The following is a 213370-nucleotide window of genomic DNA, read 5'->3' on the forward strand; positions in this document are numbered from 1 at the left end:
GCTGGGAGGTGTCTGGTCTGGAGCCTGCCCTTGTGGCACTTGGGGAGACAGAGACGGGCCCCTGCTGGGAGCGGAATGCCTCCAGGGGCAGCCCTGGTATTGCTCCCTGCCAGGGTCCTCTGCTGCTGGCCTCACCCACCTCCACCCCTGTGTGTGCTCTCAGGGTCCCCATGAGGAAGGACTATGCATGTGGCCCCAGAGCCTGGAGGGAGCAGAGAGCTCTTTGTCTCTGGCCTGACATATCTCCTACCCCCATGGAGCTGCCCAGTCACCAAGTACAGCCTAAGGGTCTGGGTGCCAGGGCTGGTGCAGAGCACAGTGCCCCGTGCCTCCTGTTGGCACAGTCTTGTCCCAGCCCTGGTTGGGGGGGAGTTTAGCAGCCTGGGTTCAGACATGAACTCTGTCCCCTTTGGATTCCTGACCTGCTTCCTCCCCAGGGCCCTCCTCAAGGTGCCCAAGCCCTGCCCAGACGTGAGGGCCAGGTCCCGGAGGTCTCCTCTTAAATCCTAGCTTGCAGATGTCTCCTCTTGGCTGCTTTGGTCTCCATGGAAACCCTGCCCAAAGAGCCCCTGAGGGAGATCAGTATGAGCTTGGTCCTTCCCTTTTGTGTGTGTGGGAGGGGTCCCCGAGACTATGGGGCTCGTGCTCGGTGGCCCTGGGGCCCACAAAGCAGAAAAGCTGAGGTGAAGGGGGCATCACCCTTTATTGTGTGGTCTGTACAGCAAGTGGTGGGCCCCCCTGCTGAGGAAAGGAAGAGACTGCACCCTGGACCGCCATTTGGTCTCCACGGAGCCCATCCTTCTCTGTGCCCTTGACTCCAGTCTGAGCACTTCCCCTGGATCCACCTCCATCACCTGCCCCCCATGTGCTCAGGGGCATCGCCAGCCAATCAGGAGCGGGAGACAGGGCAGGTGGCAGGTCACCTGGCGCAGCAGGCCTGGGGCTCGGGCCCTGGCCCAGTGGCTGCAGAGCCCCAGGTGGAGGCAATAGTGATGGCCTCAGCCACACCGCCCTTGGGCTCCAGGTCCAGGCCCTCGTAGATGGTGGGCAGCGAGGTGTGCTGGCTTAGCCGCCGGCGCAGGCCAACCAGCAGGGCCTGGGGCAGGGAGGCCACATCCATGTTGTTGCCCAGGTCCACCCAGGCCAGTACCAGGAACTTGGCAGTGTCCTTGATGGCCTCAGTGAGCTCGCGGGCAGCGGCCCGTGTCAGCCGGTTGCCATTGAGCAGGAGCTGGGTGAGGCGGGGCAGCGTCCAGAGGCTGGGCAGCAGCTGGTGCAGCAGCTCCTCGCTCAGCCCCATGAAGCTCAGGTCCAGCACCGTGAGCCCCGCGCCCTGGCGGCCCAGGTAGCGCATGATGTGCTGCACGTCCCTCACCGACAGCAGGATCCCTGAGAGGTTCACAGTCTCCCCCACTGCCGGCAGAGTCTTCTGGAGGCTGCTCTTGAGGCTGTGGGAACTTTGCAGGTGGGGAGGGACTGAGTGAAGGCCTGGGGTGGGCAGGTCGCCACCAGCTGCAGACAGTGACCCTTCAGGGCAGCCCAAGGGGCACGTCCTAAAGAAGGGCCCATGGGTAATGCTTGGGTTCACTCTGAGCCCTAGTCTTTGGTTACAAGGGGACCTGGCTGTGAGGGTTAAGTGCACCTGTGTTAAGGCTCCATGGGCTATTGTAAAAACCTGCTGTGTGCCTGCATGGCCACACTGTCATGTCTGGCATCTCTTATTTTTATGCCAACCCAATGGGGTGGGATTGCGACCCTCTTCTGCAGAGGAGTGAACAGGCGCAGGAGGGGTGACGTCATACTTCCAAAGCCACACACCACTAAGGGGGAGCCAGGTCTCAAGTTGGGCTGCTCTGACCCCTATGCCCACACTTTTTTTTTTTCACGTGCCACTCCTCCATGGTTGACCCTGTCAGAATAAGGATAAACGTTCCTGTGGAGGAATTGGGCATCAGGCTGGTCCCCAGCCTTGGGGCAAGAGAGGGAACAGGCCCAAGGTAAGCAGGAGGGCAGTGTTGGGGGTGTGGGTGGGAACCTGCCCTAGGGGAGAGTTCCCTGTGATCTAATCCAGGGGACTGAGGAGGGTCCCCCACTGACCCCAGAACCCTCTCTAGGTCTCCTGTTATTTGAACATGGGCCCATGAGGCAGATAGGCCTGCCTGGGGCTAAGGGAGGTAGGAACACCTCCAGGGCCCTCACCTGCCAAGGCAGGGCTCAGTGTGGGTCGTTAGGCTCAAGGGGGATGGGAGGTTGGGGGGCAAACAGGAGAGCACCAGGGCTGTAGTTCTGGGCCCTGGGCCTGGCTGCCAGCAGCCCGTTCCCAGGCTGAGTCTGTGGCCACGGGGCTGTGATGGAGTGATGAGAGGGGGACCCCATGGCAGAGTGAGCCGGTGGGCTGGCCCTGGAGGCTTCAGCTTTAGGCAGCCTGGCACAGAGTTCCCAAAGGGCTGCAGGAAACTCAGGGCAAAATGGCCTTGGGCAAGAGGCTCTGCTTCTCCCAGCCTCAGTTTCCTTCCCTGCAAAATGGGAATCATGACCAGAATCTGCCTTCCTCGCAGCCTGTCATGGGGACTCTTCTGAGTCCTGCTGAGGTCATCTTGGTCCAGGGGACCAGGCCCTGTGCCAGGTGGGGGGTTGAGGGATGGGCAAAGGGCAGGAGGCAGGTCACACGGAGAGCAGCTGGGCCTGGGGGCATCTGCCCCCGTGGCCACTGGCCAGTGACAGGGCTGTAATGCAGGCCGGGGTGAGGGGCCCACAGGCAGGGCTTTCATGCAGCAGCTCTTGCTGAGAGGTGCCTGGCCAGGGACCCTGGGTTAGTGTGGTGGGCTGTAGCTGGGCTCCCTTACCTGATCTGGGTCTTCCTCTGGGGCGGGCCAGACCCTTGCTGCCGCCTGGAGTGAGGGGTGAGGTGGTAGATGAGCTGCTGGCAGATCCTGTCTGAAGAGTTCCAGAGCTTGTGGTCCTGGGGGGGCAGTGCGGTCAGGGGAGGCTGAGCCCCTCCCACCCCAGGGCCTTGGGGACCCAAGTGTGGGCATGCGCATAGTCACTCCTCACAGGTCACCGAGCCGCCCACTGGCTTTCCCCCTCCACCCCCACCCCCTACCCCGCCGTGGCCTGGCGCGGAGCCAGGGGAGGCTGCCCACTGGGAGCTGGACAGGCTGGTCTGAGGCCCGCAGTGCCCGGCGGGAGGAAGCCCAGACAATGGGCCCTTGTTCCCTGTCCTCAGGCCCTGGGCCAGAGTCTCGGGCTATCAGCCGGCTCCCTGTCCACCCTCAGCAACCCCCTGAGACTCGCCACCAGGGGAGGCAGGACCAGGCCCCTCCAGGGAGCCCTGCTCCACTGACGCCACCCCCAGGGAATAGGAACCAGCCAGGTCAGCATGCTCTTCTTCCTCTGTATCTCCAAGCGAGACAGTGTCCGTGGGGCCTGGGTCTGGGCTGCCAGGGGGGAGGGCTAAGGTTTTACAGCACCATCACCTGGCTCATGCTTGGTCCCCAGTGGGCCCTGGTGGAGGCCCGGCTTGGGCAGGATGCGGGGTGCCCTGCTTTCCACAAAGCTGGCACCGAGCATGCTCCACCACCCAGCACATTCTTTCATCCAGTCCCTCTGTTAACAGTGCTCACACTGTTAGCAAGCCCCGAGGTCATTGTGATGGCTCTAGGCTAGCCTCAGAGAACCCTCGGTGACAAGTGCACATGGACATGGCAGTTCAGAACTGGCAGGGCATGTAGTGGGCACCCCTATTTGGGGCGGGGACTCACTGTGACGAAGGGCTGGGGGCTGGGGGCTGGCCACAGACTGTCAGGAGCACCTTCAGTGCTCATGGCAGGACATCTGCAGGTGCTGACAGAGCGAGGTGGGATGGATATTCTAGCCAGACGTGGTGGCATGTGTCGGAAGATTGGAGGCTGCAGGTGGCAAGTGCCAACTCAATGTGAGGAGGGATATGCTTGTGGCTTGAGCTGCCATGGGCAGCAGTGGGCACTTGTCCCCCAGTGGGGGACGTGTGGACAAGGCTCCAGCTGAGGGCAGCTCTCTTCTGGCTCTGGGACTCGGGCTGGGTGTTTGGTTCCATAAGCGGACTTGTCAGAATGCTCTGTATGTACAGGCGAAGGGTCCACATATGACTTCCAGCTTGGGCTCCAGGGTCTGGTGCGTGAGGCTGCCCCTCAGAAAACAGGTCTACCCGACAGGTGCCTTTTCAGGGCTGGGAAAGCACAGGTCACGTGTGCTCCAGCGGCTGGCCAGCCTAAAACACTGAAACTGGCATCACACCCTAGAGAGGGATGGGGATTTGCCTAAAGCCACACACAGCAGGCCAGGTGAGGGCCAGATCCCAGCTCTCAGCCCTGGACATTCCTGACCCCTGTCAGACACATTCCTCAGCCTCACTGACTTGGGGCACTGCAGGTCGCGGGCCAGGTTCACAAGCAGGTCATGGGAGATGGGGTCCACCAGATTGAGGTAGGCCACATTCCTATATAGGATGTCTGTGAGGAGGGTCCCCTCTAGGCCCAGGTCCTACAGGTGTGAGAGCTGAGTGAGCCAGAGGTTGAGGCCTCCTATCCCAGGCCCCAGCCCAGCCAGCCAGAGCCCTTCGCATCTGTTCCCCCCTCTCCATTCCCCCCATCCCGCTGAGGGCTTGCTGGAGTTCCCCCACAGTGGTGATTGACCACCTGTCCAGGGGAAGGTGGACCCTCTAGGTGATCAGAGGGCCAGTGCATCAGGGGCCTCAGGAAGGCAATAAGTGAGTCTGGGAACTCTTAGACTGGTTCCCTGGAGGTGAGATGTTCTGCTGAGACACCCTGGCTCCTCTGATGACCCCCAAATGCCACTGCCCTCCAGCATTTCCGTCAGGCTCCTTGCCTCTGTCCCCCTGTTCCTCAGCTCTCCCAAGCCATAGCTACCATCTCTTTGCTGGCAGGTCCATACAATTCCTTTCAGGATAGAACGCTCTCAGCTCAGACTGGTGGTATCTCACTTTCTGTGCCCCAGCTCAGTAAAGGGAGCCAACATCCCCATCCTCATGGCACTTGGGCCAGAGCCCAAGAATCACCCCATACTCTTCCATTAATGGCCCCACCATGCCCAGGCCACTGCTCATGAGCTTCAGGCCTTATCCCCCAACAGCCCCCTCCCAAGCTCCCCCTGTCTAGTCCCCCCATGTGCTGCTAGAGCTTTATGGAACATGTACTTGTGCTTGACCCCATAACCCCTTCCCGGACCCAACACTGTCAAGGTTGTGCCATGGCAGAGACTTGCTCATAGTGTACAGTCTCAGCCTCCCACCCCTGACACAGATCCCACCACTGGGTCTCTGGCCTGCTCTGGCCTTCCTGCCTTCACTTGGCCTCCTCTTCCTGTTATTCCCATAGGTCTGGGGTGGTGCTTTTGAGGGACATGTTTAGAGGATATACCTACAAACCAAGGGGCAGGCATTGCTAGGAGGGGCCGCCCAGGGCAGAGAGCAACATGCTCTGTGCCTAAGCCCAGGGCACAGGAATCCAGGCCAGGCTGGAGTGCCCTGGTGCCATAACCACAGAGTCCCTGTAGGTTATGGGGCAGGACAGGCCCCATAACTTCAAATCCCAACCTCTGGGACAATGTCGGGGGCAACCTAGCTGGTTCTCCAGCTCAAATGGCCATCCTGTGCCTGGGGCTCCAGATGCCACGCCAGGCAGAGATCCGTGTGCGGCTCTGCTGTTTGAATTTTAAACACTTTAAGTTGCAGATGCCAGCTAGGGAGGATCCAGAAGGGAGGGGTGGCTGGTGAGCCTGGGCTGACCCAGACAGGGTCCCAGACTAAAGCCTACCTTTTGCTGGTCTGGACAGCTCCTCTTAAAGGGCCTTTCCCGGCTGCTGAACCCAGAGAAAGAAAAGCCAGTGCAGCAAGAGCAGCAGAGCTGGGAGACTGGAGTTTGGGCTCTGGCCTTGGCTGGCTTCCAGTTTGCTCTGTGACGCTAGTCTCACTATTTTTCTCCAAGCCTCAGTTTCCCATTTCTAAGCATCCACCTTCAGGCCAAAGACCACCCGCTGAGCTGATTTTAGTTTACTGAATGGGGCAGGTTGTGGTGGCAGCTGCTGCAGGGTGTAGGGATGTGGACAAGAGGGAAGTGGATTGTCCAGTGGTGATGCTGGGACCAGAACCCATGTTTCCACGGCTCAGGTACCTGGTGTATTTGGAAGCAGAGCTCCCTCCCTCCAGATGCGGTGCTGTCATGCCAGGTGTGTGTACTCACTGGGCATGAGCTGCCTGTTAAGATGGGCACTGTGTGCTGTGGCTGCCCTGCCATGGTGCCATGGTGAGGTTGCACCTGCTGACCTGTGGTGGGCTGTCACTTCCAAAGTCCTCTGTCAGGGTCCAGGGTAGCCCCTCCCTTCACTCTGGAGTGGCCAGCTGCTCTTCCCAGTGCACCTCAGTACAAAGCGATCACACCCACCTGCCACTCCTGCCTGCCACCTCCTTTCTTGTTGAGGCCTGAATGTGGGTTCATAGCTCCAGGCTTGGGGCACCCTCAACACCCACAACTGACCTCAAACCCCAGAGACGTGGAGAGTTACAGGATCTCCTCCAAAATCACTGTCGCCCTCTCCATTCTAGCCCACTGCCCTCCCTCCCTCGCCCCCTGCAGCCAGTCTTACCCTCCCCTCTAACCCGCCCGGCCCTGGGCGCCCCAGGCCAGTCCCACATCGCCTCCCGCCCCTCTCCGGCCTCCACCCCGGCTGGCCCGCTCCTTCTCTCGCCTGGCGCAGGAGGCGCAGCAGCTGCCGGGCGCGCTCGGGCCGCCGCTCGCGGAGCATAGACTGGATCTCGCGGAGCCAGCGCACCCGGCGCTCATACGGCGCAGGCCCGCACCCCGCCGCCGCCCCGGCCTCCAAGCCGGCGTCAGGCCGGGCCCGCGGGCCCAGCCGCGCCCCCATGGCCGCCGCGCTCTGGGTGGGCGCAGAGAAGGCTGGACACCCGGCCGTTTGCGCCCCGCCTCCGGCCCCGCCCCCCCGGCCCGCCCTGCCCGGGATCCGCAGAGTGGGCCGGGCCGGATCGGTGGAAGGGAGGAGGGTTCCTGCTGGGGGCCCTGGAGCTTCTATACTCTGTTTGGGGGTTTCGCTGGGGGAGGCCCTGTGGGTTTGGGGGTCTAGCTGAGGAAGGCCCTGGCTTCCCTGTCTCGAGGCGCAGGAACGGGAGCCGCCCGGGGAGGCTCTGAGCCGGGGTGGTGCCTGTCAACCCTCTGGGCCCCAGTGCTGATTGTGGAAGTCACATTGGTGGTGCCAAGAGCACAAGCCTTGGAGTCAGGGCGGGGTGGATGGGAGTTCTGCTGCCCTTCCCCAGCTTTAGGCAGTGCCTGCACCTGCTTTCAGAATCCCCACTCCCACCCCGCATCGAGCAATTGGAGAGGACACTCCTGCATCGAAGTGTTGGGCAGACTTGGGCAGGCCTGTCCCTCTGACAGTCACCTGGGAGATAAATGGGATGGGGAGTGCTGGTCCACCATCTAAGCACAGCTCTGGGCAGGCCAGGAGCAGGCCAGCTGCACCTACCCCATGGCTTCCCTCCCAGGCAGCAGGTTTGAGCTAGGGACCCATTAGCTAGAGGGGCCTTTGTTGGAGGCCTGCTGCCCCTTATAGCACCCCCCACCCAGCTCTGGGCCCCTCATGTTCCAGGGCTAGGGAGCATTTGGTGCGCCAGGCTTCAGACCTGGACTCCCACAGCAAGGAGGGTGCATCCAGCCTGGGAGGACAGTATAGCCCAGCAGGGGTGCCAGGGGGGTGAGCACAGACAGCCATGGGAGGAGGGAAGGGATGGCCATCCAAGGGTCCTTCTTCCTCTGGGTTAAGAATTGTCCCCCAGGAGGGTGTCCAGAGACAGAGTCCTAGGCTCTGTGATTCCCTTGGGGCTGAGCCCCTGAAACAAGGTAGAGGGCTTACCACCCACTGAACCCTGTTGTTGCCTGCTGTTAGGTACCCTCATCAGGCCTGTTTCTGGGGCTTCCCTATCCTGGGTACCTCTCTTTCCTGCCATCTGCCAGCTGGACTCAGCCACCTCCCCTCCCTCCTCTGTAGCCAGCTTGTCCTGGGGCCACCTTGGCACCACAGGTTTCCTCCCTGGCAAACCTACATGATTGCTGGGCCCTCCTCCAGAGCCAAGGCGTCATCACTATACTGACGTGGTGGTGAAGGGGACCAGAGACTTCGGCAGCAGCTCCATTGTTGCTCAGGGGCCTCCTAGACCCCCTGCTGGCAGCCTGGTAAGACCTCCCCCCATCCCCAGTTTCAGGTCTGGAGCCAGAGCTGGGATGTGTCCCAGATCCTAACCATATCCTTCCAGAGGCTGAGTCAGGCCTGGACATTGTCCCTTCAAATGTGAGAAGGCCAAGGTGGGGTTTAGGGTCCAGGGGAAGAGAGGGCTGATCCTGGAAGTCATGAAGGGGGCAATGCAGGTGATGGCAGAGGAGAGATGCCCAGAGCTTGGTGTCCTGGGGAAAGTGGAGAATACTCCCCAGCACACCGTCTCTCCCATCCCACCCTCTGTATCCTTGGCTGAGAGATTCCTGGAGGACATTGTGCAGGAAAGGAGGGAGGGTGGCCTCTAGGCCCAAATCCCTCAGCCTCCCTTGGCGGGGGCGGGGGGTGACTAGGGTGACTCTTTTTGGCCTAACCAGAGACAGAGCTGGGCTCTTAGGACAAGGGTGTGGCCTCCCTCTGTCTCGCCTCCATGTGTACTTAACTTGAGGCTGCTCTAAGCAGCAGAGCTGTATCTGTGGGAACTCTGTGGGTTGTGGAGGTTGTGGTGTAGCCCTCTCAGCCCCCAGGGTCGTTGTGGAGGTTCAGGGGCTTGAACCCAGACTCCAGGGCAGCCAGTGAGCCTAGGGAACCAGAAAGTCAGGTGGGAGGGACACAGCCAGACCCCGGGCCCTGCTGGGGGCATCCTGGGCCTCAAGTGGGACCCACCAGGAGGCAGGTAGTGCTGACAGTCGGTGGTGCAGCTGGAGTAACGGGGACCAAGGTCCAGATGACCCAGCAGGTGGGGCGGAGGGTTATGGACAGGGCTGCAGCTGGACCTGTCCCACCTTTGGGCCTCTTGTCTCCCCACCCAGTGGGATAGGCCAAGCTCAGGAGGAGGAAGGCCAGCCCAGGGCTGGTGGTACCTCAGCAAATAGCCAGGTGCCACTGAGCCTCTTGGCAGCCACGGCAAAGGATGCAGGATGGTTTCAGAACTCACTAGAAAGAAGGAAGCAGGCGGACACTCTATGGGGACAGTTTCCCCTGGAGCCGGCTCTAAGGGACAGGTGGTAAGCTTTCTGCAGACCCAGGAATCACCATGGGGGTCCACAGTTGTGGACTCAGGCCTCAGATTCAAATGCTGTGGACCTGCCCCCTTTGGGTATACACACATGGGCAAAGTAGGGAGCTGTATTAGTTTTCTGTGGCTGTCATAACAAAGTACCACAGATGTGGTGGTTTAAAACGACAGAAGCTTATTGCCTCCCAGTTCTGGAGGCCAGAAGTCTGAGGCCAAGGTGCTGGCAGGGCTGTGCTCTCAAAAGGTGCCAGAGAAGCAGTTTTCTGTGCCTGTTGCTGGCATCTGGTGGTGGCTGGCAGTCCTTGGCACCCCTTGGCTTGTGTGCCTCCATGCTCACAGGCCTTCTCTGTGTCTGTGTCTCTCTTCACACATCCTTCTTACAGGGACCCTGGTTATGGGATCTAGGCCCCCCCCTAACGCTGTATGAGTGCATCTTAGCTAATGACCTCTCTGAAGACTGTTTCCAATATGGTCACATTTGCAACTCCTGGGTGGACATGGATTCGAGGGCAAACTCTTCATCCTGCTACAGCAGCTTCTGCAAAACTGTTTTCCTGTCTGTAAAATGTGGGAAAGGAAATGTCCACCTGGCAAAGATCTTGCAGGATTGGATGGCAAGGAAGGCGCCTGGCACACATGATGTTGGGTGTGTGTAGGCGCTAACCAGTCTTCGTGGCTTCTTAGCGAGTCGGCACAGCCACCTGACAGCCATCACACATCATTTGGTGGTGATTACTGGGCCCTGCGGTTACTTTAGACAAAGCAGCAGAAGGCTGACGGAGCAGGAGAGGTGGAGGGTCTCTGAGTCCCAGGGGAAGCAGTCAAGGACCAGGAGGCAGAGGAGGGCTTCCACAGGTGGCCTTGAGGTTGGAGTTTTGAGAAGAGTTCCAAGGTGAACTCCCAGCAGGAGGGCAGCACGTGAACCCTGGAGGAAAGGGCAGGGTCCCAGTTGACAGGGGTTTATCTAGAGGGCCACGTGCGCCTTTGAAGTTTTTCAGTGGGGGCGGGGACTTCTCTGAGTGCTGGGGCTTCGGCAGGAAAGAGCGGAGGGGCTGGGCACCCTGAGAAGTTGCCAGGTGAGAGAAGGAGAAGATAGGAAGGGTGGGACCACTGACCAGGACCAGTGAGGATGCTCGGACTGCGGCCCAGGACTAGGCTCTGATAACGCAGCTGGTAGAGACCGGGGGAGGGTAGCTGCCTAGCTCAGGTTTGGGCTTGTTGGTTGACCTGAGGCGTCTGAAATGCCAGCCAGGATGTTTCAGCAGCAGGACCCAGCTAGAGAGTAACCGAGTCCATCCAGCGGGAAGGGGCGAAGGGAGCCAAAGAGATGCTGGGAAAAGGGGTACAAGGGGCAATTTCTGTAAGCCCAAGCAGGCTGAACAGGGGGTGTGTGGAAAGAGTGGAACAGTTGGAGATTCTGCTGTGGTTCGGCAGGTTAAGAACCTGACTAGGAACCATTAGGTTGTAGGTTCGATACCTGGCCTCGCTCAGTGGGTTAAGGATCCGGTATTGCTGAGCTTCAGCGTAGTTTACAGATGCGGCTCACATCCGGTGTTGCTGTGGCTGTGGTGTAGGTGGGTGGCTGCAGCTCCAATTTGACCCCTAGCCTGGGAACCTCTATATGCCACAGGTTCAGCCATTTAAAAAAAAAGAAAAAGAGTGGGGCAGTTTTGGTATCAGTAAGACCACAGGTCCACTTTGCCCCGGGGAAGGGCAGGTAGGGGCCGGGGAGGAGGGGCATGGATGAGTGGGCATTGCATCCCTCCCCCCAACAGACAGGCGTGTGCAGGCTCTCCAGGAGTCCAGGTCATATGCTGGGGTTGGGGCTGGGGTGTGGATGAGACTCAGCCCTCCTCCCCTACCCCCTGGAGCTTCCAGACACCACAGATAATTATGAGGTGATGTGATAAATGCTACCTATGCGGAGAGCCATGGGCAGGGAAGACAGGGCAGCCAGGAGAGGGGGCACTTATGACCTCTGAGCTGCCCCTCAGGGAGGCTCAGAGGCAGCTGCAGGCTGGAGGTAGCTGGCACTTACAGCAGGCTGTTCCCAGTGGATCTGCCTGTCAACTATTTTAATCACCTCTGCTGTCCAGATAGAAGACTGAGATCAGGAAGAGGGGCCCAGGGCCAGCAGGGCTGGGACTACAGAGCCCACGCCCTTGGCTGTGCTGCCATCCTGCCTCTGAGTTTGGGACTTGGTCCACCATGTGCCAGACTGGTCCTGCTGCCAGGAGTTCCCAAGTGTCAACAAGCTGATATCTCTGGAGGCCCATTCATCTGATTGAGCTCCAACCTCTTTGCTCACATCAAAGGTGGGTGCTGAGATGGTGAACAGCTGCAAGGGCGCCAGCGGGTATCTGGGCCGCAAGGGCTCCACCTGTGCCTGCAGTTGGCCAGGGCTCACCTCCCTGCCATCCCTAGGCCACAGCAGCCCCTTCACCAAGCTGAGGTTCTCCTTCCATGCCTTTATTGTGGTTCACATAGCTCTGAGAAACAGTGGCCAAGCAGCCACAGGGTGTGGGATGACCCCTGATCCCTTGCTCTTTGGCCTCAGACAACAGGCAGGGTGTTAAACCAGGCCCACCTGAAGCAGGGGCAGAAGGCATTCTAAGAAGGCAAATTGGGGCTTGATGTTGGGAAGAACTTGCAAACCAATTACAGTCTCGCTGCCCTTAGAGATAGTGAGCTTCCCATCAGGGTAGGTGTGTAAGCTGATTTTCTGGGGTGCTGGAGATGGGAGCTCAGAGGCCAAACATTGGCAATACTGTGATCCTAAAGTTGATTAAGATGAACTTTTGTTCAGCCAGTTTACCAAATGTCTCCTTGGTGCAGATACCAAGGGACACAAAATGTCCCAGGGCATGTTAGGTTTCCTGACTCCCAGCAGGCCCTGAGATCCTATGCCAGCAGTTCCAGAGGATGGGTCAGGCACTGCCAGTGTCTGGACCCAACTGCCCAGCTCACCTACCATGAAGTCCATGACTGAATGCGGGAACGCTATGTTTCTACCAGCTGGCCATGGCCCGCCAGGGGCACAGGCTTACCTAGCCCAGCTATCCCAGGACCTGACAGCAGGGTAAGGCGCCACCAGCAGGAAGTGGTTTATAGGCTGTCCCCATTTCCTGTCCTGCCAAAAACCTTTGAGCAAGTCTTTTCCCCTCTTAGGCTGTGGTTTTCTTTGCCCCGAGCACCCTCTTACCCCACTAGTGCCTTGTTCTTCCAAGTACAGAAGTGAGGCAGACCTGAGCTTATCAGAGCAGAAAAGACCTTGGAGGCCTCTGTGGGCCCGTTTCTCAGGGGGGTCAGGGGCAGGTACCTGCCTCCCCACCCACTGGTCCAGGCCTGAGCCTCCAGTCTGGGCTCCACCCCCACCCCAGTCTCTCCAGGTTGCGGGTGCCAGCCCAGCAGGGATGATTAGCAGATGAAAAGCTTTGCTTCAGGATGGTGGGGTGACGCCCCTGGGCAGCCTTGGCAGCTGCCCCTGGCTGGAAGCCAGGGGAGCTCCTCTAGGAACAAGGACACAGAGAGCCCATCAGCACGCCCTTCTTCCCATGCCCTGCCCTCGGCCTGGCTCCTGGAATGGCTGAGGAGCTAATGGTCACCCACCAGGGTCCTAATGAGTGAGTCGGGGTTAATGGGTTACCTAGCCTGGTGACACATTCACCAGCCTCCCTAGGCTCTCAAAGTCCAGACACACTGGCCTGGCCTTCAAGGTCTGAGCTCACCCACTTGCTTTGCCAGCTTTGATGCCTCAGGGCTCTGGGAGGGTCTGCAAGACTTGCCGTGAACCCTTTCTGCTTTAGCCATGCCCCCGCTCCACGCCTGGCCTGTGGCCTCAGACGGCTGCCTCTGCCTGGCTGGCTCCCCAGTGCAATCCCAGCACTGCCTGGAGCCCCCCCAACACAGAGACACACACACAATGGTGTCTGCCCCTCCCTCGGAGTCCTGGGCTCCCCCTCCTTCTTGGCTGACAAACTGTCCCTTCACTCTGGCTGGGGGCTCCTTAACAGAAGACTCCCAGTGGGCCAGGGTCAGAGGGGAGCCTGAGTGAATGAATGGGTGATGGACGAGAGCATGCCAGGGTTGGGCAGCAGTGACAGTTCTGGCAGCTGCAGGCCTGTGGGGCACCCATCCCGTCCCGTTGAGCTGGGGCAGGTGGGGGCCTGAGCAGATGGCCCCATCCTCCACCCCAGTCGTCGCTGTGTCCTCCCTCAGCCCACCTGCTCATGATGCCAGAAAGGGGCCAGCTGATGTCTCAGGTCACACAGCTCCAGAGACAGGACCAGGAGCCCATCCTCCTCCCACCTGGGAAGGTTCCTGTGCCTTTAAAGCCTCCCCCCACCCAGGCCAGCAGGGGGAGGGAGGGGAGGAGCTGAGCACTGAGGACTCAGCTCTGTGCTGGAGCTCTGCCGGAGGAGCAGCCCTGCAGCCAGGTGAGCAGGGCCAGGACGGGGGTCTGGTGGTGCCCCAGTGCTGTGTGACCCCGAAGTACAGCTTACCCTCTCTGAGCTGCTGGACATCGCAGAAGTGGGGAGCTCAGGCTTGGGGCCTCCCAGAGGTATCTGGAGGCCTGGGTTCCAACCCAAGCTCTGTTAAAAGTCCCTCTTCCACTGTGAGCCTCAGTTTAGGCACCTGCATAAAGAGAGTGAGCTGCCCTTCGGGGTGATGGGGCCAGGGCTTGTGTGGACGGATCCTGCAGAGGGGTCGCACAGAGTGGCAGGGCTCAGGCCCTGGGTCTGGGCTGGGAGCCTCTGCTTCTTGTCCCGTAAGTGAGTTTGAGGCTGCCTGACCAGGCTTTCTGGCTGACTCTGCCACAGGTGGGGGTGCGTGGAGGAGCATGGGGAAGTGGGCTTCTTGAACTGAGAGAGTGGAGGGCAGAATGGAGAAACCAAGGCTCAGAAGGGCTGGGCGGCCTAGGGTGTGGGGCGTTGCTGGAGGGAAGCTCTGGAATGGAGCCAAGCTGAGAGGGAGCTGAGGTGTGATATCCACACCTGCCCCTCTCCTGTGCTGGTGTGGGGGCAGGGCAGGGCCCATGGTGCAAGGGGCTATTGTACAACTCCAGGGGGCGCCCACCAGCTCATGGTCATCTCAGGCTTAGGTAGCTATTTCAACAATTTTCCTGCAGAGAGTGATATCAAATCTTGGGGAAGGAGCTTTTCTCAAATTCTCAATCCTATCCCACCAGGGTGAGCAGCCAACAAGACAGCTTCCAGCTTTGAGCCTGGGTCGCCATCAGCTTCCTGCCCAGAGCCGTGTTCTCACACCCAGGGGACAGGACGCCTCGCAGGCTGTGGTAAGGAAGGCCGGGGGGGCAGGTCTGTGCCGACCTTCAGGTCTCTGGCCTCGGCCAGGTAGCTGCTACCTAAGCCTGGTTTTCCTGCCTATGAACGGGTTTGGGAATGTGCCCAGGTCTCACCCCTTGGCACTGGGGTTGGAAGATTAACTGAGAAACCCCAGGCTGTCTGCTCTCACTCTTCCTCACACTCTCCTCTTGGGAACTTGCTCACTCAGCCTAGATTCCTCACTGGTGTGTGTGAGTGTATTGGGAGGGGGTGGTGCTGATGGCAGAATCAGTACATCTGGGTGAGTGAGGTTTGCTTATTTCCTGGGGATAGGGAGCTCACCACCTCTCGTGCGTAGGACAGGAGCGGTGGGATCTGGAGGAGACCTCCAGCCCAGGACCACTGCCCCCAGGCACCCTCTCTGCATGTGGGGGTGGAGTCAGACTGGGACAGAATGTGATACACTTGAATGTAGGTGAGGGCTTTCTTTGTTCTGTACTTCATGCCTCTGTTGACAGGGCCTTTGGCCTTTGAGACACCTTGCCTTCCCACCTGACACCCCTCCCTGGAGCCTGTCCTCTGGGCCCTACGACAGGTCCTCCAACTTGCCCCAGACCAGGGTTTTCCTTGGGGTCACCTGTGGGGTCTGGGTCTTCCTCTGCCCGCTCAGACCTTCTTCCTACCTTCCTGCTGCTGCTGATACTTCCGTGTCTCACACCATCGCCAGTGGGGAGAAAACTACTGCTCAGGCTAGGGACAAAGCCCTGCGGCTCTCCACGGCAGACCCCTCCCAGCTGACTGCCCTGCAGTGCAGCCAAATCCCCTGATATTCCTGGCTGATGTCCAGCCCTCAGGGACAGGCCTTGAGCCTTGGTCTCTGGCTCCCACCTTATCCATCTTCTCAGTCACCCTGGTCCACAGGGGAGGGGGTGGACATCCAGGGGAAGAGGTGTCATGGCACCCCCATCCAGGGCCATCCTGGTTGAGGATTTCATGGAAGTACATTGGATGGGTTCCATGCCGCACCGACTCAAGGGCAGTGGGTGAGAGGACAAGGCCTGCTCTGGCCGTGTGACCCAGGGCAGGCAGCAGTATCTAGCGGGCCTCAGTGTTTCCTCCTGGCTATCACACAGAGTGGCCTTGCAGGGTTGTTGTGGACCACAGATGGGGGCTGTGGGTGTTCCGGGCAGCAGAGACACAGTGAGCCGGGGAGCGGGGGAGGGAGGAATGACTCAGGAAGTGGCTGATCCTTGTGCTTGGCTGATGAAGGCCAAGGAGGGTGGGGACAGTGACCAAGTTCCCCTGGGCCTGGTCTGCAGCCACTCCTGACTCTGGACCTCCTTGGTGTGCTGGCCAGGGACATGCGGCAACTTGGAGCAGGTATGGGGTTGCTGGGTCTGCCCTGGTGGGTCATGTGACCTTGGGCCCTGCCTTTCCAAGCTATTCAGGTGGTTCTTTGGGCCTGGGGCACTAACATCCCTGCGTAGGTGGTGGAACCTTCTGGATGCGAGGCTCCAGGCCGTGCTCCAGAGAGAGGTACCCTTGCCGGTCCATTGGAGGGTGTGGTGAGCCTCTCAGGTCCAGGTTCTGGTCTGGGGCTGGTGCACAGCCCCAGGAAGCATTTCTGGGACACCATGTCTGGCCCTAGACTTCAGACACTGAACAAAGACAGGGCGAGCCAGTGGGGGACCCACCCTGGGGGTCCCTGAGGGCCTTGCCCATGGACAACTGCCCTCTGGAGGGAACCGAGTCTGGGAGGAGGTCCCCTGCCTCTCTCACCGCACCTCTCCTTCCCCACTGGGGCCACACCCTTTGCTGCTGCCACCACCAAGGGGTCCAAGGGTCACTGCTGACAACACCTCCCACCTGCAGGGCCCTCCCACGGCTGCATTAACTTTAGTTACCTGGTGATGGACCAAGTCCCCGTGCCTCCTTGAAGTGACGTGACATGATGCAGGTTCTGGCTGTCCTCCCTACCAGGCTAGATCTCTCTCTTTGAGGACCCCCAACTCTGACACCATCAGCTACCCCCTGGGAAGCTAGGTGCCCCTCTGGGACTAGGTGAGCCTGAACTCCTCCGGCCTTTCTGCTCTTTCCCGCCCCTGCTCCTCCTGGGAGGGGCCCACCCAGATCCCATCCCAGCTCTGAGGCCCCCTGAGGAGCTCGGCAGGGGCTGCAGGCCTGGCTCTAGGCGGTTGCGAGACTTTCCCAGGCAGGCACTTCTGCTTCTTCCTCCCCAGTGGTGCCCCGCCCAGAGCCGGCTTCTGAGGAGTGGGGCTGTCTTGGGCCCCGCCCCCCGCTGCCCCCAGGCCTCAGGTAAGCCCACCAGGGTCAGGAGGAGCAGGGTCGTGGTTGGAGGCCAGGCATGGACTCTGTTGCCTCGGTTTCCTCTCCTGACACCGATTCGGGTGAGAGCCATTGTTTTAGCGAGCCTGAGAAAAGCGTGTGGGGGAGGGGATGTGGAAGCAGAGTCTCCAGCAGGGTGTCTTCCGCTCCGTGGGGCTGGGCCAGACCTCCCCGCTGCCCTGCCTAGGGGGAGGGGACTGTCTGCGCAGCCCCGACCCCTCCCTCCCCGCTGCGCTGCCACAACCTTCGCTGCCGCCACCTTTGGTGTGGGGGGGGGGCATTTGGGCCCTCGGTGGAAGAATAGACACGCACTTGGGGGGGTGATGTGGACCTCCAGAGGTCCTGGTTGGTTCACCCCTGGGGCCTGAGAGGAGAGAGCAGAGCCCTGTGTGGGGAGGGTCTCAACTGATGGTCCCAAGCTCTGGAGAAATGAGGCTATGTCCCAAGTGGTCCAGCGTAGCCTCACCCAGCAGACGCGTGGGAGCTGTGCCTGTACCAGGGAGGGGGGCATCCGTCCCTGTGCTGCCCCACCTGCCCTGTCACGTGTGATGGGAAAGTTCTAGGTCTGGAACAAACGCTGCAGGTTGCTGGCCAGCTGCTGAGCTCCCACAGGCCTCCCAGCACAGCCGCCTCCCTTGGAACCCTCCACCCTGACCCAGCCTCCCTGCCAGCCCCAGGGTACACCCTGAGGGCAGTCAGGCCTTGTGGAGGGTGGAGGACGGAGTGCACGGACTGTCCTCGGGGCAGTGGGGGGCCAGGGAAAGGCCTGGCTGACCCTTTGGCACACTGGCTGCTTGTCTGAGAGCAGGTGATGCTGTGAAGGCCGAGAGGGAGTGCAGGGAGGGGCTGCAGGAGTCCAGCCGGAAAGGGTGGTGCCTTGGTTTGGTCAAAGAGGTCAAGGTGGCAGGGAGGGCTGGCTTGGACCTTGCCTAGGGTGTGGTGTGGTTGTCTGCTGTGTGACTGACTGTCCCCTGAGCCAAGGGAGGAGAAAGTCATTCTGTGCTGGGAGTGGGGCTCCATTCCCAAACCATCTCTGCGAGACCCTGTCTGGCTCTGGAGTTCACACCCCCCCTAATAGGGATGTGAGCCAGAGGGTCCCAGCGGGGCTCTGGGACAGATATTCATCCTTTGGAGGGAAGTGAGTCTGGGAGGGGGGGATACCTCCCTCTGTCACCTCTCTTTCTCCGCTGGGGTCACACCCCTTGCCTGCTGCCCTTGCCTCCAGGACCCCAAGGGTCAGTGCTGTCCCTCTCCGCACAGCTGGGCAGGAAGTCAACAGGAAGCAAGAGGCTGACCAACTCCTCTATGCTGCGCGCTGGCCCCCAGGCACCCCCAGAAGAACTGACGCTCCCCACTTTCCAACCCACTTCATCTTCACAATACTTCCCAGCGGGCCCCTGTCATTCCCCTGGGCAGATGGGCAGGTGGTCAGGCACCTGTCCCATGCAGGTGTGATGGGGCAGACTAGCCCCAGAGCCTGTGCGCTCCAGCCCCTCAGCTGGTCACATGAGGCTCTGTGCAAGCCCCCCTCACCATCTTGCCTGGGAGAAATGCAAGGGGAATTCACACCAGCCTGGGAGTGGCTGGCAGCCTCCTCCTGACTCCGGAGTTCTTGGAGGCCGAGATATCCCAGGCTGCTCCCTGGGGCATTGGCCCCACCAGCTTCTCTGTTTTCAGGAGGACCAGGAGACTGAGTGGTACAGGAGTCTCCCTGGAGCAGGTTCTGTGGCCACAGGCTCCTGCAGAGTGTGAAGGAGACCCCACATATTTCTCCAGCTGTTTCAGCCCAAACTGTCTTCTGTGGCCACCTCTCCAGGGGCTCGTGGCTTGCACTCCCTGAGGAAGGTAGGCTCCTGTCCTGCAGAGGCTGGTCTGATGATTTCAGGATGAGTGTGGGTGTCCCCTTTGAAGGTGTGCTGGAAGCTGAACCCCACACTCTGAGGCAGAGGCAGATCATTCTGGGGCCCAGGAACGGTGCCAGGAAGGAATCAGGCTGGGCCTGTCCCTCCTGGAGTAACCTTCTTGGAAGTGGAGGGCTCTGCTGCTATGAGGAGACAGACAAGGCCCTGCCGAATGAAATCTGGGGGTTCCCAGGAGGGGTCCCTGACAAGATGGGGTCGTGAGGACAAGCAGGAGGATTTGGGCAGGGGCAGAGATGGGGCCAGGAGCTTCTGGCAGAGGGAGTGACCTGAACAAATGTGGGGGGCTGGGTGCATGTTCTGGGGGCTGGAAGGAAATGCAGGGGTTTATTTCTGAGGCTGGGCTTTGGGCCGTGCTCGTGGGGCAGGGCTCAGGATGTGCCTGACCTTCTCCCCTGCCCCACAGAGCCATGAAGAAGCGGTACCTGCTGCTGGCCCTGGCGGCCGTGGCCCTAGTGCTCCTCATCCTTGGCCTCTGCCTCTGGCTACCTTCGAACTCCAAGCCACACAACCATGTGTACCCCAGGGCAGCTGTGGCCACGGATGCCCTGCGCTGCTCAGAGATTGGGAGGTGAGTGGGGCCGACACTGGGGACACACAGGCCCTGGAGCACAGCCTTTGGGGACACAGTTTCCCCACTGGTAAATGGGGTGCCTGGATGAGGGGTGTTTGGTGTGCATGGAGCTGCCTACTCTGCCCTGGGACCTTCTCAGCGGCCTCTGGTCGGGGGAGAAGGGGACACTGAGAGCAGAGTGTGAGTCTCCCAGAGTTGAGCTGGGCCCTTTTCTCAGTTCAAGGGTGTCTATCTTTTCAGATAAACTCTGCTGTATCATGCTATTTTTCAGACCCCTATCTTGCATATACAGAGATCAGTTCTCACTTAAAAACTTAAGAGTTCCCGTTGTGCTTCAGCAGAAACGAACTTGACTAGTATCCGGGAGGACTTGGGTTTCATCCCTGGCCTTGATTAGTGGGTTAGGGATCTGGCATGGCTGTGGCTGTGGCAGAGGCTGGCAGCTACAGCTCTGATTCGACCCCTAGCCCAAGAACTTCCATATGCTGCAGCCTTGGCCTTAAAAAAGAAACTCAGAGGTATTCCCTGGTAGCAGATTAAGGAGCAGTGTCACTGCTGTGGCTCGGGTCACTGTTGTGGTGCAGACCGTGGCCCAGGAACTTTTGCATGAAAAGAAATTCTCCATTTATTTTCCACTTATGAAAGTCATGTACATCTGTTTGCTTGAAGAGGAGGAACATTTAAGCCCATTAGTTTTAGAATTAGAATCAAATTTAGAATCAACTTTAGAATCAAAAACCATGGGCTCCCCTCCATCCCGCCTTGAGCAGGTGGCCAGACAGTGGGGAGGTGGGTGGCGGGGTGCACCTCTTGGAGGGTGGGGAGGCCGCAGGCTCTGACCCCCCACCCCCGCCACATGCTGCTGGCAGGGACACACTGCGGGACGGCGGTTCGGCTGTAGATGCTGCCATCGCGGCCCTGCTGTGCGTGGGGCTCATGAACGCCCACAGCATGGGCATCGGGGGTGGCCTGTTCCTTACCATCTACAACAGCACCACGCGTGAGTGCCTGCCTGGGCGGGAGGTGCATGGTGGGGCTGCCTGCCTCGGGCTGCACTTGGGCTGGGCAGGCACAGCTGGGTGGCTCCTGGGATCGCACGGGTGAGGGTTTGCTGTTGGGTCCAGTCTGTCCACCTGCTTCTCCTTCCAGGAAAGGCTGAAATCATCAATGCCCGAGAGGTGGCCCCTCGGCTGGCCTCTGCCAGCATGTTCAACAGCTCGGAGCAGTCGGAGGAAGGTGAAGTGCAGGCTTGATGTGGGTGCAGGCCTGGGAGGAGCTGCTGGGAAGACATAAGCATCCCCCCACACCCTCCATCTGGGGTTGAAAGAGGCTCTGGCCCCTCAACACTCTCCATAATGAATGGTCAAGCCTGTCATCACAGAGGATAAAGATACGGAGCTTCTGCTCTTTCTGCACAGCCTCCTCCAGGGCCACCCTGTGTCAGTGCACGGAGAGAATGATTGCTAGTCAAACAGCCTGCACCTCCCCTGGATCTGGGTCCAGCCCTCTGTTCAGCCCTTTTCACTGACGAGCCACCTGAATATGTCCTGTCGGGGGAGCGTGATGTGGATTCTCATTTTACTGGGGATGCTGAGGCCCAGAGAGGTCATGCAAACTGACTAAGGTCACACAACTGGATGGTGGTGATAAAGCTGAGATTGAACCCAAGCTGTCTAAACCCTGGGTTTCTAACAGCCATCTAAGCATTCATTCATTTGTCTGTTTCTTTGTGGGGACAGTTCTCTAGAGTACAAGGCAGAGTCTCTTTTTTTCTAAGCTATCCTTAAGCCAAGAGGAGACCCCTCAACTCCCCAGGGGCAGAGGGGAACGAGTGGCCACCAGGGGCGACATCGCAGGGACCCCAGCGAGGTCCTTGCAGGATGAGGTTGAAGGAGAGGAAGGGGGCGGATCCCCTCCTGCAGGCTCTGCCCTGGGCGGGGCCCTGCGAGTAGCTGCTCTGGAATCCTCTCCAGCATACAGAGGATTTATATCTTTCCTTGTCGGAAAACTCACAGTGGGTAGAAATGAAGTCATTCAGAGGGTGAGATTACTGGAGAATTTACAGACTTAGCATCTCTGGATGCTTGGAATGCATGTATTTAACTAGGGCTTGTGGGGTACCTCCTGCAGCGTCAAGGGCTATTCCCTGAGCCAAGTAGAAGCAAAAGTAACAGGTGAATCCAACATTCCAGGTGGAGCTGGTTGAGAAAACACAGTGTGCAGGGTATGCACGTGCTGCCCGAAAGACAGAGGTGGGAAGGGCTGGAGGCCCTGTGGGTTCACCAGGTGCTCTGCTCAGGGCATGTGAGCGAAAACCCAGATGCTGGGTGGGATGGCCGAGGGGGTGGGTTTCTGGGGGAAGAGCAAGTGGGGATCGGGGAAGAGGAGGCACAGCGTCAGGCGGAATGGCCCAGGTGGAGGTAGTAGAAGCCCCGGCCTCTTCTGAGTGTCTGGGTGACGTAGAGCTGTCCTCCCCGAGTCCTGGGGGGATTTCATCTGACAGGACCCCTGGGGCCACTGTGAAAGGGGAGGAGCAGCTTGCCTGCCTGCCAGGTGACCCTTCGGGAGGTCCTGGTGATGCCAGGAGAGGTGAGGGTGGGGGTGGGGCTGGTGCCTGGCACACTTTGAGGGCGGAGCTGTGGACTTGCTGATGGGCTGGGTGTGCCTGGCACCTAGGAGGCTCAGGTCTTCACCTGGAAGAACAGGGTGGTACTTAGAGAGACCTGCAAGGCTGCAGGGCAGTGGGTTTGCGTGGCCATCAGGAGTCAGGTTCCAGGTGTGTTAAGTGTGAGGTGCCGTGAAGTGGGCAGGTTCATCCTCAGCTCTGGCCAGTGGGGGAGCAGACCGAGAGTAAACTGGGGAGCTATCAGCAGGTAATGGACCCTGCAGCCTGTGGGAGAGGGCACTGAGAGTGGGGACCCAGGAGAGAGTGATGGGCTAGGTGAGGCGTGGTTGAGAAGGCAGTGTGGGGGTCACTGGTGACCTTGGTGAGAGGGTGGCATGAGAGCCTGATTGGCCCGAGGTCAGGGCAGCCCTTACTTAGGGGTGGGCAGGCGCTGTGTGCTGGTGTCAGACCTGAGATGTGCAGATGTTGCAACAACCCAGCTCCTAGAAACTCGTGCCCAACTTCAGTGTGGGAGAGTTCTAGAGCTAAGCAGCCAAGCCTGGGATTGGCCGATGTAACCCCGTTATCTCAGGGGTGAAGGCAGGAGGCTGAACCTTTCTGTGTAAGTGTCCAGCTTTAAGGAGTGGTGGGGGCAGTGCGGCATAGTGGGGAGCCAGGGTCCAGGGGTCTGTTTCCAGTGGAATCATGGCTCCTCAATGGACAGCAGGAAGACAAACCTCTTTATGGTCAGATGGGGACGTTGAGGCCAGAAGGGGGACAGGGAGGGTTTAGGCTCAGGTGCCACCTGTGACAAGGGGAGAGAGGAAGGGGGCCCCTTGCCTTGAGGGGGGTCCTGGGCTTGCACAGGGACTTTGGCAGGTTCCGTGGAACCCTGGAGCCTTCTGAGCTGAGAGGCTATATGGCCCGGGAGGCTCAGACTTAGAGGTGGTATGGGTCTGGCTTCCTTATACTCTCACTGTGCCACCAGGAGCTGGGCACAGGATTTCAGACATGGTGGCACCCTTAGAGACAGACATCTAGCCCTGGGACCACAGGACCCAGTGTGCGTGCTACTCTCTGTCCCTCCTGGGCCCTTGCGAGATGTCCCTTGTCCAGCCACACTCTCACCGAGATGTGACCTCAAAAGTCCATTTCCTTTCTGAGCCTCACCTGTTCCCCTGTGTGGAGCCACCAACTGTGTCCCTCTCCTTCCACAGGAGGACTGTCAGTGGCGGTTCCTGGAGAGATCCGTGGCTATGAGCTGGCGCACCAACGGCATGGGCGGCTGCCCTGGGCTCGCCTCTTCCAGCCCAGCATTGAGCTGGCCAGCCAGGGCTTCCCTGTGGGAAAGGGCTTGGCGGCAGCCCTGGAGAGAAGCCAGGACGCCATCAAGCGACACCCTGCGCTGTGGTTTGTCTGTGGTCCCTGCCGGGGAGGGGCGGGGCATGAGTGGGTGGCAGTGCTGTTAGGAATCTGCGCTGATAAAGGGATGAGGTCCAGGAGATCAAAGCTTTGCCCATTCTGACCCTGGGGTGGGGCGGCCCCAGCTCGTGTGCCTTCTCTTCCCCTGAGTGGGTGGCTGGCTGGCTGGCTGGGCCCACCCCACCTGACCCCCTCACGGGAGCTCCCTCTGCCCCAGCGAGGTGTTCTGCCGGAATGGAAATGTGCTGCGAGAGGGGGACCTGGTGACCATGCCTCGGCTGGCCAAAACCTATGAGACACTGGCTGTCGAGGGCGCCCAGGCTTTCTACAATGGGAGCCTCACCGCCCAGATTGTCAAGGACATCCAGGAAGCTGGTGAGCCTGGGGCCGGGCACTCTGCAGCCAGAACATGAGCCTGGGTTCCTTGGGTCCCGCCTGGCCTGGGCACTGGGCCCTCAGATAGTCCCTGGCAGGGGAGGGGCACAGATGGTGTCTGCAGTTGGTGACAGTCCATGTGGATCCACAGCTCCTGCTTAGGTCAAACAAAGCTCAGAGAGGTCCTGCAGTCCAAGAGAGACAGCCCCAGGGAGGCCAGTGCAGGTGCAGGCAGGAGTCAGAGTTGGGGAAAGTGCAGACGCAGGAGGACATCCTAGAGGAGGTGGCGCCTGAGCTATTGAGGTTGGTCTTTGTAAGCAGAGAACAATCTAAGGCCCTGGGTGTGGGGGGTGTTAATTCTCCAGGGGGATGAGGGTGGGCATGGTGAGAGAGAGAGGTGGGAGGGGCGGCACACAGGGTCTTGCAGACAGGTTCCGATGTGTTCTAGAGCCCCAGGCTGCCTCTTCCTCTGGAGTCGGGGTTCTTATCAGTGTGTGCTGAGGAGGGTGACTAGCACATTGACCTTTACTGCTGACGCCTGAGATTAGCCCATAAATACTTTACTTCCCTGGGGAGTCACTTCCCTGGGGAGTTAGAGCCTCTCTCCACCCACTCTTTAGTCATTGCGGAGTAGGGGGGTATGGAGCACATAATTCCCACATAGAGAAGATCCAGGGCCACCAAGGAGGACTGGGAGGCCTGTGGGTAGACAGCGCAGGCCTGGGCCTGGTCATGGGGAGGTGGCCCGACGCAGGGGTGGGGGCAAGGGTGGATGGGACTCCCAGCTTTATGGCTCCCCGGTGGTGTATCCCATCCCCATGGCACCCCTTGAGCAGCTGTCCTGGGGCAGGGGGCATTGTGACGGCTGAGGACCTCAACAACTACCGTGCAGAGCTGATTGAGCAGCCGCTCCGCATCAGCCTCGGGGACGCCCAGCTCTATGCGCCCAATGCCCCGCTCAGCGGGCCGGTGTTGGCCCTCATCCTCAACATCCTCAAAGGTGAGCGCCCTCCGCAGCCCTGCAGAGCAGTGATCTGGGTGTGGCTGCTCTTCAAGGTCTCTGTGCCACAATGTTGGCCAGAGTTCACTGCTGAGTGGCCTGGTCCAGAGGGCACATCTGGGAAACCTCAGTTGTCATCCGAGAGCATGTGGACCAGAAGCCCTGTGGCTGGACCTGTGAGGCCCATGGCTTCCTTCTAGCCATCAGTGCTTCCAAAGCAGCTGCTGCTGTTGGGGATTAAAAGGTCCCCATCTCAAGGTAGCCAAGTGGCCCAGGGAGGGGTCAACCACACCCCCAGGGCACTCAGCTGTCTGGTCAAGCTGGGACATCCAGGGCCACCAACCTGCCTGGCTCTGTCAATCAGGGTACAACTTCTCCCGGGCAAGTGTGGAGACACCAGAGCAGAAAGGCCTGACCTACCACCGCATTGTGGAGGCCTTCCGCTTCGCCTACGCCAAGAGGACCCTGCTTGGGGACCCTAAGTTTGTCAATGTGACCGAGGTAAAGGGCAGGGGCTGGCCTGCAACGGGCAGGGGATCTGCCATGAAGTTGCCAGGAGGGCTCCTGGGGGCCACACCCACCTCACTCGTGCTTTATGTGTCTAATTCCCCCCCTGACATTGGCCTCAGGCATACTGTAGACTGGGACGGACTGGTGACCCCGAGCCCTGACCTCTGTCCAACGGAGCTCCCAGTGTGAGATGCGCTGGGGGAGACAGACTGTCTCCTGTGCCTGCCTCTACTGCCCTCCAGCCTGGGGGCCTTTGCACACGCTGAGTGCTTGGCCAGAAAGGCTCTCGAGTGGTCAGTGCTGAGCTGAGGAACACACAGGGCCTCACAGCTCTCGAGGGCATGCAGACAGTGGGATCAGGGGAGAGGACCAGCCTTCAGGTGGGCAGAGGCCCTGGCCACCTGCTCCCTGGTCACACCTGGGAGCTAGTTTCCCAGACGTCCAGCCAGGCTTCACCCCATCCCACCCACTCACTCACCAGGTGCCTCAGCCCCCACCTCAATGCCCGTCACATCCCTCATTACCTGCCTGGCTCCCCACTGCCAGGTGGACCCACAGATCCCCCACACCTACCTGTGACCTCCCGCAGCTGCCAGGAGGCCACTCTGCCCTCCTGGATCTCTTCTCTTTCCTGGGGAGTATTTTGCACCCACAGCTCCCCCCGGCCTCCAGCGACCAGGTACCTCCAGATGGCAGAAGCCACTGCATCATGGGGCCCCACCCTCCCTGCTTCTGCTCTGCCTCTTGGGTTCCCAGGCTGCCCTCTCTGCTGGGTCATTCCATCCTGGCTCCAGAGCCCTCCAGCTGCCACCCCAACCCTCTGCTCCCCCTTGGAGCAACCTTGGCTGGCTCCCCACTCTGGGGAGCCTTCTCCACCATGCCCTGCCCTTCCTCACTGCCAGATCCTGAGTCCAGCCTCAGCTTTCCCTTAGGGTCACTCTCCGTGGCATCTCACACCATTCCCCAGCTCCTCCTTCCCTCATCTTGTTATTTTATTTTATTTTATTTTTTGTCTTTTTGCTATTTCTTTGGGCTGCTCCTGCGGCATATGGAAGGTTCCCAGGCTAGGGGTTGAATCGGAGCTGTAGCCACCGGCCTACGCCAGAGCCACAGCAACGTGGGATCCGAGCCGCGTCTGCAACCTACACCACAGCTCACGGCAACGCCGGATCGTTAACCCACTGAGCAAGGGCAGGGACCGAACCCGCAACCTCATGGTTCCTAGTTGGATTCGTTAACCACTGCGCCATGATGGGAACTCCAGTGCTTGATCAATCTTGATAAGGGTTTTTTGTTGTTGTTGTTGTTTTTTATTTTAGTTGTTGTTGTTGTTGCTATTTCTTGGGCCGCTCCCGCAGCATATTGAGGTTCCCAGGCTAGGGGTCCAATCGGAGCTGTAGCCACCGGCCTACGCCAGAGCCACAGCAACGCGGGATCCGAGCCGCGTCTGCAACCTACACCACAGCTCACGGCAACGCCGGATCATTAACCCACTGAGCAAGGGCAGGGACCAAACCCTCAACCTCATGGTTCCTAGTCGGATTCGTTAACCACTGCGCCACGACGGGAACTCCTCATCTTGTTATTTTGCAAAGTTGTGGACATTCTGGCAAGTTCCCTCCTCTCTCTCTGTTTCCATCCCTCTCTCCTGGGTCTCCCTGTTTTTTTCTGAGTCAGTGGACAGTGTGCACAGAGATTCCACTTCCTGTCGTACTTCCTGAAGAAGAACAAGGACTTCTATTTAAGACGTGACCTGTTAGCTGCCTGGGTCAGCCTTTCCCCCAGGGTCCCATCCATGGCTTTTATGTCCAGGGCCCATCAAGGTCACACCTGCAGGTGCTGTTCCAGCTGTCCCCTGGGGCTGCCTTGTTGACTTTAAGGCTCAGGGCAGTTACCTTGCAGGAGGTCCCACTTCCTGGATTTGACTTTCTGCTTCACAATAGATTCAGGCTGAGTGTTTTCTCCTTGGATTAAGCAGTTAGTCCGGAGGTGTTGCTGGAACCTTATGGAGGCATTTCCTCTGCTTGGCCTCTGGGGCCCTTCCTCGCTGCTCCCTCCATCCTCCCCACCCCATCTGCCCATCCAGGCTGGTGGTTTTAAGCTGACATCCCCATTTTATCCTTCAGCTCAGCCTTGCCTGTGAAAACACCAGGTGTGGCCCATTATGCACCCAAGACAGGCTCTTCAGGGTCAGACAAGCTTGTGTCAAAAATCAAGCTCCCAACTGTCCCCAGACCTGCCCCTTCTTCTGGGTTCACCTCCCCAGTTAGCAACCACTCTGCACTGAAGACTTGGCCCTTTCTCAATGTTTCTTTCCCACCTGGTGAGCCACCATCATCTCTCACCTGGTTGATGACCATAGCCCCACCAGTTAGCCACTTGGGTTCCACCCCCACACGGCTACCAGAGGAGTAACACCCATCAGCTTCTCACTCCTCTGCCCCAAGCGCAGGTGACTCAGAGAAAAGCCGAAGTCCTTATGGGGCCCATAAGGACCTATGGGAATAGCCCCTGCTGGCATCTTCAACCTCCTCTCTCCTAATCCCAGTCACTGTCTGCCTGTCCCTCACAGGAATGCCTCAGGGCCTTTGCATATCCACTCTGGCCTTATGTGAGGTGCCTCTTCACATGTCACCTCCTCCACGAAGCCCCCCTTGACAACTCCACCCTCACCCTGTCCCGCTCCACCCCTTCACCTGGCTTGTTCTTCCCAGCACATCCCTGTCTGCCTTTGTCTTCCCTGCCAGGAGGGTGGGGACCTGCATGTCTGCTCCCTGCTAATCCCCCAGTGCTGGGCACAAAGTCCCAAGCTGTGAATGAATGAATGATTGAATGCAGTGAGAGTGGGGGCTGAGAGGATGGATTCAGATTTGCTGGATTGCAACGAGACAGGCTGGAGACGGTGGTCAAACGGTCCACTTGAGGCTTAGGGCACAGGAGGGTTGTGGTCAGAGCCATGTCGGAGCTTCCTGAGAGCGGCTCGCACAAGCCTGTGCCCCCTCCCCGCCTCCCCCACCTCCTCAGGCCGGCTCTGGGGTCTCGGCAGGTGGTCCGCAACATGAGCTCCGAGTTCTTTGCTGCCCAGCTTCGGGCCCGGATCTCCGATACCACCACTCACCCGGACTCCTACTATGAGCCTGAGTTCTACACACCGGATGACGCGGGCACCGCCCACCTATCTGTGGTCTCGGAGGATGGCAGCGCCGTGTCGGCCACCAGCACCATCAACCTCTAGTAGGGGCTGCTGGGTGGCCTGGGTGGGCCGGGGGCTGCCCGTGTGTCCCAGAAAGGCGGGGGGGTGGCTCCACGGTGGCAGAGTACTTGACCCCGCCTCCCCATGGGAGCATGTTGGAGTCTTGGTGGGTATGTGGTGTGGGAGGGGCCAGGCAAAGCAGGCACAGCTGGTGACCAGCCAGTCGGTAGCTTTGGTTCCAAGGTGCGATCCCGGATAAGTGGAATCCTGTTCAACGATGAGATGGACGACTTCAGCTCCCCCAACATCACCAACCAGTTCGGGGTGCGCCCTTCACCAGCCAACTTCATCACACCAGGTGTGGGTGGGGGGCTTGTGTGGGGAAGGGGCTGGTATCCCTTGCAGCAGCTGACCAGCACCTCTGTCCCTTCCCTCTTGCCCCCACCACTGCAGGAAAACAGCCACTCTCATCCATGTGCCCCGTGATCATCGTGGGTGAGGACGGCCAGGTCCGCATGGTGGTGGGTGCCTCGGGGGGCACACAGATCACCACATCCACCGCGCTGGTATGTGCCACCCTCCTGTGCCCCAGCTCCCTGCCCTCTGGGCCATGCTGACCCCATGCCCACACCCCCAGGCCATCATCCACAGCCTGTGGTTTGGCTACGATGTGAAGCGGGCAGTGGAGGAACCCCGGTTGCACAACCAGCTTTTGCCCAACACGACGACGCTGGAGAAGGGCATTGACCAGGTGCAGCAGAGGGCAGGGGACCTGAGTCACAGCAAGGGCCCCCCGCTGGGAATCCTGTGCATCAGGCATATACGATGGCTAGTATCCTCAGGGCAGGTGACCCTCATGCCTGCTGCGGGGTTACAATGAGGGCTAGGCCACCTGCCCCCTATGAGACTAATAGGCCCAGCTGCCCCCAACTTGCTTCCTGGCTGCTCAGTGGAAAGGGGCACTACCTGGGTCTGCAGAGCACATGCCCTCATGGGCATGGTCTCCCTCCTCCTCCCTCTCCCAGGCAGTGGCTGCAGCCCTGAAGACACGGCACCACTACATCCAGGACGCGTCCACCTTCATTGGTGTGGTACAGGCCATTGTCCGCACACCCAGCGGCTGGGCGGCTGCCTCAGACTCCAGGAAGGGTGGGGAGCCTGCAGGCTACTGAGTGCTCAGGCAGTCAAGGGGGTCTGGCAGCCTGGAGATAAGTGAGCGGCAAAGCAGTGCAATAAATGGGGGCTGCAGTGCCCAGCTCTGGGCAGTCTTGCTGGCTGACTTCCAATTCCCTGGGCCTCAGCATCCTGTGTGAAGTGGAGTCACCTGGTGGGGAAGGATGGCTAGATGGGATTTGTTGGTCTTTACACCTTGGGCCCTGGATCCAGCCTCAGCATTTTCACGGTAGCTGGGTGAATGGGTGGGATGGGAGTTAGGAGTGTAGGGGGTGGGTAGGGGCCCAGGGTGGGTCATGCTCAGCTCTGTTCTTGCTCACCCTGCGCCCCTGGAAGGGCCAGGCCACCCCTTCCCTGGGCTGGGAGCGGCACTTCCCAGTATTGGCCACTGGGGGGCGTGCAGCCCCGGCGTTTCCTCCGCGGATGCTGGGAACCCCGCCACCCCCAGGGGGTGTCTGGCCTCACCCTAATCAGAACACACAAGGCGAAGCTAAGGTCTGAGAGAGTGGGATTGGGCAAGAGGCTGGAGCAAAACATGTTGGTCAGAGCCAGGCCCAGGGGGCTTTCCAAGCAGAAACCCAAAGTGAAACCCAAGCCGTGATCCATTCCAGAAGGAGGTCCTGTTCTCAGGGATCAGAGAATTGGAAGTGGTCCCCAGACCCCCAAGGGTCAGGGCTTGGACTGGAGCCCTGAGGAGGGCGGGTCTGGGGAGAAACAGGGAGACACAGGCCCAGCGTCCTCCACCAGGACCAGCCCCTCCCGCCCTTCCTCAGTGCCTCCTAACTCATCCTTTACACACAGTTTTAACACCAGAGGTGAGATGCTGTGAAAGGCTGGTGGAGGCAGGCAGAGGTGAGGGGGGCCCAGTCTGACAGCCACTGTCCCCTGCCCAGTGAGCACCAGTGGGGGCCCCTGAGGGCAGGGGCATGGGGCTAGTGGAGGCCAGGTCTGGGGTCTCCTTCACAAGGCAGGAAATCCTGGTGCTTTCAAGGTGCTCACAGGGGAAGGCGTGCTGGCCTGCAGAATCCCCACTAGGTCTGGGCCCTAAGCTCTGGGATCCTCAGGGGATGGGAGGCTGGGTGGGGTGGGGTGGGAGGAGGTTGGCAAGTCTCTCCTCAGCCCTCATTTACATCCCAGAGGAAAGGTGTTGGCCCCTTTGCAAGGAGAAGACAGGCCTGAGGGGCAGGCCTTGCTTCCATTGGAAGTGGGGGCTGGCATGCAAGCAGGGTGCACCCCAGTTTCCTGGGTGCCATGGGGCTCAGCCGAGGCTGCCCTGGGATTTGGCTTCCCCACTCCAGCCCCTCACCTCCTGAACAACACCAGGGCCCTTCCTGGCTGGACCTCCTGGGCCACATTTCTAGCCAATCCTGGCCAGCCCAGCACAATGCCTGTTCCTTCCCTGGGCCTTTGGTCCAGCAGGTCCCTGCACCCTGGCCTCTGCCTGACCAGGAGGCTTGGGAGGTGGGGGGGATGTCCAACCCTGACCCTGCCTGCCCCCTGTCCCAGCAGCTGGGCTGTCCTCAGCCCAGGAATGTATTTTGGTTCCTGGTTGAGCAATGTCAGTGCGGTTTGGGGGTCGGGTGGGGGTGGCAGGAGGTGCCCACCGCCTTCCCCATCCCGCAAGGCAGTCTCCTGTCCCAGTAGACTCTGCAGCTCAGGGGCCTGGTGGACTATGTGGCTATGTGGTCACATCCCCTCCCTGTGCCTCAGTTTCTCTGCTGTGCCAGGTGAAGAGGCCTGGGAGGACAATGCTTAACAGTGGGTTGGGGTCCAGCCCCCATCCCCTGCACCCTGTGCTCTGCTGAGGCCAGAAGGGGTCCCTCAGCTGGCCCCACTTCCCTGGCCACCTTCCAGCTGGGCACCCTGAGAGCAGGGCAGGCCCAGGCCAGTGTCACCAGGAGAGAAGACTCTGTCAGCTCAAGAAGAGGGAAGCAGACAGATGGACAGAGATGCAGGTAGAAGGGAGGCCCACTCCCTGAGGCCCAATGGCATTTCTAGGACAGCAGCCCCCAGCAGGGGACAGTCTGGTGGGCACTGGCTGCCAAGGGCTGGACTCAGGCCCTGTCTGCATTCTGCACACAGAAATCTTGGAGTCCTGGGCAATCCGTGCTCCAGTGGAAGCCAAGCCCCCTCCTGGTCACCCTTGGTGCCCCCACCCCCTGGGCCGAGCTTGGGTTGAGCTGGGACTTGACCTCGGGTCCTGTGTGACATTGCCTTGGGTCCCCTCTCCTGCTGCCTCTGAACCCCTTCAGCCCCAGCGACCTCTGCCTCTGGGGATGCTGAGGTGAGCTGTGCTGGATGGGGCCACGTGAAGAGGAGAGTCGGTGATCCATCCTGGCCCCCAGCCCCTCTGAGTCTGATTTCGGGAAGCCTGGGCAGGCTTGCCTTCTGCTGTGCTGGCTCTGCTGGGAAGGGAGCAGCCTTGGGGGCCCTGGGAGCCCTGCACCCCAGCTCCCTAGGGACAGTGGGCACCAAACCATTGCACACACAGGGCGGGGTAGCCCTGAGCATTGGCGGCTGACGGGTGGGGCGTCTGAACCAACGCTTTCATGGGCAGGCAGTGGGAATGGCAGTGAGGGGGTTAACAGCAGCCGCTGACTCCTCTCTGGAAGGAAAAACTCCCCATAACCGCCCTGCTGCCTGGCTTTCCGCCAGAGCCAAGAACAGGGGCTGAAAACTGGAAGTCCAGGCATGCGGCCAGCTCTGCAGTGGGCGCTTGAGGAGGGCAGTGGCCCTGCCGCCAGCCATCCGTCTGCACACCTACCTGGCTGCCTGGTTGCCTGCTGTTTGTCGGGAAACCTCTGTCAGTCCATCTGTCTGTTTGTCTGTGGCCCCCGTCTATTTGTCCATTTGTCCAATCATCTGTGAGTCTATCTGCTCATCTTCTTGCCCCTTCATCCACCCGCCTCTGTGCATCTCTCTGTCCACTGGCCTGTGTGTCCCTGCCTCTCCTCTCCCCGCCGGGCCACAGGAGACATGGCCAAGGGCCGTGGGACCACGGTCAGCATGGCCCTGCTTGGGCTGGGGATGGTGCTGGCCATCATTGTGCCTGCCGTGGTCTTGTCTCGGCAACGCATCCGCTGTGGCCCCAAGGCCTTTGCCCACGCTGCGGTTGCTGCAGACTCCAAGATCTGCTCGGACATTGGACGGTGAGTAAGAGGTGGGTGGGAGATGGGTGGCCCTTGGTGCCGGCCCCTCCCGGAGACTTAGTGACCGGTGCTGAGTGTGTGGAGAAGGCACATGTGGTGTGCAGGCTGGCATGTGGGGGCTGCGTGGGTTTGGGCTTCAGCAAGAAAGCAGCCCCTGAGCCCTTGCACAGACCAGGTCGCAGGCGTGCACCTGGGGCAGAGGGGGTTTTGAGGGTAGGGACCGTGTGGGGAGAGCAGAGGTGGCGTGTGCGTCTAGTCCGAGCTCCAGGGCTTAGGAGGCCCAGAGAGGGCACTGCTGCTTTGTCACTGGTCTGGCCCAGACTGATCCCAACGACCCGTCCCAGCACCTTCAGAGGGGCCAGGACAGTTTTCCAAGGCTGGGTCTTCTCCCAGGGGCATGGGTGAGGGTTTCCCATGTGAGTGCTGGCCTGCCAAGGTGCCCTTAGTGCTGCCCTGGGAAGCCACCCCTGAGGGCACCGTGTCCCCCATACCTGTTCTCTGCATGACAGAGCCTGGAGCCCAGCCAGGGTGGTAACTGATGTTTGTCCCCCCCCACCTGGGGGCGAGGTAGGTCATGGAGAGGGGCTCCAGCTGGTGTTTCCCAATCCTCTTCCAGGAAACCCAGCCCTCGGGAGGCTTGCTCTGTCCACTGGGGCGGGATGTGGCAGGACGCCCCTCCTGGCCCCTGCCAGCTCCGGGTCTGTGGGAGCCTGGGCTGTCACCCCTCCCTGCCGGCTGGGGCTGCTTCCCGGAATATCTGACATGACAGACGTGCTTTGTGAACCAAAGGGGACTGTCCTGTAGCCAGGGAGAATGTGGCCATGTCTTGCCCAAGGCACCGCAGAGCAGACGGCGTCTGTGCCCGCTTCATCCCGGCATTACCCCTCCTCCATGCTTCCTCCCTGTTTCATTCATTCCTTCCTCCCTTCAACTGCCATCCTTCTGTCTGTCTGTCCCCACCCTGCCCCCTCCTGGTCTTTTCTTAGGGCGCTTCTCAGAGTTCTCTGACCCTTCTTCTTAGGGCACCCTGTAGGATGACAGGGACAAGTTGAGGCAGGCTATTTGGTCTCCCCAGGGGAATCCCTGGGGCCAGGAGGGGATTGAGCACCCCTGCCCCTCACCCCATGCAGAGGCGCCATGCTCCCCTGAACCCATATTTGCAAAGATGCAAACAAGTCCGGGCTTCAGCCCCAGAGAGCACTGATGGAGATGCAGCCTCCAGGGTAGGGGCTGCTGCCACGCATCTGGGGGGCCCACTGTGTCTCCCCCAGTCTTTGTTGGTCTCTGTGACGTGCCTGGCTGTATGTGGGGGGGACCCCTGGGTTGGGGTCTCTGCTCGGCAGCCCCTGTGGCTGAGGAGAGTGGATGTGGTTTCTCCCTCAGTGTTCTGCATCCTTGTCAAAGAGTGCACTCCACTTCCTGTTGTTTGAAGAAGCCAGGAGTGGGAGGGAGCCTGGAGCTGGCCCCAGCTGCTATGCAGCAGGGAGTCACATGACCCTGGCTGGGCTGGGGGCCCCCTGGCCACCCTGCTGTGGGGTCGGATGGGGCCCCCTGTCTGCTTGTAGTCTGCTCCACTTCCTCCCTCCTCAGTGGGGCTGAGCTTTCGGCAACCAGAGCCCCTGGGGAGCTTCTGAGGCTTATGTGAGTGAGGACACACCACCATGCCTAGTGGACATACAGTGGAAGCATGGTGACCGTGATGGCCCAGCGTGTTAGATTTGTGCGTAAACTGGGTGTTCGGTGGCTCTGAAGGAGTGCTTGTCTTCTAGGGAGGCTGCATGACCTTCAGGGTTAGTGGTGGCTTTTAGGATTTGTGAGTCTCTCTGCTGTGACCACTTGGAAATGCTGCACAGGGTCCTCGGGGGAGGATTCATGGTTCCACTTGATGCACAAGGAAACTGGGCCCATCTGGTGTCCCAGTGTGAGCGGGCCCAGCTGGGACTGTCATTTCCTGCTGTCCCTGGGGTCTTCCCAGGGTCCCCACTCTCTGCCCAGAACCCCCGTGCCTGCCCAGCCTCTGGGCTCAGATCGTAAAGGCCAGAGTGTAACTGGCCACATGAGTAGTTATAGAGGAGGTCAGGGGGTGGGGGGGGGGTGCAGACATCTCATCCTGTAGGGTGCCCTGGACCTTGGCTGGCACTGGGTTATAGGGTGGGGTGGGGTGGCCCCAAGGATTGCGTCTTGTCAGCTCTTCCAGACCATCCATGGTCTGTGAGTCACACTATCGGTGCAGAAGAGAACAGGGACTCTGGACAAGTTGCTGCCTCCAGCAAGCCTCAGTTTCCCTACCTGTGAAATGGGATTCAGACATGTGCAGGTGATGAGGATGGAGGTGTCCCTAGGTGTCAGCCACTTGGACCACTGAAGGTTGCCGTGGCTGAGCCTGGACGTGGTGGGCATCTCATCAGGGACCTGCTGTGGGGAAGGCGCACTGGGAATTAGGGTGTAGCCCCACCCTTTCCTCCCTCCCAACCCTATGGCTCTCCAGACTCCTGGCCAGCTCACTAGGAAATTACTGCATTTCCTCCCCTCTGGGGCTTGGGAAGAAACAGCCTGTGTACCTGGGCACGTGCACACACTTGTGTGAGCGTGTGTGTCCTAGTGTAGAGGTGACAGCAGTGATGGTCATAGCAGCTTGCTGGGGTTGGCCTGGGGGGGAGACAGACAATGCCCACACCTAATGCTGATGAGCTGGAGGTGATCATTGGTCATTCTGGATGTCCTCCTTTGTTAACTTTCTGTTAAAATCTTTTGCCCATCTTTGCATCAGGTTGTGCATCAGATGCATTTTCTACATTATCAAGACAATCAAACAATCATTCTCTTCTTTTTAAAAAATGTAATGCCCATTAACCTGCCCTTGCCTTCCTGGAACAAGCCCAGCTTGTTCACGATCTAACGTTTTTATTTATCCCTGGGTTTGACTTGCTAATATTTTGTTTGGGATTTTTGTCTTCATGAGAGGTACTGGTCTGTCATTTGCCTTTCTTATCATGACCTTGTCAGGTGTTGGTATCAAGGTTTTACTGGCCTCAAAAAAAAAAAAAAAGAAAAAGAAAAAAGCTGGGAAATGTCCCCTCCTTTTCTATGGTCTGCAAGAGTAGGTTTGGTTTCATTGTTGATTCTTGTTCTTAAGATTTGTGTTATTTCCTCCTTAAAGAGTTGAAAGAGGAGTTCCTTTGTGGCTCAGCAGCTAACGAGCCCAACTAGGATCCGTGAGGATGCAGGTTTGATCCCTGGCCTTAATCAGTGGGTTAAGGATCTGGTGTTGCCGAGAGCTGTAGTATAGGTTGCTTCGCACCTTGGATCCCTCATTGCTGTGGCTGTGGTGTAGGCCAGTGGCTACAGCTCTGATTGGATCTCTAACCTGGGAACCTCCATATGCTGCAGGTGCGGCCCTGAAAAGAAAAAAAAAAAGAGTTGAAAGAATTTATTGGTTAATTTTCAGAGCCTGAGTTCTTTGTGTGTATGTGATGGGTTTATTTTATTTTTATTTTCTAAAATGTACTTATTTACTTATTTGGGCTGCACCCACGGTATATGGAAGTTCCCAAGCCTTGGACTGAATCTGAGCTACAGCTGTAACCTACACCACAGCTACAGCAACACCAGATCTTTAACCTACTTTGCCAGTCTAGGGATCAGATCTGCACCTCCACAACAATCTGAGCACTGTAGTTGGATTCTGTTTTTGGTTTTTTTTTTTTCGTCTTCTTAGCGCCAAACCTGCAGCACACGGAGGTTCCCAGGCTAAGGGCCAAATTGGAGCTACAGCTCCCAGTCTATGCCTCAGCCACAGCAACTCGGGATCTGAGCTGCGTCTGTGACCTACACCACAGCTCACAGTAATGCTGGGTCCCACTGAGCAAGGCCAGGGATCAAACCCGTGTCCTCATGAGTCTTAGATTCGTTACTGCTGAGCCACAGTTGGAACTCTGAGTCTTCTTTTTCATTCTTGATATTGGCAAAAATGTTTTCTCTTATTATGCTTGATCAATCTTTTTTTTTTTTTTTTTTTTTTTTTTTGCCATTTCTAGGGCTGCTCCCGCGGCATGTGGAGATTCCCAGACTAGGGGTCTAATTGGAGCTGTAGCTCCTGGCCTACACCACAGCCACAGCAACATGGGATTCAAGCCGTGTCTGCAACCTGCACCACAGCTCATGGTAACGCCAGATCCTTAACCCACTGAGCAAGGCCAGGGATTGAACCCACAACCTCATGGTTCCTAGTCAGATTCGTTAACCACTGAGCCATGATGGGAACTCCAGTGCTTGATCAATCTTGATAAGGGTTTTTTTTTTTTTTAGTTGTTGTTGTTGTTGCTATTTCTTGGGCCGCTCCCGCGGCATATGGAGGTTCCCAGGCTGGGGGTCCAATCGGAGCTGTAGCCACCGGCCTACGCCAGAGCCACAGCAACGCTGGATCCGAGCCGCGTCTGCAACCTACACCACAGCTCAAGGCAACACCGGATCGTTAACCCACTGAGCAAGGGCAGGGACCGAACCCGCAACCTCATGGTTCCTAGTCGGATTCGTTAACCACTGCGCCACGATGGGAACTCCAGGGTTTTTTTAAAATCAATTTTATTGTCCCCTTGAAGAATCAACTTTTTGGCATTGTTGGTTTTCTTTATAATGCGTTTATTTCCTCTTTCATTAGTGTCTACTTTTATGTTGATTATTTTCTTCAATTTCCATTGAGTTTAAGTTGCTTTTTTTTTTTTTTTTTTTTTTTTTTTGCTTTTTAGGGCTGCACTCACAGCATATGGAGGTTCCCAGGAGGCTAGGGGTCAAATTGGAACTGTAGCCGCCCGCCACAGCCACAACCACAGCAATTTGGGATCCAAGCTGCATCTGTGACCTACACCGCAGCTCATGGCAACGCTGAATTCTTAATCTACTGAGCGAGGCCAGGGATCGAACCTTGCCCTCATGGATGCTAGTCAGATTTGTTAACTACTGAGCCAGTATGGGAACTCCCAAGGTTGCTTTTTTTTTTTTTTTTTTTGCCTTACCTGTGACATGTGGAAATTCCCAGGCCAGGGACTGAACCCAAACCACAGCAGCAGCCCAAGCTGCTGCAGTGACAATGCCAGATCTTTAACTCGCTGTGCCACAAGAGAACTCCAAGTATAAGTAGCTTTTTAAAAAAATGCTCATCTCTGGATTTCCTGTTATGGCTCAGTGGGTTAAGAACCCGACATAGTGTCTGTGAGGATGGGGGTTCAATTCTTGGCCTTGCACTGGCATTGCCACACACTGTGGCCTAGGTCACAGATGCAGCTTGGATCTGGTGCTGCTATGGCTGTGGCATAGGCCTGTAGCTGCAGCTCGGGTTTGACCCCTAGCTGGGGAACTTCCATATGCTGCAGGTACAGCTGTACAAAGAAAGAAAAATTCATCTTTGAGATACATCTTGGGAAATACAAATTATTAGTTGAATGCATAGATTATTGATCTTTAAACTCTCTTCTAATATATGCCCTGAAAGCTATCATTTTCCCTCAAAGTTTGGCTTAGCTGCATTCTACAAGTTTCTTGTTGTTTTCCCTCCAAAGTTTGTATTTTTATTTCCAAAGTTTTACACCTACAGAAAAATGAAAATATACCTATGTACTCTTCACTTAGATCTACCAATTGTTCTTATTATGTCACATCCCCTCCCCATATATTTATCTTTCCACATTTTTGGAAAATAAATTATATTTAACATGACACTTTATCCCCTAAATACTTAAAGACTGTATTTACTAAGAACAAGATTATGCTCCTATATAGCCTTAATACTGTTAATCACACAATAAATTTAATCTTGATACAATCATAGTGTCTAATATCTAGTCCAATTCAAAGTTTTCCCAATTGACCCAATCCTTCTTCCTTCCTTTCTTTCTTTCTATTATCTATCATCTATCTATCCATCCATCCATCCCTTTAGATCCAGTATCCAATCTGTAATTGTCATGTTTCTCTAGTCTTCTTTAATTTAGAACGATCCCTTGCTTTAAAAAAAAGTTGATATTCTATGACACTAACATTTTTGAAGAAATCAGTTCAGCTATATCATAGTCTTTCTCCACAGTCTTGGTTTGTTTGATAATTTTCACATAGGAAGGAACAGTGTCAGAACATCACTGGGGATACTAAGCTGGCTGCTTCAAAAGGGGGTATCTTCCAGATCTCTCCCTTTTCCCTATTAAATCAGGAAACATATGGTTGGATATTTTGAGACCAGGTGACTATCCTTTTCTTAAACAACATGGACCCCCTGTTTTAGCATCTGTTTTGATCCTCATCTGAACAAATACATTTGTTTTTGCAAAAAGGTGATTTCTAAACTTGTCATGTCTTCAACATTCATTGGCTGGCATTCTTCTGTAAAGAAGATCTCTCCTCCCAAGCCAAATACTCGTGAGTATCACTTTTTTATTTTTCTTTTTAGGAGTGAATGAAAGTTCCCAGGCTAGGGGTCGAATCAGAGCTGCAGCTGCCGGCCTACACCATAGCCACAGCAACGTGGGATCAAAGCCGCATCTATGACCTACACCACAGATGGTTTGCCCACCCACTGAGTGAGGCCAGGAATTGAACCTGAATCCTCATGGGTACTAGTTGATTTGTTTCTGCTGAGCCGCAATGGGAACTCCCTTGAGTATCACTATTGACTCATGGGTTATTTTAATTCACTAGGTTGTAATCTATCACTTTACTCTTTCTGATGCTCAAATTGTCACAAATTTGACCAGTGAGAGACCCTTTAAGCCAGCATCTATGCTCTTCTACAGGAATCCATTTGTCTTCAAGAATTCCTGACATGCAGGATCTACTTGTATATCTCCTCAGATCTGAAATCAGGAATTGGTGGAGAGTGGTATTTTATTTTATTTTATTTTTTGTCTTTTTGCCTTTTCTAAGGCCGCTCCCATGGCATATGGAAGTTCTCAGGCTAGGGGTCTAATCAGAGCTGTAGCCACTGACCTACGTCAGAGCCACAGCAACGCCATATCCGAGCTGCATCTGCGACCTACACCACAGCTCATGGCAATGCTGGATCCTCAATCCACTGAGCAAGGCCAGGGATCGAACCTGCAACGTCATGGTTCCTAGTCGGATACGTTTCTGCTGTGCCATGACGGGAACTCTGAGAATGGTATTTTAGAAAGCAAAATCTGGATGCTATGAGGGCTCCCAGCTGCTGGGGTGCCATTGCTTATAAATTGTGTCAGTGCATAGAGCCAGAAGAAATGCAAAATTTCTGATACCTCTAGTTCATATCCACCATGGCAGGGTCTTCTGCATCTTTCTCTATTCCATACCTGTTTCTGCATCTTTGAGAGAAGTTCCCAATGATGGCAATATATTTACTTACTTGCTCTATCCCAGATACTCACAAAATAGTTTCAGAATTACTTCAACAGTACATTATGGTAGTTCTATTGTGGTTCAGTGAGTTGAGAACCCGCCGTTGTCTCTGTGATGATGTAGGTTCTATTCCCAGCCTTGCTCAGAGGGTTAAGGATCTGGCACTGCTGTAAGCCGCAGTATAGGTCATAGATGCAGCTCGGATCTGGTGTTGCTGTGGCTGTGGTGTAGGCCTCAACTGCAGCTCTGATTTGACCCTTAGCCTGGGAACTAACATGTGCCACAGGTGTGGCTGTGAAAAGAAAAGAAAAGAAAAGAAAAAAACACTGTGAATGATAAATCTTCTGGGAAAAATTCAAAATGTCTTTGGGGAGTTCCTGTTGTAGCTCAGCAGTTAATGAACCTGACTGGTGTCCATGAGAACTCAGGTTTGATCCCTTGCCTCACTCAGTGGGTTGAGGATCCAGCATTGCCATGAGCTGTGGTGTAGGTCGCAGATATGGCTTGGATCCCGTGTGGCTGTGGTGTAAGCTGGCAGCTGTGGCTCTGATTTGACTCCTAGCCTGGGAACTTCCATATGCCATGGGTATGGCCCTAAAAAGACACACACACACACAAAAAAAAGTAAATTTTTGGAGTTCCCGTCGTGGATCAGTGGTTAACGAATCCGACTAGGAACCATGAGGATGCAGGTTCGATCCCTGGCCTTGCTCAGTGGGTTAAGGATGCAGCATTGCTGTGAGCTGTGGTGTAGGTTGCAGACATGGCTGGGATCCCACGTTGCTGTGGCTGTGGTGTAGGCTGGTGACTACAGCTCCGATTGGACCCCTAGCCTGGGAATCTCCATATGCTGTGGGAGCAGCCCGAGAAAGTGCAAAAAGACCAAAAAAAAAAAAAAGTAAAATTTTAATTTGCAGTTTTATTTTTTTTTGTCCATGCCCGAGGTATGCGAAAGTTCCAGGGCCAGGGATGGAACACACGCCAGTCGTGACTGTGCTGGATCCTTAACCCACTGGGCCGCCAGGGGATTCCTGTGATTTTGTTTTTTAAGTCCTCATTTTCTCTAGTCATTTCACTTTAGGATTTTCTAATCCTAATACATGCTATTCTTTAATTGCTTCTACAATTCTTTCAATTTATTTTAGCACAACTTGAAATATTAAGTTACAGTTTACATGTGCTCTGGGCTTGTCTTTCTGGCATGCCTCCACGGGACATTATTCTGAACTCTATTATCTTTTTTCTTATGTCAACTCTGTATGGGGTGTGACTTCAATACTATTTATTGGTTTTTTTTCTTTTTTCTTTTTTTTTTTTTTATTATTTAGTTGTTGTTGTTGTTGCTATTTCTTGGGCCGCTCCCGCGGCATATGGAGGTTCCCAGGCTAGGGGTCCAATCGGAGCTGTAGCCACCAGCCTACGCCAGAGCCACAGCAACGCTGGATCCGAGTCGCATCTGCAACCTACACCACAGCTCACGGCAACACCGGATCGTTAACCCACTGAGCAAGGGCAGGGACCGAACCCGCAACCTCATGGTTCCTAGTCAGATTCGTTAACCACTGCGCCACGACGGGAACTCCATTACTTTTTATTGTTCACGTTGAAGCAAGATGAATTTTCCCGTAATTTGAAGGTACAAGGTGGATCAAAATAACTTTTATAGCACCATGGCTCTTGAGTTCCTTCTGTTGTTTTCACAAAGTGATTTTCTTGGTTTGTTTGTTTTTGTATTTTTAGGCCCACACCTGCGCCATATGGAGGTTCCAGTCAGAGCTGTAGCCGCCGGCCTATGCCACAGCCACAGCAACGTGGGATCCGAGCCGCGTCTGCAACCGGCACCACAGCTCACAGCAACGCTGGATCCTTAACCCACTGAGTAAGACCAGGGATGGAACCTGCGTCCTCATGGATACTAGTTAGATTTGTTTTCGCTGAGCCATGAGGGGAACTCCACAAAATAATTTTTAAAATGTAGATGGCCTTTCACTTTCCCGTATTTGCTTTCTCTGATCACCTCCATGGCTTTTTGCAAAGCTCTACGTCTTCTCTTTCCTTTACCCCTGGTGTTCTGTCCTGCTTTGTCTGACTTCCTGTCCCAGTGGCCTCCCTCCATGCAGGGATCCGCCCTGGAGAAGGAACTGGTTCACCTGCTCTCAGGACCCAGATCAGAACCCTCCAAACTTCCCTTTCACTCACATGTAAGTTGGAGGCTGCCAAGCTCAGCCTGGAAAACTCATCTGAGCAAATGTTCTCGGTTTGATTGGTCCTCCAGGCCCCCTGAGAATTGGAGGGGCTCCTGGGAGTTCCCCAGACCCACTGTCTACCCCACCTTCCTCCCACCATTGCTGATAATCCCATTGATTTTTCTTTTGGCCACTCCCATGGCACGCAGAAGTTCCTGGGCCGGGTATCAAACCCAAGCCACAGAAGTGACCCAAGCCACTGCAGTGACAATGCCAAGTTCTCAACCCAGAGAACCAGAGAACTCCAACCCCACTGCTTTTGATGTATGATATTTTCATTGCACTTGGTTCAAAACATTGGAGTTCTCTCTGTGGTGCAGTGGGTTGATAATGATCCACTTGCCTGTGGGTATTGCCATTCAGTTCGATCTCTGGCCCAGTGCAGTGGGATAAGCATCTGGTGTTGCTCCAGATGCAGCTTGGAGGGGCTCCTGGGAGTCCCTGGCCCAGGAACTTCCATATGCCATGGGTGCGGCCAAAAATGGAAAAAAAATTCTCTTTCTAACTTCTGTTGTAATGTCATCTTTGTTTCACAAGTTATTTAGTAGTGTTTTTCTTGATTTCCAAATATATGGGGATTTTCTAATTAATCTCTGTGATTTCAGTTCTTTGAAACTTGTTGAGACATGGTTTAAGGTCCAGCAGGTGATCAGTTTTTAATCAATATTCTGTGGGTTCCAGGAAAGACTGTGTACTCAAGACGGTAGTTGAGTACAGCGTTCTAGGTGTGTCAGTTCAGTCTACTTATTGTCATGGTGTCTTTCAAATCTTCTAGAGCCTCACTTCTTTTTTTCGTAGTCTATCAGTAACTGATAGAAGTATGTCCATCGCCCACTATGAATATTTGTCTACTTCTTCTTTTTGGCTGATTTTTGCTTTATTATTTTCTTTTTTGGCCACTCACATGGCATGCAGAAATTCCCAGGCACCACAGCAGTGACCCAAGCCGGATCCTCAACCCACTGCACCACAGGGAACTCCTGCTTTATATATTTTAAAACTGTTGGAGGAATTCCCGCTGTGGTGCAGTGGGATAAGGATCCAGCGTTGCTGCAGCCGTGGCATAGGTTGCAGTGAACCACTCGGATTCAATCCCTGGCCTGGGAACTGACATGTGCTGCAGGGGCAACCAAAAAAGAAAAAGAAAAAAAAAGCTATTGGAGTTCCTTGGTAGCACAGTGGGTTAAGGATGCAGCATTCTTACTGCAGTGGTTCAGGTTACTGCTATGACGTGGTTTGATCCCTGGCCCAGGAACTTCTACATGCTTAGGATACAGCTAAAATAAATAAATAACACGGTTAAGCGCACATTGAGATTTTTGTGTCTTCCTGTTGAATTGAGGTTTTTATAATAATAATGTGTCCCTCATTATTTGTAATAATTTTTTCTTTTAATGATTTTTATTTTTTTCTCTTATAGCTGGTTTACAGTGTTCTGTCAATTTCCTACTGTACAGCAAGGCGACCCACTCACATTTACATTTATACATTCTTTTTTCTCACATTGTCATGCTCCATCATAAGTGACTAAATATCGTTCCCAGTGAGGAGTTCCCATCGTGGCTCAATGGTTAACGAATCTGACTAGGAACCATGAGGTTGTGGGTTCGATGAGCGGCTTAAGGATCCGGCACTGCTGTGAGCTGTGGTGTAGGTTGCAGACGCGGCTCGGATCCCACGTTGCTGTGGCTCTGGCGTAGGCTGGCGGCTGCAGCTCCGATTCGACCCCTAGCCAGGAAACCTCCATATGCTATGGGTGCAGCTCTAAGAGGACGAAAGACAAAAGACCAAAAAAAAAAAAAAAAAAGTGTGTTTAAACTTGGTGATCTACTGTTACCATTGCTCCTAATTCCACATTTTATAGTTGCCAGTTCTCTAATCTTGTTTTTTATTTCCTTGAATATAGTTATTTAAAGTTATTTAAGAACCCAAAATAGTGTCTATGAGGATGTGGATTTGATCCTTGGTCTTGCTCAGTGAGTTAAGGATCCGTCTTTTTTTTTTGTCTTTTCAGGGTCGCACTTGAGGCACATAGAGGTTCCCAGGCTAGGGGTCCAATTGGAGCTGTATCCGCCGGCCTATGCCACAGCCACAGCAATGCCAGATCCCCAACCCACTGGGCAAGGCCAGGGATCGAACCAGCAACCTCACGGTTCCTAGTCAGATTCGTTACTGCTGCGCCACGACAGGAACTCTAAGGATCTGTCTTTGAGCTGTGGTGCAGGCCAGCAGCTGCAGCTCTGATTCAACCCCTAGCCAGGGAACATCCATGTGCCACAGGTACGGCCATAAAAAGGAAGAAAAAAAGTTAAAGTTTTTAAAAGCTATTTCAATTCTGAAGTTTGACACTTTCATAATCTGGAGAGTCCTTTTCTTCACTGTCTATGCTTTTTTTGGGCTTTGTTTATACTTCCTTGTTGGCTTGTGTTTTTTAATTTAGCCCTGGAGGGTGTGTATAAAAGTTGTTAAAAATAATTTTGACCAGTTCCCATTGTGGCTTGGTGGGTTATGGACTCAACTACTATCCTTGAGGCTACATATTTGTTCCCTGGCCTCGCTCAGCAGGTTAAGGATCTGGCATTGCCGTGAGCTGCGGCATAGGTCACAGATGCAGATCGGATCCTATGTTGCTCTGGCTGTGGCGTAGGCCTGCAGCTGCAGCTCTGATTCAGTCCCTGGCCTGGGAACTTCCATATGCCACAGGTGTGGCCATAAAAAGAAAAAAATCATAATAATTTGAGGCCTAGGATTCTAACATTCTGGGATCACCTTCATCCAGTTTGAGTGGCTGGGATGATTTGAAGCTGACCACCGTGCTTGTAAGAGCTGGTCTATTCTAGCTGACTGTTGCTTAGAATGAGGGTCCATCTCCAAGTGTGGTTCTGCACCGTGCCTGGTCCCCAGGCACCCAAGGGTGTCAGAAGTCCTGCTTGGCTGCTCAGCCTCCTCTTCCAGGACCAGCAATCTTCTTTACAGAAAAGAGATCCAAATGTCAGGCTCTTCTCTCTCAAAGGCTTGTATTTCTCTCCTGCCTCTGAGCAGATGTTTTCTATTTGTCTGGCTTTTCTAGTTGTCTGGAGGAAGTCTGGTCTGAATTATTTAATTTCTCATTGCTGGGGCGTCTGATTTACATGTTAACAGATTATTTTGTTAAAATGCACGGGAGCGAGCAGATGCAAGGACCAGATGGGAGGCTTACACTAACTCAGGTGAGCAATGCTCCATCCTTTCTTGTCATGGCTTTGTGCCCTCTTTCCAAGATCACGTGTCCATGTGGCACCGTGTGTGCCCTCATATGGGCCCAGAGCAGGGACATATGGCTCAGGGAAGGGTGTTTGCCCAGCGTGGGGCAGTTGGGCTGCCGGGCCTGAGCTGGGAGGATGCTGGGGTCAGGGCTCTTTGGGTCTTGGTTTCCCCATGTAACCTTGAGGTGCTGGGGAGGATCCCAGACTGGGATGGAAGAGGCAGCCCCAGGGAGCTGCGTGGGGCTATGCCCCAGGGAGCGCCTTTCCTTGGCTCAGGCCAGTCTGACCAGCACCTCGGAGCTACGAGGCTCACCCCTTGCTGCCCACAGTCAGATGTGAAACTGAAGCCAGAGGGGAGTCCCATGCACCCAGGGGCCCCGGGAAGAGCTAGGGACCCATCAGCCCAGGCGCTGACGGCAGGGAAGGATCCTGGGGTCACCAGAGAAAGTCCAGCCTTGAAGGGGTTGGGCCAGTGTGTCCCCAGTGAGGTGAAGAGAGTGGCAGCCAGGCTGGGCTGCTGGAGCTGCTGGGAGGGATCATGGGGTTGGCCCAGGCCTTGTTCTGCCTATTGTCAATGAGCCAGCCCTGCTGGGAGGGCCTGAGAAATTATGGCAGCAGAAGCACTTTGTAAACTGAGAAGCACCCTCTATATGGCCAGGGGTAGTGCAAATGGCATCGCACTTTGCAGTCTGTAAAGTGCTGTGGACCTGTGTGCAGCTGGACTTGAAGGGGCAGCCCAGTGTGGTCTCCGAACTCACCTGGGTTTGGTGGCAGCAGACAGGCCACCCACCTGTCCCCATTCCCCAGTGAATGCTAGCAGAGCAAGCCCAGGTTGGGGAGTCCAGAGCAGGGGAGCCAGGCTGCTTACTCTGTGCTATGTCCCCTAGAGCCATCCTCCAGAAGCACGGTTCACCTGTGGATGCCACCATCGCGGCTCTGGTCTGCACTGGGGTTGTCAACCCCCAGAGCATGGGCCTGGGTGGAGGAGTCATCTTCACTATCTACAACGCGACCACAGGTGAGTGCACTTGGGACCTGCACGGGGAGTGTGGACTTGTCCACAGCTAACAGCGAGGTGCCTGCAAGCATCCCACGTGCTCGGCTGCCCTGCCTGGTCCACCAACGCCCCTTCCTGGGTCCTCTTGGTGACAACCCGTCTCCACAAAGCTATCCCAAGTGTTAGCACAGAGGCCAATTGTTGGTGCAGAGAGAGGAGCCGAGGCCCAGAGCAGGGCCAGGGCCAGGGCCATCTGAAGGGGACCATGGCAGGCAGTGAGGCCTGGCAGACACAGGACTGCCCCTGACCCCTGCACCCCCTGCCCAACTCCAGGGAGGGTCGAGGTCATCAACGCCAGGGAGAGAGTGCCTGCCAGCCACGTTGCGGGTCTGCTGGACCAGTGTGAGCAGGCCCAGCCTCTGGGCACAGGTAAGGTCCTGGAGGGGTCTACCCCCCACTGCCCCCAGACCCCTGGGGCTAACCAGATCTCCCCCCTGAAGGGGCAGCATACTTCATGGGCAGGTTGAGACACCCTGGCCTGGGGAAGTAGGGGTCAGCAGCTGGGGCTGGGAAGTCCCCAGGAGGACCTGGCCCCCTGGGGTAGGGGTCTTTCCCAGGGGAGGGCTCTCTGAGCTGGGAGGGGCATCCAAGCAGAGAGCCCAGCTTGGCCAAAGACCCAGAGGGTTCAGCAGAGATGGGTTAGTGGGATGGGGTTGGGGGTGTTGCAAGGTCAGTTTTTGCTGAGCCCCACGGGCCTGCCTATGGCCTTTGTAGAGGAGGCAGTGGAGCCACGGGGGTTTGTGTGGCGAGGCACCCGGCCCTGCGTGGGCTCCAGAAAGCTCACTCTGGCGGCCATGGCTTGGGGGCCAAGTGTGAAGGTGATGAAGAGCCCCTGGGGCCTGGGAAGCCAAGGTCAGGGCCAAGGGCAGGGGGGCAGCATAGGATGGGAAGTGATACCCCATGCCCTGCAGGCGCCCAGTGGATCGGGGTGCCTGGGGAGCTCCGTGGCTACGCCGAGGCCCACCGCCGCCACGGCCGCCTGCCCTGGGCGCAGCTGTTCCAGCCCACCATTGAGCTGCTCCAAGGGGACCTGCGTGTGCCCCACATCCTTGGCCAGTTCCTGCAGAGCAGCTTCCTGAGGCCTTCCCTGTATGCGTCCTCCCTGAGGTGAGCACCACCCGTGGGCCCTCCTCAGCTGCTGGGCTCAGGCCACATGGTCCGAGCCCATCCCCCACCCCTCTCCTCATCCCCTCATCCCCTACCCACTTACCCTTCCCCTCATCCCCCACCCCATCCCCTCATCCTTACCCCCTCATACCTCCTTCCTCCCCTCATACCTCATCTCCTCATACCCTATCCCCCCATCCCCTCATCCTTCATCCCCTAGCCCTTCATCCCTCATCCGCTATCCACTCATCCTCCTTCCCCACCCCTCATCCCTCATCCCCTCCCTACCTCTCCCCTCCTCCCACATCTGCTTTCCTTTCCCCGTCTCCTGCTCCCCTAGCCCTCCCCCACCTCTCCCCTTCCTTCACACCTCATCTCCTCCCCCACCCCTTATCCTGATTCCCCCATCCCCGTCCCTACTCCCCATCTCATCCCGATCCCCACACCCCACCCCAGCTCTTCCTCTGTCCCTCTTCAAGCTGAAGGGTGGACCCTCTGGGGGCTATGGGCCTTGGACAGCCAGTACATCACCATCTCAGTTCATGCCCCTCTGGGTTCCCCATGGCAGCCCCTAATTGGATGGGCTCAGGCCAGAGGGAGTTTATGCCCAGGTGGATGGGGCTCCAAGGGCATGGTCTGGGCCCTGCCACTGCCCTCTGGTCCTCCCTTCTCACTCACTTTAGGCTTGCAGGAGCGCTTCTGCCCCACTCACCTGCCCTGCCAGCCCATCCACCAGGTCCCCTGGGAGCGTAGAGGGTCAGGCCCTGGGTGGACGCAGGCCTGACAGGAAGTGTGGCTTCCCTGGGCCTAGGTGATGAGACATGGGAGGCATTGGCCCACTCATTCCTAGAGCATCCGCCCCCATGTCCACCCCAGCCCCTCAGGACCAGTCCCAGAACCACCTCCCTTGGGGTCCCTGCAGAGGTGCGCCAAGCCCTCTGGGAGCCAGCCCCACCCTGAAGCTGCCCCCACCCCCCAGGCAGCTCTTCTTCAACGGGACAGAGCCCCTGAGGCCTCAGGACCCACTCCTGTGGCCCGCTCTGGCCTCCACCCTGGAGACGGTGGCCGCGGAAGGCGCAGAGGCCCTGTATACAGGGAGACTGAGCCAGCTGCTGCTAGACGACATCGCCAGGGAAGGTCAGTGTGCTGAGGTCCCCCTACCACATAAAGAGGGTTTGTGTGCTGGGACTGAGAGTGGGGCATCCCCAGGCTCCAAGGTAGGGCCAGCTGCTCCCAGGGCTTGGGAAGGGCATGCCCCAGTCCTGCCCACTGCTGGCTGGCCTCAGACGCTCTGCGGTCAGAGCCCCCAGGGAGCAGGGCCAGGAGAGAGGGTTATTGGTGGCTTCAGTGGGTTCCAGGCCTGGAGCTGGCCACCCTCACAGCTTTTCAGAGGCTGGCTTGCCTCCCTGCACCCCAGTCCTGCCATCTCTGGCCTCTGTCCACCCATCCTCCGGTCGTGCCACCCCTGCCCACAGCCCACCTTCTGGTTCTAGAAGGCTAGGTGACGAGGGAAGCCCCACTGTGTGACCTGGGGTCAATGCATGACACTCTGCCTCAGTTTCCCCATCTCCTTCTCACCCTAGGCGGCCAGCTGACTCGGAAGGACCTGGCCTCATTCCAGGTGGAGGTGGTGGATGCCCTGGCCATGCCCCTGGGGGACTACACCTTGTACTCACCGCCGCCGCCTGCAGGGGGCGCGCTTCTCAGCTTCGTCCTCAACGTGCTCAAAGGTGAGGTCCCAAGTCCCCAGGCCTCCAGCCACGAGTCCAGCTCGGCTCCCGTGAGCTGAACTCCATACCCAGCCAGGCTCTGGGCAGACATTGCTTCCTTCAGCTTAGGCGCCTCCTCAGACGCTGAAGTCGGGGCCAAGGGACGGGCCAGGATGGTGTGTTCTAGAGCTGCCTCTGGTGTGGCCCACACCAGGGGACCCACTGAGTCCCCTCCAGGTGACCCCGTCCCAGGAGCAGGTGGCTCTGCAGGTGGTGAGCTGCCTGTCCCTGTCTGGTGTGTGCATCCGGGGCTGGGGCCCAGCCTATGACAGTGCCGTGCAAGGAGGTGTGTGCTGGGCTGGGGGTGGTCCTGGCCATGTCCAGGACTGGGGCTGCCTGATGCTGATGGTATTCACCCCCTGCGGCTGCCACAGCAAATATCACAAATGACCAGATCCTTGTGGCTCAAACAACAGAAATGTATTCTCATAGTTCTGGAGGCCAGAAGTTCAAAACCAAGGTGTCTGCAGGGCCACACTTGCTCCGGGAACCTTGGGGGTGCAGGGGGTCTGTGCTTTGCCTCTTCCAGCTCTGGCAGCTGCCGGCATTCTTAGGCCTCCATGGTCGCGGCCTCCCTCCTCTGTCTGTTTGATAAGGATGTATGAGATTACAGTTAGCGTCCACCCGGATAACCCAGGAAATCTGGTCCTCTCAAGATCATTAACTTAATCACACATTTTGCCATAGAAGGTAACATGCACTCTTTTCCCATATAAGGTAGTCTTCACAGGTTCTGGGGGTTAGGGCGTGGACAAATCTGTTTCAACCCACCGCACAGGATGACCCCCACCTGCGCCCACCCCCTCTCCAGGGTTCAACTTTTCCAAAGAGTCCGTGGCCAGACCCGAGGGGAGAGTGAACTTGTACCATCACCTTGTGGAGACGCTCAAGTTTGCCAGGGGGCAGAGGTGGCGGCTGTGGGATCCTTGGAGCCACCCCGAGGTCCAGGTGAGGAGCCCTGGGCGGGAGGAGAGCTGCCGTCCCTGCCCCAGTGCTCCACATGCAGGGAGGGACCTGGCCTCATTCCAGCCAGAGGTGGTGGAAGCCCTGGCCATGCCCCTGGGGGACTACACCCTGTACTCACCGCCGCCGCCTGCAGGGGGCGTGCTTCTCAGCTTTGTCCTCAACAAGGACCAGAGAGGGGACGGTGCAGCGTCTGGGGACTGAGGGGAGCCCAGGCGTGCAGGAGGGAGGACAGTGGTGGCCCTGCATCTGCCCCTTTAGGGGCCTTCTGCTCTCTGGGTCCCCCCAGTCCCTCGCTGACCCTGTCCCCTGTCCGCCCACCCCAGAATGCCTCCTGGGACCTGCTGGGGGAGGCTCTGGCCCAGCACATCCGTGAGCAGATAGACGCCCGGGGTGACCACCAGCTCAGCCACTACAGCCTGGCTGGGTCCTGGAGCCACAGGATGGGCACAGCTCATGTGTCTGTGCTGGGGGAGGACGGCAGTGCTGTGTCCGCCACCAGCACCATCAACACGCCGTGCGTGGGCCTAGGGTGGGCGGGAAGATGGGCCCCTTTCTTCCTTCCCTGGACCTGAGCCCCCGACCCCTGACCTGGTCTCCCAGCCCCACCCCTTGCTCTTCTCTCTCCCCCTCCCTCCTGTCACTGAAAGGGCTGCTGACAGGGTGGCCCCCCGAGCCAGGATGGGGAAGGGCCTAATGCAGGAAGACACCCTGCTGGGCGGGTGGCCGAGAGGTGCCAGGGTGAGGACAGTGGCTCCAGCGTGCTGGGCAGCTGCTAGAATGAGGGGTTCCAGGAGGGCAGGGGAGCAGGCGCAGCCCGCAGGTAAGTGGGGAGCCTGCCCACCTCCGTCTCCCATTTGCAGCTTTGGAGCCATGGTGTACTCACCCCACACGGGCATCCTCCTCAACAATGAACTCCTGGACCTGTGCTGGAGGCACCCACGTGGCTCTGGAATACCCCCACCACCCGGTGAGCACAGGGCCCCCGAGGCAAGAGGAGGAAAGGCGGGCAGGCCTGGTGCTGCTGGTGGACCCCGGACCGGACACCCTGCCATGCCCAGCCTTGGTCACACAGTGGTGAACAGAGTCGGGGTGGCCCTGGAGGCTCAGAAGCGAGGCTGCAGATGACATCTCTCTGGCCTCCAGTTCCAGGTGAGCGGCCCCCATCATCCATGGTCCCCTCCATCTTGGTCAACGCAGCCCAGGGGTCAAAGCTGGTGATCGGCGGGGCCGGCGGGGAGCTCATCATCTCTGCTGTGGCCCAGGTGAGTCTGGGGGCTCCTGGCTGGGGCGGCCCTGTTGTCCTGGGAGGGGTTGGTGAGGGTGGCTAGTGCCCCTCCCTCCTTGCCTGCGACCTCCTCTCCCCCCGCCAGGCCATTGTGAACAAGCTGTGGCTGGGCCTTGACCTGCAGGCCGCCATTGCAGCCCCTATCCTGCACGTGGACAGCAAGGGCCAGGTGGAGTATGAGCCCAGCTTCAGCCAGGTGAGGCCGTGGTCTGAGCCACTACCAGGCAGGTGCCTCAGGGCCCCGGGAGGAGGGGCCTCAGCTTCTGTGTCTTGGGCCAGGTGTGCTTTGGCTTTGGGGACACCAGGAGTTGACAAGCTCAGTGAGGGAGACACCAGGTCAGTCTCGTGGCCCTCAAACCAGGGACAGGGTGGTGTCCACACTTCTGCCAGGCCGGGCTCCCCAGCGCCTTGGTCCCTGCTCTGTCTGGGCCATTCTTTCTGAAAGCCAGTTTCCTTGGCTGTGGCCTCTCAGACTCACCGTCTCCGAACTGAGCCTTTAGGGTTGTGCTCTGAGTGCCTCACTCTTGGGGGCCGCTGGTGCCTCTGGCCTTGGGTCCAAGGCCTTGGACGCCAGGGTATTCAGGAGCTTCCAGTTGATTCCTGCACCAACGGAGCTGCGAGGAGTCTGACATGACCACTGCGTCCTGGCATCTGGGGTCCCCATCTTCTCATATGGGTGTAGAGGTGGCAAGTCCCATGTTGCCAATGGCACAGGCACCAGGGCCGTTCCTCCTGAATGGGGTGACAGATGTTGCACTTGGCCCTTCTTATGGATGGAGGACCCGGAACAGCCTTCTGAAGGGCTTTGCTTTCAAGGTCCTCAAAACCAGTCCCCAGAAGTACCTTCTCTACTGAAGCCTTTGTCTCCTTGGAAGTCACATTGAGGTCCCTGGTGTCCTTGATCCAGGACACAAGTGAGCCTGCGCCTTTAGTTCCTTCTCACCTGGGCACTGTCCTCCTGTCATGTTCCCTGGAGCCAGGCTCTGCCAGGGCCTCTGGAGTGGAGGCTGGAGGCTCCGGGCCCTGCAGACAAGGCCGCACCCAGCACCTTCCTGTCCTCACGCCCCGTCCCCGTCCTACCTCCTCAGTTGGGGTCCTCAGACCCCTGCCCTGTCCCCTCCATGACTGGCCCTCTCTCCCCTCCAGGAGGTGAAGGAGGGGCTCCAGGACCGGGGCCAGAACCAGATCAAGAGACTCATCTTCCTGAACGTGGTCCAGGCAGTGTCCCAGGACAGGGCCTGCGTGTACGCTGTGTCGGACCCACGGAAGCATGGGGCACCCTCGGGCTACTGAAGGAGATGCTCTGGGACCTGAGGTCCTGCCCACTGCCCAGGTACACCCAGGCTGGCCAGTGCTCCAGCAGGATCTGGACCCTGGGGCTGGGCAGTCAGCCTGGTGCTGCAAGAGGTGGGGACAGCCCAGCAGACAGATGGCTGGGGGGACCGAGCCCACCCCTAGAGCCCCTTGTGGCCCTGCCCTGGCCCCTCCAGCCTCCCTAGGCCTCTCCCCCAGGACTGTGCCCTGTCCTCTGTGGCTCATACCCCACCTGTGTTTCCTCCAATCCGAAATTAAAGGAGAGGCTACACCATGGCCTGATTCAGGGTCTGGGGGTGGTGGCAGCAATGACTCCTGAGAGCACGTGCACCAATGTCCTTAACACTGCAAAGCTGGGAAACCAGAGATGGGCTGGACCTCCTCCTGGACACCTGCTGGGGCTCTGCAGAGTGGCTGCTTGGACATGCTGCTGGTAGAAAGGCAGGGATGTGGCCCGGGACACCTGCCCTGACTCCCGGGGGCCCTGAGCCAAGGCCTGTCTGGAGTGTGTCCTCCATGTGGGAACAAGGGACAAGGTTGGGTGAATTAAGACCTGAGACCTCCCCAGCCCCCATCACCAACATGCTCTTGCCCTCAGCACTGCTAGCATTCAGGGTGAGACATTCTTGGGGAAGGGGCTGTCCCTGCTTTGTAGGATGTAGGGCAACATCCCCAGCCACCCCTGCTAGATGCAGCACCCCTCCCCCACAGTGGGTACAAACCTCCCCTGACTGGGAACCTCTGCTCTGGACCTGCAAGCCCCTGGCTGCCAAGAACGGAGCGTGGGCACCCTCCCTTGGGGGGCTCACTGGGCTGACCTGGGGATCCTACCCCATGCCAGTTCTTGGGAGCATTGGAAGTTCTTGTTTCACCCCAAGCATCTCGCAGGGGCATCCTTCCAGCTGGCAGGGCGGCACTACAGAGCATCACCTACCGCTCTGCCCTGGAGTCGGCCACACAGGACAGAGCACCACACACTGAGGGGCTTGGGGCAGCGCCCACAGAGCATGATAACTGTACCCCACTCATGACTCACCCTCAGCCACCCCAGGGGCTGTCATCCACCCAGAGGCCCAGTGACCACTTGTCTAGCCCAAACATCAGACTTACGTAACCACTCACGCACCCAACCCCCCGCCCCAGATCCACAGGCACCTCAGGCTCAACCCACCAAACCAAAAGCCAGCTCTGAGGCATCAGAAGTTCTCTGCTGGCCACCTGTCCTCGCTCCATGACACTCACCCAGTCCTCTTCCTCTATCTGCGTGGTTTGGCCTTGACCATCTCCTTATTCCTCTCTGCCTCCTTGCCACCACACCCTACATATTACAGTGATGATACAGTGGGAAACATATATGTGATCCTGCCATGAGGCTGCACAGAGGTCTCCTTGCCTCCTGGAGCCCCTGGAACAGGGCCATTTCTCTCTCTTCCTGAGCATCTTGCCCCAGGAGGCTTCCCAGGCCCCTGCCTACATCCCTCTTGGACCACAAGCAATGCCAACTGAGGTGTATTCTCAGCCCAGTTAGAGACACTTCCTGCCTCCTTGAACATCCTGTTACACAGAAGAAGTCAAAGCCAAGACTGCAGTATCTTTGAATTAACACTGATGTCAACACAGATCAGCCTCCACAGAATATAGCTAAAGCAGCACTCAGAGGAAAATTCATTGTCCAAAGTAGTTATATCAATAATAATCAAATAAAACATGCAACAAAAGGAGTTAATAAGGGAACATTCAGAAGAGTAAGGAAAGCAAGAGGAAGGATTTAGTAACAACTGGAGCAGAAATTGATAAATGTGAAATCAGAAGAGCAGATTTTTGAAAAAGAAATAGATAAGCTATTGGCTAGCCAATCATCAAAAATAGAGGAAGTGTAAATACACAAAGAAATGTGAACAGGGAAATAATCTAAGCTAAAGAGAAAGTTAAAAGTACTAGAAAAGATTTCTCATTATAATTAAATTTGGAAACACTGACAAAATAAATTACTTTTGGGAGTTCCCTTGTAGCTCAGGTTCGATCCCTGGCCAGGCCTTTCACACGCCACAAGCGTGGCCAAAAAAAATAAATATATTACTTTCTAGGATGACATTAGCAGGATTGCAATACTTAAGATGCACTTGTACTAAAAACGTTGTTTATCTGAAATTCAGATGTAATTGGGCATCCTTCATTTTTACTTGCTAAATCTGGCAATCAGTGACAAATGGGTCCAAGAAGGAGCTAAGATCTAGACATGTCAATGGTCACAATAAGCTTAGAACATTGCAGGAACACTGGTCTAGTTGCTCTTCTAGAACGTTTCTGGGACAAAGTGTGTCCTGCCACTAGGATGGAGGGAGGCTTCCACAGTCACTCTATCAGGTCAGCAGAGGACTAGCCCCAAATTTGGCAAAGCCAACCAAAGGGCTGTTGTGTTTGTGAGACTCAACACAAAGCACTAGCAAGAAGAATCCAGCAACACATTGAAAAGGACAGCAGGTCCCAGCTGGACTGACACCAGTACTCACTGCTCACTTTTCACCAGACAAGAACAATCACAGAGTCGTCTCCATAGAGAGGCCCTGGACAAAATTCAACCCTCCTTCTTGATTTGTAACAAAGAAAGAAAGAAAGAAAAAACCCACAGACAACACCAACAACGACAAAACACTGAATAAAATGTAAATAAATGGGTAGTCCCTTAATATGAATATATATCTCAAAACAATAACAACATCTGTGGGACATTGACCATGGCTAGTGTTACTCCATTACTTTACACACATTAACTCATTCATATAATTCTCCCTAAGGAAAGGGAGCTATGATGACCCCGATCTTACAATGAGGATACGCTAAAGCTCCCAGGCCATGTGTAGCGAGTGCAGAACAGAGGTGGAAACAGGGTAGACAGAGGGAGCAAATGAGTCTTGACCTCTACCTCATACTCTTTACAGAAATTAATTTGAGATGAATCTTAGGCCTAAATGAGAAAACCAAAATAGTTGCCTGGGCAATAGTTCCAGCATCATCCGCCTGCTTCCCCCCTCCACTGGCCACACCATGCAGCCTATGGAAGTTCCAAATTGAGCCGGAGCTGTGATCTACACAACAGCTGCAGCAATGCTGGATCACTAACCTACTGAGCCAGGCCAGAGAATGGAACCTGTGCCTCCACAGAGACAAGCCAGACTGTTAACCTACTGCGTACACGGGAGCTCCCTCCAACACCATTTATGATAAAGACCTTCATTTCCTTTTGTTTCTGTTTTTTTGGCCATCCTGTGGCAAACGGAGTTCTGAGGCCAGGGATCAGATCCGAGCGGTAGTTGCAACCTAAGCCGCAGCTGTGGCAATGCCAGATCTTTAACCCACTGTGCTGGGCCTGGGATCAAACCTGGGTCCCAGCGCTCCCAAGACAGTGCTGATTCCCTTGTGCCACAGTGGGAACAAGACCTTCATTTTCCTTACTGAATTGCATCAGTACTTTTGTGAAACAAACAAACTCAAGTAAACACCATCAGATTTTAAAATACATTGTAGGAGTTCCCGTCGTGGCGCAGGGGTTAACGAATCCCACTAGGAACCATGAGGTTTCAGGTTTGATCCCTGGCCTTGCTCAGTGGGTTAAGGATCCGACATTGCCGTGAGCTGTGGTGTAGGTCACAGATGCGGCTCGGATCCCGTGTTGCTGTGGCTGTGGTGTAGGCCGGTGGCTATAGCTCTGATTAGACCCCTAGCCTGGGAATCTCCATATGCCACAGGAGCAGCCCTGGAAATGGCAAAAAGACAAAATAATAATAATAATAATAATAATAAATAAAACACATTGTAAAAATATAGCAGTTAAAACAGCATATGTTAAGGATCCAGCCTTGTCACTGCTGTGGGTTTGATTCCCGGACCCTGGGAACAAGCTGCAGGTGGCCAAAAACAAACAAACAAAAAACCCAGCATATGAATAAACCTAAGAAATCAATCAGCCACTGTACAAAGTCCACAAAGAGATGTGGGTAGCCATCCAGGAAAACAGTAAAGTGGGGCCCCTGCCTTTTGGTTTACAGCAAAATACATTCCAGTTGGACCAAAGATTTCAGAGTTAAGAATGAAACCATATAGGAGTTCCCACTGTGGCTCAGTGGAAAGGAAAGGAACATGACCCTACCCTTGAGGAATGTGGGTTGGATCCCTGGCCTTGCTCAGGGGGTTGAGGATCTTTTGTTGCCCAGAGCTGTGGTGTAGGTCACAGATATGGCTTGGATCCAGCATTGCTATTGCTGCGGTGTAAGCCAGCAGCTGCAGCTATGATTTGACCCGTAGCCTGGGGAACTTCCATATGCTGCAAGTGGGGCCCTAAAAAGCAAAAAAAATAAAAAAATAAAACCCACTGTGCTGGGCCTGGGTTTGTTGTAAGAAAATGGGAGAAAATTTTATTTATGTCCTTAAGGTGAGAAAGGCCTTTTTTAGGCATGACATAAAATCAAAAGACATAGGAGTTCCTGTCATGGCTCATTGGTTAATGAACCCAATTAGGATCCATGAGGTTGCGGGGTTCGATCCATGGCCTTTCTCAGTGGGTTAAGGATCCAGTGTTGCTGTGAGCTGTGGTGTAGGTTGTAGAGGTGGCTCACTCAGATCTGACATTGCTGAGGCTGTGGTGTAGGCCGGCATCTGTAGCTCTGATTGGATGCCTAGCCTGGGAACCTGCATATGCCATGGGTGCAGCCCTAATAAACAAACAAAACAAAACAAAACAAAAAAGACACAAAAGAAAAAAAGTGGATAAATTTGAGCACATAAAAATTTTAAATTTTGATGTGGAAAATATCTTAAAAGAGCAATGAAAACCCTGTGGAAAGGTAATTTCAATCCATAACACAATCTGGGGCTGCTTTCTTTAATATTTAAATACTGAAATATTTAATAGCAAAGACCAAGTATCCATTAGAAAGATGCTTAACGGATATGACTCATTAAATCAGAGAAAGAGAACTACAAATGGCTGTTTCCACATATAAAAAGTTGCTCAACCTTAGCAATAAATATGCCAATTAAAACAACAATGAAATCCCATAGGAACAAAGCAAATAGCTCCAGCCCTAGGGGTTCCTCCTCTATGCTTCCAAAATCTGAAGGAAGAAAAAAATAAAATAAAATAGCAGTCTTACACAAACTCTTCCAGAGAACAGAGAAAACATTGCCCAACTTCTAATGAGGGCAACATAATCCTGAGAACAAAACACGATAAGGAAACATCATGAAAGAAAAGTAGAGGGTGATTTCATTCATGCACAGATGCAAAATCCTAAATGAAATCTGAGCAAACCAAATCCAGCAAAACATCTCTATCTAGACCTAAAAGAATTCATCACTACCAATTTGGGTTTTATTCTGATTGAACTTTAGAAAACCAAGCAATGCAATTCACTGTATTGACACACTTCCAGAATAAAGAGGAAGTCACTCACCATCTCAATAAATGCAGAAAAGCATTTGATAACATTTTTCAACCCTCGCTCACAATAAAAACCCTCAGTAACTAAAGAGAGAAGGAAACATCCTTAATCTGATAAGTTGTGGTTATGAAACCTTACAGTAAATGTCATACTTCATGGGCAAACTTAAAGAGCCTTCCTTTTGAGGTGGAAAGCAGCTTTGCTTTCCTTTCCTTTCCAGGCTGTCAGAGAAGTCCTTGTCAGGGCAACAAGGTGAGAAAAACAAATAAAAGGCATAAGAATCAGAAAGGAGGATATACAACTGTCAATATTGGTAGATATTTCACAAGCAAATTGTTAGAAATAAGTGAATTTAACAAGATCACTGAAATCAAGGAAAACATACAAATTTTGACAGATCAGTCACAAATAGAAAACACTTTTTTGAATTGAAATCACTTAAATAGCATTTTTAAAAAATCCAAGCCTAGACGTAAAATAGAGGGACACAAGACCTCTAGACTGAATATTGCAATGTATGACTGAAGACTCTGAAGACCTGAATTAATGGAGAGTTATACTATGTTCATGGACTGGAAGGCTTAGTACCATGAAGATGCCAATTCTCCCCACATCATCTATAAATCCAATGCAATCCTAATCGAAATCCTAACAGGTTGGTTTTTTTTTTTGTCGTCTACTTTTTTTTTTTTTTTTTTTTTTTAGGCCTGCACCTGTGGCATATGGAAGTTCCCAGGCTAGGGGTCAAATTGGAGCTGTAGCTGCCAGCCTACACCACAGCCACAGCCACAGCCACAGCCACACCAGATTCGAGCAGTGTCTTGGACCTACACCACAGCTCTCAGTAATGCCAGATCCTTAACCTACTGAGCAAGGCCAGGGATTGAACCCACATCCTCATGGATTCTAGTAGGGTTTGTTACCAATGAGCCACAAAGGGAACTCCTCTAATATGTTTTTGTTGTTGTTATTTGGCAGAAATTTGTGAGGTGATTCTAAAATTCATATGAAAACACCCAGGGCCAAAACTATGCTGGGTAAACTTGAGGAAGAACATAGTGAACACAAAGAACACACTACCGGATATCAAGAACAAGCTCTGGTGGGAGCTCCCTGGTGGTCTACTGGTTAGGACTTGGCACATTCACTACTGCAGCCCAGATTTGATCCCTGGTCTGGGAATTGACATCCCACATCAAGCTGCTGCATGCTGCGACCAAAAAAAAAAGCTCTTTGGTAATTTGGTATTAGTGCAAAGATAAAACTGGGCTATGGGACTGAACAGAGTCACCTGACCTCTCACAGAGGGGACACAGCAATGCAGCGGGGAATGGATCCTGTTTCAGTAAACAGTGCTGAGTCAATGAGATAGCCATATGGAAAATGACTTTGACCCCTATTTCACACCATGCACAAAAATCATTCCAGATGGTTTGCAGATCTAGTTACAAAATATCACACAATAATGCTTTTATAGGAAAACAGAGTAGGCAAGTGTTTCTTAAACAGGATGCAAAAAGTACTAGCTATAAAAGAAAAAAAAACTGATACATCGAACTATATTAAAATTAAGAACTTTGGTTCAACAAGAGACATCATGGAAATAGTGAAAATGGGGAGTTCAGCAGTTAAAGACACAACATTGTCTCTGTGAGGATGTGAGTTCGGTCCCTGGCCCTGCTCAGTGGGTTAAGGATCCAGCATTGCTGCAAGCTGTGGCATAGTTTGCAAATGTGGCTCGGATTTGATGCCTAGCCTAGGAACTTTCATATGCTGTGGGAATGGTCACAAAAAGAAAAAAAAAAAGAAAAAGCAACCCACAGAATGAAAGAGTATTTGTAGTACTTTTTTTTTTTTTGGTCTTTTTGCCTTTTTCTAGGGCCACTCCCTCGGCATATGGAGGTTCCCAGGCTAGGGGTCTAATCAGAGCCGTAGCCACCAGCCTATGCCAGAGCCACAGCAACGCGGGATCCGAGCCACATCTGCGACCTACACCACAGCTCACGGCAACGCTGGATCCTTAACCCACCGAGCAAGGGCAGGGACCGAACCCTCAACCTCATGGTTTCTAGTCGGATTCGTTAACCATTGCACCACGACGGGAACTCCAAGAGTATTTGTAGTACTTATATCTGACAACAAATTCTTCTCCAGAATAAAGAATTTCTACAAATCAATTAGAGAACTCCAGATAACCCAACAGAAAATGGGCAAAAGACTTGACAAGGTATCTGGTAAAAGAGGAGCTCTGGGTGGCCAATGAACATATGAAAAGGTGCACAGCTTCACTAGTTGTCAAAAAAAATACAAAATATGTCCCCAACATGCTACCACTATCTACCCATTGGAGTAGCCAAAATGAAAGAGGGAACATGCCAAGTGTTGACAAAGATATGGCAAAATGGAACTGCCATATGCTGTCAGTGGGAATGTCAATGGGTAAACCCACTTTGGAAAACTGGTATTATCTGCTAAAACCTCCACACTCCTACCTCATGCCCAGCAGTGCTACTCCCGGGAAGGTAACAAACATGCATACATCTGTAACTAAGCAGGGCCCTATGGGGTCTCCCCAGAACAGACCCCCGCCCCCATCGTCATCAGTGTCCTCCACTGGCCTCTTGTCTGTAGAAAAACTTTAGCCTCCTAGGTCCTCTCTGAGTTCCAAAGAATAAATTTAATCAGAAAACGCAGAAAGGAAGGAAAACAGTCAAGCAAGAAAATAGTTTAGCCATTAAACAAAGTCAAGGACATTTAGTTCCTCCTCAAGGGCTAGAGATAATATTCTTTTCTCCCTCCCCCCCCCTCCGCTGCTTTTCAGGGTCACACCCTTGGCATATGGAAGTTCCCATGCTAGGGGTCCAATTGGTGCTGCAGCTGCTGGCCTATGCCACAGCCATAGCAACACTGTGGGATCCGAGCCCCATCTGTGACCTACACCACAGCTCATGACAACACTGGACCCATAACCACTGAGGAAGGCCAGGGGTCAAACCCACATCCTCATGGATACTAGTTGGGTTCATTACCTCTGAGCCACAACAGGAACTCCTAGAGATAATATCCTGAGCCGTGTCCTTTCAGCTGTTCTGCAGATACTGACACCCCCACCAGGTGGAAGAAGTTAACTGGATGCTGCCCCAAAGCACTAGACCCCAGACCAGTTGGAACCAGAAGGTTGGTGATGTTGACTCGCAATTACCTCACCAACAACCAATCAGAAGAATGTCCACGAGCTGATCACACACCCAGCAACCCCCTCCCTCATCCCCTCTTTAAAAACCTTTCCCTGAAAGCCTTTGGGGAGTTTGGGTCTTTTGAGCACCCCCTACCTGGACTCCTTGCTTGGCACCTGCAATAAATACTACGATTTCCTTCAAGACCACCTGGGGTCGGTAGGTCAGCTTTTCTTGCTAGGCGAGTGGACTGAGGTTTGGCTCAGTAGTATCATCTGTGCATCAAAAGATAAGTATAAGAATGTTTACAGTACTAGCCATTATAGCTCCAAACTGGAAACCACCCTAAAGCAACTCAACGAAAAAATGGACAAACACATTCTTTAGCGGGAACAATACTCAAGAAAAAAAAAGTCAATTATAGGAGTTACCTTTGTGGCTCCTCGGAAGCGAATCCAACTAGTATCCATGGGAATGAGGGTTCGATCCGTGCTCTCGCTCAGTGGATTGGAGATTTGACATTTGCTTTGAGCTGTAGTAAAAGTTGAAGCTGCAGCTCCGATTTGACCCCGAGCCTAGGAATTTCCATATTCCGTGGGTGCAGCCCTAAAAAAAAAAAAAAAAAAAGTCAATTACAGCCACATGCCTCAACATGTAAGCATCTCATATATATATAATATGCAATAGCAGCTATACACAGAGAATACCTACTCGGCAATTCCATCTGTGTCAAGGACAAACCAGGCAGAACTCATCCATGGTGTGAGAAATTGGAGAGAGCAGTGGCTGGTAGAGAAAATGTTGGGATTGGCACTGTTCCCTTTCTTGACCTAAGGGGTGGTTAACTGGACCACCACCAGTTAGGGTTAGGGCATGTTCACATTAAGTTAATCCACTGAGCTGTACCCTGAGCAGCGCACTCTCTTGCTTACAACTTTATTCATCAGAGTTCCATCCAAGAAGCAGGACCCACAAGTGTGGGAGCCAGTCAAGGGGTCTCTGTAAGGCTACCATCTTCCACTGGATGCTGGAGATTGAGGTCCACGTGGGGGGTCAGGAGGGAAGAGGGATGGAAAGGGGAGGGAGGATCCCGAGCTGACAGGAGCCCACGAGGATGGGCTGAACCCCATGTCTCTTCTCATTGCCAAAGATGACAAAAGCTCCTTTTGGGAACTCTACCACTTCATCACACAGCTAGCCCAGGAGGATGGGGTGAGGGGGCAGCCATCGCAGGCCTCGCCTCTGCTGGTTCTGATGAGCTGAGTCAGCAGACAGGCCACAGGGAGCGTGAGCTCAAAAGGCTGCCCATTCACAGTGACTCAGTATCTGGCCAAAAGGAACACATCTGAAGGCTCCTTAGGCTGATGGGGATGTAGGGGACCAGGCAAGCTCCAGGCTTGTCTGAGTGTCAGTAGATACAATGCTAGAAGGAAAGCACATGTGCTCTTTAACCCTCCAACCATCCTGTGTGAATTACCCTCCAGGTGAATTCAACTCACAAAGCACAAGGCTGAGCGCAGCTCAATGTCCACCAGCTGGGGACTGACTAAGAAGTTCTGTTTTTATTTATTTTGTCTTTTGTCTTTTCGGGGCCACACCCATGGCATATGGAGGTTCCCAGGCTAGGGGTCAAATCAGAGCTATAGCCACCGGCCTACACCACAGCCACAGCAATGCGGATCCAAGCTGTGTCTTCGACCTACACCACAGCTCATGGCAAAGCCAGATCCTCAACCCACTGAGCAAGGCCAGGGATTGAACCCAAGTCCCCATGGATGCCAGTTGTGTTTGCTAAATGCTGAGCCACAACAGGAACTCCTAAGAAGTTCTGAGTTTAAAATGTTTTTTTCTTTTTAGGCCTGCACCTGCGGCATATGGAAGTTCCAGGCTAGCAGGTGAATCAGAGCTGCAGCTGCCGGCCTACACCACAGCCACAGCAACGAAACATCCGAGTCACATCTGCAACTTACACTGTAGCTTGTAGCAACTCTGGATCCTTAACCCACTGAGCAAGGCCAGGGGTTGAAGCTGCATCCTCATGGATACTGGTCAGGTTCTTAACCCACTGAGCCACAATGGGAACTCCTTAAATTTTTAATTGTAGTAAAAGTCAAATAACATACAATTTACTGTCTTAAATTTTTTTTTTTTGGCCACTCATGTGGAAGTTGCAAGGGCAGGAATCGAACCCAAGCCACAGCAGTGACACCAGATCCTTCACCCCTAAGACACTGGGGGACTTCCCATCGTAACTATTTTCAAGTATCCAGCTCAGTAGCATTAAGCACATCCACACTGTTGTGCAGCCATTGCCACCATCATCTTGACTTTTTTGTCTTCCCAAAGGGAAACTGTCCCCATTAAAGACAGCACCCCACTTGTCCTTCCCAGCCCCTGACAACCTCTATTCTACTGTGTCCATGAATTTCTCTGGGGACCTTATGTAAGTAGAGTCATCCAGTATTTTTTTTTTGTCTTTTTGTTGTTGTTATTGCTATTTCTTGGGCCGCTCCCACGGCATATGGAGGTGCCCAGGCTAGGGGTTGAATCGGAGCTGTACCCACCGGCCTACGCCAGAGCCACAGCAACGCGGGATCCGAGCCGCGTCTGCAACCTACACCACAGCTCACGGCAACGCCGGATCGTTAACCCACTGAGCAAGGGCAGGGACCAAACCCTCAACCTCATGGTTCCTAGTCGGATTCGTTAACCACTGCGCCACGACGGGAACTCTGAGTCATCCAGTATTTATCCTTTCGTGTCTGGCTTATTTCACAGAACATCCGTCCTCAAGGTTCATCCATGTTGTGGCCTGTGTCAGAATTCTCTTCCCTTTTATGACCCAATAATATCCCATTGTACAGACAGACCATGTTTGTTTATCCATTCATTTGCTGATGGACTCTTACGTTGCTTCCACATTTTGGCTATCATGAATCACACTCTACAAACACTGAAGAATCCATCTGGATTTGTTTAAACCTTGAGTGCAGAGAATTTATCTTCAACACTAATGAAAAACGCAAGGCCATCTTTTTGCCTTTCTGCCTCTGGCATATGGTTAGAGGGACCACCACTGCAACAAATAACCCCCAAACATACAATGTCTTCCTCACAAGGGACGTTTATTTCTTGTTCCCGAAGCCACACCGGATAGGTGAACAGGTGGCATCAGAGGATCCTTGGACATGCTGGGGATCCAGGCTGGCACACCTCCAAAGTCACCCACGCATCAGCAGGAGCAGAGGGAAGGGCTTGGAGGGGGTGCCTGTGGACGTGTTAAGGGCCAGCCCTGGAAATGCCCCAACCTCTTTTGCCAGAAACCAGTCACATGACTGTGCCAACTGCAAGGGCTGCTGGGAAGGTAGTACAGTGCTTTCAGACAAGGCGCCGGGGCAGTGTGGCTGCTGGGTTGCTGGCAGGCACCTACTCAACCCCACTTCCCTAAGGGCTTTTGTCCTTTTAAATTCAGCTGAAGCCAGACTCCTCCAGGAAGCCCTTGCTCACTGACCTCCGGCTCCCACGATGTACTGCACTGCAGTGTCCACCCCCTCCTCCTGAGCTGCGTGGACCACCGGCACGGGGACTGGGGTCTCCCAGCAGAGGCCTGGCCCAGGGCAGCCCGTAGGTCACCTGGGACTTGTGAGAGGAGGCAGCCTGGCAGGGGAGGGGCCCTTGCTCCCCACCTTGGTCCCTCTCCCCCACATCAGTGGACAGCCACTGTTCAGGCAACAGGAAGCCCAAGTAGGATGCTGCAGGGGAAGTGGGTGCTTCCGCCATGGAGCCCGTGACGGGGCTGCTGCCTGCATGGTTCTCTTTCCCGGGGACCTGGCCTGGCTCCGTGGCAGCCTCCTCCCTTTGTCCCTCGCCCAGGTGCTGCAGGGATCCTGTGCTGTCTCACTGGCTCCTATTTGACATGCCAGCTCACTCATCACCTGGATTACTGTGTCCCAAACCCTGATGGTACCAAGGACTGGCCACTGGGTTTTGGTGCCAACATTCTCTGGGGCTGAGGTTTGGGAAGACCACCTGAGGCCAGGGTCCCAAACTTGATGTCTCTAGGGAGTCCATGCCTGGCTCTGGGACTGTGCGTGTGCTCACACAGGCGCAGCTGCACCCTAGACTCTCTAGAAGTCCCTGGGAAAACCCTGCCAGGTGCTGGGACTTCCCGGCCTGGCTGGCCCAGCACTGGTAACGCGTGATGTCTGTGGCCAGAGCCACAATGGATCCCTTTTCAGTCTGGGGAGAGGGGCAGTTCCAGGGCCTGTCCTGTGGGGCAAGGGTGGGGTGGGGAGCCTGAGGGAGGCCATGCTTTACCCTGAGAATGAAACCTGGCAGGGGAGGCACCTCTGATCCTCAGACATGATTGCACTTCCCCTCCTCCGAGCCTTTGCTCAGGCTGTTCCTCTACCTGGAAAGCCCTCTGACATTGAGAATTCGACCCATTCTTGGAGGCCAGACTGGCAGGTGTGAAGCTGCCCCTGCCGTCCTGGGCCCTTGTGTGCTCCTCCCTTATGTTCTGGCCTCCCTGACTGGGAAAGTGACCCCTGACCCACTGGCAAGTGCCTTGCCGGGTGGCACAAGGGAGGTGCTGGGGACTCAGGCTCGGGGGCAGGTCAGCCTGGCCTTACCTCATCTGCAGAGAGGAAAGTACCTGCCCAGGGGCCAAGGGGCTGGCCCTTAGCCCTCCTGTCCTGAGCTGGAGCCCAGAGGTGGGGAGGCAGGGGGTGGGGTCTGGAAAGACAGGAAGCACTGAGCCTATCCCCCTCCTCCAGAAGCTTTGCCCCCAGGACTCCCCCAACCCCAGTCCTAGCTCTGTTCTTTCAAATGTGCCCCATCGTGCAGACTCCAGGAGTCCCTCCAGATGGGATCTGCCACTGCCACCCAGCCCCCACCTCTGGCCAGGACCCTCTGCCAAAGGTGGGGCTGTGGAGGGAAGGAGGCCCAGACTCTGATTTAAGTGGTCACTGCCCGCTGGACAACCTTGGGTAAACTGAACAACCTCTCTGCGACTGAGGGATGACTCGAGGCCCCCCAGATGAGGGGAGATGAAAAGGTGGGCCAGCACGAGCTTTGGCCAAGTTGTGACCACAAGCCTGCTGGCCCAGCGGCACTGCCCTCCGTCAGGGCCTGGGTCCCTATAGCCTCCACCGGCACTGTTCTTACCCTCTGCTCCCGCCACGTGGCCATTCTGGGCACTGCAGGATACAGGGAGTGAGCTCCACCACAGCCTCCCAACCCAGGGCTCTAGATCTCCTGGGCAACCCCTTCACCTCACTCCACTCTGGCTGAGCCCTGCCCTGGCCAGGGGGCATCAACCTCCAACCCTGCACTTCCCAGAGCTTTCTCCATCTGAGACTTATGATGCCAATCTGACCCCATCCTACCCTCCCACTGCCCCCATTCACCACTTTCACCACAAAGCAGGCAGCAATAGCAGAGGCCTGGACGAGCTTCTGGACACACCTGAGCAGAGGACCTGGAGACCTAGACCAGCTGTGCACAACATTACCAGACTGCCTCTGGGGCCATGCCGGGGCAGGGTAGGGAGGCGCCCAGGGCCAGGTTGCCAGCTTGCTGCGGGGTGAGGGGCAAGCGCCCACACTGGAGGGTGGGCTGACCAGCCCTGTCCCTTCTCCAGCCCAGCGTGGAGAATCCTCCATGGAGAATCCTCCACCCCACACTATGTGGTCATGGTTCTAGATTCCACTTTCCAGATGGAGAGACCTGTCCCAGGTGACCTGGCAATGGATGAAGGCCTAAGAACCAGGTTGCTCTGAGCACAGCATGAGCATCAACAGCAGGGAAGGGGCACAAAATGCTTGTTTGCTCCCCCTACAGGCAAGAAGGGGTGTTTCAGGAGATGTTCCAGAAGACTTAAGAGGCACAAGCCTGGAGCTTAGAGGGTGAATCTCCACCGCCAAGGCTGGACCCACCTAGAACCTCAGGCCAGACCCAGGGTCTGTGAATCAAGGCAGTTCGGCCCTGGGGCTCCCTGCTGGGGCCCCAGAACTCAGTACAATTGGTATCAGGGTCCTGGGCTTGGGATCTGCCGTACTTACTGGTCTTTGAATATCAGGTGCTAAGTATTAAGGCTCGAGAGATAGGCCTCAGAATTCAAGAGTAAGGAGTCTAAGGCCTGAGGAATTAGAGCCATAGGTATGCAGGGAACGGGGCTCAGGAACTCCACAGTTTGAGCTTGGGGTCCAGGGTCTTTGGTGACCTAGGGGAGCACCGGGACTTGGCTCCACGGGAGGGCATTAAAGGCTCAGGTCCCAGGTATGTGGGGCCCAGGTGTGAGCATTGGGGATCTAGAGATGAAATACTGGGTTGCGCGTTCTTGGGAGTTTGGGAGGCTGGTCCTTGGCCCCGAGTGTCTCAGGCTGCTGGCCAAGCGTGCTGCCCTCAGGGTTGCGAACCCCAGATGGCCCTGCAACAGAGACTGGGTCTAGAGCAGGCATGGTGCTCCCACCCTCGCCCCAGGGCCCCAGAACCTGGATCAGCAGACTGGGGTCTGGGAGGGGTCTCACCTGCTGCTCTTCCTGCGGCGTAGGAGCACGTAAATGAGTGCGACCAGAGCCACCACTGCCAGGCCTCCAAAGATGATGCTCAGCAGCACTGTGTAGCTCCGTCCTGGAGAAGAGCAGGCAGTGAAGGCTGCCGGGCAGGGCAGTCAGTGGGGTGGGGAGATGCTGGTGGGCGGGGCATCCTTACCTGGCTGGCAGGTGGGGGTGGGCCAGGACCAGGTGCCATCAGCCTGGCAGGTGCTGGCCTCCGCTCCAGCCAGGCTGTAGCCTCTGTCACAGTGAAAGTGGATGGTGGAGCCCACCAGGTAGCTCACGCCCTCCTTGTGCCCGTAGGAGGGTGGGGCCAGCCAGCCGCAGGACACCACTGGGGTGGAGGCGGGACATAGACCACAGGCCTGAGATGCTGGCTGCTGGCTGCTGCCACCAGCCTAAGAGACCGAGTCCCAGTGCCAGGTGCCCCCCTCCCCCCTCTCCCCTCCCCATCTCCCCAGCCCTCTACCCCCCTCACCCGGCTGCAGGCTCTGCACACGAAACAGATGCTGCATGTGGGCCACCCGTGAGGCATTGCCCACGCTCAGGCTCCCGGTGGCCGCCACATCGAAGTTGCAGAAGTTGTTGTCCCCGCACAATTCAGCCACCTCAGTCGGCTGGCTGGAGCCGGAGGTGGTATCCTCAGGGAAGAGGGGCAGGAAAGAGGGGTCATGCTTGGGCTGGAGCAGGAAGTTTTCCACCAGGACCTTGGAGTCATAGGTGAGCAGGGAGGAGGCGTTCTCCACAGCCCCTGGGGAGACAGTGGCAGGCCTGGCTGATGGCGAAGGTCTGGGGTCCCTCTCCCCTCCATGGAGCCTGCTGGCACCATGCCCCACCTCTCCAGCCTGTGCCTCACTCACAGTCAGCCCCAAACCGGAACAATTCTCGGGAGCTGGCACTAGGGAGTAGGACCTGGCCATTGCGCAGGGTGAAGTCATCTGCGGGGTCATTATTGAGGGTCCCGAGGAGGCCTCGCGTGTGGGTCAGGAACTTCTCAGGCAGCAGGACCGCCACACTCAGGAACGGACCCTTGAGGCTGACCTCCAGGCCGGCCCCCGATGACAGCATGACTGATACCTTGTCCCCAGCAGCGACTGAGAGGAACATGCCTGGCACAGGTGGAGCTGGGGTCAGGGTTGCCCCTGCAGGCAATGTGCTGTGACCTCATGGCCCCAGGATGCATGGGCCGGCACCCATGGCTTCCAGTGTGGGGAGGGCATCCCCAGGGCCCAGCCTGCTGTGACACACCACCACCCTAGTTGGTGGACATGAGGTGCCCAGGCCCAAAGAGAGCCCCCAGACCAAGGCCACACCTTGGGGTTGCCTGTGAACCCTCATGCCCTCACTGGAAGACCTCTGCCCCCCCACCCATGTTCTGCCTCCTGCCAGGCCGCTGAGAGGGATGGGGGCTGGGCAGGGAGGGCAAGGGGGAGAGGGCCCTCCATCCCACTCACCCTTCAGGTCCATCCAGCTCTGCTCCGCGAAGCTGAGAACCTCCTGGTTCAGCAGCACCTGCAGGAACTCACCAGCCAGCCGGACCTCCACTACATCTGAGTTGCCCTCCTGGATGGCCACGGCAGTCAGCCCCGTGCCTCGGTCCTGAGAGCCTGGGATGGTGGGTGCAGAATGGGGTCCACTCAGCCCTAGCCTCCTCCTCCCGAGGGAAGACCCTGAGCCACCCAGAGCCCCAGCGCCCAGCCTCACCCTCAGGTGTCATTCTGGTCTGGGCCCGTGCCTGTACCCTCAGGTTGGTCAGCCCGGCCTCCAGCAGCACGTACTCGCCGCGTCCATTGAATGTGAAATTGGTGCCATCAAAGGTGATGAAATGTGGGTCACCGAAAGCGGAGGCTGGGGAGAGCGGAGGGTCAGGTGAGTTGCCCGGGCCCAGCCCTGCCCGGGACCACACCCAGGTGCACCCACCTAGGCGCGGGGGCCGGTAACTGCGGCAGTCACTGGAGGGCCGTCTCTGCATGTAGCGCGAGCACTCGGGCGCCCAGAGGCAGCAGTAGTAGAAGCTGATGACATCATAGAGCCAGTGGGAGAGGCCGGGCACGCGGGGTGGCACTCGGTAAGGGGGTGCGCCCCAGTCGTGGCCACGGTCCGGGGTGCTGCCGCCGGTGGAGTCGGTTGTAAGGAGCTGCAAGCCGGTCTCCGTATAGCAGCACTGCTGGCCTGAGCCGTACTGGGAGCTAGGGGCATGGACAGCTGCTGTTGGGCTCCTGCCCGCCCCTGCCCCTACCCCGCCCACAGGCTGGGGGCTCACCTGGCTTGCACGGAGCGAACGCAGTGCACAGCCCCTGGGTGATAGGTGCACACGCTGCCATGCTCCACGTCACAGCCATAGTCCGTCTGCAGAGCAGCTGGTTGCTGTCACCTGCATTGGGCTCTGCCATCCCTTCCCTGGGAGCCAACCTCTCAGGGGCCCTCAGACCCCAGCCTCACCTCTCAGGCTTCTACCTTCCTCCCCCTGCACTGTCTCTTGCAGTGGGGCCATGTGCCTGGTAGGGCAGCTGGCCCCGACTGACCTCCCCCAATCCTGGCCGTGATGGGGTTGGGGGCTCACGTGGAAGCGGCCAGAGTCAGCCCGGGCCTGGGCCAGGGTGCAGGGGCAGTCGGGAATCTCCTCCAGGAAGTTGGGCAGCTGATCCTCCAGCTCCTCCCAGGCCAGGCACTGAGCACGGGCCCAGGCCACAGGGTCAGCCCTGAAGTCATCGCCCAGGTGCCAGGCCAGTGCATGCTCGTTGGTCCAGAGTGCATGCACATCCCTGTGGAGACGCGCACACACTAGGGACCTCCCTCCCCACCCTTGCCCCTGGCTCCCCGTCCAGCGTGCAGGCAGTGGGGAGACAGCCTGGCCCATCCTCTGCAGAGAGGCCCTTACTTCTCCCCCACGTGGTGTTTGCTGCTGATGATGCGAAGGGCACCCACTTTCCACCTCTGGAAGTTTTGAGGGGCAGGTTGTGGTGTGAAGGTGAAGGAGCCGGAGTTGGGGATGTTAGTGGCCAAGGGGTACAGGTATGACCACACTGCTGTCCATGCCTCTGAGTATGGCTTCCCTGGGGGAGAGAAGGCCTTATCAGCCCAGGGCCTGTCCAAGGACACCTGGGGCAGAGGAGGTGGCAGGCACCAGTCTTTGGTGCTCAGAACAGCCTGGACAATGGACAGAAGTATGGACAGATGTCCTCCCACAGGTGGGTCTGTGCTGCAGGGTGAGGGAGACAGGCCTGGGGCAGCCAGCCAGGGGCTCCGGGAGGATGGGGCGGGGCAAGCTTTTTCTGTTTCCAGGACAAGACTTATGTCCAAGAGCTGAGAATGTCCATACCTCCCCTCAGAGCTGGTGCCCAAACAGCCAGGGGACCCAGCCTCCCTGTGCCTCTCCAGCTCGTTCCCCTTCTTTGCCTGCAGTTTTCTTGCTCAAAATCCCCACCCAGCTCTGCTCCCCCTAAGCTGTTATCCCCTCTCCCACCCCCAAACTCTGGTCCCCACCAGGCCCCGCAGAGGCGGCCTGGAGAGGCGCTCTGCTGGCCTCACCCGTCTCCTCGTAGCCCCAGAGCTCGACAGTGATGGAGTTGGTGGGCAGAGCCGAGGTGTTCCAGGTCAGGGTGAGGTTTCCCAGGGTGCCTTCCGTGCCGTAGTACTGCCAGCGGGTCTCATTCACCAGCTGGCTCTTCTCCGACTCTGACACTTTACTGGGATGCACTAGGCAGGGGAGGTGAGGGGTGAGCACAGGCCCGGGGCCCAGTGTCCAGGGGAGGAAGCCCAGGGCTCTTAGAGGGGTGGGGACCTTCCAAGGCAAAATGTGACATTCCCATTGGAGTGATGGTCTCCCCAGACCCTCAGGACAGGAAAGTCAGGGCCAGCAGAGGTGGGGCCCTGCCCTCAGTCCTCCTGGCTTCCCCTCTCCCGCTGGCTGAGCCCACCTCTCAGCCCCACTCCCTCTGGGAGTTCCAGTGCGGTGTGGGTGCCAGCAGGTGGGGAAAGGAGCTTGGGGAACCTGCACCCCTGTTGTCGGGCGGGCCTCCGGCAGGACTGGTTCAGCCAGAGCAGGCACGTGGCGGGCCAAGTGTGCATAGATTAGAGCTGGGGAAAGTCCCTGCGGAGGACCCGGGCCTGGACCAGCTTGTTGGGCTCACCGGCCAGCCAGTTGCCAGAGCGTGGGAAGGAGCGGCCATTGTCCATGGAGAGCGTGAAGGGGATGCGGCCAGTCTCATAGAGCAAGGGCGACACGCAGTGCACGCGTCCCGAGGGGTCCACAAAGCCGCGGGTCTGGATGCTGTCCTTAAAGCTACGAAGGGCAGAGGCAGGAGAGGCTGGGCCGGTGAGGGTTGACTGTCCCTCAGGCTTGTAGCCTCCTCCCCAGGGAACCCAGCCAGCCAGTGTCCCTGTCCTGGGTCTGGGCCTCTCACCTGCAGATCACACCCTCGGTGGGGTTGGACCAGTTGAGGTGCTGCACCACAAAATCCTTGCCGCCCATCACGGAGCCCGAGTAGGGAGAGACCTCCAGGCAGAAGTTCTGGATGTCCGAGCAGCAGCTGGCCAGGCCGAAGCAGGTTGGGTGGCAGGAGCACGGCCCATCCCGGACTCCACAGCGGTGGGAGCAGCTCCCCTGGGCACCTGGAGGAGAGGCCCTTAGTGCCTGCTTCGGGCACCCCACACACAGGGCCCAGGAGCAGGCCAGCCGGGAGCAGGCCAGCCGGGAACTGCACTGACCACTATGTGGACACAGTGGAAATGCCCAGGGCCCATGGATGGGGTCATGGTTAGTCCAGTTGGCCTGACTGGCTAGAATGAGAGGGCATTCAGGTAAATGCCTCCTGACATAAAACTTTTCAGGAGGAGCCCCGAGGTGGGACTGACCCTCAGCCACCAAGTCCTAGACCTGACAGCCTCCTCAGATGGCTGTAGGTGCCTGACCCCTAGATGTGGGCTGGGAACCTCCCTCTACCCCGGAAAAGAATCAGTGCACCGGTGGCCTGGAGAGGGACCCCAGCCTGGCTTGCTTGGTCTGGGGACTGGGGCTGAGGCTACTGAGAATCCCACTGGAAGCCCAGGAGGCCCTATCTCACTCTGCTGGGTGGTGAGGGTCGCCAGTTATGGCCTGGAAGGGAGCCCACCTCTCTCTTAGGGGAGAGGAGGGTCAGACACCACAGAGGTCAGGGGTCTGACCCAGGGGAGAGGGCAGGGCCAGGATAGGGGAGAGGGTGATGGGGGGGTGCTGCGGGGGGTTGGAGGCACCCCTAATCTGGCTCTTCCTGCCACCCCCTAAAGGGCCAGTCAAGGGCCAGGCCTGGGCCTGAGTCACCACTGCGGCCCACTTCACTCAGTGCAGAGCTTGGCACTCAAGAGCTTCAATAAATATTTATTGACTGAGGATGTGATGGCTTGAGGGATTAGGGGAGGAGGCCAAGGGATGCCGGTAAGTGAGATAAGTGCCAGGAGGGTGTTGGTGCTTCCCTGAGAAGGGAGATAGGCTGGGGAGGGGGCTAGGGAGCTGGGGAAAATCAGCTCAGCCCAGCCCAGCGCAGTGGAAGGGCCAGGGTCCTGGCTCAGGAACTGAGTGCAGCTCCGGGAGGCATGGGCCTTACCCTGGACTTTCTGGGGTCCAGCCCACCCTGAGAAGCACCCACAGCCCTACACCTGGCCACGCAGGGGGCCCAGTGGGGGTGGGGGCTCCTCCATGTATAAACACACCTTCCACAGGCTCGAGGTGTGGGCCGAGGCTCACACGGCCTGGTGCCCTCCCTCCCCCACCGCCTCTGGGCTCCCAGCCAGTTTAGGGTGGGCACGGCCTGGATCCCCCTCCCCACCGACAGCCCCTTGATCCTGGGCTTCTGAGAATTTCTTCTTACCACCCCCGGTAGCGTCAGATGGACCGACAGATGGACAGAGGCTGAGGCCAGGGAGGTTTAGCCCGGGTCTGGCTACAGCAGGCAGACGGACGGAGTGACAGGGGGTCAGAAGGGCAAGGTGAGAGCATACCTGCTGCAGGCCAGGGGCCTGGGCCAGGGGCTGTCGCCAGCAGCAGCAGGGCCCAGAGCAGGAGGGACAGCCGCATTGTGCGGCCTGTGTCTGCAGCCAGCGCAGCAGTGGCTGGGAGGTGGTGGCGCTCCCTCCCCATGGCCTGGCCCCGCCCCGTGCTGCAGCCCCGCCCCGCCCCACCCTGTCCCCTCTCAAAGTCCACAGGTGCCGGATGGGCCAGCAGAGCCCAACCTGCTCCGTTAGCACATTCCTGGCCCTCCAGGCCTGCGACACAGGGGAGGGAGCTGAGCGTCCTGGAGCCGGATGTCCGGAGGCTGCAGCTCGGGCCCTGGACCCCAGCCGCTTTCCCCGCCCTCCTCTAGGGGGGCAGGCGGAGCTCCCACAGGGGATGGGATACTGCCTTGGGGGTGAGGCAGGGTTGTCCTTGAAATCCCAGGATTCTAGCGCCACCCCTCCCCCCGCACCCCGGGGACCCCAGGCCAGAGGACTCGTACCCCAACTTCCCTGCAGGTAGCGGTATGCCCAGGTCCTCCCCACAGCCTGGCCAGGTGAGGAAGCAAGTACTTTTGCACCGGGGCCTGCGCTGTGTGGGTGCTGGTGGAGGGCACCCTCCTGGGGAGGGCGGGAGCTGTCAGACATAGCTCTGCAGGGGATCCCCCTTGAGGGAGGAGGGGAAAGCAGAAGAGGGAGGGGCACGGCCCCCGGCTACTTAACCCTGGAGTGGGATGGGGGTGAGATGGGGGAGCTGAGCCCAGGATACTGGTTTCCCTTGGAGGGACTCCACTGGGCTCCTAGGAGATTCCATTAGGAAACGGGCTCAGTTGGGCTCCAGCTGTGCCTCTGCCCTGGGCTGGGGACCAGGAAAGGAGCCACCAAGCGCCACTGCCCAACGCCAGCACCCCTCTCCTTTCACTGCAGAGTTTGCATAATCTCTTGTTCACCTCCCTCCCACTAGTACAGGTGAAGAAACTGAGGCCCAGACAGCAAAGCAGGGAGGGGCGGTGAGGTCTCCCCAGAGGTGGTTTCTGCAAGCTCTATAGCAGGTGGGGTGGGGGTGGGCTGGGGAAAGCACAGGCCTGGGACTCAAGTGGGCCCTGATACCTAGGCTGGGGGTCTGAAGAGGCAGACAGCCCTCTCCCCAGTGGCAGTTTCTCAAGGCATCTGAAGGGGACAGGTTCCTAGACCCCTCAGTGGGGCATGGGCTTAGGTCACTAGGCTGTGACCAGCCTTGGCTGTGGGGGGTCGGCCAGCATTTTGCCCTGGTCACCGCCCCTCAGAGCCGGCTCTCTCACAGATGGCTGGGCGAGTTGGGAACCACAGCTCCCAACTGGATGACTGAGTACCTGGGGTACCCCTCGAACAGGTACCCTGGGTGTGGGCACTGAGGCCCAGCCTGGGGGCTGGTGCTGGGACTCACCTGGGCCTCAGGGCTCAGGGAAGGAATGTTCCGGGTGGGTCTGAGGTGTCCTGCGTCCAAGCCAAGAAGGGCTCTAGGCTGATCCCAGGAAGGGGGTGTGAGGGCCTGGGGGAAGGATGGTGACCATCTTTTCGCAGCCTGCATTCTGTTGGTGCCTTAAGAGGGTTGGAAGCAGGAGTGCAGCGTGTGGGCCCTGGGGATCTGCTGGGTAACTGCTGGCCCCTCAGCTTCTGTGGCCATGAGACGGGCCTGAATCAGGATGGCTTTGGTGCTTCTGGGTTCCCACAGTGGCTCTGCCAGACCTGGTCTGGGGACCCTGGTGGTGCTCAGCCTCTTGGGCCTTTCTTCCTAGAGGGTCCAGCCCACGAGGACAGTAATGAGGATCTCTGCCCCCATCCTGGACAGAATGCCGTTCAGGGGAGGCTCCAGCTGTGGGGGTGGTGGCCAAGCCTCCACAACACCGAGAGGCTGGACAGTGTGGAGGGTGGGCTGGACCTCTAGAAACCTATGCTTCCCCACACAAGATGGGCTGGGAGCTGGGACAGCAGGGCTAGCATTAAAATGGTTGTTTTGGGGGGTTTCTGTTCTAGTGCAGCCAGTAAGGGATCCGGGGTCTTTGCAGCAGCTTGGGTTCAACCAGAGGCCCGGTACTGTGCTTGGGTTAAGGACCTGGTGTTGCCACGTAGCTGTGGCACAGGTTCTTCCTGTGCCTGGGAACTTCCATATGTGGCAAGTGTGGCCAAAAAAACAGAAAAAAAAACATGTGGAAGTTCCCGGGCCAGATATTGAACCTGCGCCACAGCGGTGACCCAAACTGTTGCAGTGACCAGGCTGGATCCTTAGTCTCCTGCACCACAAGGAAACTCTTAAAAATTCTTAATTTTTGAACGAGGAGCCCCATGTTTATGTCTTGTGCTGAGCCCAATTCCCTTGGCTGGTCCTGTCAGAGGGGGAGTGTAGTAGGAGGTTGCCCCCGCCCCGGCCCAGGGTTCCCATCACACTGCGGTGCAGGCCAGTCCCCAACTCTGGAGGGACGGCCCTCAGCCCTCTGCTCCCTCCAGGCCTGGCTCCTGTCTCAGTGGGAAGGGTTGCCCCCTGACCACCCCCTCCCAGGATGCCTGTGGGCCCGGCCCTCCCTGGGCCTGGGTGAGGAAGGTCAGGGGCCCTGGACATGGGGTCACCTCCCCGGGGCACAAAGAGGCCAAGACAACTGTTCCATCTTTATTAGAAAAGCAACCAAAAAAGGACCCTCGCCGCCATGACCCAGGCAGAGCCTGTGGAGCGTGGCATGGCCACCTGGGCTGGGGGCGGGCACATGTACAAAGTCAACGCTTCATAAAAAGGAAGCAGCCTGCTGAGCTCACACGGCCTGTGGCTGGGCAGGTGGGGTGCGGGAGGCCCTCAGACGTCCATGTAGTCATCATCCTCATCTGTCTCACTCTCCAGCGAGGACTCTTGGCTCGACGTCTCCAGGACCTCCAGGGCTGGCTGGCACAGGCTCTCCTTCCTCACGTTGGCGGCCGACTGAGCAGACAGGATGGCCGACTGCACAGACCAGGCAGAGCATTGGTCAGTGGAAGCCCGGGCCTGCCCCCGCCCCGTGTCCCACCCAGGACCCTTGGTCACCTTCAGCTTCTGCTTGGTCTCCTCCGAGATGCTGCCTTTGGGCGAGAGCAGGGTAGGGGTGGGTGGCGTGACGGTGATCTCAGGGGGGAACTTGGTGGCAGCCGAGGGGATGACCAGCTTTGGCATGTTGGGCAGGAGTCGTGACTTGGCCCGGCCGGGCTCGGTTTTACCCAGGTGGCCCTCGGGTGGCTGGGCACTCCCACCACTGGGCACCTTGCAGCTGGAGCCTGTGGAGTGGACCCAGGGGGCTGAGCTGAGCTCGTGGCCCCTCCCCTGCTTGGGCCTGTCTTCCCACAGGATGACAGAGGCACCAAGAGGCCACTTCTTGCTGCGTCAGACCACAGTGCTCTCTCTCGGCTTTTTGGCCTGAGCTGGCTGGCAGGTTCCCAGGCCTCCTCCCATCCCTCTCGGCCCCTGACCACCTGGCTCTGCTCTGGGCTGCCCCCAGGAGCAGAGCGTTCACTGGGAGCCCAGGGTCAGGACCCCAGCAGCCCTGAGCCTTAGGGACAGCATGTGTGCGGGCACACATCAGCTCTGACTTCCCCATAACAGCCTGAAGGCACACATCCTACTGCTCGCTCCTGCCTCAGGGAGGATGCTGGAGCCCAGAGCCTTCCACTCAGCGCCCACCCCCCGCTCACGCTCCAGGGTGAGCCGGAGATGCGACGCGGCAGAGCTGGGTTGGCAGCCTGCGGGAGCTGAGAGTCTGGCTAGTGTCCACATTCCTCCGCAGCTCCATGGCTTTAAAAGGAGTGCAGCTTACTCAGGGCCCATGCCTGGCCCCCTGGGGCTGGCACAGAGCCCTGCTGTCCTGACTGGGGTCTGTGACAGGCCCCAGCCCAGAGAAGTCCCCGAGGGGCCTGGCTGGTTGGGGGGGCTGGTGGGAACGAGCTCTGACAGTGACATGGTTCCTAGTCGGATTTGTTTCTGCTGCGCCACAACAGGAACTCCCTGACTGTGACATGGACATCATAGACACAGACATGGATGTACCTCAGGCTCGGCCCAACCCAGCCACCCTCTGCCTGCCCATGACTCCTCCCACCCCACGGCCCCACCCCGCCCACTCTGGGCACAGGCACCCCTTCCTCTTGGCCAGGCAGCCTGGGCCTGGGCTCAGCAGTGCCCTAGCTAAGCCCCTCTGTGGACCAAGGGTGGAACAGGGGGCTCTCGGAGCCCTTCCCCTGCCCCAAGAAGCTCTCAGCTGGGCCGCCCCACCTGGCCCACCTCTCCCTGTCTCCATCACCACTGGGCTCCCCCCAGGCCCCGGAGGGAAGCAACCCCTGGGGCGGCTGGCCTTACCCTGGCTGCAGGTGGGCTCAGTGCCTGTCCGGGGTGTGGCCTCCGTTGGCCAGCAGTGTGGCTCCGCTGGGGGGCCCTCAGGTGCTGTCTTCACCTGTTCACTGCTCGGTGGCTCCTGGGGTGGGAAGCCCGTGCCCTCTGCCCCTCCTCCTGTCAGCTCTTCCTCTGTAGGGACAAAGAGTGGCTGTGGATGACCTGTTCCCCCACCTTGGGACTGGGCTCTCCACCTCTACCCATGGCTATGGACCAGCAGAGGTTCCCCTGGAGCAAACACACGGGTGGGGCCAGGCTGGCACCGGCAGGAAACCACTCAGTGGACACAATGTCAACCTGACACAGTGGGGGCCCCACCCGGCTCATGGGAGTGGCCATTAGAACCGAACAATCTAGCTAAGGACAGAGTAGATGGAACAGCAGTGGGCACAGCACCCCCCTGCCAGGCCACACATTCGGGAGCGAGGCAGGGCCGGGAATTGGCCTCAGTGGTGCCAGGCAGGCAGTCAGTCAGCACTGGTGCAGCCTGGCCTCCAGTCCCACACTCTCATTCTTCATGCTGCTGTCCTCATCCTTCTCATAGGACCCTGGACTCTCCCGCCACACTGGCCATGACCCCACCCCCCGCCACCCCCCCACTTTGCCTGGAGCAGCTGACACCAAGCCCTCCTTAGCCAGGCAGGAAACAAGATGTGCCTACTGCTTGTTGGCTCCAGCTCCTGAAGGACAGCAGCCTCCTTGCTGCATGGCCTCAGACCCTCCCTTCCTCAGTCTGACCAGCCAGCAGTGTCCCTGGGGCCCAGTCTCAGGATGCTACAGACAGGGACAAGCACCTCGGAGGCTCCTGCCCCACTGGCTCTAGGGTAGGATGCAGGTTACCATGCTGGGCAGGCACCCACAACACAGGCCCGCCCAGTCCCTCCATAGGTGGCAGTGCGTGGTACTGGTTCCCTGAGTACCTGGCCGAGTGACCTGGAGAGGCTGCTTGAGTGGGAGGGCAGGTAGCTTCCTTGCTGAGAGCAAGGACAGGGATGGGAAGTGGTGGACTGGCAGGAAGTGAATGGTGTCCTCAGAGGAACCAGGTACCAGTCTCCCTCCTGCCCCAAGGCATGGCCCACCCTCCCCAGGCCCTCCCTTCTTGGTGGGCTGCCAGAATGACAGACACTCGGGGCCTAGTGACCAGCAGAGATATGTGCAGAGGCGCTGCCCCAGCCAGGCAGTCTGTGAGAAGGACCACTCTGGGCCTGCTGGGGTGAGGCCTGGCCTGGGGGCTCAGTTTTCAGGAAAGAGCCATCAGGCCATCTCAGGCTCCCTCTGTGGAAGCAGCGGGCCAGGCTAGAATCCTGAGCCCCTGAGCCAACTCTCTCTGCTCCCCATGGCAGACTCACAGCCTTGCTGCTGGGTCCCCAAGGCCCAGTGTCCTAGAGGCCCCCAGGCCCTGGCTCTCAGCTTCTCCCTGGCTCCTCCACAGGCTTGGGGCCTGCCTGGTGGGTGGTACCCTGCAAGGGGAGGTAAGTTGTGCCCCAGCCCAGAGCGCCCACCCCCCATCCTTGGAGGCCTGACCACTTCAGTGAGAGGAACCTTTGCTTGCTTGTGGGCCAGGTGGCGTCTGCAGGAAACTGGGTCCCAGCCTGTAGTGTGCAGGAAGGCAGCGAGGGACCGTAGCAGGGGCTCTCCAGGGGAACACGTGGCAGTCTATGAAGGGGCACATGGGGAGAAACTGAGGCCTCCAGCCCACAGCCGGTGACAACCTTGAGGTCCCCAGTGGCCTGAGAACCTGCAGGTGACTGGACACCAGCCCAACACTCCTGAATCCCTGATCCTCAAGGGCCAAGAGTCAGGTGGGGGCGGAGCAGGACTGGGGGCGGAGCAGGACTGAGGGCAGCAGCTGGGTCTTTGGAGAGTGAGTGGTCGTAGACTGTCATCACTGCCACCACCTGGTGAAGTCGCCCCACCAAAACCCACTGTGGGGTGTGTCTGCTGTCGGCCGCACTGTTCTGAACCCTGGAGGGCTATTCCACTGTGTTTGGACACCCAGACCCTCAGTGACAGCAAAGGAAGTGACGGCAAGGTCACTGGGTGAAGCTGCACTCCCAGAGCCCCAGGGAGGTGGCTGTCTTGGGACCATGGCCAGCAGCACAGTGACTGGCTGGCCAAGGGTCCCTGCACTTCGCTGGCCCTCAGAGGAAACTGGGGACACATTGGGGAGAACGCCAGCCAGCCCTTGGGCTCCATTCAGACAGAGCAGCCTATGTGGGCTCCTGGTCAGAGCTGACCGGTCTGGCCCAAGCCGGGTATTCCTGTCAGGGGTAACAGTCCCCTGGTTCAGATGGGTCAGGAAATAATGGAGCGGAGCCTGCATGGCTGGCAGCAGCAGCCTACCTGTGGCCCTTTATGTGGCTAGCAGCTGGGCAGACAGGCAACCTGGCCTTGAGGAGGGGCAGGATGTGCTGGCAGGTAGGTGCCAGGCCCTGGCCCAGGTGGGTCCACAGAGCAGGGAAGGAGAGGTGGTGGGTAGGTGGGGGAGTCTTTGCCCACTGCCCTCTCACCCACTGGTCTCTGAGGCACCACCTCAGTGCCCCGCCCTGGAGACCTGCTGCCTGTCAGCTGTGCCCAGTGGCACCTGGGCTGAGAAAGAACTGGGGCTCTTCTGCCCACAGAGCCTCCAGCCCTACCCTTTACAAGCCAACAGGCCTGGCCCCACCCAAGTCCTGCCTGGCTTCCATTGGCCGCACCCCTGGGGGCACAATGGCCAAGTTGGTCTGCCCCACACCCTGGCAGGCACCTAGGAATGGCTCACACGCCCATGAGGTCCCGTGTGCACCTGGTCAGGATCCCTCTCCTCTCCTGAAACAGCCAGGTGGGTGCTTCTCGGGGATGGCCAAGCTGGAGAGTGCCCTGCTGCCCTGGCCCACACTCTCCCGAGGAAGCCCGGGGCAGGGCTGGCTGCTGGCAGGGGCCTGGGTCCCACTCTGGCCAAGCTGGGCATCACTGCCAGGTGGCGGGGATGGGACTCACCTGGGTCCAAGGAGGTGGCCTCGGGCCTGTGTAGCTGTGGGGGCCCAGGGTCCTCAGCCAGGTCTGGGGTAGAAGCTGACGCCGAGGGAGGACAAGTGATGACAGCCGAGGTGGTGGCTGGCACAGGACGAGGCTTGGTGTGGGCATCACTGGGCCGCTGGAGGGCATCTGTCGGCATGGGCTCGGAGGCCGTGAGGGCCACAGCCGCAGGGAAAAAGTTTTCTCGGCTGTCCTTGGGGTGCTTTGGGGTGGTGGGTGTGTCCCCTGCAGCCTGTGAGGACAAAGGGGAGGTGAAGAGGGCCAATTGGGCAGGCCTGAGCCCACACAACTCAGAACTCCTGTCTGGGCCCCTGACGCTGCCAAGGAGGCCCACAGGCCGTCCTCAGGATTCTGCATCCTTCCCGAGGAAGACACTGGGCCCTGCAGCGGTGGGGAAGACTTGACTTGGTGGTGGGTAGGTGGGTGAGTCCTGGGTGCCAGGGAGACTTGACTTGGTGGTGGGTAGGTGGGGGAGTCCTTGGTGCCAGGGAGGAAGAAGGTGTTGGCCGTGACCTGGGAACAGGATGGGGACTCCAGTTGGGAGGCTAGTTTTGGAGGGTCCCAAGGGTCACTGGGGGGAAGGTCCTGAGAGAGCGGGGTTGAAGAGACTGCAGTCCCAAAGCCCCACTGCCCAATGCTGCCCCCAGCACGGCCTCGGCTACCCTGAAGCACTCCTACCATGGGCCTTCCATGATCAGAGAGCTGGGCCCTTTGGGGTGTCCCTGTCTGGTCCACACCGTCTCCTTTGCTCCCAAAGCCCACCCCTGAGGTGGGTGTGACAGCCACATTTCTCCAAGGCTGCTGCAGGTGGGACAGGGGGATAGATGCACCCCAGCATCTGAGCCATCCCTGAGCCTACCCTTAACCCTGTCTCCTCTGACGTTGGTTCTGCTGGGGGTGACCCATCCTCCCATGGGGCCAGCACCTGGGAGGAGCCTGAACCTCCAGGAGGTGGGCAAAAGAGGACTGGGTCTCTTGGAGGCAGACACAGGAGGGAAAGAAAGGTGAGTGCTATATCCCTGCCCTTGAGGGAGCAAGACTCAACCACAGGTGACAGGACTGAGCCTCTAATTTTGTCCTGAGCACCCTCCAGGCGTGTGCCGGGCTGCCATAGCAACTGCGACAGCCTGTCAGCAAAATAGACAGGACATAAAAACGGGTGGGAGCAGTGGCTCAGAGCAGGCCTCCCCCAGTGCTGGCTGGTCCCAGCTTGGTGTTGGGTGCTGGTCATCTGTGGGCCTCATCTCCCCATCTAAGAAATGTGACCCCTCCCTGCCCTTGGCCCCTGTCAGCTCAGAACAGAGACCAGGCAAAGGGGGAAGGTGTCTGGGGGTTTCCTGTGCAGTGCTGTCATTTTCAGCACCTTAGAAGCCTTCTCTCTGGAGTGGTCACTGCTCCCCTGCCCCCACATCTGGGTCAGCAGAGGAGGCAGGGGTCGGGGGGAAACCTCAGAGCCTGAGCCCTGCTCTGGGGCCCCAGGCAGACACTGCCCCATGGAGCAGAGGCTGTGGTGAGGATCAGATGGCTGCACTGGGAACTCCAGCCACCTTGGCAATGACAGGGTAGTAGGGACCACCAGCAGGGCAGACCTCTCTCTCCAAGGATTCTGGCCCTCAGCTGGGGCTCTGGCCCACAGCCTGATAGGTGCAGGTTGCACCCTGGGCTTCTTCAGACCCAGAGCCCAGGTGGGATAGTGGCCCGATGCTGGACACTGAGGGCAGCTGCCAGTCAGCTGCTGTGGGACCAGGATGCTTCCCGGCTGCAGTTGGACACCCATGGCCTTGAGCTCCTGCCTCTGGATTCTCTCATGACGTTCTTCCCCCAGGGGCCCAAAGGAGGGCGAGGGCTGGGAAGGCCAAGCCTGCTGCTGGGGCATGGCGGGCAGACCACCCCTGGGGACAAAGAGGCCACACCTATTCAAAAGGTAAGTACCTGCCCTTTAACCCAGTGACCTGGCCCAGACTGCTCCCACCTTATGAAGGCTCCTGGACCACCTGTGGCTCGCCTGACCTGGGCCCTGGCCCATCCGCCCCACCCAAGGGTAGGCAGTCTCTCTGAACACAATGAGGGGTGGCGCCCTGCCCACCCCCTTCTGCTCCTATCAGCCTGCACGTCCCAGCTCCTACAGCACTTCCTGTCTCTGTGCAAAGGCTCAACCTTTCCAGGTGGGGTCGACTAGGTAAGGACCATCCTTCCCTTTTACAGAAAATGTACAGGGTAAGGGGACCTCAGTTCTCTCACACACACACACATTCTGCAGGGGCTGTGGTCTGCACCTGCTAAGGCCCCACCCACCATGTGACACTGCCCAACCCAGCTGGTGGTCAGGTGCTCCCAAAGGGCCTGAGGCTCAGGTGCCTCCTGCCCATCTTCCCTGGGCCCATGTGACTTCAGGGACAGTCCCAGCCTACAGCCTGGAGCTTGGGCGTGGGGTGTGCCCTCCACCATCAGGCTGGCACAGGCGGGTCATGCTTACCTGCCTCTGGGCGGCAGCCCCAAGGTGGACCTGACAAAACTTCACGGCCTGCTCCAGCGCAGCCTCCTCGTCCACCTGAGCAAGGAGATGCCCCAGGTCAGAGGGCTGGGCTGTGGTGGCCAGCCTCCGCCCAGCCCTGGTGTTCCAGGACAACTCCCAGGACCGGCACACCCCCACAGCCACCCCCCTCAGGACCCCAACCCTGAGCTGGGCTGGACAGGCCAAGTTCATGTCTGTGGCTGCTGCTGGGGTGGGGCAGAGGCTGGCAGGGCCTGAGACAGAACTGCCCCTCAAGGGGGAAGGAACATGGTGCCTTTTGGAATCTGGGTGGTGGGCAGGTCTGATGTGTGGGAATGAGGCGGGGAAGCCATGGGGCCCGCTCTGGATGCATAGCAGGCAGGGTGTGAGGTCAACAGGCTGGAGTGGGGAGAGGAAGCCTGGCCTCGTCACAGGGAATGGGGGCTTTTTTCTAGTTAATCAGCAACAATAACAAATAAAAGTGACTGCTAGATGCTGGTGAGGTTGTGATAAAAGAGCCATTCTCAGAAGTGAGAGAGCAAAGTGACACAATTTGAGAAGAATGTATGTATTGGGATGGCCACCCGTATGGGCCCGTCACACTGCAGGCTTCTCCCTGGGCAAACCACTCTAAACAGAGAAAAAGCCACGTGTCTAATGTGCTTTCATGAAAGAAAAAAATAGGAGGCAAACTGAGAAGGACAGCCGAGGCCCCTCACACTCTGCACTGTGGCCACTTCCTCAGGGCCTGGCTCCCTGTGCTGGACCTGAAGAGATTCCTGTAAAGTAGCTGCCTTTCCTCAAAGGATTAGTACAAACTTTTTAAAGCTTGTTATTTTTCTTCTTCTTCTTTTGTTTTTGTATACACTCTCCCAGTCTTACTGAGGTATAGATGACAAATAAACCATGACATATTTCAACTCATCTCATGTGCGTGATAGAAAAGCTCGGGTGTAGGGACTGAACAGCACTCCCAGGGGTGGGAAGGATGGACTCCAGATGCTCCCCCCAGGCCACCTGGCAGTGACCCCGCGTGGAACAGTGCCACCGGGCTCAGTGTGGCCACACACCTGCTTGATGAGCATGTAGGTCTCAGCCATGATCCTCTCAATGCGGCCCAGGTCGTAGGCCATGCCCTTCTGGCCCTGCTGCCACACACGGTAGGCATCCAACAGGAGCGTCTTGCCGGACTCTGTGTCCTCCAGAAGTTTCCTCTTGCGGCTGGGTCGTGGTGGTGCCTCCTCGGGGTGGCTGCCCACCCTGGGTCTGGGGGCAGTGGCGGTGGGGGCGGTGGCTGGTGGGGCTGGGCCAGGTGGGCCAGGCTGCTGCCGGGTGCTGATGCTCAGCTCCTCCAGAGACAGCTCTGCAGGCCGGCTCTCTGGGCCCCGGTCCCTAAGAGGTCGGCCTGGCTGCAGGGGTGGTACCCGCTCTGAGTCTGAGCAGCGGGCAGCAGCTTCCCCTGTGTCCATGGGCTCTGTGGGCCCTGCCTGGGGGTTCTCCCTGTCCATCCGCTCCCCGCCCTGGTCTGTGCCCTCTCCTGCATCCATAGCCACAGGCCGGTGGGTGAGGGGGCCTGCTTTGCCTCCGGGCTCAGTCCCTGGCCCTGAGCCATCTGCCAGAGGGGGCTTCTTGGGGTGGGGGAGGCCCTCCTGTCCATCCTCAGGACTGGCCTTATGGGAGACATCAGTGGTCATCCTGGCTCCGGAGAGGCCACAGGCCTTGGGCCCTGGGCGTTCTGACCCCTAGGAGGAAACCAACGGTAAGCTTCAGTGTCTGCTCTTTCCATTGTAATGAAACACCCTGGGCACCAGGTAGGCCCACCCTGGGCCTCTCCCCTCAAGACAGCTGGCTGGGCCACGGTGGCTGCCTGGGAAGGCCCTCTCTGCTCTGGAACACAGGCCTCAGAGGGTGCTGATGGATCCCAGAGGCAGTGCTGCCCCTAAGGACCAGCTGGTCTGCAGTAGATGGCCTCCTCTACCTGTCAGGGCCACCAATGCTCACCGTGAGGCCAAGTCCTCATGCTCTAGGCTCTCGTGTGTCCTAATGCAGAGGCCAGGGCGGGGTCTCAGGGGTCCCCTTGAGAAACCTGCACCACTGCCCAGCCAGTCCTACTGGGCAGGGGCGCTATAACCAGATAGCCTAGCTTAGGTTCAGGGGCCCCGCCTGCTTGGCTGGTGACCTGACCCCTGGGCCTCACAGTGCTCAGTACCCTGGAGCTGGCAGAAGTGAGGGTGCGGGGCTGTTGCTTCACCACTTGCTCCGTCGTGAGAGATGCAGTCTTTTGAGTTGGTTCTACCAGGTGGGATGGCCTCAGAAGCATCACCACTGTCCTCACTGGCCACAAAGCCCACAAGGTGCCTGCGAGGTCCTTCTCGTGCCAACCTTCCCACTTGGGGGGCAGGTGCATGCTGGTCACAGGGGGGTATGGGGACCTGCCCAGAGAAGTGGTGGGGGGGTGCATACCTCCGCAAGCTCGCTCAGTGTGTCCTCCAGCACCTTCACTGTGAGGATGAAGGCCCGTTGTGCCAGGACCTGGCGGTCAGCATCTCGCAGATACTTCCTGTAGGCACAGGGGGGTGGCCAGAGGAGACAGCAGAGCGTCAGGGCCACAGAGAACTGTGGCCCATGCCCCTCCCTGATGGCCCCTCAGCATCCCACCCGTCCCACCTGCCTGGGGCCTGCTTCCCAGAAGCCTTACCTAAGCCTCCTTCCTCCCATCCAAGTACTAACCAGGCCTGACCCTGCTTAGCTTCTGAGATCAGAAGAGATCGGGCACGTTCAGGGGGGTATGGCTGTAGACCCTAAGCCTCCTGCCTCCACACTCAGCACAGTATCTGGGCCCTCCGCTAGCCGTGATCCCAGAGGCAGGGTGGGTGGGCCAGGCTCAGTGAAGCTCAGGCCCCAGGCCCCAGCTGAAGGCTCCCGGCACAGCACAGGCAAGTGAGACAGTGAAAAGGTGAGGAGGTGCAGGCACGGTGCTGGCAGCAGGCCTCAGAACTGGGCCAGGCCCCGTCTGAGCTGTGGCTCAAGTGGAAGCTGTCCCTAGGTCCTATCTGTCCTAGCCTTTCTGGCAAAGATCACTGGTTACCTCTGAGGCCCAGGCTCATTATCACTGGCCTTCACCGGGGGACCCTGGCTGTTTGGACACTGGTGGTCCCCACAAGCTGACAGCATCCCAGAGCCCCGAGCTGGGGGAAGCAGGAGGAAAGGAAGGGCTGGCTCAGTGAGTCTCAATGGGGAAGTCAAACCCATGGGCAGAGTCTGTGAGCCCTGAGGAATCTGAGATCCTAGATAGCAGGACAGAGAGGGTCACAGGGAGAAGAACCGAGCTGGGCTCCCCATGAGGATGGCGCGCATGCTTGCACTTGGACCCACAGCAGCACCACCTCCTAAGCTGATGACATGTCAGGCTGGGCCCATGGGCTGGGTGGCTGCACTCACTTGCCCTGGTCTGGGGTCCGCTGCAGCATGGAGGACACCTTCAGCAGGGTGCTATGGTCCCGGAGCTGGGCCAGCACCTTGAGCAGCAGCACAATGGAGCGGTTCATGTGCCAGGCGAAGCTGCCCGGCCGGTCAATCTCATCCACGGGGATCCGCCAGATGCCCTGTGGGGTGGACGGGGTAGCGTGAGAGCAGGGTCCCTGCCACTGAACCTGTCCCATGTGTGTGGGACGGCAAGGATGCGCGCATGGTTCTGCACCCCTCCTCTCTCCAAAGGCCGCATTGCACATGTTTACTCGGTTAGCTCCCAGAAGCACACAGGCCATGCCTAATCAAATGCCAGGCCTGGGGGAAGCCAGGGCCCACGTGTCTCTGCACAGGTGCTGACCTGGCATGGGACCAGGTCCTGGGGGGAACTGCTGGGTCAAAAGGGGCCACAGTGAGCTGTGGCAGCTGTTGCAGGCCAGATAGCCCCAAGCTGGCCCTGCACCCCCTTCAGCAGTGCCCAGAGACTGGCCAGCTGGCTGAAAACACCTGTAGTTCCCTGGGATGCCAGGTTCCCTCAACACACCTCTGTCCGGCACTTTGTTCTGGTCAGGACCCCCTCCACACATTCTACCCATTCAACTCCACCATCTGATGGCTGAGCTGGGGCAGGACCGGCTCTGGGGAGCCCTACCACCATCTTCCCCAGGCCGTGCTTAGCCTGCTGCTGCACTGGGCACCCTGCCCATCTCAAGCCCCAAGGTCTGGTTCCCTCCGGTGTCCCCACACCAGCCATGCTGAGAGAAGGAAAGACCAGTGAAAAGAAGCTCACACTCTGAGCTGGCCTGAGGCTGCAGTGCTGTGTCTCCATGTCAAGCCCCCCTGGGCCCTGGCAGGCAACATCCTAGAGAAGTTCTTGCCCAGAATGGATGGGCCTCCACCATGCAGGCACTGCTTCTCTCGGCCCACAGCCACTCAGGCTGGAGAGGAGCTCAGGGCCCTCAGGTCCGAGTCCCACAGCCTCCACTGTCACGGGGCTCACGCTGCACATGGAGGGCCCACTGTGGGCTGGGCCACTGTGTGGAGGCCGGCAGCCCCTCCAATCCTGCAGGGCCAAGCAAGCACCAGCTATGCCCTGTCTGAGAGCCCTGAAACTAGGGCCCAAGGCCACCGCTCCTCCGGCACTAACACCGACGCCACATCTTCCAGTCCCATAGGTGTGGCTTCTGCAGCAGTTTGGGGAAAACCACCACTGGAGAGGACAAGGGATGGCCAATGTGACCCAGGTCCCCGACCCCAGGTGACAGCAGTGTCCGGGAAGGTACCATCTCTGTCATCTGCTAGGCTCAACAGCATAAGATGAAGGGCTTGGCCCCCCAAAGCACTACAGGCATCACCGTGGTCCCTACCACAGTACACACAGGGATAGCAACAGTAATGCAGAGCATTTACCTATCTTCTTTTCCCCTTGGGAAGCAGGGGTGCCAAAATGAGCTGTAGTGTGTGCTGAGAAACTCCCTTGAGAATGCAGCACTCCTCTCCCGGCACCAGGTGGGCCAGCCTGGGACTGTGGGGGTGCCTGACACTGCCAGCCTGCCAGGAATCGCCAGTGAAGACACTTACTGGATGACACCAAGGGGTCTTCCTGCCACCTTCCCCCATCACACGAAGGCACTGCCCACCTGCTCATCTCACCCACTGGGACCACCCACCCTGCCCTTCCTGCAGCCTCTTCCTGCATCCCAGGGGGCTGCTCCCAGCCGGGCACTGACTGGTGTGTCAATCACACAATCATGTATACTTCTAAGCACATGGCTGGCTGCACCTGCTTGCCAAGTAAGTGGGAAGCAGAGACCAGCGATGGGCAGTCTGCCCCAGCCACACTGCTGGAGAGCAGCCCACCTAGCCATCCCACCACAGCGGAAGACTGAGCCTGCTAGCAAGCCCCTCCTTGGGCAGGGCTGAGTCGCAGCCCCTAGGACAGATCCAGTTTGCATCACAAACTTGGAGGTTTGGCTTGGATCTTTTCACACCAAACTCCCTCTAATTGCTTTCCTGTGTGGACTGGTATTCACAGGTGTGATGTATCCTCTTACTGCAGAATGAATGGAAGGCAGACAAGTCCGGCAGGGTCCAGAGGAAATCAGAAGGGAACCAGCTACTCTAAGCCCTGGGGAGGTGCTTGCACGGCCGGCCTAAGGGTGCAGAGCCACAAGCTGGCAGGTGGCAGGCCAGCCAGCAACTCTACCTCTGTCCCCAGTGGGCAGGGTAGTACCACCCCAGCACATCCCCCCCACCCCCAAGAGCTCAGAGCAGGAAGTCAACACCACCCTCCACTGCCCCTCTGGAGAGCTCTGAAGCCCAAGTGAACAGGAGCCACACACGGGAGGAAAGGGCACAGCCACATCCCACCCACAGCTGCAGAGGATCCTGTGCAGGTCCCTAGCCCATGGGAGCAGCCCTCAGCTCCTGGCTGGCAGCGGAGGTCACCGAGCCAGACTACGACCACGTGAATAATTCATGGAGCCCAGACTCTGGTCCAAGCACTTAATACAAGTTACCAAATGTCCCCTGCCGCCCTGAGAGCCGGGCATCTTCAGATTGCTCTTGAGGAAACCCAGCTTTAGCAGCTGAGCCCCCAGTGGGGTGGGAGTCCCTGGGAGCTAGTTAAGCTGTTTCCAAGGGAGCTGAAGCTGGGTCAGTGGCATGCCGGTGTGCTGCTGGGCCAGCCTGTGCCATTGCCCATCAATGTGCCATCCACTTACAGGGGGACTGGGAAGCAGGGCTGTGAGGTCACTGCAGTCTGGGCAAGTGGCTCCCCAGGGAGGGGACAGACAGCAGATACCTCCGCTGGCCTAGGTACTGCGCCTGGCTGTGAGCTCCATGGCACTCAATGTCTCCAGTAGACTGTGGTCTGGGGAGAGCTGCTTCCTGGAGGGACAGACGCTCCCCATCCCCAGACTCCCAATTGGCTGGCCAGTCCCTGACTCCCCTAGTTACTCAGCCCTCAGCCAGGGCCCTGGAAGGCCTGCTGGGAAAGGATGGGGCAGCACCCCCAGGCCTCAGCATCAGTCTCTGGGCCCTGCTGTGGGAGTGTCCCAGTCTTTCCAGAGTCCTAGGCCCCTCTCGCTGTCTCCTGCTGCCCCACCCTCAGGACTTGGATTGGCCCTTTCCCCACTCTGCTGTCTCTGGTCATGCCCATCAAGGCATTAGGCCTGGCTCACACAGCAGGGCAGAGAAGCCAGCACCCCTGGGAGCACTCAGAAAAGCCACAAAGGAGCCAGGCCTGGGTGCCCCATGGAGAAAGCGAGCAGGGAAGGGCAGCGGGGGCCCGAAGCTCTCTGGGGGAAGCTACAGAAGCAGGCAGCTGGGCAGGTGACCTAGAAGGGCCTGTGTCTGCTTGGGGCACCCACACCTGTAGCATACAGAAGTTCACAGGCGAGGGTCAAATTGGAGCTACAGCTGTCGGCCTACACCACAGCTATGGCAACTCAGGATCCAAGCTGTGTCTGAGACCTACACCCCAACTTACGGCAACGCCGGATCCTTAACTCACTGAGCAAGGCCAGGGATCAAACCCCCCTCCTCATGGATATTAGGTTCATAAACTGCTGAGCCACAATGGGAACGCCTTTTTATCTTAATTTTTAACTTAATAACAGAGCACATATATTTTCTTCCAACATCAAAAGCTCCCTATCACTTACAACAATGCCATCACATCACTACGCACATGTACCCTAATCCAGTCCCTTCCTGGCGGGCATTTGGGGCTGAATCTTCAGGATCTTTAGGAAGAATACCAGCTGAATAGCACTCTCCACTGAGCCTCTCTCCCTCTTCTAGGGATGGACCCCCTCCCCTCAGCAGAGGTGTTCCTCACATAGCAGCAGGTGCTGTCTGGGAAGCAAGGCCTAGTGCCTGACCTAAGACGGCAGGGAGCACTCTATCCTCCTCAGTCCTCCCGGCACCAATGGGTCCTGCACCCACAGTGTGACAGGTGATCAAGGCCTCCCTCACTGCTCAGCCCAACATCCCCGTTCATGGTGAACACCATGCTTCAAGCATCCGAGGGAGAGCCTGCTTCCTGGGCAGAGGGAATCCTGCAGCCCCTTTTGGCACAAGTGTAGTGGTGACTCAGCGCTCCAAGCAGGCGAGGGCGGAGAGTCTGCTGGCATCCCAATCCTAGGACGGGGAGCTGAGGGCCGGCTGCCTTGCAGGCAGCTGGGGCTGGAAACCCTTGGCAGAGATGCAGGAGACCAGGGTCCTCTTTCTCCCAGAGAAGCCTAAAAACTCTCTGTTTCCAAGACAACCCTGGAGCTCCCAACCCCAAGCCAAGCAAGGAGTGGGTCCGTCTGTGGACTGTGAGGCCCTGAGTTCAGGAGCAGCATTGGGGAGAAGAGCAGCACCCTCCACAGTCTTGGGAAGACAGATGCTACCCATAAACCCACACAAACCTCCCAAAGAGGGAGACCAATTGGAGAGGGGTGGGGAAGGGTGTGTAGAGCTGTGCCTGGTGCCCCTGAGTCCCAGGGCCAATGGCACTCACAAGGGCCTTCCCAGCTTCTCCAGCACATGACCCCACTTGCACCTCCCCTGGAGGGACTGGTTCCAGGGCACACAGCCAGCAGGGAGCTGGGACAACACCAGAACTCTGCCTACCCAGCTCTCCCTCCTCCCCTCTGCCTGCCCCCAAGTAAGGGGGCATCCCCCCTCCTATAGCTCGCCCATGGCTCCATTTCCTCCTGGAACTGCCCTGGGTAAGTCTGGAGGCCTTCGGGGCCAGGAGCAAGTTTTCACGTTGCCAACTCCCATACCTCCCGATGTCGCGCAGAGCTAAAAGCCCTGCACCTCCCACAGCAATGAGAGACACTGTCCTGCTCCAGGCCTTAGGTTAAGGGCGCGCCAGGGGCGGCAAGTTAAACACCCCTGGGTGCAGGAAGTCAGTCCTGCAGCTTCCACTGCAAACCCATCAGGGGCGCCTCTCTGGCCGCAGGGTTGTGCAGGGGCCGCCAGGGGCGCCCTTGCCCTGCCCCCAGGAGCGGTCCAAGCTGGGCCGCGGAGGGCAAGGGATTCCCCGCACCATGCACAGGTAATGAATCCCCAGCCAGGCAGGGGCTGGGGAAGCCAACAATTTCCCTGCAGCCAGCGCCCGCGGTTTTCCAGCCTCCGCTGCCAAATGAAACGTCGCACACCGGGTCCCCAGAACTGCCAGGCTGTCCGTCCCCTCCCCCCCCCCCCCAAGAGAAAAGCAGAAATAACAAACTAAGTGCGCGTAGGGAGCCCACCCGACCACTCTACCGCGGCCCCCGGCGCCCAGCCCCTCTGCCCCTCTCTCCACTCTGCGACGGGGCAAGGTCCGGCCCAGCTCCGGGCAGAGCAGGCCCGGCGCTCGCCAAGCCCTGGCACCCTCTTCCCGCCCCCGCACGGCAGCTATTTATAGCTGGGGAAGCACCGCGCGGGCCGCCGCTGCCCACCCGCCGGCCGGCTCACCATCCCCGGGAGCGGCCCGCGCAGCTCCCGGTCCGCACCACCCGCCGCCAACTTGCTGGCTCGGCTCGGCGAGTGGCTTTCGCTTTCGCGCGCCCACTCGCGGCGCCGGCGGGTCGGCGAGGCTCGCCTGGGGCTCGCCGGCGGGCTTCTCTCGGGCCCCGCCCGCCCCTGCGCGCCGCCCACCTGGCGCTATGCGGGCGCCGCCAGGGGCAGGGGGCGTCGCGGCCCAGCAGCCGCCGACTTCCTCCGCCAGGCGCCCGAGAAACCGCGGCCCGCGGGCTTCCTGCTGCGCCAGGCGGGCCGGGGGCCGGGCGGGGGGCGGCTGTCGAGCCGGCCCAGAGGACTGAGCAAAGCTCGAAGAGCGGCGAGACGGCCGAGCGGAGAGAGGGAGGGTCGCAGCTCCGGCCCCGGGCAAGTTCCTACCCGCCGGCTACGCCGTGGCATCTGTGCACGGAGCTAGGGCGGGCGCCGGGCCATGGCGCGGAGGCTCGCTCGCTCGCTCACGGCGGGCCAGGGCGGGGCGGCAGGGCCGGACGGGGCGCGGGCGCTAGCTCGCTGCTTAGCCTGGAAGCGGGCCCAGCAGCATAACTGACTTTGCCGGCCAATCCTCGCGGGTTCCGGGCCGGACCGCCCGCGCGGCGGTGGTACCTGGGGGCACAGCCCTCACTGCGGACAGCCGTGGGACCGGGGCATGAAGGGGCGTCCAGGAGTGCAGAGGACAGGGCGCCAGCAGGGCTGTCGTCCCCCTGCACGCGTTTCCAGCCTCCTGGAGTGGTGTCCCAGGGCTCTCTGCCGGGCAGAGGTGTGGATGAGTGGGGCCTTGCCGATCCAGAGGGGCTGTGGGAGCTGACGACTTTCCCCGTACCATCCTTAGCGGGGAGGGCAGGGAAACGGATGTCTCCCCTAGGGAGCTTTGCAGTTGGGCAGTGAGGCCCAGCCAGAAGACCCTGGTTGGGAGTGGGGGTGGGGTGGTGGGGCTGGCCGGGGAGGATCAGGACCATCATCCCCCTCAGATCTCTGCTGATGCCTGAAGGGGGCTGTGCCCATCTAAGATAAGGAATGGGCTCAGCAGGGATGCTCCCCCCGCCCCACCACCACAGTCCCAGTGAGGGAGCACAGGCTGCCCCAGAACTGGCCACAACTCCTGGTTGCTTCTCCTGCCTCTGCTGAGGAGAGAAGACCTAGCAAAGGCAGGGGTAGAGCTAGGTGGGAAGGCACTGCCCCAGCCCTGGCTGGGCACCATGCCCCATAGCCATTTCTCTCCTGCCAGCTTAATGCCTTGCTAGCTGCCCACCCCCCCCCCCCCCACCAAAACACCCAGAGGCAGCAGATCCAACTGGCCCCTATCCTGGGAACATCTCCCTAAGCCAGGCAGTTTCCACCTGTCCCACCCAGGCTTGCCCTGTGCCCCAAGCCAAATTGGCCCAAGGCCAACCTTTAGCCGGATATGTCACTCTCTGCCCGCCCTGCCTCCAGAGGTACAGAGGCAGTGTCTCTCACCCCCTGGAGGATCAGGACTCTGCCAGGCACTGGAAGAGCCAGGTCTGGACTCCCAGAGGTCACACACCTGCAGGGAGACAGGCCACCTTGAGGCCATGCCCACCTCAGGCTGGATCTCAGGCAGGTTCTCCAGCCACATGTCCTCAAGTCACAAGAGCAGCACACTGTCCACACTTGTGTTGTCACAACACCCACAGGGTCACACAGCAGTTAGGTCCAGTATAGCTGAAATCCACCCTCAGGCCTGGTTGGCTCCAGAGCAGGTGGGGACAACCAACCTCCCCCCACCCCTCCCCACTGTCTCCAAGTCTGGAGCAGACACAAAGGCTTACACCCTGCATGGCTCTCAGTCTCACTGCATACCTGATCCTCTGTAAGGTCAGACCCAGGGAGGCTCAGCACACCCAGGCCAGGAAGAAACGGGGTGTGCTGAGAGCGTAGTTCCCTGGAAACCAGCACCTGTGTGCAGGGCCCCCACACAGAGCCTGACAGTGGGGTCTCGCTGTCACAAGCAGAAGGCAGGCATGTGGTGAGCGATGGGAGCTCAGGGGCTCTGGGGAGAGATGCCCTGGGCAAATGCCCAGGACCTCAGCCTCCTCCCAGCCCAAGCCATGTCCTGCAGCCCGAGCCATCAGTGCCAGCCTCTCCTGAGACCCAGGGGATGGGGATGGGCATCCGCACCTCTAGCTGACAGGCCATGTAACAAGGAGATGGGGCCCAGAGGATGCATGCAAGGAGCCCCCACGGCTTCATGTGACAGTGGGGACCAGTAGGCCTGCCTGCACCAGAGCCTTGAGAATTATAGGGGCCTGAAAGAACCTTGTGCCCCCACCCCAGGACTTGTCAGGACCCTATGCACGAATGCCCCTTGGGTCCTAATTGCCCACAAAGCACTTGGACATGCAGGACACCGGCCTGTGACACTGCCTGAGAGAAACAGTTCCTCACTCACAGGACCACCCCTGAAGGCTCCTGCAGCACTGTGCCACCCTTACCTTGCTCCCTCAAGGCCAACAGGAGCTCCATGTGCAAGGATGCGCCGGTGTAACCTGTGAGTTGGCTGTTCTGGGTGAATCCTGGTGGTGGGAGTGTCCCTGGCCACCGGTTTGGGTGCTGAAGGGTGTGCTCCAACCTTTCTCTAAAGTCACTCTTTTTTTTTTTGTCTTTTTGTCTTTTTGCTATTTCTTTGGGCCGCTCCCGCGGCATATGGAGATTCCCAGGCTAGGGGTCGAATCGGAGCCGTAGCCACCGGCCTACGCCAGAGCCACAGCAATGCGGGATCCGAGCCGCGTCTGCAACCTACACCACAGCTCACGGCAACGCCGGATCGTTAACCCACTGAGCAAGGGCAGGGACCGAACCCGCAACCTCATGGTTCCTAGTCGGATTCGTTAACCACTGCGCCACGATGGGAACTCCTAGTGTCACTCTTATCACTGGCCTGGTCACACTGAGTGCCCAGGGACTGCCTGAGCCTGCACAGACTCCTGGGAGGAGGGATGTAGAGGTGGATGGAGGGCCTGGGCCGCAGATAGGCCCAGCATCTGAGAGGCTTATACCTCACAAGCCCCCTTGGGAACACACACCTGCTCTTTGCCTCACAGGCCCACACCCCAGCAGGGGTGGCCCGGACCCAGAGATGGCTGCTGCCCAAGGAGCTGCCCAGGGAACCATGTGGCCTAATGTCCCCACATAGGCACCCCTCTCAAGACCTGAGCCATTGCAGACCTGCAGAGTGCTTCTGGTTCTTTGACCAGGACCCTACCCTGACCTGACCCCTGCCTTGCCCAGGCTGTCCAACATTGCCTCTTGGGTAGCAAAGATGCCTCGTGGAGTTAACAATCCAAATTCTCAGCACTGGAGCGTGGAGATGCCAGCTAGCTTGGAGGAAGAGCCTTCCCTACTGTGGGACACTGGCTCTGTATGTCAGGTGCCTGGGCAACCTCTGCTATGGGAGTGCTAGCATCACAGTCCCACGCCAGGCAGCTCTCTCTCCTTTCCCTGATGGCCGAGACAGAAATGTGCCTTCGCCTCAGGCACACGGGCCCAGCTGCAGCCCCACATCACCCTCACTAGAGCCTCTGGCATGTGGAAATGGCTCGGACTGCGTGATGCAGCTGCAAAGTGTTCTTGGTTTCACTGAGCCCAGCTGTTTTGCCTGTTTGACCCATGAGTGAGGACCCCGGTGCAGAACAAGGACCTGCTAGGGAAATACAGGGGGCTGGGGGCAAGGGTTCCTATTCCTTGGTCTAGGGCGGCATCTACTTCAGCAAGGCAGGACAAGCACGCATGTCCCTATTGTGCACACACCCCACCAGCACCTACTGAGAGGGCCTGCCCATGGCCCCAGTCACCATGAGGCAGAACTGGGGTCTCGGTCATGGATGCCAGGGCTCTCACAGGCAGGCAATGACACAACCGTGACCCACATCAGCTCAGCTGACTGGGCACTTCCAGCCCAGCTTGGGGCTCAAGGAGCAGAGCTGGCCACTGAGGAAAGTCAAGGATGGGTGGGGGACAGAGCAGCTTCAGAAAGTAGCAGCAAGTGTCTGGGCTGGGCGCTGAGGGACAGGGATCCCCCAACATGGTGGTGAGGCAGAGTGGAGGTGGGCGGAGCCTGGGACACCAGGGATGGCCAACAGGATGACTTGGAGAGTGAGGGGTGCTTCGTGTGTGCAATGGGGCTACACATGGCCTTGGGGAGAGGGGATGTTGGGGTCTGGAGGACGGGCAGAGTGGGGGAGAGCCCAGCTCTGAAGCCCATGCGGTGACCTGGGGTTGGGGGTGTGTTTGGTGGGGCCCGTAAGAGCCTCCTTGGAGTAAGAAGATGCTGCCCCTGGGCTCCTTCGAGCCCACCCCCCGTCAGGGCTGGAAATGAGCTGCCTGTCCAGGCTTCTAGAACAGCCCGCTCTTTGGAGGGCTGCTGAACTCCTTTCATCTCAGGAGGGGAGCCCGCATCCAAGAAAAGCCATGTCTGACATGCACACTGAGAAACTAGGACAGCCCATCCATCATCTGACCCTTATGCCTATGAATGGCCTTATGGACTTGGGAGCATCCACGCCTCCAGCTGGCTGGGCTGCAAGTGAGGCCATGTTTAGGCCACAAGTGGCAGCAGTGGCCATGGCCTGTGTCAAATAGCTTCCTTGTGTGACCCGCACAGGGTCCTTGTGCAGGGAGGGGCCAGGCTGGAAGGGCAGCGGTGATAAGGCACTGACTGCAGAACAGCTGACATCCCAGGCAGGACTGGTGCCTCCACTGGCCTTCGGACCCCAAGCAGCTCACACACACACATCCCACCTCCTCCAGGATCATCCTGCAGGGCAGGGCTCAATCCCCAATCTGCAAAGTTTCCCCTAGACCAGAACAAGTTCAAGATGTGACTGGATGACAAGACCAAAGCACAGCACCCCTCCCCTCCCTAGAGCCCTGAGCAGCCTCTGCTACGGCCCGGGTCTCCCACCACACTGAGAGGGAACATGACAAGGCCAGCCCAAGGACTGGGGCCACCATTCACAGCCCTACACCCACTGAGCTGTTGCCCAACTCACAGAGGAAGGCCGAAGTCTACATGCAGCCACTGCCATGTGTGTCCCATCGCTCCATGGCCAGAGCACACCCTCCCTGGATACCCCCTGCCCCCCGTCCCTTCTCAGTCCCATCCCCATGCTCCAAGGTACATGGCCTGCAGGAGGGCTGCGGCCTCTGAGCACTCATTGTGTCCTGAACACAGCTGTGTCCTGTTTGCCCTACGGCTCCTCCTGCAGCCCTGGGCACCAGCCCCACCCTCTCTAGGCCTCCAGGGTGCCACCACACTGAATTTCCTGTTGTACTGATGCAAGACCGGCTCCACTCCCCACCTGTGAAGCGCTTGGACCAAGTGTGGCCTGAGACAAGTGGCCTGGGCTGAGCAGCCTGAGCCCAGGCTCCCCACCACTCCCCTGAGTAGGGCCAGGTGGGCCCCTCTCTGGAAAGAAAGCCCACCACTGAGCTAATGGGGCCAGGAGGCCTTCACCACAGCCCAGAGCTGGCCCTTACTTGTCCTTCCTGAACAAATTTGCCAACATCCCTGCACATGGGGGTGGGGGGTGGGGTGGCAGGACAAAACCTGAATCTGTCAGAAGATCCCTGGCACTTTCATCACTGTGGCTCAGTCTCCTGGTCTGGGGACTGAGATTCCACGTCAAGCCGCTGCCTACTGCAGCCAACAAAAAGAAGAATCTAGGAGTTCCCACCGTGGCAGAGCAGAAGAGAATCCAACTAGGAACCATGAGGTTGTGGGTTCAATCTCTGGCCTTGCTCAGTGGGTTAAGGATCCGGCATTGCTGTGAGCTGTGGTGGAGGTCACAGATGCAGCTCGATCTGGTGTTGCTGTGGCTGTGGTGTAGGCCAGCAGCCGTAGCTCTGATTAGACCCCTAGCCTGGGAACCTCCATATGCCACGGGTGTGGCCCTAAAAAGCAAAAAAAAAGGAGAATTTGAATCTGTACTGCCATGGTGATGGGCTGTGGTGATGGTCTGGGAGTTGTGGGGAGGTTCCACCTGCTCTGCCACATCCTAATTTTAGATTTTATACATATTTAGAGATTAACATTTCAAAGTTTGTGTTTTTAATCAAACAAATTCCTGCACATCCTTCCCAACTTACACCAAGCCAAGTCACAGATGTGTTCTTATTCACAAGGCCCCTCCCCCCAGCTCCCTCCTCCTCCTGCAGGGGCTTTCCTGGACCCTCTTGTGGACACAGCAGCCCTGGAGCACATGCAGTAATGGTCTCCTGCCAACCTCAATAACCTCATAAGGCAGATCTGGGCAGCCCCACTTGGCAGATGAAGAAACTGAGTCCCACCAATACTGCCCAGCTTACCCAAAGCCATCAATCATAGGAGGGGCCAGGCATGCAGGGCATGGGGCTGGTCCGAGCAGAGCAGCAGAGCGGCAGAGCGAGGTGTAGGGAATGGGTGCCCCCCTGTGAGGCCTCTGCCTGCCCGGGTGAGGGAATCTTTGCTCCACCCCCAGGGGTGCTTGGTAGCCATAGCCTGTCACCATGGAAACCAGGCATGGGCTCCTGGAGCCTGCAGCTCTGGTTCGGATTTCATCAAAAGCAACTTGGTCAAACTTTCCAAATAGGAAAAGTGGAAAAAGAGAGAAATTCCCAGTCTGAAGCCACCCCAGAAAGACGGCCTGGCCACTGGGCTTGGGAAGCCTTGTCTGGACCAGCAGTGCTGGCCAAAGAGCCTGAAGCATCCCTAGGGCCTGTGCCCCTCCTTCCAGGGAGCCAGCGGGTGGCAGTGTAGCCACGGCAGGTGGGCCCAGCCCTTCCTGTTTCATGTTTCCCAGTAGGGTGTGTGAGAAAGAGTTCTTTTGGAAAAAGGGTTGGAAAACCACTGTCATCCAGCTGGCCCACCTCTGGAGCCGGGGAAACTGAGGTCAGAAGGGACCAGGACCAGGAAGTCAACAGCAGGGCTGAACCTGAGGACAGGGCAGTGTCACCAGGACAGAGCAGGCTCACAGAAGGATCTATGGAACCAGCTGACATGGGTGGGAGCCATGGCCTCCAACACTGAGGGCTCCGTGCCCACCCCCCAGCCCCACCCACAGCCACCCAGCATCACACACAGAAAGAAGGGGCACCAGTAGGGCCAGAGTGTGACCTTCAACCCAGCACACCCAAACCCTGGTGGCCTTCACGCAAGATACCCCTGAACTGGAGCAACTGGCACCCAGCTCTGGGCCATGGGGGTGCCACCTGGGCTCTTTACTCAGGCTCCTGGGCCAGCGCCCATTGCTGCAGGAAGGCCATCCTCCCTCGGGGCTTCCACTCCAGCTGAGGATGCTGCTCTGAGCTCCCCGGGGTTCCCAGGAACTGCCCAGAGAGTACCACAGGGGATGGGTGACAGAAAAAGGCAAACCAGTAAACCCTTCATCCCCTTTGCCCTTTTTGGGATGCTCAGCTACTCTCTACCCTACCCCTCTCCCACCCAGAACCCTCCCTGGCGGGGGTGCTCCAGCCCACTGCCCTCATCGTCCAGGCAGGCATTTAGGAGGCAGAATGGGAGTGTCAAGTGGGGATGACAGCAGGTCAGTCATGCACTCTGCCAGGGGTGGGCCCAGGATGGCCCTGTCCTAATGGCACAAGGCTGCTCCCTGGGGGCTATGTGGCTTGTGGCCAGCTTGACACTGTTGGGACCACAGGGCTTTCCAGTGCAAGTGCGGGATGCTCATATCTGATCTCACAGACAAGGAGACTGGGTCTGTGCAGTCACATAGTGCCCTGGCTCAATCAAAGGTGCACAGGGCCTATGGGAGCAGCACCCTGGTAGGAGGCAGAGCCTTGGCTCAGCCTCTAACCCTCCCCTTCCCTCTCCCCGGCTCTGTGGCTCAAGGTAACATGAACCCCTCCCTCCTGCCAGATTTGGATGGGGGCCAGCTAATTAGGGCACCACAGCCCTGCAGTGTGGGCTCTAACCACAGCTCCAGTCTGGGTGGGAGAGTGAGAGGCATCCCAGCTCTGCTCCTCACAGGTCGTGCAATACTGGGCCTCAGCTTACTTATCGTGAGATGGGGATCATGAGGCTGTGGGGAGGAGTAAATTGGAGTGTCAGGGGAAGTGCCTGCCACTGCCACCGCCCCCCACCCCAGACCCTCTGTGCCCCAGGGAAGCAAGCCCTGAGGCCCTGAGGCCTCTCTCCCTCACCAACAGTCCTTCCCACCTCAGCCCAGGAGCCAGGCCACACCCACCACCCTCGCACAAGCTGGGAGCGCCAGAGAGGTCTTGCATCAGGAGTGAGAGCCAAGCTTCCTCCTCACCAGAGGATGGGTTTTTGCAGCGACTCTGCTACAGCAAAGGCCTCAGGAGCCCTAATCCCTCTGGCCCTGAGACGCCCTGTGGTGCCTGCCCTACCGCTGGGTCCTGGAGTCTCAGCAGACACCGCCTTCCCTCAGCCTCTCCCTCGCTCCCAGCCATCCTTGGTCCGAGTGGGCTGCCTGCCCTGCTCCGCTTTCCAAAGCCTTGAGAGGCCCCAGGCCCCTCAGGAAGTGCCCCCCCAACCCCCCGCCCTCCAGCTGGTGTCCCAGGGGATAAAGCTCAGCCCAAGCTGAGCCTTAGAAAGACTCAGCAGGGACACTTATTCCAGGAGCAAGCCTCTGAGAAACAACTTGCAGTGGGAAACAACGTTACACCGAAAAATGTTCTCCTCTCAGGAATGTTACGCAGCAAGCACTTGACCATTCTGGATGCGTACACAAACACTGCCATCCTCTGGGAGGGCCAGAAACTCTGGTGTGAAGGCCACCTGCAGTATGTGGGCCACGACGCAGCTCCCACTGTGCGAGACCATTGGCGGAGTCAAAATGCTAAGGGATGAAGCACATACCTTCTGTCCCTGAGTCCACACCTGGACACAGAAAATGTCTGCAAGGGCCAGGCAAGCATGCACATGGGGGAAGCCCGACAGATTGGTTTCTTTTAAAAGTCTAGCTGTTGAACAGGGTGGCCTGATTTGGGCAGGGATTTATATGACTGCTGTCACATCAGAGTGGAAACCTGGGCATCTTATGGCCTTGTCCCCACAGACAGTGGGACAAGCCTGTGGGCAGGAAGGCCTTTGGCACCTGCTCCAGGCTGAACCTGCCCAGGAGACAGGAAGCTGTGAAGTTCCATGAAGCTTGCTGAGCTGAGGACCTGGGAAGGACAGCTTGGGGCTAGGTTGAGAAGTCACAAGTTTGCTAACCTTTTAAAGACTCTTAAAAACTGGGCCTTTTTCCCTGGAGAACTTGAAGTGATTCTTTTGTTTACTCTGCTTTTGCAACCAGCCCATAGATCATCTCAACAAGACTAAAAATAGCCTGTGGAAGTGCCTCCTACGAGCCAAGGCTCGAATTTCCTCAATCTAAACTTTTCCCTCTTTTCTGTTCTCTAATTTTCACTCATGTGCCTGAGTTTCCTTCAACACACCGTCAGGATGGAGCTGTGGCATGGCCCCTGTGATCCCAGAGGTAACCTGCCACAGTTGTCTCCGTCGAGGGCAGGGAAGGGAACTGAGGCCCCTGTTGGGTGGCGTTTGCTGACAACCAATCCCAGACAATCTCTTCTGAGAAGTCAAGGTCAGAATGTGGAGCAGAGCCATCTTCGGGGGGAAAGGGTGGGACAACAAGCCGTGGGCCCATGCCTGGGTCAGAGACACACAGGGACAGTGGGCCTGGGGCGCCAGTCCTAGATGGCTCCCCAGGCCCCCTCTGCCTGCACCCACACTCTCTACTCACTGGCCGTGTTCCCATGCTCTGACCTGGTCAGATGCCTGGATCCCGTGTGGCCAGGCCTGTCTCCTCATCTGCAAGGCTGGGACGATGGCATGACCTGTGCCCGCAGGTCCTGAGGGCTCAAGGTGCTGCTGTGTACAGTGGTGCTGGGAGGGGTGGAGGCTGGAAGCACCCCTGGGCTCACCCCAGCCCAGTCTCCCCAGGACATCCGTGTCAGCTGGTGGGCCATCTCCTCTCTCCTGGCCCAGCCCCGCAGTGCCCAGCAGCAGGTGCCCATGTGGCACCTGCCGGCCTCCACACTGGCTCCTGCTGCTCTGTGCTGAGGGCACCCCCATCACCTCCCAACCTCCTGCTCAGCCTCAGGCCACAAGGGCTGACCTCTAGGAGGGGTGGGAGTTTGCTCAGGCCTGGAGGTTCTCAAAGAGCATGTGTACAAAAGTGACTGCAAGGGTGGGGTGCAGGCAGGGCTGACACTTGCCCAGAAGGACGAGGCTGGAGGGTCAGGGAGGTTGGGTGAGCCTGGGGAGCCTAAGCAGTGACACCTAAGGAGGAGCTGTTGAGGGGGCCACAGAGGAAAGCCCCCACCAGCATGTTTAAAAAGAAAACACCAAGGGAGATGTGCCACCGCTTCAACAAACCCACCCCTGCCTCACGTCCCCACACTCCTTCCCCATCCTCCCAGCTCCACCCATCCTCCCTGGGCTCCCATGGCTGTTAGGTTACCCCCTAGGGATCTAGGCGCCCTCAGAGTGGGGCTCACACAGAGGTGGTGGGCTTCATCACAAGGTGGTCTCAGAGAAAGGCAGGGGAGGGGGACTCCCCATGAAGGAGGGAGGGGCCGAGGCGCAGTATGCAGTCCCAAAGACCCCCTCGCTCTCTAGAGCCCCACATGGCTGCTGTTCCCACCAGCATAGCAGCTGAGGAAGCCGGCTGTGGATTTGAATCTGGCCCCGCTACTTGCCAGCTGTGTGACCTCGGGCCACTCCCTGTCTCTGGCTTCTGTGACACACTCCCCCCGCCCCCCAGAACCTGCTGTGCAGAAGCCACTGAGCATTTTCTCCCAGGACCCAGAGCAGCCAAGGCAGCCAGGGAGGGGCCTATGAACAGTGCCACAAGCTCTGCTGTCCAGCAGGAGGGGCCAGACCTCCCGGTAGCCTGGTGGCAGAGAGTAGAAAAGCACCTGCTGGTGTCAACCGCCCGCCATACACGTGTTATGGGGACCAGAATGAGTAAATGGGGCTAGTCCTGCCACTGCCCCCCAGGCCAAGCCAGACTAGGCACAGCTGCTCTGGTATCATGAGCGAGGGTGTAGCCTGTCACTGTCCTCTGCCTCTGGAGCCCCTGTGGGGTGGGCCTGGGGGATCCACCACAGAGGGATGGCCCAACCCAGCAGACAGTATAGTCTCAGCCTCCAGGAGGTGCTGATCAGTACTATGGTCAGCTACTGATCTGGACGCCCAGCAGCCTGGCATTTAGCCTGCCTTCCAGGACAAGGCTAAGTGCCCGAACCCCAGCCCGCTCCACCCATTCACCTCACCCAGTCACAGCCAGCCCCAGCGTGGAGCCAGCGCTGGCTTTCTGCCCATCCTTCCTCACATGCTAGCCACCACCCCCGGCTTCAGCACTAGACAGCGCAAGGTTCACATCCCTCCTCCAGCACAGATGGTTGTGGGACCTCGGCCAAGGTGCCTTACTCCCTGGCGCCTCCATGACACAAGACTGATAATCCAGCCTTGTGGGTTGGCCTGTGGACCCTGGACCTTGCTGCAAATGCAGCTGGCCCAGGGATGGGCATGCAGCAGGTTTAACACTGCAACATGTGCCTTGAGGTATGGGCAGAGGGACAAGCCATGGTGGAACATGACCTGGTCATAGCAGGGCCTAAATGGAGGGAAGGTGATGTGGGTGAGACCAACTTCTGAAAAGCTGTGGGTCTGTTGCCAAGGGGGCACTTCCCATCTTGACGGCTAGGCAGAGCAGGCAGGCGGGCTGTGCGCCGGAGGAGCTGTAATGGGGCTGGAACACCCCTTGTGGGTGCCCTGGGGCTCAATTACCACTGGTCGGCTGCACGGGTCTGCTGCTGCCAGGAGGGTGGGTGTAATTAACTAGGTAGAGACCAACACCTCTTCCCTAGGTTGTGCGAACAAAGGCTCTGAAACTGGGGCTGACGTCTGGGGGTGACACCAGTGACATAGCTTGAGGAGTGGGTGAGTGGGGGTGAGGCAGGGGGCTGCATGAACTAGCAGGGTGGCAGGAGAAAGGTTGGGTGGGTCCTGCAGCAGGAGGCTGCTGTTTGGGGCACAGACCCCAGGCCTGGCCAGGGCGAGCTCTGCCCTGCATGGGGCTGCTGTCCTCCAGCTGGTCCTGCTCCAGGGATTCCCTCAAGGACGGGGGGCCTCGTGTGTACCAGGCACTATGTGGGGTGCATTGGGGCAAGGGCAATGCTGTTTCAGATGAGGCCCTACCTTGGGTGGCCAGGTGCACTGGGCTTTTAAGGCTGTGCCCTGACCAGCACCCCCAGCCTTCACCTGGCCCACTGGCTCTCTCCCCAGGGGAGGGAGGCTGGGCAAGGCCTTAGGGTGGGCTGGGCCTGGGCTCAGAGGTCCCTGGCCTGCTAGGTGGGCTCACTGCCCCCACCCCTCCATGTCACCAGCATTTGCAAGCAGGTGGAGGTGGGGGACTCCACGTGTCACACAGCCAACTGGGAGGGCTTTGGATAGGAGGGGGGGGCCTGGTTCTCACCCAGATGTCTGCTCTGGCCTCAGGCTGACCAACCAGGGGGCCTTCCTCCCAAATTAGGGCCTCATGAGCACTGGGGCTCCAGGGCAAGAACATTTAACAAGACAAGTCCTGATGACCATAATAACTCCCATCAGTATCAACAACAGGAAGTGAGGACAAACAACCATGTTGGGGGCATGGGGAGCCTGCAGGTGCCCAAGCCGGGGAAAGGCACTGGCCCTGGGCATGAGAAGGAGCTCAAGTTTCCCTGGTCACCCCCACAGATGGGCCAAAATCAGTCACCTTTGGTCTGAGTGCCTGAGGAGCAGAGCTGTGGCTGGCTAGAGGGTGCCTGGCCTGGCAGAACTGCCAGGCTGAGTGGGAATGCTGGGCACCTGTCCAGAACCCCCGGCACAGGCAAGGATGCAGACCCGGGAAGGCACACTCATGTGAAGCAGTGGAGCACTGAAGCCTGCACCCCACCAGGGACAGCCAGACAGTGGGGTACTCTGCAGCAGTGACCAAGAAGGCACAAGCACTGCCTGTGCCATGGGTGCCAACGGCTGAGGCAGGCCACGCAGAGGTGCCCAGGTGGTAGGTGGAGACAACGGCCACATCTCAGGCTGTCCCACTTGAGCCAGGGCAGGACCTGGAGCCCCACCTACAGCCACACCCCTTCTGGTACCTGCACTGCCCTCGGGAAGCACCAGCAGATCCACAGATAAGCCCTGCAACCCAATTTCCCAAGCTCAGGGAGAGCTGTGAGATGGGCCAAGAGTGAGCCAAGTGTGTGCCCAAGGCTCCTGTCCACCTGCACGACTACTTGCCAATGGGCCACACCCTAGGTGGGCCAAGAAACAGGTTTAGTGGCTGGGAGCCAAGCCCACCAGGGTCCAGAGTCTGTGCTTTTCTCAGTGACCCAGGGCTACCGCCAGCCGCAAGCTGCTTGCCTGAGCTGCAGGCAGACCCCCACATAGGGTGGGGGGCCCAGGCAGGGCAGCCCGGAGGGAGCAGAACAGCATCTCCCTTCCATTCCCTCAAACCCTGGCCACAGCTGCTGCCACCCACACAGCCAGGGAATAGGGCTGGCCAGGCACCCGCTCCCTGTGCTTCTTTCATGGTGGCTGGAAACTGGGTTGAAACAAGAAAAAAACCCTGCCTGCTAAAATCAGCAAACATTTTGGGGAAGGAGGGAGAGCCATCTCTAGCTTGGTTACTATGGGAACATTTCCGAATATGCTACAAGGAGGATGGAGGTTCGCCCTGGACAGAGCAGCCCAGCTCCAGCCTCCACGGGCCCACCACCTGGAGGTGCACACCACACATGAAGCCAGCACCCACCTACAGTGAGAGCCGTGCCTCCAGCCCACAGGACTCCTCGCGGGTCCCAGCCTCTCCTTTTGCCCCACAGCACCCTACAGGGGCCCACACAAGGGGACCAGCATTTAGGGCTCTCCCGCAAGGCTACAAGTGTCCTTCCGGGCCTTCGCTGTGCATTCCTGGCCTCCTCTGCAATGGACAGCCCCTCTCAGCAGTGCCCCCAGGCTCAGGCCCTAGTCTGGCTTCCCTGCCTCCCCCCAGGCCTCTGTGTCCTCCCTGCCCCACGCCACCCCCAGTCCGCCTGAGAAGCCATCACTGGGTCACATGCCACATGCCTTCTGCTTGCCCCTCCCCAGGGCCCAGGCCAGAATAAGCCAGGGCAGGGAAGGCCACAGGACCTTGACCGGAAATGTCCAACCACGCCAGCTCTGATCTGCAAAGACCAGGTCAGCAAGGAGAGGCCTGGGGTGATGTGCCTTCAGGTGGGCCTAAGACCTACCCCAGACACGAGCCCTGGACACAAGCCCTGCCCAGGATCTAGCCTGTTCCCCACACGGCATATGAAAAGGTGGTGGAAGCTGTTGCCTCAGTCAAGCTGTGCAATGGCTGGGCTGGAGATACGCCAAGTACATTCCTCTCCCTCAGACGCTCCTCCAGCCACATGGCTGGGCTGCTATGTGCCGCGTCTCTGCCACAGGGCCCAGGCCACCTGCCCCCCAACTCCTTACACACACCCAGCCCTTTGCTAGCCCCTCATGTTCCCCACCAAGGCCCAGCTGGTGCTGCTCTCAGGATATTCCAGCCCCACACTCTCTCCTGCCTGCTCCCTGGCTGAGCAGTACCCACCTTCAGCAGGAGCCCTGCCTCTAGCCCACAGGACTCCTCGTGGGTCCCAGCCTCTCCCTTTGCCCCACAGCACCCTACAGGGGCCCACACGGGGGGACCAGCTTTTAGGGCTCTCCCACAAGCCTACAAGTGTCCTGCAGCAGGGCCCACAACAGCCAGCACTGGCCAGGCCAGGGGCACACACCTGGAGCCAGCTCCAGGGAGATGATCCACAGACATGCAGTGAGCACCTCCTTGGGACACAAAGAGGATGTGGCCTTGGCACAGATGAGCGGGGGTGACCACCCACCAGAGGATCCCAGGCCCGGGCAGACTGCCCCTCTCCTAAGGAAGGTCTCCAAGGCTTAGTGCCTGCCTGTGAGAAAACAGAAGTTACCCAAAAGCCCTCTCCCTGTACAAACACACACACACACACACACACACACACAAAATGTGCGTGAGAGAAGCTGCATAACAAACTTATATGATTTTGTACACATGCCCCTGAAAAAAGAGCAGCAAGCCATTCACAGAGGTGCTCGAAGAAGGGCAGGGTGCCTGGAGGTGGGACCAGGGGTGTGGGCTCCACTGCGTGTGTCTGACAACATGGCCTTAGGTGGCTCACAGTTTTCAAAAACTAGCACTAAAAAGTAACAGGTAGGTCTCCTAGCCCAAGCCCTGAGGCAATGGGGGCTTCAAAGACAGCAGGTCAGAGTGCCGAAGGCCCTTCATCAGCCTCCCTTCACATCCTCCCAAGGGTCAGCCCCCGCCCAGGTCGAAGCAGTAACCCCCAGTGCACACTGGAAGGGAGAAGTGCAGCCCGCTCATCCCAAGCCACAGCACAGCTGCAGACAAGGTCCCACCAGCAGTCAGCCCAGGGCCGCCCTAAACACTCCTCTGTAAACGTGGCAGGGAAGTTTACAGAGGACAAATGCATGCTGAGCGCATGCAGGGCCAGCACTTTCCAGTATGCTGGCTGCGAGGCATGGCTGGGAGCCAGCCCAAGGGTCCACCTGTAGCAGCCGCAAGGAAAGAGTGTGTGGATCGGCAAGGGCCATCTGTCACCAGCCAGTGGGGAGCCTGCCCCTGGGTACCACATGAAGGGGGTGCAAGCATCTGTCTGCCCTCTGCCCAGAGGTTCACCTTTCACTGGGAAGCAGAGGAACAAAGGCTGACCCAGAAGAGGCAGGACCACCCAAAACGTCCCGTTCAGCCTGGGGTTCCCCGGTTCCTACAGGGCAGCATTACCCAGATGATGGCCTGTGTCCCCCTTGCAGGCACAGCCTGACTGCCCTTCTGGGGGGATTCACTTTCTGGAAGGCTCTGGAAACCACAGGAGGAGCTATGGAGAGTGAGCCCAGCGGGGAAAGGGCTCATAGCACCTGGCCGCCCTTCTGACGTGCTGGGGACAGGCGTCTGAAGGGCTGGCCTCCAAAACGTCGTTGTTGGGAAAGCAGGTGTCTCACCCACAGGAGAAAGTGGGATTGGGCCAAAGCACCCCCACTGAGGGGTAGGGAGAGAGGGAGTCTCTTCCTGAGCCCCAGGTCAGAGAGGGGCACTCTCATTACCTAACTGGCTGCTCCTCTGGCAAGTGATGGGAGCCCAAGGAAAGGAGAGTAGCAGGAGAGTGGGGAGACTAAGCCACAAGCCCGGCTCAGAAGAAAAGTTTGCAAAACATCAGAGAAGGCCCCTTTCACTAATATATCAAGAGTTCTTACAGATTAATTTAAAAAAGGGCCAATAATCCAACAGGAAAATGAACAAGAGTAGAAACTGCACAGAAAAAAATTAAAGCTGCTCACCTGTTATCACATTCCATCCCATACATGCTGAACAGAACACGAGTGTTTATGACCCACTGAAGTGAATGTATGGGCCAGTTCATTAACAGAGAAAGTCCCTGAGTTCAGAGTTGAGGTGGGGCTGGACCTTGTGGGATATCCTCAAACTTCAAGGCACAGCAAACACTTCTGCCTCTCAGAGTTTATCCTAGAAGTGGTCTCCCACACACGTGCAGAGATGTGTGCACAGGCGCTGTCTACAACAACTAAACGCCCATTAACAGGGATGGTAGGTAAACTAGAGGACAGACATATGACTGGGTTTTTTTTTTTTTGGCTGTGCCTGCAATCGAGCCTGTGCCATAGCAGTAACCTGAGTCACAGCAGTGACAATGCTGGGTCCTTAACCTGCTGAGCCACCAGGGAACTCCAAGGGACAACCACATGCTGGCAGTACAGAGCAGCTAATTAAAATAATACCAAGTTCTAAAACACCCTCCAAAACACACTCTTAAGTGAAAAAGAAGCCAGGGGCGGATACCTCTGGAAGGACACAACTGGATAAGGGAGAGTGGCTGTGGCCTGGGCTGTCCTGGGTGGGAAGGGGCTTCTCTTTCATTGCAAGCCTCTCGGTACCATGTAGACTGACTGCAGGTTACAGGTACTACTCGTTTATAAAACACTCACAGACAGAGGGGGCTTCCAGGCTCTGGAGCTCCTGACTAGCCCCTGGGTCAGGCCTGGGAAAGGAGAGTCATGGATCCAGACACCCATCACATGGTGGGCTCTCAGAGGAGACCTCACGCTACATATGCCTGGAGAACCAGCCTTTGCCCCTGCAGACCCAAGACAGGCCCCCTTGGCTCCTGTGCAGGACAATCCCGCCCTTCAGTTTCCCTACATGTAACCAAGGCAAAAACAGAAGAAACCAAAGCTCAGAGGGCCTGTGTGACGTGCCAGAGCCAGCTAGCTGAAGACAAGTGAGGAAGACAAGCAAGGCCCAGAGGTGGGGCCAAGGGAGCGGCCAGTTCTCTCTACGGGGGCAGAGCCCAGGCTTGGGTGGGGTGGCCAGGAGGGATAGATGTGGTTTCAGGGGGCCTCAGGGACAGACCATGTTCTGCCTGAGGGGTGGGTCCCTACCCTGCACAGGATGTCAGAATTGAAAGAGCACTGAAAGCCCAGCACCATCCGCCTTTGTTCTTTTCAGGAGGAGATGGGCTTCAATCAGAAATTCCAGGTGCCTGAGACCACCCGGGGGCACGTGGAGCTGCCCTGGAGGAAGCAGGGCATGGGCCTGGAGCCCCTATCACCACCGCCTGCTAGGGCCCCAGAGGACCACACAGACGGGCAAACCAGTGCTGGGAGTGGGCAGCGACTTGCCAGAAGTCGCATGGCAGGCGGGGCCCCACTCCTGAGTCTGGTGCCCCCCCAGCCTGTCCTCTGAGAATGCCACAATCTGATGGCACTGGGAATGCCCACCCAGGGGTCCGCTTCCACGCGTCTGTGGAAAGCACTGGTGGCGGGAAGCCTCAGAAATCAACAAGGCAAAGTACTCACGTTGAAGAAATTGGTCTTGTTCCTCTCGCAGAAGAGCCCCTGTGCCGGCATGTGCTGCAGCTGTTGCCACGGGATACCGCTGCCTAGCAACACGTCGCGGGCCCACTGGAGGTTCTGGGGAAGCAAGAAGTAGGTTGCAAGTGAGTGTGTGGGCAGCTCAGGGCGCCCACGGGGAAGGCAGGCAGTCCCCTCCTTCCAGGCTCCACTGGCAAAGCAGCAGCGAGTGGCAGCCCCTGCAGACATCCATCCCACAGCGCCAGGCGGCCCTGGCTGCCACTTTGATCATCTGGCGGTGGGGAGAGTTTCCAGATTGGATTTGCTGCCCTGGGAGAGCGTGGCCTCAGCCTGCCCTCAGAGGGCATGGACAGGGATGCTTTCCCTGACAACTTCGCAAGCTGCTGCATGGATCCAGCACCCCACCTTCTGCCAGGAGACCCCCAGCCCCAACGCTCAAGCCTGACCAGTCAGGCTGTCCACAGCCGCCTCAAGCCTGGGAGAGCGGGGGCTCTGCAGGAAGCCAGGGGAGCGTGCTGGTGGGGAGGGGCTCTGTCCAGCACGCAGGCCGTGGCTCTCTGGACAACAGTGCCTCCTGGCAGAACCCAGGGAATCTGGCAGGGCAGGAACAAGGGCCTACTGGCCCAGGTGGGACACCAGCCATGGGCCACTCTCAGAGTGGTGCTCTGCTCCTACAACACTGACCAGCAGCAACTCGATTACTATCTGGCCACTGTGCTCTCCCCAACGACACCCTGGAGCACAGGGCCTGGCATGTTCTCCTTGCTTCTGCTAAAGCCCAGACTCTCACACAAGGCCTAGGCTACAGTAGAGCTTCTGCAAACATTTCCTGGCTCAGCCCTGACACAGCCATCAGCTGCTGTGTGGCTTTAACTGGGCACCGACCTGATCAGGTGAAGGCTCTGGGTCAGAAAGCCAGTCTCCTCCATCTGGAAAGTAAAGGCGGCGTGAACATCTGGGCCCCAAGACCCTTGTCAGCCTGGCTGCCCCCTGGGGCAGCGCCAGAACTCTTGGCCCCACCACATGCTCGCCAGGGTCCAGACAAGCTGCTGCTTCTTTGGGCAGAGTGCTGTGAGCAGCACAACGGGGCCAGGCCATTCCCACGGCCTCCACAGTTGGCTTTCCGTCCTCTTTCTCTGAGGACATCAAGCAACCTGGGAGGGCCAGAGAGAACAAAGAATGGGGCTGAGCAGTAACCTCTGGACAAGCAGGTCTGAGGAGAGTGGTCCTGGACTCCATCCCAGCCCCAGGACGGCAGTGGGGGAGGGGACCAGCTTCCCAAGCATCCCAGGCGCCTGCTTGGGGAGGCAAACGTCTTTCTGATTCTGGCCATCCTGCTGGGGGCGAAGGGACAGCTCAGCGTGGTTTGGATTCACATTTCCCTGCCGGGTAATGGTGCTGAGCATCTTTCCTTATGCTTACTGGCCATCTGTACGGCTTCTTGGAAGAAATGTCTACTCAGATCCTTCACCAATTGTAAACTGGGTTGCCTTTTAACTAATGAGTTGTAAGTCTTTTAGATATTATAGATATAAGTCCATTATCATACATATAATTTGCAAGTACTTCTCCCATTCAGTGGATTGTTTCACTCTGAGAGTGTCCTCAGAAACACAAAGGTCTTCATTTTGATGGTGTCTGGTGTCCTTATTTTTGGTCTCCTATGGTTTTAGTATCATATCTACAAAATCATGGCTTAAGCCAAGGTCAAGAAGATTTACATTTACTTTTTTCTTCTAAGAGTCTTAAAGTTTTAGCTCTGAAATTTGGGTCTTTGACCCATTTCACGTTAAATTTTACACATACGGTGAGGCAGGGGCCTGGCTTCACACGTGTGCCCATGGCTGCCCAGTTATGCCAGCACTTTTTGCTGCAGAGACTGTCATTCCTCCATTAAAGCAGCTTGGCAGTCTTGTCTCAAAATAACTGACCAGAGATGTATGTGCTTATTTCTGGGTTCTCAATTCTACTCCATTGACCTACATATCTACCTTCAGACTGGTACCCCGCTGTTTCTTATTTTTAATTGTCGTACAGAACACTTAACAAACCATTTTAAAGTTCAGCAAAGTTAAGCACGTGCAGACTGTTATGTAATCGCTTCTGGAGTAACTCTTTCATCTTGCAAAACTGGCCCCATTAAACAACAACATCTACCCTTCCCCCAGCCCCTGGCACACACTACCTGCTTCTGTCTACGAATTTGACTGCTCTGGGACCTCACATAAGTGGAGTCGTACAGTGTCTGCCTTCTGCGTCTGGCTAGTTTCACAGAGTACCACGTCCTCAAGGTCCATCCAGGTTGCGGCCAGTGTGAGAGCACCCTTCCTTTTTAAGGCTGAGTTGTATTCCACTGTTCTGATTACAGTAGATTTGCAGTGGGTCCTGGACTTGGGAAGTATGGGTCCAGTCCTCCAAGTCTGTCCTTTCTTAAGGCTATTTGGCTCCAGGGGCCATCTTAAAACCTACTGTCGGAGTTCCCGTCGTGGCGCAGTGGTTAACAAATCCGACTAGGAACCATGAGGTTGCGGGTTTGGTCCCTGCCCTTGCTCAGTGGGTTAACGATCCGGCGTTGCCGTGAGCTGTGGTGTAGGTTGCAGATGCGGCTCGGATCCCGCATTGCTGTGGCTCTGGCGTAGGCCGGTGGCTACAGCTCCAATTCAATCCCTAGCCTGGGAATCTCCATATGCCGTGGGAGCGGCCCAAGAAATAGCAAAAAGACCAAAAAAAAAAAAAAAAAACCTACTGTCTCCCAGACCCCTCACAGCAATAAGTGAGGGCCTCGGCTGCCCAGATGAGTCAGAGGCAGTGGGTGGGGGGCCCAGGGCAGAGGTACCCATGTCTCAGCCTCTTTCCTGATCCCACCAGCGAAGGCCAGGACCCCATGTGCTGGCTGGATTTTACAAGCAAGGCTGAAGTCCAGGGCTGAAGTCCTGCAAGACCATGCTCCTGGAGATTCAAAATGGCCTTTGCTGAGGCGGGAGAGCACCTGGGGAAGTGGGGGGTTCCTCGGGCACACATGCCCTGCAAAGGCCAGCAGGATGCTAGCCACTCAGGGCAGACCAGCCCTCAGAAGGCCAGGCAGGGGCAGGAGCCCTGGGCAACGCCCACACTGAGGAAGTGGCCCCATGGTCCTGGTGCCCAGGGGGAACCCCACCTCCCCTCATCACAGGTTCTCTGTAGGAGCATCACCAGAGAAGAGCCCTGAGCTCCATGGGCTCCCAGGCCAGGTTCTGAACCCAAAGCCTAACTCTTCTCCCTCCCCAAACCCTGCCCGTTAGTGGCTGAGCAGCACTGCCTGTGCCCTGGAGGCGCTTCTCCCCAGAGGCCCAGTCCCCATCTTGGGGCATCTGTGTAGGACCGGAGGAGTCTAAAGTCACCCCGCCCAAGCCTCTCTGCTCCAGGCAGCCACTGAGCCTCAAGACGGCAACAGGAAAATGTCAGTGCCAAGCCCACAGGGACATTTTACAAAGAAAGGTGTTACTGTTGAGACCACCGGGCAGGAAGGGCTTATTCCCAACAGCCATGTGTGGGAAGTAGTTGCTGCTAGTCAGTCAGGGGTTCTGGGGCTGGTGGCATGCCCCAGTGGGGCCCCCTGATTCAGCCCTCGAGGCAGTGAGGTGTGAACAACCTGCTCAGCACAGCATCTGGATGAACCAACGGGTACCTGCAGAGCCATGGTTCCAGTTGGGTGCAAGCTACCTACCGAGCACTGAGGCACACCAGGTGCCCACACGCAGCCCACACACAACGCTATGGGAGAACAGGGCTCCTCTGATCTAAGATGGCACTCCAGCTCAGGGGACACGAAGCCAGCCAGCACATGGTAAAAGGAACCCAGAGATGGTGTGACGTCCAAGGTGCCCACAGCCCAGCAGCCTCCATCACTGCCGCCAGGTCCCCACTCACTGGGTCCATTGGAGAGGCTGTGGGGGGACTCATGGAAAGCACAGGACAGCCCACGGTGAACACAGACATGCTCCTGGTACGTGTGTTTGGGGGGGGGGGGGGCAGAGTGAGCCAGGCTCCCAGTTGCTGAGTTGAGTCAAGGACGAGATCTCCTGCCACGGGGCCTGGAAGTGACAGCCACTGGTGTGTGTGCATGAGAGCTGGGAGCAAAACACGTACACAAAAGAGCCTATGTCTCACACTGGCAGAACCACGGGTATCCCCCCTCCAATGTGTGTCAAAATTCAAGAAAAACACCATTTTCCACTTTAAAAAGCCTGCCCAGCGAAGGGACCAGCTGTGGTAACGGCAGCTTGTGCCTGGCACTGTGCAGAGCCTTTTGATGTGCACAGCCCCTCCACTCAAATTAAAGCCATTTATGGGGGGAAGGGAGCACCAGGGGCCTGCAGCTCAGCTCAGCTCTCCCTCCACCCAACCCCATGACTTCCCCCTCCCCTAACAGGGGTCTTGCACCCCAAATCCTGTCGCAGAATCTGCTTCTGGAGAAGGAAACCAGCCAGTGTGGGAAGGTCTGGGCTCAGCACAGGAAGCTGAGTCTTGCTCAGAGCTGACCACATCTGAAGAGAGGGAGGGCCAGATGATGGCAGCTAGTGTCCCTTCTGCCTGAGATCATGAGAGCACCTGCACTGGGCACTGCTGCTCCCAAAAGAGGGCAGGAGAAAGTTCCCCAAGCAACGCCAGAGCAATCCAAGGCCAGGGAGTGTCAACCTTAGGGCCCAGTAGGCCAGGCACCAGAGGTCGGCTCTATGGCCAAGTGCAGCTAGACAGTTGAGGTCCAGGCCCAGGCCCAGCAGTGATGGACAGCAGCAGCCCAGAAAGCCAGGCACCTTGCGGCAGAGATGGAGGTCCTGCCGAGGTCTCTTCCCAACCAGGCCTGCCGCCAGCCCCAGCCACTCTGCTCCAGGAAAACCAACAGTTACCATGGTACCTTGTGCCCCTACAGAATCCTGTCAAGTAACTTCCTGTCACAACCAGTGCTAGGTCATGGTTTGTCTCAGGCCAACTGCCCTTCTTGGTTCTGCAACCATCCCACAGAGAAGCTGGTGAGAAGGTCAGTAGGGCCTCTGGCAGGAGGAGTCTTCTGAGCCCAGGCCTCACTGAGCAGGGGGCCAGACAAAAGCAGAGGCCACAGCCAGACCGCCATGCACCCCACTATCTTCCCTGTAGGGTTTGTCACTGTGGGATCCGTGAGGAGGGAGTGAGAGAACACGGACAAGCTTCACTTCCCCTCAAATCTAAACACCAGCAAGAGATGTGTAGCTGGGAAGCCTGGGCACTAAGAGCTGTGAGCACCAAGCCCACATGCAGCCATGAAGACTGCCTGGAGGATACATGGAGAGACCAGCCCAGGGCAGGGCGATGGTCTGGAGGCTGTGCAGGATGAAGCCAGAGGGGACGGGCTGGGTGCAAACAAGGCCCTGGGATGGAGGGGAGGGTGGGAGTGTGGCTGCAGGTGAACAGCAGGGTGAGGGAGCCATCCCCACCTACCGCCCACAGGCTCACCCGGTGGGTCTTGCTGTAGGTGTAGAGGAAGGCCAGCCGGTAGAGGCTCTTGTAGTGCTGGGGGAAGCGGCTGAGGCACAGGCGCAGGGAGGCGACACACTGCTCCGTGAGAAACTGGCGCTGCTCCTCAGCGCCGGCCGGTAGCCCCTGCGGGAAGGCTGCGGGCTCCCCCGGGGGCTCCCCTCGCCTCCTCCCATCCCACGTGGTGGCTGCAGACGCTGGAGGCTTGGCAGGGGTGCCAGGGCCTGAGGGGTCTGCAGCTGGCTTCTGGCTGCCTTGCTCTGTGACCCTGACGCCTTCCATGGTCTCCAAGGGCTCCTCAGGCTTCCCTGCATATGAGAACAAGAAAAGGAAGTCATCTCGGTTTGGGGCCGCTCCCCGTGGTGACACCACTAGTGACGGAGTCACTTCGTGAGGCAGTTGGCACAGCTGGTCCGTGCCCTTACTGGACCGGCTCTGCTCCCTTGTCCCCCACTGAGGCCTCTGTGGCCTTGTTTCCACCCAGGTAAAGCAGGCCATCCCAGGGGACACATGGCAGAGGGGACCTAGGCCGCAGAGAGCAGGGCCTCCGAGCTGGGCTGGGGGGCCCTGCGCAGGCTGTTGTGGGGAAGCAGTGCAAGGGCGGGCATGGGTGCACAGAGGGCAGCGTCTACTCCATGCTCAGTGCCCCAACACCAGACTGCTTCTGCCAGCGACGGCCAGGCAGGCAGAAGGAAAGCTTGGGGCCAGGGTCAAGGGCGGGGTGGCCCCTGGGGCACTGGAGCTCGGCACAGCCTGCCTGAGGCACCAGCTCCGAAGCCTGTTGAGGTCTGGGCCGTGTTCCTGCTGCCCTCAGCCCCTCGGCCTTCCCTGCTGCAGCTGCCCCTGAAGAGCCAGGTAGACCTAGGCCCACACTCCTCTCAGGCTAGGTCTGCGCCAAGCTCACCCACCACCACTCTTCCTGCCTGGGAGAGAGCCTGGGTGATCTTGTCAGCGCCCCCTCAGCTGCCCTGAGACCAAGCTCTGCTATCCCGCCCAGCTTCCTTCCCGGGTGGCCTCACACCCACGGCTGTGGCTCCTCCTCCAGGACGCACACCTGGCCTTGTACACTCACTCTCACTGCTCAGGATGCAATCAACTCCTCTTTGGGCCTCCCCTGACCCCAGGGCAGTGTCTGCAGGGCGCCCAGGGCGCCCACCACCTGATAGCAGGGACCACTGTGTCTGTGCAATGTCCCTGGCAGGGGGCTGCCCTCCTGGAGGGAAGCTGACCCCATCTGATCCCCGCTCCCAGGGGAGCTTGGCAGAGGGCTCAGGTCATCTCACATGCACCCCACCCACAGCCCCACAACACCACAGGGCCTGGAGGGGACACTTCCACCTTTTCTCAAAGACGTGCCAGGTTGCTGGTGTGGTCAACTCCAAGGCCACACTTCCAATGTGTCCCGACAAGCACAGTCTGAGCAATGACGGGGACCCCACCCTGCAGGAGGAATGAAGCAACAGAGAACTCGAGTTCCAGAGTTTCAAATAAGGCACAAATGCTCAGACATGGACACATGGAAAGTGGACAAAGGATCAGGCATGAGTCCTAAGGCAGCTCAGAACCATGTCTAAGGAGACATAAAGATCAAAAGGAATTGAGATGCCAGAGTGAGTTAAAACCCAGGTGCATGGGGGTCTGGGTGGCCTGAAGAGGCCCAAGAGAGGTGGTGACATACCTCCCCCACAGCATCCCTGGCCCCTGCTGATGGGGCCTCCTAGGTCCTGTTAGCTGAAGGAAGAGGGCAGGAAGGTGGCAAGCCCAGGTACGTTCCCCAGCCAGGGGGCCCAACTCCAGGCCTGCCCAGGACACAGGAAAACAGTCGTCCCACTAACAGGAGGTGGCCACATGGGTAGGCTAGTGCCAATAACGGCAGCAAGGGCCGGCTCAGAGCACCCACTGCATGAGCACCAGGCAGGCAGAGCAGCCCAGCCCCCTTCCCACTCAGCAAGCATGGCCCCAGGATGAGGTCCCTGGACAAGGTACCTGGTGGTTGTGTATTCTCAGTCCCAGGCTCAGCTGGCAGGGATGCCCAGGCCCGGCACTGGTGTCCCCTGCCTGCACCACATGGGTTGTTGACAACTCTGCTGCCCTCAGAGCAATGTGACAGAGCAGGTTGTTTAGATGGTGAAACTGTGGGCGGCTTTTTTCTCTACTAAAAATATAAATCTTTACTGCTGCTACATTCACATTTTAGACTTTTCTTGGGAGCTCTGACTCCTAGAAAGGTGGGCTGGGGGTAGCTGCAAGTCTCCTGGGAGAAGTCTCTTTCTTTGAGGCACCTGGGCACAGATCTGGGTAGAGACCAGGAAGGTAGGTGCATCCTGGGGAAGCCGCTCCTGCCTCCTAAGGGCACCCAGTGACTGGCAGACCTGGGTGCCCAGCGATGCACAGAGAATTCGTGAGGAGCTGCACCCTACAGCACTGACCGTGAAGGAAGCAGCACCAACAGGGTGTGCCTGGTGGGCAAGGTGTGTGCAGCACATGGGGCAGGCATGTGCCCAGTGCCAGCCCAGTCCACATCCTGGCTTTGTGCAGGGGCTGAGGGCTGCCACCCACTGGGAGCCATGGTGTGTGTTGGAGACCACCACTGACAGGTTTGGCCTGGAGGGCACTGGCTCAGGCCCTCTTGCTGCCTGCCAGGCCTGGGCTCAGGACCCATCCCCTGCTGTGACTACTCCCCAACACGAAGGTCAACCCCTGCAGCACGGCGGTGACCAGGAAAAGCAGGGCTTGGAGGGGAAGAGCCCTCCACAGAAGCAGGATGATTCACTTCAGGCCCCCAGCGTCTGCAGTGACTCACTTGACCCTAACCTCCTTGACCAAGAGACAGCCCGACATACTGAGGAGGGATAGGCTATTCTGAGTTTGCGAAACCACACATGCCGAGCACACTAGAGAGAAGCCTGTGAAGACCCCCGCCCCTCGGACTCCACTGCATGATGGGCCATGTGCACACGGGTTAGGCCCCACGTCTACTAGTGAAAACCACCCCACCCCTTAGATGCCCTGAGCCCCAGCTGCGTGGCAAAGTGCAGGGAGCCGGGCTGCCCTTCCACCCCCCCAGCTCCCCGCAGGCGCTGATGTCAGCCAGAGGGGCCACAGGCCCAGGGCAGGTACACCTGTGGCCTGTTCCATGCTCCTGACCTGACCCTAATGGGGATGTAGCCTCACCTCCCTCTGAGCCCAGCAGGGAGAGGCTGGCAAGGGACAGAGAGCTGAGGCAGCCTTCCCTGGTGCAGACAGCTTTGGCCTACTGCCACACCCACTTATGAGCCCCAGAGCCTGGACTCTCCCATCCAGGGCCTGTGTGCTAACTTCCTGGGGTCACCTGCCCCTGTAGCCCACTGGGAGAGGCCGTGTGGGGCATGGCTAAGGGTGCAGACTGAGCCCCTCTGGACCCCAGGTTCTTCTCCTATAAAGCAGGAATAGTCAGTGCTTTTCCCCAGGGGGACTAGGGACCTGCTTGCTGTTGATGCTACTGACAAGCAGCCCTTTGCCCCATCCTTGGCTGGTGTGAGAAAGCTTTAAAAATCCACAGCTGGCTGACAAGCCACAGCCTCAGAGCAGTGCCAGGGATGTCCAGCCTGCCTGCAACCCCTGAGCAAGCCTGATTTCCAATGGGGCCTCAGGACCCTCACAAGCGCTGGGCATACCCCAGGGCCAGCTCAGGGCTCTCTGCCAAAACAACAGGGGTCCAGATTAAAAAGAAAGCACATTTGTGATGTTTAGGATACAAAGACTTTTGGCTCTCCCACAGGGGCCACAGTGAGATCCTAACAACGGGGCTGCGTGAGCACCTTCTGAGATGATGCATTTAACTCCCAGATCCCAAGAGCAGGCCTTAGGACCCCTTGCATCCTACAGGGAAAACATCAGAGGCTCAGGGAGGCCAGCAGTTTGTCCAACAAGGCCCCAGGGCAGCTGCAGAGGCGCGAGGCCAGAGGCAGGAGCCCACATTGTCCAGCACTGCCCAGCCCTGGGACACCCACGCCCTCCCCACATCCCGTTTCAGGTCTCCATACCTCTCTCCTCTGCAGGACCTTGAAGGTCTTTACCAGGAGGTCCTGCATGGGAACTGGGTGCAGGTGGTCTCTTCTCCGTGAGGGGCTTCCGGGAACCCTCCAGGGAGCTGGAAGGCTCATTAAAGAAGTCCTGCATGGAACTGGAATCTGAAAGTGCCACAGCTGTGCTGTCCTGGCTGCGCTCTGCAGGGAGAAGGGAGAGGCGGCAGTGTGAGCCCCTGACACATCCTGCACGGGGGGCCCCCTAAGCCACATCTCCCTGCAGGGCCTGGTGACCGCCCTGCGCCGGCCCCGATGCTGCCTGCCCGCCCATCCTGGCACCAACCTTCCCAGGGTTTCCACCGAGGGCAGTGTTCTGGTAAATGTTTGACAATTAGATCCTAGGGTAAAAACCTTCATTTGTAGCGTTTACTTATTTCTGTGGGTACATACTTGCATCATGGCCAACCTCAAGCCATCAACATGATATATATGAAGTGGAGTTGGGAAGAGATCCCCAGTAGTGTGTTATACGCCACCAGGTAGTATTCCTACCGTAACAGGCGTGCACAGGCAGAACAGGTAAGAACTCAGCAAAACCTCTTAGCTGGTTGCTGAGGCCACGTACAGCCAGTCTATGTGGGGATACAGGCCCCTGGGAGCCGCAGACACCAGGTGGGAGGCGCCCACTTGGCACCTCTCCACGGGCCTCCACAGGTGCTCATGAGCAAGAGTGGGCCAGGTGGGAAGGAGACTGGTGGACCCCCTCCTGGGGAGCAGGCCCAGAGAGAAGATAGCTGTAGGTATAGGAAGGAGAGGCATGCAAGCCTTCTGCCTGTGGGGAAGGACGCAGAAAACACCTGCCCTGAGGGAGTGGCAAGTCTCACCCCGAGGCCGGGGGGCATAGCCTGCCAGCACCAAGGCTGGACCCAGACAACAGGGCACCAGACACGCACCCACCCCAGGCGGAACAGTCCCTGCAGGAAGAGGGGGCAAGAACACGGAGACCCTCCCTGAGGGCACACGAAGGGCCTAAAGCAGAAGGTGGAAAGAAGACCTCCCAGCAAACCCACCCCACCATCAGAGGGGAACCACAGCATCAGAACCGACACAGCTCAGCTCTGCCTCATCCAACGCACACCCCCCAGCAGCCTAGAAGCAGAGCGAAGCCCATGCCAGGCATATATAACAGTTATTTCAGTCTCTTCTGTCCTACACAAGATACCCTGTGCTCAAAGTAAAAAGGGTAAGACACACACGTACACACAAAAGAAAAGAATGTTGTCAAGAGACAAAATAATCAACAGAACCAGGCTCAGCATAACCCAGACGTTGGAACTACCTGATGGGAGGTTAAAATGGCTAAGATAAGTATAATTCATAAATTAGCAATTATATTCACCCAAGGGTAGATGTGATCACGTGAAGATGTATCTTCTTCTTCTTCTTTTTTTTTGTATTTTTTCCTTTTTTTTTTTTAGGGCTGCAGCCGCAGCATATGGAGGTTCCCAGGCTAGGGGTCTAACGGGAGCTATTGCTGCCGGTCTATGCCAGAGCCACAGCAATGTCAGATCTGAGCCACGTCTGCGACCTACACCACAGCTCACGGCAATGCTGGATCCTTAACCCACTGAGCGAGGCCAGGGATCAAACCCACAACCTCATGGTTCCTAGTCAGATTTGTTAACCACTGAACCACGACAGGAACTCCAAGACGTATCTTCTTAACCGTAAGGCAGTCACTACACTATTGAAAAGGGAGCATAAATAAACCAATAGTAGAGATGGAAAGCACCCACTAAAGAATAAAGCTTAGTTCTACCTTGAACTTTGTGCATCTGAAGGTGAAGCTCTCTAGCCCCTTCCCCACCTCAGAGCTGCAGCCACAGGGTGTCTCCAAGGGGATTCTGGGGCCACAGGGGGGAGGGCAGACACACCACCTGGGCCCTGCAGCCTGGGCGCAGCTGCTGGAGAGCCTAGATCCGGTGATGTGCTGGTACCTGCCAGCAGTTCCCTGGGACCCCCGGGAGTATAGCACGAGCTATTGGTGGGAAAACTTAGAACAAAATGGAGAGTTGTTTTGGAACATCAAAAGTCTGGACCCCAGAGACCCGAGTTCAGGTTCTGCTCTGCGCAGCGACAACTGCGTCACAGAGCCCAGGCAATTGCTGTAACTTGTTGACAGTTCATTTTCCAGACATGTAAAGTTGCCTTAATACAAGTGCCCACTTCATGGAGTTGTTAGGAGTATTAAATGGGTTCACACATGCAAAGCGCTTGAAACAGGGCCTGATACACAGAGAATGTTCACAAAATGGCAGCTCGACTGTCAATGTTATGATTTCAGCAAACCTTGACCTATTTCAATAGATGTGACACATAGAGATTTAGTTCTAAAGGCCACACTGTAGACAGTGCCTGTTGACAGGGCGGTGACCACTTCTTCCATGCTGACTGGACGGCACCATCCCAAGCAGGCAGGCGGGCACTCGGGACACTAAAAATTAGCCCTATGCTTCCAACACCAGCCCCACTGCTCCAGCCTCTTTACCTGCATCTGACTGCAGACCAGGTTCGGGGACAATGACCTCTCTGGGTCTGCTGTGGCCGCCTCTACAGTGTCCACTGCCCAGTAAGTGTGGGTCATCAGCAATGGCTGGGCTGACAGAGCCATGGACACTAGGACGGGAGGTGTGTGTGTGTGGCCAACACAAGCCCTGCATCTCACTAAGGGGGACCTCGCCCTTGGTGAGGGGCTCTCCTCTCACTGCAAGGCAGACCTCCCCACAAGGCTCCATAAGCCGAGAATGGGGAGGAGGGCAGTGTGAGGGGATCCCCAGTCACAGGGCCAGTGACTGACACCCTTGGCTCCATGGCCCCAGCCCCACATTCCAACCGCAGATCTGCCACTTGGGCTGCTTCAGGCTGCCACTGCCTGCTTTTTAACATGTCTATCACTGCTCCCCTGCCTCTGCCCCTGACACACATGTGGGGTCCCCACAGGGGTCACTTAGTATATGGAACACAGACAGAAGTGATGTCCTCTGGCCCTCAGCACTTTCCAGCCAGGACAGAGAACTTAGAAGGCGGGGACAACACAGCAGGCCATGCTGCATAACTGAGAAACCCTCCTGCCAGTTAGGCGGGCAGTTGCCCAACAGCCAGGCCCTGAGCAGCTGTTGGCCAGGAGGAAGCCTGGCAGGAGAATTCACCAGGAACTGGCACGCGGCCTGATGAGCTAGAGAGCTGCTGGGCTTTGGGCCCAAAAGTTGCTAACCCAGTGCAATGCCGGTTATGATCATTAAGAAAACCAAGGACTGGCTTAAGCAAATGCTGGGACACTTACTCCCAACATACTGATGCCCTGGCAGCGCTGCTCAGCGAGGGGACCCCACACCCTGGGTGTGTGGGAAGGCGGTGCTCTGCACCTCAGGGTGCCTGCTCCTCAGGGGGTCGCATTAGGGGTCTCTGCTGGGTCTCCTTTAAATGCACTCACAGCCACCACAGAGCAGGACACATGTAAGTGAGGGAACCAGTGGGGACAAGGGTTCCCCTTATTCTGGGGTGGTCGAGGGCACCCAGAAAGCCCTGAGGAAGGCTGAAACTCAGGAGAGATATGAGGAGGCCGCCACCATCACGCAGCCCCTGTAGGAAGGCCATGGTCAGCGATGGCGGGGGGGGGGGGCGGTGGGGGGAGGTGCTGTGAAGCAAGAGTGGGGACGCATGTGCCTGGGAAACAGAATAAGTGTGTCACCACAAACACGGCTGCCAACAGGGACTCAAGAGGCCCAGGCCAAGTATCTTGAGTCCTTCTGAGTCTCATGTGTCTGAGAGGGTCAGCCTCAGGCTGTTCAAAATGGTCCTGACTGTAAATACTAAGAAGCAAACCAAGGTTTCACACCTAGCAACAGGTCAGAAGAAAATCACCTTCGTTTCTTTTACATCGATAAAATGTCATAAAGTGAAAAACTCCTTCTTAGAGGACTCTAGGGACCTGACCCTTTCACTGCCCGCCTGGTAAATCTACCTTCCCCAGGGCAGCTGACAGAGGCACAAGGACTCTGAGCTGGTCGAACAGACGGACAACAGGGGAGGTGCACCAGGAGGCCCAACAGGGCTGGAGGGACAGTGTGGGACAGGCAGGATAGGCAGCAGGCTCACAGTGCTGGGAAGCTGAGCACAGGCTGGACTTGCAGGGCGGGACAGCGTAGAGATGAGAGGGCCCTGGACTGGGGTGTGTGGAGGCTCTTGTGGGGGAGGGGATGTGCCCTGACCCCCCTACCCACTCACAGAGGCCTCTGCATGTACCAATTCTAGGTCACCAGGCCCACTGCCAAGGAAAGGCTGGGACACCCAGGGTGGGAACACACAAATGGGAAACCTCTGAGAGAGCAGGGGCAAAGGCACATGGGATGGATAGCACACAGCCCACCCATCACTCATCACCTAGTGCGGGGACCACGCTCTGTCTGGCCCCTGGACGGAAGCTCAGCCCAGGCCCAGCACCCCCCCACACGCACAGCCCTCCTGCTGCCACTGTGTCCTAACAAAGTGATGGGGAAGCCGTGTGCGTATGCACGTGTGTGCATGTGTGCATAAGGAGAGGTCTGGTCTGGGGGACACATGGCTTCCACAGGTCGTGAGCAGAGCTTCCAGGCTGGGCTCTATTCCCACCTCCATGGCTGCCCCCTACATGTGGCAGTGCCCCCGTGGGTGCCATATACATCATGCAACCCTGAGCTGGTATTCAGGAAGGGCCAGAGGGTCTCCTGAGGCTGTGAAGGAAAGGCTGTGTCCCTCCTGCCCACCTCAGCCACCACATGGAGCCTGTGGAGGCGCCTGCCCTGGGGCTTCCCAGGCCTGATCCTGAGGCCCAGCAGGAGGCAGGCAGCATTGAGCCATACTTAGCTGAAAAGACAGACAGCCAACAGGGCTGGGCAAGGAGGCCATCCTAGGAAGGCACATGGGTGGGACCCTGGGACCACGTGCTGCCCAGAAGCCACAGGAGAGAGGATGGCGCTAGGGGCAGGCTATCCAGGCAGCCCTGCTCTTCTTTCACAATGTTCTTATAGACATCTGCCCATGCTAACCAACACATGAGGTGGTTATGAATGCTGCACTCTTATGTTCACCACAGAGCAGTTCCTTCCACACCTCTGGGCCACTCCCGGCCTCCCCTGAACCCTCAGAAGGAGAAGAATCTGCCAACAAAGCCGGTTGCCCTCCACTGCAAGAGGGACCCACAGGCCCCATGCAAGGCAAGAATGGGGGTGCAGAGGGAAAGGGGCTGAGGCTGTCCATCCCACTGGGTCTTTTGAACGTTATGTTCAACCTCCCTGGTGGTTCTCAGGATTCCCAGACCGGCCTGAAAGAGCTCTTTGGTTATAAGACACACATCTCCTGTTGCATCCTTTCCAAGTGCCCAGCAGGATGACCAGGGCCGCTCCACTGCTGTCCAGTCCATTAGTTCAGCTCCACGGGAGTTCAGGAGAGAGGCAGGTGGCTCTGTGATGACCACTGCAGCACCTCTGCCCTGCTAACCCTGGAAAGATTGCAAGGGTTCCAATGACCAGAAAACAATGGGTTTCTAAGAACAGCAAACTTGGGTGGACTCAGTATTTTCAGAAACCTTTCAACCGGAGAAAAACTTGCCCCAGTTGGTCCCTAATGGGGCTGGGGTGTAGGTGGGACACCGGAGGAGACAGGACAGACACCAAGAGACAGCAGACACTGGGGCCCCCCTGACAGGCATCTGGGCGGCCAGGCCCCTGATGGTCAAGCGGGGAACTTTGGCCTCATGGCCCTTGACACAATGCTGGGGGAAGCAGAGCTGTAAAAAGTGCAGGCAGTGCCCCACAGCCATTGGTGAGATTCCCAACAAGGACGACAGGGGATGGTCTTTCTTGGAGCCAAAGAGCGAGATGCCGAGACACGCCAGCTCCTTGCAGCCCACAGGGAAGAGCCACGCTTCAGGCCCACTGGTTCCAAGTTCTCTTTCCCCAAGGTTTCTTCCACCCACCTGGTCACCTCAGTATCCAAATGCATAGGATCTCCAACCTCCACGTCTTTGCTCCCATTGCCCCTTGCTCAAAATGGCCCTATAGATCTCTCTGGAGACCCACCTCCTCTAGAAAGTCCTCCTGGTCCACCAAACCCCAGACCCAGATCACGGCACTCCCTCTTGGCACTAAACACTGCCCCAGGGACACACAGGTCCAAGCAGACAGCACGGCCAGGGCACCCTCTTCTAGGCCCAGTACATAGCAGACGCTCAATAATGCACCCACCACCAGCTATGGCCTGAAGTAAAAAGATGAGAATGAAAGAAGGGGACAAAGGAGGTGATGGGCTGTGCCCTGTGACAGCCTCCCTCCCCAGCCCAGCATCTGAGCTGTAGGCAGAGGTCTGTGCACAGAACACAGCTTGCCCACCACACTGATGCCCTCAGCCCAGGCCAGGCCTGCGCTCTAGAAAACCCCCCTGCCTGAGCCTGGATGCTATGCTGCAAACTTGGGGCACACCTCGGAGTGTCCAGCTACTGTGTGCAATGAACATTTTTACACCCTTGTCCTCAGAAAGACAGCTCGGTGTCTTAGAGTCTGTGGCCTTTGTTACTTTAAGCAGGAAAGAACAAAGCAATGGAAATTCAGGGCTGAGCTGCCTGCTGGACAGGCAGGCAGGTGGCGCGAGGAGGCCACCACTGCATGTGCATTTGGCCAGAACTGGGATGATGGGCTGTGGGCAGAAGACAAGCACATCAAACATACACTCTCCAAACTATAGGACCAGCGATGTGGAGGTGCTCCCGATCATGGGGGACACAAGGAGCCGGACTGAGGGCTAGCATGCGGTCAGCTCGGTCCCTGAAGCGAGCCGTGACAGTGCAAGCAGGCAGCCTAGAGAACAGTGTGGCCAGGGTTAGGGGCAGCACGGGCAATATTGGTGGAGGCAGAGAGGGCGAGCGGCAAGGATGAGCACAGATGGGACACGACACACGTGGTAGTGGTGACAGTGGCAGTGACAGCATGGCAGTGAGGATGGATGGTCACATGGAGGCTTGGCACAGGCACCCCGGGCTCCCCTGAAGGCCATATGACCCACACCTCCCCCAGAGGTTCATGTTGCAAATGGGGTGCATGGGGGTTCTGTGACCCCATCAGCCCCTGTGGTTCCTGTTCTCCTGACCTCAGCTTGCCTTCCCCTCTTCCCAAAGTGGACTCCCCCACACGCATCCCTCGACCTTGGCTAAGCTGCACCCCTCAGAAAGGCTTCCCACCTAGCCAGAGGCTAAATCGGGCTCTCTGGGACTCTGCCATTCACTGATTGACACCTGCCTCAAGAACCAAGTGCCTGCCACAGGGCAGGGCAGTGTCGTGTGTGCCTGGCTCAGTGCCAAAACAACTCCAGACGGGCAGGGCCACAGGCTGGCTAGAGAGCCCCACCTTGAGGCCCTTTCTGGCTCTGGCGTTCTGAGGTGACATGGAGCACCTAAGGCAGGTAGTGGCAATCTTGGCCAAGCCAACAGAGCCACCACAGACGTATTCCATGGCTGAGCCAGGCCAATCCATGCACCAGGCAGTTCTGCAATAGTCCTGCTCCCTGGGCCCTAACACCAACGAGCCTCCGACAGGGAGACACAGATCCAGCACCACCAAGCCTGTGAGGACTTCCCCAGTGCAGCCTCACCCATGGCCGGGGGCAAGGACACTCAGACCCCAGGTGCACTGGGCTCCAGCCTGACTAGCCCTGCAGCTTCCCTCTATAGTGGGCTTCCTCATGGAGGACAGGTCACAGCACACTACCCCACTGAGGGTTCCTGCACCTCGGGCAAATCCTGGGACAGACGAAAGGGGGAAGTAGGTGGGTGGGGCTGCCAGGAGCGGAGTCCCTACTGTCTCTGTCTCTGAGCTCGGCCAGCGCCCCTTTGGTCAGCTACGGGCATCCTCACCCTCCCAGCTGCCCAGAGGGGACCGGCTCTGACACCAGCCAGAGTCTCAAGGCCTGAGAGCCATTTCCAGGGCTTCTCACCCGGGCTGGGGACAGGCTGCAAGAGGCGTCTCACCCCAGTGCGGGTGGCAAAGTCAGGCCATGCTAAGAAGCCAGTGTTACCTGCCCAGCTGCCCACGTACAACTGGAGCCATCTTCCTCAATCTCTCCTGACCACAGAAACATGTAAAAAAGGACCTGGCCAACATCTGTGGTGAAGCACAAGCGCCCTAAAGTGGAGAGCAGCCCTGGACAGGGTCTCCTAGCCACACCCGAGGGAGTCCCTACGCTAGGCTCCCTGTCCAACTGGGCGATGAGCTTGACAGGCTCTGTGCTGCATGAGTCTAGGGCCTCTCAGGGCTGTATGCCCAGGGATACCACCCGCTCCTCTTCTGAGGCCACAGTGCAGCTGGGGAGAGTCAGGGTGCACAGTGAGGGTGAGCGGGCCCATGCTCTGCACTCCTCCCACCAAGCAGCCCCAATGCCCTGGAAGTGTCTGTGTCTAGAGGGCAGCTACAACCTGCAGACATCTGCATTTAACTCCCACAAGGCAGAGGTCACCCCCACCCCAAACAGGAGGGCCCTGTGGCTCAGAGAAGGCCATCAGGTAAGTGAGTGACGGGGTTGGGCCTGGAACTAAGGTCCTTGGACCCCAGGCCACTCTACCCTGGCCTCCCCGCCTAACCTTGGGCAGGGCCCTGGGCCTTTCCACACCTGCTTCTCTCCATCCACCCAGGGCAAGGCACACCCGCACTTGGCCTGTTCTGCACAGCAGGAGACCCAAGGCCTAAACACTCTGGCCCAGAGCCCATCGGCCACCCCACCGGGTCACAGGAGGCAGAAGCAGAGGTGGGTGGTGTGGACCTCGAGAGCCCAACACAGCCCCAGACACTGGCAATCTGCTGCTTCCTCCCAAGCCAGGACCTTTGCTGTCCAAGGACCACTTCTACCTTCTAAGGCCACAGCTATCTCAGGGTCCCAAACGTTTTCACATTGTGGACACTGCCTTCTCCCCAAGGGGAGCGGTATGTGTGGCGGTGTGGTGGGGAACAGGGAGGCAGGTTCCCAGCATCACTCACAGCCAGGCCTGGGTTCCCTGCACACCCGGCTAGGATTGGTAAGTGGGCCATGGGATCTCAAAGGCTCCACGTCATTGACAAGAGGCACTTCACAAAAAAGTTATTACCACCATTCCAAGGTGTACAACCAAAGAAATTACACTTGAGCCTATCTGCACAGCTCCCTACAAACCTCCAGCCCCAGTCACCCAGAACGGTACCATGCCAGCACCTGCCCCGAGCATCGCACTCCCCACAGTTCAAATGCACATGCATGTGCGCATGCCTGGGCCCAGGGACACCCTAAGAGGCGTCCCTCCATCCTGAAACCCGCCAGAGCTAAACTCTCACAGGAAACATCTGGTAGAAAGGGTGCTTTCTCAATACTCTCAGGAGTAAAAGGTGGCAACAGGCTTTAACTTGATGCGAGGGAGGGGGAGGTCCTTGCTTTGGGAATGTGGGCGGGACCACAGCAGGAGGAGCAGACCCCTGGGAGGTGGTGGAGCCACGAAGCATACACTCAACTCTGCACTCGGACCCACAGCCTCTTCACACACACCACACACCACAAGAACCCCGGAGGGACACCGTCAGTGTCCTCTCCTTGCAGGTCACAAGCCGCACCCCCACAAGTCAAGCAGGGCCACCTGGTCCCCCATCAGTTCAGCTCTAGCCCTACTCTCATCCCTGCCCTCCAGGAACACATACACTGGGCCCTGCTGAAGTGAGCCCCAGCATTGTCACCGCCCCCAGGGTTCCACTTAGTGGCCCCCAAGGCTCACCAATCTGCCCCATTGCTGTGAAGGTGAAGGGACATGAAGAGACTGGCATGCAGGCCTTGGGTGTTAGTAAGGAATGTGGGTGACCGGCCACCACCTGCCCGTCCACATGGGAAGCCAGCTGATCCCACCACCAGCCCCTCTGGATTCCTGGGGTCACAGAGTGAGTCATGGCCTTTCCTGACCGTCAGAAAGACATGTCACAATACAGGTGTGAGATGGCTGATAGCCCAGGGCCACCCCGGGCAGCCCAAGACGCCAGGGCCTTGCGACTGCCCTTCGTGTCCCTGGCTTGTAGGCTCAGAGAGGCTCCCAGGTGGGCGGGTGGCAGGTGGCGACCCTGAGCATGTCTGGGAAGCACAGGATCACCGTGAGTCCATGAGGTTAATGAGCGGCCGCAACATTGCCCGTGTCACCCCAGACCCACACCCCCCTCACCAAAAGAGCAACTCATTGCCCCAAGCGCCCTCCCCCATGACTGGCGTGCCGCCCTGGGCTGGCAGGAGGGAGAACAGGGACTGTACCGTCCGGCGTCGCCTGCTGGTGGGGTTTTTTACATTTGACGTAATCGTGGTCAATCGGAGTGGCTGTGTAAGGTGGGGATGTCAGACCTGGGCCAGAGGAGGGGAGGGAGGCTCCGGGGCCCGGCAGTGTCCCAGCTGAAGAGTGGGAGTCCTCGTCCACCAGGCAGGCCTTCTCCCTGTGGGGCAGAGGGTGGGGTGCAGGTCAGAACCTCTACATCATGGGAAACGGGAGGTGGGCAGGTCTGGATGGCACTCCACCCCCACTCCTGAGGCCGCTGCTTCCAGCACTTCTGCTGACACCCATGCTGGTTGGTGTCTAGGGGCTGAAGGAGCCGCCCCACAGTGCCCACTAAGGTTCCAGCCCCAGCTGGGCTGGCCCACAGTGCAAGTCTGAGGCCCAGGCCTCCTCAGAAGCACCCACCCAGCACCCCTCCAGGCTGAGTCAGTGCCCTTCGTGTGACACATAGGCCTGACAGATCTCATCCCGATGGATCAGTGTGCAGATCGAACATGTATGGATCAGATCAGTGTATGGATCGATCAGTGTGTGGGCAGAAGAGATTCTGAGATCACTGCACACTCACACATGGACAAGGATACCTTCTGCAATAAGCTAAGAATACAGAAACACCCGAAATGTCCATGGAAATGGCTACAGAATGTACAGAGCACCTGTGCTCTGAAGTAACACGGACAAGAGCAGAACCAGACCCACTGCTAGGGAAAAGCAATTCTAGAGCACCTCCAAGAGTTTCTTTTTATAAAATAAAAGAAAATCCATGGGGAGTTCTCTGGTGGCACAATGGGCTAAGGATCCAGAGCTGTCACTGCAGCAGCTGCAGTGCAGTTTCAATCCCTGGCCTGGAAACTCCCGCATGCTATAGGTGCAGCAAAAAAAAAAAAAGGAACTCTGATGATTATACTTACACCGTAAGCATGTGCAAATGCACAGAAAATCATTTGTGAAACAACTGTGAATAATGGCTAACTCTGGGAGTGAGAGCAGATTTGCCATGTTTTAGTCTAAACATTCATACACTGCCCACAAAGAAGAAAAAAAAAAGTTCATGTACTGCCAGAATTTTATTTATTTATTTATTTATTTTTGGTTTTTTGCCTTTTCTAGGGCCGTTCCCACGGCATATGGAGGTTCCCAGGCTAGGGGTTAAATTGGAACTACAGCTGCCGGCCTACGCCACAGCCACAGCCTCGTGGGATCCAAGCCGCATCTGCGACCTACACCACAGCTCATGGCAATGCCGGATCCTTAACCCACTGAGCAAGGCCAGGGATCGAACCCGCAACCTCACCGTTCCTAGTCGGATTCATTAACCACTGAGCCACGGTGGGAACTCCCAGAATTTTAAACAACTAGAATATACCTGTGTATTACTTGAATAACTATTAAATTACAAAAAAGAATTACAATCAATAAAATACCATATCATTGCATCTTGGAGGCCCTTTAGGACTATAACCTCTGGGCATACTGCATCCACCTGGGTGACCTGCCACACGCATGTCCCCTGTCCCACAACCCCGCAGGCCTGGGGGACAGGCCCCACGTACAGGTCTGCCTGACACCTGGCAGAGCCCTACATAGTACCTGGCTGGGCAAGGGTCCAGAAGTGGGGTGAGCAGTTCCCAGGCCCACTGAGAGAACTGTAGCAGGGCCCCAGCGTTCCCGAGCTCCTGCATCCTTCCTGACTCTCAGGAGAACAGGCAGTAGCCCAGGCCCTCGGATCCAGGGTAGGAGGCTACAGTGTGGACAGTGATGTCCCATAGTGGCCACACAGGCAGACCTCACCAGGCATGGCCTTAGAGAGAGGTGATCAGGGGCTGCCAGACAGCCTCTCCTTCACGGGCTCAGCAGAAGGACCTCCGCCAAGCTGCCGGGAACCTGGCTGCCAGGCCAGCACTACTCACTTTTCTGAGGCTTTGGGCGCATTCTTCTCCTCGCCCCTGGCAAAGGGCCCTTCTGCGGCCTCCTTCATGAAGCTGACCAGGACCTCCGCACCAACTCCAGAATCAGGCCTCCCTAGGAGCTTCAGGATGGATGCATGGAGCCGGAAGTACACCTGGGACAGTGACACCTGGGTATGAGCAACCCTCAGGCTGCTGAGCTTTACCGCCCAGGCCAGGCGCCACATGGGAACCACCTGCCAAGGGACGTGCCACCACACGCTGCCAACCCGCCCATCTATAGCTCATTCAGAGCCAGCGCTGACCATCAAAATGGACATGGATTGGCAGCATCCAACCCAGCACGTACCCAGGAGCCTCCTCCACCCACCCAGCACCTCTGAGCCTCTCCTGGCACCACGGAGAGTGAGCTTACACACACGTGGCCTGCACACTGTGAAGGGGAGCGAGATTTCCACCTGTGTCCCAGCCTGGCCAGCCCATAGGCACAGGCAGGAGGCCGAGCTGTATGGTCAGCCCTGTGCCTGCCTTCCTTCCTTTCCTTGTTCTCACCACCCTTGTGTGTTTACAAATGCATGAGGCCAGAAGCCCAGCCCGGCCAGAAGAGACCACACCACAGGTGGCTCGGTCTGCCCTGCCCATGCAGATGTGTGGCCACAGGCCCCGATTAACCAGCCTCTCTTCATCCAGAGGTGATTCTAAAAAGACACCACTGAGGAGTTCCCTTCATGGCTCAGCAGTTAATGAACCTTACTAGGATCCATGAGGATCCAAGTTCGATCCCTGGCCTTGCTCAGTGGGTTAAGGATACAGCATTGCCATGAGCTGTAGTATAGGCCACAAACGTGCCTCAGATCCCGTGTGGCTGTGGCACTGGCCAGCAGCTACAGCTCTGATTTGACTCTGGCCTAGGAACTTCCTTAAGCCACAGGTGTGGCTCCAAAAAGCAAAAAAACAAAAAACAAAAAACAAAAAACAACACCACCTAGAACCCACCCCAGGTGAGATGCCTGGTGGTCCAGCCCAGACCACCCTTTCAAGGGGATACCCTGCACAGAGAGGCCCACACCCAGAGCCAGCTTGTGGACCACAGAGAAAGTGGGAAACTTCAGTTTTAGATGTGGGCACTTGCAGTGCCCAGGTGCCATGCTTTGGGGAAGGCCCAGTGTCCAACTGGCAAAGGTTATTCGAGCAGCAGGAGAGTACTTGCAATGAAGGCTCAACAACAGAAGGGGGTTTCCACTGGGGTGAGGTTAAGTTCTTAAAGAAAAATGCCGTTTTTAAAGCAAGGCAGACTCCTGTTCCCACTGAGCGCCCTCCCTGAGGGCCAGTGGGCTGTGCTGGAGAGTGCAGCCTCGCTGAGTGGAAAGCAAGACGGAAGTGTGATGGGGAAGGACATGGGGCCTGGGTTGTGGATGCCACCAGGACACTGCTGGGGAAGCAGCCCCATGCCTCATGAGGAGCCCACAGAGGTGTTCCAATGCTGCTCCACACTGCACTGCATGCAGCACTTCAAAACAGCAACTTGTTTGTTTTGGGCCACCCCCACAGCATGTGTAAGTTCCCAGACCAGGGATCACATCTGCACCACAGTAGCGACCTGAGCCAGAGCTGTGACAATGCTGGATCCTTAACCACTAGACCAGTAGGGAACTCCAAAAGGCAACTTTATGAGACTTTCTGCTTGCTCACAACACTCACAGGTGAGTACAAGCATCCAGTCACGGGACACCACTGATCCAAGTTAAATGACCTGGGAAACAGTCACAGACGTGCAGCCTGATGCACCCTTTGTGGGGAAGGGGGAGGCCTCACCCAGCAGGAGGGGGCGGGGCAGCCAGTGGGGGCTGGGGACAGGGGGCCTGAGGACAGGGACCGAGGCCCAGCTCTTTCCATCCCACCTTATCCAACGAGAAAAACAAGGGGAAGAGCAGCAAGATGTCCCTGAGTGTCACGCACTCACAGGAAATGAAGCCAGAGACAAGGACCAGGCCAAACTGTTCACAGAGACCACTGGGTGGGGACCCAGGACCACTGAGGACCTGACGGCCTCACTTTAAACACTTCTGAATTCCTGGATTCTTTTTTTTTTTTTGTCTTTTGTCTTTTTGTTGTTGTTGCTATTTCTTGGGCCGCTCCCGCGGCATATGGAGGTTTCCAGGCTAGGGGTTGAATCGGAGCTGTAGCCACCGGCCTACGCCAGAGCCACAGCAACGCGGGATCCGAGCCGCGTCTGCAACCTACACCACAGCTCACGGCAACGCCGGATCGTTAACCCACTGAGCAAGGGCAGGGACCGAACCCGCAACCTCATGGCTCCTAGTCGGATTCGTTAACCACTGCGCCACGACGGGAACTCCCTGGATTCTTATTTCTTAACCACTAATATATGTTAAGAATCAGAAAAGAAAAGAAAAAAAAAAAAAAACCTAAAGTAGAAAAGGAATAAGCAAGCAGATTCTGCCCCAAATTTCAATTAGTTTTCTGGGCACATGGGATCAGCAGGAGGGACATGCAGCCTCAGAAAGGACGACGCCAACAAGCCCAGGGTCTCAGGACACCTGCACGTGTCCATAGTCCCACCTCACAGGGCAGCCCTGGGCAGGTGACAGCATCATGGGAGACACTTTAGAAATGCTAAATGCAAATCCAAGCAGCACACAGGTGGTCTGCTCTGGAAGGGCAAGGAAGACTTGAACCAGGGGTCTAGGGATCAGGTGGCCCCCAGCTCAGTCCCAGCAGGCTGCAGGTGTGTGACTGCCCACAAATTGGAAGCTGAGGTCACTATCAAACCAGGTTCTCAGGCCTGTGCAGGCTGCTGAGAAGAGAACCCCATGCCCCGCCCCCAGAAAAGATGGGGGGTACCAAAGAGAGAGGGGAGAGGAGTTCACGGCAGGTCGCAGGAATCAGTGGGACCATTCCCCCCATCCAAACAGCCTCGACCACGCATCCCCGCCCCAGGCCCACAGTGTCACCTCCAGGGCCTCCATGGCCAGCTCTGGAGGGTTATGGTAGTGGATCTTCTTAGGGTAACGGGCTGCCTCCTCATGCAGGTAATGGCCAGCCTGCCGGTAGTGCCGAAGGTACACGGTGGGTGGCTGCTGCTGCTTCTCGGCTACCTTGCCCAGCATGTAGTGGATGAGCCACTCCTCCTCATCCCCGTCACCCTCGCAGCGGGCCGCCGACGTGAAGCAGTGCCTGGCAGTCTCCAGCATGCTGTCTCGCCGGTCCTCCATCTGTAACGAGACCACACCGGCCAGCCTCATGCTTCCTGACCCCACAGCGCACCTGACAGCCCCAGACTCCGAGTGTGATCACCATCTCCCAGCGGGTACACTGAGCTCAGGAGCCTGGGAACTTGGCCAGAGTACCCACCAGGCAAGGCACTGGGCTGCCTGGAAACCCAACTCACCTCATAGCAACCTGTGTCCTTCCTTCCACCTCCAGCCCCCACATATCTGACAGTTTATGAGCTTATCTAGTACCTCACCGATCATCCTCTGAAGGAGGCCCTGTGCCCAAGAGGGAGCCCCAGCCAACAGCAGCCTGGCCCAGAGGTGCCAACAGCAGCCTGGCCCAGATGTCTAAAGATGGGTCTGAGGACACGAGAGTGAGCCCTTGTCTCTCACCCTCTCACAGAGAGCAAGTAGAGTGGCAGACGTACTCCTAGGGGCATAGCAGGACCCTGCCCCCCTCCAGAGGGACCAGGGTGTTTGTAAAGGGTGAACTACGGCCTTGGAGCCTGTGTGTCTGTGGCCAGGGCAGAGGATCAACTCTCAGAGGCTTTCCCTTGGGAGAGCTGCCTCCCTTGGCCCTGGGTAAGGGGCTCCAGCCGGCACTCCGATGCTGTCCACACATGATCTCTGGTGCACGCACCCCTCACCCGAGGCTCAAGGGCTGGGAGCTGAGTGAGGAACCCCATGTGGGGTCACAGAGGGTCTCAAGCCCTCCCTCCTGCCCCGACTCATCTCTCCTCATCTCAGGGCCAGAGGAGGGGAGGGCCGTGGGCGCCAGGCTCTGGCCAGGGCACTGCCTGCAGCCCATAAGAACAGAGCATGCTTGGGTACAGGGGCACCCATGAGTGTCTGCCCAGTGGATGCTTCTCTACATCAATGCCCTGCAGTGATAATTCTGGGACCACCCCAGTGCTCCAGATTCTTCTTGGAAAAGAAAAGGAGAAACTGTCGCTAGGTGAAATAGGGCAGGAAGAACCGCGGTGTAGGACCAGGACACACTGGCACCAACCACAGTGTGGCTGCCACCTGGGCATGGGCCTGATGGGAGGAAAGCAGCCCCTCACCTGCTGCACAAGCTCGGGGGGCAGCTCAGGCCTCCACTGCTTCAGCTGGCGTGAGGCAAAGGAGTGCAGGGCATAGGACATGGTGCCAAATTCAATCCACAGGGAAAGGTTGGAGCTGTCAATCTCCAGCGCCCGCCGGAAGCAGTTCAGGACAGGCGTCGCATGCTTCCAGATGGGCCCGTCACTCTTCAGCTCATTGGAGTTCAGCTTGTCCTGAATGCGGCTGGCCCGGGCCAGGGCCATGCCCGCCCAGGAATCGAACCTGCAGCCATGACAGATCCTGCTCAACACACTGCCGCCACCCTCACAGCCCCACAGACTCAGTGCCTGCAGCCCATGCAGGCTGGCACATGGATTGCCCCACAGCAACACCACAGCCACCAGTGTCTCTAAGCCTCAGTTCCTGACCCACCTCATGGGAAGATCACCAGGACACAAGTCACCCAACACCCACAGGCCCCCAGGCCTCGTTCTAAGAGCCTGGTTCCCCTCCTCCAGCCTGGGGAGTTTCCCCACAGGATGGCTCTGACAGGAGGGGCAGGGGCTGCTCCATGGGCGCACGGCCACAGCCTAGCCAAGGTATCACCCTGACAGTGGCAGGGGCCGCCTACACTCAGGAGCAGCAGCATGGAATAGCTAAGACCCCCGAAACCCACATCTCTGGTTCCTCCCCAGGACCCTGAACAGACCCCTGCCCTCTCCAACTCAGTCCCCAGTGGCAAGATGAACAACGAGGGGACCACACCATGGCTAAGACCAGTTCCTCAGAAACAGGGTGAGAATGCAGACACCTCTCTGAGACACCAAGGTGATTTCTGGGCCCTCAAGAGCCTAGAACTCTGCATCACGCGGGCCCAGCTGCTCCCGTGTGGAAGATCAGGGACCACAGAGGCCCACAGAGCTCTGGGCAGTGAGGATGAGGAGGCACCGACCAGGGAGTGGGATACAGGCCTGAGAGGAATGTGGGAGGGAGCATGGGGTAACGCCAGCCTGCCCACAGGTACCAACATCAGGGACATCCCCCACAAGGAGCCTCCTGTCGGCTCTGTTGCTCTGCCCCAAGGGAAGGACCATGCCATGCAGTAGTCATGAGCCCACTGCTGCCTGAAACCCAAATGGACACGAGCATGAATAACCATAACACGCACACACACACAATCATAGAAATGCTGCTCTCTGCCACCAGGAGTCACGTCCTGATCTAGCAGAGCACCACACAGCCTGCACTGGAGTGCTGGCCTGTGGGGACAGTGTGCCCTCAAAGGGCATGCAGGGTGGCCCTGGTCCGTGCAGCCTGGCAGAGGGCTAAGTTGCACTAGGCCAACCACCAGCTTCCCCTCTCAAATGTCACTACAAACTGCCAGGCCAGGTTGGGCCGGTGATCATGGATGGAGAAAAACACTCCTCCTGGCGTCCTCACAGACTGTTTTCCTGCAGGAACCCCAACAAACACTGCAGCTGGAACACCAGGCCCAGGTCACACCAGGCCCCCTCAGACAGGCGGCGTCACCACGCAACCTTCCAGGTGTGGAGGCAGCGAGGGCTGCTCTGTCCTGCAGGGAGCGCTCAGCCAGGACCACCACCACCACACAGCACCCTGCCTGGAGGGAACCACTGGTTGAGCAGAAGGGGGCCCAGGACAACCCTGCCCCCAGCTTGGTGGTCGTGTGATCCCGGCCCTGCTCCCTGTCTAGGTGGGTCCTGACGAGGTAGAACCTCTGTTCCCAAGAACTCCTGGGAAGGCTGCCTGCAGATGCCACTGGACCCTTCAGACGCAAGTCAGCACAGAGAGGCCTGGTGTTCACCTTGACCTTCCCGGGTGTGGTGGTTTTCCAGATGGATGAGCCTGATGGTCCCTTCAGGACAGGCGGGCCAATCACTGTGTTTTAAAAAGCCGCCAAAGGGGAGTTCCCGTCGTGGCGCAGTGGTTAACGAATCCGACTAGGAGCCATGAGGTTGCGGGTTCGGTCCCTGCCCTTGCTCAGTGGGTTAACGATCCGGCGTTGCCGTGAGCTGTGGTGTAGGTTGCAGACGCGGCTCGGATCCCGCGTTGCTGTGGCTCTGGCGTAGGCCGGTGGCTACAGCTCCGATTCAACCCCTAGCCTGGGAACCTCCATATGCCGCGGGAGCGGCCCAAGAAATAGGAACAACAACAACAACAAAAAAGACAAAAAGACAAATAAATAAATAAATAAATAAATAAATAAATAAATAAAAAATAAAAAGCCGCCAAAGGGCCCACTGGGAAGAGAGCACAGGCCTCACGGACAATGGGCTCTCCTGCCAATAGCACTGACTCAGAGAGAGGAAAGAGCTCTGGCCTGGGTGTTTCCATTATTCCCCGCTCCCACCCCCAAACGAGAAAATAGCCACAGCAAAGACACTGCAGTGGAAGAAGCGAGAGTCCACAGCAGCTGATCCCTCAGGGCCCTGCTAACCCACCCTCGCCTTCTCCCCTGCCTCCTCGCTGTGGGCAACAAACCTCAAACTGGCCCCATGAGAAGCCTGCTGACCTGTTGGGGCAGATGCAGATGTCGTGCATGTAAAACTTGATGGCCTTGGACTGCTCCTTGTTTTTGAAGTGGTAATCAGCCAGGAGGTAGTAGAGCTCGTTCACCACGGGAGGGGAGGGGTCAGCCCCTTCTGGGAGGCAGGGCACCTGGCAGGTGAGAGGGCAGGATGAGGGAGGTGGGGCCAGGACCCTTCACTGCCCAGTGCCCTGATGTCTGGTGCAGAGCAAAGAGGGGACGTGGCCTGCACAGGATCCCACCTCAGCAGAGGTGCCCTCAATGTAGGCGGAGACCTTGTCCAGGCTCAGGGCCGGCCGCTCAGTTCGGGGCACGATGGTGGCAATTCTCTTTAGGAGATTGGCCAGGTCAGCTGACACAGTGCTGGTCTTGTAGCTGTCGAACTCAGGGAGGGTCTTGGGCTTAAAGTACTCAAACATGAAGAGGGCATCCTCCCATATCAGGTCCACCTTGACACAAGACAGAGGCAGGTCACAGTGTGGCCAGGTGAGGCACACAGGAAGAGCCATTCCAAGGAACACACACATTCAGTGTAGATGAAACCACATCCACTATGGAGCCTGAAGTGACTCCCACATACATAAGAGCCCTGCTCACCAACGGCAGTCCCCAAATCCTACTGTACAAGCTGGCACAGGCCTGGTCTCCTCAGGACAAGCGTGGGGGCAGAGAGTGAGTTCAGGGGGCCAAGCCAGAGAGCTGGTCCCACGGCGAGTGAGGCAGGGACAGGCCACTGATGCCTCCACACCTCAGCGCCTGATCAGTCACCTGGTTGCCAAATACTGACTGAGCGCTTGCTCTGGGCGAGGGTTGAGCTGCATGCTGTGTGGGGTCATGGCGGGGACTCTGTGCAGTGACTAAACTGGAGGAAGAATATACTGAAAAGTGCCAGGCTGCGTTTTTAAATTTTCAGTCAATGTTCATGAAAACTAGTGTTTGCAAGGAGAGCCCCTCCTCCAGGCAGTGCAGTCCACCTGGGAGGCACAGGCCCTGCCTCACCTGCTGGGCCGAGTGCTCCTCCAGGTACCTGGCCTTGCTCTTCTTGCTGGGATAGCTGTACAGGCAGTAGAAGCACTGCTCCAAGGCCGTCTCTAGCTCCTCCTTGTAGGGGTGAGTGTCTTCAGAGGGGGACGCAGCAAGCTCCTTCTGGAGGACACGCACCTAGGGCAGTGGCAGGAAGAGGTGCCTGGGAGTGGGCTGTAGCCTCTCCACCCCGGAGGGTCTGAACCCCAGTCAGTCTCCAGCAGTTTCTGCTACACGTGCTTACTTAGCCATTCATCTGGCCCCAAATACCCACTGAGCACCTTCTTCCACAGGCAGAGTGAGACACCTGTCTGCCCTTGGGAAGTTCATATTCCAAAGGTGAGGTATGAACTGAAAACGAGCCCATCAGACTTTCACAGATACACATCAGTGAGGACCACAGAGGCGATGACACCTGGGAGTCAGATGCCACAAGTACTGACACACCCAACTATTAGCAAACACACACCTTTTCAAGCATCCATGTATGTTTACCACAACTAGATAAAAAGCAAGTCTCAACAAATAACAAAGACCAGGTATAATATAAACTACATCCTCTGAATATAATCCAATACAGTTAGAAATCAATTACTTAGAGTAAATGATATCAAAACTTGTGGCATGTAGCTAAAAATGTACTTGGGATAAACTTACAATCTTCCAAACAGGTATTAGAAGAGTGATCACTAAACAAAGCATTCATTTTAGCAAGTTAGAAAAAACACAAAGCACATCCAAAGCAAGTAAAAAATACTAAAGTGGCAATTAAAGAACTACAAAGCAAAGAAAAAAAAAAACCAATAGCTAGTATCTGGGGAAAATCGAATTCTGATAAACCTCATGAAAGACTGGTTTTCCAAAAAAAGGGAAACAAAGCACATATAAGTGATTTTAGCAATGAAAAAGTAGGCATAACTACAAGTACTATGGAGACTTAAAGTCATAAGCAAACACCATGAACGATTTTATGCTTATGTGGATACTATTCCAAACATGTAACTGACTTTAGAAGAAAAAATCTAAACAAACCTATCATCACTAAATAAACAAAGTCAACAGTATAAACTTTCCTGAGGGTGGGGGCAGAGGGGTGGTGGTGGCAAAAGTGCTCTCTAGACCAGGGGTGCGGGGACAGGGGCAAAAGCTCCCAGGCAAACCCTGCATTGCCTCTTTCTACACAGCCTGGCAGCTAAGAATGGCATTTACACTTTTATTTATTTTTATTTTGTATTTATTTATTTAGGTTTTTTTGGCCTTTTTGTCTTTTTCAGGGCCACACCTATAGCATATGGAGGTTCCAGGCTAGGGGTCCAATCCAATCTGAGCTGTGGCTTTCAGCCTATGCCAGAGCCACAGCAACGAGGATCCAAGCCGAGTCTGCAACCTACACCATGGCTCACGGCAATGCCGGATGCTTGACCCACTGAGCTAGGCCAAGGATCGAACCCGCGTCCTTATGGATGCTAGTAGGGTTCGTTAACCACTGAGCCATGACGGGAACGCCGGCATCTACATTTTTAAATGATTTTTTATTTTGGCTGCACCTGGGCATACAGAAGTTCCTGAGCCAGGTATCGAATCATGCCAGAGCAGTGACCAAAAACACAACAGTGACAACACCGAATCCTTAACCCACTGTGCCACCAGGGAACTCCTTAAATGATTTTTAAAAATCAAAAGAATACTATTTCCTAACACGTGAAAATTACGTGAAATTCAAATTTCAGCATCCACGAGCTCCTGCATTTTCCCTTCACCTACTGTCTATGGCTGCTCTGGGGCTACAAAGGGCATGCCAAGTAATTTCAACAGAGATCTATAGCCTAAAAGGCTAAAAAACTATCTGTCCCTTTCCAGAAAAGGTTTTGTTGACCTGTGGCCAACAGCATAAGACAAGGGGAAAAAAAAGAACTATAAGGACTGAAGTGGGGGGAATAGCTATTTATGGATGATATGACTGTCTACCCAGGAAATTCAAGAAATCTATAACCCACTAGAATTAATAAAAGCAATAAGCAAAGGAGCCATGCTTAAGAGAAATTTCACAGTCCATCACAAAAGGGACAGACTAAGAAAACCTGGGAGCAGGCCATATAGTCATGGCCCCTGCAGCCTGCCCTCTACTCTTAACCACGCCCCCCCCAGTCCACACATGCTACAGGGCCCCAGGCAGCATGGGGAGGTGGGGCAGGCACAGCCTCCTGCATACTCACTGGCAGGGCAGGGGCGGAAGATCCCAGGGCAGCCGGGCAGACAGTACATACCCCACCTGGCACAGCTCTGCCTTCGGAGCTCACAAGGTGGGGCAGACACTCTGGCATCCACAGCTGGGGCTGGAGCCCCTGGACACTAGCCAGCTCCAGGGCCCTGAGCTGGAAGGGTCCCTTGGCAAGGCTCCACGTCCTCAGCACCAGAGCTTTGCAAACTGTGAAGTCCTACATGCACATGAGCTCTACACAGTCGCAGCCTCGGTTACTCCTTCTACCCACATATATTAAGCACCTACTGTGTGCTAGGGCCCTGGATGCAGCAGTGAACAAAACTAACAAAATTCCTAACTGCATGGAAGGTGCATCTCAACAGAGAAGAGACAAACAATAAATAAAATGGCATGCTAGAAGGTGACAGGTGGCGAGAGTCATGGGGGAGCAGAGGGCACGGAGGAGACAGAAAGACCCTGGAGGGAGGCTGCAGCCCAGGGAGTGTGCCGAGGAGAGGTTGGCAACTTTTGCTTAAAGAGTAGACAGCAAATATTTTGGTAGCTGGGGCTTCCCAGGCTGCCACAGAGCTGTGTAAGCAGCCACGGGTGATCTGCAGGTGGTGGGTGTAGCTCAGTTCCACCACGTCTATTAATGGGCATGACAAGCTGGGCTGGGTGACACTCCGGGCTCTGACACCTGTCTGTGTGCCACCTGGCTTCCCACTCAACAGTGAGGCAGGGGACAAGGATCACAGGCTTGTCCTCAGCGAGCCTGGTCAATCTCAGCTGGCAAGTGAGAGGAGGCCTGGTCGTGCTCCCTAGCATTTACTGACTGGACAAACACACTGGCTACTGACTGAGCAGTAGCTGGAACGACCAGTGCTGCCAGGCAAACAGGACTCAGCGGAAGGCAGTGGGATGCAGTGATCACTTGTAGAATTACTGCTAGGGTAACCCAGTCAGCCCCCATGCCTGACATGTAACAGACTCAGTAAAGACCAGAGGATCCACATCCACCCACAGCTCAAGGTCCCCAGAGCTCCCCAGCCTCGGGTCACAGGGAAACCAAACTCAGACGTCTGGCAACTCTGAGTGGTCACAAACATGCAACAGCAAGGGACAGGCAGGCAAGTCCCGCAGCACTTACATAGAATCGCAGCAGAGCCCCATCAGAGTTGCAGCACCAGGACCTCCGGCCCAGATATTCATGGGCTGTGTTGAGCAGCATGAGGGAGGAGGGGAGCATGGGTGGCTCAGCCATCACTGGGAAGAGACCAGACGGACAAAAAGGGTGAGCGTGGGAATGGCAAGGCTCAGCCCCTCCACTGTTTGCTGTGGCACAGGTTCCCTGGCCTGGGAACTTCTGAATGCCATGGGCATGGCCAAAAAAAAAAAAGCAGAGTATTTCTTACCAGCTCCACAGAGACTGCAGAACAAAGCAGACAGAGGCTTACAAAAGGGTGTGACAGCCTTTCTGGTCTGGCTCCTTCCCAAGTTCAACGCACACAGCCCACTCTGCTGGGTCCCTGCCCAGCTGCGCCCTTTGCCCAGCTCCATCAGGCCTCAGCTGGATGTCCCCCTCTCCCCAGGCCACTCATGCAGGGCACTGTTGGAGTTTTGGTGGTCCCATCTGTCTCCCCCATTGTGAATCCGTCAGAGCCAGGGGTTCTTATTCATGGGAAGTGACCAGTTGACAAACACCCAGGGAGGAAAGGAAAGGACTTCGGGTGAGAGAGCGAGTGGCAGAAAGGAACCAGCCGGTGGGCTCCATGGTCGCTGAACATAGTGGACCTTCTTTGCTGTCCACTTTGCTGAATTGCCAAATTACTGAGGAAAACCCCAATAAATTCAAGCTTAAGCTAGTTGAATAAGTACATAAATACATGTATTATAATCACAGCTATATAAAAGTACAGATATACTGACCAAGTCCAGACAGAAAGTGCAAGAAAACCAAGGGGAAAAATCCATTTGGTAGAATTATAGACACTCTTTACTTAAACATCATTTAGCATTGTTTTCATGTAATTTCTTTCACTAACTACATTTTCTATCACTGCCCTGACACAGCTTGAGTGCCATCTCCACAAAGGGTCCTGGCTGGCCACTGGCCCCTTCAGGCCTTCCACACAGCACTTGGCACCACCAAGCTGGCATCACGACAGTGATGGCTTTACTGCTCCATCCTGCCCTCCAACAGCCCTGAGATGTGGACTCTGTCACCAGTGTGGACCTGGGGAACAGGCACTGGTATGGCAGGACTGGCCCAAGGTCACACAGATAAGAAGGGGAACCTCGGAGTTCCCATCGTGGCTCATTGGTTGACGAATCCGACTAGGAACCATAGGGTTGCAGGTTCGATCCCTGGCCTTGCTCAGTGGGTTAAGGATCTGGCGTTGCCGTGAGCTGTGGTATAGGCTGCAGACGAGGCTCGGATCCCGAGTTGCTGTGGCTCTGGTGTAGGCCGGCGGCTACAGCTCCAATTCGACCCCTAGCCTGGGAACCTCCATATGCCATGGGAGCAGCCCAAGAAATGGCAAAAAGACAAAAAAAAAAAAAGGGGGGGGGGGACCTGGGCTTGCTGGCTCCAGGAAGGAGCTGGCTGGCACTTCTCATGGGCACCCACCACCTGTGCCAGACATGAAACACTTCACACCACGGCCCCACCCCCACCACATGATGGGCTCCCTGAGGAGCCTCTGCCTCTGTCCGATTGCTCGGAAACCCTGCTGCCCAAGCCCAAGCCTGCTGGTGGCTCCTGGACAGGGCTGCAACTCTGCAGATACCTGGGCCAAGGGCCTCCCCTACTGGACCACGGTCCACACCTTCATCCACTGGATTCTGGAGCTGCTGCTGGTGGCACAGGGAGTGGAAGGTGTCCTCCTCCTGCCGAATAATCCGGTGTAGGATGATCCAGGGCAGCACTGAGGATACATGGGGTTCCTTGGGCTCCTCCTGCACGGCCATGCTGCAGTCTATGACCTGGGGGGACGAGAAGTCACACAGGGCCAGCTCTCCGCCGGGATGCAGCCTCAGGGCCAAGTGGGCTGGGTGCAGGGGGCACACTGCCTGCCCATCCCCACCACTTTGATGAGTTACGCCAACACAGCAGCATCCCTATATGTCATTCCAGAGCACCAGGGCTGGGGGCAGGGGGGCCAGGGGCGGGGAGAGGGGTGCCAGCTCTGATCGTCCTCCCTTGTGCCACATGGAGTTCTGGATGCCCCCAGCACCTACTGTGTGCTTGGCCTTGTGCCAGACATGAGGGTAGCAGAGATGGATGGGGCATGGGGGAGCGGACAGCCCAGGGGGAAGGGAGCCCAGGACCAGCCTAGCTGCTGTGGTGCAAACAGACGAGAGCTGTGGTGGGGCCACAGAGGTGGGGTGGGGACAGGCAGAAGGCTGCTCTGAACAGTTGTGCTGCGGCCACCGCCAGAAAGGGCAGGTAAGTGGGAGGTGAGGAAGGACAGGGAGGCAGTGGGACAGGAGCAGTGGGTCAGGATGACTGGCCCCTGGGGGAGCTATGGGGGAGGCATTCCCCTAGTTCTTGGAAAGGTGCCTCCATGGGAGGGCGGCAGCTGCAATGGAAGGGCAGGGAGGCCTCGGGAGGCTTGGGCTCAGCAGAGCGGGGAGGCCAGTGGAACTCAGTGCAGCACCGTCTCTAATCCCAGGTGTCGGCAGTAGCCCTGCAGATCTGTCCCTGATGCAGCCAGAAGCCAGTGCCCTGGTGAGGTGCCCATTGGCAGCAAGGGGTGGCATAGGAGAGCCCTTCTTCTGGGGCCAGCAGGCAGGGAGGGGCAGGTTACCTGGATGAGGTTGTTGGTGAGCCGGGTGAGGCTGGTGGTAGAGGATGAGTCCTTCAGGATGCCACCGCCACTGTCTGCAGAGAGTGCCTGCTCAATGCCCAGGAGCAGCTGGGTCACTGTGGCCACCCACTCCTCCTTGGCAGTGGCATCACTGGCATTAACCATCTGCTGGACCGCCTCATTCAGAGCCACGTCGGAGCACTCGAAGCACTGCTGGTGGTCCTCCAGCCGGAGCAAGGAGTCCTGCACAGGGAAGCGGGGAGATGCCTGAGAGCTATGACCAGTTCACCATGCCTGGCTCAGTCCAGGGCAGGCTCATGCGCCAGGAACCTCACCCCTGCACCTCAGTCTCTTCATCAAGAAAGTTGGGCACTGCGAGGAGACCAGAGCCAGCAGGTAACCAAGGTGCGGCCCAGCAAGTCCAGCTGCTTGGCCAGTCCTCAACCAAGCTGCCTCCACCCCCAAGACCCAGGCCACCTGCTGCCAGGTGCAGGGAGACCCGGAACATCACACCCACTCTCATCCCCTTCCCATCTCTCTGGGAGCCTGGCTTTCTGTCAAGCTCCGTCTCCTTCACTCCAGAACCCAGTCCACTTGAACAGCTCAGGTCTGAGCCTCCTTTGTCACTGGGTCAGGGTTCAGGGCGTAGCCTGTGAACCCTCAGGGCTGCTGCTTGTCAGGCTCTGACGTGCCCCAGCCCACCCAACCTTACCACACAGCTGCCACCCTCCAAGGTGACAGACAGGTGTGGGGGCTGAAACGCAGCTGAACACCAATTAAAACCACCAACTTAAAAGCCCTAATTGCTGGGAAAACTGAGCCTGTGTTTTTTTCAGGGAAAAGCAGCACCGAGCAGAAGCCACTGAAGTTCACGTGAAGGAGCCAAGGGGGCTGACATGGGGGCTGCAGGCCTGAGCCAAGTTAGGGACAAGATGAGGACCTGCCAGGATCATCCTGTGACATAATCCCCAGAGCTCAAGGCCAGAAAGAGCTAAAAAGAATAACCGCCAAGCAGATGAGGAGACTATACCACCCCCAGCTGTGACAAAAACAGAAAGGAACCATCAGAAATAAGAGGAATGCAGTGAAGAGGCTAGATTTAAAATAAACATGCCAAAATCAATAGGGGTCCTATAAACTAGAAGTGTACAGTTACCAAACATAATGACCAGCAAAAACATCCTGCTCAAAACAGCAACCCAAAGTATTAGGCCCAAGAATCAATGCAACCATAAGGAAACTGAACACTGACATTGAAGAACACAGCAGGTGGCTTGTCCACATGGGGAAAGTGAGTCTGCGTGTCTGGGCAGGGCAAGAGCAGAGCGGTCCAAGTCAGACCCCATCCCTACAAAAGCCTCATGAAGCTTTAAATGCTAACAGGAACCCAACACCTAACACTGCTCTGCCTGTCGGTCAACACGCCCCCTGCCAACCTCTCTCCCGCCAGGGCCAGCTCCAGGGCACTATGGGACCTCCAGTCTGTCACTGTGCTCCAGAGGGGAGCACACTCTTCTAGTCTTGGAAAGGCTTTCTAAGCATAATGAACAAAACCACCAACGTTTGAAAACATCAAGAGGTCTGCCGACATAAAGATTCAAAAAAACACAAGTTGCAATTTAAAAGCAAACAACAAACTGGGAAAAAACATTTGATGAGAAAAAGACTAGTATATAAAAAGCATACCAAGTCAATAAGAAAACACACCCCCATGGGGAAACTAAGCAAAAATCAAGAATCACTTTTGCAGAAAGCAGCAGCTTCCACAGCCCTGGGCCTGGCCCAGCACCTCTGCAGGCAGCAGCCCGTTCCCACAGTGGGGCACCCACCACGCCCGGGGTTCCAGACCACAGAGCGAGATGACCTGGGCCACAGGGCTGGCTTGCAGAGGCAAGGGCTGATCTTCCTGACATGCCAGGTGTCCCTCCCACACAGCCACAGGCACTGAGGCTGTCACGTCTTGCCCCTGCTCAGCATGGGCTGGCCCTTCCTCCTGTCTCCTCCTCATCCCCATCCCTCCCCTCACCAGGGAGAAGATGCCTCTGCTTGTTCCCAGTCACACCTCTTAGCCACTTCCCAGCTCAAGAGTTATTAAAATGTCTCACAAGATCTAAGCAAAAAGCCTGGGGAAGACTGGGCTCTTCCCAAACCGAAGGGAAAGGACCCAATAAAATAATAAACATAAAGGACAGGGAGAAAGCGGCACCTCTCCTGCAACTAAGCACATCCTGTTGATCATCATCTGTGTCTGTCTCCATGTCTGACTCCACGAGTGCTGAGGACGGTAGCGGGTAGATCACCAGCCCTGTCCAGGGCTTGTACCCACCAGATTGGATGCCAACACACACTGACTCACAAATCCCCACAACAGGCCTCGGAGGCAAGTACCATGGTCATTCCCGTTCCAGAGGGGAGAGGCTAAGTAACCGTCCAGACCCCAGCAAGCTCTCAGAGGGGTTTAATGCTAAGGATAGGAGGCTTGCAGGGAGCCGAGAGGGCAGGAGGGCCTCACGCAACACTCCTATCCTTCTCCACCAACTATGTGACTCTACGTGGCTCTTTACCTTACCTTGACCCTTCGCAGTACAGACACCTCATCCACTTTTCTATGTACCTGACAGCTCATTTAGATCAGAATGAAAGCCAGGCAGGTGAACAAGAGGGAAGACGGATAGCTAGAGCCCTGTCTCCCGCACAGGCATTCAGAGCAGGCGCAGGCTCACCTCAAGGCCTGCGAGCCTGGGTTCCAACTCCCCTGAGCCTTCTGACCTGTCTTTCTGGTGCTGAGGTGGCGCATTTCCTCCCACTTCTCCTTAGAAACCGCCCCAAGCAGGAGGCTGAGTGCAAGGGGTCCCAGGCCACACCCACCTGCAGCAGCAGCAGCTGGGCCGGCCTCTCTGGCACGGATGTCATGAACTCCAGGTGCTTGGCCCGGTCGAACCCACTGGGGCACAAGGTGGGACGGAGCAGGCGCACCACAGCCTTGTGGTCACCAGCCTCGTACAGTCGCTGAGTCTCCTCCAGGGACTGGCACCGTTCCAGCGACCTCAGGTTCTTGTCAATCTGGAAAATGCCCAGAATCACTGCCTGACAGGCCCCGCATGGGCTCCCTGGGTGCGGCCAGTGTCTTATGTTTAGCACACCCGAGGGAGGTGCACGCTTACAGTGATGCTTCATAAAGAGTATTTCTATGGAGTCCCTATTGTGGCTCAGCAGAAATGAACCCGATTATCATCCATAAGGATGCGGGTTTGATCCCTGACCTCATTCAGTGGCTTAAAGGATCTGGTGCTGCTGTGAACTGAGGTATAGGTCACAGGGCAGCTCAGATCCCGTGTTGCTATGGCTGTGGTGTAGGTTGGTGGTTATAGCTCCGATTCGACCCCTGGCCTGGGAACTTTCATATGCCACAGGTGTGGCCCTGAGGGGGGAAAAAAAGGAAAAGAAAAATAAGAGAGTATTTCTATTAAGGTCAAGACACTCACATCTTTGAAGAACAAACACACAAAATCCAAAACTACCCCAGAAGCAGAGAAGTTCCAGAAAGTGTCTGCCAAGAAGCTGAATGGCCTCATGATCACAGTTAAGCAAACTAGACTCGTGGACATACAGAGTGTCAGGTGGCCAGAGAGCCAGCAAGCCCTAGGCCCGAGGCTGACCCAGAGAACCCCATCCTCACAGAAGGCCCACTGCAGAGGCAGGAGGGGTACTGCGATCAGACCTGCCCTAAAACACCTCCGTAGGAATCTGAAGGCCATGTTCAGACCATGTGGATATGTCACAGACATGGAAACGTGGGCACAGGGTCTTAGGCTGCACAGTGAGAACAGGATTAGAACCACACAGTGCTGAGCCAGCACCCGGGCTGGCTCAGCACTGGCTGCCTCTTTGGGGCTTTCCTTGTCATCCACTGGGGCTGCTGCCACACGCAGGCTAGGGAGCTGAATGACACCCCTTCTCCATCCTGCCACAGACACCTTCACTCTGCTCCCACCACCTGCCCCTGGATGCACTCCCCAGCTGGGCCTGCCTGCAAGTCCGAGGTGCCCAGAGGCCCAGAGCTGCCCTGGGCCCTGGGCCACGGGCCACCCTGCTCAGCTCGTGGGCTGCTCTCCCAGTCCTCATGGACAGCTCAGACCTCTGACCAAGAAAACACCTTTAACCCCCCTCACCTCCTCCAGGGAAACGACCGAGTCGTTGTGGAGGTTGGGCAGGCGGATGACGATGTCCCTCTGCTGGGCTCCTGGTTGTGTGCGGATGGCCGAAGAGCGTTGCAGCATCTCTGTGCAAATGTCGTAGTTCTCCAGAGCCTGCTCCATGTCCCCCTAGGCCGAGTAGGGTAATTGCTGCGTGGTGCTGGGCACCTGCCTTCCTAACCCCCCCACCCTGGACGCCTCGAGGGCATGTGGGCCCGACTGCTCCCCCCCACAGAGGGGCTGGCACAGAGCTGGGGCACAACAAGCATATGCTGATGATGGAAACCAACTACAGCTCTAGGGGAGAGCTGTCACTCTCGTGGTGGAAGTGGGGACACCAGGACATCTGAGGGAGGGTGACAATCTGGTTGAGGAATCCAGCAAAGGTGGCAGAGCCAGGACTAGACCCCAGCTGGTTCCAGTTCCAGGACCGATTTTTGCCTGTGCGTTCAGTTCACTGCAAGGCACCAGGTGCCAAGTGTGTGAGGGGCAGGGATGGCCGGCCCACCCTAGCCCTCCAGACACACTGCAATCATGGACAGGTGCCCACTCCCATCCAGAAAGCTCTGTGCACCCCCTTCCCCGGGTGGGCACTCAGGCTCTCAGGAAAACATAAGTCAAGGGTCAAAGCTGTAAGGCAACCTCGTGTGGGTCTCTGGGGGCATATGAGTCCCTCCCAGAGCCGCACTGTGCTCAGATGCACCTCACAGATAGTGGGCCTGCCAGGATTTCCAAGATGCTACAGGTTCCCCACCTTGTCCCACGTCCTCACACTGAGCCCGGCGCCCAGGCCGGTCCCACACACATGCAATGCCCTCCCAGCTCGCTGCCAGGGCACCCTCCTCCAGCAGTCCACCACAGACCAACCTGCAGTGCCAGGAAGCGAGCCTTCAACCAATACACACGGACCACGAACTCCAGCCAGCCATCCTCAAATAGGTCCCGCTGGGATGAGGCAAACGACAGCTGCAGGAGGTCCCCCAGGAAGTGGGTTCCTGGGAAGTCAGGCCCGAACCTGCTGTTCACCACCCCCGCAGGGCAGCTCCGAGGAGACACTAAAAACCATCAGGCCAGAGAGAGTCAGCCCATGTGCAGGCCCTGATGCCCTTATGCTCCCCGACGTTGGCCCCAGTGGCCCACAGCCCGAGGGACAGGCAACGGAAGGCCCCCAGGCTTGGGGGAGTGGGGGATGCAGAAACCCTGGGGGCTGGAGGCCCTTGAGCTGCAGACTGGACCTGGGTCACATCTTTGCTCACTAGGTGGTGGCTAAAGTCAGAACGATCCACATCACCTTGTCACCTGGGCCAATTACTGGGGACAGGTAAAGTGCCACATGATAACCTGAGTAAAGAGAAATCCCACAACCCTTGATCCTAAGAGACAAAAGCACTGCCAGTGGCTCCCTTAGGGCTCAGCTGCTGTCAACTGCTTTTTGAGCACCCAGGTACTTCGTGGAGACCTGGCTCTCTTCTGAGCAACAGCTGACACAGGCACTGCCCCCTGCAGGTGTGACCCAGCCCCCCACTCCTGCCTCATCCCGGTCGTCCTGCCAAGGATGCAAAACACCACCCTGTACAGGACACAAAACACCTACCTGCAGAGCTCCTGCCCTTGGTCAGCAGCCACTGGTCCAGTTGCAGCTCCATGCAGGACAGGGACATCAGCATCATGTCCTGCAAGACAGTCATCAGGGTCAGCAACAGGGCACAGAGTGGGCAGGGGTGGGGCTGGGACGAACCTAAACTAAAGTTCACTCTGATGAGGGTATCATTCTTTTTCTACCTATGTTTCATTCCCTAAATGATCATCAGTGGCTACCTGCCAAAACATAAAAAGAGGCATGTGGATCGCCACTGGGACAAGACTTGGGAGGAGCCAAGAGGCTCGTCCTTAGTCTTGAGGGACTGCCCTGCAGAGGAGGCAGCCTCTGCACCCGCCTATAGCCCCCAACCCTGAAAGTGCCCGGGGTGGGCACGTTCTCAGGGCAGGGCACACGAGGAAGCAGCGGCCCAGTGGTAAGAAGGCACTGGCCTGGCCAAGTGGGCACAGCTGGGAAATGACCACCTAGTTTGGGGACTAAAGTCTTATCACCTCACACCGCTGCACACTGTCCCACGAGAGCAGGCCTGGTAGGCAGAGGCTGCCAGGAGGTGGTCCTCGAAGTGTCCCAACAGAGGTGCACGCCCAGGGGAAGATGACTCACATGGCCCTATAGATCCCGGGCCCCTCTGGCTACTGCATAGCACTGCCTTCCTTCTCCAACGGGAGCAGAGGCCAAAGCACCCATGTTCTCTGGAGCAGGCATGAGTGCAGGGGCCTGGGCTTAGCCCCCACTGCTGGCAGCCCCACATTTCCCTAGGCAGCCCTTCCGACCTCTGCATCCAGCCACTGAAGCAATAGGTACTGGTCCCTACACATAGCCTCTCCTTCACTCCCCTCCATCTCAAAAAGGTTGCCACTCACCCCACAGCTCCCCCTGCAGTCACCCTGTCAGCTCTGCCTCCAGAGCCACCATCTCAGCAGTACCGTCACCTCCCACCCAGGATCTTTCTAGGTGCAGGTCCACGACCTCCCACTGTGAAGGCCCCGGGCCCAGCCCACCTTGATGTGCTGGCTGCTGCAGTCCCTGAGCAGTGGGTTGGGTAGGCTGGCGCTGTGCCTCCTCCAGCTGTGGTAGATGCTGAGCACCACCTCCGCCAGCCCCGGAGGCCACCTCAGCAGGAACCTGTGGCCCATGCTCTTCAAGTAGCGCACTAGCAGCTCCAAGATGCCCCCATTGGTCAGGTTCTCCAGCAGGAAGGCGTGCACATCCTGCCTCTCTGCCAAGGGGAAGCAACCCCCACCTGAACCAAGGGCCCCTGTGCCAGGGCAGGCACCCTGCCCCCACAGAGGCACTGAGGTCAGACTGCCCCTTCCGACCCATTCTGGCTGCACAACTGGAGCAAAAGCCTCTGAAACTCCAGGCCGAGGCAGGTGAGGAAGGGCTGAGCTCCTGGTGCGTCCTGCGCCCCATCTACACATGAAAGCCACACTCAGAGATGCCGGCACGGATGAGCCCAGACATTTCAGCAGACCCTCCCCCAGAACAAGGCCTAAGTGGCTTGGGGAAAGCAGGAGAAGGAGTTCTTGACAACTGAGGCCTGTGGCACTGCCTACCAGACTCCATGAATGTGGCAGAATCAAAGGACAGCCTGTGAGGCCCGACACTCGGAAAGCTCTCCAGCTTGGCTTCTGACGGGACTTCGTAGTTGTTAAAGGGGTCATCCTCCTCCTCTGGGTCCAGCTTTCTCAACCTGCACGAAACACACCAGGCTTGCAAAGACTACCTCCCCGCATATGAGAAAACCTGAGCCAGCAAAGGAGACACCATGAGAGGCAGGCCTGGGCCTCCATTGACCTGGCCTGGCCAGCACCCGCCCTCTTTCATCCGTCCACCAGCAGGTCATCACTAAGCAGCAAGCAGCGGCAGACCCTGCTCACAGGAAGCTTACCTTCCAGCGGGAGAGAAAACAAGCACACACCAAGAACCCCAATAGGGGCCAACCCCGCAGGGTGCAGGATAGAGGCCACCAGGAACCACCTGGACAGCAGAGTTAGGCGGGCCTCTCAGGTGATGCTCATGCAAGGAAGCAGGATGGGGGACAGTGACAGAGGCCACCAGGCACTGCCTGGACAGCACAGTCAGGTGGGCCTCTCAGGTGACGCTCATGTGAGGAAGCAAGACAGGGACAGAGATAGAGGCCACCCGGCACCGCCTGGACAGCAGAGTGACGCTTGTGAGAGGAAGCGGGAAGGGGACAGAGACAGGGGCTCCTGAGCAGCCCCCAAATGCAGCGGGATATGTAAAGGCCCCAGGGAGCCCAGGGAGTGAGGAGAAGGTGGGTGGGCACGGCAGGCCCTTCCAAGAGCCCCTCACAGCCGACACCCCTATGTAGACCCTCCCAGGACCCCATGTTGGCCATCCTTGGGCCCCCCGCCCCAGATGGACAGGCAGGCATCTCTCAACCTCTTCGTGCAGTTCCCCACTTCGGGGACAGTGCTGAGCAGGCCACTGTGTTCCTCTGGCCTGACTGACCATTCCAGGAAACTGACATGGAAACCAACCATTGGATCAAAGTTAAAAAAGAGGGTAAACGCCATCCTTCGCCAAGGGGGTGGCTAGGGGCAAGGCCTGGTGGGGGCAGTGGGCAGAGGGGAGAAGGGGAAACGGTCACTCCCCCAGCTCCTGGTGGGCACCCCAGGAGGAGCCAGTCAGAAGACCCATGCCCTCTACTCACTGAGGACAGCACCATCTCTGAGCATGTCACTTTTTTTTTTTTTTGTCTTTTAGGGCCGCACCTGCGGCATATGGAGGTTCCCAGGCTAAGAATCAAATCAGACCTGTAGCCACTGGCCTACGCCACAGCCACAACAACGCCAGATCCAAGCTGCATCTGCAACCTATACCACAGCTCATGGCAACGCCAGATCCTTAACCCACTGAGCGAGGCCAGAGATTGAACCCACGTCCCCATGAATGCTAGTCAGGTTCGTTAACCACTGAGTCACAACGGGAACTCCTACAGCACATCACTTTCACCACAGAAAAACAGAAAGGCCACAAGTTGGGAAAACTGGGAATCTTGCGTAAAACAGATTTACAATCCACCTAATGCTCCTGGCTCCTCTTTGTCCTCCAACTGGATGTGTCACTACTGTCCTGAGCCAAAAAGCCAGCTGAGACTCCTGAGGAAGATGCTCACAGAACACATTTGGGCACCTCCCGAACTCCATCCCACAACCATGAAGGACTGAAACACTATCAATTCACAAAGGGAACAGGAGAAGGAGCCCCAGCTGATCAGATGCCTGCCCTCAAATGTCAGAAGCCAGAAAGATGAGCAACCAGCAGAAACAGAGCTGCTGGCTGCATTCAGCTCAGGGTGCTAAGAGGTCCAGCCCTGGCACCATAAGCCCCAGAAAGGCTTAGGAATTGAGCATCTGAAGGAGATGACAGGGCAAGGGCAGAAAGTAGGGGGCCTGGGAGGTGCCCTGGGGTGCAGCACCCAGCTCCAGGCACCCTGGCCCAGCTCCTTGCAGGAGGCTCCTCTGAGCAACACGAGAGCCCAGAAAGCCCAGGGTGATTCTTCTTGCAACTTGGGGAACCCTGCTGAGCCTATGGAAGCCAGGAGGCGCCCTCCCTGAGAGTAGCGGCCCAGCCTCCAGCCCTGGGAGGGACTAGTAAGCGCCCAAAAGTCGCGGCTCCCACCTTCAGGAAATTCAGAGGCAGGAGAGGCAAGAAAACCCAAGATCCCAATTCAAGCCCCGCCACCACCACCACCAACAGTGGCCGCCTGCACAGATCTTATGGGAAGACAGAGGGGAGGGGGCCATGGAATTAGAGGATTCACTGGCGGCAGAGGCAGGAGGTTTGTGTGTTTCCTCTTCCCAAAAAGAAAAAGTGCAGAGTACCTGGATGGTAAGAATTTCACCAGAAGCTCCTGGAAGTCCACCTTCTCTTCTTTTTTGCACTTGGTATTTCGGACACGCGCAGACCGCCGCTTTGCCGTCTCCCCACTCTCCTCAGAAATCTTCTTCCGCTTTACCCCTTTCTTGGATTTATCTCCCCCAGAAACATCACCTTCACAAAGAGTACAAGTGGAAATCTTACAAGAGGCAGGCTAGGAAAGACAACACAAGGCGCATCGGTCCCCTTTCATAACCCTGCCTGCTGGGTTAATCTTTAGCTTCGTGGATGTTCAAGAAGTCTCCCAACTCCTCTTCAACAAAGAGCCTGACAAAAGTCCACTTCAAACTACTTAACTCTCACACCTTTCTTGATTGAATTCAGAGCCCACGAGCCAGACCCCAAGATTACTTTTCATAGCTGCAGAATGGCAGGGTCTCAGAGTTAATCCTCCCAGCCCTGCCTCACCCACTGGCTGGCCTGGGGATGAACCTGGGATGGGACTGAGCAAGTGGCAGTGACACAGACTCCACCCACTGCCCATGGCCCAGTGATACAATATAGGCAAGATTGTGAGAATCCTAGAGAGTAGAGGGGTGTCACGTACCATTACGTGAAAGGTTAGAAACAGTCACATAAACATTCATCCAGAAACTCCTTTAACTGCCAGGGGCTCTTTACTGGTGACACCAGAATCAAAGAAAAGCTTAGCAGCTCTTGTCTAAAACTTTTTTACCACTCTGATGATAATAAAAATCAATAAAACTATTCGAAAGTGTACTACCAGGTGTGGTGGTAACTTTGCCAAGTGCTTTTTTTTTTTTTTTTAATGTTATCCAAATTTTTTTTTTTGTCTTTTTGCCTTTTCTTGAGCCACTGCTGCAGCATGTGGAGATTCCCAGGCTAGCGGTCCAATCAGAGCTGCAGCCACCGGCCTACACCAGAGCCACAGCAATGCGGGATCTGAGCCACATCTGTGACCTACACCACAGCTCACGGCAACGCCAGATCCTTAACCCACTGAGCAAGGCCAGGGATCGAACCCGCAACCTCATGGTTCCTAGTCGGATTCATTAACCACTGCGCCATGACGGGAACTCCCGAGTGTTTTTTAAGGCCAAAGGACTCATAAGAGCAGTGCAGAGCAGTGCTGGCAGCTGGGCGCTGGGGGCAAGTCAGCAACAGAGCAGGGCCAGCAGAGGGAGCTGCCTGCTCACAGGTCACAAGTGCATGACCTTTCCACCAGGACTTAGCAGCTGGGCCTCACCTAATGGGGTTCAAGGAGCTGCATCCATGAAGACCTCCTTTGAGGGGTCCACTGCTGAAGCAGCTCCTGATGGGGGAGGCCCCAGGGTTTCTCCTCTGCAGGAGTGTCTGCAGGACCCATCCCTCTGGAGCATCTGGGCACCCCACAATCATTCCTGCTCAGCACACAGGGTCTCCCCAGAAGCCAAGCCCAAATCCTGCTCACCTGCAGGGAGGCCCGTCTCCAACAGGCTGGGGCTGTGTTGCGGGAAGCTGGCTGTGGCTACTGGGGTGTAAGAGAGCACGGGCTCTGCCACAGTCGCCGCAGGGCTAGCACTGGCAGGGCTGGGCTGGGTTGCACTGACAGGTGCCACCCCCATGGAGGACAGCAGAGGCTGGCTGGGGTCCTGGTAGTCAGAGAGGTCAATCCTCTTGCCAAGGCTGGGCCGCGGGGGCTCACAGGTGCTGAGGTGGTTGTATGTGGCCAGCAGACTCTCCCCGAGGCACTTCCAGCTGCAAGGAGAGGGTTCCACAGTGGGTCAGCCCCTACCACAGGGTGGCCGGCCAGAGAGGGTGCCTGGTTTCACTGCCTGCCAAGATGGGGCACCCTCCCTCTCCCTGAGCAGAAGCCTGAGGCATCTCCGCCTTGGGCAACTTCAACTCAAGCAGACAGGCAGGAAAGCCACCAACTCACTCAGAAGCTTCTTCCCCATGGGGTCGAATACGGAAAACACTGGTGGCATTGCTCTGTTGTCACTAGTCTGGTCGGGGGTGGGGGAGGGGTGCAAGCACTAACAGGGATGTGCTCTAAAGGGGTTGAAGAGCTCCTGACAGTGCCACGTTACTTGTGTTGCATGCTCCGCTGTGCTAAGGTGTAGCGTGTTCCGTGCTATATGCCACCTGCTGTTTTGTGCTTTACACACTGGCCTGTTGTACATGTGTGCTATGTTGGGCTGTGGGACCAAATGGGGGAGGTGTGACATATCCATCCATTCTTGAATGGCCTCCCAGACCCCCAGACCAAAACCCAAATTCTTAGCTCATGCCCACTGTGCTAAGTACCCCTGGGATTGCCCCCAGAATGAGGCTGGCATTCAGTGAATACTATAGAAGGCGTGAGGACTGTGCTTCAAAATCCAGGATCTAACCAAGTGGACATTCCTAAAGGGATTTCTTACTTTTCCTTCTCTGCTGTTAGTAAGGGTTGCATTTGGATGAGAAAGAATTTGCTCACAAACATAAATACACAGTTTCACTTACTCAGGACTGGCTCATGCCTAGTAGACACTGAAAAAAGAGACAACCGTGGCCCATGGCCTATCTGTACAGCCCAAAGCTAAGAACAGTTTTCACACAAAGAATACACAAAAGATACGGTACCTGCCCACAAGTCCTAAAGCCTTTCCCTCGTGGTCCTTTACGGGAAAGTTGCTCCCAGAGTTGCTTTCAGTGACCCCACCCCACTCTTAACCACTGTGCAGAGCTTCCTGCAGCCAAACCATCTCCCTCTGCTTCTCTCCAGTCATGTCACCACAACCCCTTGGGGCATCCTCGGGCCTCTACTCCCTCGGGGTAACTGGGAGGCACCAGTTACCACACTCAGACTCCACTGACAAAGCAAGGGGAAGGGCACCCAAGAAAGGCCCAGAGCAGCCACATTTCCTGACTGTCTGAGTGCCTGGGTGGGAAGCTATTCCTGGGAAACTCAGTGTGCAAGGACAGACAAGGAGCAGACAAGGTCAGAGCCAGGCCCTCCTGAGCACATGCGAGTGCTGGCTCTGCTGGAGCCCCTCATGATTGACTTAATCATCCTGACACCCCTCCAGGACAGGGATGCTGCTCTCCCTTTCCTGGGGGGTGGAGGTAACGAGAGGCCAGGGCGGGAGCTGCAGGACCTTGCATGATGTGCCTCCAGCATAAGGTTCATTCACATTATAGGTGTGAGAGTCAATGTCAGAATGTTAGGATCAGAAACTGTAGGCCAGGTCTCACCAAGGTGTTAAATGACCCAACTCTGGGAGTGGCCCTTCCTGGGCTGTGCCAAGCCCACCTTCCTCTCCAGCTTGGACTCGAGAGCAGGAAGCCTGGACCTGGGATCAGCTCAGGCGCTGCCCCCACACCATGTCCAGGGCTTAGCCAACACTGGTTTCCCTCCCCCTCAGGGTGGGGCAGATGAAAGGGGCTTAGACGGATGTGGCAGGTGGCAGGGCCAGAAACAGCCAGGGCAGAAGGCTGCTTCCGGCAGCCACCCGCCAGCATGCACCCAGCTCCCCCATGCAGTAGCCCATATAAAGACCACCTACGTGAGGAAGGGGATGGGCTGCACCAGCTTCAGGTCTGGCTCCTTCTCACGTATGGTCAGCGCCTGCCGCCTCCTCCGCAGCCCCAGGGCCTCATCCACAATGGCCTGCGATTCAGCCGCACTCACAGACACGTCATGGATGGACATGTCACTGAAACAGCACAAGACAGAGAAGAATAACCACGTCACGCTGGAGGCATAGTGGGAGTTTTACACAAAGGGATACAGTTAATACATTTCAATCTTATTAATTTTTCCTACAAATAAAATCACCACTTGACTCTGGGCTGGAAGGGACAGTAATCAGCATTCTTAAATCCCTGCTTTTAGAATTTAGGGGAGGGGGGCAGACTCACCACTTTAGGAACATGCGGAGGGAATCCTTGCGGAGGCACGGCTGCTCCTCAAAGATCTTCTCCTTGAGAACCAGCCCCTTGCTGTAGCGGCAGTCCTTCTCCAGCGCCTTGCAGATGAAGTACAGACACGCTGTGGGGAGAGACCATGTGACCTCCAAGTTGCATTTGAAGCCCTGGCCTCGCCAGCAACACAGAGACACATTCACACTCTGGGGTCCAAGAAATGAAAGGTAAACAACGAGAGGATTTCTGGAAACAAGAATACCCATGGGTAAGGGGCGAGCCCCCACACTGCCAGGGGCATAGGCTGTGCAACTCTGTGGACCAGCATAGGCACCACACACAGCCCAGCAATTCCACCTGGAGGCACTGGAACCCTTGGAGGGCCCAGGGGAGTAGAACATCAGGAAGAGGCTCAGTGCCCTGCCAGGCCAGGAAAGGAGGCTTCCCACCCAAGCCATGCCACATGTGGCTAGGACAGTGCAGGTGGAGCAGAAAAAGGCCACTGGGTGGCCCGGGAAGAAGCCACCAGCATGTCACAGGGGGACTCGATTTGCACACATGAAAAGGCTCCTTCTCCTCTGCCCCACCTATTTCCAATTCTCCTTTTCTTTATCTTTTTTGAAACCGTCCTTCAAAAAAGGTTATTGTCGGAGTTCCCATCATGGCGCAGTGGAAGAGAATCTGACTAGGAACCATGAGGTTGCGGGTTCAATCCCTGGCCTCGCTCAGTGGGTTAAGGATCCGGCATTGCCATGAGCTGTGGGGTAGGTTGCAGATGTAGCTCGGATCCTGCATTGCTGTGACTGTGGTGTAGGTCAGCAGCTGTAGCTCCGATTAGACCCCTAGCATGGGAACCTCTATATGCCGTGGGTGCGACCCTAAAGAGCAAAAAAAAAAAAAAAAAAGGTATCGCCTGCAATTTAATTTAAGACACATTCATCAGTCCTGCTAAAGCAACAAGGAGGGCTCTCCTGTCAACAATCTGGAAAGCCCCTCTAGAGGTGGCATGAGTAACAGGCTAAACAAACAGGCAGAGAACAATGGGACGGTGTGGCCACTGGAGGCCTGGGCACCAGGATGGCCCTGTGTCCTCCCAGCTCCCAAGTGAGGGCGCAAGTCAAGCCCTCACTTGTGACAAGCAGAGGAGGACGGAGTCGGGGAAAGGAAGAATAGCCAGAGCAGAAGCAGGATACACATGGAGGCCAGGAGAGCCCTGGGCCACAAACTAAACTGCACACCAGGCGGCCCAGAGGTTTCTGCCTCACACAGGCAAGGACCTGGTTTGCTCTGAGACCATGAGGAGTGGGGAGAAAACCAGGGCAGGGGGTGCACTGAGCCTCTGGATGGGGCCAGTGAGCTGCAGCCAGGCTGAGAGCACCCGCTACAGAGGAAGGCCTGGGAAGTGCCAAGGGAACCAAAGGCGGACAGCAAGCAGACCCCAAGCACCCTACCTACGAAAGTGAGCGTATAAACTGCCACTGGGTGTTCCTCTGGGGCTTCTGTGCCTATGCCTCCTTAAGGGGTTCACAGATACAAGTACCTGCTTAGTCCCCAAACCCATCTTCTCACAGAGAGCTGCATTAGGTAGCAGAACACAGGCGGAGCACAGCAGGCTATGCACCTACAGGTGGCACCCCAACTCCAGGAAAGCACCCAAGAGACCAAATGTCTCAGAAGATGAAGGTGCCAGAGTCAAAACAGGCAACCAATAGCCATCGCAGACGTCCATGTAAGGAAGTACATGAGAATGCCATGCGGCGGGACACCAGGGCCCAATGTGCAAGCACACGACAGTCACGTGTACAGGGGAACAGGACAGACAACACAGGTGCTCAGACAGCCCTTGGCCCAGAGGCCCACTTGCAGGAGGCTCTGGGCACACAGGAAGTCAGGGCCGCCTCAGGCAGTGAAGCTGAGAAGGGGCCACGGCAGCCTGCCTCTGGGCCCCGCAGACCCTCTCGTGCTGATATGCTTCACTATATAAACTGGGCCTCAAAGTGTGTACTCAGCTATGCACGCTTGGCCTTGACTGCACAGGTTTATAAAGCCGTGTGGATAGTAAGCAGGGCCCAGACTCCTGGTCTTACTCTATTCTGCCCTGTTCTATGGCCTTAGGAAGGGAAGGAGAAGCCTCTGATAGTCAGCCTCCCAGATGCACCCTTCAAAGTGAAGACAGTGCTGGTGGCACTTCTGTGCCTGGACAGCCACCCCACCCTGGCCTCAAGGGCTGGCAGAGGATCTGACCCAGGAGGCCCAGAGCCCAGTCAGCGCCTGCCTCAGGATGGCCCGTGCAAGGGGCCGATGTGTTCCCTGCAGAGCAGAGGGCAAGGCAGGGCCAGCAAGAGGGGTGACTGCAAGGCAGACTGGGCCCCACCTGGCACAGATCTTTCCAGCAGCTCCAAAGGTGGAGCCACTAAAAGGAGGAAGTGAGCCCCAGGCATTAGGAGTGAGGCTGCCACTGTGAGACCATCTGTCAGCAAAGTACAGAAACAGGCACAGGATGGGACACTGCGGGGAAGGAAGGAGCGAAATGATGGAACACAGATCAGAGGACATGCTTCTTCCCAAGACACCCAAGACACTCACCACATCTCAACCGAGTAAGAAAGACAAACAGATTACACAGGGAAGCACAAACACCTCCATCTTTCCTGGAAGCTAGGCAGAAAGCCCTCAGTACTAACTTGGCTTCCAGCTTTCCCAAGCGGCCCTCCTGCCTCAGTCCTTGGCCCACTCACTTGTATAATCGCTGAGGGTGTACAGGACAGTGATGAGGTTGTCCAGACAGGGCCAGTGGTCAGGATTGCACCGCAGCCCTTCCTCAAAAGCATGGCGAGCCAGGGGGACCCGGGTGAGCCTCAGGGCCACGTGTCCGATTTTATACCAGAGGTTGACGTCCGTGGAGTCCAGCATGACTGCCTGGAAGCAGCATGAGCAGAGGCGCACACTCAGTCCCTTGCAGGGATCCATGGTGGCAGGAGGGCACAGCACTAGCCAGCCACCTAGACTATTCCAGGGTGACAGAGAGGTCACAAGGGCCAACTGATCTAACTCAGAGCTTTTCTTGATACATTTCTTGATACTCTGAACATCAGTATTCCTAACATATTCCATATGTTAAAAAAGTGAAAGAAGAGGTTCCCATCCTGGCGCAGCAGAAACGAATCTGACTAGGAACCATGAGGTTTCGGGTTCAATCCCTGGCCTCACTCAGTGGGTTAAGGATATGGCATTGCCGTGAGCTGTGGTGTAGGTCACAGACATGGCTCGGATCTGGTGTTGCTGTGGCCGTGGTGTAGGCCAGCGGCTATAGCTCTGATTCGACCCCTAGCCTGGGAACCTCCATATGCCTCAGGTGCGGCCCTAAAAAGACAAAAAAAAAAAAAAGAGTGAAAGAAGTAGAATTAAAAGAAAATAGAGGAGCCTTCTGGAATCCTAGAAATATCACAGGTGGGAGACAGACCCCAGTTCACAACCCTGCTCCCACGCCGACCAGCAGTGTCATCTCCAGCTTCAGTCGCCTAATCCCTACAAGGACAATAAAGATGCCCCACCTAGCAGGATGCTGTGGGGATGAGCAGATGAATGGGGGCTGGCACTTCACAGGTGCCCATGCAGATAAGCTGCAGGATAGAAATAACAGAACACCACTGTGAATAGGTACTGGGTGCCAGGCATCAGGCCCGGTTCTCAGCACCCTCTTTACATCACTCCAACTACACCAGTCTAGACTTGGAGGCTCAGAGAAATTAAGCAATCACCCACAGTCACATGAGCTCTGAGTGGCAGAAAAAGAACCCACACACAGCCCTCTCTGAACCTGCTGTTGTCACACACTGATGGGGCCCCAGGCACCACAGTGGCCACACCCTTCAGCCAAAAAGCCCACAATCCCACCATTCCTCTAAAGGCTTCCAAAGACATTGGACCTCCATGCAGCACCCACCTCCATGAAGAATTCACCTCCAGACAGCTCTCACTTCCAGGCAGCACCCACCTCCAGAGAGAACTCACCTCCAGGTAGAACTCCACTCCAGAAAAAACTCACTTCCAGGCAGCACTCACCTCCAGGTAGAACTCCATGGCTGTCTCCAGGTCCTCGCGCTGGGCTGCCAGCTGGGCCAGGTTCTTATACGTGGAATACTTGAGCATCAGCCCAGGGTGTTTCAACCCCTCTTTCTCATCACCAGATGAAACTGCCTATGAGCAAAACAAAGGAGCAAAGTGATACAGAGGCCCTGAAGCCTCAGCAGACAGCAGGACACCTGGCTTCAGGACTGGCCTCTGCCACAGGCCTGTGGGCCAATCCAATGCCACCTTCCACTGGAAAATGAAAGTGTGGCCCCAGATGTCCTTCAAGGACCCCCTCCAGCTCCGAGCACACAGAGAAAAAAGGTTAGACCCCCACGAGGCAGTCTGTAGGCATCCAGGTACCAAAACACATAGAGGGAACTTTCTCACCACACCCAAGGACGCCAGCTTGGATGGTGACATTTACAGCATGGTAAAGCCAGCTGGCCGCTCCTCCAAGCTACTCCCAGCACTCTGAAAAGGGGACAGGGTATGCGGAGGCTGCATGGAGGCAGTGGACCAGTGCCTGGGCAGCCAACATACACGTCCTACACACCCAGCAGCACAAGACAGGTCACTTTAACTAGAAAGTAGGTGTCCCCGGGAAAACAATCCCAACCCCAATTATCACAAGACAGAGCAAGCTGAAGAGCAGAGCCTACCAGCATGCTGTGTGTAAACCATGACCGCGCTAGGAAAACCTTACGACTTCTAAGAACCCTTGATTGAGCTGTGCTAACCACGGAAAAAAGACTAACCATTTTGGCAGAAACCCTCAATGGCACAAAGAGGTCCTTCCAGGGGTGGGTCCACAGGCCCACCTGGTCCAGGGCAGGTCACTTATGCAGGGCTCTGGAGAAAGCCCAGGCAGAACCCACACAGCTCAGCCTCGTCCATCACCCTCTACTATCTTGGGTCTCACACTGCCTGCATGAACGGCCAACCAGGGAGGGCTTGCCCCAGCTGCCTTGGCCCTCCAAGCCCAGAACTCTTCAAAAACTGGCACGAACATTTTTACAGAGACTAGACAGTGGCACGTCCACATAGCAGTGGAAGCTCTGGTGACCAACCTCCGTGATGGGGACAGACACTCACAGGGACCAGAGGCTCACTGGCCCCCATGAGCCCCTCCAGCATGTCCAGCTCACATGGCCAAATTACACACTTCTTGAGAGCCAGCGTGTTCTAGGCCTGTTTATGCCAAGTGTTTGTGAGACCATAACTGTGGAATTTAGTTTAAGTACACCTGTGCCAGATGAGTGTGAAAAGAAACTTGCTTGTATAGTTTCTGTACTTTCCAGTTGTTTACAATGAATGCAGGAGGAAGAGGCTGAAGAATCTTTTTTTTTTTTTTTTTTTAGCTTTTTAGGGTCATACCTGCGGCACATGGAAGTTCCCAGGCTAGGGGTCAAACTGGAGCTACAGCTGCCAGCCTACGCCACAGCCACAGCAATGCCAGATCCTTAACCGAGAGGAGCCAGGGATTGAAACCATGTCCTCATGGATACTAGTTAGGTTCGTTACTTCTGAGCCACAGAGGGAGTTCCTAAAGTACTCTTTTTAAGGCTGAAAGTAATAGAGAGATGGCCACAGCTGGGAGCAGGAGGCTGACAAACAGCCAGTGCTAGGCCCACCGGCATCAGCTCTGTGCTTCAACCACCAACTCAGTGCGGTGCTTACCCACTCATCCCTGCCGTGGCCTACGAGGGAAGAGCCGCTCCTGAACTGTGCCCAGCACTGGCACCAGCAGTGCCTGGTATGTGTGGCATAAAGTCACTGCCCCTCACTAGGCTACTCATGGCAGGGGGGGAGTGTCACAATGCCCATGGCCTGAATTCCCAGGCACTAAACAGCAGCAAGAATCCCGACAAGCCCTATGGTTAGGTGTGAAGAGACACTGAGGGTGAGAAGAAACAGCTTCTGTGGACAGGGAGGACTTGGCATTCCAGGGCAGCAGAAACCAGCTGGGTACCATGGAGGCATCTACTTCCTTACTGCACATCGCCTGAGTTTGGCGTCAGAGTGCTTGAAAACAAATCTTTCCTCCTAATGAAACACACATCTTCCTACTCAATTTCAGGTCCCAGCCCATTCCCACACCTCCTAGTGACACGTCCATGATCTGCCACCGCAGTGAGGCCCTGACACTGGGTGCATGTCCTGCCTGCCCACCCCTCCTGCCACATCTGCATGGCTCCATGTTGCTCTCCCAGCCCTTGCTCTACCGATGCCTGTCAAAGCCCACCATGCATCTACAAGGCTCCCGGCTGCCAAGCTGCACTAGCTGAGTGGCTCTGAGCTATCGACACTCCCAGGCCTCAGCTCACACAATCATGAACTGGGAATGATGCACCCCCTCCTGGCAGTGATTGTGAGGATCAAGAAGGAACAGCAACCAGCACCTACGGTGTCCTCACTCTGAGCCGAGAACCAGTCATATGCTTCTCCAGATTTGCCAGCCACTCACAGCAAGCCCACGAGGTGACCACGCTGCCGGTAGGGAAGCTGAGAGGCCACTAGCCCAGCCCAGAAGTGGGAGGGGACCTCACCTCTCGCAACAGGCGCGCCTCCAGGAGCTCATGGTAGGCTTTGGCGGACTCCTCAAAGCGGTCGTGTTTCTGCAGATCTAAGGCCTTGTGGTACAAGGCAAAAGCCTCTGCTTCCTACAATCCAAGACAGGAGACACTGTCATGCACACAGGTTTGTCTTTTTAAGCCAACAACAGGGGGCTGGGGAGAGCTTCAGTCATGGCCATGCCACCAGTCACCTGTACACCCTGTTGTAACCACAGCCTTCCAGGAGCTCATCACTGGGAGGAGAGCGCCTCAGGAGCCCCCCCAAGGAACCTTGGGCCACACAGGCTCAACTGAGTCTAGGCAACAGCAAAACCAGGCTGAGGGTGTGCTGATGCTTCCTGGGTAACGTGAGGCACGCAGCCACACCAGCCAGGGGTCCCGGAGAGGCCTAGACAGCAGGGATGTCTCCACTGCTTTCCACCCGCCACTCTGCCCAACAGCCCATCACTAGCAGGGAGGCCAAGCCCACTGACACGACTTGGAGACCAGGACTGCCAACTAGCAGATGTCTGAGAGGGCTCCAAGCTGTCCCGGTTTCTCCTGGGAAGGTGTATGTTTACTCCAGAGAAAAGAGAGACAAGAGCGAGCCCTCGTTATACTTGAAGATGTGGGTGGAGTGTGGACAGGAGGAAGGCAGGCAGGCTGGAATGGACTCGGTGCCAGGCCTTGTGGTGGAGAGGACAGAGCAGGAATCTGGAGCACACAAGTCCAATCTGGCCCAAAGACTGTCAGCCAGACCCAGGCCAGGCTCCCTCTAGGGCCTCCTCCCCTGGAAAACGGGGGCTTGCACCAGGAAACTCCGAGGCAGTAATGTGATCCCGCCCCCAGGGTGTGCCAACCACCATGGCCTGCACGGAGAACAGGCTGCACAGAAAGCTGGCCCTGCTGACAAGGGCCTACACACGCTCACAGAAGAAAGAGCGCCACCATCTCAAGGGAGCCATCCTAAGTGGAGAGGATGAACATGATGTGGAGAGCCGGCCATCTTTCAAATGGGGTTTTCCTCTAACATCCCATTAAGGAGATGTGGGAATGCACTTAAAGCCAGGAGCCACCTAAAGAAATGAGAATCAAGACCCGCCTGCAGAGGAAGATCCTGGATTACACACCTGTGCCTCCTTTGTCTGGGTCTTGTGGCTTTTAAAGCTTCCTTCATGATCATCCTCAACCGTGGAGCTGGCATTCAAGGCTGCAATTCGAATCTAGAAGCAGAAGTTGAGGAAAGGTTTGCTCATCACTCGGCTTGTCAGTAACCCACAATGAACACAGCTCTACATGACACGTTCTGCCTCAAACAGCCACGGCCTCCTCAGAAGGTGGGGACTGAACAAGAGAATCAGTCAGGATAAGAAGGAGGACCAGAATATTCTAAAGGGGCCAGGCCAAGCTGCTCAGGGACGAGTCCACTCCAACATGGCAAAAGCAGATTCCGACACAACAGGTAACTCTGTGCCTTCAAAGCAACTGTGATGAGGCCCTGCAAACCATGTTCACAGGGGCCAGGCACCCACACCCTCAAATGTGCCAACAGCTGCCAGGAGGAAGGCTGCCCATCCTGACAGCCCTCAGGGTCCCCCCAAGAAAAGGCCCCCCGGAGTGGAGCACCAGCACGCACCATGCTCGGAGGCCTCAGCACCACTGCCCATCACTGGCGGCCACACCCATCACAGGCTCCTGCAGAGGAAACAGGACAGGCTGAGAGAGGGCCCACAGGAGCTGGCTCCGGCACACTGGAGCAGGAGCCTCGGGGTGGCTGGCTATGTGGTCTGTCACCCAGGGAGTCCCTCGGCCAAAGCCCTTGCCCTCGCCAGACAAGGCACCTGATGCACAAGAGGGAGGCCTGCGCCTGCCCCCGAGCTCACTGTTCACCAGAGGTAAGAGATCTAGAAACAATACTTTGGCAAAGGTGAATGAAATAAAGAGAAATACAGGCAACATGGAAAGGTAGAGAACAAGTCATTGGAAGGGGTGGATTAAGGCCTGCACGAAGCCCCAAGGGACAAACCTAGGCTGGAGCAGGTAAGCAGAGGCGGGAACTGGAAAGCCAGGGAGCAGAACACGGAGACAGGAGGGCGCCCTGCCAGGGAAATGGAGCTTTATTCTGCAGGCAATAGGGAGCCACTAGAGTTTTCCAAAGAACAAAACCTAAGAAATACTAAGGGAAAAAAATTAGAGGTAGGGAGACCAGTGGGAAACCTGCAAAAAATGACAGGATTGGTGAGGATGTGGAGACATCCGAACCTGCCACTGCTGCTGGGAATGAAACCTGGTGCAGCTGCTGTGGAAAGTGGTCTGGCAACTGCTCAGGATGGCGAACACAGAAATGCTATTCCTAGGCATTCACCCAAGAAAAATGGGAACATGTCCACACCAACACTTGTCCACGAATGTTCATGGCAGCATTATTCATGACGGAAAAAAAATAAGTGGAGACAACCCAAATGTGTGTCAACTGATAAAGAGATAAAGAAACTGCAGCCTGTCCATACAATGGATTCTCATTCAGTCATAAAACAGACTGAAGTAGTGACACTTGCTACTTACTACATGGTGGATGAACCTTGAAAACACACTACATGAAAGAAGCCACAAAGGCCACATATTATCTGACTCCATTTATATGAAACATCCAGAACAGGCGAATCCACAGAAACAGAAAGCAGAGAGCAGGCTGGGCAGGGGGGTAGATGGGGAGGGGCCACTGATAGGGTCAGGGTTTCTCTCCAGTGTGAAGAGAACATCCTGCAATTGATTGTGGTGACGGATCCACAACTGTGTGGCTACGCTAAACTCAATGAACTGTGCAGCGCCTTACAGAGCTGAGCCGTCCAGTCTGTGACTCAGGTGCTATTAGTAAAAAAGAGACTCCAGAAGGCTGGCTGGGACAGTGGCAGTGGGGACAGAGGGCACACATCCCAGGGGGCAACTACAGAACTGGGCCCCTGGGAGGCTGGAGGGGCAGCAAGGGTTCCAGATAACACCAGGGTTCTGACCTGAGAGGCAGCACCCCTTAACCAGCCAGGGAAGCCAGAGAGGAGCCAGAAAAAGTCCCGGGTGGAAAGCTGGCAGCAGGCACTGGGAAGGAGCCTTGGAGACAGACTGAACCCGTGCTCCCCTGGTATAAACTAAAGTGACTAGCACTACTGGCAACAGAGATCACAGCAAGGCTTCCACGTGGGGCTCTGGGCTCTCACAGGCTTCCACAAGGAAGACAGGAGAGTCCTTTTCACAGACAAAAAAGACTCAAACCTCCACTAGGCTGACTGCTACTTTATCTCCCAGGTTCCACATTTAGAAAAAAAGAATGCTGCTGATTAACTCTGGAAACTGCTGCTTCACCATCAACCATGCTATGATGGACACCGTGACCACAATTCGATCTGGAGAGAAAAAAACCAGAGAAAAGTAGAAACTATGGCACTAAAACCCTGTAGCCAGACTATTATGTAAAACACTCTCAGGGAGTTCCCACCATGACACAGTGGGTTAAGAATCCAACTGCAGCCACTCAGGTCACTGGGAACATGCAGGTTCAACCCCCAGCCCAGCACAGTGAGTTAAAGGATTCGGCATTGCCACAGGTGTGGTTTAGTTCGCAGCTGTGGCTTTGATTCAATTCCAGGCCCAAGAACTTCCAATTGCCAGGGGTGCGGCCATAAATAAATAAATTAAATTAAACACACTCAGGAGTTCCTGCTGTGGCACAGTGGGTTAAGGATCAGGCATTGTCATAACTGCAGTGTAGGTCACAGCTGCTCTGTAGGTCACAGCTGCAGCCTGAATTTGAACCCTGGCCTGGGAAGTTCCACATGCTGCAAACATGGTCAAAAAAGAAAACACACACACACATACACACAGAAAATAACAAGCGTTGGTGAGGATGTGGAGAAATTGGAATCCTTGAGCATTGCTGGTAGGAATGTAAAATGGGGCAGTCACTGTGGAAAATAGTATAGAGTTTCCTTTAAAAAAATTAAACGGGAGTTCCCGTCGTGGCGCAGTGGTTAACGAATCCGACTAGGAACCATGAGGTTGCGGGTTCGGTCCCCGCCCTTGCTCAGTGGGTTAGCGTTGCCGTGAGCTGTGGTGTAGGTCGCAGACGCGGCTCGGATCCTGCGTTGCTGTGGCTCTGGCGTAGGCTGGCGGCCACAGCTCCGATTAGACCCCTAGCCTGGGAACCTCCATATGCCGCAGGAGCGGCCCAAGAAATAGCAAAAAGACAAAAAAAAATAAAAATAAAAAATAAAATAAAAAATAAATTAAACGTAAAGTTACCATATGACCCAGCAATTCCACCTCTGGGCAGATAAATACCCCAAAGAATTGAAAGCAGATATTATACATATATCAGCATCATTCATAGTAATAGCTCACTGCAGCATTAGTCACAATAGTCAAAAGGTGGAAGCAACCCAAGGGTCCACTGATGGACAAACCGATAAACAAAATGTACTTTATTGATACAATGTTATATGATTCAGCCTTAGAGAGGAAGGAAATTCTGACCCAGGCTACAACACGGATGAACCTTGAGGACATGATGTTGGTGAAAGTCAGTCAGTCACAGAAGGACAAACGCTGTATGATTCCACTTATATGAGGCACCCAGCACAGTCATATTCATAGGGAGGGAAAGAAGAATGGGGGTGCCCAGGCTCTAGTGGAGGGGCAATCAGAAGCTACCACCTATGGGTAGAGTTTCTACTTGGGATGATGAAAAATTTCCGGAAATAGCTAGTGGTGATAGTTACATAACATTGTACGTTTTCAATGGTTTAAAATGGTAACATTTTTATGTTTTACATATCTTGCCACATTTTTTAAATGTTACCAATTAAACAAATCAAAACTACAATGAGGTACCAGCTGGCACCAGTCAGAATGGCCATGATTAATAAATAAGTCTACAAATAACAAATGCTGGAGAAGGTGTAGACAAAAGGGAACCCTCCTACACTGTTGGCAGGAATGTAAATTGGTACAACCACTATGGAAAATACGGAGGTTCTTCAGAAAACTAAATATAGAACCACCATATGATCCAGCAATCCGACTCCTGGGCATATATCCAGATAAAACTACAATTCACAAAAAGACACATGCACCTGCATGTTCACTGCAGCACTATTCACAATAACCAAGACATGGAAACAACCTAAATGCCCATCACAGATGAATGGATTAAGACGATGTGGTACATTAACACAATGGAGTACTTCTCAGCCATTTGCAGCAACAAGGATGCAACTAGAGATTCTGATACTAAGTAAAGTAAGTCAGAAAGGGAAAGACAAATACCACATGATATCACTTACAGGTGGAATCTAAAATGTGGCACAAATGAACTTACCTACATAATAGAAACAGACTCACAGACATAGAGAACAGACTTGTGGTTGCCAAGGGGAAGGAGAAAGGAGAATGGACTGGGAGTTTGGGGTTAGTAGATGTAGAATATTACATTTAGAATGGATAAGCAATGATATCCTGCTGTATAGAACAGGAAACTATATCCAATCTCTTGTGACAAAACATGATGGAAAATAATATGAAAAAAAGAATGTATATACCTATACATTATATGCTGTACAGTAGAAATTGACACAATATAAATCAAATATACTTTAATAAATTTTTTTTAATTTAAAAAAATAAAATAGAAGCTCCCAATGTGGTGCAACGGGATTGGCAGTCTCAGGAGTCATTGGACACAGGTTTGATGCCTGGCACAGTGGGTTAGGGATCCGGCATTGCTGCAGCTGCAGCTTAGGTCTCAACTGTGGCTCCAATCCTTGGTTCAGGAGTTCCATATGCCATGGGGCAGCCTAAAAAAAAATATGTTCAACATCATTAGACATGAGATATGCAAATTAACACCATGATGAGATACCACTACACCTATTAGCACAGCCAATTTCTTTTTCCTTTTTTCTTTTCTGACTTTTCTAGGGCCGCACCCGCGGCATATGGAGGTTCCCAGGCTAGGGGTCGAAGCGGAGCTACAGCTGCCAGCCTATGCCAGAGCCACAGCAACGCCAGATCCAAGCCGCATCTGTGACCTACACCACAGCTCACGGCAACACCAGATCCTTAACCCACTGAGCAAGGCCAGGGATGGAACCAGCAACCTTATGGTTCCTACTTGGATTCGTTAACCACTGCACCACGATGGGAACTCCCAATTTCTTTTTTTCAATGATAATGCTAAGTTCCTGTCAGGACACAGAGCAATCAGAGCTCTCATACATTTCTAAGAGGAATGCAAAGTGGTACAGCCATGCTGTAAAACAATTTCTCATAATGTAAAATGTACATGTACCATTTAACACAGCAATCTCACGCCTACATATTTACCCGAGAAAAACTTCCACACGTCTGTATGTAAAAGTCTATATCAGCTCCATTCAAATCACCGAAAACTGAAAACAACCCCAACACACCCTTCAACATGTAAATGGATAAACTGGTATGACAGGTACTGCTCAGCAGGACCCTACTGATACAATGCAATACAATCACCAATTAAAGAACAGTCAATACATTTTTCAATGTTCATGAATCTCAAAGTCATTATGCTGAGAAGCCAGTCTCAGAAGGCTGCCTATTGTATAATTCTATCTGCATGCCATTCTGAAAAGACAAAACAAACACATTAGTGGTAGTCAGGGGTAAGGGAAGTGTGTCAGGACTTTGAGGGTGACAGGACTGTCCTGCATCCTGTTTGTGGTGATGGTTACACAAATCTATGCATGTGTTAAAAGTCACAGAGCTGTACACCCCTGAAAAGCTCAAATATTTTAACTTACTGAATTAAATTTAAGAAATATAAAACATTTTACTAAATAAATACAATTTTTAAGAGTGCAGGGGAGAGATTCAGATGTTAGACAAAGCATAATTCAAGCCTAAATGTTATTAAATGTGACCAAAGGCACAATTCACATTGATGATATAATACTTAAGAATATACACCAAATAACACAGCAACCATTTTTTTCTTTTTTTGCTTTTTAGGGCTGCACCTGTCGCACATGGAAGTTCTCAGACTGGAGTAAAATCAGAGCTGCAGCTACTAGGCTACACCACAGCCACAGCAACACCGGATCCTTAACCCACTGATCAAGGCCAGGGATGGAACCCATATCCTTATGGATACCAGTCGGGTAACTAAGAGCCACAACGGGAACTCCACACAGCAACCAATCTTAAGGAACAAAAGCCACAGGAGATGCTATTAGATAGAAACTCACCCCTCTCAGTACAAGACAGATCCAGTGGAAAAGAAATAAGTAAGGAGACGGAAGATCTAAACAAAACAAATAGAGGAGAATTGTATAGATGTTACCAAACTCTACCCCCGACAACAGAGACCACCCACTCTCCTCCAGGGCCACAGCACATTCACAGGAAATGATCCTACATGAGGTCACCAAGAGAATATCTTCTATAAAGTACAAATATTAAAAACAACACTCTCTTCCAAAGCAACAGAAATAAAAGCAAAAATAAACCAATGGGACCTAATCAAATTAACAAGCTTTTGCACAGCAAAGGAAACCATAAAAAAACCCAAAACGACAACTTACAGAATGGGATAAAATAGTTTCAAATGATGCAACTAACAAGGGCTTAATCTCTAAAATATACAAACAACTCAGACAACTCAACAGCAAAAAAGCCAACAACCCAATGGAAAAATGGGTAAAAAACCTGAATAGACATTTTTACAAAGAAGACACACAGATGGCCAACAAGCACATGAAAAAGTGCTCAACATCACTGATTATTAGAGAAATGCAAATCAAAACTACCATGAGGTACCACCTCACACCAGTCAGGATGGCCACCATTAACAAGTCCACAAATAACATACGCTGGAGAAGGTGTGGAGAAAAGGGAACCCTCCTACACTGTTGGTGGGAATGTAAGCTGGTACAGCCACTATGGAGAACAGTATGGAGGTACCTTAGAAAACTATACTCAGAACTACCATATGACCCAGCAATCCCACTCTTGGGCATATATCCAGACAAAACTTGCCCTGAAAAAGACACATGCACCCACATGTTCATTACAGCACTATTCACAACAGCCAAGAAATGGAAATGACCTAAAAGTCCATTGACAGATGACTGCATTAAGAAGATGTGGTATACTGAGTAGTATACACAATGGAATACTACTCAGCCACAAAAAAGAACAAAATAATGCCATTTGCAGCAACATGGATAGAACTACAGATTTTCTTACGAAGTGAAGTAAGTCAGAAAGAGAAAGACAAATTCTATATGATATCACTTATACCTGGAATCTAATATACAGCACAAATGAAATCTTTCTACAGAAAAGAAAATCATGGACATGGGGAACAGACTTGTGGTTGCCAAGGGGGAGGGGGAGAGAGTGGGATGGATTGGGAATTTGGAGTTAACAAATGCAAACTATTGCCTTTGGAATGTATAAGTAATGAGATCCTGCACTGGGAACTGCAGCTAGTCACTTATGATGAAACATGATAATGTGAGAAAAAAGAATGTATACATGTATGTGTGACTGGGTCACCTTGCTGTACAGTAGAAAATTGACTGAACACTGTAAACCAGCTATAATGCAAAAAAATATAAAAATCATTATAAGATTAAAAAATAAAAACGACACTCCCTAATAACTTAAAACTAGGTAAGTGACAACCACCCCACCAGTAGCAGAGGAAGAAAAGTCCTTATGTCTAAAAATGTAGGAACCGGGGAGTTTCCTTCATGGCTCAGCAGTTAACAAACATGACCTGCATCCATGACGAAGAAAGTTCAATCCATGGCCTCGCTCAGTGGGTTAAGGATCTGGCGTTGCGGTGAGCTGTGGTGTAGGTCACAGACGTGGCTCAGATTGCCTCTTGCTACGACTGTGGTGTAGGCCAGCAGCTGCAGCTCCAATTCAACCCCTAGCCTGGGAACCTCCATATGCTGCAAGTGCAGACCTAAAAAGCAAAAAATAAAAATAAAAATAAATAAATTTTAAAAATATAAAAATAAAAATGTAAAAACCTCCTATTAAACAACTTCCAGGGAAAAGGAAATGCAACTAAAATTCTAGACATTTAAAGAAATACAAACAATGAAAACATACATGTCACATACGTAAAAACACAGTGTACTCATCCGTGGGCGAAGGATTATCTCCATAGAAGAGAAAGCCTATGACAAAATTCAACACCTATTCATGATATTTAAAAAAAAAAAAAAAAAGCACCTCAAGAAAATCAGAATTTTCTGTATTCTATCTTTTTTTTTTTTTTTTGGCCAAACCAAGCCACAGCAGTGACAACACCAGATCCCCTAACCTGCTGTGCCACCAGGGAACTCCTGGAATTTTCTTAACAATGTTAAAATACATATACCTTAGTCTAAAGCCAAAATTTATTAAATGAAGTAACACCAGAAGGACTTCCTTTAATACCAGCAATAAAGCAAGGATGCCCACTGAAACACCATTTCTCACCTAACACACTGGCAAAAACTAAAGCACAAAGGCATACTCTTGGTGGTAAGGTTGTGGGGAAACAGGCACTACTCTCAAACACCTTTGATGGGAATGCAAATTGGTACAAGCCCCCCACAAAAAAAACAAACAAACTAGTATAGCCCCTCTGGAAAAGAATATGACAACAGGCAACAAAATCACCAATGCACTTACCTTTCAAGCCAGCAATCCTAGGAATCTACCCTGAAGATGCATCTCCAACTATGTAAAAATACATATGCACAGGATTCCAGCACTGTTTGCCGTTGCAAGATCTTGAAAACCACCTAAATGGCCACAGATAGTCCAGGAGATGAATAAATAAACTATGGCACCTCCATACAATGAAGTAACATTGCAGCTGCAAAATCCATGAGGGAATGTTCACAGCTACATTATTCATAATAACCAAAGAGAAGAAACAACCCAAATGGCCATCAACTAATTTCTGGATAAACAAAATGTGGTCCAGCCATACAATGGAATATCACTCAGCCATAAAATGGAATGAACTAATGAAAACACAGATGAACCACGAAAACATGATGCTGGGAGTTCCCACTGTGGCTCAGCAGGCTAAGAACCCAACGTAGTGTCCAAGAGGATGCAGGTTGGATCCCTGGCCTCAGGCAGCGGGTTAAAGATCTGGCATTGCCATGAGTTGTGGTCTAAATAGAAGACGCAGCTCAGATCTGCATTGCTGTGGCGTAGGCCGGCAGCTGAAATTCTGATTCAACCCCTAGCCTGGGAACTTCCATATGCTGCAGGTTGGGCCCTAAAAAAGCAAAACAAACAAACAAACAACTCAGCAAGGCCAAGAAGTTTAGAAGTTTAGTAAAGACTAAGTAATTGGTGGAGTGCTGTGGATGCTCCAGTTCCATTCCCAGCGGGGCGCAGTGGGTTAAAGGACCCCTCTTTGCTACAGCTGTGGCACAGGTCAAAGCTGTGGCTGTGATGCAACCCCTGGCCTGGGGAACTTTCATTATGCCACAGGTGGGACCATAAAATTTTAAAAAAACCAAAAAGGCACATTCAGGACTTAAACCTCATGAGTTTCCAAAATCTTTATGGTACAGTTTTCATGGCCCTCAGAACACATGACAACAGCACACCCTGAGCACCTCACCCAGATCCAGTGATAAGGGGTGATGTTTCTTAGCAGGCTCTGGCCTGGGAATGGGGAAGCCTGGGCCTTGTGACTGACATGGCATCAGATGCCCGTCTCTAGGTCATTTCCCTCCACTGTATGAGGCTTTGGGCTAGACTTGGGATCCACAAGCTACCATGCCCACAGTTTCTGTACAGCTCAAGAGCAAAGAATGGCTTTTTCTTTTTCTTTTTTTTTTAATGGCCATACCCATGGCATATGGAAGCTCCCAGGCCAGGGATTGAATCTGAGCCACAGCTGCAACCTACCTACCCTGCAGCTGCCGCAAAGCTAAATCTTTTTAACCCACTGCCGGGGATTGAACCCCTGCCTCAGAAGCAACCCAAGACGCTAGGGTGGGCAGCACAACCCACAGCACAATGGCAAGAACTCCCACTTTTTACATTTTTAAATGGTTGAAAAGTTCATGACACATGAAAATTACTGACAACATAAAATTGCAACTTCAGTGTCCCTAAATGAAATTTTCTTGAAACAACTTTACGAACTGTCGTTGGCTGTGTCCACAATACAGCAACAGAGCTAAGAAAACTATGCCCCCCCCATTATAAGCACAATTACACTCATTATTGTCACAAGGAATAGTATCATATAAACTACTCTATTTAGAACCGAAGTTTGCTGACCCCTGAACCAGACGTCTCTGAGGACACATGGGTCCTAACCACGGTTATGTGCCACACAGAAAGAACCCCAGCCGCTCGGTCCTCATACACAGTAGGCCCTTCACCAAGGGGTGAAGGAACCCCTAAAGCCGCCTGTGCAGACACCTGCCGGCGTCAGAAAGCTCCACCTGGCCTCCTCCGGGACGGCAGTGGGTCCAGGCTTTTAGTCTGGAGTCGGCTAGCCTGCCGGGAAGCTGGGGACTTGGGACAAGCGGCCGCACCACCTCTCGGCCTCAGTCCCCATCCCGCGAGGGGCGCCCACCTGGTGCCCGCCGCGCAGCGCCGCCGCGAAGGTTAAGTGGAAGAACGCGCAGCAAGGGTGGGTGCGGGGCCCTGTTCCGCGACCGCAGACGGGACGGCTGAGTTGTTGAGACCCCCACAGCGTTCCCGAGACCCCCGCCCCAGGCCCCAAGCGGAACCGGAGCCGCCAAGAGGTTCGCGCGGCAGTGGGGCCTGGCTCGGCCGCTCGGGCTCCCAGCCTGGGTTTTCCCGTGAGCAGCCCCCAGCCAGCCGCTCCTCAGCACCACACCCACAAGCCTCACCCCAACCCAGGGCCTCCCCAAACCTGCAGCACGCGAACTCACGAGTCGTCTCCACGGCAACAGGCCTTCCGCCCGACCCCCGCCCGCGTCGGGAGGACTGCGCGCCTGACAACAAGGAGCGCTCCCATTGGCTCGGGAGCCGGCTCCGCCAGCCAATCGGCGAGCCCGCACGCGCCTTCCCGAGAGCCAGCGCGCGGGGACCTTGAGGGCCTCTTGGCCGTAATCTGCAGCGCGGTTGGTGACCCCTGCTAAGTAATCGGCAGCAGTGTTCCAACTGCGACAGGTGCTCAGAAGGTGGAAACCTGGGGACACTTGGAGGGGACCAAGGGAGTAAGAATATTCTCATTCCTATGCCCGTGGCTCACCTTTTTCCGAAAAGGATTTGAAGCCTAAAAACCACAGATACAACGAAACAGAGTACAGATACAACGAAGCAGAGTACTGGGGGCGGGGAGCGGAGGGCGGGTAGTCTGTTGGGAGGTGAACGGACAGGGGAGGGAACAACAGAATTTAAGAGCCTGGAAGAGGGTTCCTGACAACCGGCTGGGACTGAGATGTTACGCTCTTGGGAGCTAAGCATTTTAGGGAAGGGTTTCCCTGGTTCAGATTTATAGGTGCATGAGTCCAGGAAGTATGATTTAAATAAGAATGAATGTTAGGAGTTCCCTGGTGGCTCAGCGGTTTAAGAATCTGACCTTGTCTGGAGTTCCCGTCGTGGCGCAGTGGTTAACGAATCCGACTAGGAACCATGAGGTTGCGGGTTTGGTCCCTGCCCTTGCTCAGTGGGTTAACGATCCAGCGTTGCCATGAGCTGTGGTGTAGGCCGCAGACGCGGCTCGAATCACGCGTTGCTGTGGCTCTGGCGTAGGCTGGCAGCTACAGCTCCGATTCGACCCCTAGCCTGGGAACCTCCATATGCCGCAGGAGCGGCCCAAGAAATGGCAAAAAGACAAAAAAAAAAAAAAGAAGAAGAAGAAGAATCTGACCTTGTCACTGCTGTGGCTTGGGTTTAATCCCTGATCCAGAGAACTTCCACAAGCTGTGAGCCTGGCCCAAAAAAAAAAAAAAAAAAAGGATGAATCTTACGCCTTTCTCTTTGACTTTGTTTAAAGACGGTAAAATCATGCTGAAGAACTCAATTCAGTACAGTAAAGCTTTAATGATATGCCAGGAGGTACAAAAATAATTGAGTCACCAAGCTTGATTTTGAAAGGAGTGTAACCTGGGCAGGGGTCAGGAGCTGTAAATAGAGAGTAATAGAGAGTAAGCAAATGGTTTAGAAGTTTCATGGATGACTTGCAGCCTTGGACGCAGCTCCCACCCCCTGAAAGATGCTCTGAAGTAAAACAATTGAAAAAAAGATGCAGGAGTTCCTGTTGTGGTGAAGCGGAAACGAGTCCAACTAGGAACCATAAGGTTGTGGGTTTGATCCCTGGCCTTGCTCAGTGAGTTAAGGATCTGGCATTGCCGTGAGTTGAGGTATAGGTCACAGACACAGCTTGGGTCTTGTGTGGCTGTGGCTGTGGCGCCAACTGGACCCCTAGCCCGGGAACCTCCATATGCTGTGAGTGCAGCCCTAAAAAGCAAAAAAAAAAAAAAAAATTTTTAATTTAAAAAGAAAAAAAGAGATAAAGGTGGTCCAAGCAGCAGGAAGCTGTGTGGCAAGGGTTTAGAGTTAAGAGTGCAGGCCATGCAGGAACATCATGCAGTCTGGTGTTAAGCAGCAAAGCTCAGGAGCACAGTGGGGAGAGATAGGGCCAAGCTGGTGGAGGGGCCAGTCACTACAGTGATGAAAGATTGAGGTGGGAAGACCAGACTGGCCCTGGCAAGGGTTAGGCCTGAATCCCTCCTTGGGCACTTCAACCATTCATTTACATTCAACCCACAAACATTCCCCATGTCCCTTTGAGAAGCGGGACATTCATGTTGGCAGGAACAAGTGCAGAAACAGGAAGGGAAGCCAGGGGCAGGAACTCGGCATTGGTTAGGTACAAGACAGCAGGCACAGGTGCATTCCTTTGGAAATGCACCTGGACTGCATAGACTAAAAATCTGTTTGGTATTTCATTGGTGCACAGGATGATGAAAGCTTTAACTGTGTAGGGAAACATAGCGCCCACAAATGTCTGAGATTTAAACTCAGCATCAAACATCTGGAAGGAAACTGATGGAATTTCCGTTGTGGTTCATTGGAAACCAACCGGACTAGTATCCATGAGGGATGTGGGTTCATTCCTTGGCCCCACTCGGTTAAGGATCTGGCATTATTTTGAGCTGCAGCATAGGTCGCAGATGCAGCTGAGATCCTGAGGTGCTATGGCTATGATGTAGGCAGACAACTGCAGCTCCAATTTGACCCCTAGTCTGGGAACTTCCATATGCAACAGATATGGAAAAAAAAGACCAAAAAAAAAAAAAATAACCAAACCTGCAAGGAAACTGAGGAGGCTTCTTTCAGGCTTCCCCCACCCCACCTGTATATCCTCTGAAATGCCAAAGCAGGATTTGGTCTTTAGATAAGGGGGTGGGATCTTACTCATTCTGTTTCTAAAGACAGCCATTTCCCGGTTTGCCATCCTGGGCCATGGATTTCACAGGGCACACAGTAACAGAATTATCAGCAAGATTCACGGGACATGGAGTTTGGCAGGGTCCTGGGAAGGTCCCTGAAGCCCAGCCCCACTGCTCCCCTCCCAGGCACAGCAGTCCATGGGCAGTGAACTATCAATCCTGAGGATAGGAGTTCCCATTGTGGCGTAGGGGAAACAAATCCGACTAGGAACCACAAGGTTGCAGGTTTGATCCCTGGCCTTGCTCAGTGGGTTAACGATCCGACATTGCCATGAGCTGTGGTGTAGGTCACAGATGCGGCTCGGCGTTGCTGTGGCTGTGGTGTAGGCTGGCAGCTGTAGCTCCGATTAGACCCCTAGCCTAGGAACCTCCATATGCCACATGTGCGGCCCTAAAAAAAAAATAAATAAAGACATTAAGAAAAAAAGACTGAGGATCAGAACATCTGGTCAGCATAGTCTGCAGGAAAGCCCAGGCTAGACCAGCTGCCAGCCCCTCCCCACTAACCTGAACATGGGCATGGAGCAGGCTGAGCCCTGCAGACCTCAGATTTGAGCAGCCAATGTATAAGACAGAAACACCCCACCTCCCATGTTCCCTAAGGTTCCCCACCTGATAAACTATCCTTGCTGCCCAGGGTGGCCCAGAATGCTGGGGAAGAGTAAAGGGAGGCAGAGAGATCATGTCTGAGAGACAAAAGCTTTTTTCGTTTATTTGTCAGGTGAGGTCACAGGCATGTCTGGACGTGGGGGTGCCAGAGGCTGGCATCCATCAGACCCTCACCCTGCCAGGAGACCTCTCTGGAAGGGGCTGCCAGCTCTCAGATGTCCTGGATGCCCTCCATGCCAATCACAAAAAAGTCATGATTGTCCCATTCTTGCCAATCTGCCAGGGCTCCAAAGGAAGAAAGCGGATAATTATCCTTCAGGAGACAGAAAAAGATGTCATCAACTCCATGGCAAATGCTTCATTTCAAGACCTCTCACCAGGCACTCCCACCAAGGGCTCCCAGGCCAGCCTGCCCTAGGCCACCGGGCACTTGGAAAGCTTGCCTCACCCTAGTAATACTCTCCCCTCAACCCTGGATGTAGGCATGTTAGGGGCAGCACATCATCACCCACCCAGGACATTAAACAGAGCAGCCTCTGTGGCCACTATTTGCTCAGCTTGTGGGTTCAGAGGGGGGCCCTCTCTTTCAAACTGCAGGCTCCCTGGGGGCAATGTGCAGTGTACCAGCCAGCTGTTTTCTCAAAGCCTAGCTCAAGAAAGCCAGGCTCAGGACAATACCTGCCCCAGGATGTCTGCGGAGTGAGTGACTATGAAGTGATAGGAAGTTCCTTGTAAAGAAACAGGATACTTGGGATAGCCTGGAGCCAGGGAGGTATATGTGACAACCTCAGTTTTCCCATCTGTAAATAGGCATAATGGAGATATCCACTTCATGAGGATGACATGTCCACATGCGGGGTATAGAGAGGGCAACAAAATATCTAAGGATCATGAATGTAAATTACCTACAGAGTATTGGGCACATGGCAAATTACATGTTAACATTGTTGGAATTATTATTCCCCACCCCCCCAGTCCGAGGACCAGGTCTGAGTATCCCCCGGAAGTGACCATTCTTCACCAGCCTTTCTGGGCCAGCAAAGGCTCCATTCTGGAAGGTTTTCAACCTTCTCCTGCGCTTAGTTTCTCATAGGCATGGACTTGGCTCAAGGATATTTTTCACCCAGGAAGAAGCTTTAACCATGCCACAGAATCCCAGATTTGGGAGCTGTACGGGCTTCCAGGGGATTTTCTAATCTGTGCCTCCATCTACAGAAGAGGAGGCTACAAACCAGAGCCTCACTTCCAGGCTTGTCTGGGTCCCCAGCTGACATTCCCAGGTCTCCAGACATTCAGGCCAATGCTCTTTCCACTACTCCATGGCACCTCATGTGGGACCTGGTTGGGCCATAGGCCCAAAGATCACACCCTCAGGACATGGGTATGTCCTGACCAGCTTTGGGAAATTCTAGGAAATTACTCCTATTTTTTTCCTAAGACATGGAGAAGCCTGAAGGCAGATATAAGTGTTTATGGTTTTGTCAGGGTAATAACATCCTACTGTGCCAAGTGCCAAGTCAGGTACAGTGTACTGCCATCCATGCAGTGCCCCCAGGGAGCCGTTAAAGAAAAGCCTTCCCACTTCACAGATGGAAGCCCTGAGGTCCAAAAGGCCACACCCTGCCCAGGTTCACTGGGACTACTGCAGAGCCAGGCACCCATACAATTCTACTCCCACTCTCAAGGTGGGCCCACCACCAGCGCCCTGAGGCACCAAGCCTCTCTCTCGGCAGGGTAAGGAATTTATTTTTTTCCCCAGCCTTAGGAGGAGCCCTGAGGTCGGATCCCTGGCCTCAGTAGTGCGCAACAGTCCCAAGAGTCCTCTCCAGCTCCTACGCACCGGTCCTGGGCCAGGTCTAGCTCCTTAGTAAGGAACTCGAAGAAGCGGGCGCTGTGGACGCGGTTCTCCTCAGCTGTGCCCACCACACCGATGGAGGAGACGAGCAGCTGCGCGGCAGGCTCTGCTGAGCCGTTCAGCGCCATGACCAGGCCGGGCCGCACCGTCACGTTCACGCGCTGCGGGGACACATAAGTTTCGCCTGAGACCGGTACAGACCGGGATCGTGTGGAGGACCGGGGAGTGCGGCGGCCGCGCGGGATCAGCGTTGGGGCACGTCGGGGTCACGACTGGGCAAGGCGACACAGAGCAAAGGTGGGGATGAGGCCGTGGGTCATGGAGAGCCAGAGGTCAGAGCTTGGCGGGCGGCGGACGAGCGCGAAAGAGTCGGGGTCGCGGTGGAGAGGCCAGACGCGGACAGAGCTCTACCTCGGTCGCCAACCGCCTCCCGCCCCCTGCTTCCTAGCCCATGCTCACGTCCTCAGGCTTGCCCAGGATGGAGGCGGTGGCCGCGCAGAGCCTCTTCTCCAGTCCTGCGGGCACGCGGTCGGCGGGCAAGTTCGTGTCCAGCTCTACGAACGGCATGTCTGGCGCGAAGGCGCGCGAACGTTGGCGAGGGAGAAAGGACCTGCCGAGTCCAGATTGGTGTTCCTGAGGGTCGGGCCACAAGGCGCAGGGGCGGAGCACCGCGGAAAACCGCCACTCATTGGCTGGGCGGGCACACAGCCCTCCGCTGGGCTGTCTAGACCACACCCCCGGCCTCAGCAGCCAACCTCTGCAAGCGCTAGCGCTGATTTCCGGAAGTGTTGTACCCCGGCCGACACCGTGTAACCCCATCCCCAAAGGGACATTGGCCGGGCCCGGCCCCGCCCATGCGTCAGGCTCCGCCCACTCCCCGGGCGCTGTAGCTGCAACCTGTTTCCCGTGGTCTTCTGCTTTTTAACCAGTATTTAGATGGCTAAATACCCCCCAAACATGGACAACCGTAGGAGCCTTCCCCAGGCTCCATCCTAATAACCTTACAACGTTACAGAGGCTTAACATTTTTTTGAATGAGTTACCTCTATGTCAGTCAGGCAACTTCGCGTTCTGTGTGGGAATCTACACCGGTCTAGATCAGGAGACCTGGTGGCAGGTGTGGGCTCCAGTGGGGCGGGCAGAGAACCTCGGGCTAACTGCATCCCTACCTGGCCCTTACATACATCTGCCTTTGTGCCCCTTCGTGCCTGAGGCAACCTTGCCTCACTGTGAAGGACCACCCACCAGGGGGGCAAGAGCCAGGTCCCAACTGAATTACCAGCAATGTTTATAGGACTTTATAGTTTTACAAGTGAAGTAAAAGGTGTTATTTAAAAAGTGAAAGGAGTTCCCGTCGTGACTCAGTGGTTAACGAATCCAACTCGGAACCATGAGGTTGCTGGTTCGATCCCTGGCCTTGCTCAGTGGTTTTTGCCGTAAGCTGTGGTGTAGGTAGCAGACGCGGCTGATTCCGCGTTGCTGTGGCTCTGGTGAAGGCTGGCGGCTATAGCTCCGATTCGACCTGGGAACCTCCATATGCCGCGGGAGCGGCCCAAGAAATGGCAAAAGTAAGTAAATAAACAAATAAATAAATAAATAAAGTGGAAGACGAGACTAAACATGGTACTCATCAGCGTTGCAAAGTTGTTTGAATTGTAAATGAAAAATGAAATTGTGTACATGTATATGAACAATTTCAGTTATACATCTGAAATTCTATGTAAGGGTGCATATTTAAGGAGCCTCCAGAGTTCCCTTGTGCAACAGGTTAAGGATTCAGCATTGTCAATACAATGGTTCAAATTGCTGCTATGGCATGGGTCCAGTCCTTGGTCTAGGAACTTCCACATGCTGTGGGTGCAGCCAAAAAAATTTAAAAAAGTAAAAAGAAAAGAACTTCCATAGGAGGCAGGCAGGCTGAGGCTCTGTCTGTCCATGACCCTATCTCCTTAGCAGTTTATTAGATGATTCAGATATCTAGGACACAAGACAGGTAGATTATGACCATCCTGAGGGTCAAGTGTCAAGTCTGGGACCCAGAATGGGGCATGGAGAAGACAGTGGTTGGGTTACAAGTAGGCACAGGAGAGCAAAGCATCTCCATAGCACCTGGGGGTCAGGAAGTAGCCTGAGACTTCCCTCCCTGAAAGGAGGTTCAAGAACCAGCCCTGTACCTGACTTGGCCTAGGGCAAGCAAGGTCAAGGATTCTCCCCACAGAAGGATGTGGTAACAAATACCAAAAGACCAGGAGGAGGACCAGATAAAAAAGGTAAGGAGGGGCCTGTAAACCAAGGAAATAGCCTGAGCCAAGGCCAGGAGGCCCAGGGGGAAGCTGGGAGCTGGGGATTGAAGTGGGAAGCAGGAAAATGACTGGCTACTGTGGGAAAATGGGGGGGGGGCAACACCTCAAATGCAAAGGTCATGGTTCAGGGACTTACCTTTTGTCCTTCAGTCTCAGACCAGTGAGGCACCAGGGAAAGTTTCAAATAGGAGAAGGTCAGGGTCAAAGTTGTGTTTACTAAAGCTCTTTCCATTGGTCATGAGGAAATCAGCATGCAAGCGGTAAAGGCAAAGTTAGCAAACAGACAGGAGGAGGAATCCTGGCCAGGTGTGTGGAGGGCACTGGGGACCAGACTCTGCCTGGGGTGTCTTGCTCACCACCAGGGTGGGAAGAGGGCAGCAATTCTGGTGGCTCTGCAGGCCCAGCCCACACTCAGTGCAGGAGAGGCTGCACTAAGGGCTTCAGCTTCTCCTTTATGGCCTTATCAGCTGGAGGCAAGTCCTTGGCCTTCATGATGGCCGCATGGGCCTCCTGGAAGAGGTCCTCCCCCACTTCGGCTTCCACACGCTGGCGCCACGCAGCCAGCTTCGGCCGGCTCTTGAAGAGGTCGCAGCCAGCGCTGACAGGCTGTGGGGAAGAGGGAGAGCCAGCTGGAGGGATGGGGCCCAGTGAGGCACAAGACAGCATGACCTGGCTTAGGGATCCTATGGGTGGATCTTCCCTCCTCTGCCACACATGTCACAGGCTAGGTGGTCTCTTCTAGGAAACACTGGGAAGCTCCTCAATATCTGTGCAGGGTGGGGTTTTTAAGCACCGCCCCCCCACACACCTTTTTTTGCTGCCTCCGCAGCATGTGGAAGTTCCCCAGCCAGGGATCAAACCCACGCCACAGCAGCAACCCAAGCCGTTGCAGTGACAATGCCAAATCCTTAACCCGCTGTGCCACAGGAAACTCCTTAAGCCCCTTTTGCCAGATGAAGAAGGACACTGAGACTCAGAGAGGAAAGTGACCCACCTAGGGCCCCCCAGACAGAAAAGGCTAGTACAGGATACCCCACAGCCCCACAGGCCATCCCACCCCAGAGCCCTCACATGCATCAGCTCTGTGATAGCCACCAAGTCAGCCAAGGAGATGTGGGGCCCAGCCAGGAAGTCCTGGTCCTTCAGGAACTTGTCCTCCAACAGCTGCAGACACCTGTCCAGCTTGGCCAGAGTAGATGCCAATGTCTCAGGGGGCACCGGTTGGCCCAGGAACACAGGTAACAGCATCTGGTAGGTGGGCCAGCAGAGAGAGGGCTCAGGGTCTGCCCAAGGCCTGTCCTGGCTCCTGCTCTCATCCATCTATCAGACCTTTGGGTTCCTCCTCGCTCCCATCCACTTCTTTCCACCCACAGCCACCACTAGTCCCAGCCTCATCTCTTACTCAGACACTGACGGCCTCCAGCTCTCCCTGGGTCCTCATAACCGGCAGCCAGGGGGAGCCTTCTGCAATCCCAGTCTGCCCATATCTTCTCCCTGCACAAAGCCTTCCATGGCTCCCCCGTGCCATCACCACAAAGGCCTCAACACAAGGTAGCAGCCATCCTCTCCCACCCCACACCAGGCTTCTCAAACAGTGCATGCAAATCTCCCAAGGATGTATGTAGTTCAAGTGTACATTTCTAGTCAGTACACCTGGGAGGAGCCAGAGACTCTGCATTTCCAAGCTCCCAGGTGATACACTCCTGGTCCATGGACCACAGTTTGAGTAGTTAAGGTCTATATTCACTGGCCTCAATTTGCCTCCATTCTGCCCTCGAGTGCACCAAGCTTCCTCCACCACCAGAGCTTTGAAAGCTAGGGAAATCTTCTTTATGCCAAATGGGCCACGAGAACAGTGGTTCCACACCTGTGGCAGGGCCTGGGCAGACCCGCTTATAAACCCTCACACACAGGGCACCTGCCATGTGTGGGGCACTCCACACTTTTCAAAATCTTCTGCACATTTGATAAGTAAAAATGGTATCTGCATAGCATTTTAATGGGTATTTACTTGATTTTTACTCAAGTTAAATGTGTTTTCAGGAGTCCCCATTGTGGCCCAGCAGAAACGAATCTGACTAGTATCCATGAGGATTCAGGTTCGATCCCTGGCCTTGCTCAGTGGGTTAAGGATCCGGCGTGGCCATGAGCAGTGGTGTAGGTCGCAGATGCATCTTGGATCCAGTGTTGCTGTGGCTGTGGTGTAGGTCAGTAGCTGTAGATCTGATTCAACCCCTAGCCTAGGAACTTCCATGTGCCGCAGGTGCGGCCCTAAAAAGTAAAAAATAAAAAAATAAGAATGTTACTTTCGAACATATCTTTGCCAGGATCTTTCCCAGTTTTTTGCTTGTTTTAAGTTTAATTATTTTTTTCCTTACACAAGTTTCACTGTGTAAAAGTGATTCGTCTTTAAGTATCCCACTGTTATTACATGTATATATGCTTGCATACTCAGAAATCTGATCAATATCTATTGAAATATCTCATTTCTTCCTAGTTTGAATTTTTTCCTTAACACCTCCCCACCTGGAAAGTATATGTGTAGCAAAATGGGAGTTTGATTCTTTTCTCTCCTCAAAGACAGTATTCCCAGGCAGGCAGGCAGGTGCAAAAGGACACAGGATTCAAGTAATCAAGGCCCACTGGGGGAGTCATTCCCTGGCTCTGTGCCTTGGTTTCCCCTCTAGGAAACAAGCCCATTGGAATAGAGCATCTCTGGCACTTTAGAATTTGGTACTCTCAGGTCTCAGGTCTCAGGTCTGAACAGAATGTTTTCGACAGAAAGCACTAATCCCCAAGCATCCTGAGAGTACTTCTGCCCCTCGGCTCACCTTCTGCCACATGGTCCGGATGCAGCTAGTCTGCAGGTCTGTGTGCTGCCAGGACAGGTACTCGTCCACCCGGGCTCGGGTCTGCAGGTCCTGAGGGTACCAGTGGTTGGGCGTCTCATACTTGCGGCTCAGATACAGCAGGATGGCCACACTGGGGGACATGATGGGTGAAGGGGACATGGCCCAGTCACTTTTCAGCCACCCCACAGGGGCCAAGCCTGGGGTGAGGCAGAACCCTTCTCCTCACATGTCTTTCCCAGCTCCTATTATCTCCATGGTGCAGAGTAGGAATGTGAGGCTCAGAGAGGTTAAGTGACTGCCCAGGGTCACACAGCTCTATCATCTGAACTAAGGGTACAAAATATCATGGGGTTTCAGAAAGTGAAGGGTGTGCTTAGAGAAGGAAGGGGCACCCAACATGGGTCCCAAAGAATGAGAGTCACTCTAATACCACTCCCCAACATATCCGAAGCACCGACAGCACCAGGGAATTCCCACTGTGGCTCAGCAGGTTAAGCATCCAACAGTAACCATGAAGATGTGGGTTCAGTCCCTGACCTTGCTCATCAGGTTAACGATCTAGCATTACTGCAAGCTGTGTTGTAGGTTGCAGCTGTGGCTTGGGTCTGCATGGCTATGGCATGGGCCCAAAGCCACAGCTCCAATTGGACCCCTATCCTGGGAACTTCCATATGCCGCAGGTATGGGCCTAAAAAGAAAAAAGACAGCACCAGGAGCAAGACCAGGAGCCCCTCCCAGCCCTGGGCACCTCTGCCCACTTCAACCCACTCTCCACCCTCAGGCTGGCACAGGTGCTCGGGCCACAAAAGCCACAATCCAAGCCATCAACAGTGGACACACAGCTAACTAGCCCCACAGGCCCTGTAGCAGCCCAGGGACCTATTACCTCTCAGCCAAGGTGAAGTCCCCGTCCTTCAAAGCTGGCACCTTCCTCAGGGGATTCACTTGGGCAAAGTCATCACTGAAGTGCTGGCCTGAGAGACAGTCCAGAGAGGCAGGTGGCAAGGCCTCTGTCCACTCCCGCCCCAATGTCCAGGCACCAACTTTCTGAGGCCTCAGGGAAGAGGGGGCCACTCTGCTGGTCACCAGATCACACACATTGAGCCCACTGGAGACCCACCCTTCTTGTGTCCACCCCTCTTGGAACCTGCACCAAGGAGCATCTCAGCTTGGGTTTAGGGGGAGGGTAACTCCCTACAACTGAAATCCACGCCCAGCCCCAGCCAACTCTGTCCTTAGCCAGACGCTCCAGCCTCCCCCCTGGACTCTGGGCTTGTCCCCTGCAATCCACCTCTCTATGCTGACTGAGTGATGTGGACACACTCTGGGGCTCCAGCCATACCTGCTCACAGCCCTCGGCACACCTCACTGTGGCTGCAACACCTGCCCTATACAGCCGCTCAACCTCCAGGAGCTCAGCTCCTCTTTCTTTCTTGTGCCAAACCTTCAAGGCCTCTCCCCCATGGGAGTTCCCAGGTTGGACTCACTGCATACCTGCCCAGCCTGGGGCCAGAGCACCCCAGTTAATGTGTGTGGAGTCAGAGGGCTTCAAGCGGAGCCAGACTCCAGCCTAGCCATGGGACCACCTGTGGGCCTCTGCCCTTTAACAGAGTGGACAGAACCCACCCCTACCCATTCTCCCTCCAGAAACTGCCCCTCAGGGCGCGAAAAGGCCAAGCAAGGTGGCACCATAGCATCTGGCAGCCCAGGCTGGGGCACCAAGGGCAGAAATCAGGCAGGCTCAGCCAAGCAGGGGTCTCCCTCCCAGGGTTTGAGGGGCTCTGAATCCAGGGTTTGTTCTACTGTCCACTTACAGCCCTGCCCTCTCCGCCGGATTCTGTATAAGTGGAGGCCCAGGCAGGAGCAAAGAGGAGACTGGATGCAGGTGGGACAACCTTCTTCTGCACGCAGAAGCAGCACTGAGATGGGGGCAATGCTTCTCCTGGGAATGATGAGGCCGTTTCGTTGTTTCCTCCAAGCCCTGGTGTGGAGGTACTCACGCCCTCACTCCACTTCCCTCCGCTTCTCCACGTCCCGACACCCCCATTGCTCTCTTCCTGCTCTGCTTCCTCTTAACCTGTATTTTCGGAACGGTCGGTATTCACTAGGCTCTGAAAATTCACAACTAATAGGCGACGCCACGGTTGCCGACTGGAGTCTGTCTCCTCCAGTCGGTCTGCAAGGGCCCCCATGACCGTGAGACACCGGGCGTCCGTATGCACAGAGGGGCCCAGCCCCCGGGGCCCGCCGGCGGGACCCACCTTTGAGCAGGTCCACGGTGCGCAGCTCGAAGGGGATGCCGTTCTTCTTGGCGAAAATGTAGACGGCGCAGCAGGGCTGGGACAGCAGGTCCAGGTAGAGCTCCAAGACCATGGCGGTGGCAGGGTTCGAGGTCAGGGCGGGAGTGGGGCCTGGGGTTGGGATGAGGAAAAGGGCTGGGGACAGAAACGGTCGGCCTGGCCTCGGAGCCAGCAGCCGCGTGAAGCCGGGGACCGAGCCCAGTCACGCCCTCCCCGCCCATTGGACGGCGCCGGAGAACTTTGGGCCAATCGTTTGCGGGCCTGCTCTTCCTGCTTCCCTTCCCAGGGCCACAGTCAGGGTCCCTTTCTTCGTGGGGAGGGAGCCCGGAGAGACAGATTCTGACCCTGTATCTCGCTGCCAGGTCAATGCCCTTCCCTGGATCTGAGTGAACCTGAATCAAATGGGGAGGGGAAATGGTATGAAAGGCAGGATTATACCCCAGCGAGCTGCCACTCCCCAGTCCCTGGGGTCATATTCTTTACATTCTCCATTAATCCCTCGGCAAGCAGAAGCCCCATGGAGCCCAACTAGAGGTTTGCAGGGGAGTGTGGAACCTCCCTACTTCCTTTGCAGGGCCAAAGCCCTCCTATTGCAAGTCTGGGGCTGCTGTGGTCTGTGGTCTGTGGCTATGATGCCCTCATTCTCCAAGAGAGCCTCCTGGATGAAAAACCCTGTCCCTAAACCCATGATTCAGAGAAGGCCTCTTGGCAAGAGGGTGAGTTACTGGAAAACTTGAGAGTAGCTTTGTCTTCTTGGGCCCCATGCCCCTAGTTTAAGGAAGAACCTTCCCTTCTCCAGGAGAGAGTCTTCCTGGCCTAGTGCTGCAGCCCTCTGGGCTCATGGGATCATGATCAGCTCCCCAGTTCACCCCCTTCAGTGGACTACCCTCCTCCACAAGTCACCTTTGGCTGGATGCCTGCAATATCCAATCACCCAACTTCCTCCCTGGCCACCCTCCAGTCCAACCCCAACAAACACCCAAAATGTTATTCTAAAATGCAATCTGAGCACTCTGTTCCTGTTCATAGTTTGCAGCACCTGGGCGAGGCATTTAAGGCCCCGCATGACCAAGTCCTAACCAGGAGAGCTGTTGTTTGGGTCCCCATTCCTCAGGACAGGTGCAGGATTCCTGATTTACAGTACTTGGGCCAAAGAGCCACGTCCTGGGTGACTAGCCCAGCAAAATGATCATCAGCATGCCTATAGCCAGCTCCTGAGGAAGCCCACCACCCCCTGATGTCCCTTTGAAAACTCAACAGCTAGGGGGCATTTGTTAATATCACTCATGGCAATCATTAGAGGAAAGCTGATCCATAGGACCTAGGGAGGCAGGGGTCTTTCAGATAGAGGCCAAGGACAAGGTCAGGACATAAGACAGGTCAAATAAATCATACATCAGAGTCAAAAGCAGAGGCTCAAGCTAAGCTCAGGTTTATTTTCCAAATTGAAAACAAAATGCAGTGATTAAAGGAGAGAAGGTCTGGGTGTGCCATTCTCATTGTGCTTTTCAGGCAGCTGTGGAAGATGAGAGGAGGTGGGGAGGGTGGACCTGGCCCTGGGAGCAGAGGTGCAGTGAGACTCAGGCAAGTCACTGAGTCTCCCTCCCGTGGACACTGGAAATCCAGGGCAGAGCAGGGGGGAGGCTCCCGGCTCACTGGATCATGGCCAGCACCTTTGGTAGCAGCTTCTGCTTTAGGGTGGGGTCTACAGGCTGAGAGTCCTTGGCCTTCAGAATGACCTCATGGGCCTCCTGGAAGAGGACCTCCCTGACTGCCGCCTCCACACGCTGGCACCATGCAGCCAGCTTGGGTCTGCCTTCAAAGACCTGGCAGCCAGCCCCCACAGGCTGTAGGGAGAGCAAGGACAGGATGGGGGTGGATGCGGGCGGATGGGGGAGGCCAAGGGTGGCAAAGAACCTTGGTCAAACTCCCCTACCTGGTTTGGAAGCCACAGCACTACAGAAGGTGTCTACACATAAGCACAGTTGTACGGCCAGGTGAGGCAGTGTGAGCAGGACTTGCGCAGCCACCCAGGGCTCCCTGCCCCACTGCCCCCTCCCCCCCACCCCCACCCATAGCACTCACGTGCATCAGCTCAGTGATGGCTACCAGGTCAGCCAGAGAGATGTGGGGCCCAGCCAGAAAAGCCTTGCTCTGGAGAAACTTGTCCTCAAGCACCTGCAGGGTCACATCCAACTCTGCCAGTGTGGTCCCCAGTGTCTCAGGAGAGACTAGCTCCCCCATGAAAACAGGGAGCATCACCTGGTGGGTGGGCAGGCAAAGTGGGGGGTCAGGGGCCAGCCCGGCCTCCCTGCCCTTGGCGCTGCTTCCTGGGTCCATGCATTTTTTTTCCCACAGCCTGGCTGGGCCTACAGGGAAAAGATTCCTTTGCCCAGAACTATGCCTGCTTCCATGACCTGAGCCTTGGGTATCTGTCAGGAGGACTCACACCCCTCTGAGAATGACTCAAAGGGGACCTAAACGATGTGTCATACTGTGGGGGGAGGGGCTGGCTTGGGAACTATTTTTTTTTTTTTTTTAGGCCCACAAGTGTGGCATATGGAAGTTCCCAGGCTAGGGGTCGAATTGGAGCTGCAGACGTCAGCCTATGCCACAGCCACAACCAAACCGGATTTGAGCTGCATCTGCGACCTATAGCATAGCTCATGGCAATGCCAGATCCTTAACCCACTGAGCAAGGCCAGGAATTGAACCCAAGTCCTTATGGATCCTAGCTGGGTTCATTTCTGCTGAGCCACAATGGGAATTCCAGGAACTATCTACTTTTTAAGCTCCTTGCCCTGGAATATAAAATCAGTACTATATACAGTATAATTAAGAGGATGGGCTTTTAAGGTGTCAATTCTGTCACGTATACACTGTGTGAAGTAGAATAAAACACTCAACCCCTCTGAGCCTCTATTTCCTCATCTATGATATGGGAATAATAGTATGTGACTCCTCTCAAAAATGGAAAAGTGAGGCCCAGAGAGGGACAGCCAGCTGCCCAAGATGACACAGCCAAGAAAAGACTAAGCCAGGGTGGAACTGACACCTTCTGATCCAGTCAGCTGCCAGGAACTAGGGAGGAAAGCCAGGAGAGAGTGGCACTCAGGATTCTAGGAGGAGGGCATCTGGGGTAAGGCCATCAACAGCCCTAGGTTCGGAGTTCCTGTTGTGGCACAGTGGAGGAGAATCCGACTAAGAACCATGAGGTTGTGGATTTGATCCCTGGCCTGGCTCAGTGGATTAAGGATCTGGTGTTGCCGTGAGATGTGGTGTAGGTCGCAGACGCGGCTCAGGTTCCAAGTTGCTGCTGCTATGGCATAGGCTGGCAGCCGTAGCTCTGATTTGATCCCTAGCCTGGGAACCTCCATATGCTGTGAGTACAGCCCTAAAAAGCAAAAAAAAAAAAAAAAAAAAAAAAAAGCAAAGAAAGAGGAAATGTGACCCATAACAAGAAGGGAACCAAGAGAAACAAACCCACAGAGAACTGAAGTGTTGAAATTAGCTGACAAAGTAACTATTATAAATACATTAAAGAATTTAGAAGAAAAGATGGACCAAACAGGTGAACAGATAGTGAATTTCAGCAGAGAAATGGAAACTGTAAAAAAAAGAACCAAATGGAACTTCCAGAAGAGAAAAATACATATCTCAACTAAAGAATGTATTAGATGTGCTTAACAGCAGCTTGGGCAAACAGAAGAAAGGATTAGGAAGTCAAAGTCAGGTCAACAGAAGCCATTCAAACTGAAAAGAATGTGATAGTGCCCTAGCCCTTTTGGGGGAAAGGCCCTCACTATCCCCGCCTTAGGGAGGGGGCACCTTACCTTATGCCACAGGGCCCGGAGGCAGTTTCTCCGCAGAGTCGTGTGCTGCCAGGCCAGGTACTCATCCACTTGGGCACAGGCCTGTAGGTCTTGAGGGTACCAGTGGTCAGGGACCTTATACTTGCGGGTCAGGTAGAGCAGGATGGCCACGCTGTGGAGGAGGGGAGGGTGTGATGGATGCAGGAAAGCTCCTGTACAAAGGCCCTTCTTTAATCTTCCTGATGGTGTGCCAGGTGTCTGCTCAGTTTCCAGATAAGGAAACCAGGCTCAGAACAGGAAAGGGATTTGCCCAGGACACACAGCCTTTGATGGCAGAGCTGAGAGTCTAAGGTTAATACCCAAGCTCATCCTATCACCAGGCAAAATCCCATGGCAGACTGTTCTGCCAAGTGTTCTGAGACAGTTTCTGATGGGAAGACCAAAGAGAGATGGCATCAAAGCCAAGCCATAAGGAAGCTTGGTTCTGTGCAGTCTGTATCAACTCTCATTTGACACTCATCACCCAACATTCAGCCACCCTGCACTACCCCCCTCCCCCGATGGCCTGATGGTTCAGAAAGGCTTTGCTGTCATCCCTTTGTGTCCCCACAGCACCTGCTGGAGACACTGCCGTGCTGGAGGTCATATTCCAGCAGGACAGACAAGACTCCAGCAGCTCTCTTCCTGCCCTGGCTGAGGAGGGCTGCCACAGTGTTGGGACAGGGATGGACCTGGAAGGGCACTGAACATGGGAATTTGGGACCATGGAAAGGCCATCAGGAACTTGGGGTACCCTATGGGCTGGGAACCCCTTCAAAAGAGCAGAAAGCTCTGTGTCAGCCAGTGGCCTGTGTTCTCCATTGGGAATCCTGCACCTGACCCCAGCTCACTTGTCTGTGCAAGATATGCTGCAGCTTATTTTGCTCTCAGCTAATTGTTCAAGTGACCTCTGAGCAGGGCTGCTGGATTCTGGGGGCCATACCCCCCCAAGGCAGGGGGAAGAGACAAGAGAAATGCAGAGGTTGCACACTGCCCCCGGCACATACCCAAGGGCAGCCAATACTGGGTGACATGAAACTCGGGACAGAAGAAGGCAGCGGGAAGATGGTCCAAGGAATTGTTTGGGGTATGTTCACCTCAGGTCTCCAGAGCTGAGTTCTAAAGCTCCAGGTTCCCCTTGTGGTGGGAGGAGTGACTTCAGTGATGAAGGGGGCAGAACTGGGAAAAGAGTTGGCCTTCCCTAAAGAGACTTCCACTTCTTGGGACTGTTGTCTGGTGGTCTTCCAGTGAGTAGGTGCCACCCAGGAAAGCGGCACCCCAGAGATGGAGCCACCGGGTAGTGAGGACACCCCTAGGGCAGCTCAACACCAATTTGGTCAGACAACTGCCCTGGGGGATGAAGCAGACATATCCTGCCCCATCCCCCTCCCCAGCCTCCCACCAAAACCCACAGGATTGGTACAGTTGTGAAACAGATGCTTGCTTTGCCAACCATCTCTGTGAACTAGAACTGTGGACAAGCCACGGATCCAGCTCTGACTCTGTGGGATGTTAAGCAAAGGGCTTTTCACCTCTGAGGACTTTAGTTTTTTGTCTATAACATAGACAGCTAGGACGAGATGGTTCCAGAGAGGTCTGGTAACCCTGGGGCTCTGCTTACCTCTCCGTCAAGATGAAATCCCTGTCCTTCAAGGCAGGCACCTTCTGCAGGGGGTTCACCTGGGCAAAGGCACAGCTGAGGTGTTGGCCTGCAGAAAGCCCACCGTGGTGGATGGTGGGAGGAAAACGCCAAGCCCTACATGCTCCCCCCTCCTTTCTCCCCCAACCTCAAACTCCAATTTTGTGGCTTCTCTCCATCCCTGGCTGCTCTCCAGTGTGGGAAAGGCAGATGGGGGCCACTGTGAGAGGCTGTTCTGCCAGGGGGTACAAAAGAGACCTTGCTACACTTTGCCAAGTCCCAGTGGGCATGACCTTCCCCCAAATAAAACAGAGCTCAAGGAACTCCAAGGACCTGTCTTTGCCCAGCCCTCACAGATACCCCACCCACCGCCTTTCTTTTTTTTCTTTTTCTTTTTCTTTTTTTTTTTTTTTTTGGCTTTTTAGGGCCACACCTTCGGCATATGGAAGTTCCCAGGCTAGGGGTTGAATGGGAGCTGCAGCTGCCGACTACACCAGAGTCAACACAGGATCCAAGCCGTGTCTGTGACAGACCCATCTCCTTTCCATCAGCGCTAGCATCATGAGCTCACTGCGGGGTGTCCCCAGCTGAGCGGGCAGGGAGGCTGGTGACCTGAGTGGACTCTGTCTTCCTACGGTGTCCCTCTCCCTGTGGACTCTAAGGTAGGGTCACCAAATAGAGACACATGGCCTTTTCCTGCTATCTAACTTGCAAACCAACTTACACCAGGTCCTCTTTGTCCCCTTGCTCACCTTGTTCTAAGCACAGGGGACAGAGCTGGTCCCATGTTTAGGCTCTGCAGTCTTGTCCCACCACAGTCCCGGAAAGGTGCAGTCCAGAGTCCCCCAGTCATTGCTCTGAGCTCATGAGTGATTTATGCTCCTTCAGATGCAGCCCAAGGGAAGCTTCTGAAGGGCACTTAAGTATCACTGCTGCCCTGCTCCACAGCCTCTAGCAGCTCCCCATTCCTGGAGGATCAGAGAAGTTCCTACCTCCTTAACCCTTCAACCGCAGTCACACCCTCTCTCCTCCCTTTTCCCTCCGTTCAGACTGTTCCTTCATCAGGGACCCTCCCCTCCTCCTGGTGAAACACCCCTCCCACTGCACCCTCTATTTGACAGCATGACTAGAACATCACTTTGTCCCCATGCCCTCTCCCTGACCCCACACTCTGCAGAGGTAACCCCTGGTCAGGACAAGTGGGCAGTCCCCAGAGGAGGCTGGGGAGAGAGGGCCAGAGGAGGCTCAGGCGGAGGGCTAGGCTGGCCCAAAGGCACAATGGCTGGCGAGGCCCGCAATGGTGGGGGTGCTGGGTGGGAAGCTCAGCCAAGCAGATTTTCAGTACTTGTGCATCCTCAGCAACAAGAGGCTTCTACTTTCCTTATCCCCAGCCGCCCTAACATGCCAGCTGTGCCCTTGGGGCCCTGGGGACCTGCCAGGGAAACAAACACTCCAGTGCAGGGTGCAGCAAGCCCTGCAGTCCCCCTCGGGCATCCAGCACTCACTGTGGGACACCTCATCCCAGCAGGAATAAGAGGTTGAGGACGAGGGAAGTGAGGGCAAAGCAGAGTAGGAGGAAGGGCAGAGGGGGATTCAGTGCAGCCCTCGCCAGAGCAGAGAGCAGGGCTGGGAAGTCCTGGCAGCTCCTGCTGTTGCAGAACTTCAGCAGTTGGGGGTCACAAAGGCAGGACTCGCTCGACACGTAGTCCCTTAAACCTCTCTCCTTTTGCCTCCATCTCTCTCCCGGGGCCCCCATCTCCTCCTTTCCTCATGCCCCTCTCCCCACCTCAGCTGAGGTGATGCCTCGGCTGAGCCCCGCGTCCACTCCACCGGACCAAATAGAGCTTGGGGGCTCCCCGAATCTCCGATCTCCCGGGTGACCCCAGGAAAGGGATGTTTCGGGGAGGAGTCCACTTAAGCGCTGTCTGGCCTTCCCGGTCCCTCCCCCATGTCTCGGTCCCCCAAACCTGGGCAGGACTCACCTTTGCGCAGGTCCGCGGTGCGCAGCTCGAAGGGGATGCCGTTCTTCTTGGCGAAGATGTAGATGGCGCGGCAGGGCTGGGACAGCAGGTCCAGGTAGAGCTCCAGGCCCATGGCGGGGTGGACCGGCCTTACAAGGCAGTGGACTCGGACGGACGCCGCCAGAAGACCAGCGGCCCTCCCCACCGCCGCCCCCGCCCCCTCGCCGTTCCCCCATTGGCCTTGGCCTCCCACTTGGGTCCAATCGCCTGCGCCCAGAGGGCCTGCGGGCTGGGCGGGGCCTGGATGGTGCCCCTGCCGGCGGGGAGGCGGGATGCTCAGAAGGCCCGTGGTCCAGGCTCGTCTCACAGGGCATAATGTCCCCAAGGCTTGTGCCTGTTGTAGCGTGTGTCACAAGTTCCTATTGTCCCTCTTTTATGGATGAGGAAACGGAGGCCCAAAGCGATGGTAGGCCGGGAAACTTTGGCTCCAGCGTCCGTGCTCTTGGCCCCACGCTTCAGAGGCCGTGGTGCTTGCAAGCGACAAAGCCTCAGGGCTTACTTTCAGCGCTTCAGGCTAACTCACTTGCCCCAGTGCACGCCAGGAATTTACAGCTAGTCTTGCCGCGCCCAGCACAGCGCCTCAACCACATTCCCTGGGTTTCTTTGTCCCCTTCTCTGGGCCTCTGTTTCTCCATCTTTAAAATGATGGGGGAGATCCAGCTAGTCCACTTCTGGGCATATATCCAAAGAAAATGAAAACAGAATCTCAAAGACATATCTGTAATTCCATATTCACTGCAGCGTTTTTCTCAATAGCCGAGATATGTAAACAACTTAAGTATCTGTTAAGGGGTGAATGGATAATGAAAATTTGGAGACTATACCACACACACACACACACACACACACACACACACACGCAGGAATATTTATTCAGCCTTAAAAAAGTAGGAAACTTGGGGTTCCTGTAGTGGCGCAGGGGAAATGAATCCAACTAGGAACCATGGTGTTGTGGATTCCACCCCCGGCCTGGCTCAGTGGGCTAAGGATCTGGCGTTGCTGTGAGCCATGGTGTAGGTTGCAGACCTAGCTCAGATCCTGCATTGCTGTGGCTGTGACCTAGGTCAGCACCTCAGCTCTGATAGGACTCCTAGCCTGGGAACCTCCATATGCTGTAAGAGCGGCCCTAATTAAATAAAAAAATAAAAAAAAAATGGAAACGTCACTTTCCACAACATGGATGAACCTGAAGGTAATTATGCTAAATAAAATAAGCCAGACACAGAAAGACAAATACTGCATGATCTCACTCACGTGTGCAATCTTAAAAAGTGCAACTTCTGGAGTTCCCGTTGTGGCTCAGCAGTAACAAACCCAACAAGAATCCATGAGGATGCAGGTTTGATCCCTGGCCTTGCTCAGTGGGTTAAGGATCCGGCGTTGCTGTGAGCTGTGGTGTAGGTCCCAGACAAGGGTCGGATCTTACTTTGCTGTGGCTGTGGCTAGAGGCCGGCCACAGTGTAGATTCGACCCCTAGCCTGGGAACTAACATATGCCGTGGATGCACCCCCCCCCCAAAAAAAAGTGGAACTGGTAGAAGTAGAGAGCTGAACATTGGTTACCAGGAGCTGGGGGGAGAGGGAAATGGGGAGATGTTGGTCAAAGAGTATAAAGTTTTGGATCCCCAAGATAAATAAGGTGTGAACATTTAATGCACAGCATGATAACTGTTGTTAACAGTACTGTGCCATATACTTGAAATCTGCTGAGTGGTCCTTAATTCTTCTCAGCAACAACAACAAATTTGATAACTGTCTTTTGAAAGAAAAATGCACACCCTGAATGATATAAGTTTTATCTAGGGTTTTGCTGAGAACTATAGCCTGGGAAACAGCCTCTCAGCTCTGAGGAACTGGGCCAAAGAAGTAAGGGGGAAGGGTAGTTTGTATGTGTTTTTCTTAGCAATCCATGCAGTCAAACAGACATCTTGGTAAAAGATTACAGCTGGTCACAAAGAATAGCTATCTCAAGTTAATGAGTTTACTATCCTGTGGATTCAATCTGCTAGTAGTTCATTAAGGATTTTTGCTGCTGTATTATAAGGGATCTTGCTGGACAGTTTTATTTTATTTTTGTGATATCTTTTCTTGCCTTTGGTATCAGGGTAATGTTGGCTTCATGGAATGAGTTGGGGACTCTTTCCTCCTGCCCTATTTTTTGTAAGAGTTAGTTTGTGAAGGCTTGGAGTTAATTCTTTAAGCATTTGGTAGAATTCACCAATGAGAGCATCTGGTCCTTAGGCTTTCCTTTGTAGAAAGTGTTTTTATTACTATTTCCAACTCTTTGTCATAGGTCTATTCAAATTTTCTATTCCTGAGTTTGTTTTGGTAAATAGGTGTATCTAAGAATTTTCCCATTTTATCTAGTTTATCTCATTTGTTCACATAGATAGTCTTTCCTTATAATATTTCCTATTTCAAAAAGATCAGTAGTGATGTGTCCCCTTTCATTCCTGACCTGAGCAATTGAAGTCCTTTTTTTCTTGGTCATTTTAGCTAGAGAGTTGTCAATTTTGTTGTTAATCTTTTCAAAAATCCAATTTTTGGTTTCGATGATCTTCTCTATTGTTTTTCTATTCTCTTATTTCATGTATCTCCACTCTAATCTTTTTGTTGTTGTTGACGTCTTTTTTTTTCTTTTCTTTTCTTTCTTTTTTTTTTTTTTTTTAGGGCTGCACCCGCAGCAAGCATATGGAAGTTCCCAGGCTAGGGGATGAATTGGAACTGCAGCTGCTGGCCTACATCACAGCCACAGCAACACGGGATCTGAGTTGCATCTGTGAACTACACCACAGCTCACAGCTCAACCCACTGAGCGAGGCTAGGGATTGAACCCACATCCTCATGGATATTAGTCTGATTCATTAACGCTGAGCCATGACGGGAAGTCCTCCACTCTAATCTTTATTATTTCCTTTCCTCTACTGGTGTTGTGTTTTGTTTGCTCTTATTTTTCTATTTCCCTAGGGTGAAAGTTAGGTTCTTTTTTCTTCTTTCTTTTTTTTTTTTGGCCACTCCACAGCATATGGAATTCCTGGGCCAGGGATCACAACCAAGCCACAGTCGAAACTTAAGCCTCAGCTGCAGCAACATGGGATCCTGACCCCATTGTGCTGGGCCAGGGATCGAATCTGCATTCTAGGAGCTCCAAAGATGCCTCTGATTCCATTGCACCACAGCAGAAACTCTGGAAGCCAGGTTCCTGGTTTGAGCTCTGAATGTATTCACAGCTACCAGTTTCCCTCTTAGCACAGCTTCTCCCATGTCCCACAAGTTTGGGTGTTTGTTTTCATTTGTCTGAGTACTTTCTAAGTTCCCTTGTGATTTCCTCTTTGACTCATTGGTTGTGTAAACATATATCATTTAATTTCTAGATATCTCATTTTCTAGTGTTCCGTTTGTTATAGCTTTCTCATTTCTGAATCCCATTGTGTTCAGAGAACACATACTGTATGATTTCAATTGGCTGAAATGTATTGGTTTTATTTTATGGCCTCATTTGGGGTCTATGCTGGCGAACACTGCCCATTCACTTGGGAAGGGTGTATACTCTGTGGGCAGTGGAGTGCTCTGTGTATACCTGGTGGACTGATGGGTTTAGTATGTTGTCCACGTCCTCCACTTCCTTGGTGACCTTCAGTCTTGCTACTCTATACATCAGTGACAGTGAAGCACTGAAGCCATCAAAGATTATTATTGACAGTTTAATCATATTTAACCTTTAAGCTTTAAATTCTTTCTGTCTTTTTCTCTTTTTGACTGCACCAGTTGCATGTGGAAGTTCCCAGGCCAAGGGTCAAACCCAAGCCACAGCAATGACAATACCAGATTTTTAACTTGCTGAGCTACCAGGGAACTCCCTTGAATTTTTACGCATGAGGAGTTCCCGTCGTGGTGCAGTGGTTAACGAATCCAACTGGGAACCATGAGGTTGCAGGTTCGATCCCCGCCCTTGCTCAGTGGGTTAACGATCCGGTGTTGCCGTGAGCTGTGGTGTAGGTCGAAGATGCAGCTCGGATCCTGCATTGCTGTGGCTCTGGCGTAGGCTGGCAGCTACAGCTCCGATTAGACCCCTAGCCTGGGAACCTCCATATGCCGCAGGAGCGGCCCAAGAAATGGCAAAAAGCCAAAGAAAAAAAAAATTTTATGCATGACCACCACCCAGTCCCACGTCAGACACTATGCTCACACCCACATTCCAGGCTCAGTGGTTTTCCCAGGTCTTTATTGGGCAAAGAAACAGTGGTTTGCAGCATCTCCCAGAAGGAAGGAGGCTCTGAGGGCTGAGCTGGCCAGGGCCTGCAGGGTAGGCTGCTTCTACTTGAACTTCTGCAGCAAATCACAGATCCTCTCCTTGACCATTGGATCCAGGGTTGAACAGTCCCACTCCGTCAGCTTTACCAGCCGGTCATGGGCCTCCCAGAAGAGGCCAGAGCCAATGGCCAGCTCCACCCTCATGCGCCACTCAGCCAGCTTGGAGCTGTTGAGAAAGACGTTATGGTTGCCCCCCATGGGCTGCAGAGAGACAAAGAGGAAGGTGTGGTCAGCCTGTGCCCCAGCCACCCCGGGGTCCCCTCCTATAGCCACCAGGGCTCTCCCCATCCCAACCCCAAGGCCTGGCCAGGAGTCACAGACTATGCAATAGGTATAGGTGGAGACAGAAGGGCCCGAGTCCCCCAGGGCTCTCCATCACTGGTCTTTCACCAAAGCTCCTGAATCCCTCTCTGAGGTGCCCCCTGGCCCAGGTGGTTCCCACTTCCCAGAGTGACACCTCCCCTGGGCCTAGCCCTCTTCCAGGGAAACCCCTTATCCCCTGATGAGTGTGAGAGGAATTCAGTTATTCTTTTTTTTTTTTTTTGTCTTTTTAGGCCCACACCTATGGCATATGGATGTTCCCAGGCTAGGGGTGAAATTGGAGTTGTAGCTGATGGCCCACGCTACAGCCAAAGCAGTGTGGGATCCCAGCTGAGTTTGTGACCTACACCACAGCTCATGGCAGTGCTGTGTCCTTAACCTAGTGAGCAAGGCCAGGGATCAAACCCTCATCCTCAGAGTTTCTGTTGTGGCTCAGAGGAAATGAATCTGACTAGTATCCATGAGGATGTGGGTTCAATCCCTGGCTTCCCTCAGCAGGTCAGGGATCTGGTATTGCCATGTGCCATAGTATAGGTCACAGGTATGCCTCAGATCCTGCATTGCTGTGACTGTGGCATAGGCCAGCAGCTGAAGCTCTGATTCGACCCCTAGCCTGGGAACTTCCATATGCTGTGGGCATAGCCCTAAAAAAGCAAAGCAAAACAAAACAAAATCCTCGTCTTCATGGATACCAGTCAGGTTCATTACCACTGAGCCATGATGGGAACTCCTGAATTCAGTTATTCTTGAAACTCCCTCTGTGATCAAGCACAGGGGCTGGAAAGAGAGACCCAGTAGGCAACCTAAGAAACATGCCTGCAAAATGTCTGAGAGGCCCCACGTGGGGTGCAGGTGAGGGACATGTGAGAGCTGCAGGGTGAAAGTTAGGCAACTGCACATCCTGGAACAGAAAGACTGAACTGCTTTCTCCTGGTACTGGCCTGCACTGCATGCTAAGCAGGGACCAAAGTGGCTGCTTTGCCTACTGGCCAGGGTCTCAAATCCATCCTGTACACCAGCTGGGTCTGAACTGGCCACCCTCCCCCACACATAGCAACCACATACATGCCCCCGACACACAGCGAATGCCCCTCAGACCTAAATCTGGGGAACTGCTCTGTCTAACCATCTGTCTGGAGCTCTGGGAAAGAGGCGGGAGGACACTTTGGAAGCATCTGGACACTTCCCGAGAGTCCAGAGGGAGAGAAGGAATCGAGGACCCTGACCAAGCAATGCTGTGTTCTCCTCCCTGTCCCAGGCTTGCCCTCCGGCTGCTGCCCCTGTGGAGGAATCTTTGTGAAGCATGGATGACCACAATCCTCCCTGGTTCAAAACCTGTTTTCTGTGGTCCCTGGGTCAACACCAGGACCCAGGTGTGGCTCCTGCAGCCCCCTCATCTCCCCCACTCGCCGGCCTCTCTGTAGGCTCCAATCACAGAGGAGTCCCAGGCCCTTCCCCCATCACCCACAGCAACCTGCATCATTTCCACCAGGGCGACCAAGTCGGCCAGGGAGATGTTGTCCCCAGCAATGAACAGCTTGTCCTGCAAAAACTTTTCCTCAAAAAGCTTCAGGTTGTTCTTCACCTCTGCCAGCATCTGCTCCGTCTTCTCAGCTGGAACCTCCTCACCTGTGATCATCGGGATCAGCAACTGGGGCAGGCAGGGGGAGAGAAGGGGGAGGAGGCTGCAGCTGACCCTCCAGGCCCAGCATCCTTGGACATGACCAAGGATGTAGAGGGGTGCTGCCAGTTATGCTTCATAGATGTTGCCTGGGGCCAGTGTTCAGAAGGATTTTGAGGTCCCAGCAGGAAAGAATACTGTGATTGATTAGTGATGTCTGTTACAGACATAGGATAAGAAGTATGGGCACACATACTGGTTACTTGTCATCATCAAATCTGGTAGTCTTTTTTTTTTGTCTGCGCCCATGGCATGTGAAAGTTCCCAGGCCAGGGATGGAACCCACACCACAGAAGTAACCTGAGCTACATCACTGATAATGCTGGATCCTGTACCCTCTGAGTCACAAGGGAACTCCCAAATCTGGTAGTCTTTATGGACCCTTCCACTCTGATATTTTCTAGTTCAGAATGAAATGTCTTGGACCCTATCCTGGCAGGAGTAATAGCACCCCCTCCTCTTTCATATGCAGGGGTTCACATCCTCCCCACAGCTCTGTAAAGGTGGGCAGGAAAGGGAGCTGCAGAAATGAGGCTCAGGGAGGGGAAGGGACACCTGCTTGGGCCCCATCAGAGGCCCCGCTCACCTTAATCCAGAGTATCTTGTTCATGGGCAGCTGAATGGCCGTGTGCTGCCAGGCCATAAACTCATCCACACGGGCACGCACGTGCAGGTCTGGTGGGTACCAGTGCGAGGGTGTGCTGTACTTGCGGCACAGGTAGAAAAGGATGGCCACGCTGCAGAGAGGGTGGGTCAGGGCTCTCCTCTGGATGCCCTGACCCTCTATACCAACCACCCAGCGCGGCTCTAGGCATAGGTGAACTCTAGGCACTGACCCTTCTCTAGGAAGACAAGCTCAAAGAGCTCTGTGCAAGGTAGTCTGCCTGCCCCCATCAGCCTGGCAGGGAGGGGGACCTGCAGGGGATGGGATGGCAGGCAGGGCAGGCCAGACAGGGACAACATGCAGATACAGGTAAGAGGGAGGTCAGTAAATCTGGAGTGTCTGGGAGAGGGTAGAGCTGGGTGGGGGAGGTGGGCACAGAGACAGCCTGTGCCCACCGCCCCCCACCGCTACACTCTCCGAGTCTCCTGCTCCTGCTCCTGGAGGTTGGGGCCCTGCCCTCAGCCCTCCCGGATCCCACACCAGTATGTTCCCACACCTCCTGCCCCACCACCGAGGAGAACCAGAGTTTGCTGTGACCTGATGGGCCCCCTTCCTGGGTACCACATCTGGCGGCATCACAGCCCTGGAAGGACCCTGGAATGGGCAACTGGCCTCTTGTCTACCCAGCACCCTTCCCCCTACCCTCCCTGCAGGGACCCGCTCCACCAGCAGTGATTCTAGAGGGGGCGACTGGCAGTCAGTCACAAGTCCCAGGGTCCTGGCCAGTGAGTGGACCAAAAGTAAGCAGGTGACTCACCTTGGGCCTGTCCCTGCTCTTCCCTGTGAACTTCGGATCACCCATAAAGGGGGTCATGCTCATTGCTGAGGACTAGGTGCTTCAAAGAGGTAGCACCAGAGTTGCTGTTAGCAGTGAGTAGAGGAGGAAATGCTGAGGGAAGCTGGCAGGCAGCCAGGTGGGAAAAGGCATCAGCGCCCCCGTGGCCAGGCCTGGATTCCCCTGGCTTGTCACTTTCACCACTAAATTCAGACTAGTTGAGCTGGGTTTCTGCCTTTGCAGCTGGCATCCTTAGCCCCTTCCTCAGTGCCGTGGGCAGAGGAGCTGGGAGGCTGGTGGAGTGGGGCAGAGGTGGGTGTTTGGAGAAGGCCTACGCAGGTGGCAGTGGATTCACTGTGTTTGAAGGCCCAGGCCTGGGAGCTGGGAGGGAAGGACCACCAGCATGAAAAGATGGCATAAGAAGGCCAAGATCCTTCCTGGGCCCTTCCATGGTCCGCTTGGGAGACATACTTTAAGTTATGAGACACCCTCCCCTGCCCCCCGGAGTTCTATGGTACAGCAAGTTAAGGATCTGGCGTCAGCGCTGTGGCTTGGGTTTGATCCCTGGCCCAGAACTTCCACATGCCAAAAAAATTTTTTCAAAGTTTCAAGACCCCCACCCCCCCCACCCCGTGAAGCAGTCTGAGAAGCTGACAGTCAAGCCTTGAATCTTACCAAACCGCAAGATCCAACTACGAATTCACAGGCAATGAAGAGACAGAAAACCATTCTACAGAGCACCACAAAAATGCAATCAGCAAAATTCAGACTAATTTTGAAATTCCACAGGACAAAGGGCCCGGTTTCTTCAACCAGGGCCAAAATGCAAAGGTCAAAGGTCAAAGGTCCCCTGGAGAGGAATGTAGGTGAAAAGAGAGATTAAACAGGCAGATCAATCATTGGCGCCCTTTGCAGCTTATCTGGACCCTGATGATAACCCACAAACCGCAAAGAAAATATCTATGAGGGAGCTCCCCTTGTGGTGCAGTGGTTAACGAATCTGACTGGGAACCATGAGGTTTCGGGTTCTATCCCTGCCCTTGCTCAGTGAGTTAAGGATCCGGTGTTGCCCTGAGCTGTGGTTTAGGTAGCAGACACGGCTCAGATCCAGTGTTGCTGTGGCTGTGGCATAGGCCGGCAGCTACAGCTCCAATTGGACCCCTAGCCTGGGAACCTCCATATGCCGCAGGAGCGGCCCAAGAAAAGGCAAAAACACACACACACAAAACAAAAAACAATTCCCGGAAATAAAAAGAGAATCTAGGCAATAAAATAAAGCCTAACTTGTTTAAAAAAAAAAAAAAGAAAAGAAAAAATCTATGAGATACTCAGAGACTTATGAATACGAAGGGGTATTTGATAAAATATAAGAATTATTATTAATTTTATTAGGTGTCCTCATGGTACTGTAGTAGGGCCTTTTTTTTTTTTTTTTAAGAGCCCTTATCTCTTAGAAGTTCATTTCCAATCATTTACGGATGAAGGATGGGGTGGCCAGGAGGCAGAAGAACAGAGTGGGGTACAAATGATGCAAAAGGGGCCCTGAAGGGACCATAGCCCGAGGTGGGCGATGCCTACGTGAGGTTCGTGATATTCATTACTTGGTATTTGTTGTATTTTTGTGTATATGTGAAACTTTCCATCATGGAAAAAAACAAATGGCAAAAATCAATAGGCACCAGCAGGTGGCTGCTGCTGAATCTCCTAGGAAGAGAGACAGATGGCAAGAGGGCCTGGGAAGATCTTTACCTTTCAGATAAGATAAATTTTCCATCTTTGAGGCTGGGCAGCTTCCTCAGGGGGTTGATCTCGATGTACTCCTTGCTGTGGTGGTGACCTGAGAGGGACAGGAAGGCCTGAGACTGCTCTTTCTCCAGGCACCCAAGGCAGAGACACCCGGAACTCCCAGAGGCGGAAACGCCTTTCTATTCTCTAAAGAAGGGAAAGGTGAGCCCCAGAGGAACTGCAGGTAAGAGGGCAAGTCAGGGAGTGGCAGAGCAGGGACCAGGTCAGGACTCCTGCCCCATCCCAGGCTCCAGGACCAGGACAACCCTGTGGCTCTCAGAAGCTGGAGGCCTCAGGCCCTCACCCCCAAGTCTGGGCCTAAAGCCACAGCCTGTTAATCAGCAGCAGCTATAAAGGCCTAGATCCCACCCAGCCCTAGGCTCCTCTAAGGGTAGCAGGGCAGGTGCCAGCACAGCAGGAGCCCCAGCCCCAGCACACAGCTGGAATCCAAAAGGGATCCTCAGAGTTCCCATTGTGGCACAGCGGAAATGAATCCGACTAGGAACCATGAAGTTGCGAGTTCGATCCCTGACCTTGCTCAGTGGGCTAAGGATCCGGCATTGCTGTGAGCTGTGGTGTAGGTGGTAGACACGGCTCAGATCTGGCATTGCTGTGGCTGTGGTGTAGGCCAGCAGCTGTAGCTCCGATTCGACCCCTAGCCTGGGAACCTCCATATGCCAAGGATGTGGCCCTGAAAAAAACAAAAACAAGAGTGAGTCTCCCACATGCACCCAGCCTGATCTGAACAGAGAACCCAATAACGTGGGGGGCAGGAGTTTTAACTCTTCCCTGACCGGTTGCCTCTGTTGGAGACACTTCCAGGCTGTATTCACACCCCAGTTGTTTCTGGGGCTCCTGTGTCTCCTCCTCTGTATTCTGGAGGCTCCTGCCCCTGCAAGCTGAGATTTTTAAAATTTTTTTAAATTTATCATTTTTTTTCCTCAGGCTTGCCCACAGCATGCAGAAGTTCCTAGACCAGGGACCAAACCCACAGTACACCAGTGATAACACCGGATCCTTAACCCACTGAGCCACCAGGAAACTCCTGCAAGCTGAGATTTTAGAGCCCGTTCCATGCTTAGGGTGGAGTTGGGGACTAGAGCCATGAATGTCACCGATGGTCAGGGTTACCCTGAGCAGGTCTGAAGGCTGCAGGGGTGGGGTCGGGGGGTGGGAACGTGGTGTGTGGACAGAAGCAGGCACAGAATAACCACACATCCCAGTGACTTTTGCCAACCTAATTGGCGGCAGGTGCTGCAGCTGATGAGGTGTTGGACACCCTCTAGGAAAAGGTGAGGTACAGTGTGGGGACCTGGGGGCTCCTCTGCCCCCTTCCTTCCATCTGGCCGTAGAAGAGCCTGTTCATCACTGTGGGGCAGAATCAGTGAGGCAAAGGCAGGCTGGGCAGCTTTTCTATCCTGTGGACTTTGGGGCAGCAGGGGGTGGTCTCCTCTGTCTCCATCTCCCTCTTTCAGAAATCCTCTGACCTTGTGTCCTGCCTCCCCCCACAACCTGGTCCACCCAGGCAGCTGCGGGTACCAACCTTTTAGCAGATCCACAAACTGGAAGTCGAAGGGGATGCTGTTCTTCCTGGCGAAGATGTAGACGGCGCGGCAAGACGCAGACAGCAGGTCCAGGTAGAGCTCCAGGCCCATGCTGAGACATGCGCTGAGCCCCTGCTTCAGCTGGCAGATACCCAACCGGAGCCCACCAGCCCAAGTCCCAGCCCCTGCATTCTGGAACCTCTGATTCTCCGGGTGTTGTCATGAGGCCAGGAGGCCTAGAACTCTCACCACAGCAAGGACTCTGAGGAGGCCCAGGAGCAAACTGGGGAGAGAGGCCTGTGGCTCGGGCCCCAGGTGGGGGCGGCTGTGACCCTGTTCTTCCCTCCCTGGGCGCATGTGTGCATCTGACCTGGCTCTAAGAAGGGTGTACTCATGGGAATTCCAGGGTCAGGCCACTGTAGAACATGGTCAAAGGAGCTTTGCAGGGTCCAGAGTGAGGACAAGATGACAACCAACCCAGGAAGTTTCCAGAAGCAGACTGTGGGGGTATCCACAGGTCAGTCTAGCCTGAAATGTGGCTAGAAATGGGTGGGGAGAAAGAAATAGAAGCCCAGGGAGTTGTTAGGGCATGGGTTGACACACGGGGGACACAAAGGCCATGCTGAGAACCCAGAAACTTCTAGCCTGGGCTGGGACTAGCCGTGGCCAGGCCGTGCATGCACTTAGACTCGCCATCTGGCAGCTGAGGAAGGTCACCAGACCCCTAGGGGGGACTGAGTGCTGCTCACTTGGAGCTGCAGGATCTCTGGAGCATCCCCATCTGTTTGGAAGCAGAGAGACCCCACTTCACTTCCCTGGGCAGAGTGAGCCAGGAGACAGTGGAGGCACACAGCATGTTTATTGCAGATTGCAGAGGGCAGGATGCAGCAGCCCCATCAACGGAGCCACTCCTTCATGCACTTCGCCAGCTTCTGGGCCAGCTGGGGATCCTGCTGGATCTCTTAGGGGGTCTCGAGGCTGGAGTACAAGCCTGTGGGCCTCCTGGACAAGCTGTCCAGGGCAGCTGGAGCTGGGGCTTCGGCTCAGCCAGCGCCTAGAGCACCTCCAGAAGACAAGAGAACAGGATGACCTCACCTGCATCAGCTCCGTGAGTGCCTTCAGATCTGCCAGGGAGACCTGCTCAGAGGCCAGGAAGGGCTTAGCTGCCAGGATCTCCTGATCCAGGTGCTGCACAGCTGGCATCAGCTTTCCCAACAGCTGCTCCAGCTGTGCGGCATCCACAGGCTGCCCAGAGAAGTGAGACAGGAGAGACTGGGCAGGGAAGAGAGGGGGCAGTTTACCTAAGGCCCTTCCAAGTCTCCCCAGCCTCCTCTCCACCCCTCCTCACCAGCCATCTTTCAGCCATGCCCTCTGGGGCTCTATGTTCAGAAGGATTCTGAGGTTCATTCAGGCTCAGAGGAATGAGAACTGTGATTGATTAGTGATGTCTGCCTGGGCAGTAGATGGGAGCTGGTATACGGACCAACTGGTCCACTCCAGCTCTGGGGGTCCTGGCTCCTGCCCAAGCTAGCAGGACAGAGCAGGGAGGTTCACCTTGTACAGGTAGACCTTGGTGGCAGGCAGCTGGATGGCAGTGTGCTGCCACATGAGGTACTCATCCACACGGGTGCAGGCCTGCAGTTCAGGTGGATACCAGTGGGCCCATGTCTGGTACTTGTGGCTAAAAAGGACGGCTACGCTGCACGCAGGGGGTGTCAGAGACCCCAGTCCACCTGGGCTGGGCGACTTCATCTCTCATCAGCGAGGAGATATGATGGCACCAATCCCCCAACTCTACCTCCAGGGGAGGACCTCCCCATTGCCACACCCTCTAGGAGGCATCCACCACCAAACAGTCCTCCAGCCTAAACTCTGCTCCTCCCAGGTTTCCACTCCTCTCCACTGCCACTCCAGCTACCCTCTGCCCCCAACCCAGCTCTCTGGTCTCAGGGTCCCTACTCAGAGAGACAGAGGCAGGCTCACCACAAAGCCCTGCCCAAGGGGTCTCCAAGTTCCCTTCTTGGACTGGTGCCCCCTAGGGCTCAGGGTGTGGGGAAGGGGCTCAGAGGTCCCCACTCTTTTTTTTTTTCCTTTTTTCTTTTTTATGGTTATACTTACAGCATACAGAAGTTCCCAGTCTAGGGGTCAAATGTGAATTGAAGCTGCAGCTGCCAGCCTACTCCACAACCACAGCAACACAGGATCTGAGCCCCGTCTGCAACCTACACCACAGTTCATGGCAACACTGGTTCCCGCTGAGCGAGGCCAGGGAATAAACCTGCATCCTCATGGATACTAGTCAGGTTTGTAATCCACTGAGCCACAACAGGAACTTTGGGTCCCCCACTCTCAGTCCCCCTTGGCCTCTAGGCATGTGGTGCCCAGTTTCCATGCCCTGACAAGCCTTGGGAGGTGGTTACCTCATAATCCTATTTTACAGAAGCAGCAACCCCAGGGCATGAAGCTTTGTAACCTGCCCACTGGCAAAGAGTGGGAACAGGGAGCTGGCACTCAGAGCCCCATGCAGTCCCAGGGCTGCCCCGCTCTGGTGAGTCTGACATCTGTGGAGGGGCTACCCTCAAGCCTGGGTCTTCCTTGGTGGGTTCCAGGTTGTCCAGGCCTGGGAGGTGGCCCACACCCCTGCCCACTCTGAAGCTCCCAGCTTTAGCCTCAAAGCAACCCCATACTCTCCAAGCTGAACTGGCTGCAAGGGAGAGGGACCCAGAAGTCTGGAAAGATTGCCAAGCCAGAGGTGACCAGCTTTCTGTCTGCCTTCCTCTGCCTACCTCCAACATTGAGTCCTGGACCCAGGTCACCCTACCTCTCAGCCAGCAGGAAATCCCCATCCCTGAGGGTAGGCACCTTCCCCAGGGGGTTCACCTTCAGGAATTAGGGTTTCAGGTGCTCCCCTGAGGGGCAGAGAGCAGGAGAGGCTCAGCGCAGGGTCTGGCCCCTGAGCATCTCCTCCATGGAGCCCACCTAGCTCCTAGCTCACCCCGTACCAGCTCCACAGGCCGCAGCTTGAAGGGAATGCCATTTTTCCTGGCGAAGATGTAGACGGCACGGCAGGGGACCAGTACAGGTCCAGAAAGAGCTCAAGCACCATCGCTGTGCCAGCTTAGTACTGGGCCACTCCACAGTGGTGCCCGCGCTCTGGTTCGTGACCCTCCCTGAAGCCTACTCCCTCCACCACTGGCTGGGCACCCAGCCAGGCCACCACACCTCTTGGAGACTGGAGGCAGGTGGGCTGTGCCCCTGTGAGGGGCACTGGTTTTCCAAAGGCAAGGTCCCCAGCCTGGCCCCCCTCCTCCTTCATAGTACAAGCCTGTGGACACTCCCACCCCTGCTCCCTCCCTCTGCCTGGCTGGGGCCAAACCACCCCCTACTCCATCTCTGCTTTTCTCCAGCCTGGGCAGCTTCCATGTCCT

At 55.9% G+C, this 213370-nt stretch overlaps 9 protein-coding genes and 1 long non-coding RNA gene across 27 annotated transcripts; 2 read left to right on the forward strand and 8 right to left on the reverse strand.

Annotated features, from left to right (window-relative positions):
• Positions 1 to 684: 684 nt before the first annotated feature.
• LRRC75B (leucine rich repeat containing 75B) lies at positions 685 to 6921 on the reverse strand. Its single transcript, XM_047762024.1, has 4 exons — positions 6745 to 6921; positions 4393 to 4521; positions 2847 to 2962; positions 685 to 1448 (listed from the first exon to the last, which is right to left on the reverse strand). Exons 1-4 carry the CDS (start codon positions 6919 to 6921, stop codon positions 920 to 922), a joined length of 951 nt encoding a protein of 316 aa, XP_047617980.1. The 3' UTR covers positions 685 to 919.
• A 6739-nt stretch (positions 6922 to 13660) lies between these two features.
• Positions 13661 to 29822, forward strand: GGT1 (gamma-glutamyltransferase 1). The gene is made up of 15 exons (XM_047761433.1): positions 13661 to 13734; positions 14487 to 14594; positions 18607 to 18774; positions 19255 to 19419; positions 20292 to 20422; positions 20572 to 20658; positions 23245 to 23437; positions 23667 to 23824; positions 24675 to 24824; positions 25189 to 25325; positions 28381 to 28568; positions 28758 to 28885; positions 28981 to 29093; positions 29165 to 29278; positions 29553 to 29822. Exons 4-15 carry the CDS (start codon positions 19259 to 19261, stop codon positions 29697 to 29699), a joined length of 1707 nt encoding a protein of 568 aa, XP_047617389.1. The 5' UTR covers positions 13661 to 13734; positions 14487 to 14594; positions 18607 to 18774; positions 19255 to 19258; the 3' UTR covers positions 29700 to 29822.
• Positions 29823 to 32352: 2530 nt separating this feature from the next.
• Positions 32353 to 53476, forward strand: GGT5 (gamma-glutamyltransferase 5). 3 transcript variants are annotated; one of them, XM_047759860.1, is made up of 12 exons: positions 32353 to 32849; positions 46590 to 46720; positions 47033 to 47128; positions 47671 to 47866; positions 48846 to 49003; positions 49450 to 49596; positions 50447 to 50583; positions 50925 to 51115; positions 51462 to 51568; positions 51667 to 51863; positions 51972 to 52082; positions 53033 to 53476. In XM_047759860.1, exons 1-12 carry the CDS (start codon positions 32677 to 32679, stop codon positions 53177 to 53179), a joined length of 1791 nt encoding a protein of 596 aa, XP_047615816.1. In that variant the 5' UTR covers positions 32353 to 32676; the 3' UTR covers positions 53180 to 53476. The 3 variants fall into 3 exon arrangements, with proteins under 3 accessions (XP_047615816.1, XP_047615813.1, XP_047615815.1); XM_047759857.1 differs by having other exon boundaries at positions 32355 to 32849; positions 51745 to 51863; XM_047759859.1 differs by lacking the exon at positions 32353 to 32849 and adding an exon at positions 45147 to 45666 and having other exon boundaries at positions 51745 to 51863.
• LOC125115617 (uncharacterized) lies at positions 50041 to 51587 on the reverse strand. Its single transcript, XR_007132146.1, has 2 exons — positions 51485 to 51587; positions 50041 to 50219 (listed from the first exon to the last, which is right to left on the reverse strand). It is a non-coding gene; the product is annotated as an uncharacterized LOC125115617 (long non-coding RNA).
• SUSD2 (sushi domain containing 2) lies at positions 51730 to 74486 on the reverse strand. 2 transcript variants are annotated; one of them, XR_007132145.1, is made up of 18 exons: positions 74354 to 74486; positions 72781 to 72988; positions 72508 to 72659; positions 71906 to 72073; positions 71256 to 71430; positions 70938 to 71139; positions 70638 to 70723; positions 70295 to 70563; positions 70079 to 70222; positions 69829 to 69981; positions 69235 to 69483; positions 68853 to 69125; positions 68532 to 68708; positions 68348 to 68450; positions 62249 to 62423; positions 61974 to 62092; positions 52365 to 52618; positions 51730 to 51902 (listed from the first exon to the last, which is right to left on the reverse strand). XR_007132145.1 is itself a non-coding variant. In XM_047759856.1 (15 exons), exons 1-15 carry the CDS (start codon positions 74427 to 74429, stop codon positions 68223 to 68225), a joined length of 2460 nt encoding a protein of 819 aa, XP_047615812.1. In that variant the 5' UTR covers positions 74430 to 74486; the 3' UTR covers positions 64924 to 68222. The 2 variants fall into 2 exon arrangements, 1 of the variants encoding a protein (XP_047615812.1); XM_047759856.1 differs by lacking the exons at positions 51730 to 51902; positions 52365 to 52618; positions 61974 to 62092; positions 62249 to 62423 and adding an exon at positions 64924 to 68247.
• A 2492-nt stretch (positions 74487 to 76978) lies between these two features.
• CABIN1 (calcineurin binding protein 1) lies at positions 76979 to 178973 on the reverse strand. Of its 12 annotated transcripts, none has more exons than XM_047761900.1 (40): positions 178901 to 178960; positions 176658 to 176770; positions 170214 to 170344; positions 168580 to 168638; positions 168074 to 168166; positions 166938 to 167051; positions 164383 to 164517; positions 163056 to 163236; positions 160315 to 160444; positions 159960 to 160109; positions 157883 to 158169; positions 156417 to 156585; positions 154122 to 154258; positions 153567 to 153784; positions 152560 to 152638; positions 151833 to 152020; positions 150942 to 151094; positions 149638 to 149832; positions 146770 to 147012; positions 145750 to 145945; positions 144111 to 144226; positions 140737 to 140898; positions 139980 to 140186; positions 139723 to 139868; positions 137210 to 137471; positions 135885 to 136145; positions 132913 to 133064; positions 130987 to 131162; positions 120661 to 120843; positions 116615 to 116943; positions 111128 to 111241; positions 107995 to 108165; positions 87685 to 87848; positions 86707 to 86803; positions 85314 to 85985; positions 84226 to 84300; positions 81711 to 81981; positions 78699 to 78863; positions 77397 to 77623; positions 76979 to 77315 (listed from the first exon to the last, which is right to left on the reverse strand). In XM_047761900.1, the coding sequence occupies exons 4-40, from the start codon at positions 168580 to 168582 to the stop codon at positions 77172 to 77174; spliced, it is 6765 nt and encodes a 2254-aa protein (XP_047617856.1). In that variant the 5' UTR covers positions 168583 to 168638; positions 170214 to 170344; positions 176658 to 176770; positions 178901 to 178960; the 3' UTR covers positions 76979 to 77171. The 12 variants fall into 12 exon arrangements, with proteins under 12 accessions (XP_047617856.1, XP_047617857.1, XP_047617860.1 ...); XM_047761901.1 differs by having other exon boundaries at positions 178882 to 178954; XM_047761904.1 differs by lacking the exon at positions 170214 to 170344.
• A 3141-nt stretch (positions 178974 to 182114) lies between these two features.
• LOC125116566 (D-dopachrome decarboxylase) lies at positions 182115 to 184544 on the reverse strand. The gene is made up of 3 exons (XM_047761896.1): positions 184353 to 184544; positions 183879 to 184054; positions 182115 to 182351 (listed from the first exon to the last, which is right to left on the reverse strand). Exons 1-3 carry the CDS (start codon positions 184458 to 184460, stop codon positions 182279 to 182281), a joined length of 357 nt encoding a protein of 118 aa, XP_047617852.1. The 5' UTR covers positions 184461 to 184544; the 3' UTR covers positions 182115 to 182278.
• Positions 184545 to 186391: 1847 nt separating this feature from the next.
• LOC125115980 (glutathione S-transferase theta-3-like) lies at positions 186392 to 195244 on the reverse strand. 3 transcript variants are annotated; one of them, XM_047760815.1, is made up of 6 exons: positions 195182 to 195244; positions 191310 to 191459; positions 189935 to 190022; positions 189028 to 189178; positions 187268 to 187444; positions 186392 to 186802 (listed from the first exon to the last, which is right to left on the reverse strand). In XM_047760815.1, exons 2-6 carry the CDS (start codon positions 191419 to 191421, stop codon positions 186608 to 186610), a joined length of 723 nt encoding a protein of 240 aa, XP_047616771.1. In that variant the 5' UTR covers positions 191422 to 191459; positions 195182 to 195244; the 3' UTR covers positions 186392 to 186607. The 3 variants fall into 3 exon arrangements, with proteins under 3 accessions (XP_047616771.1, XP_047616772.1, XP_047616773.1); XM_047760816.1 differs by lacking the exon at positions 195182 to 195244 and adding an exon at positions 193434 to 193545; XM_047760817.1 differs by lacking the exons at positions 189935 to 190022; positions 191310 to 191459; positions 195182 to 195244 and adding an exon at positions 187599 to 187690 and having other exon boundaries at positions 189028 to 189067.
• LOC125115979 (glutathione S-transferase theta-1) lies at positions 192765 to 199010 on the reverse strand. 2 transcript variants are annotated; one of them, XM_047760813.1, is made up of 5 exons: positions 198821 to 199010; positions 196821 to 196908; positions 195182 to 195332; positions 193434 to 193610; positions 192765 to 193195 (listed from the first exon to the last, which is right to left on the reverse strand). In XM_047760813.1, exons 1-5 carry the CDS (start codon positions 198930 to 198932, stop codon positions 193001 to 193003), a joined length of 723 nt encoding a protein of 240 aa, XP_047616769.1. In that variant the 5' UTR covers positions 198933 to 199010; the 3' UTR covers positions 192765 to 193000. The 2 variants fall into 2 exon arrangements, with proteins under 2 accessions (XP_047616769.1, XP_047616770.1); XM_047760814.1 differs by lacking the exons at positions 193434 to 193610; positions 195182 to 195332 and having other exon boundaries at positions 193078 to 193195.
• Positions 199011 to 203080: 4070 nt separating this feature from the next.
• Positions 203081 to 210152, reverse strand: LOC125116072 (glutathione S-transferase theta-4). Its single transcript, XM_047760984.1, has 5 exons — positions 209942 to 210152; positions 208363 to 208450; positions 205761 to 205911; positions 204968 to 205144; positions 203081 to 203373 (listed from the first exon to the last, which is right to left on the reverse strand). Exons 1-5 carry the CDS (start codon positions 210051 to 210053, stop codon positions 203176 to 203178), a joined length of 726 nt encoding a protein of 241 aa, XP_047616940.1. The 5' UTR covers positions 210054 to 210152; the 3' UTR covers positions 203081 to 203175.
• Positions 210153 to 213370: the final 3218 nt, after the last annotated feature.

Source organism: Phacochoerus africanus, chromosome 15, assembly GCF_016906955.1.
Source record: "Phacochoerus africanus isolate WHEZ1 chromosome 15, ROS_Pafr_v1, whole genome shotgun sequence".
NCBI classification, from domain to species: Eukaryota; Metazoa; Chordata; class Mammalia; order Artiodactyla; family Suidae; genus Phacochoerus; species Phacochoerus africanus.

Coding starts and splice junctions, on each gene's coding strand:
- LRRC75B (XM_047762024.1), bottom strand. CDS start 6,921: ATGGGGGCGCGGCTGGGCCCGCGGGCCCGGCCTGACGCCGGCTTGGAG. Junction 4,522..6,744: donor TGCTGCGCCTCCTGCGCCAG/GCGAGAGAAGGA, acceptor TCACACCTGTAG/GACCTGGGCCTAGAGGGGAC. Junction 1,449..2,846: donor CAGAGGAAGACCCAGATCAG/GTAAGGGAGCCC, acceptor AAGTTCCCACAG/CCTCAAGAGCAGCCTCCAGA.
- GGT1 (XM_047761433.1), top strand. CDS start 19,259: ATGAAGAAGCGGTACCTGCTGCTGGCCCTGGCGGCCGTGGCCCTAGTG. Junction 20,423..20,571: donor CATCTACAACAGCACCACGC/GTGAGTGCCTGC, acceptor TTCTCCTTCCAG/GAAAGGCTGAAATCATCAAT. Junction 28,886..28,980: donor AGCCAACTTCATCACACCAG/GTGTGGGTGGGG, acceptor CCACCACTGCAG/GAAAACAGCCACTCTCATCC.
- GGT5 (XM_047759860.1), top strand. CDS start 32,677: ATGGCCAAGGGCCGTGGGACCACGGTCAGCATGGCCCTGCTTGGGCTG. Junction 46,721..47,032: donor TATCTACAACGCGACCACAG/GTGAGTGCACTT, acceptor GCCCAACTCCAG/GGAGGGTCGAGGTCATCAAC. Junction 47,867..48,845: donor CTGTATGCGTCCTCCCTGAG/GTGAGCACCACC, acceptor CCCACCCCCCAG/GCAGCTCTTCTTCAACGGGA.
- SUSD2 (XM_047759856.1), bottom strand. CDS start 74,429: ATGCGGCTGTCCCTCCTGCTCTGGGCCCTGCTGCTGCTGGCGACAGCC. Junction 72,989..74,353: donor AGGCCCCTGGCCTGCAGCAG/GTATGCTCTCAC, acceptor CCTCTCCTCCAG/GTGCCCAGGGGAGCTGCTCC. Junction 72,074..72,507: donor CTCTGGCAACTGGCTGGCCG/GTGAGCCCAACA, acceptor TCCCCTGCCTAG/TGCATCCCAGTAAAGTGTCA.
- CABIN1 (XM_047761898.1), bottom strand. Junction 160,110..160,314: donor CTCCGCATGTTCCTAAAGTG/GTGAGTCTGCCC, acceptor GTGCTGTTTCAG/TGACATGTCCATCCATGACG. Junction 156,586..157,882: donor GGAGACGGGCCTCCCTGCAG/GTGAGCAGGATT, acceptor CTCTTTGTGAAG/GTGATGTTTCTGGGGGAGAT.
- LOC125116566 (XM_047761896.1), bottom strand. CDS start 184,460: ATGCCGTTCGTAGAGCTGGACACGAACTTGCCCGCCGACCGCGTGCCC. Junction 184,055..184,352: donor TCCTGGGCAAGCCTGAGGAC/GTGAGCATGGGC, acceptor GTGTCCCCGCAG/CGCGTGAACGTGACGGTGCG. Junction 182,352..183,878: donor CTAGACCTGGCCCAGGACCG/GTGCGTAGGAGC, acceptor TGTCTCCTGAAG/GATAATTATCCGCTTTCTTC.
- LOC125115980 (XM_047760815.1), bottom strand. CDS start 191,421: ATGGTCTTGGAGCTCTACCTGGACCTGCTGTCCCAGCCCTGCTGCGCC. Junction 190,023..191,309: donor CACCGTGGACCTGCTCAAAG/GTGGGTCCCGCC, acceptor ACTGTCTCTCAG/GCCAGCACTTCAGTGATGAC. Junction 189,179..189,934: donor GACTTCACCTTGGCTGAGAG/GTAATAGGTCCC, acceptor CATGTCCCCCAG/TGTGGCCATCCTGCTGTATC.
- LOC125115979 (XM_047760813.1), bottom strand. CDS start 198,932: ATGGGCCTGGAGCTCTACCTGGACCTGCTGTCCCAGCCCTGCCGCGCC. Junction 196,909..198,820: donor CACCGCGGACCTGCGCAAAG/GTGAGTCCTGCC, acceptor GGCTTTCTGCAG/GCCAACACCTCAGCTGTGCC. Junction 195,333..196,820: donor GATTTCATCTTGACGGAGAG/GTAAGCAGAGCC, acceptor CCTCCTCCACAG/CGTGGCCATCCTGCTCTACC.
- LOC125116072 (XM_047760984.1), bottom strand. CDS start 210,053: ATGGGCCTGGAGCTCTACCTGGACCTGCTGTCTGCGTCTTGCCGCGCC. Junction 208,451..209,941: donor GTTTGTGGATCTGCTAAAAG/GTTGGTACCCGC, acceptor TGTCCCTCTCAG/GTCACCACCACAGCAAGGAG. Junction 205,912..208,362: donor AAATTTATCTTATCTGAAAG/GTAAAGATCTTC, acceptor CCCTCTCTGCAG/CGTGGCCATCCTTTTCTACC.